This window comes from Anomaloglossus baeobatrachus, chromosome 1, assembly GCF_048569485.1.
Source record: "Anomaloglossus baeobatrachus isolate aAnoBae1 chromosome 1, aAnoBae1.hap1, whole genome shotgun sequence".
Classification (NCBI taxonomy): Eukaryota; Metazoa; Chordata; class Amphibia; order Anura; family Aromobatidae; genus Anomaloglossus; species Anomaloglossus baeobatrachus.
Genome location: NC_134353.1, coordinates 943,669,433 through 943,896,932, shown reverse-complemented (window position 1 = coordinate 943,896,932; position 227,500 = coordinate 943,669,433). Strand labels below are relative to the sequence as shown.

At 46.6% G+C, this 227,500-nt stretch overlaps 2 protein-coding genes across 5 annotated transcripts in view; both read left to right on the top strand.

Annotated features, from left to right (window-relative positions):
• Window positions 1-49,806: 49,806 nt before the first annotated feature.
• Window positions 49,807-169,298, top strand: DAB2 (DAB adaptor protein 2). 4 transcript variants are annotated; one of them, XM_075328753.1, is made up of 15 exons: window positions 49,807-49,907; window positions 91,765-91,956; window positions 96,182-96,321; window positions 99,079-99,177; window positions 102,679-102,810; window positions 105,937-106,020; window positions 111,363-111,389; window positions 113,868-113,921; window positions 128,969-129,031; window positions 134,046-134,735; window positions 140,422-140,593; window positions 144,269-144,907; window positions 150,404-150,516; window positions 155,090-155,180; window positions 163,247-169,298. In XM_075328753.1, the coding sequence occupies exons 2-14, from the start codon at window positions 91,869-91,871 to the stop codon at window positions 155,156-155,158; spliced, it is 2,370 nt and encodes a 789-aa protein (XP_075184868.1). In that variant the 5' UTR covers window positions 49,807-49,907; window positions 91,765-91,868; the 3' UTR covers window positions 155,159-155,180; window positions 163,247-169,298. The 4 variants fall into 4 exon arrangements, with proteins under 4 accessions (XP_075184868.1, XP_075184859.1, XP_075184886.1 ...); XM_075328744.1 differs by having other exon boundaries at window positions 96,179-96,321; XM_075328771.1 differs by lacking the exon at window positions 134,046-134,735.
• A 33,085-nt stretch (window positions 169,299-202,383) lies between these two features.
• The window catches only part of C9 (complement C9), a 29,806-nt gene continuing 4,689 nt past the window's right edge, over window positions 202,384-227,500 (top strand). The window contains exons 1-9 of the mRNA XM_075330629.1: window positions 202,384-202,481; window positions 205,722-205,815; window positions 207,305-207,449; window positions 207,755-207,905; window positions 210,117-210,255; window positions 212,993-213,208; window positions 223,068-223,308; window positions 223,512-223,640; window positions 227,390-227,500. The exon at window positions 227,390-227,500 is cut by the window's right edge and continues 68 nt beyond it. Coding sequence (XP_075186744.1) covers window positions 202,384-202,481; window positions 205,722-205,815; window positions 207,305-207,449; window positions 207,755-207,905; window positions 210,117-210,255; window positions 212,993-213,208; window positions 223,068-223,308; window positions 223,512-223,640; window positions 227,390-227,500 — 1,324 coding nt within the window. The remainder of the gene's footprint in view (window positions 202,482-205,721; window positions 205,816-207,304; window positions 207,450-207,754; window positions 207,906-210,116; window positions 210,256-212,992; window positions 213,209-223,067; window positions 223,309-223,511; window positions 223,641-227,389) is intronic.

The following is a 227,500-nucleotide window of genomic DNA, read 5'->3' as shown; positions in this document are numbered from 1 at the left end:
GCGCCCCCTCCCTCAGGTGATGTCGAGGACTCTGAGTGATGGCAGCGGAGCACCGTTGCACCGTCCCCGTTGGGACCACCACTGTGTGTGTTTAAAAGTTGAAAGTTTTGCCAAAGATGATAAGTGATTAAACCGAAGATTTACCTGATTACCGTGATTTGGAACCGGCCGTTGCCGGCATTGTTGTCCCCGTGGGGACCCTTCAAAAAGTTGCATAGGGAACTCTCTATGAACAGGCCCGAGAACTTGCAGGGCAACCACAAACATTAGTGGCATGTAAATAAAATGTTTTTTGCAGCTACCGTTACCGCCTCCGGAGAGGCAGGTTGGAGGGAGGGCCCGCAGTGGAGCAGGCTGGGGCCCAGCCACCACCGGAACCGGTGGCTACCCTCTGGAGGGGAAGGACAGATCCCGCTCGGGTAATTTGGTTCAGGACTGGGGTCAAGGGATGCTGCCTGTTTCTTAGAGGCAGCATCAGGGCCAGGTTACTTGGGTGGGAGAGAGCGGCAGCAGCAACCGTTTAAAATGTTACCGTAACGTTTAAGAAAAGTGCCTCCCGCTGTGGGATGAAGTTATTATACTTGTCTTGTGTTTCTTTCTTTTTATCTTTTCAGAAAAATAAAACCGGTGTTGGACGGGCAGCCCGCGGACGGTCTGCATTTTGCTAAGGGGGAATGTGACGCCCTGGGCAAGCCAGGGGTCACAGGTCATGGCACCACCACACCCTACACCCCAGATAGGTACACCAAAGCTACACAGAAATCCTTGTTGCCTTCCTCCAGGGGCTGATGTCCACACCACTGGGTGGGCCAGGCGGTTGGCTCCACCCACCGAGGAGTTCACAGCCCTGGAGGTGGGAAAACCAGGCAGATTAGGCAGAGAGATAGAGATCAGTTGTGGTGAGTGAGAGTTAAGCTAGGGAAGTGAAGGAGTGAAGTGGAAGTGAAGTGGTGGAGGAGCAAGAGAGAGGAGTAAAGGTGGAAGAGAAAGTGACAGTTGAGGAAGCCTGAAGTTAGTCCGGGTGTGTGCCCCGGACTGAGACAGCAAGGTCAGCAGACGGCGGTGACCGTCTGCAGGAGAGGCTGCTTGGAGGTTGCCGAAAGGACCGTGGACGGGTGGTGGCCCGGCGGTACCGGAGCGGTATATGAAGAGAAGCCAGCACCATTGGCAGGGGCCTTTCGGATCCCGGCAAGGCTAGGAGTCGCTGTGAATTTGTCAAATCCGTCAGTGAAGGGGACCTCCGGGTCTCCCAACAACCAAGTCCCGATTGAAGGTAACAGTCCAACCGTTAGAGAGAGACACCGCCACCGCCAAGGCACCAGTTTCTCAGGGGCAGCGCCTGCGGTCAGAGAGGGGCTCCTCCGGCCCATATCCAAGCCGGGGAGCGGGTTACCGGTGGGAACCCATCGCTACCAACATAGACTTAGGTGCAGGAAAAGGGACCGTCACCGTCAACTACTGGGGAAAAGCAACAGCAGCCGTCCGTGGGAACCGTCTTTCCAGCCGTGTGTTTTACCGAGAACTGTGTCCCCGTCTCAGGCGGCAGCAGCAGAGGCCGCAGCGGCAGCCGGACCCGAGCAGTGGGAGAGCGCAGCGTCCCCTCCTCCGCCCGCGACATGTGCGCTGTATATGGGAGACATCATAGCAGCAAATCTCAACATACAAAATTAGAGATGATGGAAAATTAGAGGATAGACCCTGCAAAGGGGAAAATCCTGAAAAATGCAGGATAGAAGTAATTTAGTAGGTGACTTATTGGGACAGGACAGCACCGCTATCAGCAAAAATGGAGTATCAGCAAAACAGTAGTCTATGACTAATCAAAGCGCAGTAATCTTATATTAATCATGTGATGATGATGATGATGATGATGATGATGATGATGATAAACTGTCTGACCTCAGAGCAGTCGGACCTTTGTTTTCCAACAGAACTCCGCAAGTTGTAAGTTATTCCTGTAAATCTGTAACATTGGAGCATTTAGTAAGCAGCGGATAATTACACAATGTGACAAGCGCGGCTGCGTCCCCCTCGTTAACCTGCATTTAATCATTGCCGATACACAAAGCTTACAAATTAAATCACAGGTAACCTATAATAAAGCCGCCTCCTTGTCTCGCGGTGATAAATTAACCAGCGGCGTCTGCTGAGGAGAACAAACAGGGCTGAGAAAACAAAAATCAAAGCTAAAAAAAGAAGGTCCTCCTACGATCCGAGGGTCTGGTCACTGGACCTCTCAAGATGCTGGAGAGGAACCGGATGTCGAATGCTTCAGGTCCCTGCAGCACCATCACTGGAGGAAGAGGAACCGGACATCGAATGTTTCAGCTTCCTGCAGCGCCATCACTGCAGAAAGAGGAACCGGACATCGAATGTTTCAGGTCCCTGCAGCGCCATCACTGGAGGAAGAGGAACCAGACATCAAATGTTTCAGGTCCCTGCAGTGCCATCACTGGAGGAAGAGGAACCAGACATCAAATGTTTCAGGTCCCTGCAGCGCCATCACTGGAGGAAGAAGAACCGGATGTCGAATGTTTCAGGTCCCTGCTGAGTCATCACTGGAGGAAAAGGAACCAGACCTCAAATGTTTCAGGTTCCTGCAGCGCCATCACCGCAGAAAGAGGAACCTGACATCAAATGTTTCAGGTATCTGCAGTGCCATCACTGCAGAAAGAGGAACCTGACATCAAATGTTTCAGGTATCTGCAGTGCTATCACTGCAGAAAGAGGAACCTGACATCAAATGTTTCAGATATCTGCAGTGCCATCACTGGAGGAACAAGAACCTGACATCGAATGTTTCAGGTCCCTGCAGCGGCATCACTGGAGGAAGAGGAACCAGACATCAAATGTTTCAGGTCCCTCTAGCGCCATCACTGGAGGAAGAGGAACCAGACATCAAATGTTTCAGGTCCCTCTAGCGCCATCACTGGAGAAAGAGGAACCGGACATCGAATGTTTCAGGTCCCTCTAGCGCCATCACTGGAGAAAAAGGAACCGGACATCGAATGTTTCAGGTCCCTGCAGTGCCATCACCGCAGAAAGAGGAACCTGACATCAAATGTTTCAGGTCTATGCAGCGCCATTACTGGAGGAAGAGGAACCGGACATCGAATGTTTGAGCTCCCTGCAGCACCATCACTGGAGGAAGAGGAACCAGGCGTCTAATGTTTCAGGTCCCTACAGCGCCATCACTGGGGGAAGAGGAACCGGACGTCGAATGTTTCAGGTCCCTGCAGCACCATCACTGGGGGAAGAGGAACCGGACGTCAAATGTTTCAGGTCCCTGCAGAGCCATCAATAGAGAAAGAGGAACTGGACATCAAATGGTCCCTGCAGCGCCATCTCTGGTGAATCAAAGTATTACATGATGCCCATTAAATCCATGCAGTGCATAGATCAAAAAGGAAGACCATTATATCTAATCTGCCCCTCAATAAATAGATGATGGTCTAGAATGAGGAGTTCTTAGAGAATAGGTCTCGATGACCCCTACCCTGTTCTTACAATTCTCCCATTAGCAATTATTAATATGTAACTGATATTAACCTTTCCCTTAAATCTGTGGGTCTCCACGGCCGATTGATTCCCATGGTCTATCCTGCCAGTGCTGACATCACTCATCCCGGCTGTTACTGACGACCAAAGTCCCTCATTCTGTTTCTTGGACCCTTAGTCATAGTATACAACCTGCACGGAAACTTCTAGAAGATGCTTTGAATCATAACGTAAACGTTGGCTGCTTTAACCTCCCTCCTGGCATTGTGCATACACAAGCCAGACATTGTATCCAGTGTGACCCAGCATCACTAGATACATAGACCTAATGTATAACTATTGGGGGGGGATATAAGGTAACAGTCATCCCAGGGTCCCGGTGCAGGAAGGGGCCCAAACCGAGAAGACACCAGAATGATCTAGGTGGGGGCCCTGCTATTGATACTTTAGGGTGCCAAAAGTTTTAGTTACCCATCATTGATGTATATGTTCCGGTCGAGTACCGCCACAGCAGCAGTCGAACCGCTCGGATCCAGGTGTGCTACTCGTGGCTCAAGGGTCTCCGGACCCGAATGCTCAGGGTCACTCCGAAACATGATGGGGGGTTATTTACAGGGGAGATATAGTTTGTGACGCCACCCGTGGTGTGCGGTAAAAGGGAGTACCGCCGCTGCCGTTGGGAGTACCTGGGGTGATGGAGTGGGGCAGACAGATGGCGTTACCCTCCACGGGTAGGGAAAGGCCCCGGGACTTCGAATGGTGGGATGGATTGCAGGGGGAGCACAGGCTCGCTGGTAGCAGGGGCTAATCAGGTACTCACTCAGAAGGAAAGCAGACGCTGACAACATAATAAACCAAGTCTCTGGGTGCCGCTGCCCTCTTGGAGGAGCTTGTCCGGGTTCCGTCCCCTGCAGCACTGCCTGGTGGTCTGTAATCTGCGTCCGTGCACAGAATTTGAAAGTTTTCAGGTGGCCCGTCAGCTTGGAGCTGTCCGGGCCCCGATCCCTACTATGGGTAGCAGAGGAGCTTGCTCTCAGGAGCTCACTCTTGGAATTTCAGAGGGCTGCTTTGCTTTGAAAGCCCTATCCCCCTCATTGCGCTAGTGCCCCCGATCTCTGAGCTTCGTGGGAACAGTCCATAAAGGCCCTGTCCTCCGCAGGTTAATTTCCGGATTGCTTGAAGCTTCTCCCCGACCTAGGGTCCAGTACCCCAACGTGCTTTCGGCCCCAGGCCGGCTATTGGACTGCAGCTGCCGACTGTCCTCCTTGACTAAGCAAGCACCCAGTCCCAATCTCCCGCGACCGGGTCTCCTATTCCTCCGGGTCCAGACCACTTTCTGCAACCCAATCTGCTTCTCTCCCTGGGAGCTCCAACTCCCAGGTTCCTCCGAGATCCTCACTGCTCGAGGGCTATTACTGTTCTGACTTGTCACCTCCCACCTCCCTGCCTGACCCCTAGGTGGGCGGCCCTATTCCAGCTGAGCAGCCCACTGGTGTGCCTGACAGGTGTGGTGCGAGGTGTGATTAGGATTTTTTGATGCTGGTGGAGGCAGTACTGCAAGATGGGAACCCAGAACCATGGGGGGTTGAGCCCTGCACGGGGAGAGAAAGATTGTGCAGTACCCTGGGACGACCTGACTAGTCCAGGGGCGTCACATATACAGTCTGAACATAAAGCATTAAATAGGGGGGACAACTTTAAGACCCCCAATACTCAATAACAATAATACCCAATAATTTGTATGCCAATTATTCTAGGAAACTGTGTTTTTACTGAGCTTTAGAACAGTGTCTGTGTGGTAGATCGAGCAGACATGGGTTGGGTTTTTTCAGATATATAGCTTGGAAGCAAGGGGAGAAGGCAGAAGCGGTACTTTACCGTCTCTGCCTTCCTGAGCGCTCCACACCCAGCGATAATACACCAACACTGGGAACGTGGAGAAGAGACCTGGGGTCAGATTTCGGTGGAGACAAGCTGGAATCTGATCGAGAGCCCAGAAGGATTCAGGCAGTCAAAAGGAGATATGCAAAATAATAAAAATGTCATTTAAATATTTAAGAGCAAAACAGTAACAATGCAGTGACATGAGCAGAATCTGCATAACTAATCATATGCTAAATAGCTGCAAGTCACATTTATGTACGAGATATCCAAGATGATTGTCTATAAGATGAAGGTCGTCTCATGGAACAAAAATAATAATAAATACCAACAACAAAAAAAAACACCCGACTATCATAGCCCTAACCCCAACCCAACATTGCTCATAATCTCCAGTTTTTATTCCACATTTTTTAGTCATTTTCTGATGTAAAACCCCCAAAACGTTATAGTTATTAGAGCAAAATATGCAACTACAAACCCCCCCTGTACTGTAAAGCCCCAGAATGCCTCCAGGAGATACAATGTTTCTTCTTGTTGCTGTTTTCTCACATGTGCGATCTGTTCAGAGGATACTTTATATTGGACAAGTTTCAAGTGACCTTGTAAAATATAGAATATATTTAGATACAGGTCGGGTACAGGATTCCCAGTCGTGACCCTAGATAAAGACGATCTACAAGTCCAGTAACGGCTGTATGAGCGGGACTCCCTGTACAGCAGGGGGTGCACTAACTTTTCCGATCTAAGGGCCACATTGTCAGATTAAATCAATTCCAAACGTGGTGTTAAGATCTGGGACATTTACAAAATATTGGAATTTAAAGCCATGAATGAGTCAGTAGAGGGGGTCCTCTGATCAAGATCCTCTTGGCCAAAGTGTGGAGCGGCTATCTCTCTGGAGGACCCGTCCTGTCCAACACACAAGCCATTGAATAGACAGGGGCGGAACGATCATAGTTGCAGGGATCGTAACCATGCCCGCGCGCTCCAGCGTCTGCTTCAGCTGGATGTGTGTTCCAGAGCGCGCATCCAGCTGAATTGTATTGTAGCACAGAGACCCATTGGGTCCTTGCACTACAAAGTGTAGCAGCACTGGGTCACAGGAGGCAGCAGCTGGTGCTGAGGTTAACAAGTGCCCGCTGCTTAAGAAAATGCATATTCACTACTCTCCACACCCATAGTCCCGCCCACCTCTAAAGCCAGTGCTGAGTGGTGGGTTTGATTATAGCCAACGGAAGCAGTGAATATTCATTCTCTTTAATAGCAGCACAAGTGATCACCCAGCCGCTGACTTCCTGCAGCTGCTGGGAAATCGTGGGCTGCTATTAAAGAGAACGATTATTCACTGTTCTCCATGACCATAATCCCGGAAATGGGGAGCCACAAATATGCCGGCAGATGATGCAGGTGTAAGTGGGCACACATGACATTGACATCATGTGTTGCACCGCTTACATGCTGAAGTCAGTTGTGAACATCAGAGGACACTGGAGGTGCGGAGAGAAGGTGAGTATAATTGTCATTTTTTTTCACTGTGCAGCATGATGGGGCTAATATGTACAAGAATGCGACCAGGATAGGGCCATATATAATTACAGGATGGGGCCATATAATAATAGGATGGGGCCATATAATACCAGGATGGGGCCATGTAATGCCAGGATGGGGGCCATATAATAACAAAATGGGAGCATATAATACCAAGATGGGGGTCATGTAATTCCAGGATGGGGGCCATATAATACCAGGATGGGGGCCATATAACATCAGGATGGGGCCATGTAATACTAGGATGTGGGCCATGTAATTCCAGGATGGGGGTAATGTAATGCCAGGATAGAGGTAATGTAACACCAGGATGGGGACCTTATAATATCAGGATTGGGGCCATATAATAACAAGATGGGGGCCATTTAATACCAGGATGAGAGCCATATAATACCAGGATAGGGCCCTGTAATACCAGGATAGGGCTATATAATACAATTATGGAGCCCATGTAATACCAGGATGTGGGAAATATAATACCAGGATGGGGGCCATGTAATACCAGAATGGAGGTTATATAAAAACAGGATGAGGACATGTAATACCAGAATGAGGCCATATAATACCAGAATGGGGCCATATAATACCAGAATTGGGCCATATAATGCCAAGATGTCGCCATATAATACAAGGAAGGGGACATATAATACCAGGATGGGGCCATCTACCAGGATGGGGCCATATATATGAGGATGGAGGACAAAGATACAAGCATGGGATGTGAAGGCTAGTTGCTGAGGAAAAGAGACTCTTTCCCTCATCACCCAACTTTCCCATGTTCTGCTATACAATTTTCTCACAGCACCCAGATTTCCCATGCTCTGATTTCATGAGAAAGCTGGGTGCTGAGGAAAAAATGTATAGTATAGTATGGGAAAGCTGGGTGCTGAGGAAAAGATGTATAGTAGAGCATGGGGAAGCTGGGTCCTGAGGTAAAGATGTATAGTAGAGAATGGGAATGCTGGGTGCTGAGGGAAATATATATAGCAGAGCATGGGAAAGCTGGGTGCTGAGGGAAATATGTATAGCAGAGCATGGGAAAGCTGGGTGCTGAGGGAAAGATGTATAGCAGAGCATGGGAAAGCTGGGTGCTGAGGGAAAGATGTATAGTAGAGCATGGGAAAGCTGGGTGCTGAGGGAAATATATATAGCAGAGCATGGGAAAGCTGGGTGCTGAGGGAAAGATGTATAGCAGAGTATGGGAAAGATGGGTGCTGAGGGAAAGATGTATAGTAGAGAATGGGAAAGCTGGGCGCTGAGGTAAAGATTTATAGTAGAGCATGGGAAAGCTGGGTGCTGAGAGAAAGATGTATAGAAGAGCATGGGAAAGCTGGGTGCTGAGGGAAAGATGTATAGTAGAAAATTGGAAAGCTGGGTGCTGAGGGAAATATGTATAGTAGAGAATGGAAAAGCTGGGTGCTGAGGTAAAGATGTATAGTAGAGCATGGGAAAGCTGGGTGCTGAGAGAAAGATGTATAGCAGAGCATGGGAAAGCTGGATGCTGAGGGAAAGATGTATAGTAGAGCATGGGAAAGCTGGGTGCTGAGGGAAAGATGTTTAGCAGAGCATGGGAAAGCTGGGTGCTGAGGGAAAGATGTATAGCAGAGCATGGGAAAGCTGGGTGCTGAGGGAAAGATGTATAGCAGAGCATGGGAAAGTTGGGTGCTGAGAGAAATATGTATAGCAGAGCATGGGAAAGCTGGGTGCTGAGGGAAGGATGTATAGCAGAACATAGGAAAGGCTAGGTCAAAATTTAGCACGCCACTGTGAATATCCTACCGTGTAATACTTCTTTTGCGCTGCGGTGGCGCTGCAGGGAAACTGAACACTTACTCCTAGGTTTTCCCACATATCACAGCCGATCACCAGAAGTCCCACCAGGAGGACACTTTGTTTTAGTAAAATCTTGCTGCGTCTGCTCCACGGGTTATTGATATTCAGTCTCCACAGGACGTCTTTTAGTCCATTTTCAAGGGAAACAGATGATTTATTTTGGCAATGTGCTTTATGCTGATGATAGAAGACGACTCCATCAAGCAGCCGGGCGGAATTTATACATTCTGATGAAATAAAGACACATATAGATAGATAAAGACATAAAAATGCATAAAGACACAAAGATACATAGAAATACATAAAGATAAAGTACAAGTACTTAGAGATACATAAATATTCATACACAAAGCTGAATTAATGGGGCTATATAAGCGAGTAAAATAAACACATGAAAAATACATAAAGATACGTTCAAATATACAAAGATACGGCACATTAAGATACATAAATATACATGACGATACATGAAAATACATAAAGAAATAAATATACATAAAGACATGTAAAAATAAAGATACCGCACATAAAGTCACATTAAGATACATAACTATAAAGACATAAATTCATAAAGACACTTAATACATAAAGATGCATAAATGGATGAAGATACAGTATATACATGAAGAGACATTGGGTCACATTAAAGTACATAAAACACAATGACATAAAAAGACAGAGGATCAAACATAGATAACAAAGATCGAGGATGTTTCTTGTTTTATTTTCAAGGGAAACAGATGATTTATTTTGGCGATGTGCTTTACAGCGATGATAAAAGACAAGTACAACCAGCAGAGGGTTGGAATTTCTGTATTCTGGATGCAATAAATATATAAAAGACGTATTTACTGCCCAAGCAATTTATAATAAATGGGTAACATTTAAGTCAGAGTTTTCAGACCTTTATCAGACATGCATATAATACCAGGATGGGGACATGTAATACTAGGATGGGGACATGTAATACCAGGATGGGGACATGTAATACTAGGATGGGGACATGTAATACCAGGATGGGGACATGTAATACCAGGATGGGGACATATAATACGAGGATGGGGACATGTAATACCAGGATGGGGGCCATATAATACCAGGATGGGGGCATGTAATACCAGGATGGGGACATATAATACGAGGATGGGGACATGTAATACCAGGATGGGGGCCATATAATACCAGGATAGGGCCATGTAATACCAGGATTGGGCCATATAATACCAGGATGGGGACATGTAATAAGAGGATGGGGCCATATAATACCAGGATAGGAACATGTAATATGATGGGGACAAGCAATATCAGGATGGGGACATGTAATACCAGAATGGGGACATGTAATAGCAGGATGGGGACATGTAATACCAGGATGGGGACATGTAATAGCAGGATGGGGACATGTAGTAGCAGGATGGGGACATGTAATAGCAGGATGGGGACATGTAGTAGCAGGATGGGGACATGTAATACCAGGATGGGGACATGTAATAGCAGGATGGGGACATGTAATAGCAGGATGGGGACATGTAATACCAGGATGGGGACATGTAATACCAGGATGGGGACATGTAATAGCAGGATGGGGACATGTAATAGCAGGATGGGGACATGTAATAGCAGGATGGGAACATGTAATAGCAGGATGGGACCATATAATACCAGGATGGGGACATACAATATAAGGATTGGGCCAAGTAATACCAGGATTGGGCCATATAATACCAGGATGGGACCATATAATACCAGGATTGGGCCATATAATACCAGGATTGGGCCATATAATACCAGGATGGGGATATACAATACCAGGTTAGGGCCATGTAATACCAAGATTGGGCCATATAATACCAGGATGGGGACATATCATATAAGGATGGGGCCAAGTAATATCAGGATTGGGCCATATAGTACCAGGAATGGGTCATGCAATACCACGATGAGGACCATGTAATACCAGGATAGGGCCTTGTAATACCAAGATGGGACCATATAATACCAGGATGGGGACATATAATATAAGGATGGAGACCATGTAATACCAAGATGGAGACCATGTAATAGCAGGATGGGGACCATGTAATACCAGGATGGGGTCATGCAATACCAGGATGGAGACCATGTAATACCAGGATGGAGACCATGTAATACCAGGATGGAGACCATGTAATAGCAGGATGGAGACCATGTAATAGCAGGATGGGGACCATGTAATACCAGGATGGGGACCATGTAATAGCAGGATGGGGACCATGTAATACCAGGATGGGGACCATGTAATAGCAGGATGGGGACCATGTAATAGCAGGATGGGGACCATGTAATACCAGGATGGGGACCATGTAATACCAGGATGGGGACCATGTAATAGCAGGATGGGGACCATGTAATAGCAGGATGGGGACCATGTTATAGCAGGATGGGGACCATGTAATACTAGGATTGGGTCATATAATACCAGGATGGGGTCATGAAATACCAGGATGTCAGGCATAGAATACCAGGAAAACTGCATGAAGAGCATTTATAGCATGATCGGAAGGTTGCTCAACTATCGTCTCTTTCGAAGAAATTTGAAGAATTTGGCACAAAATAACGACAATGAACATCAAAAGTTCACAAATAGGAAACGTTACTTAAAACAAGACGCAAATTATGAATCGAGCCCTTATCTTATGAGTGGGAGGAAAGGACGCGCTGCTGCATAGTCATGTAGATTTACACTCTACAGAACCTTAGCAGACTAACTACAGATGAGCAAATCGATTCATAGGACCCTGGCCCAGTGGACATATCAATAATCCATGGCCACCAGTCAGGAGCCCTGCGGCCCTCTTCTGTTGCAAGCATTGTCAACTGTCATGGCGGCATCAGGATCTCTGGACACTACAGATTCTGGCACTCCGCCTGCTAAATTCTCTGATGTCTGTGATCAGCGCAGGGAGACATGGGTGTCGACCTACATACTTGTAGTTCATAGTTTCTGCTGGGCTGCTTGTTAGTCTCCTTTGATCATATGTTGAGGCAGAGCCAATAGTGTTCGCTCCCCTCCTATATATTCAGGCTGGACTATTTCATTAATGCCAGCTATAGCCTGTCTAGAGAGGTGCTGTGATTTTCTGGTGGTTGTCCATTATTGCTGTGAGCGGTTTTGGTGTTACCCCGCTTGTCTTTTTGTTGCTGCCTTCCTGCTCTTGCTTTTTTCCTTAGTCTCTTACTGTTTGTTTGTGTGAGTTTGCAGTGTGTTTTGGTTTTCCCCTGTCTTTATCTGTGTTGCCATCAAACTCCTTTCCCTTCCTTCCCTGTGGGAGGGAAATAAATTTGTCGAAGGACACTGGGGAAATAGCTAATATTCCCTCTATCCTCCTAGAACACCAAGGAAATGACAAGTACCCAAAAGCACCAGGTTTGTGGTTAATAATAGGCAATAACTCCTTCCACTACTCTAGAACAGTAGGGGAATAGTCAATAACCCCTACCACAACCCTAGAGCACCAGGGGAATGGGCAACAACCCCTTTCACTACCCTAGAGCACCAGGAGAATCGGTAATAACCCCTACCACTACCCTAGAGCACCAGGGGAATAGGCAATAACCCCTTCCACTACCCTAGAACAGTAGGGGAATGGACAACAACCCCTTTCACTACCCTAGAGCACCAGGGGATTGGGCAATAACCCCTTCCACTACCCTAGAGCACCAGGGGATTGGGCAATAACCCCTTCCACTACCCTAGAGCACGAGGGGATTGGGCAATAATAACCCACCACTACCCTAGAGCACCAGGGGCATGAGCAATAACCCCCACTACTACCCTAGAGCACCAAGGGAATAGGCAATAACCCCCACCACTACCCTAGGCACAGCGGAGTAGGTAATAACTCCTTCTACTATCCTAGAGCACCAGGGGATTGGACAATAACCCCTTCCGCTACCCTAGAGCACCAGGGGAATGAGCAATAACCCCACCATTACCCTAGAGCACCAGAGGAATGAGCAATAACCCCCTCCACTACCCTAGAGCACCAGAGGAATGGGCAATAACCCCCTCCACTACCCTAGAGCACCAGAGGAATGGGCAATAACCCCCACCACTACCCTAAACACAGGGGAGTAGGTAATAACTCCTACTACTATCCTAGAGCACCAGGGGAATGGGCAATAACCCCCTACACTACCCTAGAGCACCAGGGGATTGGGCAATAACCCCACCATTACCCTAGAGCACCAGGGGATTGGGAAATAACCCCCACCACTACCCTAGAGCACCAGGGGATTGGGCAATAACCCCCACCACTACCCTAGCGCACCAGGGGAATGGGCAATAACCCTCACCACTACCCTAGAGCACCAGGGGAATGGGCAATAACCCCTACCACTACCCTAGACACAGGGGAGTAGGTAATAACTCCTACTACTATCCTAGAGCACCAGGGGAATGGACAATAGCCCTTTCCACTTCCCTAGAGCACCAGGGGATTGGGCAATAACTCCACCATTACCCTAGAGCACCAGGGGATTGGGCAATAACTCCCACCACTACCCTAGAGCACCAGGGGAATGGGCAATAACCCCCACCACTACCCTAGAGCACCAGGGGAATGGGCAATAACCCTCACCACTACCCTAGAGCACCAGGGGAATGGGAAATAACCCCTACCACTACCCTAGAGCACCAGGGGACTGAGCAATAAGCAATAACCCCCACCACTACCCTAGCGCACCAGGGGAATGGGCAATAACCCCCACCACTACCCTAGAGCACCAGGGGAATGGGCAATAACCCTCACCACTACCCTAGAGCACCAGGGGAATGGGCAATAACCCCTACCACTACCCTACAGCACCAGGGGAATGGGCAATTAACCCCACCACCACCCTAGACCACCAGGGGAATTAGTAATAACCCCCTCCACTACCCTAGACCATCAGGGGAATAGGCAATAACCGTTTTACTTCCCTAGAGTACTAGGGGACTGAGCAATAAACCCTTTCACTACCCTAGAGCACCAGGGGAATGAGCAATACCCTTCTCCATTATTGAGACCACCTGCTGCAAAGACCCCTAATGATGAAAAGTGAGAAAGTAACGCACAATCTGATTATACTGCCCGATACAAATAATAAAGTATCCAATCATTAAAAAAAAAAAAAAATTCTTTCGGCCAGGATTTTTTTTTCCGTTTTTTTTTTTCTACTTTCCTCCATTTATTTACTGTATTTCGGTCTCTTTTCTTTACATCTTATAAGGTCTGAAATAAACCCTGGTAAAGTGGGTCAGAGGAGGATTATAGGACAATGGCAGCGCGGTTACAATCACCATACCGGAGACGCTGTCACTTATCTCAGCTTTTTTTTCCCTTTTTCCATGAGACCTGAAGCATAAAGCGAGCGACCGTCCGCCAGAGGCAAATCAGATATATCAGGCGGTGGCCGGGGCTCTCTGTATATATTACTGGGGAAAGCGCTGCGTCCTCTGTCCTGATTTTTTCCTCTATTTTTGTCTTTTTTGTATTTGGCCACATCACATGTAACGAGGCTGATGACTTCGCGTTTCATTCTTGACTTTAGACTTTACTCGCACGTTGCGATTATTTTATGATTATTTTTTTTTGCAGTAAACTCATTATTTTGCCACAATTTTTCAATGCTGTGATGAAAAACTTTCTGGTTATTCCACAATAATGTAACGCGGGTGCAATGTGTGAATGCAGCCTTATGTTCTCTTGGCTTACTCCTTGTCGTTCTTCCATGGAGACCATTTTTGACCCTTTTCTTCAACAGTCTTCTATGTTTTTTTAGCACTTTTTATGTGTTTTTCCTTGTTTTTTTAACTTAAAGTCTATGAGAATCGTGAGGTGTTGTGCGCACACTGTGTTTTTTTTAAACCCACGGATTTACCCGCGGATTTTCTGCTGCGGAATTAATGAGCATGTGACATCTTTTCCGCAGGTCCATGCGGTTTTTGCCATAGATAATGGTAAAAATCCGCGGGGACCAACTTGCAGAAAATCCACGGTAAATCCGCGGCAAATCGTGGCAAAAGCGCGGGTGCGGGATTCTTTAAGACAGTCTGTTTTTTTCTTAATAAAAAGTCACTTTCTAGTGCGCACATAGCCTTAAAAGTGAAATTCTGACAAAATCTAAGACGAGACGAATTTGCGCTTTCTTAGTTGTCACTAGTCTGGCGGATAATCGAGCAGGAGCGTTACTGGGAGCACTGATTTCCTGAAATAATTTTTAGGCTTGCCTAAAAATTATCCTTTTCATCAGCCTGTTGTCCTGTGTAAGCATGTGCCGAGAACAATGACAATTAACAGGATATAAACAAACCTGCCGGTCACGATTCCTCTGTGCAGAGCATGATGCACACTAGGAGATGCTCTGCTGCGCTTTCTGGACTGCTGACCTGGCAGTAACACGGTTCCTCTGTGCAGAGCTTCTTGTTGGCAGGTTGATTGACAGTGTAGGCTTCCATGCTGGTTCTGGGAGGTGCTGATTACTCAGGTGTTCCATCTTCCTGGTAATTGCTCTCCTTTTTTACTGAGTATGCTTTTCCACCATCTTGCCAGTCTTTCATTCTGGTGCTGTTGTTGTGCTGTTGGTCTGTTTTTCTGCATGTGTTCTGATCTTTGTTTCTTGACCCCAGACCGTTGTTTGACTCCTCCCTGTTCCTGTCGTGACCTCCTGGCTTTTGACCTCGGACCGTTACCTGACCACGTCTCAGTTTTCTCCCTGAATCCATTACGTGCCTTCCTGGAATTCTGACCCTCGGATTATGACCTGACTACGCCTCTGTGCACTCCCTGTGTCCATACGTGTCCTCTTGTTACCAGACCCCTGGTTTTACTGACTACTCTTCCTTCTGTATTATCCATAAGTAGTGACTTCCATTACGCTGCCATCAGTTTACATGTTGCCGATCGGTGCCTATAAACAGCCGTTAGAAGTCGTTTTTGTTGGTTTTGTGACTTTCCACACTTGGTTATGGCTCTATGTAATCTTCAGGAACAACTGCCCCCATGATGTCAACTTTGGGCCCTTCTGTGCCTGACATTACTATCCAATAGCAGCTTTCATAGATGTCTGGCCCTTTTTGTGATGTCATCACCTGTCATACCCGCACCTATGACATCATCACCATTTTATGGGACCATAACGGTACAGCTGTCCCCATGTGCCTGAAACTCTACCCACTACCATGGCACAATTTTTTTCCACAACGCCACCATGGGTTGGCAAAGCTTCAGGCTCTCTGCTGTCAGCCGCACCATCCGGATATGCTTCGGCTATGTTCACACGTTATGTTTTTGCAGCAGTTTTTTTCAAATGCAAAAAATGAAGGCCCTGTGCGCACGCTGCGGATTTACCCGTGGAATTGCCGCGGATTTCGCTCCAGAAATGCTTCAGAAAATATTTATTACATTTCTGCAGTCCTTCTCCAGCAAAATCTATGGGGATTAAAAAATGCTATGCGCACACTGCGTTTTTTTATACTCGCAGAATTTCCGCTGCGGAATTAATGAGCATGTCACTTCTTTTCTGCAGGTACCTGTGGTTTTTACCACAGATAATGGTAAAAAATGCAGGGACCAACCTGGAGAAAAATCGCGGCAATACCGCGGCAAAACCACAGGTGCGTTATTACCGCGTTTTTTGCCGCGGGTGCGGTATTCTGCCAGAGGGTGCGGATTTTTCTTAAAAAAAAGTCCATTTTCTAGTGCGCACATAATCTTAAAAAAAAAAATATTTTTCTTTTAAACTGCAGTGTGTCAATTTTTTCAGAGTTTTCTTTCACCATCGAAAGCAATGAGAAATTGCAAAACACACCCGTTGCGTTTTTTGCAGGATTTTTTGGTGATTGAAACATGTGCAGTGTAAAAATGACGCATATCTGCACCAACGACACCAGAAAAAAAACGCCACATGCTGCAAAGCCTGCTTTTTGTAAATACCTTTTTTAATACCATCAGAGCAGGTTTTTGCTGCAAAAAAAAAGCATCAAAACCTCAACGTGTGAACTTAGTCTTAGGCTCTGTGCACACGCTGCGTTCTGTCGTGATTTTTTTTTTGCAAATGTTAATCAATCTGCAAGGGAAACACATCCCAGCAAAGTCTATGAGCATCCTGAAGTGCTGCGCACACAATACAGATTTATTTCTTTCCTTTTCTATGCAGATTTTGGTGCAGAAAAAAATGCACTAAACAATTCAATTGCTTCTCTTATAAGAATGGGGGGGGGGGGGAAATGCTTCAAAAAATGAGAAAACAGTGGCAAAAAATGCACGTTTTTTTCTGGAGCGGTTTTAATGCCAAGAGATGCAGATTTTGTGCACCCAAATCTGCAACATGTGAACATAGCCTTAAAGGGATGAATTACACACACAGGTTCTGAGAATTTTGGTACAATTGTATCCAATCAAGTCAATGCTTTGTAAACTAAATCCACAAACTGCAGAGTCCGGAGTGCTCAGCTCATTCTGTCTAGTTTGGATACATTGTATCCACATCTCAGCAGGATGTTATCTCTCCAAGGTTTTTCAGGCTCTGGATGGAAAGTATGTTCACACAGGGCATTTTGGTAAGTTTTTTTTCCTGACCTTGTGGCAGGAAATCTCCTTTGAGTCATCTGTGTTTTTGGTGCGTTTTTCATGCATTTTTTAGTGTTTTTGCTGCTTTTTTTTTCTTCAAAATGGGTTGTATCAATTTAAAAAAGCAGCAAATCTGCAGCAAAGAATTGACATGCTCATTCTTTAAAAACCTGACGAAAAACACAAGTATTTGACAAAATAGTCAGGAAAAAAACCTGATGTGTTTGTGTGTGTGTGTGTGTGTATGTGTGTGTGTGTGTATGTATGTGTGTATGTATGTGTATGTGTGTATGTATGTATGTATGTGTGTATGTATGTGTATGTGTGTATGTGTATGTATGTATGTATGTGTATGTGTGTGTGTGTGTGTGTGTATGTGTTTATGTGTGTATGTGTGTATGTATGTATGTGTATGTGTCTGTGTGTGTGTATGTATGTGTATGTATGTATGTATGTGTATGTGTGTATGTATGTGTGTATGTGTATGTGTGTATGTATGTATGTATGTGTATGTATGTATGTATGTATGTGTATGTGTGTATGTATGTATGTGTATGTGTGTATGTATGTGTGTATGTATGTGTGTGTGTGTGTATGTATGTGTATGTGTGTATGTATGTGTGTATGTATGTGTATGTGTGTGTATGTATGTATGTGTGTATGTATGTGTGTGTGTATGTGTGTATGTGTGTATGTATGTGTGTATGTATGTGTATGTGTGTCTGTGTGTGTGTGTGTATGTGTATGTATGTATGTATGTGTATGTGTGTATGTGATGTGTGTCTGTGTGTGTATGTGTATGTATGTATGTGTATGTGTGTATGTGATGTGTGTGTATGTGTGTATGTGATGTGTGTGTGTGTGTGTGTGTGTGTGTGTGTGTGTGTATGTGTGTGTGTATGTATGTGTATGTGTGTATGTTATGTGTGTGTATGTGTGTATGTGATGTGTGTGTATGTGTGTATGTGATGTGTGTGTATGTGTGTATGTGATGTGTGTGTGTGTGTGTGTGTATGTGTATGTGTGTATGTGATGTGTGTGTGTCTGTGTGTGTATGTGTATGTATGTATGTGTATGTGTGTATGTGATGTGTGTGTGTGTGTGTGTATGAGATTTCAGAAATCTCATAGACTTTGCTGGGACTGTAAAAAGCAGCGTTTTATTAGCATGGATTTTCATAAAACCAAGGCAAATCTGCAGCTAAAAAAACGCAGAAAAAACTTACCAAAAAAGCCCCGTGTGAGCATAGTGTACCGCCCCGCGCTCGGCTGCAGCCGAGCCGCTCGGATCCGGGCTCGTGTGTCGGTGGCTCGAGCGTCTCCGGACCGGGGGTCACGTCGCTCTGTAAAGGGGGCTGGCGTGTCGAGTGGGGGTTTTGGATTGATTTAGAGTTCGTGACGCCACCCACGGGTTGTGGTGAATGTAGGCACCACCGCTGCCGGTTACTGGGCACCCCGGGGGAGATGTTGGGGGCAGCTTGGGATGTTAACCCCTCCGTGGGCAGAGGATGGTGGCCCCGGGACCTGGTTGGTGTGGTGCAGTACACAGATTTTTCCTATAGGCCGTGCGTACACTGGATTTTTTAGACGCCGGCGCAACCACAGAAGGGAAAAAAACAAAAGGTTGTTTTTTTGCTTTATATTCTATTAAGAGAGTGTAAAAACCTAAAAGAAGTAACAAAAGCCTGGACATGTGCATAACAAGGTGAATTTTTTTCATAGACACACTGTACGTGTTTATTCTTTTTTCTAGTTTTTTATTGTTTTTTTAAGCTGAGATCACCTGAAAAAGACGTTACCCTTTAGCACCACACCCTGTTACTGCTTTACCCCACATGGCTGCTCTCTGCCCACCAGATCCAAACCAACGCCCAAGCCCCTTTCACTGGGGATCCAAGAGATTAGAGCCTTTAATATCACGATGCCAAATTCTGGCAAAATAACACAGAAATAAACCTTTAAAGGGGTCCTCTTCCCAACCTACTTAATAGGTAAAATTGCAAACTGCTGGCAAAAAAAGCAACTTTTCAATTGACCTCTTATTAAAAATTAAAAATCTTCAACGATCTCCAAAAAAGAGGCATTTTTTATTTTATTGTTTACTACTCATTGCCTAGGTTACCGGCTATCCCAGCCAGGGAGCGCCGACGCCATCCTTCGCTCACCTGTCTGGTTCCTGTCCCCACTGTCCTGCCCCGCGGCCCCTGGGTCTCCTCCGCACATTGGCCGGCACCTCGCTGCCTCCTCCGCAGAAGCACCGATGGTCTGCTCCTGCCACCTCCTCCTCTGTGCTTCCTGGCCTGGCGCCTGGCTCCCGAGGTCCACACATGCATGGTAGAGCGCGGATGTGCTCCCTTGTCTATTCTTAAAGGGCCATCGCCACCTGACCCGGAAGTCCTTCCTATGGCCTTTACAGGTACTGGGTATTTAAGGCAACCTCCCCCATTGGGAGGTGCCTGTTCAACGTGTCCCTGTAGCTAGTCTGCCTGTGCTAATTGTCAGGTCTCCGTCCTCTAACTTGCATACTGTATTTGTCCATGACTTTGTCTCCATTCCTCCAAGTAGTGCCCGTGTACCCGCCTGTGACCATCCTGTGTTCTCCAGACCCTGCAAGCTCCAACCACCTGCATGTGACCTCCAGTATCAGCCTGCTTCAGACTGCATCAACCTTGCTCTCCGCTCTGGCTCCTGGTCTCCATCCTCTGGCACCAGATCCCCCGGGGCTGCCTCCTGGTGGTCACTTACCAGCTTGTGTACCTGCCTCTACCTCTGGTGGTAGTAGTGAAGACTTGGTGGCTGCCCAAGTCTGCTCCTCTGGGTCAGTGAACGGTATTTTGGACCAGTGGACCCACTTCCTTCTCATCGTGTACCCGGATGTGACACCAGCCACTTTTTTAGTGTATCAGAGTTTTCAAGAACTGTGGAGGAAAGACAGGTGCATAGGGTCTTAACCGATAAACGCAAGTGGAAGGATTATAGGGTGCACTCACAACACCTAATGAAGCGTATACGCTGGTGGAGACAGCTGCGGACCCGTAAAAATGGAGCAGGATCTTCTAAAGGAAATCGGGAATCATCGCCGCTCTTGTCACCAATCAATTCAGAAGTTAATATTCCAAGTCATTTATTTAAGGAGTAGATAAGTCTACGCGTTTCAGGGGTCTCTGCCCCCTTCCTCAGGACTATATATTAATGACACAGGAGATTTACAGGCAAAACCATGCATGGATATAAATACCTTAGGTTGTACACGTCATAGGACAACCCAATTTTTTTCAAACTGGTGGATTGTCCTATAACGTGTACAACCTAAGGTATTTATGTGTCATTAATATATTGTCCTGAGGAAGGGGGCAGAGACCCCTGAAACACGTAGACTTATATGCTCCTTAAATAAATTACTTGGAATATTAACTTCTGGATTGATTGGTAACAAGAGCGGCGATGATTCCCGATTTCCTTTAGAAGATCCTGCTCCAGTGTACCAGAGTTGGCTGATCTCGTAAGCAATGTGCGCAGCGCTTACAATCCCTTTACTTTAGAGCTTGCAATTTGAGTTCAGCTGGCATCAATGACCTTGTGCCCTCCGTTCCACCTTTGCTCCCAACTATCGATCATCATGAGCGCACTAGCCCCCCCGGAAAATCTGCAAGCCAAAAGGCAGGGGAGCAGTGCGCTCCGGAAGAATGAAGACAAATCTTTACGTGAATTGTTTAATAAATACTTTTTGAAACATTGTAGCCTTCACTTTAAGATCACAGAAGGATGGCACGGACTGCAGAGATTTGTATACCATGGCGGCAGCGCCAGCAATCTTCTCATTATACGGATGGGTGACGTCTCTGTTATCCAGGGCGACGCACATTAGCAGGAGTCACCATTGACCGTAGGTGATGTTACAGGTGAGCCGCACGTGGACAGAGGAATATTCTGCAGGAACAGCGATATTCTCCCATTGGTCATAGTATATACTATTGCCGCAATCTCTGGCTTTGCCGCCATCTTTCTTTTCCACCTCCTGAATACACAGCAGAACGCTGACAGGAAGGAAGAGATGTCACGAATGAGAGGAATTTGCAGTGTGATTCAGCATTTCTGCACCGCGCTTCCTGACCATCACGGACCCTAAATCCTGAGGTCACAGTATATCCACACCACATATACAACGTATCTCATACTGCACTATGGGGATATTTGATGCTTTTTACAGATTTGATGCAAATTGAATTGGCATTAAATTTTGGAAAATTTTGCTGGAAAATTTGTGATTCGACGTACGCAAATCGCCAGCAAAATGGCCCGTAACACAAAGCAGAAGATTGCAGAAGACTCATGATCTCAGGTGTGGACACACAGGTTTATCAATAATGCCCTGCATCTATGAAATCACAAAATATAGCACAACCAATCAAAGGTGGACTGTCATAGCCTGTATAAAAGCCAAGGAGGGGAATGCAGCGGCCATTCTGTGACCAATCTGGATAGTGAGAAGTCACAGCTCACAGCTTAACCACAGAGGTAGGGGAAAAAAAAGACGTACAACACTGAATAAACTGTACAGACAGTGTGTGACAGCGCAGCAGTGGAGAACAGTGCTATTTTTGCCATCAAGAGCATGAAAAAGGTTGGATATAGTCCTCAGAGATCTCAGAATGCTGCACACACATTTTCAGTGCAACTGAAGACTTTTTAGCACTCTCGATTTGTATCAATTAAAAGTTGAAAGAAAAAGTTTACAAATCTATCGTTTTTTAAGTTCAAAAGTTTTTTGGGAGCTTAAGCTTTAGTAACCTATCCATAGAATACACTATCAATGTTTGATCAGAACACAAACCAATCCCTTTACCAGAAGGATTTTGGTTACTCTCATACTGTACATTTTGGCTTTTTCCTGTCTCTGTGTTAGCAGTGGGGTCCTCCTGGATCTCCTCCATAGCATTTCCTTTAATTCAGGTGAGGACAGATAGTTCGCGCTGACACTGATGCTCCCAGAGCTGCAGGACGGTTTGAATTTCTCTGATTGGGGCTTATCTACCATCTGGACTGTCCTGCGTTACAACCTTTCATCAATTTTTCTCTGTGAGATTAGCTGCAGTGTGATGGGTTGTAAACTTGATAATGTTGTGCACCATGGATAAAGGAACATCAAGATCTCTGGAGATGGACTTGTAACCCTGAGATTGTTGATATTTTTCAACAGTCTTGGTTCTCCAGTCCTCAGACAGTTCTCTTCTCCTCTTTCTGTTCTCCATGCTTAGTGTGGCACACACAGACACACAATGCAAAAATTGAGTCAACTTCTCCCTTTTTTATCTGGTTTCAGATGTGATTTTCATATTGCCCACACCTGTTGAGTCTGAACGAGCATCATATGCTTATAACAAAGTTGTTTACCCACTATTTTGGAAAGGTGCTAACAATTTTGTCCAGCCAATTTTTGGAGTTTTGTGTGAAATTATGTCCAATTTGCTGTTTTTTCCTCTGCTTTTGTGTTGTTCCAATACACACAAAGGAAATAAACATGTATAATAAAACGTGTGTAATTATTAACCTGCAGATGTAGGGTTAATCTGAAGGTAAACATGTTAAATATGGCGCGGTGCCTGGAAAACAGGGAAGGTGGTCCCGACTGCTGAACTATGGGGGTCCCCAGTTATCAAACATTATTTAGTTCCAGGAAAGCCCCTTTAATGCAGGAGATGATTGGAGGTCCTAGGGTTGTAGGTGACTCAGTGACCGCCGCACGGCTCACTGAGCATGCCCACAACACTCTCCAATAGAAGTCAATGAGCATCTCCAGACTATTGCTGACTGTGGTCCCTATCACTGCTGTAAATCAAAGGAAATGGAATAAAATGAGAATAAAAGAAGAAATATTGCCCAAATCTGTTTAATTAGAAAAAAAAATTATTGGTGTTTCATATTGTATCGTTAAAAACTTTGTCCAATATAGGGATGAGCGGATTGTGGTTGGTTTTCTTGCTACAAGTTGCAGGACAATGGTAGTGAACGAGTACCAGATTCCCCAGAGGAAGAGACGGTCTCTGCCTCTGGTTCTTCCACTCTTTGACATCCAGTTTGCACAGATCCAGGGGCCACTGTTCCTTGTTGTGTAGATTGGCTGATAATTCAAGGATACTTATAGAGAAAGTGGTGCCCTCTGAGAAAAAAGTATTCATATGAGCTCTCCTCCAGGAGGATGAAAGCTGCCTCTACATTGCCCCTTTTTGGCGATCTCTTCCGTTAGGCTATGTGCACATGCTGCGTTTTTTTGACGCTGCGTTTTTGTGCGTTTTTGGCCGATAAAAACGCACAAAAACGCACCCGTGTCGAAATCACGCGTCAAAAAACGCATGCGTTTTTACCGCGATTTGGTGCGTTTTTGGCTGCGTTTTGCTGCGTTTTTCCAATGCATTGCATGGGCGGAAAACGCAGAAAAAACGCAGGAAAGAATTAACATGTCCATTTTTTTTTTCAAGCTCAAAAACGCAGCTTAAAAATAAAGTTGTGTGCGGACAGCAAAAATGAAAACTCATAGACTTTGCCGGGGAAGCAAAGTCATGCAGTTTTGAGGCCAAAAACGCACCCGAAAAACACGCAAAAACTCCGCGAAAAATGCACTGTGCGCACATAGCCCTAGGGTTCGACCTTCTAATGAGCATTTTAACAAGATGAAGGATATTAGCCTCCTGTAAAAGGAACGCACCTCCGTCTACACAGTGAGATGTTTCAGGGTCTTGCTGCTGCAATCTACAGAGTGGAACATAAAGGGAATCTGTCAGCAGGTTTTTCCCATTTAATCTGAGAGCAGCATTATGTAGGGGCAGAGAGACGGATTCTAGGTAGGTCACTCGCTCAGCAGCTTGTTGTAGTTTTAATACAATCAGTCTTTTATTAGCAAGAGATTATCAATGCAGAACTAGGGGTCGGGTGTCAGCCAGTAAGGCTAACATCTTCAACCCCGCCCCCAGCACTGATTGGCAGCTTGACAATATTGTTAGATGATTATGACTCCCACGTCTGGAGCCCCCCGATCTCCAGAAAGTGGAACATATTGTATTATCAGAAGACAACGCAGACAAAGGAGGGTCCCTGTGTAAGAGCGGTGTAGGGTCCAGTAGCTGTTAATAATGCCTTAGAGTGTGCATCTGGCCCCCTACCTCTCAGGCCCCTGTGCGGCTGCCCATGTTGCCCATTTCGCGCCGCCTTCTTCTCCACTGATTCGGGCAGAAGGAGTTAAATGGAACGACCGACCACACGAGCACCATGAAATGTAGATTTTCTGATTTCTTGCTGTGCAATAAGCATAAAAACCATCTGAAAATCGATATTTTTCTGGTCCAAATTGCAACAAATCATTCAATAAAATTGTATTTTAGGAACCGGAGAGATGATTTCTGCAGCGATATAATAAATGTATTAATGTTAGTGCATCAACAGGTCAAAAAGAGGAAAATAAGGGGCTCTGGGGGGGAAGCAGCACCCCGGGAGGTCTTTATATAGCATTTTAGGCTGCGCTCACATGCTGCTTTTTTGCGGTATTTTTTCATGAGTTTTATGAGCTCTTTTTACAGAACCAGAAAAACCAATGAGATCTCAGAAACCTCCTGCACACGCTTTTGCTTTTTTTTTTTTTTCCTGACTGAAATGGAAAATTGTTGCATATTTGAAAGAAGAAGCGTTTCAATTCTATCAGTGTTTTTGCAACTTTTATTCCCCATTGAAGGCTGCATATTTTTGCTGCTCTTTTGCTGAATCAAACTATTTTTATTTAAACTTGTACTGTAGACAAATGACAGAAAATACACAGCAAAAAATGCAACAAAAATACAGCAAAGAAGCAGAAAAAATGCACTGAAAAATGCTACAAAAACACAGCAATATGCAGCAAAATGCAGCAAAATTCGCCGCTTTTTTCACTGCCAAGATAAAAGGTTTTGCTGCAGAAAAAAAAGAATGTGTGAAGAACAAAGCCTTACACTATGTTCACATGTTGCCGTTTTGCTGGTTGCTTTTTTTTCTGTAGTAAGACCTGAAAAAGTGGCGTTTCTTGCTGCATTTTTGCTGTTTTTGCTGATTTTTTTGCTGCATTTTTGCTGATTTTTTGTTGTTTTCCTGCATTTTTTCATTTTTTTTGCTGCATTTTTGTTGCTTATTTGTTATGTTTTTCCTGCATTTTTTGTTGTGCTTTTTCTGCCTTTTTCGTTGTGTTTTGCTGCATTTTTTGTTGAGTTTTTTGCTGTATTTTTGCTGCTTTTCTGTTGTGTTTTTGCTGCATTTTTTGCTACATTTTGTGCTTTTTTTTTTTTTGCTGCATTTTTGCTGCTTATCTGTTGTGTTTTCTCTGCATTTTTTGTTGTGGATTTTTTTTTTTTTGCTGCTTTTTTGTTGTGTTTTTGATGCATTATTTGTTGTGTTTTTTTTGCTGTTTTTTTTTTTTCCCCTACGTTTTTGCTGCTTTTTTTTTGTTGTTTTATTTGCTGCTTTTCTGTTGTGTTTTTGATGTATTATTTGTTGTGGTTTTTTTATGCTTTTTTGTTGTGTTTTTGAGGCATTATTTGTTGTGGTTTTTGCTGATTTTTTTTCCCCTACGTTTTTGCTGATTTTTTGTTGTTGTTTTTTTTGCTGCCTTTCTGTTGTATTTTTGATGCATTTTTGGTTTTTACTGGTTATTTTTCCTACGTTTTTGCTGCTTTTTGTTGTTTTGGTTTTTTTTGCTGCTTCTCTGTTGTGTTTTTGTTGCATTATTTGTTGTGGATTTTTTTGCTGCTTTTTTGTTGTCTTTTTGCTGCATTTTTGTTGTTTTTTCTGTTGCTGCGTTTTTGGTGTCAATAATCTACAGCACATGTTTAAATAAAGTTAGTTTCATTCACGATAAAAACAGCAAAGCCCGCAGCAGTTATCCATTTCATTCAGGAAGATAAAAGCAAATGTGTGTGCAGGAGATTTCTGGAATCTCATCACTTTTGCTGGTTCGGTAAAAAAAACAGCTTTTAATTTGCATCTATTTGTATACAGCTAATGAAAAAAAAATGTAAAAAAAAAACAGCAAAAAAAAAGCAGCAAAAAAAGGCCCTGTGTGAACACAGTTTTAGGCACAATCATCTTCTTTTCCTCTGTGTGTGATGATGAGGCTTCTCGGAAGGATGTTACATGTATCCAGAGGAGGATTATAATGAGGGCAATCTGGGCTACCGCCAGGGGCCCGAGACTCCAGGGGGCCCATGCTCCGAAAAGTAATTATAATCCCCCATAAAACCTTATGGTGAGTCGTCCGCTTGGCCTGCCGCCCACACTGCAGCAGATCTGCAGGTCCAGAGCCACCATGGGCAATGAGAGGGGCCCGGGCTCATAGAGAGCTGTCCTCTCTCTTCCTGCACTGATCTATGTGATCAGCAGGACAGGATATGTACTGGAGCAGAATGGAGGCTGAGAAGGTGAAGGACCTTGCCTGATCATAGGATCGGTGAAGTGGCAGGTCCTGTCATTGTTCCGCTGCTGTATCCTCTGTGCAGGTCCCTGCGGCTCCGATGTGACCGATGTATAGTGTATGTAAGAAAATGTGCCTGTTGTAGAGCTGTGTGTGTTTATGTGCATGTAGCCTGTGTGTCTCTTTCCCTGTTTGCCTCTGTCTCTTTCCCTGTCTGTCTCTTTCCCTGTCTGTCTCTTTCCCTGTCTGTCTCTTTTGCTGTCTGTCTCTTTTGCTGTCTGTTTCTTTCCCCGTCTGTTTCTTTCCCCATCTGTCTCTTTCCCTGTCTGGCTGTCTCTTTCCCTGTCTGGCTGTCTCTTTCCCTGTCTGTCTCTTTCCATGTCTGTCTGTCTCTGTGGCGCCCCAGGACCTGGTCGCCACAACAGCATTGCCCTCCCAAAGGGTTAATGCTGAGCCTGGAGGTAATTGGGAGATCTATTGGCCAGTAAGTTAACACTCAACACAATTCTCCTTCCGGCCAGCAGGGGGAGCTCTGAACCTGGAACTTCAGGGAGCATCCCTTAAGTCTGGCTGGAAGGAGGAAGTGGTAGTTAGTCTGGAGACAGGAGTGAAAGAGTGCAGACGCAGAGTAGTGCTGCCTTGTGAAACTGGGGCCTAGAGCTGGGATAGCTTGGCCCAGGGAAGCAAGGGGAGCAGAGAGGCACAGCAGAGACTCGGACATCGGAGTCTGTGGTTGCCAGGGTATAAAATCCATCCCTGGTAGCTGAATCCGGAGGGCAGGAGAGCTGCAAGCCCCCTGCCCCAGAAGCAATCTGAAGGTACAGCTGCATTCCAAGGGCCTGGTGTGGGCTCCAGCAGAGAAGCACCAGAGAGGGCCTGCGCAGTCTACCACACAGAAAAGGGGACGAACAACAAGTCCCAGCAGCAAGAGGGCAATTGCAAACCCAAAGTGCAGTGTCCTAAAACAGCAGAGAAAGATTAAGGAGTAGGCCTCATACTCAACTGGCCAAAGATCACCCCAGGCACTTCCAGGCCGGCCGGACCATCTTTACCATCTGTGACGGTCTCCCTGGACTAAGTTTCTGCCGAGTAAAAGAGGAGAAGGTAAAGAGACTACTGTTTGTGCCTGTTTCTTTCATTGCTTGTCGGCCCTGCACCGTGTTAGTCACACAGCACCATAGACTTCCACAAGCACCAACTGTGCCCCGGGCATTGCTCCACCTGTGGGGAGCAGTACTACCATAGCTGCTATATCATCATCCCGGAGGCCTCACACAGCAGCGGCGGCTTAATAGCCGCATACCACAGGTGGCGTCACGAACACAACCATTAACAAGCAAGCCACATATTCTACTGACACCCACCAGGGCCACGGAGCCGGGCCCAGCCACCACTGACTACCACCGGACTAGTCCGGCCCGGCACCGGGTGTCCCATAGCCCTGGGGTGGGCGAGTCATCTCTTTCCCTGTCTGTCTCTTTCCCTGTCTGGCTGTCTCTTTCCCTGTCTGGCTGTCTCTTTTGCTGTCTGTCTCTTTTCTTGTCTGCCTCTTTCCCTGTCTGTCTCTTTCCCTGTCTGGCTGTCTCTTTCCCTGGCTGTCTCTTTCCCTGTCTGGCTGTCTCTTTCCATGGCTGTCTCTTTCTCTCCCTGGCTGGCTGTCTCTTTCTCTCCCTGGCTGGCTGTCTCTTTCTCTCCCTGGCTGGATGGCGGTCTCTTTCTCTCCCTGGCTGGCTGGCAGTCTCTTTCTCTGTCTCTCTCTTTGTCTCTCTGTGAGTCTATGTCTCTCTCTATTCGTCTCTCCACAGAAATCATATTACCTCACACATAAGCTTCTTATACTAAGAATGTCTTTTGTTTCCATAGCAACCAATCACAGCTCCATTGACTTTAATGTAAGCAGTTTCTTTGGCAAATAACTGTAAAGTGCAGGGTTAAATTTTCCCCTCAAAACATAGTCTATGACGTTCTCTGAGTCACATAAGGTGTCTGTCCAAAATATCGTGATTGTAAATGAGACGATGCGGATTCCTTTAGCGGACATACATACATACATACATACATACTGTACATACGTACACACACACACCCACAGCCATACACACACCCACACATACATACACATACATATACACAGACATATACACACACATATGTGGCGCCCTGGACTAGCCAGGTCGTCACAGGTACTACAACACAACACCCCCCACCCCGAGATAAGCACACCAGTCAGACACAAATCCTTGTTGCCTCCCTCCAGAGGCTGATGTCCACACCAGGTGGGGTGGAGCCAGGTGGTTGGCCCCGCCCACCGAGGAGTTCACAGTCCTGGAGGCGGGAAAGGAAGTTAGTTGAGATCTGGTTAGGAGTGAGGAGAGGAGTGAAGTGGTAGTAGAGGAGCAAACTGACTGTGTCCGGGTACGTGGCCCCGGCACAAAGAGCAAGGTTGGCAGACGGTGGTGGCCGTCTGCAGGAGAGGCAGATCAACGCGGAACCGTAGGACCGGGGACGGGCGGTGGCCCGCCGGTACCAAACCGGGGAGCGAAGTGAAGCCAGCACAAACCGGCAGGGCCTGCAGACCTCGACCAGGCTTGGAGTCGCCGTTAAACAGGTCAAATCCGTTAGTGACCGGAACCCCAGGGGTTTCCAAACAGCCAAGACCCGATTGAAGGCAACCGTCCAAACAGCACAAGGGAAATACAGCTACCGCCACAGCTAGAGTTCCCAGGGCCAGAGCCTGCGGGCAAAAGGGCTCCTCCGGCGCATATCCACGCTGGGGAGCGGGTTACCGGTTGGAAGCCATCGGGACCGAAGATACACAAAAGATGCAGGGAAAGGCAGCCACCACCAACCGTCCGGGAGAAACCACAGCAGCCGGCTGCGGGACCCGTCCATCCAGCCGTTTGTTTTACCAGAGACTTGCATCCGTTTGTGGCTGAGTGAGTACTACCGTGCTGTCCGGCACCGCGCTGCGCAGTTCAAGCGCCCCCTGCACCCATCCAACCCTGCCTCCCCATCACCTCACCGGGCCCCGGGACCACCAACCCCCTACCCACGGAGGGGGAAACAACATCCCAGCTTCTCCCTGCCATCGCTCCCGGGATCCCCGTCAACAGCAGGGTGGTGTCCAACCTCACCACAACCCGTGGGTGGCGTCACGTACCAAATCCCCAAACCAAATCACTCCTTTCACTCACGGGTGAGGAGCGCCGCTCAAGTCCCCGGATCCGGCCCACCGCTCGAGCCACCGAGCAGCCATCGCAGCAGCGCCGGACCCAAGCGCCAGCGAGAGCGCAGCAGCGACGGCTCCCTCCCCGCCCGCGACATATGGCTGACGATTCTGTCTGGGGCTCGTCATTTTGATGTCCTGAAAAATGGTGCATTCAGCTTTTTTGAGCTGCAAAATGACGACTTAGCGGTTAATTGGTGAGGACTGTTTGCAGAATTGGAGATTTTCCTACAGTGATGGTGGACTGTGGAAGGTTGGAGGTCAGTATGCACAGGAGGCTCTCAGCTCACCCTGTAAATGCATCACCTGGGTCCTTTCTCTGGGGAACGGTGCAGGGAGGGCAGCTCCGTGTTTAAAGAGGCAAAGTCCGGCAATAGAAAAAAGTAGTTTCTAGCGTCATGTCCAAGAAATAAGGTGAAAAAACAATTTTATTCCATAACTTACTTGTGCAAATCTAGCAGGATATATCTAAGACTAAGAACCTCTTTTAGGTGTGAAACGCGTAAGCCATTGTTTTATACTTCGTGGACGTCCATCCAACCTAGTGCTGGTTTTAACCTTATAGAATAAAATTGTTTTTTAACCTTATTTCTTGGATGTGATGCTTTTTTCTATTGTCGAAGGTTCGAGGGGTAGAGGCGGAGCTGTGGTGGAGGCAGAGTCTGAAGGGGGCCTGAAAATTTTGGTGGGATGGGACCCTGAAATTCCTGGTGGCAGCCCTGGGCAGGACGTACTAGCAACGTCCTCTGTAATGGTGACGGCAGATGGCGTTGTTGCAGGTTATGCTGGAGTCCAGTAACCCGGAGAGTGGAGACAGACCGGTGACCTGTGCTTTGGAGGTGCCTGCTGACCTGTTCAGTAGCAGCAGGCAATGGCGACACACTATGTGAAAGGGGAGGCAACGGCGGCACACTATGTGAAAGGGGGGGCAATGGCGGGACACTATGTGAAAGGGGGGGCAATGGCGGCACACTATGTGAAAGGGGGGGCAATGGCGGCACACTATTTGAAAGGGGGGGCAATGGCGGCACACTATGTGAAAGGGGGGGCAATGGTGGCACACTATGTGAAAGGGGGGGCAATGGCGGCACACTATTTGAAAGGGGGGGCAATGGCGGCACACTATGTGAAAGGGGGGATAATGGCGGCACACTATGTGAAAGGGGAGGCAACGGCGGCACACTATGTGAAAGGGGGGGCAATGGCGGGACACTATGTGAAAGGGGGGGCAATGGCGGCACACTATGTGAAAGGGGGGGCAATGGCGGCACACTATTTGAAAGGGGGGGCAATGGCGGCACACTATGTGAAAGGGGGGGCAATGGTGGCACACTATGTGAAAGGGGGGGCAATGGTGGCACACTATGTGAAAGGGGAGGCAATGGTGGCACACTATGTGAAAGGGGGGGCAATGGTGGCACACTATGTGAAAGGGAGGGCAATGGCGGCATACTATGTGAAAGGGGGGGCAATGGTGGCACACTATGTGAAAGGGGGGGCAATGGTGGCACACTATGTGAAAGGGGGGGCAATGGTGGCACACTATGTGAAAGGGGGGGCAATGGTGGCACACTATGTGAAAGGGGGGGCAATGCCGGCACACTATGTGAAAGGGGAGGCAATGGCGGCACACTATGTGAAAGGGGGGCAATGGTGGCACACTATGTGAAAGGGGGAGCAATGGCGCCACACTATGTGAAAGGAGGGGCAATGGTGGCACACTATGTGAAAGGGGGGGCAATGGTGGCACACTATTTGAAAGGGGGGGCAATGCCGGCACACTATGTGAAAGGGGAGGCAATGGCGGCACACTATGTGAAAGGGGGGCAATGGTGGCACACTATGTGAAAGGGGGAGCAATGGCGCCACACTATGTGAAAGGGGGAGCAATGGCGGCACACTATGTGAAGGGGGGGCAATGGCGGCACACTATGTGAAAGGGGGGGCAATGGCGGCACACTATGTGAAAGGGGGGGCAATGGCGGCACACTATGTGAAATGGGGGGCAATGGCGGCACACTATGTGAAAGGGGGGGCAATGGTGGCACACTATGTGAAAGGGGGGGGCAATGGTGGCACACTATGTGAAAGGGGGGGCAATGGTGGCACACTATGTGAAAGGGGGGGCAATGGTGGCACACTATGTGAAAGGAGGGGCAATGGTGGCACACTATGTGAAAGGGGGGGCAATGGTGGCACACTATTTGAAGGGGGGGGCAATGGCGGCACACTGTGAAAGGGGAGGCAATGGCGGCACACTATGTGAAAGGGGGGCAATGGTGGCACACTATGTGAAAGGGGGAGCAATGGCGCCACACTATGTGAAAGGGGGAGCAATGGCGGCACACTATGTGAAGGGGGGGCAATGGCGGCACACTATGTGAAAGGGGGGGCAACGGCGGCACACTATGTGAAAGGGGGGGCAATGGCGGCACACTATGTGAAAGGAGGGGCAATGGTGGCACACTATGTGAAAGGGGGGGCAATGGCGGCACACTATGTGAAAGGGGGGGGCAATGGTGGCACACTATGTGAAAGGGGGGGCAATGGTGGCACACTATGTGAAAGGGGGGGCAATGGTGGCACACTATGTGAAAGGAGGGGCAATGGTGGCACACTATGTGAAAGGGGGGGCAATGGTGGCACACTATTTGAAAGGGGGGGCAATGGCGGCACACTATGTGAAAGGGGAGGCAATGGCGGCACACTATGTGAAAGGGGGGCAATGGTGGCACACTATGTGAAAGGGGGAGCAATGGCGCCACACTATGTGAAAGGGGGAGCAATGGCGGCACACTATGTGAAGGGGGGGCAATGGCGGCACACTATGTGAAAGGGGGGGCAACGGCGGCACACTATGTGAAAAGGGGGGCAATGGCGGCACACTATGTGAAAGGGGGGGCAATGGCGGCACACTATGTGAAATGGGGGGCAATGGCGGCACACTATGTGAAAGGGGGGGCAATGGTGGCATACTATGTGAAAGGGGGGGCAATGGCGGCACACTATGTGAAAGGATGGCAATGGCGGCACACTATGTGAAAGGGGGGGTAATGGCGGCACACTATGTGAAAGGGGGGCAATGGTGGCACATTATGTGAAAGGGGGGCAATGGTGGCACACTATGTGAAAGGGGGGGCAATGGCGGCACACTATGTGAAAGGGGGGGCAATGGCGGCACACTATGTGAAAGGGGGGGCAATGGTGGCACACTATTTGAAAGGGGGGGCAATGGCGGCACACTATGTGAAAGGGGGGGCAATGGCTGCACACTATGTGAAATGGGGGGCAATGGCGGCACACTATGTGAAAGGGGGAGCAATGGCGGCACACCATGTGAAAGGGGGGGCAATGGCGGCACACTATATGAAAGGGGGAGCAATGGCGGCACACCATGTGAAAGGGGGGGCAATGGCGGCACACTATGTGAAAGGGGGGGCAATGGCGGCACACTATGTGAAAGGGGGGGAAATGGCGGCACACTATGTGAAAGCGGGGGGACTAGCGTGTCTTCTATCAAAGTATTCTGGGGCATCTGATCTATGTAGTTTCAATCCTCCATTCCCAATCCATACACTGTGTATGTATAGATTGGGAATGGAGGATTGAAAATCCATGGGTGAAACGCTCCAGCACACTGTGCCCCACTGGCCCTCCCTCCATCTTGGATATTTCCAATGTCTGACTCCACATACTGTGTGTGCCCCTCCATCACAATATTGTGTATGAATAAACACATGACACAAGCAGAATGGAGGCACACACAGTGTGCAGGCCAGGGACACCAATCCCATACCACGTATATATTTTCACTACAACAATAAGGCCACGTGCACACATTGAGTATTTGGTGAGGTTTTTTTACCTCAGTATATAAGGCCACGTGCACACATTGAGCATTTGGTGAGTTTTTTTACCTCAGTATATAAGGCCACGTGCACACATTGAGCATTTGGTGAGTTTTTCCTCAGTATATAAGGCCACGTGCATACATTGAGTATTTGGTGAGGTTTTTTTACCTCAGTATATAAGGCCACGTGCACACATTGAGCATTTGGTGAGTTTTTTACCTCAGTATATAAGGCCACGTGCACACATTGAGCATTTGGTGAGTTTTTCCTCAGTATATAAGGCCACGTGCATACATTGAGTATTTGGTGAGTTTTTTACCTCAGAATTTGTAAGGCCACGTGCACACATTGAGCATTTGGTGAGTTTTTCCTCAGTATATAAGGCCACGTGCATACATTGAGTATATAATGAGTTTTTTACCTCAGTATATATGGCCACGTGCATACATTGAGTATTTGGTGAGTTTTTTACCTCAGTATATAAGGCCATGTGTATACATTGAGTATTTAGTGAGTTTTTTACCTTAGTATATAAGGCCACGTGCACACATTGAGTATTTAGTGAGGTTTTTTTACCTTAGTATATAAGGCTATGTGCATATGCTGAGAATTTGATGAGTATTTTGCTTCAGTATTTGTTACACTATGTTCACACAGGGGGGTTTTTGCTCAGTTGTTTTTTTTTGGCAATAGTCTTGTTTACAGATTATAACTGGACTGTTCAATACTAGGCCTTAAGGGTTTTGGTTTTTTTTTAAAAAAATTGAAGGGTATGTGTATTAGATCAGTGGATGTTTTTTAGGTTATAATTTCGGCAACTATTTTTCAGAAATTATCTGTTTCAGGAGTATGATGGTGGACCATGTGTAGAGATGGGGGACCCACAGATCCTAAACAGCCCGGGGCCCTGGTTACCCTTAATCCGCCCCTACATGTATCTATGTGTGATGTATCTATGTGTGATGATGAGGCTTCTTGGGAGGATGTATCATGTGTCTATGTGTGATGATGAGGCTTCTAGGGAGGATGTATCATGTATCTATGTGTGATGATGAGGCTTCTCGGGAGGATGTATCATGTATCTATGTGTGATGATGAGGCTTCTCGGAAGGATGTATCATGTATCTATGTGTGATGATGAGGCTTCTCGGAAGGATGTATCATGTATCTATGTGTGATGATGAGGCTTCTCGGGAGGATGTTACATGTATCTATGTGTGATGATGAGGCTTCTCGAGAGGATTTATCATGTATCTATGTGTGATGATGAGGCTTCTCGGGAGGATGTATCATGTATCTTATGTGTGATGATGAGGCTTCTAAAGAGGATGTATCATGCATCTATGTGTGATGATGAGGCTACTAAAGAGGATGTATCTATGTGTGATGATGAGGTTTCTCGGGAGGATTTATCATGTGTCTATGTGTGATGAGGAGGCTTCTAAAGAGGATGTATCATGTATATATGTGTGATGATGAGGCTTCTAAAGAGGACGTATCATGTGTCTATGTGTGATGATGAGGCTTCTCGGGAGGATGTATCATGTATCTATGTGTGATGATGAGGCTTCTAGGGAGGATGTATCATGTCCCTATGTGTGATGATGAGGTTTCTTGGGAGGATGTATCATGTATCTATGTGTGATGATGAGGCTTCTCGGGAGGATGTATCATGTATCTATGTGTGATGATGAGGCTTCTAGGGAGGATGTATCATATATCTATGTGTGATGATGAGGCTTCTAAAGAGGATGTATCATGTATCTATGTGTGATGATGAGGTTTCTTGGGAGGATGTATCATGTATCTATGTGTGATGATGAGGCTTCTAGGGAGGATGTATCATGTATCTATGTGTGATGATGAGGCTTCTAGGGAGGATGTATCATATATCTATGTGTGATGATGAGGCTTCTCGGGAGGATGTTACATGTATCTATGTGTGATGATGAGGCTTCTAGGGAGGATGTATCATGTATCTATGTGTGATGATGAGGCTTCTAGGGAGGATGTATCATGTATCTATGTGTGATGATGAGGCTTCATAGAATGGTAGAGTTGGAATGGACCTCCTGGGTCATCTGGTCCAACCCCTGCTGAAAGCAGGATTCACTAAATCATCCCAGACAGATGACCGTCCAACCTCTTTTTAGAGACTTCCATTGAAGGAGACCTCACCACTAGAGTTGAGCGGACTTCTAATAATCCGGGTCTGGTGGATCCGTCGCGGGTTGGAAAAGAATTCCGGATCCTGGACCCATGTATGTGAATAGGGAGAGAGAGAGAGAGAGGGAGACCTGGATCGGATGCTGAAACCGCGCGGATCCGGATTTTTACAGTTCGGGTCCGCTCAACACTACTCACCACCTCTCGTGGCCGCCTGTTCCACTCATTGATCACCCTCACTGTGAAAAAGTTTTTTCTAATATCTAATCTGTGTCTCCTCCCATCAGTTTCATCCCATTGCTTCTAGTCTTTCCTTGTGAAAATGAGAATGAAACTGTCCCCTCTACAGTGTGACAGCCTTTACGATATTTGTAGACCGCTATTACGTCTCCTCTCAGTCTTCTCTTTTGCAAGCTAAACAATCCTAATTCCTGTAACCGTTCCTCATAGGACATGGTTTGCAGACCAGTCACCATTCTGGTCACTCTTCTCTGAACTTGCTCCAGTTTGTTGATGTCTTTTTTAAAATGTGGTGCCCAGAACTGGACAGAATATTCCAGATGAGGTCTGACCATAGAGGAGTAAAGGGGGATAATGACTTCACGTGATCTAGACTGTATGCTTCTGTTAATACATCCTAGAATGGTGTTTGCCTTTTTTGCTGCTGCGTCACACTGGTGACTCCTGTGCAGTCTGTGATCTATTAGTATACCTAAGCCTTTTTCACACATGCTGTTGGATAGCTCTATTCCTCCCATGCTGTAGATGTCACACATGCTGTTGCATAGCTCTATTCCTCCCATGCTGTATATGTCACACATGCTGTTGGATAGCTCTATTCCTCCCATGCTGTATATGCTCTTTTCATTATTCTTGCCCAGATGTATGACTTTGCATTTCTCCCTGGTATAAACCATTCTATTAGTTGCTGCCCACTGTTCCAGCTTGTTTAGATCTTGTTGAATCTTCTCTCTCTTCTCTAGTATTAGCTATTCCTCCTAGCTTTTGTGTCATCAGAAAATTTAATCAGTTTACCCTTAATACCTTCATCTAAATCATTGATAAAGATGTTGAACAACACGGGGCCCAGGACAGAGCCCTGTGGTACCCCACTTGAGACAGTCTTCCAACTGGATGTGTAGCCATTTATGACCACTCTGTGACTCCGATCACTAAGCCAGTTACGAATCCATCTAACAGTTGCCTTGTCCATTCCACACTTGGTCATTTTATCAATAAGGATTGTATGAGATACTTTGTCAAATGCTTTACTGAAGTCAAGATATACTATATCTACTGCATTTCCCTGATCCACCCAGTCAGTGATTCTGTCATAGAAGGAAATTAAGTTAGTCTGACATGACTTATTAGTTACAAACCCATGCTGTCTCTGGTTAATCACTTCATTCTCATCCAGGTACTTGCATAAATGTTGTTTAATAATTTGTTCAGAGATCTTTCCTGGTATGGAAGTCAGGCTCATAGGCCTGTAGTTCCCTGGGTCCACCTTCTTCCCCTTTTTGAAGATAGGGACAACATTTGCTCTTCTCCATTCTTCTGGAACTTCTCCTGTTCTCCAAGAATTTTCAAAAATTATGAAGAGTGGTTCTAATATTTCCTCTGTTATCTCCTTCAGTACTCTGGGGTGTAATTCATCTGGACCTGGGGATTTTAATTCATTATTAGCTAAGTATTCCTTCAGCTTCTTGGGAGGATGTATCATGTATCTATGTGTGATGATGAGGCTTTTCGGGAGGATGTATCTTCTATGTGTGATGATGAGGCTTCTCGGAAGGATGTATCATGTATCTATGTGTGATGATGAGGCTTCTCGGAAGGATGTATCATGTATCTATGTGTGATGATGAGGCTTCTCGGGAGGATGTATCATGTATCTATGTGTGATGATGAGGCTTCTCGGGAGCATGTATCATGTCTCTATGTGTGATGATGAGGCTTCTCGGAAGGATGTATCATATATCTATGTGAGATGATAAGGCTTCTCGGGAGGATGTATCATGTACCTATGTGTGATGATGAGGATTCTAGGGAGGATGTATCATGTATCTATGTGTGAGGATGAGGCTTCTCGGGAGGATGTATCATGTATCTATGTGTGATGATGAGGCTTCTCGGAAGGATGTATCATGTATCTATGTGTGATGAGGAGGCTTCTAAAGAGGATGTATCATGTATCTATGAGTGATGATGAGGCTTCTAAAGAGGACGTATCATGTGTCTATGTGTGATGATGAGGCTTCTCGGGAGGATGTATCATGTCCCTATGTGTGATGATGAGGTTTCTTGGGAGGATGTATCATGTATCTATGTGTGATGATGAGGCTTCTCGGGAGGATGTATCATGTATCTATGTGTGATGATGAGGTTTCTCAGGAGGATGTATCATGTATCTATGTGTGATGATGAGGCTTCTAGGGAGGATGTATCATATATCTATGTGTGATGATGAGGCTTCTCGGGAGGATGTATCATGTATCTATGTGTGATGATGAGGCTTCTCGGAAGGATGTATCATGTATCTATGTGTGATGATGAGGCTTCTCGGGAGGATGTATCATGTATCTATGTGTGATGATGAGGCTTCTCGGGAGGATGTATCATGTATCTATGTGTGATGATGAGGCTTCTCGGGAGGATGTATCATGTATCTATGTGTGATGATGAGGCTTCTCGGGAGGATGTATCATGTATCTATGTGTGATGATGAGGATTCTAGGGAGGATGTATCATGTATCTATGTGTGAGGATGAGGCTTCTCGGGAGGATGTATCATGTATCTATGTGTGATGATGATGCTTCTCGGAAGGATGTATCATGTATCTATGTGTGATGATGAGGCTTCTCGGAAAGATGTATCATGTATCTATGTGTGATGAGGAGGCTTCTCGGGAGGATGTATCATGTATCTATGTGTGATGATGAGGTTTCTCGGGAGTATGTATCATGTATCTATGTGTGATGAGGAGGCTTCTAAAGAGGATGTATCATGTATCTATGAGTGATGATGAGGCTTCTAAAGAGGACGTATCATGTGTATATGTGTGATGATGAGGCTTCTCGGGAGGATGTATCATGTATCTATGTGTGATGATGAGGCTTCTAGGGAGGATGTATCATATATCTATGTGTGATGATGAGGCTTCTCGGGAGAATGTTACATGTATCTATGTGTGATGATGAGGTTTCTCAGGAGGATGTATCATGTATCTATGTGTGATGATGAGGCTTCTAGGGAGGATGTATCATGTATCTATTTGTGATGATGAGGCTTCTAGGGAGGATGTATCATATATCTATGTGTGATGATGAGGCTTCTAGGGAGGATGTATCATATATCTATGTGTGATGATGAGGTTTCTCGGGAGGATGTATCATGTATTTATGTGTGATGAGGAGGCTTCTCGGGAGGATGTATCATGTATCTATGTGTGATGATGAGGTTTCTCGGGAGGATGTATCATGTATCTATGTGTGATGAGGAGGCTTCTAAAGAGGATGTATCATGTATCTAAGAGTATTGATGAGGCTTCTAAAGAGGACGTATCATGTGTCTATGTGTGATGATGAGGCTTCTCGGGAGGATGTTACATGTATCTATGTGTGATGATGAGGTTTCTCAGGAGGATGTATCATGTATCTATGTGTGATGATGAGGCTTCTAGGGAGGATGTATCATATATCTATGTGTGATTATGAGGCTTCTCGGGAGGATGTTACATGTATCTATGTGTGATGATGAGGTTTCTCAGGAGGATGTATCATATATCTATGTGTGATGATGAGGCTTCTAGGGAGGATGTATCATATATCTATGTGTGATGATGAGGTTTCTCAGGAGGATGTATCATGTATCTATGTGTGATGATGAGGCTTCTCGGAAGGATGTATCATGTATCTATGTGTGATGATGAGGCTTCTCGGGAGGATGTATCATGTATCTATGTGGGATGATGAGGCTTCTCGGGAGGATGTATCATGTATCTATGTGGGATGATGAGGCTTCTCGGGAGGATGTATCATGTATCTATGTGTGATGATGAGGCTTCTAGGGAGGATGTATCATGTATCTATGTGTCATGATGAGGCTTCTAGGGAGGATGTATCATGTATCTATGTGTGATGATGAGGCTTCTCGGGAAGATGTATCATGTATCTATGTGTGATGATGAGGTTTCTCGGGAGTATGTATCATGTATCTATGTGTGATGAGGAGGCTGCTAAAGAGGATGTATCATGTATCTATGAGTATTGATGAGGCTTCTAAAGAGGACGTATCATGTATCTATGTGTGATGATGAGGCTTCTCGGAAGGATGTATCATGCATCTATGTGTGATGATGAGGCTTCTCGGGAGGATGTATCATGTATCTATGTGGGATGATGAGGCTTCTCGGGAGGATGTATCATGTATCTATGTGTGATGATGAGGATTCTAGGGAGGATGTATCATGTATCTATGTGTGAGGATGAGGCTTCTCGGGAGGATGTATCATGTATCTATGTGTGATGATGATGCTTCTCGGAAGGATGTATTATGTATCTATGTGTGATGATGAGGTTTCTCGGGAGTATGTATCATGTATCTATGTGTGATGAGGAGGCTGCTAAAGAGGATGTATCATGTATCTATGAGTATTGATGAGGCTTCTAAAGAGGACGTATCATGTGTCTATGTGTGATGATGAGGCTTCTCGGGAGGATGTTACATGTATCTATGTGTGATGATGAGGCTTCTAGGGAGGATGTATCATGTCCCTATGTGTGATGATGAGGTTTCTTGGGAGGATGTATCATGTATCTATGTGTGATGATGAGGCTTCTCGGGAGGATGTATCATGTATCTATGTGTGATGATGAGGCTTCTAGGGAGGATGTTACATGTATCTATGTGTGATGATGAGGTTTCTTAGGAGGATGTATCATGTATCTATGTGTGATGATGAGGCTTCTAGGGAGGATGTATCATATATCTATGTGTGATGATGAGGCTTCTCGGGAGGATGTTACATGTATCTATGTGTGATGATGAGGTTTCTTAGGAGGATGTATCATGTATCTATGTGTGATGATGAGGCTTCTAGGGAGGATGTATCATGTATCTATGTGTGATGATGAGGCTTCTCGGGAGGATGTTACATGTATCTATGTGTGATGATGAGGTTTCTCAGGAGGATGTATCATATATCTATGTGTGATGATGAGGCTTCTCGGGAGGATATATCATGTATCTATGTGTGATGATGAGGCTTCTAGAGAGGATGTATCATGTATCTATGTGGGATGATGAGGCTTCTAGGGAGGATGTATCATGTATCTATGTGTGATGATGAGGCTTCTAGGGAGGATGTATCATATATCTATGTGTGATGATGAGGTTTCTCAGGAGGATGTATCATATATCTATGTGTGATGATGAGGCTTCTAAAGAGGATGTATCATGTATCTATGTGTGATGATGAGGTTTCTTGGGAGGATGTTACATATATCTATGTGTGATGATGAGGCTTCTAGGAAGGATGTATCATGTATCTATGTGTGATGATGAGGCTTCTAGGGAGGATGTATCATGTATCTATGTGTGATGATGAGGTTTCTCAGGAGGATGTATCATGTATCTATGTGTGATGATGAGGCTTCTAGGGAGGATGTATCATATATCTATATGTGATGATGAGGTTTCTCAGGAGGATGTATCATATATCTATGTGTGATGATGAGGCTTCATAGAATGGTAGAGTTGGAATGGACCTCCTGGGTCATCTGGTCCAACCCCTGCTGAAAGCAGGATTCACTAAATCATCCTAGACAGATGTCCGTCCAACCTCTTCTTAGAGACTTCCATTGAAGGAGACCTCACCACTAGAGTTGAGCGGACTTCTAATAATCCGGGTCTGGTGGATCCGTCGCGGGTTGGAAAAGAATTCCGGATCCTAGACCCATGTATGTGAATAGGGAGAGAGAGAGAGAGAGGGAGACCCGGATCGGATGCTGAAACCGCGCGGATCCGGATTTTTACAGTTCGGATCCGCTCAACACTACTCACCACCTCTCGTGGCCGCCTGTTCCTCTCATTGATCACCCTCACTGTGAAAAAGTTTTTTCTAATATCTAATCTGTGTCTCCTCCCATCAGTTTCCTCCTATTGCTTCTAGTCTTTCCTTGTGAAAATGTGAATAAAACTGACCCCTCTACAGTGTGACAGCCTTTACGATATTTGTAGACCGCTATTACATCTCCTCTCAGTCTTCTCTTTTGCAAGCTAAACAATCCTAATTCCTGTAACCGTTCCTATAGGACATGGTGGGCAGACCAGTCACCATTCTGGTCACTCTTCTCTGAACTTGCTCCAGTTTGTTGATGTCTTTTTTAAAATGTGGTGCCCAGAACTGGACACAATATTCCAGATGAGGTCTGACCAAAGAGGAGTAAAGGGGGATAATGACTTCACGTGATCTAGACTGTATGCTTCTGTTAATACATCCTAGAATGGTGTTTGCCTTTTTTGCTGCTGCGTCACACTGGTGACTCCTGTGCAGTCTGTGATCTATTAGTATACCTAAGCCTTTTTCACACATGCTGTTGGATAGCTGTATTCCTCCCATGCTGTATATGCTCTTTTCATTATTCTTGCCAAGATGTATGACTTTGCATTTCTCCCTGGTATAAACCATTCTATTAGTTGCTGCCCACTGTTCCAGCTTGTTTAGATCTTGTTGAATCCTCTCTCTCTTCTCTAGTATTAGCTGTTCCTCCTAGCTTTTGTGTCATCAGCAAATTTAATCAGTTTACCCTTAATACCTTCATCTAAATCATTGATAAAGACGTTGAACACCACGGGCCCAGGACAGAGCCCTGTGGTGCCCCACTTGAGACAGTCTTCCAACTGGATGTGTAGCCATTTATGACCACTCTGTGACTCCGATCACTAAGCCAGTTACGATTCCATGTAACAGTTGCCTTGTCCATTCCACACTTGGTCATTTTTTCAATAAGGATTGTATGAGATACTTTGTCAAATGCTTTACTGAAGTCAAGATATACTATATCTACTGCATTTCCCTGATCCACCCAGTCAGTGATTCTGTCATATAAGGAAATTAAGTTAGTCTGACATGACTTATTAGTTACAAACCCATGCTGGCTCTGGTTAATCACTTCATTCGCATCCAGGTACTTGCATAAATGTTGTTTAATAATTTGTTCAGAGATCTTTCCTGGTATGGAAGTCAGGCTCATAGGCCTGTAGTTCCCTGGGTCCACCTTCTTCCCCTTTTTGAAGATAGGGACAATATTTGCTCTTCTCCAGTCTTCTGGAACTTCTCCTGTTCTCCAAGAATTTTCAAAAATTATGAAGAGTGGTTCTAATATTTCCTCTGTTATCTCCTTCAGTACTCTGGAGTGTAATTCATCTGGACCTGGGGATTTGAATTCATTATTAGCTAAGTATTCCTTGAGCTTCTTGGGAGGATGTATCATGTATCTATGTGTGATGATGAGGCTTTTCGGGAGGATGTATCTTCTATGTGTGATGATGAGGCTTCTCGGAAGGATGTATCATGTATCTATGTGTGATGATGAGGCTTCTCGGAAGGATGTATCATGTATCTATGTGTGATGATGAGGCTTCTCGGGAGGATGTATCATGTATCTATGTGTGATGATGAGGCTTCTCGGGAGGATGTATCATGTATCTATGTGTGATGATGATGCTTTTCGGGAGGATGTATCTTCTATGTGTGATGATGAGGCTTCTCGGAAGGATGTATCATGTATCTATGTGTGATGATGAGGCTTCTCGGAAGGATGTATCATGTATCTATGTGTGATGATGAGGCTTCTCGGAAGGATGTATCATGTATCTATGTGTGATGATGAGGCTTCTCGGGAGGATGTATCATGTATCTATGTGTGATGATGAGGCTTCTCGGGAGGATGTATCATGTCTCTATGTGTGATGATGAGGTTTCTCAGGAGGATGTATCATATATCTATGTGTGATGATGAGGCTTCTAGGGAGGATGTATCATGTATCTATGTGTGATGATGAGGCTTCATAGAATGGTAGAGTTGGAATGGACCTCCTGGGTCATCATGTCCAACCCCTGCTGAAAGCAGGATTCACTAAATCATCCCAGACAGTTGTCCGTCCAACCTCTTTTTAGAGACTTCCATTGAAGGAGACCTCACCACTAGAGTTGAGTGGACTTCTAATAATCCGGGTCTGGTGGATCCGTCGCGGGTTGGAAAAGAATTCCGGATCCTGGACCCATGTATGTGAATAGGGAGAGAGAGAGAGAGAGGGAGACCCGGATCGGATGCTGAAACCGCGCGGATCCGGATTTTTACAGTTCGGATCCGCTCAACACTACTCACCACCTCCCGTGGCCGCCTGTTCCACTCATTGATTACCCTCACTGTGAAAAAGTTTTTTCTAATATCTAATCTGTGTCTCCTCCCATCAGTTTCCTCCTATTGCCTCTAGTCTTTCCTTGTGAAAATGAGAATAAAACTGATCCCTCTACAGTGTGACAGCCTTTACGATATTTGTAGACCGCTATTACGTCTCCTCTCAGTCTTCTCTTTTGCAAGCTAAACAATCCTAAATCCTGTAACCGTTCCTCATAGGACATGGTTTGCAGACCAGTCACCATTCTGGTCACTCTTCTCTGAACTTGCTCCAGTTTGTTGATGTCTTTTTTAAAATGTGGTGCCCAGAACTGGACACAATATTCCAGATGAGGTCTGACCATAGAGGAGTAAAGGGGGATAATGACTTCACGTGATCTAGACTGTATGCTTCTGTTAATACATCCTAGAATGGTGTTTGCCTTTTCTGCTGCTGCGTCACACTGGTGACTCCTGTGCAGTCTGTGATCTATTAGTATACCTAAGCCTTTTTCACACATGCTGTTGGATAGCTCTATTCCTCCCATGCTGTAGATGTCACACATGCTGTTGGATAGCTCTATTCCTCCCATGCTGTAGATGTCACACATGCTGTTGGATAGCTGTATTCCTCCCATGCTGTATATGCTCTTTTCATTATTCTTGCCCAGATATATGACTTTGCATTTCTCCCTGGTATAAACCATTCTATTAGTTGCTGCCCATTGTTCCAGCTTGTTTAGATCTTGTTGAATCCTCTCTCTCGTCTCTAGTATTAGCTATTCCTCCTAGCTTTTGTGTCATCAGCAAATTTAATCAGTTTACCCTTAATACCTTCATCTAAATCATTGATAAAGACGTTGAACACCACGGGCCCAGGACAGAGCCCTGTGGTACCCCACTTGAGACAGTCTTCCAACTGGATGTGTAGCCATTTATGACCACTCTGTGACTCCGATCACTAAGCCAGTTACGATTCCATGTAACAGTTGCCTTGTCCATTCCACACTTGGTCATTTTTTCAATAAGGATTGTATGAGATACTTTGTCAAATGCTTTACTGAAGTCAAGATATACTATATCTACTGCATTTCCCTGATCCACCCAGTCAGTGATTCTGTCATAGAAGGAAATTAAGTTAGTCTGACATGACTTATTAGTTACAAACCCATGCTGTCTCTGGTTAATCACTTCATTCTCATCCAGGTACTTGCATAAATGTTGTTTAATAATTTGTTCAGAGATCTTTCCTGGTATGGAAGTCGGGCTCATAGGCCTGTAGTTCCCTGGGTCCACCTTCTTCCCCTTTTTGAAGATAGGGACAATATTTGCTCTTCTCCAGTCTTCTGGAACTTCTCCTGTTCTCCAAGAATTTTCAAAAATTATGAAGAGTGGTTCTAATATTTCCTCTGTTATCTCCTTCAGTACTCTGGAGTGTAATTCATCTGGACCTGGGGATTTGAATTCATTATTAGCTAAGTATTCCTTCAGCTTCTTGGGAGGATGTATCATGTATCTATGTGTGATGATGAGGCTTTTCGGGAGGATGTATCTTCTATGTGTGATGATGAGGCTTCTCGGAAGGATGTATCATGTATCTATGTGTGATGATGAGGCTTCTCGGAAGGATGTATCATGTATCTATGTGTGATGATGAGGCTTCTCGGGAGGATGTATCATGTATCTATGTGTGATGATGAGGCTTCTCGGGAGGATGTATCATGTATCTATGTGTGATGATGATGCTTTTCGGGAGGATGTATCTTCTATGTGTGATGATGAGGCTTCTCGGAAGGATGTATCATGTATCTATGTGTGATGATGAGGCTTCTCGGAAGGATGTATCATGTATCTATGTGTGATGAGGCTTCTCGGAAGGATGTATCATGTATCTATGTGTGATGATGAGGCTTCTCGGGAGGATGTATCATGTATCTATGTGTGATGATGAGGCTTCTCGGGAGGATGTATTATGTCTCTATGTGTGATGATGAGGCTTCTCGGAAGGATGTATCATATATCTATGTGTGATGATGAGGCTTCTCGGGAGGATGTATCATGTATCTATGTGTCATGATGAGGCTTCTAGGGAGGATGTATCATATATCTATGTGTGATGATGAGGTTTCTCAGGAGGATGTATCATATATCTATGTGTGATGATGAGGCTTCTAGGGAGGATGTATCATGTATCTATGTGTGATGATGAGGCTTCATAGAATGGTAGAGTTGGAATGGACCTCCTGGGTCATCTGGTCCAACCCCTGCTGAAAGCAGGATTCACTAAATCATCCCAGACAGATGTCCGTCCAACCTCTTTTTAGAGACTTCCATTGAAGGAGACCTCACCACTAGAGTTGAGCGGACTTCTAATAATCCGGGTCTGGTGGATCCGTCGCGGGTTGGAAAAGAATTCCGGATCCTGGACCCATGTATGTGAATAGGGAGAGAGAGAGAGAGAGGGAGACCCGGATCGGATGCTGAAACCGCGCGGATCCGGATTTTTACAGTTCGGATCCGCTCAACACTACTCACCACCTCCCGTGGCCGCCTGTTCCACTCATTGATCACCCTCACTGTGAAAAAGTTTTTTCTAATATCTAATCTGTGTCTCCTCCCATCAGTTTCCTCCTATTGCTTCTAGTCTTTCCTTGTGAAAATGTGAATAAAACTGACCCCTCTACAGTGTGACAGCCTTTAAGATATTTGTAGACCGCTATTAAGTCTCCTCTCAGTCTTCTCTTTTGCAAGCTAAACAATCCTAAATCCTGTAACCGTTCTTCATAGGACATGGTTTGCAGACCAGTCACCATTCTAGTCACTCTTCTCTGAACTTGCTCCAGTTTGTTGATGTCTTTTTTAAAATGTGGTGCCCAGAACTGGACACAATATTCCAGATGAGATCTGACCAAAGAGGAGTAAAGGGGGATAATGACTTCACGTGATCTAGACTGTATGCTTCTGTTAATACATCCTAGAATGGTGTTTGCCTTTTTTGCTGCTGCGTCACACTGCTGACTCCTGTGCAGTCTGTGATCTATTAGTATACCTAAGCCTTTTTCACACATGCTTTTGGATAGCTCTATTCCTCCCATGCTGTATATGTCACACATGCTGTTGGATAGCTGTATTCCTCCCATGCTGTATATGCTCTTTTCATTATTCTTGCCAAGATGTATGACTTTGCATTTCTCCCTGGTATAAACCATTCTATTAGTTGCTGCCCACTGTTCCAGCTTGTTTAGATCTTGTTGAATCCTCTCTCTCGTCTCTAGTATTAGCTATTCCTCCTAGCTTTTGTGTCATCAGCAAATTTAATCAGTTTACCCTTAATACCTTCATCTAAATCATTGATAAGGATGTTGAACACCACGGGCCCAGGACAGAGCCCTGTGGTACCCCACTTGAGACAGTCTTCCAACTGGATGTGTAGCCATTTATGACCACTCTGTGACTCCGATCACTAAGCCAGTTACGATTCCATGTAACAGTTGCCTTGTCCATTCCACACTTGGTCATTTTTTCAATAAGGATTGTATGAGATACTTTGTCAAATGCTTTACTGAAGTCAAGATATACTATATCTACTGCATTTCCCTGATCCACCCAGTCAGTGATTCTGTCATAGAAGGAAATTAAGTTAGTCTGACATGACTTATTAGTTACAAACCCATGCTGTCTCTGGTTAATCACTTCATTCTCATCCAGGTACTTGCATAAATGTTGTTTAATAATTTGTTCAGAGATCTTTCCTGGTATGGAAGTCAGGCTCATAGGCCTGTAGTTCCCTGGGTCCACCTTCTTCCCCTTTTTGAAGATAGGGACAATATTTGCTCTTCTCCAGTCTTCTGGAACTTCTCCTGTTCTCCAAGAATTTTCAAAAATTATGAAGAGTGGTTCTAATATTTCCTCTGTTATCTCCTTCAGTACTCTGGGGTGTAATTCATCTGGACCTGGGGATTTGAATTCATTATTAGCTAAGTATTCCTTCAGCTTCTTGGGAGGATGTATCATGTATCTATGTGTGATGATGAGGCTTTTCGGGAGGATGTATCTTCTATGTGTGATGATGAGGCTTCTCGGAAGGATGTATCATGTATCTATGTGTGATGAGGAGGCTTCTCGGGAGGATGTATCATGTATCTTGTGTGATGATGAGGCTTCTCGGGAGGATGTATCATCTATCAATGTGTGATGATGAGGCTTCTAAAGAGGATGTATCATGTATCTATTTGTGATGATGAGGCTTCTCGGGAGGATGTATCATCTATCAATGTGTGATGATGAGGCTTCTCGGGAGGATGTATCATCTATCAATGTGTGATGATGAGGCTTCTCGGGATGATGTATCATGTTTCTATGTGTGATGATGAGGCTTCTAGGGGGGATGTATCATGTATCTATGTGTGATGATGAGGCTTCTAGGGAGGATGTATCATGTCTCTATGTGTGATGATGAGGCTTCTCGGAAGGATGTATCATGTATCTATGTGTGATGATGAGGATTCTAGGGAGGATGTATCATGTATCTATGTGTGATGATGAGGCTTCTCGGAAGGATGTATCATGTATCTATGTGTGATGATGAGGCTTCTCGGAAGGATGTATCATGTATCTATGTGTGATGATGAGGCTTTTCGGGAGGATGTATCATGTCTCTATGTGTGATGATGAGGCTTCTCGGAAGGATGTATCATGTATCTATGTGTGATGATGAGGATTCTAGGGAGGATGTATCATGTATCTATGTGTGATGATGAGGCTTCTCGGGAGGATGTATCATCTATCAATGTGTGATGATGAGGCTTTTCGGGAGGATGTATCATGTATCTATGTGTGTTGATGAGGCTTCTAGGGAGGATGTATCATGATTCATGTATCTATGTGTGATGATGTTATTGATGAGGAGGCAAAAGAAGAGCAACATTGTGACAATCTGGAGCCCATAGTGACACATCCCGGACCCTTCCCCGCGCAGGCTGCGGCCGCTGAGGGGTTAACGGTGGAGGAGTCGCCTTCGCCAGTAACACCAGTGCACATTCCTGGGCTTACTGGGCTGCCAGCATCTGATTAGAAGCATACAGTATCCAGGGGGCTGTGAGTGGCTGAGCCGGGCAGGGGAGGAGGAGGACTGAGCCGGGCAGAGGAGGAGGAGGACTGAGCCGGGCAGGGGAGGAGGAGGAGGACTGAGCCGGGCAGAGGAGGAGGAGGACTGAGCCGGGCAGGGGAGGAGGAGGAGGACTGAGCCGGGCAGAGGAGGAGGAGGACTGAGCCGGGCAGGGGAGGAGGAGGAGGACTGAGCCGGGCAGGGGAGGAGGAGGAGGACTGAGCCGGGCAGGGGAGGAGGAGGAGGACTGAGCCGGGCAGAGGAGGAGGAGGACTGAGCCGGGCAGGGGAGGAGGAGGAGGACTGAGCCGGGCAGGCACAGGAGGAAGGCTGCCCACACTGACAGCCACAGACAGCAGCACAGCACTGGTGAGTACACGGCTATTACTAGTCACCGGCCACCAGGATCTGTGCTCTGGAGCCCGGGGTCCGGGGGGCTCGTGCATCCTCCCCCTCTGCGGAATATGCTGGCGCTATATACATCAGCAGTGATTTCCAGCCGGGCCCCTTTTTTCATTCCATCACAAATACCAATAGTCCATTCTAAATTTTGGTGTAAATATTCGCCCCCCGCACAAAGCCCCTCTCTTCTGTTTCCGCACGGTAATCCGAGGCATTCCTCCTCCATAGTTCATGGTCCGGGGATTATGTGCTGCACAGCGGTGTGTGCACGGTATGGCAGGTCTGCACCGCACTACATCACCGGCGCCTATTGTCTCAGCTCTATAAAATCCGAGCACATGTAGCAGAGCTGATTGTCAATGCAGCAGGGACGGGGGGGGGTGCAATTCATTATGACATCACTGTATGACTGTCTCAGCTCTGCTACATCTGCTGCTGAATAGGTGTAAATCTGCCCTGATCTGACTCCGCAGCAGCAGTGCGGTGTAGTGTGACAATGGCTGTATACCGTCCTCTGTATACCGTCCTCTGTATACCGTCCTCTGTATACCGTCCTCTGTATACCGTCCTCTGTATACCGTCCTCTGTATACCATCCTCTGTATACCGTCCTCTGTATACCGTCCTCTGCTCTGCCAGCAGCGATGATCTGCGCCAATCCTGCAGAATATTAATTCTGGAGACGCGTCCATCATAGGTTGTGTGAGGCTTCGGGCAGATCTGATTCCCTCCAGCCGCTGTCTTCCTATGCCGCATATATTCCCTCACAATGTAAAGACATCAGCTCCTTCTGGTGACCCTCCAGCCGCCCTGATCTGTTACCTGAAGGGGCTTCTCCAGGACTACAACATTGAGGAGAAGGTGGGTGTTCATTAGTAGGGGCTAAGATCAGTCCTGGTGAGGTCCAACCCCCCAATAGTTAAATACACAAGGTGGGTGTTCATTAGTGGGGGCTAAGATCAGTCCTGGGGAGGTCCGACCCCCCAATAGTAAGATACACAAGGTGGGTGTTCATTAGTGGGGCTAAGATCAGTCCTAGAGGAGGTCTGACCCCCCAATAGTCAGATATAGAAGGTGGGGGTTCATTAGTAGGGGCTAAGATCAGTCCTAGAGGACGTCCGAGCCCCCAATAATCAGATATAGAAGGTGGGTGTTCATTAGTGGGGGCTTAGATCAGTCCTGGGAAGGTCCTACCCCCAATAGTCAGATACAAAAGGTGGGTGGTCATTAGTGGGGGCTAAGATCAGTCCTAGAGGAGGTTCAACCCCCCAATAGATATAGAAGTTGGGTGTTCCTTAGTTGGGGCTAAGATCAGTCCTGGTGAGGTCCGACCCCCCAATAGTTAAATACACAAGGTGGGTGTTCATTAGTGGGGGCTAAGATCAGTCCTGATGAGGTCCGACCCCCCAATAGTAAGATACACAAGGTGGGTGTTCATTAGTGGGGCTAAGATCAGTCCTAGAGGAGGTCCGACCCCCCAATAGTCAGATATAGAAGGTGGGTGTTCATTAGTGGCGGCTAAGATCAGTCCTGGCGAGGTCCGACCCCCAATAGTCAGATACACAAGATGGGTGTTCATTACTGGGGGCTAAGATCAGTCCTAGAGGTAGTCCGACTCCCCAATATTCAGATATAGAAGGTGGGTGTCCATTAGTAGGGGCTAAGATCAGTCCTAGGTGAGGTCCGACCCCCCAGTAATCAGATATAGGTGAGTGTTCATTAGCGGGGGCTAAGATCAGTCCTATAGGCGGTCCGACCCCAAAAGTTACCAAAAGAAGGGAAGGCCATCAGTGTTTCATTAGTGGGGCACGACTTCTGATGGCAGCACAGATCCTCTTCATGGATTGTGAGCTTGGTACTGAAGATCAGTCCTACAGGAGATTGAATGCAAAAAGTACAAGATAGATGATCGATGATTTCTTAGTGGGGGTCCGACTTCTGAAAGTCACCACAATAAAGCATCCCCTTCAAAGTTTACAAAGGCTGTATGGCTGACTGAGCAAGGCAAAGAGAAAGACCAGTAACCCAATCACTTGATCAAAATGATGGTGGAGAAAACCCTGGTGGACAGATCCAGACAGAGAAAACCCTGGTAGACCTGTCCAGGCGCAGAAGACCCTCGTGGACCTATCCAGGTGGAAAAGACCCTTGTGGACATACCCAGGCTAAAAAGACCCTGGTGGACCTATCCAGACGGACAAGACCTTGGTGGACCTATCCAAACAGACAAGACCCTGGTGGACCTCTCCAGGCAGAGAAGACCCTGGTGGACCTTTCCAGGTGGAGAAGACCCTGGTGGACCTCTCCAGGTGGAGAAGACCCTGGTGGACCTCTCCAGGCGGAGAAGACCCTGGTAGACCTCTCCAGGCGGAGAAGACCCTTGTGGACCTATCCAAGTGGAGAAGACCCTGGTGGACTTGTCCAGGTGGAGAAAACCCTGGTGAACCTATCCAGGCGGAGAAGACCCTGGTGAACCTATCCAGGTGGAGAAAACACTGGTGGATCTATCAAGGACCTATGAAGGCGGAGAAGACCCTGGTGGAAGTTATCCTGGCGGAGAAGACTCTGGTGGACCTATCAAGGCAGAGAAGACCTTGTTGGAAGTTATCCTCGCAGAGAAGATTGACCCTGGTGGACCTATCCAGGCGGAGAAGACCCTGGGGGACCTATCCAGGTGGAGAAAACTCTGGTGGATCTATCTAGGCAGAAAAAACCTTGGTGGACCTATTTAAGTAGAGAAGACCCTAGTGGACCTATTTAGGCTGCACAATATCCATCTTCCTACAGATTGTTCATACATCAATTCTCCATTGCTCGAGATCAAGCTGAAGGACATTAAAAGAAAAAAGTATGGGAGACTGTACCCGGTACTGCAGATCAGTCCTACAGGAGGTCCGACCACTACTACTAGTGATATATAGGAAGATGTCCCATCAATGTTGGATTAGTGAGGGTCTTATCTCTGATAGTCAGCACAATAAGGTACCCTCTTCATGGTTTACCCCGGGTATATGGGTGACTGTGCCCCAGAGGAGGTTGGACGGTGGACCTCATCAGTAATCTGGAGAAGAATGTCCCATGAATATTTAAGTCTAAGACAACCCAAATCTAATTGAGATGATCTCAGTGGGTCTTGTGTTGGAATTTCATGGCGTCTGATGGAGGCACCTTCCACCGGATGGCGCATTATTGAGCTTCGTTTCAATGTTACCACTTTGAAGTACGGTAGGAACCTGATGGCCTATAGAGCCGAAAGCCCTAAATCTGGAGCCTCAGGGTCTCTGTGTTCTTCTGTAGAGACTCCAAGATGTGTGGGCTCTGTGCAATCATCATATATTTTTAGTCAAGGATGGTATCAAGGCCTTGAACCAAAGAGGAGTCTTGGGCACCAGGCATGTGCCACCACTAATCCTGGTTGGACCTCGGATGCGGTCACCCACCCCAATCATGATTTTGCCATGTCCCATGAATCTTACTTGGGGACATGTTGCAAGGATCTTGGGTAGAAGTGATGCAGAGCAGTGCCAGCCATGACATATAGAAGCACATGTGGCACACTCCGTCCAGACCTCCGGGTGGGGGGTGCCTGTTTAGTAGTGGTGGTCCTGCTGGCCGGACTGGATAAGGTTCCTGTACCAGTTCGTCCTCCATTCATTACCTCCTGAATGACATATTTCAGTAATGGGTCCGGCCAAGAGCTTCAGCAATAGGCCCTCTCTTCTCTAGCTGTTTGCAAGCAGCAGGATGCCGTGCTTCAAGGATAATGGTGGAGGCCACCGAAATAGGGACCTCATTGATTCCTGGAGGCAGAAACATTCCCTGTAACAGATCAGCGAAGGAAGCGGCCGGAGAAATCCTACAAATGTGGGGCGACTCCTGCGGAACATAATGCACCCCGCAGATTCCCTATATGTGACCCCTTACACGTGGGCGGTATGGGTGACAATCTGGAGGTCAAACAGGCCATGGCCTGCCCTCCAAACCTTCTGACCACCATGAGTCCCAAGGAGCATTATTGGCCATTATTGAGAACCGTGTATATCTATACCAATCCGATGTGCCAGGAGTCTGACCACAGGAAAATACCTGATGGTGAATTGATTGTATAGCGGTATTATTTATTCATTGTGCAACACTGGTATTATATCACTTTTTATTTCCAGTTGTGTGTAGTATGTTATTCTTGCAGTATATGGCGGTAGTAACATTGTATAATTTGTTATTCTTGCAGTATATGGCGGTAGTAGATTGTATAGTTTGTTATTCTTGCAGTATATGCGGTATAGTATATTATTTTTGCAGTATATGGCAGTAGTAGCATTGTATAATATATTGAAGTATATGGCAGTAGTAGCATTACATATTATATTATTCTTGCAGTATATGGTGGTAGTAAAATTGCATAATGTTATTCTTGCATTATATGGTGATAGAACTGTATAGCATATTTTGCTTACAGTAAACGGCGGTAGTAGCACTGTATAATATGTTATTCTTGCAGTATATGGCGGTAGTAGTACTGTATAGTATAATATTCTTGCAGTATATGGCGGTAGTAGTACTGTATAGTATATTATTTTGCAGTATATGGCAGTAGTAGCAATGTATAGTATGTTATTCTTGCAGTATATGGTTGTAATTGCACTATATAGTGTTATTCTTGCTGTATATGGCGGTAATAGCACTATATAATGTTATTCTTGCAGTATATGGCGATAGTAGCAATGTATATTATGGTATTCTTGCAGTATATGGTGATAGTAGCACTGTATAGTATGTTATTCTTGCAGTATATGTTGATAGTAGCACTGTATAATATGTTATTGTTGCAGTATATGGCAGTAATAGCACTACATAATGTTATTCTTGCAGTATATGGTGATAGTAGCACTGTATAGTTTGTTATTCTTGCAGTATATGACGGTAGTAGTACTGTATAGTAAATTATTTTTGCAGTATATGGCGTAGTAGCACTATATAATGTTATTCTTGCAGTATGTGGCGGTAGTAGCACTGTATAGTATGTTATTCTTGCAGTATATGGTGGTAGTAGCACTATATAGTATATTATTCTTGCAGTATATGGCAGTAGTAGCACTATATAATGTTATTCTTGCAGTATATGGCGGTAGTAGCACTATATAGTACATTATTCTTGCAGTATATGGCAGTAGTAGCATTGTATAGTATGTTATTCTTGCAGTATATGGTGGTAATAGAACTGTATAGTATATTATTCTTGCAGTATATGGCGGTAGTAGCACTGTATAGCATGTTATTCTTGCAGTATATGGCGGTAGTAGACTGTATAGCATGTAATTCTTGCAGTATATGGCAGTAGTAGCACTGTATAGTATGCTATTCTTGCAGTATATGGTGGTAGTAGCACTATATAGTATATTATTCTTGCAGTATATGGCAGTAGTAGCACTATATAATGTTATTCTTGCAGTATATGGCGGTAGTAGCACTAAATAGTATGTTATTCTTCAGTATATGGCAGTAGTAGCACTATATAATGTTATTCTTGCAGTATATGGCGGTAGTAGCACTATATAGTACATTATTCTTGCAGTATATGGCAGTAGTAGAACTGTATAGTCTGTTATTCTTGCAGTATATGGCGGTATTGAAATGAGTTCACTAAAAGTTTGCCACAAGTTATACCATTTTTGATAAATGGAGCCAGAATTTTAATTTCCTGCCCTTACCCTCACAGGGCAGCCATAGACGGTGTATGATTCTCTCTTCTGTCAGTGACACTTTTATCTTTGGTAACATTTCGCCTGTAAGTTGATACTTTGATTTCTAATGTTTATATGTTCGGTCACATTCTGGCCTTTGTTGATCTATGACCCGTGAGGATCACAAAAATGTAGCCTCTAAAGGTTTTTCTGAAGTTGCTTGTTTTTAGAAACAGCGCCACCCTGGCTAATGGTTGTATCTGGTACTGCAACTCGGCTCCATTAGTGTTTGTTTTTATTTTCTTTTTTTTTTGTTAAATAAACTCACATCTAGTATAAATAGTAGGGAAAGATTCTCATTAGTATCTGGAAAATTCATTTTGTATCGATAAACACAATCATTTATTAAATATTACTTAAAAGACGGATGACATCTACACACAAGTGCAAAATAAAAATGTACAACACAAAGGATGTGCAGTGCAAAAGATGACAACGGTGCACACTGCAAGCAAAAAAGGGGTATAAAATAGGGTATAAAAAGGCTATAAAAGCGGTATAAAAGGGGGTATAAAAGGGGATTTAAAAAGGCTATAAAAGCGGTATAATAGAGGGTATAAAAGGGGAATATAAAGGCTATAAAAGAAGGTATAAAAGGGGTATATACCAGGGACAGCATTTTGGTTCATATAGGACTGCTGTCCCTGGTATATACACCCTTTAATACCCCCTTTTATATCCTCTTTTATTCCCTCATTTATAGCCATTTTATACCACATTTCTTACCCCTTTTACACCTTCTTTTATACCCCTTTTATGCCCTTTTATATCCTCTTTTATACCCTTTTTATATCATCTTTTATATCCTCTTTTAAATCCTCTTTTATAGCCATTTTCTACCCCGTTTTAGACCCCATTTTATACCCTCTTTTATACCCCTTTTATACCCCCTTTTATACCCTCTTTTATATCTTCTTGTATACCCCTTTTATATCCTCTTTTATATCCCTTTTTGTACATTCTTTTATATCCTCTTCTATACCCTCTTTCATATCCTATTTATACCCTCTTTTATACCCCTTTTATCCCTCATTATACCTCCTTTTATACTCCTTATATACCCTCTTTTATACTGCGTCTATACCCCCTTTTATACTCCTTCTATACCCTCTTTTATACCCCTTCTATATCCTCTTTTATACCCCTTCTATACCCCCTTTTATACTCCTTCTATACCCTCTTTTATACCCCTTCTATATCCTCTTTTATACCCCTTCTATATCCCCTTTTATACCCCTTCTATACCCTCTTTTACACCCCTTCTATACCCCCTTTTATACTCCTTCTATACCCTCTTTTATACCCCTTCTATATCCTCTTTCATACCCCTTCTATACCCCCTTTTATACTCCTTCTATACCCTCTTTTATACCCCTTCTATATCCTCTTTTATACCCCTTCTATATCCTCTTTTATACCCCTTCTATATCCCCTTTTATACCCCTTCTATACCCTCTTTTATACCCCTTCTATACCCTCTTTTATACCCCTTCTATACTCTATTTTATACTCCTTCTATATCCTCTTTTATACCTCATTTTATACCTCTTCTATACCCTCTTTTATACTCCTTCTATACCCTCTTTTATACCCCTTCTATACCCTCTTTTATACCCCTTCTATACCCTCTTTTATACCCCTTCTATAACCTCTTAACCTCTTTTATTCCGTGTCTATACCCCTTTTATACCCTCATTATACCCTCTTTTATACCCCTTCTATATCCTCTTTTATACCCCTTCTATACCCTCTTTTATTCCCCTTCTATACCCTCTTTTATACCCCTTCTATACCCCCTTTTATTCCCCTTCTATATCCTATTTTATACCCCTTCTATATCCCATTTTATACCCCTTCTATATCCTCTTTTATACCCCTCTTTTACACTCTCTTTATACACCATTGTCATCTTTTGCAGTACACATCCTTTGTGGTATACACTTCTGCACTTTCTTTATGCACTTGCACTTTTTGCACCGGCACTTGTGTGTATATGTCATCTGTGTTCTTTTGTTGCATATCTAATACATGATTGTTTCTATATAAAAGGGATTTTTCTATTTTGTTGCCAAAGAACTTACAAAAAGTAACATTACCAGCGCTGATGGGGTTAAGCAGTTGAATGCTACTGGCGGAAGGCAAGTTTGGCTACAAGACTATTGTGGAAAGAATGTTTTGTGAAATATTTGTTCTCACCTCCTGATGACACCCGGGGGGCTGAATTCTGCAAAATAATCATTTGTGAAGAGGTCGTATTTATTGCAACATATTTATAGGAAACTGTTAGAAGGAAATCACCAGGGAACAGGAGCGCAGCTCAACCGCAGCGGAAATACGTGGATTCATGTCAGTCACCTATGCGATTCATAAGAAATAACGGCGTGGTGGTCATGCATCATTCTCAGCTATGTGATGTCATCATGTGACAGCCGCTCCATTCTCAGCTATGTGATGTCATCATGTGACAGCCGCTCCATTCTCAGCTATGTGATGTCATCATGTGACAGCCGCTCCATTCTCAGCTATGTGATGTCATCATGTGACAGCCGCTCCATTCTCACCTATGTGATGTCATCATATGACAGCCACTCTATTCTCAGTGATGTGATGTCATCATGTGACAGTTGCTCCATTCTCAGCTATGTGATGTCATCATATGACAGCCGCTCCATTCTCAGCTATGTGATGTCATCATGTGACAGCCGCTCCATTCTCACCTATGTGATGTCATCATGTGACAGCCACTCCATTCTCAGCTATGTGATGTCATCATGTGACAGCCACTCCATTCTCAGCTATGTGATGTCATCATGTGACAGCCGCTCTATTCTCAGCTGTGATGTCATCATATGACAACCACTCCATTCTCAGCTATGTGATGTCATCATGTGACAGCCGCTCCATTCTCAGCTGTGATGTCATCATATGACAACCACTCCATTCTCAGCTGTGATGTCATCATGTGACAGCCGCTCCATTCTCAGCTATGTGATGTCATCATGTGACAGCCGCTCCATTCTCAGCTATGTGATGTCATCATGTGACAGCCGCTCCATTCTCAGCTATGTGATGTCATCATGTAACAGCCGCTCTATTCTCAGCTGTGATGTCATCATATGACAGCCACTCTATTCTCAGTGATGTGATGTCATTAGGTGACAGTTGCTCCATTCTCAGCTATGTGATGTCATCATATGACAGCCGTTCCATTCTCACCTGTGTGATGTCATCATATGACAACCACTCCATTCTCACCTGTGTGATGTCATCATATGACAGCCACTCCATTCTCACCTGTGTGATATCATCATATGACAGCCGCTCCATTCTCACCTGTGTGATGTCATCATATGACAACCACTCCATTCTCACCTGTGTGATGTCATCATGTGACAGCCGCTTCATTCTCACCTGTGTGATGTCATCATATGACAGCCGCTCCATTCTCACCTGTGTGATGTCATCATATGACAACCACTCCATTCTCACCTGTGTGATGTCATCATATGACAGCCACTCCATTCTCACCTGTGTGATATCATCATATGACAGCCGCTCCATTCTCACCTGTGTGATGTCATCATATGACAACCACTCCATTCTCACCTGTGTGATGTCATCATATGACAGCCACTCCATTCTCACCTGTGTGATGTCATCATATGACAACCACTCCATTCTCACCTGTGTGATGTCATCATGTGACAGCCGCTTCATTCTCACCTGTGTGATGTCATCATATAACAGCCGCTCCATTCTCACCTGTGTGATGTCATCATATGACAACCACTCCATTCTCACCTGTGTGATGTCATCATATGACAGCCACTCCATTCTCACCTGTGTGATATCATCATATGACAGCCGCTCCATTCTCACCTGTGTGATGTCATCATATGACAACCACTCCATTCTCACCTGTGTGATGTCATCATATGACAGCCACTCCATTCTCACCTGTGTGATGTCATCATATGACAACCACTCCATTCTCACCTGTGTGATGTCATCATATGACAGCCACTCCATTCTCACCTGTGTGATGTCATCATGTGACAGCCACTCCATTCTCAGCTATGTGATGTCATCAGGTGACAGCTACTCTATTCTCACCTGTGATGTCATCATTTGACAGCCACTCTATTCTCAGTGATGTGATGTCATTAGGTGACAGTTGCTCCATTCTCAGCTATGTGATGTCATCATATGACAGCCGTTCCATTCTCACCTGTGTGATGTCATCATATGACAACCACTCCATTCTCACCTGTGTGATGTCATCATATGACAGCCACTCCATTCTCACCTGTGTGATGTCATCATGTGACAACCACTCCATTCTCACCTGTGTGATGTCATCATATGACAACCACTCCATTCTCACCTGTGTGATGTCATCATGTGACAACCACTCCATTCTCACCTGTGTGATGTCATCATATGACAGCCACTCCATTCTCACCTGTGTGATGTCATCATGTGACAACCACTCCATTCTCACCTGTGTGATGTCATCATATGACAGCCACTCCATTCTCACCTGTGTGATGTCATCATATGACAACCACTCCATTCTCACCTGTGTGATGTCATCATATGACAGCCACTCCATTCTCACCTGTGTGATGTCATCATATGACAACCACTCCATTCTCACCTGTGTGATGTCATCATGTGACAGCCACTCCATTCTCAGCTATGTGATGTCATCAGGTGACAGCTACTCTATTCTCACCTGTGATGTCATCATTTGACAGCCACTCTATTCTCAGTGATGTGATATCATCAGGTGACAGCCGCTCCATTCTCATCTATGTGATGTTCTTATAGTTATTTCTTTTTTGGGGGTTATGTAGACTTTCATTTAAAGCGCACCAATCACCAGAATTTTCCTTTATAACCTAAAGCCAGTGTTATACTGGCACTATCAGGCTGATTCTATATATACCTTTAGTTGTCAGCTCGGATGTATAGGTTTTGAAACACAAGTAAGGTTGTAAAATGAGCAGCTTTTTGATCGGAAACAGCTGTCGATCAGCTAATAGCCGGGGTGGGTATTCATAGTGACCCCCCCCAACCCCCCCCCCCCCTTCCCGCTCGACCTGTCCATCCTTCCTGTTATTTATGCTAATTCTATTATAGAGTCATTTTACTAAGTGGCTAGAAGGACCTGTGCTGATGTCATACCCATGTGACCAGAAGGGGCGGGGCCTCAGCCAACATAGCTGATACCAGGAAGCACCATTATTTTCCTGTTGGCTGAGGCCCCACCCCTTCTGGTCACATGCATGGATATGACATCAGCACAGGTCCTTCTAGTCACTTAGTAAAACACTTCTATAATAGAATTAGCAGAAATAACATTGGGGGAGAAGACACAGTCAGAGGGCGGGAAAAACTATGAATACCTAACCCAGCTATTAGCAGCTGCCAATCAAAAAACTGTTCATTTTACAAACTTTACTTGCTTGTGTTTCAAAATCTATACATCCGAGCTGACCACTAAACGTACAGTATCTATAGAATCAGCCTGATAGTGCCAGGATAGCACTTGCTTTAGGTTATATAGGAAAATCCTGGTGATCGGTGCACTTTAACACTAGAAGTCCCAGAGAGGGGTCATTTAACATTTCTACCATTGACACCCTATGGAGCTCGAAATTCCTGGGACTTCTAGTGTTAAGGACATTAATAGTCAAAACTTAGAGGTACAGTATGTGCCACCCCAAAATGTCCCATAGATATAAAGAGGGGGCCAGCCGACCAATCCGTGGCCCACTCATCTAATGTAACTGGTAATGATCAGCTGGGGTAAGATGCACCCCACCATATCCTCTGCCTGCAGCGACCTCTACAGGAGAAATGGGGTATTACATGGTCGCCATTCAAAAAGAAATAGGACGATTCTTTCCTGTGTTTCATCCATGTGTCCTAGTAGGGGATATAGACCGGGACTTGGCTGATATCTGGCCATTGGCTCACCTTGTAGCACACACAACAAGCAGAAGCCTTTCTTTTGTATTTTCTGCGAATGTCTTGGAATCTGTTTATCTCTCGGGATTCCGGAGATCCTGAAATGAGGAGGAATCAGAACATTTGCACAATCACCTTTACGCTGGGACATAATAATATCGAGCGTCTGCCAGCCGGGATGCGATAAGCGAACGGCATTGGCAGAGTGGTGTTACCGGGTGCGTGCGTCGCCCCCAGCCCCTCTACGCTGCCATTATATGGTGGCGGGGGAGGAAAGTCTGCGCTCGGCCAAAACCAGGAGCCAAATAAACCTTCATTCCAACCGGCTGTGGGCGACGGCAGGGCTGGAAACGGGCGCAAAACTGCAGCAATTAGGCAATTAATGAGACAGCGAAACCTTTGTCACATCCGTCTGCTGTCATCCAAAGCTCCTTAATTACTGATACGAGAGAACACGGAGAGTTATTTACCATGTTACAAAAATCTGCATTTACATCATTATTTTTTTCAAACATGGCTCATTATGTCCAGAAACAGCGCCACACCTCGTTACAGGTCACATGTGGTATTACAGCTTGGCTCCACTGAAGTGAATAGAGTACAGCTGCATGGGATTCAAACCATTACACTTTTCAGAAGTTTTTGAAAACTTTTTTTCCACTACTTTTAGCCCCCACCCTCTACACCTCCATGGGAACCTGCGGGGAAACACTTTTTTGTGGCTTGGACAAAATACGAATGCTGTGGTCACTTGCCACCCCCATGACATCCCCCCTCCCAGTTGTTGATGGAAGAAGAATGATGGGGTACACTGCGCTGAGTACAAAGATGCTTTGCCAGTTTGGGACTTGAGTATAGAGTTTTTGCAATATTTTTTCCACCTACTTGGCCCATTAATGGATATTCCCTTTAATTTCACTGATACATTGTATCAATCAGGACAGGATATGGATCAGTGCATCTGTTAATGTATTTAGCTCACAGAGCGTTATCTGCACTGGATACAATGTATCAGTCTGGAGTCCGGAGTGTTTAGCTCACAGAGCGTTGTCTGCAGTGGATACAATGTATCAATCTGGAGTCCGGGGTGTTTAGCTCACAGAGCGTTATCTGCACTGGATACAATGTATCAGTCTGGAGTCCGGGGTGTTTAGCTCACAGAGCATTGTCTGCACTGGATACAATGTATCAGTCTGGAGTCCGGGGTGTTTAGCTCACAGAGCATTGTCTGCACTGGATACAATGTATCAGTGTGGAGTCCGGGATATTTAGCTCACAGAGCGTTATCTGCACTGGATACAATGTATCAGTCTGGAGTCCGAGATGTTTAGCTCACAGAGCGTTGTCTGCACTGGATACAATGTATCAGTCCGGAGTCCGGGGTGTTTAGCTCACAGAGCATTGTCTGCACTGGATACAATGTATCAGTCTGGAGTCCGGGGTGTTTAGCTCACAGAGCATTGTCTGTACTGGATACAATGTATCAGTCTGCAGTCTGGGATGTTTAGCTCACAGAGCATTGTCTACACTGGATACAATTTATCAGTCTGGAGTATATGATGTTTAGCTCACAGAGCGTTGTCTAAACTCGATACAATGTATCAGTCTGGAGTCCGGGGTGTTTAGCTCACAGAGCGTTGTCTGCACTGTATACAATGTATCAGTTTGCAGTCTGGGATTTTTAGGTCACAGAGCGTTGTCTACACTAGGTACAATGTATCAGTCTGGAGTCCAAGATGTTTAGCTCAAAGAGCGTTGTCTGCACTGGATACAATGTATCAGTCTGGAGTCTGGGGTGTTTAGCTCACAGAGCATTGTCTGCACTGGATACAATGTATCAGACTGGAGTCCGGGGTGTTTAGCTCACAGAGCATTGTCTGCGCTGGATACAATGTATCAGTCTGGAGTCTGGGGTGTTTAGCTCACAGAGCATTGTCTGCGCTGGATACAATGCATCAGTCTGGAGTCCGGGGTGTTTAGCTCACAGAGCATTGTCTGCACTGGATACAATGTATCAGTCTGGTGTCTGGGGTGTTTAGCTCACAGAGCATTGTCTGCGCTGGATACAATGTATCAGTCTGGAGTCCGGGGTGTTTAGCTCACAGAGCATTGTCTGCACTGGATACAATGTATCAGACTGGAGTCCGGGGTGTTTAGCTCACAGAGCATTGTCTGCGCTGGATACAATGTATCAGTCTGGAGTCTGGGGTGTTTAGCTCACAGAGCATTGTCTGCGCTGGATACAATGCATCAGTCTGGAGTCCGGGGTGTTTAGCTCACAGAGCATTGTCTGCACTGGATACAATGTATCAGTCTGGTGTCTGGGGTGTTTAGCTCACAGAGCATTGTCTGCGCTGGATACAATGTATCAGTCTGGAGTCCGGGGTGTTTAGCTCACAGAGCATTGTCTGCGCTGGAAACAATGTATCAGTCTGGAGTCCGGGGTGTTTAGCTCACAGAGCGTTGTCTGCACTGGATACAATGTATCAGTCTGGAGTCCGGGGTGTTTAGCTCACAGAGCATTGTCTGCGCTGGATACAATGTATCAGTCTGGAGTCCGGGGTGTTTAGCTCACAGAGCGTTGTCTACACAGAATACAATTGTGTCCACATCTGAGCTCCCAGTAATAAGAGGTCTGCATAGATTTTCCACATGACGATATTAATAAGGTTCCATTCCCTGACAGCAAACAGAATTGTCGACAATAGCCATATGTTTAATGTGAACTCTACATAACATTTCGTGGTATGGCAGATCATCTATTTATACTGGAGGCTCCTTTACGTGTAGTTCGGCCATTGCCTAGGAGCGATCGTTGCTGCTTCACATGAATGGGCGGATTGAGGTGCGGGAATGTTACAGATTCCACACCCATTACTGCATTTCCTTTCCAAAACATATTTCCCTCTAGATATTCCTCCGGTGTCAATGAGGATCTGTCTGCTCGATGTAGCTTTGATGAACGAGGCTCCATATGGAATGAAAAATATGCAAAGCAGCTTGGAATATGACTTATGGATATGAAGGGATATAAATGTAGGGATCTGGTCTGGGGTCTGAATATTGGGATCTAGAATTATGATATTTTGTTATATCATGAGTGTTTCCCGCGCTGGAGAGACCCCCTGCAGGTCGGGGGTCAGAAGGTCACAACGTCCTATTGCTCCCAGATCCACTACTTGTATATGAGCGAAATCTTCTTGCTTTCATTGCTGTAGGGATTAAGGACTCTTTCCTATCTGGCTTTCATTGTAGCCTTAATCTCATATGCAGCTCTTTGTGACCTGACACTGGTGATAAAATCTTTATTCTTGTGCTGACCACTTTGGAATGAGCCTGTCTCTGGAAGAAGCTGAGGAGTCGTGACGGTTGAAGCTGTGGTGTTAGCTGCATTGGAGGAGCTTGGAGTGTTTTCCTTTTTGTGTCTATTTTCCCCCTGGCTGTCTCCCTTCCCGTGTATTGAATTATTGCATTGGTGAGACTAGTGCTCTCGCCGGCCTTCTCACTAGCCAGGGTGAGTTCAGGGCAAGCGAGGGCCTAGGTATGTTATCAGAGATCTCATTGTATTGTTTTCCATTGGATGGGGATTGTCATTGTATGGTTTCCATTGGATGGGGATTGTCATTGTATGGCTTTATATTGGATGGGGATTGTCATTGTATGGTTTCCATTGCATGGGGATTGTCATTGCATGGTTTTCCATTGGATGGGGAATGTCATTGTATGGTTTCCATTGGATGGGGATTGTCATCGGATGGTTTTCCATTGGATGGGGATTGTCATTGTATGGTTTTATATTGGATGGGGATGGTCATTGTATGGCTTTCCATTGGATGGGGATTGTCTTTATATGGCTTTCCATTTGATGGGGACTGGCATTGTAAGGTTTTCCATTGGATGGGGATTGGCATTGTATGGCTTTTCATTGGATGGGCATTGTCATTGTATGGCTTTCTATTGGATAAAGATTGTCATTGTATGGTTTTCCATTGGATGGGGATTGTCATTGTATGGCTCTCCATTGGACGGGGATTGTCATTGTATGGCTTTCCATTGGATGGGGATGGTGATTGTATGGTTTTCCATTGGATGGGGATTGTCATTGTATGGTTTTTAATTGGATGTGGCTTATCATTGTATGGTTTTCCATCAGATGGGGATTGTCATTGTATGGCTTTATGTTGGATGGGGATTGTCATTGTATGGATTTATATTGGATGGGGATTGTCATTGTATGGCTTTATATTGGATGGGGATTGTCATTGTATGGCTTTATATTGGATGGGGATTGTCATTGTATGGCTTTATATTGGATGGGGATTGTCATTGTATGGCTTTATATTGAATGGGGATTGTCATTGTATGGATTTATATTGGATGGGGATTGTCATTGTATGGCTTTATATTGGATGGGGATTGTCATTGTATGTCTTTATATTGGATGGGGATTGTCATTGTATGGCTATATATTGGATGGGGATTGTCATTGTATGGCTTTATATTGGATGGGGATTGTCATTGTATGGCTTTATATTGGATGGGGATTGTCATTGTATGGCTTTATATTGGATGGGGATTGTCATTGTATGGCTTTATATTGGATGGGGATTGTCATTGTATGGCTTTATATTGGATGGGGATTGTCATTGTATGGCTTTATATTGGATGGGGATTGTCATTGTATGGCTTTATATTGGATGCGGATTGTCATTGTATGGATTTATATTGAATGGGGATTGTCATTGTATGGCTTTATATTGGATGGGTATTGTCATTGTATGGCTTTATATTGGATGGGGATTGTCATTGTATGACTTTACATTGGATGGGGATTGTCATTGTATGGATTTATATTGAATGGGGATTGTCATTGTATGCCTTTATATTGGATGGGGATTGTCATTGTATGGCTTTATATTGGATGGGGATTGTCATTGTATGGCTTTATATTGGATGGGGATTGTCATTGTATGGATTTATATTGGATGGGGATTGTCATTGTATGGCTTTATATTGGATGGGGATTGTCATTGTATGTCTTTATATTGGATGGGGATTGTCATTGTATGGCTATATATTGGATGGGGATTGTCATTGTATGGCTTTATATTGGATGGGGATTGTCATTGTATGGCTTTATATTGGATGGGGATTGTCATTGTATGGCTTTATATTGGATGGGGATTGTCATTGTATGGCTTTATATTGGATGGGGATTGTCATTGTATGGCTTTATATTGGATGGGGATTGTCATTGTATGGCTTTATATTGGATGGGGATTGTCATTGTATGGCTTTATATTGGATGCGGATTGTCATTGTATGGATTTATATTGAATGGGGATTGTCATTGTATGGCTTTATATTGGATGGGTATTGTCATTGTATGGCTTTATATTGGATGGGGATTGTCATTGTATGACTTTACATTGGATGGGGATTGTCATTGTATGGATTTATATTGAATGGGGATTGTCATTGTATGCCTTTATATTGGATGGGGATTGTCATTGTATGGCTTTATATTGGATGGGGATTGTCATTGTATGGCTTTATATTGGATGGGGATTGTCATTGTATGGATTTATATTGGATGGGGATTGTCATTGTATGGATTTATATTGAATGGGGATTGTCATTGTATGACTTTACATTGGATGGGGATTGTCATTGTATGGTTTTATATTGGATGGGGATTGTCATTGTATGGCTTTACATTGGATGGGGATTGTCATTGTATGGCTTTTCATTGGATGTCTTTGGATAGCTTTCCATTGGTTGGGGTTTTTCAATGTATGTCTTCCCATTGGATGGGGATTGTCATTGTATGGCTTCCCATTGCTGGGGATTTTGTAATGATTCCGATAATATAATGATCCAGACAATATAGCGATCCTGACAATATACTGGTCTTTATAGTACGGTATTATCTTTATAATGGCGGGTTTATTACATGTACTTTTCCCCTTTATGACGTTGGGTATATAGAGACCGTTCTACAGTGATCCATTTGACCAGATCCGTTCTTGTAGGATCCAGTGTGACGTCCCCTGATACAATGAATGCGGTGGATATTCGGCTGTGTCCTCCGCCCGGCTCCGCATAGTCTTGTATTTCTGCGGTTTTGCACCGTACATTCCGCTTGCTCGTCTCGCGGACAGAGGGTGAATGTATACACGACCGCTGCAGAAAGAGCCAAGCATTGTATTACACAGAAAGTCATGGCGCTGAGCAATCCCAAAAATGTGTAACCCCCCACTGGGATAGCGAAACATGACGGATACGGGTCATTACCATCTGCTGGGTATGAATGATGATTATATAAAGTGATTCATGGGGAGCCGGATCACTTACAGATGTAACAGAGCTGAGATTGTCAAATTATAAGGGTTTGTCAGCAGTCCTATGTAAAAAGCAGATACCGCCCCCTGATGAGAAAAAGTGTTTGCCCCCTTCCCGATTTCTTACTTTTTTTCATATGTCATACTTAAATGTTTCAAATCCCCAACCAAATGTAAATATTAGACCAAGGTATCACAATATGCATTTTATAAATGAAGGTCTTTATAATTAAGGAAAAAAGAAATCCAAACCTAAAAAGCCCTGTGTGAAAAAGTGTTTGCCCCTAAACCTAATAATTGACTGGTCCACCCTAAGCAGCAACAACTGCAATCAAGCGTTTGCTATAACTGGCAATGAGTCTTTTACAATGCTCTGGAGGAATTTTGGCCACTCATCTTTGCAGAATTGTTGCAATACCGCCACATTGGAGAGTTTCCGATCATGAACCGCCTTCTTAAGGTCAGGCCACAGCATCTTAGCACCTTAGCAGCAACAACTGCAATCAACTGTTTGCTATAACTGGCAATGAGGCTTTTATAGCGCTCTGGAGGAATTTTGGCTTCTCATTTTTGCAGAATTGATGTAATTCAGCCACATTGGTGGGTTTCCGAGCATGAACCATCTTCTTAAGGTCAGGAGACAGCTTCTCAATCGGATTAGGTTCATGACTGTGATTAGGCCACGCCAAAGTCTTAAGCCATTCAGAGGTGGACATTCTGGTGTATTTTGGATCCTTCTTCTGCTGCATAACCCAAGTGCGCCGCAGCTTGAGGTCAGGAACAGATGGCCGGACATTCTCCTTCAGGATCTTTTGGTAGACAGCAGAATTCATGGTTCCATTTAGAACAACAAGTCTACCAAGTCCTGAAGCAATACACAGCCCCAGACCAACACACTGCCACCACCATGCTTTACTGTGGGTATGATGTTCCCTTTCTGAAATGCTGTGTTACTTCTGCCCCAGATGTAATGGGACATACACCTTCCAAAAAGTTTAACTTTTGTCTCATCAGTCCACAGAGTATTCTCCCAAAAGTCTTGGGGATCATCAAAATGTTTTCTGGCACAACTGAGACAAGCCTTTATGTTCTTTTTGCTCAGCAGTGGTTTGCGTCTTGGATCTCTGCCATGCCGGCCACTTTTTGCCCAGTCTCTTTCTTATGGTGAAGTCATGACCATTCACCTTAACTGAGACAAGTGAGGTCTGCAGTTCTTTAGATGTTGTTGTGGGGTCTTTTGTGACCTCTTTGATGAGTCGTTGCTGCGCTCTTGGGGTAATTTTGGTTAACCAGCCAGTCCGGGGAGTTCCAGACTTTGCCATTTCTGGATAATGGCTCTCACTGTGGATCGCTAGAATCCCAAAGCTTTAGAAATGGCTTTATAACCTTTTCCAGACTGGTAGAGCTAAATTACTTTGTTTCTCATTTTTTCCTGAATTTCTTTGGATCGCGGCATGATGTCTACCTTTTAAGGATCTTGGTCTAATTCACTTTGTCAGGCAGGTCCTATTTAAGTGATTTCTTGATTGAGAACAGGTGTGGCAGTAATCAGGCCAGGGTGTGGCTAGGGAAATTGAAGTCAGCTTCTCAAAGATGTGATAAGCCACAGCTAATTTATGTTTTAAGGGAGGTTTGGATTTAAATTTGTTTGGTGATCTGAAACATTTAAGTGTGAGAAACGTGCAAAAGAATAAGAAATCAGGAAGGGGGCAAATACTTTTTCACACCACTGTATATTCATCCCTGGTCTGCAAGTCACCTGTTATCTTTATCATTTATGTTAGGAATACAAAAGTTTTATTTTTTTGCAATGTCTAAGCCCCCCATATATATTGAATAAGAGCCATCTGAACCTGCCAATTTTCATGAGATCAGCCAATCATATAATGTTGTGGGGGCTTCCTGACTTCCCCCAATAGATGACATCAGAGGACATAAGGATTTAGAGGGTAGAATTGAATCTCTCAATGCTTTCGTTTTTCTGGGAGATGAGCCAAGGACAAAGGAGTCTGAGAAGGAGAAGAAGGACAGAGGAGTCTGGAGGAGGACAGAGGAGTCTGGAGGGTGGAGGACAGAGGAGTCTGGAGGGTGGAGGACAGAGGAGTCTGGAGGGTGGAGGACAGAGGAGTCTGGAGGGTGGAGGACAGAGGAGTCTGGAGGGTGGAGGACAGAGGAGTCTGGAGGGTGGAGGACAGGAGTCTGGAGGGTGGAGGAGGACTGAGGAGTCTGGAGGGTGGAGGAGGACAGAGGAGTCTGGAGGGTGGAGGAGGACAGAGGAGTCTGGAGGGTGGAGGAGGACAGAGGAGGGTGGAGGAGGAAGACAGAGGAGGGTGGAGGAGGAAGACAGAGGAGTCTGGAGGAGAAGGACAGAGGAGTCTGGAGGAGAAGGACAGAGGAATCTGGAGAAGGCGGATTATAGAGGAGTCTGGAGGGAGGAAGAAAGACAGAGGAATCTTAAGAAGGAGGAAAGACAAAGGAGTCTGGAGGGAGGAGAAAAGACATGAGTCTGAAGGAAGGAGGTAAGCCAGAGGAGTCTGGAGGGAGGAGGAGGACAGAAGTCAGGAGGGAGGAGGAGGACAGAGGCGTTTGCATGGAAGAGGAAGACAGATGAGTCTGGAGGGAGGAGGAAAGACAGTGGAGTTTAGAGGGAGGAGGATATAGGAGTCTAGTTGGAAGAGGAGGACAAAGGATTGTGGTAGGAACAGGAGGAGTACAGAGGAGTCTGCATGGAAGAGGAAAACAGAAGAGTCTGTAGTGAGGACAGAGGAGTCTGCAATGAAGAGGAAGACAAAGGAGTAAGGAGGGAACACAGAGGAGTCTGCAACAAAGAGGAAGACAGAGGAGTCTGGAGGGAGGAGGATAGAGAAGTCTGGTGGGAAGAGGAGGACAACGGAGTCTGGTGGCAAGAGGAGGATGACAGATGTCTACAGGGAGGAGGAGGAGGACAGGAGAGTCTGTAGGGAAGAGGAGGACAAAGGAGTCTAGAAGGCTAGAACGATAGAGGCGTATGATGGGAGGAGGACAGAGGAGTCTGGTCGGAGGAGGAGGACAGAGGAGTCTGGAGGGAGGAGGAGGACAGAGGAGTCTGGAGGGAGGAGGAGGACAGAGGAGTCTGGTGGGAGGAGGAGGACAGAGGAGTCTGGTCGGAGGAGGAGGACAGAGGAGTCTGGAGAGAGGAGGAGGACAGAGGAGTCTGATGGGAGGAGGACAGAGGAGTCTGGTGGGAGGAGGAGGACAGAGGAGTCTGGTGGGAGGAGGAGGACAGAGGAGTCTGGAGGGAGGAGGAGGACAGAGGAGTCTGGTGGGAGGGGGACAGGTGAGTTTGTCAGCAGCAATCTCTTAGAGAACACTGGGGCACTCGGCTGAGTGCCGTGGTCCTGTGAGTGGGTAAGTCGGGGGTGATTGCTGTTGGCTGTACGTTTTTGGCTGACAGTGAATGCATATTGTTCAGCTGAAGTCCTGGACCCCCCATCTATTCCCCAGCAGTGAGGACGGTACCTACTAATCTGAAAGGACAGGTATCAGACCCGAGCGCTGATACAAGTGCTGAGATGCGTAATATGGACCCCTGGCACAGCATATACCACCGCAGGATGGCGCTGTGGAGGCCAAGTGTTTGATACCCCTGTAATATGGCATCTCTGGCAGGTCCCGCAGAGGTGGATGGGTCTACAGGGAGGTAAGGGCCCCATATTGCGGGTTTATGGGCATGGACCCCCCATATGACTATACCATGAGTGACCTTGTGACAGAGTTCCCAGCTATGGTGGTGTCCTCTAAATCCCGCATTCACCTCCCGGAGATATTTGTGACTTGGTCTTGGCCATTGATTCACTCGTTTGGTTAATACGTGACATTTTTGCTGACGGTGCGGGGATCGGGGCCACGGTGGAATCTGCTGTTTCCCGGGGTTAGTCGGCACAATGTCAGGAGGGCGCTGCTATCTCCCCAGCTGCCGGCTCCTCGCTGATTTCCGAGCCTTATTTGTAGAAGGAAGTCAGAATGTTCTGTATCTTCCACAACTGATAACAAAGGGATAGAAATGACAGATCTGCTGCAAAAGTGGGAAATGCTGATGTTATCTGCCATCGAGGCCGGATCCTGTCAGCGCTGCGCCTCCCAACTCTAACAGCGCCAGTTCTAGTCTCATCCCCCGCTCCTCCTGCCGGGGTGTGTGTGCAGCGAGGAAGAGGAAGATGAGGCCGCCAGACACAAGAGACGCCTCAAACCGGCCGGGTCTGTGATCACCCACACACCAGGATCCCGGCAAGATCCCATTACAGCGGCGGTGGATCCACTGGATCTGTCTAATGCCGTAAACGTTCATCCTCCTTTTGGGAATTCATAGAGCAAAGAAGACATTAATTGGAAAGTTTTCTCCAATCTGGTGATGTGGGGGCAGCGGCGGTCAATCATGGCTGATACACCCCTCACTGTGCAAGGTGGAGATGTAATTACAAAGGTAGCAGTCAGGGGTGCAGGTATAGGGGTGCAGAGGGAGCAGCCAGGGGTGCAGGTATAGGGGTGCAGAGGGAGCAGCCAGGGGTGCAGGTATAAGGGTGCAGAGGTAGCAGTCAGGGGTGCAGGTATAGGGGTGCAGAGGGAGCAGTCAGGGGTGCAGGTATAGGGGTGCAGAGGAAACAGGAATGCAGGTATAGGGGTGCAGAGGGAGCAGCCAGGGGTGCAGGTATAGGGGTGCAGAGGGAGCAGCCAGGGGTGCAGGTAGAGGGGTGCAGGTATAGGGGTGCAGAGGGAGCAGTCAGGGATGCAGGTATAGGGGTGCAGAGGGAGCAGCCAGGGGTGCAGGTATAGGGGTGCAGAGGGAGCAGTCAGGGGTGCAGGTATAGGGGTGCAGAGGGAGCAGCCAGGGGTGCAGGTATAGGGGTGCAGAGGGAGCAGCCAGGGGTGCAGGTATAGGGGTGCAGAGGGAGCAGCCAGGGGTGCAGGTATAGGGGTGCAGAGGGAGCAGCCAGGGGTGCAGGTAGAGGGGTGCAGGTATAGGGGTGCAGAGGGAGAAGTCAGGGGTGCAGGTATAGGGGTGCAGAGGAAACAGGAATGCAGGTATAGGGGTGCAGAGGGAGCAGCCAGGGGTGCAGGTATAGGGGTGCAGAGGGAGCAGTCAGGGGTGCAGGTATAGGGGTGCTGGGGGAGCAGTCAGGGGTGCAGGTATAGGGTTGCAGAGGGAGCAGTCAGGGGTGCAGGTATAGGGGTGCAGAGGGAGCAGCCAGGGGTGTAGGTATAGGGGTGCAGAGGGAGCAGCCAGGGGTACAGGTAGAGGGGTGCAGAGGGAGCAGTCAGGGGTGCAGGTATAGGGGTGCAGAGGGAGCAGTCAGGGGTGCAGGTATAGGGGTGCAGAGGAAACAGGAATGCAGGTATAGGAGTGCAGAGGGAGCAGTCAGGGGTGCAGAGGAAACAGGAATGCAGGTATAGGGGTGCAGAGGGAGCAGTCAGGGGTGCAGGTATAGGGGTGCAGAGGGAGCAGTCAGGGGTGCAGGTATAGGGGTGCAGAGGTAGCAGTCAGGGGTGCAGGTATAGGGGTGCAGAGGGAGCAGTCAGGGGTGCTGGGGGAGCAGTCAGGGCTGCAGGTATAGGGGGCATGGGGAGAAGTCGGGGTATAGGGGTGCAGAGGTAGCAGTCGGGAGTGCAGGTATAGGGGTGCTGGGGGAGCAGTCAGGGGTATAGGGGTGCAGAGGTAGCAGTCAGGGGTGCAGGTATAGGGGTGCTGGGGGAGCAGTCAGGGGTGCAGGTATAGGGGTGCTGAGGGAGAAGTCAGGGGTACAGGTATAGGGGTGCTGGGGGAGCAGTCAGGGTTGCAGGTATAGGGGTGCAGAGGGAGCAGTCAGGGGTGCAGGTATAGGGGTGCAGAGGGAGCAGTCAGGGGTGCAGGTATAGGGGTGCAGAGGGAGCAGTCAGGGGTGCAGATATAGGGGTGCAGAGGGAGCAGTCAGGGGTGCAGGTATAGGGGTGCTGGGGGAGCAGTCAGGGGTGCAGGTATAGGGGGCATGGGGAGAAGTCGGGTATAGGTATAGGGGTGCAGAGGTAGCAGTCGGGGGTGCAGGTATAGGGGTGCTGGGGGAGCAGTCGGGCGTGCAGGTATAGGGGTGCTGGGGGAGCAGTCAGGGGTATAGGGGTGCAGAGGTAGCAGTCGGGGAGGAGGTATAGGGGTGCTGTGGGAGCAGTCAGGGGTGCAGGTATAGGGGTGCTGGGGGAGCAGTCAGGGGTGCAGGTATAGGGGTGCTGTGGGAGCAGTCAGGGGTGCAGGTATAGGGGTGCTGGGGGAGCAGTCAGGGGTGCAGGTATAGGGGTGCTGGGGGAGCAGTCAGGGGTGCAGCTATAGGGGTACTGGGGGAGCAGTCAGGGGCGCAGGTATAGGGGTGCTGGGGGAGCTGTCAGGGGTGCAGGTATAGGGGTGCTGGGGGAGCAGTCAGGGGTGCAGGTATAGGGTGCTGGGGGAGCAGTCGGGGAGGCAGGTATAGGAGTGCTGGGGGAGCAGTCAGGGGTGCAGGTATAGGGGTGCTGGGGGAGCAGTCAGGGGTGCAGGTATAGGGGTGCTGGGGGAGCAGTCAGGGGTGCAGGTATAGGGGTGCTGGGGGGGCAGTCAGGGGTGCAGGTATAGGGGTGCTGGGGGAGCAGTCAGGGGTGCAGGTATAAGGGTGCTGGGGGAGCAGTCAGGGGTGCAGGTATAGGGGTGCTGGGGGAGCAGTCAGGGGTGCAGGTATAGGGGTGCTGGGGGATCAGTCAGGGGTGCAGCTATAGGGGTGCTGGGGGAGCAGTCATGCCCTGATCCTGGCATCTGATGGGGCACAGAAGCCCCTCTGTATCTAGTGACTGATGTGAGTATTTTCCTGACGTCTGTTACATCTGTGTCTTGGCCGGGTGTGACTGATGATCTGAGGGTGAAATGCCGGTTCCTGCTGTCAGTTTCGGTTCTGCTCAGTCGCAGATGCTCCATTAGAGAGAAGCAGATCTGTGAGAACATCAAGAACTCAGTAACCGGCACCATGGATAACCAATGATTATATTTCACCCAGCTTTCCCAGACCCCTGTAGGGCAATACGGCTGCCTAGGTTCCATGTTCAGGACAATGGGGATAACAAATCTGTAAAATTTGGCATCAGATGGGGCTGAGCGCGATGTAGGACCCCGTACATTCCCGGCCCCATACAAGGAGGTTGCAGCATTGGTTATTTACATCTGTCATTACTGGAATGATACTATATAGCGGCCCGGGCCTCCCCTCATTTTCCATTCACTTAGGAAACATGATTTCCTCCGGCGCTGAACGCTTTTCCTTTTTCTCGAAAGGAAATAACTGCAGGAAATGTGTGTCCGAGATGGAGCGGACATGGACCCCGGCCTGACCCCCGTAAACTTATCAGGACCTATTCTGAGCCTTAAGCACAAGGAAATTCCTTTCCACGCTGGATTGCTGACTGCATTATATTTTAGGGATGTAGCAGGAGGAGTCGAGTCTGTCAGCTCCAAATCCTCTGCAGACACATAGACTGACATGATAAAATTCTGCTACCTGCAGTCACCACTAGAGGGAGCTCACAATCCTATTATTGAGTACAATGTATGCAGTAAACTCCTGAGCTCCCCCTAGTGGTGACTGCAGGTAACTAGTGTATGATATTTGGTCTCTGCAGAGGATTTGAAGCTCTGTCCAAGAAAAACACAAAGTTGCCACTAATATATAAATTTGTGATTGTCCTTTTAAAGGGGGCATGCATGAAAAATTATTTTTCCCATATGGCATTGCTTAGATGTGACCACCACTATTTTCCAGAATGAGTCCCTCGTGAGAGTTATCAAAAAACTTTCAGTTCACTACTTTGTACTAGTCATGTCCTGTACCTAAATCTGGAGTATGTCTCAATTTCTCATCCTTTTTGGGACAGTAGGGCCCCCGTCACTTGCTCAATGATTGTATTGGGGGAGGTCGATATACAATCATACTGCACGCTGGAAAAATGGATAGGGCCAAAAATGGATGGGGCTCCCCCACTCGTCTGTTACATAGCTCTACAAAAAAGTGTAAAAGACCTCTAAGGTAGCACAGTGTGTCCTCTGTAAATATGGATGGGGGCAGAAGTGTCAGGTCTCGCCTGTATAGGTTGTACTATTGCTGACTATCACCTACTTCAATATTAAGTTTATGGTAAAAAGCAAGGAGAGAAAAGCACAACTAGGTCCATGTGCACGCGGAGATTTGTTTTGGAATGTTTTGAATCAGAAACTGAGAAAACACCTTCTGCAAAACCTCAAACCTCCGCAATAGCGGCATGCAAACATATCAATACTAGAAAAGACACCGCATAATCATAATCACATCCACTCAACATTGTGATCTCACCTTCCACTATAAAACATAACAAGTAGATTACAAAACGACTATAAATATATAAAGCAAACAACTTAGTCTTTGTATCATAGAAGACATAGTGGCATACAAACATAAAAATACTAGAAAAAGCACCGCATAATCATCATCACATCCACTGAACATTGTGATCGCACCTTCCACCATAAAACATAACAAGTAGATTACAAAACAACTAGAAATATTTAAAGCAAATAACTTACTGTTTATATCATAGAACACATATCGGCATGCAAACATAAATACTAGAAAAGACACCGCATAATCATCATCACATCCACTGAACATTGTGATCTCACCTTCCACTATAAAACATAACAAGTAGATTACAATACGACTATAAATATATAAAGCAAACAACTTAGTCTTTGTATCATAGAAGACATAGTGGCATACAAACATAAATACTAGAAAAGACACCGCATAATCATCATCACATCCACTGAACATTGTGATCTCATCTTCCACTATAAAACATAACAAGTAGATTACAAAACAACTAGAAATATCTAAAGCAAATGACTTATTCTTTGTATCATAGAAAACCTAACAGCATACAAACATATAAATACTGGAAAAGTCATTGCATAATCATCACACCCAGTGAACATTGTGATCTCACCTTCCACCATAAATCATAACACGTAGATTACAAAACAACTAGAAATACAGAAAGCAAACAACTTACTGTTCATATCATAAAAGACATAGCGGCATGCAAACATATAAATACTAGAAAAGACACCGCTTAATCATCATCACACCCAGTGAACATTGTGATCTCACCTTCCACCATAAAACATAACAAGTAGATTGCAAAACAACTAGAAATATATAAAGCAAAGAACTTACTGTTTGTATCATAGAAGACATAGCAGCATGCAAACATGTAAATACTTCAAATTGCACTGCATAATCATCATTACACCCACGGAACATTGTGATCTCACCTTCCACTATAAAACATAACAAGTAGATTACAAAACAACTAGAAATATATAAAGCAAAATACTTACTCTTCATAGTACCATAAAAAACATAGCGGCATGAAAAAAAGAACCGCATAATCATCATCACAACCACTGAACATGGTGATCTCACCTTCCACTATAAAACATACGTAGATTACAAAACAACTATAAATATATAAAGTAAACGACTTATTCTTCATATCATAGAAGACATAGCGGCATGCAAAGATATAAATACTAGACAAAGCAGCGGATAATCATCATCACACCCAGTGAACATTGTGATCTCACCTTCCACCATAAAACATAACAAGTAGATTACAAAACAACTAGAAATATATAAAGCAAACGACTTACTCTTCGTAGTACCATAGAAGACATAGCGGCATGCAAACATATAAATACTAGAAAAGGCAAAAAATAGTTGTCTTGGATTCTGGCAACGTTTCAAAAGCAAATGGTCTATCCCTTATATCATAGAAGACATATCAGCATGCAAACCTATAAATACTAGAAAAAGCAACGCATAATCATCATTACACCCAGTGAACATTGTGATCCCACTTTCCACCATAAAACATAACAAGTAGATTACAAAACTAGAAATATATAAAGCAAACAATTTACTGTACGTACCATAGAAGACATAGCGACATAGAAACATATAAATACTAGAAAAGGCACCGCATAATCATCATCGCACCCAGTGAACATTGTGATCTCACCTTCCACTGTAAAACATAACAAGTAGATTATAAAACAACTACAAATATATAAAGCAAACGACTTACTATTTGTAGTACCATAGAAGACATAGTGACGTACAAACATATAAATATTAGAAAAGGCACCGCATAATCATCATCACATCCACTGAACATTGTGATCTCACCTTCCATTATAAAACATAACAAGTAGAATACAAAACAACTAGAAATATATAAAGCAAAGAACTTACTGTTTATATCATAAAAGACATAGCGGCATGCAAACATATAAATACTAGAAAAGGCACCGCATAATCATCATCACACCCAGTGAACATTGTGATCTCACCTTCCACTGTAAAACATAACAAGTAGGTTACAGAACAACTACCGTATAAAGATATAAAGCAAAATATCCAGATCCAGAGATGACAGGACCCTCATTCAGGTGCCTAATGGGGGATTTCATCACGGATACATTGTGTTGTATTGTAATTATTACAAGCCGGCATCCGATGCTGGGGAACTACAGAAGTCTCATAGATAAAATGTAATTTAGAAAGGTAAGAAATGTGAAGGACTGAATTTACTTCTCAGTTCATCATCATTTCACACATGATATACAGTGGGTGAAATAAGTATTGAACACGTCACCAATTTTCTAATTAAATATATTTCTAAAGCTGCTATTGACATGAATTTCTCACCAGATGTCAGTAACAACCCATCCAATCTACACAGACAAAGAAATCAAAGCATAGATGTCCATAAATTATGTATAATAATGAGAAATGACACAGGGAAAAAGTATTGAACACGTTACTGAAATATATTTAATACTTTGTACAGAAGCCTTTGTTAGTGATTAAGCTTCCTGATGCCTCTTGTATGGAGACACTAGTCGCCTGCATTGCTCAGGTGGATTTTGGCCCATTCTTCCACACACACTCCTCACGTCCTGCAGATCCCGGCTCCTCCTATGGTATCTGAGCTTTAGTTCCTTCCATACATTTTCTATTGGATTCAGCTCCGGTGATCGGCTCGGCCATTCTAGCAGATTTATTTTCTCTTAGACCAGTTGGTAGTTTCCTTGGCTGTGTGTTCGGGATCATCGTCTTTCTGAAATGTCCTCCCTTGTTTCTTCTTCATCATCCTGGTAGATGGCAGCATATTTTTATCAGGAATGTCTCCGTACATTTGTCCATTCATCCTTTCTTCCATTATATGAAGTTTGCCAGTGACGTATCCTGAAAATCAGCCCCGCACCATGATGCTCCCATCTCCACACTTCACTGTTGGTGTTTTTGGGGTGATTTTTATTTTGGCCTCCAAACATGGTGTGTGTTATGGTCTCCAAAGAGTTCAGTTTTATTCTCATCTGTCCTGACTATATTTTCCAGTATTTCACGGGCGTCTCTAAATATTGTTAAGCAGACTTTAACCACTCTTGAAGCTGCTTTGTGTTCAGCAATGGACTCTTGCATGGTGAGCGTGCATACAGGAGCGTGCATATAGGCTATGGAGAGGGAGTGCGTTACTTCTTGTTTTCTGTGAAACAATTGTACCTTCTGATTCCAGGTCTTTCTGTTGCTCTTCACAGGTGTCCTTGGCCACTAGACAACTCTTAAGATAATTATATTCACTACTCTGTCTGAAATGTTGTGGGAGCATGTGGTCATGGCCGGTTCATGGTGAAATAACGCTTCCGGATTATGACCCCAAAAGTGCTCACTGGGACCTTCAGTAGTTTAGAAATTCTTTTGTAATCAATGGCATCAGTATGTTTTGTAATAATAATTTTGCGAAGGTTTTGAGACAGCTCACTGGTTTTACCCATCATAAGATGTTTCTTGTGTGGCACTTTGGTAATTGAATTGAACCAGCTGATATTATTGTTTACTAAGTGGCAGGATTCCTTTGTAACTACTAATAGATCTCAGCTGATGTCAGGACTTCCCATGGCTTTTTACAACTCTCTTTGTTCATGTGTTCAATACTTTTTACCTGTGACATTTCTCATTATTACACATCACTAAATTTATGGACATCTATGGTCTGATTTCTTTGCCTGTGTAGATTGGATGGGTTGTTACCGACATTTGGTGAGAAAATCATGTCAATAGCTCACTTGCATGAGGATCCATGTCGTTTCTTGCCTGGATTAGTCTGTTTTTAATAAATATAAAACAATATTATCCTATTTGATTTATGCTTCTTATAAATATATTTTATATTCTTGTATATTATAATGGAAGGTGGGCATGATGGTGATCAAACTCGCACCTTTTCTAATATTTAAAGGGAATCTGTCAGAAATTTTTACTTTCCCAACCAATAATAGAACTGTGTAGCCCTTTAATAGATAAGCAAGTCGGTCACTTTATGGCTGCAGAGCATTGCTCAGGTAGTAAGTTGTGACTGAGAATGCATTGGGGAGTGACGATGCACTTACAGCTTCTCAGCCTCTTGCTGCACTTTCTACCTAGTAGCGCCCTCCCCTGGATGATTGACAGGTCTTTTGCTCTGGCACACGGCTATTGACCTGTCAATCATCCTTGGGAGGGTGAATCTAAGTAGGAAATACGGTAAAGGCTGAGAAGCTGTAAGTGCATCGTCTTGCCCCAACCTACTTCCAGACGACTTAATAACATGAGCTGTAAGTGCATCGTCTTGCCCCTACCTACTTCCAGACGACTTAGGGTACTTTCACACCTCCGGTTTTTCTTCTGCGGCACAATCCGGCACATTGCAGGAAAATCGCAACCGTTTTTTTTTGCTGCTGGTTGCGATTTTCCTGCATAGACTTTAATTAGTGCCGCATTGTGCCGCATGGCCTTGCGTTCCATCCGGTTTTTGCCGCATGCGGCAGATTTAGCCGATGCGGCGGCCGGATGGAACGTTGCCTGGCACGTTTTTTCGTGCGGCAAAAAAAAAACGCATCGCGCCGCATTCGGCCGATGCGGCGCATCTCTCAATGCATGCCTATGGCGGCCGGATGCGGCACGATGCGGCAAATATCGCATTCGGCCGCCGCATGCGGTTTTTGCCACTGCGCATGCTCAGTAGCATGCCGCAAGCGGCAAAAACCGGGCGGGCCACATGGGAAAAACTTATGCAAAGGATGCGGTGTTTTCACCGCATCCGTTGCATAGCTTGCACAGCCGGATTGAGCCGCAGGGCTCAAGCCGGATGTGTGAAAGTAGCCTTAATAACATGAGCTGTAAGGGCATCGTCTTGCCCCAACCTACTTCCAGACGACTTAATAACATGAGCTGTAAGTGCATCGTCTTGCCCCAACCTACTTCCAGACGACTTACTAACATGACTTCTTGCAGCTGCAGCAGTGCCTTAAGGTCATAAAGGGATAGGCTTATCTGTTAAAGAGCTACACAGTCATAAATTATTTGGATGGGTTATGGTTTTTGAAAGGTTCCCTTTAAAAGTGTGCAAAGCTCTATAGCACTATTTCTTGTATGATCTGATGAAGAAAAGAGTCCACTTTTGAAACAAAGTGCCTAATCCAATAAAACTGTTTGTAGCCATTAGGAACAGGATACATAAGTACAGTATTCTTAATTTCTTTTGGTTTCTAAGTTTTTGGCATTCTTTGGCTATGTTTACGGTACACAGTGCATTTTTTTGCCTTTTTTTGTTGGTTTTATGCAAATACATGGTAAATAGCTGATTTTTACAGCGTTTTGCAGCGTTTTTTTGTGAATGAAGCTAATTTTATTTAACCTTGTACTAGATGAATGACACCAAAAATGTAGCAAAAAGCAGTATAAAGCGCAGCTTTTTTACTGCCAAGAGCTTCAGTTTTGCTGCAGAAAAATATGCACCAAAAACGCCCTGTGCGAACATAGCCTTAGTCCTTATTGTGCTTTTTTTTTTTCTTCTGTGTAAGGCTACTTTCACACATCAGTTTTTTTCCATCAGCAACAATCCGGAAAAAAAAACAGATAAAATGGATCCAGCGCCGGATCCGTTTTATCCCCATTGATTTGTATTAGGCTGCTTTCACACATCAGTTTTTTGGCATCAGGCACAATCCGGCAAAAACATGAAAAAACAGATCCGGCGTCTGTTGCCACTGGATCCATTTTTTCCCCCATAGACTTTCATTAGCGCCGGATGGCCTTGCGTTTCATCCGTTTTTTGCCGAATCCGGCAAAATTTACTTGTCCGGCAGCCGGATGAAACATTGAAGTGAACGTTTTTGTGTCCGGCAAAAAAACGGATCGCGCCGGATGGCATGTTTTATAATGGAAGCCTATGGATGCCGGATCTGGCGTAATGCGGCAAAAAAACCCGGATCCGTCCGCTGGATCCATTTTTTTTTAATTGAGCATGCTCAGTATTGCACCGGATCTGTCAAAAAACTGAAGGAACTGATGGAAAAAACTGATGCAACTGATCCGTTTTTTCGCCGGATCCGTCGCATCGTTTTTTTCGCCGGATCGTGCCTGTTGCCAAAAAACTAATGTGTGAAAGCAGCCTTAGCGCCAGATTGTGCCTGATGGCCTTGCATTGCATCTGGCTTTTGCTGGATCCATCGTAATTGGCTAATGCGGCGGCCAGATGGAACGTCTCTTGTAACGTTTTTTGTCTCTGACAAAAAAAACACATCGCACCGGATCCAGCGTGATACGGAGTGATTTACAATGGAAGCCTATGGATGCCGGATCTGCCATAATGCGGCAATAAACAAATGCGGCTGCCGGATCCGTTTTTGTAAACTGAGCGTGCTCCAATTTATTGAAAAAAAAAAAAAAACGGATCCAGCAAAAAACGGATGTAAAAACAGATGCGCTGGATCCGTTTTTTGACGGATCAGGTATACCAGATCCTTAAAAAAAAAAAAAGATGAGGCACATCCGTTTTTGCATATTCTGCGCCGGATCCGTTGCATCAGGCACACGCCGGAATGTGCCTGATGCCAAAAAACTGATGTGTGAACTTACCCTTGCATAGACCATTGTCTGCGCTGTTGGAGCAATTTCTCTGCAAAAAAAAAAAATGTGTTCATAGAGGATGGGAAACGTGACTCAACCACATTCTGAGTTTTAACCTTTCTATGGTAGAGCAATAACACAGCTGCTCGGAGTCACAGGTCCGGGGGGCTCCGAGTTTCCATTTTCAATTAGTGAAATAAACATGTATGCTCACTGGAGCCCAGCATGGACGTTTATAGGGGAGTTGGGGGAAATACTTGATATTTATTGTGTGCAGTTACTTTCAATGATGTATGGCTGCACACAGGATATACCATAAATGTCTGATGACTGTCCTAGAGAAAGAAGACCAATTATAAGGGGAATGAGGGTCTCGTTATGCCAGTTTTGCCATGTCGGGTGTCTTCATTAAACGCTATGGGCATTAAAAAAATGACCACAAGAGGGCACTCACTGTTTTTATTTATATGGTGGATAACTCAGTCTACAGAAAGCTCCTGGGCTCCCTCTAGTGGTGGCTCAGCCGGAAAGACTTTTACCATTTTACCACTTTACTGCCGCCTAAAGCCTTAACATGTTAAGTCATCAACATATGACTCTGAACAGACGTTCACAAATGTTTGTGCACAAATTCTAGCAGTCTATTCAGTAGGACTATCAGCCGTGTATCCACCAGACTTCTGCACAACACAACTGATGGTCACAACCCCATTTATAAGGCAAGAAATCTCTCTTATTAAACCTGACAGGGCACACCTGTGAGGTGAGAACCATTTCCGGTGACTGCCTCTTGAAGCTCATCAAGAGAATGCCAAGAGTGTGCAAAGCAGTAATCAAAGCAAAAGGTGGTAACTTTGAAGAACCTAGAATATAAGACATATTTTCAATTCCACATGTGTTACTTCATAGTTTTGATGTCTTCAATGTGAATCTACAATTTTCAGTCATGAAAATAAAGAAAACGCTTTGAATGAGAAGATGTGTCCAAACTTTTGGTCTGTACTGTATATTAGTGACTCCAAAATGTCCCTTGTTGGGGCTAAAAATGATTAATATTAAAAATAATAATAATAATAATTAAAAAATAAATATAAATACTTAAAAAAATAAAGGTAAAAATATAAATAAAGAAAAAAACTAAAGAAATAAAATAAAGTACAGTGTATATATATAATATATATATATATATATATATATATATATACACTGTAGTTTATTTTATTTCTTTAGTTTTTTTCTTTATTTATATTTTTACCTTTATTTTTTAAGTATTTATATTTAATATTTTTTAATTATAATTTTTATTTTTTATATATATATATATATATATATATATATATAAATACTTAAAAAAATAAAGGTAAAAATATAAATAAAGAAAAAAACTATATATATATGTGTCTTCAATATGTCTCTTGTGGGGATAAAATGGGTAAAAATTACGCTCCCCCTGGTCACCACGAACTATATAACCCTTATATAAAACAATATTAAGGGAAAAAGGAACATAATACTTGACTAGCTAGCATAGTAATGCAGTGGGTGAGCAGACCCCCTGCAAAAGGGAGCATAGTTAACCCGGAAATGTTACTAATAAAAATGTTTTATTTGTATGTGCATGTGTATTGTGTTAGGGTACCCCTAGTGGCCGGGTGGGACGGCTGTCACCACAGTGGGGAGGAGGAGCCGGCAGAGACAAGGGGAGGAGAGAGCAAGGGTGTGAGGAAAAGATTAGATCAAGGGAGCAGTCGTCTCGGGGACAGGAGCGGAGCAGCAGAGCCGGGGCAGAGTGTGGGAGCTGGGAATCAGGGAAGCCGGTGAGAAAAGGAGCGGGCGGAACCTCATAGTGTGAAGCAGTCCGGTGTGGGTCCGGGCTGTGGGTAGCCAGAAGTGGGAGCCGGGCGAAGTGGAGTAGCCAGGCACATCCCCACTGGAGGGGACGCAAGGACAGGCTTCCCCCAGCTAAGAAAGCGTATCATCACCTTTATTGCTTTGTTTGGGACTTTGTGAAGAATAAAAGAATGTTTGTTCATTGCATCGAACCCTGCCTGAAGAGTGTTTGTGCGCCGGATAACATCTGCATCACCACCACACTCTGCCCCACCAAGTCATCTCCTGTCCCCATAGTGACGGTGGAACCAGGGGTACGCCTGATTGCAAGGGCCACGACTACAAGGCCAGAGGCACCCCTGGCACCCCGTTACATGTGGCGTAGTCGGCAGGATGCGATTCCCCTGCCAGGAACCCAGGAGGCTGGAGATCGGGTCGTGCCTGAAGCACAGGATCCGGACCGTGATACGGGATTTCCAGTCCCGTGGTGGGGAGAGAACCTAGTACCCGTAGCGTTGGACCGGGTACAAGATGGCGGCAAGGAGGCCGTTATCTGTGAGGAAGAAAAGGCGCGGAAAGTTGGCGCCGAAAGAAGAGCCTGGGGCTGGCCGGTGCCGAAGAGAAAGCATGGAGTACTCCGCCCAAAGAGGGGAGGCGCCAGCTCCAGGGCACGGAAGAAGAAAAAGAAGTACCTCAGCGGAGGAGTCAAGATGATGCGTGGGGATGGGGGTGGAGTCTGTTTAAGAGCGGGAAACGAGGACCCGTCTCCACTCTACCCAGTCTCAGCATTGACACCGCCGCCGTTACCAGCAAGATTGTCAGGGGCAGCGACGCCTTCACCACCGAGAGGAGCTGCAGCAGCTGCGCCTGTGGAGCCACCCTACGCCCCTGCGTCCTTCCAGAGGATCCGTCAGCAGCCGGGACAATCCCTGGGGGCATACATCCAGGCCCAAGCGGAGGAATGGAAGAGGGCCTGGCCCCCAGAGTAAGTCACCACTGCTGATCTGTTGTTTAAGTCCGGCGCCGTTTAGCCGGCAGAAGTTCTTTTAAAGTTTCACGGGACGAGCTCCCTTCTGTGTGTTTGTACGGGCAGTCGCCCCATCTAAGACCGGGAGCGCTGTTGCCAAGCCTCCGGGCGCCCATCTAAGACCGGGAGCGCTGTTGAGCCTCCGGGCGCTAGTTGAAAGAAGGACCGGGAGCGCTGCAGAAACCGCCGGGCGCGGGACTGGTGGCCGTCCAGAGGAGGAGAACTGGGCACACTGGTGGCCGTCCAGAGGAGGAGAGCTGCGCACACTGGTGGCCGTCCAGAGGAGGAGTGCTGCGCGGGACTGGTGGCCGTCCAGAGGAGGAGAACTGGGCACACTGGTGGCCGTCCAGAGGAGGAGAGCTGCGCACACTGGTGGCCGTCCAGAGGAGGAGAGCTGCGCGGGACTGGTGGCCGTCCAGAGGAGGAGAACTGGGCACACTGATGGCCGTCCAGAGGAGGAGAGCTGCGCACACTGGTGGCCGTCCAGAGGAGGAGAGCTGCGCACACTGGTGGCCGTCCAGAGGAGGAGAACTGGGCACACTGGAGCCCTCTGTGTGGGTGCTGCGCCTATTGTGGACGGTATTGCAGACTTTACGTGCTTCTGTGTGTTTTAAGTAAGAGCCGTGCCGGGAGGCTCGGGTTTTAAGAGGGGAGGTATGCAGTGGGTGAGCAGACCCCCTGCAAAAGGGAGCATAGTTAACCCGGAAATGTTACTAATAAAAATGTTTTATTTGTATGTGCATGTGTATTGTGTTAGGGTACCCCTAGTGGCCAGGTGGGACGGCTGTCACCACAGTGGGGAGGAGGAGCCGGCAGAGACAAGGGGAGGAGAGAGCAAGGGTGTGAGGAAAAGATGAGATCAAGGGAGCAGTCGTCTCGGGGACAGGAGCGGAGCAGCAGAGCCGGGGCAGAGTGTGGGAGCTGGGAATCAGGGAAGCCGGTGAGAAAAGGAGCGGGCGGAACCTCATAGTGTGAAGCAGTCCGGTGTGGGTCCGGGCTGTGGGTAGCCAGAAGTGGGAGCCGGGCGAAGTGGAGTAGCCAGGCACATCCCCACTGGAGGGGACGCAAGGACAGGCTTCCCCCAGCTAAGAAAGCGTATCATCACCTTTATTGCTTTGTTTGGGACTTTGTGAAGAATAAAAGAATGTTTGTTCATTGCATCGAACCCTGCCTGAAGAGTGTTTGTGCGCCGGATAACATCTGCATCACCACCACACTCTGCCCCACCAAGTCATCTCCTGTCCCCATAGTGACGGTGGAACCAGGGGTACGCCTGATTGCAAGGGCCACGACTACAAGGCCAGAGGCACCCCTGGCACCCCGTTACAGTAACAGTGAAAAAGAATGGGAAAATGCAATTATCTGTTATTTTTTTTTCCAGAAAATGTGCAAATTCACTTTAAATAATTTTGGGATTTTGGCAGCAACATTCTGAGTGAAAGCCAATAATGAAAATCCGCCCTGCAGCCAATATAAAGGCTGACGTAAGCAAAATGTAACATAGGAAAGCAGCAGAAGATCCATCACCGCCAGTGCAAACATCAGAAAATGTCCATAAACTGAGAACAATGGCGGCTTCTGTCCTCTTCATACTAATTACATTGCCAGGGCATGCGATGAGAACCGGGGAAAGGGGGAGTAATATGGCCGCAACAGGGTCGTAGAGCCAATGGGGGCTCAAAGGCCTCAGGTATAGATGGTACATGACGGGTGGTGGCCCTGTTTCAGATTTTTCATTGGATGGCGGGGGGTTTAGGGGTCAGTATTCTTGAAGTGTTCCTGGTGGTCTAGAGCAGTTTACTGTTAATTTCTTGTATCCCTGATGGTCTGCAGTGGGAAAACCATGGAGAAAAAAAATCGAAGACGAGTAGGTGGGTGGGGATGAGTAGAGAAGGAGCCATGCTTGTTCTCATGTTATGTAATCCTTCCAAATGGACCGTTACCAGGGAGTACGTATTACAGATATAACCTTAGCAACTGGTAACTATGTAACCCTGGCAACCAGACTTCAGACTTAGGGATGTTACGCTAGCAACCAGGTTGTAGATATTATTAATTTGTCCCTAGCAACTAGGCTCTAGATATTACTCATGTGTCCCTAGCAACTAAGCTCTAGATATTTCTCATGTGTCCCTAGAAACCAGGCTCTAGATATTACTCATGTGTCCCTAGCAACTAGTCTATAGATATTACTCATGTGTCCCTAGCAACCAGGCTCTAGATATTACTCATGTGTCCCTAGAAACCAGGCTCTAGATATTACTAATGTGTCCCTAGAAACCAGGCTCTAGATATTACTCATGTGTCCCTAGCAACTAGTCTCTAGATATTACTCATGTGTCCCTAGCAACCAGGCTCTAGATATTACTAATGTGTCCCTAGAAACCAGGCTCTAGATATTACTAATGCGTCCCTAGCAACTAGGCTCTAGATATTACTCATGTGTCCCTAGAAACCAGGCTCTAGATATTACTAATGTGTCCCTAGAAACCAGGCTCTAGATATTACTCGTGTCCCTAGCAACCAGGCTCTAGATATTACTCATATGTCCCTAGCAACCAGGCTCTAGATATTACTAATGTGTCCCTAGAAACCAGGCTCTAGATATTACTCATGTGTCCCTAGCAACCAGGCTCTAGATATTAACTATTATATCCCTAGAAACTAGGCTGTAGCTTCTGAACTGACTGTGGAAATTAGATATGTAACCCTAGCAACCAGGCTGCAGATACCCTAGCAACCAGGCTCGATATATTTCACATATAATCTTAGCAACAAGGCTGTGGACACATGACATGTAACTCTAGCCACCAGACTGTAGATATTTGACATGTAACCCTAGCAAATGTAACCCTAAAAATGTAACCATAGTAAAAAGGCTGCACATATTTGACATTCAACCCTAGCAACCAGGCTATAGCTGCTCGACATGTAACCCTAGCAACCAGGCTTTAGATATTGGACTTGTAACCCCAGCAACCAGGCCTTAGATATTAGACATGTAACCCCGGCAACCAGGCCTTATATATTAGACTTGTAACCCTAGCAACCAAGCTTTAGTTATTAGACTTGTAACCCTAGCAACCAGGCTGTAGTTATTAGACTTGTAACCCTAGCAACCAGGCTGTAGTTATTAGACATGTAACCATAGCAACCGGGGGTAGATGTTTGCATGCGCGACCGACGCTGCTCTGTTCATTCTCTAAGGGACTGCCATAGATAGCAAGAGAACAAAATGGGGACAGAAATGGCCCTCTCTGTTGGACCCCACTGATTAGCAAATTATCACGTATCCTGTAGACTATTCCTTTAAGTAGTGAGCAGGTAAATCCCATCTGAGTCCCTTCCCGGACCCCCGGAGTGATCGTTGTCTTGACTTTCTGCTTTTCCTGAATCTTGATTGTAGATATTGATTCTGTTTCCCCGTAACGTGTGGCGTTTCACATATGGGGCTTGTTTTGTATTGCCGGGAAGGGTGGAAGGACAGCACGTGTCGGAGGACATGTTACGTAAGGCCGACAGCTGCTCTGAAGCCTCTGTCCCCGGGGTTCATCTTCCTGGAATTTGGTTTGCACGGACGATTGTTTACAGCCCTGATCCCATGCGCTGGCGTCTGGTGAAGATTTACTCCAGGAAATTTCCATCTTATTTCCCGGCAGCATTAAAAAATAGAAATATCTGTCATCTACTGACTTTTTTCGTAAACATCAGGGCAAAAATAGCCGTGTTTTTTCCACTATTTTCCGAAATTGCAAAACATTTGATCGGTGGTCGTCGGAGCTCCAGATCCCAGACTAATTGGCCAAATCAAGAGGCCGAATGCTCTGGTGTCTTCATGTCCATCGTGCACAGCGCCACACATTTGGTAGTGGCATTCCCTGGTACTGCCACTTAGTCATATTAACTGAACCCTTTGTGAGATTTGCCGTACATCTACATCACCCGTCATCTGCGTGCAGTGACCCCCCCCCCGAACAGCAATAACCCCTTTAATTGACATTGTCAGTCGCTGACACCAGCATTTAAATGGTGTGATTCCTATAGTTTACCAATTCTAGTACCCATAGACCCTCTTCACCCTGTAACGTGGTTACAGGGTGCTGGTAGTTATCCATCCTTGTGTTACAAAGAAACAAAACCTCTGACTGGGGGACTAAAAAAATGAAAAATATTAATTAAAATTAGAAATGACTTGGCACTTACTCAAAAAGTTAAACAACTCATAAAAATCCCTGAATTCCCCTGATTTTGCCACTTTTTTCCGTTTTGCGTTGCGTTACTCCATTGCAGAGATATTCACATTTTCTTTTTATCACACAGATTTTCACAAACTTCGGTGACTTTCATGGCGGCGGCGGCGGGTTCTTTTCATACTACAGATTCTGCCTGTTAACTCCTCTGGAGTTTGTGATCTATGCAGGCAGGCTAGTAGGAGTTAATCTCTACTAGTCTGCTTGTTAGTCTCCTTTGATCACCTGTTGTGGGGGAGCCAATCACATCTGCTCCCCTCCTATATATGCTGGCTGGATCATTCTATCTATGGCAGCTATAGTTTACCTTAGTCTGTATCCCCACACCTCATCAGTTTACCTATCTGGTGTGATATCTATTGCTGTGTGTGATTGTGGGGTTAACCCTTGTTGCTACCATCGTGCTCTTGCATTGCTCCTGTCTCTCTTTGTCTAGTCCTGTGTGTGTGCAATGTGTCAAAGTTTTAGTTTTCCCATGTCCTCATTTATTTACCATCTCACTCCTGCCCCATCCCTCCCTGGAGAAAGGGGGTATTAGAGTAGTATTTCTCAGGAGTATAGAAAGGCATGGGACTCTGGTGTCTCTACCATTAGGAGTAATCCAGAGTTGAGGGATAGCCTAGGTTATCATTGCATAATGGACAGCATAGGAGCCCTCTGTCCCTCACTATCCCGAAGTAACATTGTGACACTTTTGGAGCAAATATGTGAAATCTCTGCTTTTAGTCCAACTGGGGGTTTCTTCCCTGGTGGTGTGTACATTAACCCCTACTTCTCAATCACAGCTCATGTCTTAGACAGCTAGATCAGCTACCAAGCTGTGATTGGCTGCATCTGGGAAGAAGCACTTGCAAAAAAATAAATAAATAACCCCCCATATGGCTAGAAAACTAAAAAGGTTATGGCTCTTGGAAAAAACAAAAAAATTCCCGGGTCTTCAAGGGGTTGCATAGCAATTATTAAAGGTCTGTGCACACAATGCGTTTTTCTGCCAGAAGATGGAGATTTAATGCAGAAAATGTCTGCACCAAATCTGCAGTATGTGCACATACCCATGGGTGCCAAAATCTGCCACCATGCTAAGGGGCCCAGTTTGATCTTTTTTGATGGACTTTGATTATATTCTGTGTATTCACTATCATCCAGTTTAAATTTGACTTTCTTAATGCTATAAAACAAGAAATATCGCCCCTTCCTATGGAATCACCGTGCCCCGCATTACACTAATAAAAACCAGATAGCAATTCCACCAAGAAACATAAATCCAGTCATTCCCCGAATGCTTGCCCTATGTCAGCCTGTGATTACACTAAATACTGGCGCCCCAGTTATATTACATTATGTCATTCGTAATAACTATAATGGCGGTCATAAATCTAAAATAAGCAGGCGTTATATTTAGATATCACGGTGATTTCCCGCCTGTTCTGTCCGCACATCTTATCCTAAAAAATCCCTTACTGTGTATACAGCTCCTATACTGACCTATGTGTCTCCATGGCAACAGACTACAAACAAGCCCTGTGTAGTCTGACCCTGCAGTCATGTATTTCTCCGCTCTCTTTGCTTCTCTTCTCGATAACTTAAGGTTAATAGAAAATATTTATACACAATTAACTAGATTTTATCCTATTTTTGTCTTTTAGGTGTAATTATGACTTTGCTTTGAGACCTGATTTTGGAGCGTTCCCCTTTGACCGGCCCCGTTGTGTTTTTAATGATACTGACGTTGTGAGGCAGGCCTCCAAACATGTCGACCGATGTAGAATCCTGCACCAGCACTTCCACCGATGTAGCTCCAGCCGCCAAACCAGTGACAAGGAAGGAGAAGAAAAAAGGTGGCATTTTATAGTGATGTATCTGTTATTGGGATCCCAAGATGAGGGCCCCCCTACTACAAACTGAATAAAATAGCCCCCAAGACGATACTTATACACTATGTTACATACATAAAGCAGATCTGTCAGCAGCTTTCACAATACAAACTGCATATATAATTACAGAGATCTCTTAGACCTGATGAAGCTGCTGTACTTACTGTTATAATTCATACGAGAATGGCTGTATAGACTGTATAATTATTCATGAAAGTTTTAAATTAATATTTGATACCTAACCTGAGTGATGGCTTCTCAGTGTCTTTCTTCTCTGCTGTTCCTGATGCTGAATCTACACCAAGCTAGTCTTATTTAAAGCTCCTCCTTGTCCCTCCTCCCTGCTGCTGAATACCGGCCATCTAGCTGGATTGGCAGTTCCTGAGTGTTCCTCCTCCCGGCTGTTACATTTCCACCGACCTAGCCTGGCAGCTCCTCACTGTCCCTCCTCCCTGCTGTTGAACCTCAATCACATAGTCTTATGGACAGTTCCTCAGTGTCCCTCCTCTCTGCTGCTGAATTTCAGCCACTTAGTCTGATTGGGAGTGTCTTAGTATTCCTCCTGCCCGCTGCTAAATTTCCACCAATCTAGAATGACAGTTCCTCAGTGTTCCTCCTCCTGGCTGTTAAATTTCCACTGACCTAGCCTGACAGCTCCTCAGTATCCCTCCTCCCTGCTGTTGAATCTCAGCCACATACCTATGTTGACAGTTCCTCAATGCCCCTCCTTCCTGCTGCTGAATCTCAGTCACCAAGCCAGATTGGCAGCTCTTTAGTGTCCCTCCGTCCTGCTTTTCAATTTCTACTGATCTAGCCTGACAGCATCAGTGTCCCTCCTCCCTGCTGCTAAATCTCAGCCACCAAGCCAGATTGACAGTTCCTCAATGTCCCTCCTTCCTGCTGCTAAATCTCAGCCACCTAGCCAGATTGGCAGCTCTTCAGTGTCCCTCCTTCCTGCTTTTCAATTTCTACTGATCTAGCCTGACAGTTCCTCAGTGTCCCTCCTCCCTGCTGCTAAATCTCATCCATTAAGCCAGATTGACAGTTCCTCAGTGTCCCTCCTCTCTGCTGCTTCCACTGCTGAATTTGCACTCATCCAGTCTCATCAGAACTCTTCCTCCCTGCTGCTAAATCTCGGCCACCTAGCCGGAGTGGCAGTTCCTCACTGTCCCTCCTTGCTGCTGTTGAATCTCAGCCACCTAGTTGGATTTGCAGTTCCTCAGTGTCCCTCCTTCCTGCTTTTCAATTTCTACTGATCTAGTCTGACAACTTCTCAGTGTCCCTCCTTCCTGCTTTTCAATTTCTACTGATCTAGTCTGACAACTTCTCAGTGTCCCTCCTTCCTGCTGCTAAATCTCGGCCACCTAGCCGGATTGGCAGTTCCTCACTGTCCCTCTTCACTGCTGTTGAATCTCAGGCACTTAGTTAGATTTGCATTTCCTCAGTGGTTCTCCTCTCTGCTGTTAAATCTCAGCCACCTAGCCGGATTGGCAGTTTCTCAGTGTCCCGCCTCCCTGCTGCTTCCACGACTAAATTTGCATTTTAAGTCTCATCAGCACTCTTCCTCCCTGCTTCTGGATCTCAGACACCTAGCCTGATAGACAACTCCTCAGTGTCCCTCTTTCCTGCTGCAATATCTCTGCATACATAGCCAGATTGATAGATCCTTAATGTCCCTCCTCCCTACTGGTTTGGAATCTCCACCCAACTAGTCTGAACGACAGCTCCACAGTTTCCCTTATTCCATTCCACTGCTGTTCAAATCTCACACTGCTCGGTACAAGCTGCAGCTGTCAGGCTGGGTAGGCAGGGACTGAGTACATTGGCCTCATGAACTGTCTCAGACTTTAGCTGGACTCCTAAAGTGATCATTTTAATTTCAAACTTATTCTGATATGAATTGCCACAGTAAGCACTTAAGCTTCATCACGTCTAAAAGATCTACAGTGCCTTGTGAAAGTATTCACCCCCCTTGAATTTTTCAACCTTTTCCCACATTTCAGGCTTCAAACATAAAGATAAAATGTTAATGTTCTGGTGAAGAATCAACAACAAGTGACACAATTGTGAAGGAGAACAATATTTATTGCTTATTTTAAACTTTTATAAAAAATAAATAACTGAAAATTGGGGCGTGCAATATTATTCATCCCCTGTAAGTTAATACTTTGTAGCGCCCCCTTTTGCTGCGATTACAGCTGCAGTCTCTTGGGGAATGTGTCTATCAGTTTTGCACATGGAGAGGCTGAAATTCTCGCCCATTCTTCCTTTGTAAACAGCTGGAGCTGAGTGAGGTTGGATGGAGGCGTTTGTGAACAGCAGTTTTCAGCTCTTTCCACAGATTCTCGATTGGGTTCAGGTCTGGACTGTGACTTGGCCATTCTAACACCTGGATACGGTTATTTGTGAACCATTCCATTGTAGATTTTGCTTTATGTTTGGGATCATTGTCTTATTGGAAGATAAATCTCCGTCCCAGTCTCAGGTCTTTTGCAGACTCCAACAGGTTTTCTTCAAGAATGGTCCTGTATTTGGCTCCATCCATCCATCGTCCCATCTTTCCTGTCCCTGCTGAAGAAAAGCAGGCCCAAACCATGATGCTGCCACCACCATGTTTGACAGTGGGGATGGTGTGTTCAGGGTGATGAGCTGTGTTGCTTTTACGCCAAACATATAATTTGGCATTGTGCCCAAATAGTTTGATTTTGGTTTCCTCTGAGCAGAGCCCCTTCTTCCACATGTTTGTGTCTCCAGGTGGCTTGTGCAAACTTTAAACAACACTTTTTATGGATATCTTTGAGAAATGGCTTTCTCCTCGTCACTCTTCTATAAACGCCAGATTTGTGCAGTGTACGACTAATTGTTGTCCTATGGACAGACTCTCCCACCTCAGCTGTAGATCTCTGCAGATCATCCAGAGGGATCATGGGCCTCTTGGCTGCATCTCTGATCAGTCTTCTCCTTGTGTGAGATGATAGTTTGGATGGACGGCCGGGTCTTGGTAGATTTGCAGTGATATGATATTCCTTCCATTTCAATATGATCGCTTGCACAGTGATCCTTGGGATGTTTAAAGGTTTGGAAATCTTTTTGTAACCAAATCCGGCTTTAAACTTCTCCACAACAGTATCACAGACCTGCCTGTTGTGTTCCTTGGTCTTCATGATGCTCTCTGCACTTTACCCAGAACCCTGAGACTATCACAGAGCAGGGGCATTTATACGGAGACTTGATTACACACAGGGGCTTATATTTATCATCATCAGTCATTTAGGACAACATTGCATCATTCAGAGATCCTCAATCAACTTCTGGAGTGAGTTTGCGGCACTGAAAGTAAAGGGGATGAATAATATTGCACGCCACAATTTCCAGTTTATTCTTTTCTACAAAAATTTAAAATAAGCAATAAATTTCGTTCACCTTCACAATTGTGTCCACTTGTTGTTGATTCTTCACCAGAACATTAACATTTTTAACTTTATGTTTGAAGCCTGAAATGTGGGAAAAGGTTGAAAAATTCAAGGGGGCCGAATACTTTTGCAAGGCACTGTATATATTAAGATATATTGTTTGTATTGTGAAATATAGTGACAGATGTAAATATTCCCTTGGAACATGGTGTGTATCCCATAGTTTACATATACGATAAGTTATGAATTTTTGGGTTCGGTGTGGCGCCCCCTTGTGAGTGGTATGGAGGCGCATGGTAGAGTGTCAGTGGCAAGCATCAAATAATTTTTCCACATTGAACGCATTGAAAAATATATAAAATATTTAAGGTTTGCCAGAAATGTGGAGGCTGGTGGACAGTATTTTGACAGGTGAAGATCCCCCCGACCTCCAGCGTCTTCCTCGTAGATGGTTAATCCAAGCCATGTGTCCCCGAGCCGCAGACATCTGGCATTCATGTATAGTGCTGAATGAAGGACCCGCTGTGACCACTGAAATGTGATCGGGCGCTGATCCGGGCAGTTTACGGCCCCCGAGCTGTCAGCAGAGGGTCATTACACAATGCCGCAAAATATTGTGTTACCGCATCGGGCATGGCGGGGAACATCGCTGAGTCCACAAATATCATTATCGGAGAAGGAGAATCCTGATCAGCCATGATGGGAATTGTAGTTCTATAGACATTTAGTCAAGGAAGAGTTTTACTTATTGACTGAAATGTCTGACAATCCAGCAGGTCCAGAGAAAACAGACGAATTCCTCCTGGCCAGATTTAAAGGGGATGGAGTACGATATAAAGCCAAATTAATTGGAATCGATGATGTACCGGAAGCACGAGGAGATAAAATGAGTCAGGACTCCATGATGAAGCTGAAGGTGAGCGCCCCTATCCCTGTGTACATAGATACATATGATCCTGTCTGCAGTCACCATTGGGGGAGCTCCCTGTATACACATATACATGATAAGATCCTGTCTGCAGCCTCCACTAGGGGGAGCTCCCTGTATACAGAGATACATGATAAGATCCTGTCTGCAGCCACCACTAGGGGGAGCTCCCTGTATACAGAGATACATGATAAGATCCTGTCTGCAGCCACCACTAGGGGGAGCTCCCTGTATACAGAGATACATGATAAGATTCTGTCTACAGTCACCACTAGGGGGAGCTCCCTGTATACAGAGATACATGATAAGATCCTGTCTGCAGCCACCACTAGGGGGAGCTCCCTGTATACAGAGATACATGATAAGATCCTGTCTGCAGCCTCCACTAGGGGGAGCTCCCTGTATACAGAGATACATGATAAGATCCTGTCTGCAGTCACCACTAGGGGGAGCTCCCTGTATACAGAGATACATGATAAGATTCTGTCTGCAGCCACCACTAGGGGGAGCTCCCTGTATACAGAGATACATGATAAGATCCTGTCTGCAGCCACCACTAGGGGGAGCTCCCTGTATACAGAGATACATGATAAGATCCTGTCTGCAGCCACCACTAGGGGGAGCTCCCTGTATACAGACATACATGATAAGATTCTGTCTGCAGCCACCACTAGGGGGAGCTCCCTGTATACAGAGATACATGATAAGATTCTGTCTGCAGCCACCACTAGGGGGAGCTCCCTGTATACAGAGATACATGATAAGATCCTGTCTGCATCCACCACTAGGGGGAGCTCCCTGTATACAGAGATACATGATAAGATCCTGTCTGCAGCCACCACTAGGGGGAGCTCCCTGTATACAGAGATACATGATAAGGTCCTGTCTGCAGCCACCACTAGGGGCAGCTCCCTGTATACAGAGATACATGATAAGATCCTGTCTGCAGCCACCACTAGGGGGAGCTCCCTGTATACAGAGATACATGATAAGGTCCTGCCTGCAGCCACCACTAGGGGCAGCTCCCTGTATACAGAGATACATGATAAGATCCTGTCTGCAGCCACCACTAGGGGGAGCTCCCTGTATACAGAGATACATGATAAGATCCTGTCTGCAGCCACCACTAGGGGGAGCTCCCTGTATACAGAGATACATGATAAGATCCTGTCTGCAGCCACCACTAGGGGGAGCTCCCTGTATACAGAGATACAGGATAAGATCCTGTCTGCAGCCACCACTAGGGGGAGCTCCCTGTATACAGAGATACATGATAAGATCCTGTCTGCAGCCACCACTAGGGGGAGCTCCCTGTATACAGAGATACATGATAAGGTCCTGTCTGCAGCCACCACTAGGGGCAGCTCCCTGTATACAGAGATACATGATAAGATCCTGTCTGCAGCCACCACTAGGGGGAGCTCCCTGTATACAGAGATACATGATAAAATCCTGTCTGCAGCCACCACTAGGGGGAGCTCCCTGTATACAGAGATACATGATAAGATCCTGTCTACAGCCACCACTAGGGGGAGCTCCCTGTATACAGAGATACATGATAAGGTCCTGTCTGCAGCCACCACTAGGGGGAGCTCCCTGTATACAGAGATACATGATAAGATTCTGTCTGCAGCCACCACTAGGGGGAGCTCCCTGTATACAGAGATACATGATAAGGTCCTGTCTGCAGCCACCACTAGGGGGAGCTCCCTGTATACAGAGATACATGATAAGATCCTGTCTGCAGCCACCACTAGGGGGAGCTCCCTGTATATAGAGATACATGATAAGATCCTGTCTGCAGCCACCACTAGGGGGAGCTCCCTATATACAGAGATACATGATAAGATCCTGTCTGCAGCCACCACTAGGGGGAGCTCCCTGTATACAGAGATACATGATAAGATCCTGTCTGCAGCCACCACTAGGGGGAGCTCCCTGTATACAGAGATACATGATAAGGTCCTGTCTGCAGCCACCACTAGGGGGAGCTCCCTGTATATAGAGATACATGATAAGATCCTGTCTGCAGCCACCACTAGGGGGAGCTCCCTGTATACAGAGATACATGATAAGATCCTGTCTGCAGCCACCACTAGGGGGAGCTCCCTGTATACAGAGATACATGATAAGGTCCTGTCTGCAGCCACCACTAGGGGGAGCTCCCTGTATACAGAGATACATGATAAGATTCTGTCTACAGCCACCACTAGGGGAAGCTCCCTGTATACAGAGATACATGATAAGATCCTGTCTGCAGCCACCACTAGGGGCAGCTCCCTGTATACAGAGATACATGATAAGATCCTGTCTGCAGCCACCACTAGGGGGAGCTCCCTGTATACAGAGATACATGATAAGATCCTGTCTGCAGCCACCACTAGGGGGAGCTCCCTGTATACAGAGATACATGATAAGATCCTGTCTGCAGCCACCACTAGGGGGAGCTCCCTGTATACAGAGATACATGATAAGATCCTGTCTGCAGCCACCACTAGGGGGAGCTCCCTGTATACAGAGATACATGATAAGATTCTGTCTGCAGCCACCACTAGGGGGAGCTCCCTGTATACAGAGATACATGATAAGATCCTGTATGCAGTCACTACTAGGGGGAGCTCCCTGTATACAGAGATACATGATAAGATCCTGTCTGCAGCCACCACTAGGGGGAGCTCCCTGTATACATGATTATGTTCTATCTGCTTTATATATTAACCTTGCATTATCCGCTGTGTTTTGCAGGGTATGGCAGCTGCAGGCCGCTCTCAGGGATTACACAAGCAGCGAATCTGGGTGAACATTTCCCTTTCTGGTATAAAAATAATTGACGAGAAAACTGGGGTAAGTTTTTATCTATTTTTACCAGATTGTGAATGCATATACAGAACACATGTACAGTGCTGGCCAAAAGTATTGGCACCCCTGCAATTCTGTCAGATAATACTCAGTTTCTTCCTGAAAATGATTGCAATCACAAATTCTTTGGTATTATCTTCATTTATTTTGTCTTCAATGAAAAAATAAAAAAAAAATATGTCAAAAATCGGATATAGTTCCACACCAAACATAAAAAAGGGGGTGGACAAAAGTATTGGCACGGTTTGAAAAATCCTGTGATGCTTCTGTAATTTGTGTAATTAACAGCACCTGTAACTTACCTGTGGCACCTAACAGGTGCTGGCAATAATAAATCACACTTGCAGCAGGTGACATGGATTAGAGTTGACGCAGCCTCTGTCCTGTGTCCTTGTGTGCACCACATTGAGCATGGATAAAAGAAAGAAGACCAAAGAACTGTCTGAGGACTTGAGAATCCAAATTGTGAGGAAGCATGAGCAATCTCAAGGCTACAAGTCCATCTCCAAAGACCTGACAGTTCCTGTGTCTACGGTGCGCAGTGTCATCAAGAAGTGTAAAGCCCATGGCACTGTGGCTAACCTCCCTAGATGTGGAAGGAAAAGAAAAATTGACGAGAGATTTCTACGCAAGATTGTGCGGATGGTGGATAAAGAACCTCGACTAACATCCAACAAGTTCAAGCTGCCCTGCAGTCCGAGGGTACAAGAGTGTCAACCCGTACTATGCGTCGCTGTCTGAATGAAAAGGGACTGTATGGTAGGATACCCAGGAAGACCCCACTTCTTACCCTGAGACATAAAAAAGCCAGGCTGAATTGCCAAAACTTACCTGAGAAAACCTAAAACATTTTGGAAGAATGTTCTCTGGTCAGATGAGACAAAAGTAGAGCTTTTTGGGAAAAGCCATCAACATAGAGTTTACAGGAAAAAAAAGAGTCATTCAAAGAAAAGAACACGGTCCCTACAGTCAAACATGGTGGAGGTTCCCTGATGTTTTGGGGTTGCTTTGCTGCCTCTGGCACTGGACTGCTTGACCGTGTGCCTGGCATTATGAAGTCTGAAGACTACCAACAAATTTTGCAGCATAATGTAGGGCCCAGTGTGAGAAATCTGGGTCTCCCTCAGAGGTCATGGGTCTTCCAGGAGGACAGTAACCCAAAACACACTCCAAAAAGCACTAGAAAATGGTTTGATAGAAAGCACTGGAGACTACTAAAGTGGCCAGCAATGAGTCCAGACCTGAATCCCATAGAAAACCTGTGGAGAGATCTCACAATGGCAGTTTGGAGAAGGCCCCTTCACATCTCAGGGACCTGGAGCAGTTTCCCAAAGAAGAATGGTCTAAAATTCCAGCAGAGCATTGTAAGAAACTCATTGATGGTTACCGGAAGCGGTTGTTCGCAGTTATTTGGCTAAAGGTTGTGCAACCAAGTATTACGCTAAAGGCCGCTTTACACTCTGCGATATCGGTCCCGATATCGCTAGCGTGGGTACCCGCCCCCATTCGTTGTGCGACATGGACAAATCGCCGCCCGTGTTGCACAACATCGCCCAGACCCGTCACACTACTTACCTGCCTAGTGACGTCGCTGTGCCCGGCGATCCGCCTCCTTGCTAAGGTGGCGGTTCGTTCAGCGTCACAGCGACGTCACAGCGGCGTCACTGAACCGCCGCCCAATAGCAGCGGAGGGGCGGAGATGAGCGGGACGTGACATCCCGCCCACCTCCTTCCTTCCACATAGCGGGCGGGAGGCAGGTAAGGGGAGGTTCCTCGTTCCTGCGGTGTCACACGGAGCGATGAGTGCTGCCGCAGGAACAAGGAACAACCTCGTTACTGCTGCAGTAACGATATTTGAGAATGGACCCCCGTGTCACCGATGAGCGATTTTGCACGTTTCTGCGACCATGCAAAATCGTTCATGGGTGTCACATGCAACGGCATCGCTACAGCGGCCGGATGTGCGTCACAAAATCCGTGACCCCCAACGAGTTCGCATTAGCGATTTCGTAGCGTGTAAAGCCCCCTTTAGGGTGCCAATAGTTTTGTCTGGCCCATTTTTGGAGTTTTGTGTGAATTGATCAATGATTTGATTTTTGTTTCATTCTCTTTTGTGTTTTTTTCATTGCAAGCAAAATAAATGAAGATAATACCAAAGAATTTGTGATTGCAATCATTTTCAGGAAGAAACAGAGTATTCTCTGACAGAATTGCAGGGGTGCCAATACTTTTGTCCAGCACTGTAGATGTACATTGTTACGTCTGGACGTTTCGGCGCCGCTCGTAGCTGCTCAGATTCCAACAATTCCTCCCTGAATATTTTTCACAGATATTTGCAAAAAAAAAATAAAATATATATAAATAAAAAATGAAGTGCAAATTGAGCAGAAATATTCTAACACTTGCGCAACCGTCTCCTCGGTCATCTGGAACACGACGTTCCGGTAAATTTCCCTGGACGCTTCTTGGGCTGCTGGAAGGTGAGGAGGGTTTACGACCCCCAGCTGTTTAAATATTGCTGGTGTGAGGAGGCGTCACTCTCTGACACAGAAATAACATCATTTCCATCAGCCTCGCAGCGGCGGTCACTTCCCTCCATGCCGTAGTGAATTCCAGAGGTGGGGTGCAGCGCAGGAGAAGTCTCGGAGGAGCGTGTGTTTTTGTATCTGGCATCTTCTATGAAACAACTTGGCAGACAGTCTTCATTTAAAAACATACAAACACTTTATTATAAAGTGTACGCAGCTCCTGTGTGCAGCTATGTGTTTCCATGGTAACAGACTACAAACAAACCTTTACCGTGCCTTCATGTGTCACCTGTTTTCTCCTACTGCCTTTTTTTCATAATCTGTAGACAAAGCAAACAAAGGATCTGACTACATTTTTGAATTTTTTTTGTAGTCTGTTACCATGGAGACATATAGTTCTGCCTAAGAACTGTATACACGTAGTGGTTTAAAACAAAGAATCTGACTACACATGGGTTTTTTTGTAGTCTGTTACCATGGCGACGTATAGCTCTGCCTAAGAACTGTATACACGTAGTGGTTTAAAACAAAGGATCTGACTACACATGGGTTTTTTTGTAGTCTGTTACCATGGCGACGTATAGCTTTGCCTAAGAACTGTATACACGTAGTGGTTTAAAACAAAGGATCTGACTACACATGATTTTTTTTGTAGTCTGTTACCATGGAGACATATAACTCTGCCTATGAACTGTATACACATAACGGTTTAAAACAAAGGATCTGACTACACTTGAATTTTTTTGTAGTCTGTTACCATGGAGACATATAACTATTCCTAAGGACTGTATACACAAAATGGTTTAGAGGTTTGACAGCTATTTTGCACCCCCTATAACTAGAGCATCTAAAGCCTGCCATTGCCGTCACGGCGGTGCCACCCATCGCTCCGGCTGCTGCGCACCTCTTTGGATGCAGGATTAATAATCAGGTCGTCTGCTCTTTAATTATTTTTCAGGTAATCGAGCATGAACATCCCGTTAATAAGATTTCTTTCATTGCCCGGGACGTGACTGACAACCGAGCGTTCGGGTACGTGTGCGGAGCTGAAGGGCAGCATCAGTTCTTCGCCATAAAGACGGCACAGCAGGTAGGACGATATGACGGGAATATCTGCAGTCACTTATCAGTAATGTGCACATGTTCTGGGAGCAAAACAGACTGTGCAGGATTAGATGAGCAGAGCTGCTTCCTTCTACACACAGCGCCCCCCCCCCCCTGTCTGCAGGTGGAATCCGGTACTGCAGCTCTGCTTCATTCTCTTCTTAGAGAAGCAGAGCTGCTTCCTTCTACACACAGCGCCCCCCCTGTCTGCAGGTGGAATCCAGTACTGCAGCTGTGCATCGTACTTTTCTTAGAGAAGCAGAGCTGCTTCCTCCTACACACAGCGCCTCCCCCGTCTGCAGGTGGAATCTGGTACTGCAGCTTTGCTTCACTCTCTTCTAAGAGAAGCAGAGCTGCTTTCTTCTACACACAGCGCCCCCTGTCTACAAGTGGAATCCGGAACTACAGTTCTGCCTCATTCCCTTCTTAGAAAAGCAGAGCTTCTTCCTTCTAGACACAGCGCCCTCCTGTTTGCAGGTGGAATCCGGTACTGCAGCTCTGCTTCATTCTCTTCTTAGAGAGGCAGAGCTGCTTCCTTCTGCACACAGTGCCCCCTGTATGCAGTTGGAATCCAGTACTGCATCTCTGCTTCATTCTCTTCTTAGAGAGGCAGAGCTGCTTCCTTCTACACACAGCGCCCCCCCTGTCTGCAGGTGGAATCCAGTACTGCAGCTGTGCATCATACTTTTCTTAGAGAAGCAGAGCTGCTTCCTCCTACACACAGCGCCTCCCCCGTCTGCAGGTGGAATCTGGTACTGCAGCTTTGCTTCACTCTCTTCTAAGAGAAGCAGAGCTGCTTCCTTCTACACACAGCGCCCCCCTGTCTACAAGTGGAATCCGGAACTACAGTTCTGCCTCATTCCCTTCTTAGAAAAGCAGAGCTTCTTCCTTCTAGACACAGCGCCCCCCCTGTCTGCAGGTGGAATCCAGTACTGCAGCTGTGCATCATACTTTTCTTAGAGAAGCAGAGCTGCTTCCTCCTACACACAGCGCCTCCCCCGTCTGCAGGTGGAATCTGGTACTGCAGCTTTGCTTCACTCTCTTCTAAGAGAAGCAGAGCTGCTTCCTTCTACACACAGCGCCCCCCTGTCTACAAGTGGAATCCGGAACTACAGTTCTGCCTCATTCCCTTCTTAGAAAAGCAGAGCTGCTTCCTTCTACACACAGCGCCCCCCTGTCTACAAGTGGAATCCGGAACTACAGTTCTGCCTCATTCCCTTCTTAGAAAAGCAGAGCTTCTTCCTTCTAGACACAGCGCCCCCCTGTCTGCAGGTGGAATCCGGTACTGCAGCTCTGCTTCATTCTCTTCTTAGAGAGGCAGAGCTGCTTCCTTCTGCACACAGTGCCCCCTGTCTGCAGTTGGAATCCAGTACTGCATCTCTGCTTCATTCTCTTCTTAGAGAGGCAGAGCTGCTTCCTTCTGCACACAGCGCCCCCCTGTCTGTAGGTGGAATCCTGTACTGCATCTCTGCTTCATTCTCTTCTTAGAGTAGCAAAGCTGCTTCCTTCTACACACAGCGCCCCCCTGTCTGCAGGTGGAATTGGTACTGCAGCTCTGCTTCATTCTTTTCTTAGAGAAGCAGAGCTGCTTCCTTCTCAACACAGCGCCTCCTTGTCTGCAGGTGGAATCCGGTACTGCAGCTCTGCTTCATTCTCTTAGAGAAGCAGAGCTGCTTCCTTCTACACACAGCGCCCCCCTGTCTGCAGGTGGAATCCGGTACTGCAGCTCTGCTTCATTCTCTTAGAGAAGCAGAGCTGCTTCCTTCTACACACAGCGCTCCCCTGTCTGCAGGTGGAATCCGGTACTGCAGCTCTGCTTCATTCTCTTCTTAGAGAAGTAGAGCTGCTTCCTTCTACACACAGCGCCCCCCTGTCTGCAGGTGGAATCCGGTACTGCAGCTCTGCTTCATTCTCTTAGAGAAGCAGAGCTGCTTCCGTCTACACACAGCGCCCCCCTGTCTGCAGGTGGAATCCGGTACTGCAGCTCTGCTTTATTCTCTTCTTAGAAAAGCAGAGCTGCTTCCTTCTACACACAGCGCCCCCTGTCTGCAGGTGGAATCCGGTACTGCAGCTCTGCTTTATTCTCTTCTTAGAAAAGCAGAGCTGCTTCCTCCTACACACAGCGCCCCCTCCTGTCTGCAGGTGGAATCCTGTACTGCAGCTCTGCTTCATTCTCTTCTTAGAGAAGCAGAGCTGCTTCCTTCTACACACAGCGCCCCCTGTTTGCAGGTGGAATCCTGTACTGCAGCTCTGCTTCATTCTCTTCTTAGAGAAGTAGAGCTGCTTCCTTCTACATACAGCGCCCCCCTGTCTGCAGGTGGAATCCGGTACTGCAGCTCTGCTTCATTCTCTTAGAGAAGCAGAGCTGCTTCCGTCTACACACAGCGCCCCCCTGTCTGCAGGTGGAATCCGGTACTGCAGCTCTGCTTTATTCTCTTCTTAGAAAAGCAGAGCTGCTTCCTTCTACACACAGCGCCCCCTGTCTGCAGGTGGAATCCGGTACTGCAGCTCTGCTTTATTCTCTTCTTAGAAAAGCAGAGCTGCTTCCTCCTACACACAGCGCCCCCTCCTGTCTGCAGGTGGAATCCTGTACTGCAGCTCTGCTTCATTCTCTTCTTAGAGAAGCAGAGCTGCTTCCTTCTACACACAGCGCCCCCTGTTTGCAGGTGGAATCCTGTACTGCAGCTCTGCTTCATTCTCTTCTTAGAGAAGCAGAGCTGCTTCCTTCTACACACAGCGCCCCCCTGTCTGCAGGTGGAATCCTGTACTGCAGCTCTGCTTCATTCTCTTCTTAGAGAAGCAGAGCTGCTTCCTTCTACACACAGCGCCCCCCTGTCTGCAGGTGGAATCCTGTACTGCAGCTCTGCTTCATTCCCTTCTTAGAGAAACAGAGCTGCTTCCTTCTACACACAGCGCCCCCCCTGTCTGCAGGTGGAATCCGGTACAGCAGCTCTGCTTCATGTTGTAATACCAGATATAAACAGGGGTGGCGCTGTCTCTGGAAGAAATCCCCCATCACTTGTATTGTGTTAGCTATTTGACAGTCTCAGCTCTGCTACATCTGTATTTACTGTGGTTTCGCCAGTTTACAGCTCTTCCTCTGTCTCCTCAGGCTGAACCGCTCGTTGTGGATCTGAAGGATTTATTCCAAGTTATCTATAACACGAAGAAAAAGGAAGATGAAGACAAGAAGAAGGTGCGGTACCCCCAAAACTCCCCCAGAAAAACATACTGACCCCTCTTGGTTGATAGTGTTGGGAACTTTGAACAGGGGGCATGACGCCCACTAGGACTATATAGCATTAATAGTATTACTGGGTACAGCATCCAGGGCAGTGAAGGTGTAATGGCAGTATTCCTGGTGGTCTATGGCGATGAAGCATGTATGGAGATTTTGTGCATGAAGAAGTTATTTTTTGCGATTCCTGGTGGGCTAGGGCATGGAGGGGTAGTATTTATTATCCCTGATGGGGGTAGTTTAGGATCCCTGGTGGGCTAGGGTAGAGATTGGGAAAGCTTTAGGTTTCCTGGAATACTAAGGCATGAAGATGTTAACTTTTAACAATTTCTTTTTAGGATCCCTGGTGGGCCTGGGCATTAAGATATGTAACTTTTAGGATCCCTGGTGGGCCTGGGCATTAAGACATTTCATTTTTAAGATCCCTAGTGGGCCCGGGCATTGACATGTAATTTTTTAGGATCTTTGGTGGGCCCAGGCATTACAACATGTAACTTTTAGGATCCCTAGTGGGCCCAAGATATAAACAGTTAATTTTCAGTATTCCTTGTGGGTCCGGGCATTAAGACATTTAATATTTGGGATCCTTGGTATGCCCAGGTATTAAGACATTTCATTTTTAGGATTCCTTGTGGGCCTGGGCATTAATTTTTAAGATCCCTGGTGGGTCAAGGCATTAAAACATGTAATGTTTAAGATTCCTGGTGACCCTGGGCATTAAGATATGTAATTTGTAGGATCCCTGGTGACCCTGGGCATTAAGACATGTAATTTGTAGGATCCCTGGTGACCCTGGGCATTAAGACATGTAATTTGTAGGATCCCTGGTGACCCTGGGCATTAAGACATGTAATTTTTAGGATCCCTAGTGGGCTAGGGTTGTGAGAGATGTAGAGTCAGAATCTCTTGTCGGTTAGCGCCGTGACGTGATTAGTATCAGTAAACCTGGTGGTCTGGTGCAGGTAACGGTTATTGGTTGAGGTTAGTCAGTGTTGGGATGAAATCACTACATCTGGAGGTTTAGGTTGGCATGAATTGGTGGACTAGGGAAAGTGGACGGTCGCGTGATTTGCATACTTTTGGCCACATTCCAACTAGACGTGTCCAATCTCATTCAATTGTATTGTGCGAGACCAGGCATGTCTACATTGCATCTAACTGCTGGTATGTAAATTGCACACTTGCAGTTTAGTGACCTCCCACTCTCACCAACGGCACCAGAGGATCCTGGCAGTGTGCAGGGTGCGCACTATGGGAATATAGAAGTCTGCAGTCACATAGAGTGACTGCAGACTTTCATCAAGCTTGGAAAACCCCGTTACACCCATCTCCCCTCTCCTACTATTTCCTAATACATACCCTCCTCGCTCCCCATACTGTGTCCACACACATCCACTCCTTGCTCCCCATGCTGTGTCCACACACATCCCCTCCTCGCTCGCAATACTGTGTCCATAAACATCTCTTCCCCGCTCACAATACTGTGTCCACACACACATCCCCCCTCGCTCCCAATACTGTGTCCACACACATCCCCCCTCGCTCACGATACTGTGTCCACACACATCCCCCCTCGCTCACGATACTGTTTCCACACACATCCACTCCTCGCTCCCCATACTGTGTCCGCACACATCCGCTCCTCGCTCTCAATACTGTGTCCACACACATCCCCTCCTCTCTCCCCATACTGTGTCCACACACATCCCCTCCTCGCTCCCAATACTGTTTCCACACACATCCGCTCCTCGCTCTCAATACTGTGTCCACACACATCCCCTCCTCTCTCCCCATACTGTGTCCACACACATCCCCTCCTCGCTCCCAATACTGTTTCCACACACATCCACTCCTCGCTCCCCATACTGTGTCTGCACACATCCGCTCCTCGCTCTCAATACTGTGTCCACACACATCCCCTCCTCGCTCCCCATACTGTGTCCACACACATCCCCTCCTCGCTCCCAATACTGTGTCCACACACATCCCCTCCTCTCTCCCCATACTGTGTCCACACACATCCCCTCCTCGCTCCCAATACTGTTTCCACACACATCCGCTCCTCGCTCTCAATACTGTGTCCACACACATCCCCTCCTCTCTCCCCATACTGTGTCCACACACATCCCCTCCTCGCTCCCAATACTGTTTCCACACACATCCACTCCTCGCTCCCCATACTGTGTCTGCACACATCCGCTCCTCGCTCTCAATACTGTGTCCACACACATCCCCTCCTCGCTCCCCATACTGTGTCCACACACATCCCCTCCTCGCTCCCAATACTGTGTCCACACACATCCCCCCCACCCTCCCAATACTGTGTCCACACACATCCCCTCCTCGCTCACAATACTGTATCCACACACATCCACTCCTCGCTCCCCTTACTGTGTCCACACATATCCCCTTCTCGCTCCCAATACTGTGTCCACACATATCCCCTCCTCGCTCCCCTTACTGTGTCCACACATATCCCCTTCTCGCTCCCAATACTGTATCCACACACATCTCCCCCCCCTCTCTCCCAATACTGTGTCCACACACCCCCCCTCGCTCACAATACTGTGTCCACACACATCCCCTCCTCGCTCCCCAAACTTTGCCCTCGAATTCCCGCCCTTCACTCCGCATTCTGTGTTAGCACCCATAAAGCCCCTAGGCCCCCTCCTTGCTCCCCAAACTGTGTTCTCAAACCCCCCCCCCACCACCCCATTTCAATAAATGTTGGGTGTCTTCAGCTCCACTGGAGCACATACCACCAATGCTGTCTGAGCAAGTGATATCAGCAGCGTGATTAGTTGACCCGATCACGCTGCTGACATCATCCTGACCCAGAAGTGCTGGCGCTTTAATGATACTCGCGGCTGAGAGGCAGCACCTGGTACCACAGCGCACCACATTCACGGTTCACAGGGGTTTCCTCGAAGTCGCTGCACACTACAGATAACTGGTTTATGTGGAATTTGCTGGTAATTTTTTAAAAATATAAGAGTCTTTGGAGTATTCAGACGACACATGTTCTCTGGATGATACAATAATGGAAGCGTTCTCTGTTCATAGCCATACAATAATAGCTCCCTCTAATGGACACAGATGGAATAGCATTTACTGGAGTTGATACATGTTTTCTTACTAGATACATAGTAAAGTAACTGTTCATTGTAAGAAGGTTACTACAGGAATCTGAGTCAACGGGGACGGAGAAGACCCGAGGAGCGAAATACATTGTGGTCGGGCAGATTTATACACACTACTCACAAAAAGTTTAGGATATTTGGCTTTTGGGTGAAAGTTATGGAAAATATAAAAAGTTCTGACAACAGTGATATTTATCATGAGTAGAACATTTAAGTAGAAGCAGCAATGGGGATTTCCTCATCTCCAGCAATTAATTGACTCAAAAGTCAACTACAGTGGAGGGTATACCCCCCCAAAATTCCCAATAACTTGTCATGTGACCTCAAGCATCAATTACCGTTGACAATGACGCCTCCTGCTGGTCACAAGTGGAATTATTGTCTGCGGAGGCCGGCACCCCACTCTTCTTGAAGGTACCGTTCTGTATTGACCAGACACACCGGTCCACACTGTAACACCACCTCTACCAAAGGCTCATCTGGTGACAGCAGTGGCTGATGCACAGCTCTCTCCTTGATATCTCCATTATCATTGGCGGCCATCATTTTTCCTCAGCATGAATCGACTTTCATCAGTGACCAGCACTGAGGCCACTGGACCGTCATCTAGAGTAGATGACGCCTGTGCCTAGTAGGGTGGTCAGGGATCTTGCAGGTTCATCTAGCACGCAGACCATGCTGATGTAGACGGTTTTGAATGGTCTGATGTAACACTTAAGTTTCTCTCATCTCCTTAAATGTGCCTGGAATTATGTAGCATTCATCATCCAGCTCCGCAGGGCATTGTTCACAATCAACCGGTCAACTTTTCCCGTCTCTCTATGTCTCTGTACAACCAGCTGGTGACACTCTGTGCCACTCTAAGCACAGTAGCCACTTCTATGCCTTTCTATGACTCTTCCCATCTGTCTGTGTCTCAGTTCAACCTGCTTTTGATACTCTCTGACACTCAAAGCTCAGTGGCCACTTCTCTGCATTTCAGTGACTTTTCCCATCTCTCTGTGTCTCTGTACAACCTGCTGGTGACACTCTGTGACACTCAAAGCTCAGTGGCCACTTCTCTGCCTTTCTGTGAGTCTTCCAGTCTCTATGTGTCTCTGCTTAACCTCCTGATGACACTATGGGACACTCTAACCTCAGTGGCCACTTCTCTACCTTTATGTGATTTTTCCAGCCTCTCTGTTTCTTTGTACAACCTGCTGTTGACACTCTAAGCTTAGTGGCCACTTCTATGCCTTTTTGTGACTTTTCCAGTCCCACTGTTTCTTTGCACAACTTGCTGGTGACACTTTGTGACACTCTAAGCACAGTTGGCACTTCTCTGCCTTTCTATGACTCTTCCAGTCTTTCTGTGTCTCTGTTTAACCTGCTGGTGACACTCGGTGACACTCTAAGCTCAGTGGCCACTTTTCTTCCTTTATGTGATTCTTAGGGGTACTTTGCACGTTGCGACATCGCTAGCATCGGCTAGCGATGCCGAGCGCGATAGTCCCCGCCCCTGTCACACATGCGATATCTTGTGATAGCTGCTGTAGCGAACATTATCGCTATGGCAGCTTCACATGCACTTACCTCCCCTGCGACGTCGCTCTGGCCGGCGACCCGCCTCCTTCCTAATTGGGTGGGTCGTGCGGCGTCACAGTGACATCACACGGCAGGCAGCCAATAGAAGCGGAGGGGCGGAGATGAGCAGGACGTAAACATCCCACCCACCTCCTTCCTTCCGCATTGCCGGCGTGAGCCGCAGGTAGGAGATGTTCCTCGCTCCTGCGGCTTCACACACAGCGATGTGTGCTGCCGCAGGAACGAGGAACAACATCATATCTCCTATTAGTGCGACATTATGAAAATGACCGATGCTACACAGATCACTGATTTACCACGCTTTTGCGATCGTTTATCGGCGCATCTAGGCTTTACACGTTGCGACGTCGTTACCGGCGCCAGATGTGTGTCACTTTCGATTTGACCCCGACGATATCGCAGTAGCGATGTCGCAACGTCTCTCTGTGTCTCTGTTCAACCTTTTGGTGACACTCTGTGACGCTCTAAGCTCAGTGGCCACTTCTCTGCCTTTCTGTGACCCTTCCAGTCTCTCTGAATCTCTGTACAACCTGCAGATGACACAATTGTGTTTTTCTCTTTTTTCTTTATACTTAGAGTGAAGAAGGTAACCAGCCGGTGGAGGTAAGCGCCCAACCAGGAAGAGTGTATGGTGCAATGTCTGCAATGTCTTTATAAGGCCTCATTCACATGGACATTATTTTTCCATATTGGACACATACCCATTATACTCTGAGACTTTTACATGTCAGTTTTCTTTTTTGTGTGTGATTTTTGGCCAGTTTGCAGGTCAAATTCACCCAATTAAGTGAATATATGTTAAGAAAAAAAATAGCAGCAGCAGACGGGATCCACATTACATCCATGTATGGTCCATTATTCACTCACAAGTTGTTGGTAGAAGCTTAGAAAACTGCAATATTTGTATCATTTTAAATGAGATTGTAAATCTACCACATGGAGCAAAAATGGATGAAAATCGGTTTATTTGTTTACTACCTACAAGAAGAAACAAATTGACACATGAATCCAGACTAACTTGTATTTCCCAGACAAGTAACTGGGGGGGGGGGGGCGAAAATGGGCAAAAGTAGCCAAAAATAATCACAACAGCAGGAGGAGAGCGCGCTGATCTGTAGGGGGCCGGGACTGGTGATCTAGAATGTTAGCAAAAAATGGCGCTAAGTCAGGGAGATGTAAGATTACTGAAGTCATAACACTCATCCCTGCGGCAGAAGAGAAAAATAGCAAGCAACATATTACATACATGGATAGGTGGATGGATGGATGGATGGATGGATGGATGGGTAGATGGATGGGTAGATGAATGGATGGATGGACGGACGGACGGACGGACGGACGGGTAGATGGATGGATGGGTGGATGGATGGATGGGTAGATGGATGGATGGGTGGATGGATGGATGGACGGACGGACGGATGGACAGATAGAAGGATGGGTAGATGGATGGGTAGATGGATGGGTAGATGGATAGCTGGATGGATAGATGGATGGATGGGTAGATGGATGGGTAGATGGATGGGTAGATGGATGGATAGATGGATGGATAGATGGATGGATAGATGGATGGATGGATGGATAGATGAATGGATGGATAGAGAGATGGATGTATGGATGGAGGAATGACTGAATGATTGAATGGATGGACGGATACATGGATGGGTGGATGGATAGATGGATGGATGGATAAATGGATGGATCTGTAGATGGATGGGTAGATGGATGGATAGATGGATGGATGGATGGATGGGTGGGTGGATGGATGGATGGACGGACGGACGGACGGACGGATGGATGGATGGATAGATGGATGGGTAGATGGATGGATAGATGAATGGATGGCTGGATGGATGGATAGATGGATGGCTGGATGGATGGATGGATCGGTAGATGGATCGGTAGATGGATGGGTAGATGGATGGGTAGATGGATGGATAGATGGATGGATAGATGGATGGATGGATAGATGAATGGATGGATAGAAAGATGGATGTATGGATGGAGGAATGACTGAATGAATGAATGAATGGATGGACGGATACATGGATGGGTGGATGGATGGATAGATGGATGGATAGATGGATGGATGGATGGATAGATGGATGGATGGATAGATGGATGGGTAGATGGATGGGTAGATGGATGGATGGATGGATGGATGAATGGATGGTTGGATGATAGATGGACGAATGGATGGATAGATAGAGAGATGGATGTATGGATGAAGAAATTAATGAATGATTGAATGGATGGATGGATGTATGGATAGATAGATGGACGGATGAATAGATGGATAGATGGATGGACGGACGGACGGATGGATGGATAGATGGATGGATGGGTGGATGGATGGATGGATGGATGGATGGGTAGATGGGTAGATGGATGGATGGGTAGATGGATGGATGGATGGATGGATAGACAAACCGATGGATGAACGAATGGATTGATGGATGGATAGATCAGTTCATCAATGGATACAGTAGGTAGATAGGTACAGAACATGTGTAAATAGTTACTAAAAAGAGATATTTGATATATGAATATTTAGATTAAAGATAAATAGATTTCAGATAAATTGATACCATAGATAAATATTACATGGATAGAAAGTTAGATGTTAAATAGATAATTCAAAAATAGCAATGCTTTTATTAAAATTCCAAGGTCACCAAAATAATAAGCAAGCTAGCTAGCAAGTGTCATTTACATACATGGAAACTGCTTGTAGAGTCCTGTGCTTCCAGCAGCCTCTGCACTGATGACCTCCGGCTATCATTATACAGTATCAGAGGGCTGTGTGACCACCGATATCAGGGAAATGGAGGAAAGAGGAGGTAGATATGTTTAATGTAAGGTAATGAGCTTGTAGAAACAGTGATCGTGACTGGTTACACCTTCACTATAGCCATAACTTCCCGGTAGAGAGGAGGAGAGGTAAGCTGTGCTGCCTATACTGTTAAATGTCACACATCGAGGTTCTGCAACGCTCGTATGACCTGTAGGTAATGTTACTCATCGCTTATGTAGATTTTACTATGTTGGAGATTTTGCCGCTAAACATTTTTTTTCTTTCTGTAGAATGGAAGCGATGCTCTGCTCAGCATTAACAACGACGTTGACAAAATCAATTTAGTAAGTAGCACCCTCCCTGCTGACTGTTTCCTTACTGTTATGCAGTATAGTGAACGTAAGAGGAAAATGCATTTACAGCAGCTCCTATACCAGGAATATCTGGAATTATGGCGCAAGGAAACCATCCGAGAGCCTGATTATTGGTCTTCGGTATCTTGTAGCCACAAGGACTTTGTGTTAGTCGGAGCCGCCCCCCTGCAATATCAGGGGTACCCCCCTCTCATATAAGGGATTGCTGTAAGTGCATGGCGTGTTTAATATATATGAACGCGCCCGTATCCTCCACCTCTGCACTAAATCTCAATCTCTCCTTCCCTTATCAGACCAAAAACAAAGCTTGTTAAGGCTGAATATGTGTCGGTAAGTGTAATAGTACATAGTGCAATAGTGACATGATAGGAGCGTAGATAATACAGATTATAACATTAATGACCCGGGGTATTACGCACCCCAAAAAAACATCCAGGAAACCGTTTTATATTTGGGACAACCCCCTTTTTTAAAATCAGCCAATCATGTAGTGTTTGGCTGGCGGAATCTCTGACGATAAGTTTCCCCAGGTCAGGCATTTCGCTGCAGCAGCCACTAGTGGAGAAATTTAGTATCACATGCTGGCTATACAAGGAAAACCCCCAAAAAGTCCTAAAAAAGAAGGAACCTTTCTGAAAACCATATTTGAATGCCTAAAAAAAAATTGTGAGGATAGCCTTAGCCCCTGGAGGAGAAAACCATAGTGAGTACTTTGGTAGGAATTTGTGAGAGTCTGAAAAAGGGGACGATAGCACTATATACACCACCAAAGCCATGAAAAAATGGAACTCAAACCATAAGTCCGGCCTGGTGGAGGATCAATGCACAATTGGGGATGTATGGCAACACCTCCAGTAGTGGGTTTTGATACCATGATGGAACATCCTGTGACATTGGCAAACAAATCTTTTCAAGGAACTGTGAAGATGGAGGTGAATGTATCAAGGAACTGTGAAGATGGAGGGGGACGTATCAAGGAACTGTGAAGATGTAGGTGGACGTATCAAGGAACTTTGAAGATGGAGGTGAATGTATCAAGGAACTGTGAAGATGGAGGTGAATGTATCAAGGAACTATGAAGATGTAGGTGGACGTATCAAGGAACTGTGAAGATGGAAGTGGACATATCAAGGAACTGTGAAGATGTAGGTGGACATATCAAGGAACTGTGAAGATGGAGGTGGATGTATCAAGGAACTATGAAGATGTAGGTGGACGTATCAAGGAACTGTGAAGATGGAGGTGGACATATCAAGGAACTGTGAAGATGGAGGTGGACATATCAAGGAACTGTGAAGATGAAGGTGGACATATCAAGGAACTGTGAAGATGAAGGTGGACATATCAAGGAACTGTGAAGATAGAGGTGAATGTATCACGGAACTGTGAAGATGGATGTAAACATATGAAGGAACTGTGAAGATGGAGGTGAACGAATCAAGGAACCGTGAAGATGGATGTAAACATATGAAGGAACTGTGAAGATGCAGGTGGACGTATCAAGGAACTGTGAAGATGGAGGGGGACGTATCAAGGAACTGTGAAGATGTAGGTGGACGTATCAAGGAACTATGAAGATGTAGGTGGACGTATCAAGGAACTGTGAAGATGGAGGTGGACATATCAAGGAACTGTGAAGATGGAGGGGGACGTATCAAGGAACTGTGAAGATGTAGGTGGACGTATCAAGGAACTGTGAAGATGGAGGTGGACATATCAAGGAACTGTGAAGATGGAGGTGAACGAATCAAGGAACCGTGAAGATGGATGTAAACATATGAAGGAACTGTGAAGATGGAGGTGGACGTATCAAGGAACTGTAAATATGGAGGTGAACCTATCAAGGAACTGTGAAGATGGAGGTGAACATATCAAGGAACTGGGAAGATGGAGGTGAACCTATCAAGGAACTGTGAAGATGGAGGTGAACATATCAAGGAACTGGGAAGATGGAGGTGAACATATCAAGGAACTGGGAAGATGGAGGTGGACGTATCATGCAAAGATGCTGCTGGTGGACAGTAGACCCTCCAACATCATGGAATGCTATTGCGTTGATTTGGAGAAGAAGCAAATTCTATAAGTTATAAGTCTGAACCGTATAGAAGAGATGATGAAAACCGAAGTTGGTGCTCCCAATGAATCCAACAAGATACAATGAAATCTGGTAGAGTATTTTCTTTTCCAAAACGTTTTTTATTGATTTTTCAAATTGTAAAAACATGACAAGTAAAATTGCAAAAGAAGAACATTCGTCTGACAAAATGTGACATAGAGGTGGGTGATACCCCAATTTGGAGTTCCATGTTGCTGTTCGATTTAAGATAGTATACAGTAACATTAAACCAAAACATAGGTAATGAAATATAATATAACATATGCAATACAATTCGTTAAATCTCTGTGTCGTCCCTGAATGATTTCAATTTTGCTAGCGTGTCTTGGTATTCCCAACCGTCTCGTCTCCCCCTCCCGCCAGAGCCCCCTCCTAGGTGATTCTCAGTTTACCCAGGCTGTCCTGAATATCGCTCAGGATATACCACTCTGAGTGAACAAAAGGTGCCATCAGGTTAATTATTTCTCCCTGTGTGAATTGGCTTTCAATAAAATGTCTCCATCTCACAAAAAACTTGGCTGTCAACCCATCTTTATCCCTCTCCGCTTCTAGTTTTTCCCACCTCAGAAGGTTGTGTAGTTCGCCCACAACCTCCTTTATGGATGGGCTCTCCCTTTGAATCCAGTGTTTTAAGATGCAACGCTTAGCTATCATGGCTATGTCATGCATTATTGCGTATTTCCTCTTTTCCGCCGTGTTCGGTCCTCCTCCTACTCCTCCCTCAAAGGAGTGGAAAATCCACACCATTAAGTCTAGTTTGCTGAAAATTCCCCATGTTGACTGGGCAAATAGTCTGACTTGGTTCCAGAACCTAGCGATTGTCTCACATTCCCATAGCCCATGCAGCATATCCGTTTTCTCTTTTTGACACTTAGGACACCACCTAGCCCTACCTGGTATGTTGAAACCTATAATGGCCCTATGTAGAATCCTGAATTGAGTGTCTCTCCATCTCTCATTGGTAATATGTTTCCGCACTTGTACCCATCCTCTCAGTATATCATCCACCACTTCTTCCCTTCCCAATTGTTTCCCCCACGCTTTTAAAGTCCGACTATCCTCCCGTGAGATAAGCACCCCCCTTAGCGATCGATAAATTTTAGAGACATTTATACTTGTTACATCACATTCCAGTAACTCATCAATCGAACTTCTGTTCAGCTCTCTTCCAACCACACCCAGGTCTCCTATTATTCCATGTTTCAATTGTTCATACTGGATGACATGTGAGCTATTCAGGTTGTACTTATCCAACACTTCCCGACCTGTCATCCACCTCCTGTCCTCCACATTCATAACATCTATCATTCTCCTGACTCCCCTCTCTTTCCATCTAGTAAATAGCTTGTTTTCTCGTCCCAGGGGAAAATTTGGGAATGCCCAGGGGTTCAAGTACTTGGACACTTTCCATGAGAGCCCCAGTTTTTTCCTTACCGACTTCCATGTTAGCATGGTGTCTCGGAATATAATTGAGTTCCTTATGTGCCCTTCAACCCTGGATAGTGGGGAGTGCAGAATGGACGTCAGATCCCACGGTGACGCATATTTAGTTTCCATCGCATGATCTGAGTGCCTACTCGTTCCTCTCACCCAATCAATTACATGCCTCATGATACATACAAGATTATACCCTTGGACATCTGGAAAGTTTAGACCTCCCTCCTCTGCTGACTTCATCAGCGTACGCAGCTTTATTCTGGGTTTCCTTCCCCTCCACAGAAATTCTGTATACGCGGAGTTGAGCTTATTCACATCCTTTAGTTTTAGCAATAGCGGGATTGTCTGGAAGGGATACAGCAGCCTAGGAAAGCTCATCATTTTTATCAGGTGGCATCTTGCCAGTAATGGAAGTGGCAGACCTTTCCATCCCTTTAATTGAACTGTAATTTTCCTGATTAGCGGTCCATAATTCAAGTTATAGATTGTTTCCACCGATCTTCCTATATGCACTCCCAGGTATTTAATTGAAGATTGTGCTATAGGAATTCCACATAGACAGCCATCCCTTATTTGTCCCCCCATTGTCCCATGATGCCCCTTTAGGAACATGATCTCGCATTTTTTTTTGTTCAGTTTGAAACCGGAGAATGAGCCAAATTTTTCAATCAAGGCAAGAGTCTGTGGCAAATCCGCACCGGGGTCCCCCATATAAAGTATGATGTCATCAGCAAAAAGCGCTGTCTTTACTTCTGAACCCCTTATCTTGATTCCTTTAAAGCTATTTTGTCCCTGTAGTATTCTTGACAACGGCTCGATTGCCAGGTTGAATAAAAGAGGAGATAATGGGCAGCCCTGTCTTGTTCCCTTCATCAAAGGGAACACGTCTGATAGAAAGCCCGGAGTGTGTACCCTAGCTCCCGAGTTGGCATAAAGGTTTCTAATGTAAAGTCTCATCTTGCCTACAATCCCTATGGCCTCCATTACCCTGTCTAACCACCCCCAATTTACATTATCAAACGCTTTTTCTGCGTCAAGTGTAACTAGGGCAGGTCTAGCCCCTCCCTCAGTGAGACCCAGTCTAACCGCGTCTACCACTAGAATTGTCTTTCGGATATTGGTAACGGCATTTCTCCCCTTAATAAACCCCACCTGGTGATTCGTAATGATCCTAGGTAAGATCTCGGCCAGTCTATTAGCCATGATCTTGGACATAATTTTTAAATCCTGATTTATGAGCGATATAGGTCTATAACTAGAGGGATCATCCAGGTCCTTGGTTCCCTTGGGGAGTAATTTAATATATGCTATGTTGGAATTTTTGGGTATTTCCGCCCCTCCCAGGAAAGCATTAAAGACTGAGGTTAGATCCGGCGAGATCAGATCCTTCAGAGCCTTATAGAATTCACTATTGAAACCGTCAGGTCCCGGTGCCTTGTTGGTGTTAAGCTCCCCAATTGTTCTCGTCACCTCCTCTACTGTGATATCTGCGTTTAAGGCACTCAAATCTTCCTCCGTCAAGCTAGGCATTTGGGCTTGTCTTAGCCACTCTGCCTCATCAGTCATGTCGTTATTCCCTGACCCATATAGTTTTCTATAGTAATCTCCCAACAGTTTATTAATGTCCTTAGGATCCGTAGTCACCTCTCCCCCCTTTGTTTTCAGTTTAGAGATCACTGTCATCTTTCTGCTGCCCCTTGCCAGATTGGCCAACATCCTTCCCGCCTTGTTGCCAAACCTATGTAAGTCAACCTCCTTGTGCGACCAGAATAGTTGTTCCTTTTTTTTGGCCCATTCGTCAAATCCCTCTTTTGCCTCCAACCATCTGCCTTTTGTCATGGGAGATCTATTTGTCACATAATTTGTATATGCTACCCGTACTGCTTCACTATGGAAATTATAATTCTCATTGGTTTTCCGTTTGATCATGGCTGCGTACCCCACCAGACGGCCCCTTAGGACCGCTTTTGCCGTTTCCCAAAATATCACTGGGGACTCTCTATGTTCCTTATTGTCCTCTGCGAATTCTCCCCACCACTCCTGTAGCACCTTATGGAAATTATCTTGCCTGAGAAGGAACGATGGGAATCTCCATATGATATCTGTACCTCTCCTGAATTTCTCTCTAATGCCCAATCTCACCGGACTATGATCAGAGATCACCATATTCTCTATCACACAATCTTGCGTTCCACTCAGTAAGTCTTGCGAGATCCAGAACTGATCAATACGTGACCAGCTATCATGAGGGTGAGAGAAGTGTGTATACTCTCTGTCATGTGGGTGAGTTAGTCTCCAGATGTCTTTCAGTCCTACGTCTTCTAATGTTACATCCCTATTGTCTAAACTCCTGCCCACATTAGCTGTCCCCTCCTCGCCCCTCCTCCTATCTTCAGCTGAGTCTGGGACGGTGTTAAAATCGCCTCCCACTATAATGTTAGCCTCCCCATCTGCTAATATGGTGGCCTTTATGTCATCATGAAATGTGATTTGTTGTGAATTTGGGCCATAGACATTATAAATACTGAGTTTACCCGCTGGACTAACGATTGTTAAGTGCTGCCACCTTCCATGGTCGTCTGCCTCATGTGCCACTACCTCATGACTGAATTGTTTATTTATTAGAATCATAGTGCCCGCTTTTCTACCTTGTGCCGCTGCCCCGTAAACGGTGCCCACCCAATGTTTCTTCATGCGGAAAAAGTCCTCCCCCCCCAAGTGGGTTTCCTGTAATAAGGCAATGTCTGTCTTTAGTCTTTTCAGATGTCTCAATATCATTGCTCGTTTGTTAGGTGATCTCAGCCCTTTAACATTCCACGTAGTTATCTGTATCATGTTTACCTGGGTATTCTGCTTTTACTACTCCCTCCACTATGGGCCCCTGCATCAAGGAAGACGAGATGTTCGACAATAGAATCACAGTTGGTACCACAAAATCGACACTCCCTTTCCCCACCTTGCAAATATAACAAATACAACAAAAAGCATGTAACTGTAAAACATAATTTCCCTTCCGAGAAATCCACGGCGCTTCCCGCCACGTTGGTGAGCTCCCCTATTCCTAGCCAAAATATGTAGCTCCCTAATCACCCCCCAAAAAATATATGTTCTATCCCCGGACTAACTTGAATAAGCCTTTGAAAATTATGCAAAAATTAGCACAGTATGTCAAAACCTCAGCAAGATTATCCAGTCCTACTTATCTCTGACTCCAGGTAGCCATCAGTCCGCCCAGAACAGGCCCACTTCATTTGAATTTGGATGATGTTCCTGGACAAAGGAGAAAAAGAAAAAAAGAAAAAAAAGACCAAGGGGAGAGAAGATGGAGAAAGAAAGGAGAAGAACAAAAAAAAAAAAAAAAAAAAGAGAGGGGGGGGGGAAGAGGACCCAAACTTTGGGATGTTTTCCTCTCTTTTTTCCCTTCCCCCTCCTCCTCTCACCTCCCCAACCCTCTCTCCGTAATGCATCCTCCTCAACGCCTCTCCCTGTTTGGGAAGAGAAAAAAAAAAAAAAAAAAAACAGGCAAAAAAAGGAAAAACAATGAGCGAGTTCCAGTTCAGGTATCATGGTTTCTCTCCAAGGGTTGGTTCCTGTGTTCCAGGCGAGAATTATGCTGTCGACCCGGGCTTGGCCTCCTTTCCTCCCTGGTCTCGACTTGCTTTTGTCCCCCAAGACGTCCCACATCTCTTCCTGAGCTTGTGGGGGATCCTCTTCTATTATTCCCTTCTCCACTAGCTCCTTTTTCTTGCCTTTCTGACCTAGTCTTGTTGAGCTCTGCCATGAGAATGTTTTCTGCTTCTTTGTAGTCCTTGTAGTATACAAACGAGCCATTGGGGTTTCTAACTTTCAGTGTAGCAGGGTATAATAGCTGGCACTTTACTTTTTTGTTGTACAGAAATGAGCAAATTTTGGTAAATTCTTTTCTCCTTCTGGATACTTCCGCTGAATAATCCCCAAAAATTAGCAGTCTGTTGCCTTGATATTGTAGTGGACGCTTTCGTTCTCTAAAGGCCCTCAATATTTCCTCCTTATGCTTATAATCAAGGTACTTGACAATCACCTGCCTGGCTCTTATCGGGGTATTCTTGTTTGAGTTTTGGCCCTCTCCCTTATTAGCCTCCTGGTGTCTCAGTGGACCCACTCTGTGGGCTCTTTCAACTCTGAATTTCGCCTTTATGCCCAGGGCCTGCGGTAGCTCCCACTCGCATATATTATCCAACTGTCCAATCGACACAGACTCTGGCAACCCGACTATACGTAGGTTGTTTCGTCTCGATCTGTTTTCCAAATCGTCCGCTTTATCCTTCAAGTATTCATTAGATTTTGCTAGAGCTGCTATTTGCGCTTGCATAGCCAGTATTGTCTCCTCGGAGTCAGATATTCTCTGCTCTGATTCTGCCAGTCTAGATGCATGGGCATTTATCTGTTTTTGCATATTAGCTAATGATGTTTGTATGGCTGCCTCAATAGCCACTTTAATCTCTTTTGACAAGTGTGATGTCACTTCTTCAGCCAGTTTTTTATAGTCCACATTAAGCTTTTGTGTGTACTTGTCTTGGCCTGCAGGTGGTGCTGTTTTCTTAGTTCTCTTTGTCTGGACTGGGCCACCACCTCCATCCCCCAATAACTTGCAGGCTTGTGATGTTGGTGTAGTAAGCTGCTTTTTGTTTCCTTTGGAAGGGGTATTATTAATTCTTGCATTTGACTTCCTGTGAGTCTGAGTGGGATTAATCTCCCTGTACTGTTTGTCAGTTTCATCCTCCAACACTGCTGTGTCTCTGAGCTGCCCTGCTTTGTCTGCATCCTCTCTCCCCTCTGCCTCCATATCCCCTTCATCCTCCCATTGGGATCCACCGTCATCAGTCCCCTGCATCCACCTCTCTCCTGCTGTGTCCTCCTGTGACTCCTCGCTCATATCTTCCTTATCTCCTGTCTCCTCGCTCATATCTCCCCTATCTCTCCCCTTCCAGCTCTGTGTTTGCTTTTCTGTGTCTCTCACCATGCGTTCAGGCTCCTCCCCCATCAGGCTCGGCGCCATTATCTTATCTTCTCCTCTGTCCATATCAAAGCTTCTCCAGGCTGACTCACTGCTCCCAGAGCTTCTCAGGAGGTACCGTTCCATAGCTGTCTGCTTTAGGTAACCTCCTGTGCTGCTCTCTGTTTGGTGGCTCGTCCGGGGGGGTCTGTTTTTAGTCGGTTTCTGTGAGGGGTGGCAGGAGCTCTCCTCTAAGCTTCCACCTCAGCCAGGACAGGAACAGGAAGTCTGAGTATTTTCAATGGTTCAGTTAAAAAAGTACATGAATGTTTTGACATAACCATGTACACATAAAAGACAATGCATTTCGGCTTTTTAAAAAACCTTCTTCAGGCCTGAAAGATATATAAAAAAATTATAAAATGTATCATGTGCTGTCACAATGCCTTTGGGAAAGCGGGGAAACGGGACTCCTAAGCCGTCCCTCAAGCTAGGTGACCCTATGCTATCCTTAATCTCAGGGATACTCCTAATGGTGAAGAGGTCTGAGTCTTCTTCCTGGTCCTGCTCCTGACAACTCCTGATACTAATCTGATTCCCCCTCACCCTCCCGCCAGGGAGGGACGGGACAGGAGTGTGTTGAAAGCCACAGATAAAGACAGACAAGGGAAAACCAAAACTCTGTCACTCAGTACACACAAAGGTAAATACAATACGAGATTCAGGAGGGAAAACAAGAGCAGGAAGGTAACTACAAAATAACAGAGGTAATCTTCACAACTGTACCAAGCAGTGAGCACACCAGAAAGTCTGGAACATCATACTTCACAGACCAAAATAGAATAAACTATAGCTGGCATGGGTGGAAGGAATCAACCAGCATAAATAGGAGTAAAGCAGATGTGATAGGGCTCCACACAACATGTGATCAAAGGAGCAAGCAGACCAGCAGAGAATAACTCTTGCTAGCCTGCCTATGTCATCACACAATAGGTCGATGCCCGAGCCTGCCTGAGCTGATCCCACACACCAAAGAAACCATCGGACAGTGTTTGAGAATCTGCAATCTGAACAATCCAATGCCGCCATGACAGTTTTTGCAAAATGCCATGTGACACATGCTTACAGAGCTGGGGATGTTCACTCATCAAATAGAAGTTCAGTAATGAATGTCTTGATCTGCTAGGAAGACGATGGGTGGAAAGTTTTTGTTCCCTTCAATGTCTCCTTTGGGGGGGATATTTTTTCTTTAAATCTGAATCTTGGAGGTGTCTACAAAACTTGAAAACAGATCTCCTAAAAAATATGGAAACTGCAAAGAAGGTGATGCAAGTGGAGGAAAATCCTCAAATAGCAAAGAAGGCGACCACTTCATAATATCTTCACTTGCTACAAATAATGTTGGAAGACCAAAATCCGACCATAGATGGTCCAAGTCCTTACGACATTGGAAGGAGTTGGGGCAATATTTATGGCCGGAATGAAATGTAGCCCAGGTGAATCTTCCATCTCTTTGATGACTACATTATTATTTTATAGCGGTTGTACGGTTCCACCATGATAAAATTCTTCCAATCGGCCAATGCCACCGATGTAAAAGCAATCTCCTGCAAATTGTCCTGAAGGTCTCCTTTATATTGTGTCACTATTGCACTCAGCACTGTAGTGTATCATGGATCTGATCACATTTCTAGCTTTGTTTCCCATTCTATTTCACGTTTTTATGGTTTTTCTGCTTTATTTAGGATGGATGTTTTCTAATATTTTGTGTTCTTTTTGTCTCATCTGTTTGGTGCCTTACATAACAGACATCATTTACAGTCTTGGGGGAAGTCGGTGTAAGGCCAGGGTCAGGCAGCAGCACCACTGCTAATGGCGGTCATTGGGGTCACATCATGACCTGCGTCCTTACGTGACCACAATGCTCGCAGGCAAGATGCGCAACAGTTGTTGGTTGCGTGACCAAAGTCAGTATGTAGCCCTAGCCTCATTCCAGGTCAGCCCACTGCCTCGACATTTATTAAATGGGCTGACGTTAACATTGATGGCCTATTGCTACGATGGGTCATCAATGCCTGATCGGTGGGGATGCAGCACCTGGTACCCCCGCCTATCTACTGCTCCCAGTGTCGGCGGCAGCCGGAACTGATCATTTGTAGATCTTGCACAGCACAGCTCCATTTCCTGTATAGTAGCCGTGGCCGGTATTGCACATCTCCCATTGCTTTTAATATTGAGCGGATATGCTGTACCTGGTTGCGGCCACTATACAGTAAACAGAGCTATGCCATGGTCTATATTTTGTGAAAATATTCTAAGGGGCACTTTGCACACTACGACATCGCAGGTGCGATGTCGGAGGGGTCATGTCGAAAGTGACGCACTTCCGGCGTCGCACTCGACATCATAGTGTGTAAATCCTAGATGATACGATTAACGAGCGCAAAATCGTCGTAATCGTATCATCGGTGTAGTGTTTGGGAATTCCATAATTACGCGACTGCGACAGGTACGATGTTGTTCCTCGCTCCTGCGGCAGCACACATCGCTGTGTGTGAAGCCGCAGGAGCGAGGAACATCTCCTACCTGCGTCCTGCAGCTCACGCCGGCTATGCTGAAGGACAGAGGTGGGCGGGATGTTTACGTCCCACTCATCTCCGCCCCTCCGCTTCTATTGGCCGCCTACCGTGTGACGTCGCTATGACGCCGCACGACCCGCCCCCTTAATAAGGAGGCGGGTCATCGGCCAGATCGACGTCGCAAGGCAGGTGAGTCCATGTGAAGCTGCCGTAGCGATAATGTTCGCTACGGCTGCTATCACAAGATATCGCTGCTACGACGGGGGCGGGGACTATCGCGCTCGGCATCGCAAGCATCGGTTTGCGATGTCGTTGTGTGCAAAGTGTCCCTTAGTATTATGCAGATTAGGTGATTGGTGCACCGTGGGTGGGGCTGTGAGGTCCAGAGCATCATTAGTCTCTTCCATGATTGATGGCGTTGGCTTAAAATCCTGTGTATACAGTTAGGTCCAGAAATCTTTGGACAGTGACACAATTTTGGCGAGTTGGGCTCTGCATGCCACCACATTGGATTTGAAATGAAACCTCTACAACAGAATTCAAGTGCAGATTGTAACGTTTAATTTGAAGGTTTGAACAAAAATATCTGATAGAAATTGTAGGAATTGTCACATTTCTTTACAAACACTCCACATTTTAGGAGGTCAAAAGTAATTGGACAAATAAACCAAACCCAAACAAAATATTTTTATTTTCAATATTTTGTTGCGAATCCTTTGGAGGCAATCACTGCCTTAAGTCTGGAACCCATGGACATCACCAAACGCTGTGTTTCCTCCTTCTTAATGCTTTGCCAGGCCTTTACAGCCGCAGCCTTCAGGTCTTGCTTGTTTGTGGGTCTTTCCGTCTTAAGTCTGGATTTGAGCAAGTGAAATGCATGCTCAATTGGGTTAAGATCTAGTGATTGACTTGGCCATTGCAGAATGTTCCACTTTTTTGCACTCATGAACTCCTGGGTAGCTTTGGCTGTATGCTTGGGGTCATTGTCCATCTGTACTATGAAGCGCCGTCCGATCAACTTTGCGGCATTTGGCTGAATCTGGGCTGAAAGTATATCCCGGTACACTTCAGAATTCATCCGGCTACTCTTGTCTGCTGTTATGTCATCAATAAACACAAGTGACCCAGTGCCATTGAAAGCCATGCATGCCCATGCCATCATGTTGCCTCCACCATGTTTTACAGAGGATGTGGTGTGCCTTGGATCATGTGCCGTTCCCTTTCTTCTCCAAACTTTTTTCTTGCCATCATTCTGGTACAGGTTGATCTTGGTCTCATCTGTCCATAGAATACTTTTCCAGAAATGAGCTGGATTCATGAGGTGTTTTTCAGCAAATGTAACTCTGGCCTGTCTATTTTTGGAATTGATGAATGGTTTGCATCTAGATGTGAACCCTTTGTATTTACTTTCATGGAGTCTTCTCTTTACTGTTGACTTAGAGACAGATACACCTACTTCACTGAGAGTGTTCTGGACTTCAGTTGATGTTGTGAACGGGTTCTTCTTCACCAAAGAAAGTATGCGGCGATCATCCACCACTGTTGTCATCCGTGGACGCCCAGGCCTTTTTGAGTTCCCAAGCCCACCAGTCAATTCCTTTTTTCTCAGAATGTACCTGACTGTTGATTTTGCTACTCCAAGCATGTCTGCTATCTCTGTGATGGATTTTTTCTTTTTTTTCAGCCTCAGGATGTTCTGCTTCACCTCAGTTGAGAGTTCTTTAGACCGCATGTTGTCTGGTCACAGCAACAGCTTCCAAATGCAAAACCACACACCTGTAATCAACCCCAGACCTTTTAACTACTTCATTGATTACAGGTTAACGAGGGAGACGCCTTCAGAGTTAATTCTAGCCCTTAGAGTCCTTTGTCCAATTACTTTTGGTCCCTTGAAAAAGAGGAGGCTATGCATAACAGAGCTATGATTCCTAAACCCTTTCTCCGATTTGGATGTGAAAACTCTCATATTGCAGTTGGGAGTGTGCACTTTCAGCCCATATTATATATATAATTGTATTTCTGAACATGTTTTTGTAAACAGCTAAAATAACAAAACTTGTGTCACTGTCCAAATATTTCTGGACCTAACTGTATGTATAGAATCTGTGCATGCGCAGAACAGACTTTCTCCAGAAGTTTGCCTTTTCTCTGCTCTGCTCATGTGCTGATACTGTGTGCATGCCTGAACAGACTGTCTCCAGGAGTTGGCCTTTTCTCTGCTCTGTTCATGTGCAGATACTGTGCACATGCGTAGAACTGACTTTATCCAGAAGTTTTCCCTTTTTCTTTTCTGTTCATGGGCAGTGCACATGTGCAGAATAGAATTTCTCCAGGAGTTGGCACTTTCTCTGTTCTGTTCATGCACTGATACTGTGCGCATGCGTACTACTGACTTTCTCCAGGAACTGGCCCTTTCTCTGTTCTGTTCATGCATTGATACTGTGCGCATGTGTAGAACTGACTTTCTCCAGGAGTTGGCCTTTTCTCTGTTCTGCTCATGCACTGATACTGTACACATGTACAGAACTGACTTTCTCCAGGAGTTGGCCCTTTCTCTGTTCTGCTCATGCGCTGATACTAGGAGCATGTGCAGAACTGACTTTCTCCTGGAGTTGGCCCTTTCTCTGTTCTGCTCATGCGCTGATACTAGGAGCATGCGCAGAACAAACTTTCTCCAGGAGTTGGCCCTTTCTCTCTTCCGCTCATGCACTGATACTGTGTGCATGCGCAGAACAAACTTTCTCCAGGAGTTGGCCCTTTCTCTCTTCTGCTCATGCACTGATACTGTGTGCATGCGCAGAACAGACTTTCTCCAGGTGTTGTCTCTTTCTCTGCTGATATACTGTGTGTATGTGCAGAACTGACTTTCTCCTGGAGTTGGCCGTTACTCTGTTTTGTTCTTGCACTGATACTGTGTGCATGCGCAGAACTGACTTAATTCAGGAGTTGGCCGTTTTTCTGTTCTGTTCATGCACTGATACTGTGTGCATGCGCAGTACAGAATTTCCCCAGGAATTTTCCTTCTCTCTGTTCTGCTCATGCGCTGACACTATGCGCATACGCAGAACAGACTGTCTCCAGGAGTTGTCCCTTTCTCTGTTCTGCTCATGCACTGACACTGAGCGCAGGCGCAGCACAGACTTTCTGCAGGAGTTGGCTTTTTCTTTGTTCATGCGCTGATACTTTGCGCATGCGCAGAATTTCAGTCATAACAGTGGTGGCCCGTAAGGCTATCACTCTCAATGAAGGAAGCATTACAGACTGTTTTGTTGACTTAGGTTTCGCACAGCCCTATCCACAGTGCATCAATCACCTGATTTGCATAATATCGGTAGATTCCTTGTATTGTGAGGTTTATAGGCTGTGTTCTCATGAATACAATCATGGCTGCCCCCGTGTGTGTAGGCGATGGGTAAATAGCTCAACCAAGGAAAGTCACGAATGATACATCACAGTTTTGTGGTTCACATCACTTTTTCGTTATCCAGTGCATGCTCACGTTGTGTCCACCGACCATACCGGCCTCTAAAGAGCACGCGAACAACGCTCGTACCACTTTGTCCTAGACCACTCACTCAACTCAATGCTCTTCCGGCCACATTTTAGGCAATTTCCACTAAAACTGCTTTATATTCACTAAAGTGTGTTTCTACATGGAGAAGTCGTCTTAGAAAAATATGGCCGACGTCTTCCAGATATAGCGCCACTCCTGTCTACAGGCTATGTGTGGTATTACAGCTCAGCTGCAGTCAAGTGAGTGAGGCTAAGCTTAAAGACCACACACAACCTGTGGACAAGGGGGAGCTCAGTATTTGGGAGAAGGGGGGCTCAGCATGTCGGGTATAGTCACACAATATACCAGCCACTGCTCTATTGTGGTCAGTGATTTTAATATCTTGCTTTTTTCAAGGGTGTTGACCAGCTGAATTTATTTGGTGATATGTCCACACCGCCAGATCTCAACAGTCCAACAGTGAGTACCGAACACCATTAACCGAAGAAGATGATGACTTACTACAGTTTTATTTCTTTAAGTCTGCCACCTAATGGTCAACAAATCCACGAAAAATTGTCACACACTGATATATTCAAATAAGTCAATAGTTAATGGGTTATAACCTTCATAGCTTGTGATCAGTGGAGATTGTGCATATAACAACTCCATTCACAGAGCTCCCCCTAGTGGTGGCTGCAGACAGGATCTTATCATGTATCTCTGTATACAGGGAGCTCCCCCTAGTGGTGGCTGCAGACAAAATCTTATCATGTATCTCTGTATACAGGGAGCTCCCCCTAGTGGTGGCTGCAGACAGGATCTTATCATGTATCTCTGTATACAGGGATCTCCCCCTAGTGGTGGCTGCAGACAGGATCTTATCATGTATCTCTGTATACAGGGAGCTCCTCCTAGTGGTGGCTGCAGACAGGATCTTATCATGTATCTCTGTGTACAGGGAGCTCCCCCTAGTGGTGGCTGCAGACAGGATCTTATCATGTATCTCTGTATACAGGGAGCTCCCCCTAGTGGTGGCTGCAGACAGAATCTTATCATGTATCTCTGTATACAGGGAGCTCCCCCTAGTGGTGGCTGCAGACAGGATCTTATCATGTATCTCTGTATACAGGGAGCTCCCCCTAGTGGTGGCTGCAGACAGAATCTTATCATGTATCTCTGTATACAGGGAGCTCCCCCTAGTGGTGGCTGCAGACAGGATCTTATCATGTATCTCTGTATACAGGGATCTCCCCCTAGTGGTGGCTGCAGACAGGATCTTATCATGTATCTCTGTATACAGGGAGCTCCTCCTAGTGGTGGCTGCAGACAGGATCTTATCATGTATCTCTGTATACAGGGAGCTCCCCCTAGTGGTGGCTGCAGACAGAATCTTATCATTTATCTCTGTATACAGGGAGCTCCCCCTAGTGGTGGCTGCAGACAGAATCTTATCATGTATCTATGTATACAGGGAGCTCCCCCTAGTGGTGGCTGCAGACAGGATCTTATCATGTATGTCTGTATACGGGGAGCTTCCCTAGTGGTGACTGCAGACAGGATCTTATCATGTATCTCTGTATACAGGGAGCTCCCCCTAGTGGTGGCTGCAGACAGAATCTTATCATGTATCTCTGTATACAGGGAGCTCCCCCTAGTGGTGGCTGCAGACAGGATCTTATCATGTATCTCTGTATACAGGGAGCTCCCCCTAGTGGTGGCTGCAGACAGACAGAATTGTATTTTGTAATATCTATGTCTACGCAGGAAAGTTGGAGCTTTAAATCTGGAGAAAGAAGCACAGACTGCTAAAAAGATACATTAAGAATTTAATCAACACAGAATTTTGGACCTAATGGTGGTAAAATTTGGGGATTCACTGAAATGCAGATGACCACCCCCTACATTAGTAACAGAAGACGTGTTGATTATTGATAAAAAGATGAAATGGTCACTTGAAATGTAAACGTATGTTATCTTATTTGGTCTGTGACCTGTATTCACACTTGTTAATCCCGGACACCTCTGGTTCATCTTTAGCTGGATTTAGCTCAGAGACAGGAGTTTACGCTAAATGGTCACAAATTGTCTTTTAAAATGTAACCAGGAGCGGCATTGATTAACCGCTGTCCGTGTAATTTATGGGAAAGTCAGGAATAATAACCAAAGTTCACTTATTGCACAAGCGAGCAGAAAGCGAGCACATATACCCATGTTTGGAGATCAGTGGTCATATTTTTAATAAAGATTAATGATTCTAAAGATGAAAAACTCTACAAATTTAATAGACTGCATTTCAATTATATCTCTGAAGTGGATACATTATATCCAGTGCAGACAACGCTCTGTGAGCTAAACATCCCAGACTCCAGACTGATACATTGTATCCAGCGCAGACAATGCTCTGTGAGCTAAACACCCCGGACTCCAGACTGATACATTGTATCCAGTGCAGACAATGCTCTGTGAGCTAAACATCCCAGACTCCAGACTGATACATTGTATCCAGCGCAGACAATGCTCTGTGAGCTAAACATCCCAGATTCCAGACTGATACATTGTATCCAGTGCAGACAACGCTCTGTGAGCTAAACATCCCAGACTCCAGACTGATACATTGTATCCAGTGCAGACAATGCTCTGTGAGCTAAACATCCCAGATTCCAGACTGATACATTGTATCCAGTGCAGACAATGCTCTGTGAGCTAAACATCCCAGATTCCAGACTGATACATTGTATCCAGTGCAGACAATGCTCTGTGAGCTAAACATCCCAGATTCCAGACTGATACATTGTATCCAGTGCAGACAATGCTCTGTGAGCTAAACATCCCAGATTCCAGACCGATACATTGTATCCAGTGCAGACAATGCTCTGTGAGCTAAACACCCCGGACTCCAGACTGATACATTGTATCCAGTGCAGACAACACTCTGTGAGCTAAACATCCCGGACTCCAGACTGATACATTGTATCCAGTGCAGACAATGCTCTGTGAGCTAAACACCCCGGACTCCAGACTGATACATTGTATCCAGTGCAGACAATGCTCTGTGAGCTAAACATCCCAGACTCCAGACTGATACATTGTATCCAGTGCAGACAATGCTCTGTGAGCTAAACACCCCGGACTCTAGACTGATACAGTAACTTCATTGAATGAATACTTTATTAAAAAAAAGTGTAAACCAGTGCACAACACTACATGTTACAACCACATAATGCAAACATACGCCATAGCGGCATAGGTATGTTAGACTCCATGACTTCTACTGGGTTTTCAGACACAGGACCGATGAGTGGTCACATAGGGGGACTGCAGACTTAGGCCAGTTTCGCACATCCTTCTTTTTGCCGGTTTCGCGGATCCGGCGCAGTCCCGTACAGTGAATACAGTACAATGACAGCGCAACAAGCGCCAGTCACGTGCTGGCATGTGACCGGCGCATGTGACCCGGAAGTTACAGCGCTGTCATTGTACTGTATTCACTGTACGGGAGTGCGCCGGATCCTCGAAACCGGCAAAAAGAAGGATGTGCGAAACTGGCCTTAGCTGAAGACCAGATCACCCCTTCAACTTTCTAATAAAATGTTTTATCCATAAAGTCACTTAAAATGAAGGTGCAAAAAGATTTAGAATTCATTTTTATAAATAAACATCACAAAGCCGTAAACAACACAAACATATCTGGCGTCCATGAAATCCTAACATTCCATACAATACAATCAACCCTTTATTTATGTCTATTGGTAAATGGTGGGAATGTGAAAACGGTGCAATTGTTTTCTTCTTTTGCATTTACGCTATAATGAAAGTTAATATAAATGTAACACTTATGTCACGCTAGGTATGGGGCAGTACCACGTGTATGGCAGCAGGGAAGGGAAACCCTGTATCTAGGGAAGGGGGAGATGCTGACCTCTGACCAAACCTTCCACTGGCCCCTGGTTCCCCTGACCAACCTAGATAGAGTTTACACCTATTCGCTGAGCAGGATACCTAACCCTGACTGACCCTAGAACTGGGCCTTAGGTAGGGAACGGATGGGATGAGTACTTAGTCAACCCCACTAAGCTCTAAAGAACACACAGGGAGCACAAACAGGAGGAAGCACATGAACTGCTTATCTCCAGGATGACCCGGGGAGAGGTACAGCAACAATGTTTCTTCAGATGGATACAAGCTGACTGCTTGCATCCAAGGCCTGTATAGATCTTTAGCTCTATCACCAGCAAAGACCAAGAGGGAATGAGAGTATTTAAGGAGGAGATAGTGACCACTGACCAAACCTTCCATTGGCCCCTGGCTCCCCTGACCACCCTGGATAGGTTCCATACCTATGCGCCAAGCAGGATACCTGACCCTGTCTGACCCTAGAACTGGGCCTTAGGTACGGAATGGATGGGATGAGTGTATAGTCAAGCCCACTAAGCTCTAAGGCTATGTGCCCACGCTGCGGATTTTGCCGCGGATTTTGCCGCGGATTTGCCGCGGATTTGCCGCGGATTTCCCGAAAATCTGCAGCAGCGGCACTTCCAAGCCATTTCAATGGCATTTTGGAAATGCTGTGTCCATGCTGCGGATTTTTCCGCTGCGGATTTGCCGCGGATTTTGATCCGGAAAAATTTGCAGCATGTCAATTGTTTGCTGCAGATTTGGTGCGGATTTTGGGTATAGAATGGGGAAAAAAAAAAAAAAAAATCCGCGGTAAATCTGCGGCAAATCCGCGGGTGCGGATTTGCCGCGAAAGTCGCGGATTTTCAGGCAGAAAAGTCCGCAGGTACATTCTACCGTGGACACATAGCCTAAAGAACACTCAGGGAGCACAAACAGGAGGAAACACATGAACTACTTATCTCCAGGATGACCCAGTGAGAGATGCAGCAACAAAGCACAATGTTTCTTCAGATGGATACAAGCCGACTGCTTGCATCCAAGGCCTGTATAGGTTGTTAACTCTATCACCAGCAAAGATTATGGGGGAATGAGAGAATTTAAGGACACTAAGGGAAGTGCTAATTTTTAACAAGTTAGGAAATCTGCAGGGTCCTAAAGGGAAAGGGATTAACAACCAAGCATAAAGGAATAGAATGTCAGCCGGACACCACAGGACTGTCTGTCAAGCGTGACACACCCGTGACAGCTTTAAGGTGTGCATGAGAAAATGGCGCCTAAAAAATATGCTAAAAAAATAATATATTTACGTAAAAATAAAAAAGCTACAGCAATGAATGTGGAAGGTGAAAATGAAATAATTTACTTGAACAAGCGCAAAATCTCCAAGGATTAAATTAGAATTATACAGCGGCCTCTCCCTTTAGGGCGTGTTCACACATGGTAAGATTTTTGGGCGCAGGATTGTCGGTGTCCGACTCTACAGCACGTACTTTTTCGCTTTCATGCCGTCATTGCACATTGCTACTACAATATGATGACTTCTATGATTTGCACGCCTGATTTCCTAACCTCTCATTTCTCTTCGTGTCACCAGGAAAGTAATGATATCCTGTTAGTGGATTTAAACACTGAAATTGACACCAATCAGAACTGTGTAAAAGGAAATCCTTTCACCTCCAATGGCATTCTCCACTCCTCCTCCTCCTCCTCTTCTTCTCTTCCTCCTCCCAAAGCGCAATCACCTTTCTCGCCTGACAACCCATTCGCTTCCAACCTCAGCTTCTTCCCTGCGCCTAATCCAGATCCATTCTGTGACGACCCATTTGCCGCTAAAGACCAATCAGTCTCTGTCTCTTCTTCAGTTGATTCTTCCAAATCTGTCAATCATAAGGCGGAAAGCGTCACGAACGGCCCCGGCGCTAACGGCGCCCTCGCTGACGACATTGAGTTTGGACAGCAGTTTGACCAAATTTCGGGCCAGTCTGGTAAACAAGAAGCCAAGTCAGACCAGTGGCCCTTCAATGCCGGCCAGTCAGGGCCGGTGACGAGGACTCACAATGGTGTGGTAGGACACAAACAATGTAGCTCTGCGGGCAGATCCCTGCCCGACCCCTTCACCGAATCCTCGTCCCCCGGAGCGGACGTGCAAAACGGACCACGAAGGAACTCGGAGGGGAGCAGCAACCACAAGAAGGACAATGGCAGTCCGCATCCTGCAGACCCTATAGCTATTAGCCCCCCACCACAGAGCGCCAAGCCCGGAAGAGGAAGGAGAAGCGTTAAGGTGATTACAATGTCCTTTCGAGAAATGAAATGCAAGCGTAATGTACAGATGTAGCGGAGCTGAGCTGGATATTTAAAGGAGATTTACAGTTGTAAAGTCTAATCTCTGTGTAAAAGTCTGCAAATTTCTTAAAAACTTTGCAATTCCTCACTGTTTTCAAGATCTCTGTTTGCTGTCAGTGAATAAAAACACTCTGCAGAGGCGGTACCCCTGTACACAGCCAGTCTTGCTCTCAACTGATACATTGTATCAAGTGTAGACAACGCTCTGTGAACTAAACACTAGCCGATCATGCTTTCAGCTGATACAATGTATCGAGAATAGACAATGCTCTGTGAGCAAAACACAGCTGGTCCTGCACTCAGCTGATACATTGTATCCAGTGTAGACAAAGCCCTGTGAGCTAAACAGCTTGGACTCCAGACTGATGCATTGTATCCAGTGCAGACAATGCTCTGTGAGCTAAACAGCTTGGACTCCAGACTGATACATTGTATCTAGTGCAGACAATGCTCTGTGAGCTAAACACAGCCAATCCTGCTCTGAACTGATACGAGCATTGTATCCAGTGTAGACAACGCTCTGTGAGCTAAACAGCTCGGACTCCAGACTGATACATTTTTTCCAGTGCAAACAACGCTCTCTAAGCTAAACACAGCCAATCCTACTCTCAACTGATGCATTGTATCCAGTGTAGAGAACGCTCTGTGAGCTAAACAGTTCGGACTTTACACTGATACATTGTATCTAGCGCAGACAATGCTCTGTGAGCTAAACACAGCCAATCTTGCTCTGAACTGATACGAGCATTGTATCTAGTGTAGACAACGCTCTGTGAGCTAAACACAGCCAATCTTGGTCTCAACTGATACATTGCATCCAGTGCAGACAACGCTATGTGAGCTAAATACAGCCGGTCCTGCTCTCAACTGATACAATTGTATCCAGTGCAGACAGAGCTTTGTGAGCTAAACACATCAGCTGCACAGATCTCTACTGGTTTGTTATAAAGAATCAGTCTGGTGTTACATTATAAGTTATAATGTGTCAGTCTGGAGTCCAGGATGTTTTAGCTCACAGAGTATTGTCTGCACTGGATACAATGTATCAGTCTGGAGTCCTGGGTGTTTAGCTCACAGAGCATTGTCTGCACTGGATACAATGTATTAGTCTGGAGTCTGGGATGTTTTCAGCTCATAGAGCATTGTCTGCACTGGATACAATGTATCAGTCTGGAGTCCGGGGCATTGTCTGCACTGGATACAATGTATCAGTCTGGAGTCCGAGCTGTTTGTATCCAGTGCAGACAATGCTCTGTGAGCTAAACAGCTCGGACTCCAGACTGATACATTGTATCCAGTGCAGACAATGCCCCGGACTCCAGACTGATACATTGTATCCAGTGCAGACAATGCCCCGGACTCCAGACTGATACATTGTATCCAGTGCAGACAATGCTCTGTGAGCTAATGTATCAGTCTGGAGTCCGGGGCATTGTCTGCACTGGATACAATGTATCAGTCTGGAGTCCGAGCTGTTTAGCTTACAGAGCATTGTCTGCACTGGATACAATGTATCAGTCTGGAATCCGAGATGTTTCAGCTCACAGAGCGTTGCCTGCACCTGTTACAATTGTATCCACTTTGCTGAGAGCAGGATTAGCTGTATACAGGGTTATCACATCTGAATGGAAATTAGAGAGCTTTCATTCATTGACAGTGAGAAGAAATGGTGAAAAATAAAAAAAAACTATTAGAAAGTTGTAGAATTTTTCATTTATTTATTGATCAAGTTTTTTCTTTACATAGACCTAGATATCATAGAAGGCAATGTAGGAAAAACTCCAAGACTCATGTTTACTGGAGTTTTCGGAATTGTCCAGGATTGTGACATGGATTACACATCCCCAGGATTGATCATCAATATCAGATCTGTGGGGGAAGGGTCACTATGGTCAGATGTAGATACGGTACACAGGAAAATAATCCGGTAAATACTCGAGTACCCCATTGACTTCCATTATACTTGGTACTCGAGTCACGACCATTTGAGCCTCTTACTGCGAGTCTTAACGAGTACTGAGTACCCGAGCAAGGCAGTGTCCGCTCATCACTAGATGATCAGTGAAGGTTTCAGGGGTCGGACCCTCACCAATCTGATATTGATTACCTATCCCAATGATACGACTATTGATTTGCTGTGCCGTTTTTTTCCTGTATGTGCAAGTAAAATCGGTGGCCTGTTACCGTGTCAGGCCTGTGGATGACATGTTCCCAATCTCGTCCAAGCTCTTTGGATTTTTTCCCGTACGGATAATGACTTGAAATCAACATTTTCATTTTTGTTGCAAATTTTCACAGTGGACTTTATCCTTTTCAATGCATCAGGGGAGCGAAATCTGCAGCTAATGAAATGTTAAATGACCCCTCTCTGGGACTTCTAGTGTTAAAGTGCACCGATCACCAGGATTTTCCTACATAACCTAAAGCCAGTGCTATACTGGGACTATCAGGCTGATTCTATACATACCTTTAGTGGTCAGATCGGATGTATAGGTTTTGAAACACAAGCAAGTAAAGTTTGTAAAATGAGCAGCGTCTTGAATGACAAGAGCTGCCGATCAGCTGATAGCTGGAGTGGGTATTTATAGTGATTCCCGCCCCCCTGCCTGTCTGTTCTCCTCCTGTTATTTATGCTAATTCTATTGTAGAATTGTTTTACTGAGTAGCTAGAAGGACCTGTGCTGATGTCATACCCATGTGATCAGAATGGGCAGGGCCTCAACCAACAGAAAAATAATGTTCCTTCCTGGTATCAGCTATGTTGGCTGAGGCCCCTCCTATTCTAATTTTCCCTGTTAATTATGCTAATTATATTGTAGAATTGTTTTACTAAGTGGCTAGAAGGACCTGTGCTGATGTCATACCCATGTGACCAGAAGGAGCAGGGCCTCAGCCAAAAGAAAAATAATGTTGCTTCCTGGTATCAGCTATATTGAATTAGGCCACGCCCCTACTGGTCACATGGGTATGACATCAGCACAGTTCCTTACAGTCACTTAGTAAAACAATTCTATAATGGAATTAGCATAAATAACAGGGAGGATGGACAGGTAGGGGGGCGGGAATCACGATGAATACCCACCCCAGCTATCAGCTGATCAGCAGCTGCTGTCTTCAAAAAGCTGCCCGCCCGCCTGTCTATCTTCCCTGTTATTTATGCTAATTATATTATAGAGTCGTTTTACTAAGTGACTAGAAGGACCTGTGCTGATGTCATACTCATGTGACCAGTAGGGGGCGGGGCCTCAGCCAACATAGCTCATACCAGGAAGCAACATTATTTTCCTGTTGGCTGAGGCCCGGCCCCTTCTTGTCACATGGGTATGACATCAGCAAAGGCCCTTCTAGCCACTTAGTAAAACGATTCTATAATAGAATTAGCATAACTAACAGATAAATCACACTATGAAAACCCACCCCAGCTATCAACTGATGGGCAGCTGTTGCCAATCAAAAAACTGTTCATTTTACAAGTTTTACTTGCTTGGATATCAAAACCTATACATCTGAGCTGACAACTACAGGTAGGTATAGAATCAGCCTGGTAGTGCCCGTATAGCACTGACTTTAGGTTATAGAGGAAAATCCTGGTGATTGGTGCCCTTTAACTGTAGATTTGAAGAGAAATCTCTGACAGTAAAATTTGCAACATGGGGATATACCCCAATACAGGTCAGATTTTTGGATAATCACTGTTAGAATAAGGCTATGTGCCCACAATCAGTGTTAGCAGCATTTTGGATGCAGTATGTTTTCGCCGCCTCAAAAACACTGCGTTGTGCAGTACAAGCACCGTGGATGGGTTTAAAGAAATCTGCCCACTGGCCTCTTTTCTCCACAGTGTAACCCTGATTGTAGACACGGACGCAGCGCTTTCCTCTCGTGCACAGCACACAAGCGTGTCCGCAAGAGAAAACACGCTGCGTCCAGAATGTTCCCTTATTCGGACCGTAGGCATGTACCCTATCACAGCATGCAGGATCAGACTCACCCAATTATAGTACCCAATAATGTAAATCAACATTATATATTCTGAAGTCCCCAAACCAAAAATTAAAAGAAGACCTATGGACTGCCAGACAGTTGAATCAACAGTAGAATATCCAAAAATATGCAAATATTTTATTCATAATCAATTATAGCTAGATGCTAGTTAGGAAACTTATACCGACACTGAGCTGCAAGGAAAGGGTAAAGTTCTAATGTGTAGAAAGCCTAAACACAAAATATCAAGTTAGCATTCATTTTAGAAGTCAAAGTCATCGTGGTCCGCACTTTCTTGGGGACATCCAACTTTACTGTTCAAATAATTGGAAAAAGGTTTTAAAGTTATTCTGCTCTTCCCCGCTCCTCGCTGGAACGGCAGGTGGCTTGGCCAACTGATAGTCTTTGAACATATCTTTTACATTCTTCCTTTCTTCCTCTCCCAATGGACCCAGATATATACAAATCATAAAAAATATCATTAGTACTAAAGATTATATGCAGGGAACAAAGACAGGCTCCTGATGAAGCTGTGAGCGAAACGCGCGTCGGGGCACTGGGCAGTCTGGTCTCTTTTGTCGGCACATGTATTATAGTACTGATTGGTTAGTACTCCGGGGCCTTCATACTACTGTGTACTATGACAACTCTTCTGGGTAGCCCTTTCTTATTGTATTAAGGTCTTTACGAGTACATCCTATGTGTGCTTGCATATGTATTCAAATGTCTGTTTCATTCATATACCTCCTTTATGGTCCCTGTATATAACCTTTTGTGCTAATGATATTTTTCTATGATATGTACAACTATATATGCTGCCATCATATCCTGATTAGAGTGACACTGGCTTGTTTTTATGGGTGTAGGGTCTTTTTTTATAGGATATTTCAGCAGGGTGGTGTTTTTTGTATAATTGATTATGAATAAAGTATTTGCTTATCTTTGGATATTCTACCGTCGTTGATTCAAATGTCTGGTAGCTCATAGATCTTCGCCTATTCATGTGCATGGGTGCACACAAAAGATCGGATCAAAGATTTTTTTTTTAACGTTTTTTTTTAAAAGTTAGACAAAAGCAGGGAATGTTCTAAAAGAACCAATAATCACCCGTTAAATCTGACCGCTCCGGTGATCGCCGTGCCGCGAGGAGTTTAATGTACAAGGAAGGGGACAAAAACCAGGATGGGGACATGGATACGTATATATATGCCAGGAGGGGCCCTGGAAGGGGGGATATATACAAGGAAGGGGACAAAAAACAGGATAGGGGTTTTAATTATTATTACTTAATTTTCATCAACATTTTGAAAATCCAACCCTGGCCTAATATTTGTATTTTTCTTTATGAATCGTTTGGTACTAACATATCTTCCATCTCTTGCTTTGTGCCGCCATGTCCCAGTAGCAGGGTAAGTACCGTATTTTACTCCTTGTATCACTGATTATTGCAGAATGCAAAAATATTGGATTAGGAGTAAACTCTTGGTTCGTAAATATGGATATTGGTTGGAGGCCATTTTGGTATCTAGCTTAAGATCAATGGGGGGTCTCTCTCCTAACCAACATTTTGTAGTGGCGGTGCCTGGTATTGTAGCTTAGCTGAGCCATATACTCACTTATATAATATTTTTCTTTTATAGCCAACTTCTGATGACATATTTGGGTCGGACATTTTTTCTTCAAATTCTGGGACAAATCCTGAAGCAGCCTCATCGGTAGCGATACCACCCCCACCGAGTGCAGTACAGCCCAATCCTCTGGATCTGTTCAATAAAACCGGTCTGTCCACTGTTCCAGCCATTGGCGGTCCTGGTGAGTGGGGGGGCGTTTGGGGCTCAAATATCCTCTGTTTTGGTTGTTAGGTCAACTATGAGAGAACCTGGAAAAAACCTTATGCAATCCAGTTGACCTGGTTGTCTACTTAACCTGGTGGTCCATGTCGTAGCTGGATCTGGTTATTATGATAGGACCTTTGAAGTGGTCTTCTTGTGGACCTTGCGTCTATGGCTTTTTTTGGAAAAACATTCTAGTATCCATGGATTTTTTTTTTCTTTTTCCTAGTGTGCCGAACGTTTACCGTTTTGGTATTAGAGGGGTCTTCCAGGATTCGTTTAGGTATTAGAGTTGTCTTCCAGGATTCGTTTTGGTATTAGAGGGATCTTCCAGGATTCGTTTTGGTATTAGAGGGGTCTTCCAGGATTCGTTTAGGTATTAGAGTTGTCTTCCAGGATTCGTTTCGGTATTAGAGGGATCTTCCATGATTCGTTTTGGTATTAGAGGGATCTTCCAGGATTTGTTTTGGTATTAGAGGGGTCTTCCAGGATTCGTTTTGGTATTAGAGGGATCTTCCAGGATTCGTTTTGGTATTAGAGGGGTCTTCCAGGATTCGTTTTGGTATTAGAGGGGTCTTCCAGGATTCGTTTTGGTATTAGAGGGGTCTTCCAGGATTCGTTTTGGTATTAGAGGGGTCTTCCAGGATTCGTTTTGGTATTAGAGGGATCTTCCAGGATTCGTTTTGGTATTAGAGGGGTCTTCCAGGATTCGTTTTGGTATTAGAGGGGTCTTCCAGGATTCGTTTTGGTATTAGAGGGGTCTTCCAGGATTCGTTTTGGTATTAGAGGGGTCTTCCAGGATTCGTTTTGGTATTAGAGGGATCTTCCAGGATTCATTTTGGTATTAGAGGGGTCTTCCAGGATTCGTTTTGGTATTAGAGGGATCTTCCAGGATTCGTTTTGGTATTAGAGGGGTCTTCCAGGATTCGTTTTTGGAAAACGTCTTTGTTGTGTTCAAAGTTTTCCCCCAGTTGCCTACATGTTCCACTGTTCTAATTAGCCAGGGAGTGACCCACAGGGACATAACTTGACCACTAACCATGACAGCCCATTAACTCACCCCAGTAGCCAATCCTCTCTTGACCCCACAGACACAATATCCCAGTGCCATTTCATCACATGATTGGCTGTCAGGGTTATGTGAGGTCAATGTCACGCTAGGTATGGGGAAGTACCACACATATGGCCACAGGGATTGGAAACCCTGTGTCTAGATCCATGACCAAACCTTCCTCTGGCCCCTGGCTCCCCTGACCACCCTAGATAGGTTCCGTACCTATGCGGCAAGCAGGACACCAGGCCCTAGCTGACCTTAAATTGAGCCTTAGGTAGGGAATGAATGGGATAAGCTTTTAGCCAACCCCACTAAGTTTTAAAGAACACACAAGAAACACACACAGGGGAAAGTATACCAACAACTTATCTCCAGGATGACTTTAGGAGATATACAGCAATAAATAACAATGTTTCTTCAGATGAATACAAGCCACCTGCTTGCATCCAAGGCCTATAGGAATATAACTCTATCACCAGCAAACACCAAAGGGAAATGTGGGTATTTAAGAACACAATGGGAAGTGATGATTCTTAACAGCTGAAAGGTGAGGATATCTGCAGGGTCCTAAAAGGAGAGGGATTAACCCCAAACAGAGAAGATACATAGGATACCATTTACACCACATAAAGAAGAATAGAACGTCAGGTAGCAGTGTGTGTAGCTGAACACCACAGGACTGTCTGTCAACTTTTACAGTCACAACACTATGGAGCTGACATCACTCTTCAAAGGTCTTAACGAAGGAGCACTGACTGTCGTTTTCAAGACTTCCTGATCTTTCTGGACTTAATAGTCCACTGGGTGATCCTCTTCAGTGATTGACAGCTGGATCTGTATGTACATTCGTACAGGGAGCTGTCAAACATTAGCACCTCCCACTGGACTCTTAAGCCAAAAAACATTTCCCCCAAATCTATATGTGACTCTGTTCTACAACATGAGGGGTTCCCTTTAAGCATGGGTTAACTTCACAATGTGAAATGAGCATTCATAGCCTCTGACTAATAATGAAATTCCCATCAGTATTCCCTACAGGCATCTACGGAAAATATTTCCCTTTACGCCAAGAATTAAGTAGTTTGTTGGACAACAACATTTTGCCACAGAGCATCGGTGGATCCCGACTTCCCATTAACCTACCAGTAGTCCCTTTATGCTGCCATCAAGTATACAGATCAAATCATCTAACTTTTTAAAAAAAAAAGCTTCAGGAAGTTGCCATCTTATTTTTTTAACATATTGAGCCCTAATATACCAATAGAAATCTAGAAAGAAAAAATTCTAGAAAGAGACCCTTTAAAATAATTTTGTCACGGGATTTTAGTTGCTCCACCCAGTGATCAACTGTGATCGAATTCACAAACAACTGTTGAATTTCCCTGCAGTGCCTCCACAGGTGAAGTGAGGTATTACACCTTTCTTGTTTAAATGGATGGTGTCATGGTTCTAATCCTCGGTGCTCTGCTCTCCAGCAGAGTCGATGCTCTGTTTTGAATTGTTTCTGGTGAATGGGATGTTTTCGGGCCTCAGGTACTGCGCAGGTGTTGGGAGGGGCCTGTTCTCAGGCGCCTCATTCCGGGTGATTGCTTTGCTTCCTTAGGGAGCAATCTCGCCCGGAACACCGCCAGTCATAGTTCCTGTTCTGCAGTGAATGATGTGGCTCATGTATGTGCTCTGCTCTGATCTTATCTCTCTATCACGGACCTCTGTTACCCTTCTCTGCCCGTGCCCCTGACTCTGACACTACCCCCCTGGCTTCCGACCTCTGGCTCGTACACTGACCTTGGCACCACTTTCTCCATATGTACCTTACGTGACTTCTTGGCTTCTGACCTTTGGCTCATACACTTACCTTGGCTTGACTTTTTCCCTGTGTACCTTATGTGACTTCTTGGCTTCTGACCTCCAGCTCAAACCCTTACCTTCGCTCGGCTTTCTCCCTATGTACCTAACGTGACTTCTTGGCTTCTGACCTCTGGCTCATACACTTACCTTGGCTTGACTTTTTCCCTGTGTACCTTATGTGACTTCTTGGCTTCTGACCTCCGGCTCAAACCCTTACCTTCGCTCGGCTTTCTCCCTATGTACCTAACGTGACTTCTTGGCTTCTGACCTCTGGCTCATACACTTACCTTGGCTTGACTTTTTCCCTGTGTACCTTATGTGACTTCTTGGCTTCTGACCTCCGGCTCAAACCCTTACCTTCGCTCGGCTTTTTCCCTATGTACCTTACGTGACGTCTTGGCTTCTGACCTCTGGATTATACCCTTACCTTGGCTTGGCTTTCCCCCTGTGTACCCTATGTGACTTCCTGGCTTCTGACCTCTGGCTCATATCCTAACTTCGGCTCCACTTTCTCCTTATGTTTCATACGTGACCTCCTGGTTCCTGACCTCTGGCTTGTTTGACTTCCCCGCCTCTAGTTGCATCTAGTGATACCTAGTGGTTTAACGTCACAAATGAGATGTCATTGTAATGGAAAGATGGCGATCCTCCCAAGTGAGAGACGCTCTTGGATGGCAGAGCAAAGTAGGCTGCCCATGAGGGTAATTGAAAAAAGGTTTTAATTAGTTTTTTTTCTCTCTCTCTCTCTCTCAGGGTCTCTGTCCATGAATGCACCTCAGACTCAGCAGTGGAGTCCGCAGCCTTTAATTTATGGCCAACCACCAGCTACAATTCCCAACCCCACTCTGGCGGCACAAAATGGTTACAATCAATCAAATGTTTTCTCGGCTCCATCAGGGATGGTGTCCTGGAGCCAGCCGCCTCCGTTTGTAGTTCCTCCACCCGTACAAAATTCCACATTGTGGAACCAGCCAGTACCAACGTGGAACCAACAGACAACCAACCCCTTCCAAATAAACATGTTTCCAGCTAGACCGCCAACTTTACTCAACTCAACCCCGGGATCAATCCAATCAGGTCCCAGTTTACCCACTCCTCCACAACTACCGCCAAGACCGGCACCGATGAAGGAATCACCAAAGAAGGAGAGTGATGCTTTTACTGCTCTGGATCCATTAGGAGAGAAAGAAAAGAAGAATGTAAAAGATATGTTCAAAGACTATCAGTTGGCCAAGCCACCTGCCGTGCCGGCGAGGCGCGGGGAACAGCAGAATAACTCTATAAGCACCTCTGGAGCTTTTTCCAATTATTTTAACAGTAAAGTTGGAATTCCCCAAGAAACTGCAGACCACGATGACTTTGACATTGGTCAATTGTCTTCTAAAATGAATGGTAACTTGATATTTTGTTTTTAGGCTTTCGACACTTTAGAACTTTACACTTTACTTGCAGCTCAGTGTGTCAGTACGAGTTTCCTTAGCTAGTATCTAGCTTCAATTACAAGAGATGATCAAATCTCTTGCATTTCAAATTCTCCATATTTGACAATTTTTTCCCAAAAATTTGAATAGCAGATAATTTTCTTTGCAGGTAAACACAAGGCCTCCAAGATCCCTGTCTTGAATAGCACTCTGACTTCTCCTAGGATGTTATTCAACCCTTTTTAACCCCTTTAATACAAACACAACCAGAGTAATGTCAAAGTGACCTCACCAGACTTCTCACGTTTTTTTAAATTAAGAAACTGTTCAAAAATTGCCCATCTCAGTCATTTGTCAGACAGACTGTTCTGTGTAGAATACTTACTCAACCTGATGATGTCGCTGACAGAGGTAATGTCATCCTGCTGTGACTGAGACGAGTGATGTGGCATGTATTCCATAACAACCTCTACTACCTCACCATTAATATGCTTGCCCTACACAAAGGAGGCAAATTGTGGCATGAATTTGGCAATATTTGTAAGGCAGATTGTTCTGTGCACAATACTTTCTCAACCTGATGATGTCGTTGACAGAGGTAACATCATCCTGCTGTGACTGAGATGAGTGATGTGGCATGTATTCCATAATAACCTCTACTACCTCACCATTAATACGCTTACCCTACACAAAGGAGGCCAATTGCGGCCTGCATTTGGCAATATTTGTAAGGCAGATTGTTCTGTGCAGAATACTTTCTCAACCTGATGTCACTGACAGAGGTAACATCATCCTTCTGTGACTGAGACGAGTGATGTGGCATGTATTCCATAACAACCTCTACTACCTCACCATTATTATGCTTACCCTAGACAAAAGAGGACAAATACAGCATGCATTTGGCAACACTGCTGCGTGGACAGCTGGTGGCAGTGGTGTTTTTGGTGATTATACAACTGTTGGTGGCTCCCACCTTATTAGCCTCAGTTTGGTTTATTTTTTCTTTTACACTGCCCATCCTTTGCTATTGCCGCTTGTTCTTTTACTATAAACTATATATACTCTATAATTAATTTTTCACAACCCCAATTATTCAACCTTTGCCAAAAATGACATAACAAGAAATGCTAGATATACGTACAGGAGACAAAATGTTGCAACTGACCGCAGTATTGGTACTGCGTGGAGTTGTCAAATTAGACCGATAAAGCAGATGTGAAAAACAAACATGCACAATTAAATGTCTAAATATTTTTTAAGACTTACCGTACATTTTGTTTTACAAAAAGTACATAAAAAATGCGTGGTAGGGAGGTACATGTACAAAAAGCAAAATGCAACAGCAAGCCACAACAGTATAGGTGAGACGTATATGGTAATCAAATTAAACTATTACAATAGATGTGCCCAAAACAAAATTCGCACTTTGTGATGGAGGCAGTCACAGATGTCTGGATTTTGCTGAATTTTCTATGGTATTAAAAAAAACAACAATTATTTCCCCTTTAACAAAACGGATTGCATGAGAAATGCAGAACCTTTTTGTTCTGTAGAAAATATGGTGCTGTCTTGCTGTTGCTTTCTAGTGCATTAAGTATGAAGAACCAAAAATATCTAATTGAAATGTAGCAAGACAGACGCCAGCTTCACTATATCAATGATTAATCAAAAAAGTCTGGCGCTGCTGCTGACACCTCTGCTAACTCTCTAAGGCCGGAGTCACACTTGCGAGTGCCTCGCTTGTATCTCGTGCAAGTCTCTCATTGAATCACCCGGCACGGCCATACACTCTCCGGACAGGAGCATCTCAGCTGCATAGAAATACATGCAACCAACCCGCTCCTGTCCGGAGAATGTGCGGCCGTGCCTGGTGATTCAATGAGAGACTCGCGCGAGTTACACGTGAGGCACTCGCAAGTGTGACTCCGGCCTAACTCTTTAACTGAATCTCTGTATTACGCCGGAGTCACACTTGTGAGAGACTCGTGCAAGTCTTGCATCACATCACCCAACATAGCCTACAGCTCTCCTGACAGCAGCATCTCAGCTGCATAGACATACATGCAGCTGACCCGCTCCTGTCTGGAGAGTGTGATGCGATGTGAGACTCGTGCGAGTCTCTCGCAAGTGTGACTCCAGCTTTAGGCCGGAGTCACACTTGCGAGAGACTAGCGCGAGTCTTGCAGCGCACCACCCGGCATGGCCGCACACTCTCCGGACAGGAGTGTCTCAGCTGCATAGAAATACATACAGCCGACCCGCTCCTGTCAGGAGAGTGTGCGGCCATGCCGAGTAATGTGATACAAGACTCGCGCGAGTCTCTCGCAAGTGTGACTCTGGCCTAAGTCACAGACTACTACTCTCACCTTCTTCAGTGCTGCAGTTGTACAACACATTACTGTATAGAGTATTTTTTCAATGTTTTAAAGCTTTCTATCACAGCTCAGCAGTAGAGATGTCAGTAACAACTCATCCAATCTACACAAGCAAATAATTCAAACCACAAATGTCCATAAATTAAGTTATGTGTAATAAGGAGAATTGTCACAGGGAAATAGTATTGAACACGTTACTGAAATGTATTTAACACTTCATAGAAAAGTCTTTGTTGATGATGAAGCCTTCAGACACCTCCTGTATGGAGACACTAGTCGCCTGCATTGCTCAGGTGGATTTTGGCCCATTCTTCCACACACACTCCTCACATCCTGCAGATCCCGGCTCCTTCTATGAGCTCTGAGCTTTAGTTCCTTCCAGACATTTTCTATTGGATTCAGCTCTGGTGATCGGCTCGGCCATTCTAGCAGATTTCTTTCTTTCCTTGGCTGTGTGTTTGGGATCATTGTCTGCTGAAATGTTCTCCCTCGTTTCATCTTCATCATCCTGGTAGATGCAGCAGATTTTTATCAGGAATGTCTCAGTGCATTTGTCCATTCATCCTTCCTTCATATGTATATGAAGTTTGCCAGTGCTGTCTGCTGAAAAACAGCCCCACACCATGATGTTCCCACTTCCACACTTCACTGTTGGTGTTTTGCCTTTTTGGCCTCCAAACATTGTGTATTATGGCCTCCAAAGAGTTCAGTTTTGGTCTCCTCTGACCAGACCATATTCTCCTAGTATTTCACAGACTTGTCTAAATGTTGTTGAGGAAACTTTAAATGTTCTTGAACCTACTTTTTGTTCAGTATTGGAGTATTGCGTGATGAGCATGCATACAGGAGCGTGCATACAGGAGCGTGCATACATGAGGATGCATACAGGAGCGTGCATACAGGAGCGCGTATACAGAAGCGTGCATACAGGAGCGTGCATACAGGAGCGTGCATACAGGAGCGTGCATACAGGAGCATGCATACAGGAGCATGCATACAGTAGCGCGCATACAGGAGCACGTATACCGGAGCGTGCATACAGGAGCGTGCATACAGGCCATGGAGGGGGAGTGCATTACTTATTGTTTTCTGTGAAACAATTGTACCTGCTGACTCCAAGTGTTTCTGTAGCTCTCCACGGGTGTCCTTGGCCACTAGACAACTCTTCTAATAATTCTTTTCACTTCTCTGTCTGGAGTATTGCCGGGAGCACCTGGTCATGGCCAGTTTATGGTAAATTTATGTTCTTTCCACTTTTAGATTATGACCCCAACAGCGTTCACTGGAGCCATCAGTAGTTTAGAAACTTTTCTGTAACCAATGCCATCATGTGCCATTTGCAACAAAAAGGTCTTGAAACGGCTCACTGATTTTACTCATCATGTGATGTTTCTTGTGTGACACCTTGGTAATGAGACACCTTTTTATATCAGATGAACCAACTGCTATTATTTTTCACTAAGTGGCAGGATTCATTTCTGATTTCTGATAGATTTCAGCTGGTGTCAGCGCTTTCCAAGACTTTTTGCACCTCTCTTTCTTCATGTGTTCAATACTTTTTTCCTGTGTCATTTCTCATTATTACACATAGCTTAATTTATGGACATCTATGCATTGATTTCTTTGCCCGTGTGGATTGGATGGGTTGTTACCGACATCTGGTGACAATTTCATGTCAATAGCACCTATAGAAATATATTTGCTTAGAAAATCGTTGACGTGTTCAGTAGTTATTTCACCCGCTGTATGTGTAATCTGCAGTTTTGCTACTTTATATGTAACCTATTTTCTCCTGAAGTGTCATCCTGTACCCGTGTATTCTGTGTTCTGCTTATGTTGCCATATGTACATGTTTTCGCTGATGCCGCCATACACTCAGCTTGTACTCTGCTGCTATACTCCCAACCTGTTTTCTGTTGAAACTGGTGAACAGACAGCCTGTATTCTGCTGAGACTGCTTTATGCACAGCCTGCTTTTTGATATTACAATATATTTTTTTGTCTGCTTTCTGCTGATGCTTTTATACACAAAAACGTTATATTTCTGATGTTGCTGAACACACAGCCTGTATTCTGCTGATGTCAAACATTCTAAGCTGGATGCTCTATATGCAGCCTGCATTCTGCTTTACACATGTTCTGTATTCTGCTACTATATGTGTACACCGTATTCTGCTGATGTTGCCATAGACAGTGCAAACTACCGATACTACTGGATTTTGTGCTGCTATCATACACTTATAACCTGTACATTGCTGTTTCTGCTATAAATGTAGCCTGTATTCTGCAGATGCTGCCTTGCAACCAGCCTGTATTTTGCAGATGCTGCCTTACACAGAGACTGTATTCTGCAGATGCTGCTTTGTACATAGCCTGTATTCTGCAGATGCTTCCTTATACACAGCCTGTATTCTGCACATGCTTCTTTACATAGAGCCTGTATTCTGCAGATGCTTCATTATACACAGCCTATATTCTGGAGATGATGCCTTACACACAGCCTGTATTCTACAGATGCTGCCTTGTACACAGCCTGTATTCTGCACATGATGTTGTGTATACAGCCTGTATTCTGCAGATGCTGTCTTGCAAACAGCCTGAATTCTGAACATACTGCTTTGGATACAGCCTCTATTCTGCAGATGCTTCCTTACATACAGCCTGTATTCTGCACATACTGCCTTGCACACAGCCTGTATTCTGCAGATGTTGCCTTACACAGCCTGTATTCTGCAGATGCTGCCTTACATACAGCCTGTATTCTGCACATACTGCCTTGCACACAGCCTGTATTCTGCAGATGTTGCCTTGTACACAGACTGTATTCTACAGATGCTGCCTTATAGACATCCTGTATTCTGCAGATGCTGCCTTATAGACATCCTGTATTCTGCACATGCTGCCTTACACACAGCCTGTATTCTGCAGATGCTGCCTTACACACAGCCTGTATTCTGCAAATAACTCCTTGCACACAGTCTGTATTCTGCACATGCCATTGCTTATTGACTTCCGTATATGTAGTGATTTCTGTTCTCCTTCCTTTCTGTATGATTGATATTATTTTATCGCTAAATGTTCTTGCTTATTAGAGCCACCAAATCCGGCCCCGCGAGTGCATTCGCTGCCAATATCCAAGGTTACAGATGGGCTGTTTGAAGCCCCATTTGGATCGGCCTCATTTGGCGCTTCTCTGCAAAACCCAGTAAGTGACTTTCATTGTTCTACCGCTACAAAATCAGCCTCTGCTGGCCTCCTTAAAGGGGTTGTCCACTTTTTTTCCCCTGTGCTGGGATCCTCAGTGATCTGCTATGGGATAACCTGTCCGTCAAAGATAAATCAATATCAATAGTAAAATCCAAAAGGCTCAGCATTGATTAAGCGTGAACACCATCCACTTAAATTACCTTACGGACCGATGAACCGTGCACGTCGGAGGGTTTTCTTCCACCTGGAATAGATATTTAATATTGGCATCCTGTCAGGCTTTTCTAATCAGCTCCTCTCCCGCTGCACAGGATAAGCTATAGACGTTGATGCAAAATGAATTCACAATTCCTGTCTCTAGATCAGTAAAAGCAGCCAGAAGAGAGTAACTATAGCAGCAGAGTATTTTATTATGCTTACAAAAATACATAAAAAATAGCATGATGTTAAAACGATATGTATTTTTCCCAATCCAGGGTTTCGCCATGTTGGCTTCTTCTGGGGCATGAAGGTTTGCACTGCAGTTCAAAAAATGAAAAGGCCACAATTGTCTTTCTTTCTGATTACACAACCCAAGCATCTGTAAGAAAATTAAAAAAAATACCAACAATAGTGATGAGTGTGCACTACCATATTCGGGTGCTCAGTACTGAAAACGAGAAGGTTGGACGCTCAGATGGGCTCTACTCTAGTGCCGAGCATAATAAAAGATGCTCAAGTTTCCCAGTGACTTCCATTGTGCTCAGTTCTTGGGTCGAGAACAGGTAGGGTGATAGACAGAGATGAGGGTGGAGAGGTAGGGGGTGCAGCACTGTGGAGAGAATGGGCAGTGTGATGTACAGAGATGAGGGTGGAGAGGTAGGGGAGTGCAGCACTGTGGAGAGAACAGGTAGGGTGATAGACAGATGAGGGTGGAGAGGTAGGGGGATGCAGCACTGTGGAGAGAACAGGTAGGGTGATAGACAGAGGTGAGGGTGGAGAGGTAGGAGGGTGCAGCACTGTGGAGAGAATGGGTAGGTGATAGACAGAGATGAGGGTGGATAGGTAGTGGGGTGCAGCACTGTGGAGAGAATGGGTAGGGTGATAGACAGAGATGAGGCTCGAGATATAGGGGGGTGCAGCACTGTGGAGAGAACAGGTAGAGTGATAGACAGATGAGACTGGAGAGGTAGGGGGGTGCAGCACTGTGAAGAGAACAGGTAGGGTGATAGACAGAGATGAGAATGGAGAGGTAGGGAGGTGCCACACTGTGGAGAGAATGGGCAGGGTGATGGACAGAGATGAGGGTGGAGAGGTAGGGGGGTGCAGCACTGTGGGGAGAACAGGTAGGGTGATAGACAGAGGTGAGGCTGGAGAGGTAGGAGGGTGCAGCACTGTGGAGAGAATGGGTAGGGTGATAGACAGAGATGAGGGAGGAGAGGTAGGGGGGTTCAGCACTGTGGAGAGAACAGGTGGGGTGATAGACAGAGATGAGGGAGGAGATGTAGGGGGGTGCAGCACTGTGGAGAGAACGGGTAGGGTGATAGACAGAGATGAGGGAGGAGATGTAGGGGGGTTCAGCACTGTGGAGAGAACAGGTGGGGTGATAGACAGAGATGAGGGAGGAGATGTAGGGGGTGCAGCACTGTGGAGAGAATGGGTAGGGTGATAGACAGAGATGAGGGTGGAGAGATAGGGGGGTGCAGCACTGTGGAGAGAAAGGGTAGGGTGAGACAGAGATGAGGGTGGAGAGGTAGGGGGGTGCAGCACTGTGGAGAGAACGGGTGGGGTGATAGAGATGAAGGTGGAGATGTAGGGGGGTTCAGCACTCTGGAGAGAACGGGTAGGGTGATAGAGAGGAGGGTGGAGATGTAGGGGGTGCTTCACTGTGGAGAGCTTTGTGCTGATAGACAGAGATGAGGGTGGAGATGTAGGGGGTGCCGCACTGTGGAGAGCTTTGTGGTGATAGAGAGGAGGGTGGAGATGTAGGGGGTGCCGCACTGTGGAGAGCTTTGTGGTGATAGAGAGGAGGGTGGAGATGTAGGGGGTGCCGCACTGTGGAGAGCTTTGTGGTGATAGACAGAGAGGAGGGTGGGGATGTAGGGGGTGCCGCACTGTGGAGAGCTTTGTAGTGACAGAGAGGAGGGTGGAGATGTAGGGGGGTGCCGCACTGTGGAGAGCTTTGTAGTGACAGAGAGGAGGGTGGAGATGTAGGGGGTGCTGCACTGTGGAGAGCTTTGTGGTGATAGACAGAGATGAGGGTGGAGATGTAGGGGGGTGCCGCACTGTGGAGAGCTTTGTGGATGATAGACAGAGAGGAGGATGGAGATGTAGGGGGTGCCGCACTGTGGAGAGCTTTGTGGGTGAGAACAAGCAGTGTGAATTGGATCCTGTGATATATGGGCAGCCAGTGCAATGACTGGCACAGAGCAGAGGCATCCGAGTAGCGGTTAGCCAGATAGGTGACCCTGGCTGCTGCATTAAGGATGGACTGTAGAGGGGAGAGTCTAGTTAGGGGGAGACCAATTAATAGAGAGTTACAGTAGTCAAGGCGAGAGTGGATCAGGGCCACGGTGAGGGGTTTTGTAGTTTCCATTGTGAGAAAGGGGCGGATTCTAGAGATGTTCTTGAGGTGCAAGCGGCAGGAGCGGGCACCAGATTGTATGTGGGAGGTGAAGGAGGGATCGATGTCAAGATATATATATATATATATATATATATATAGATAGATAAAAGCGAAACCAAAACAGCTTTTTTGTGCTTGTGGAGAATCTATTCTGCTATACTTTGTTTCTCCAAATCAGCTAGACCATGTGAGGAACAAGAGGATAGAGGAATATCTTGTTTAAGTTCCCATGTGAAATAGAGTCCCCTGAAGAAGCCAACAGGGTGAAACCCTGATCCAGGCAGGATGCAGGGCACGTGACAAGTTCTTAAGATCTTTTACAGCGTTATTTAAATGTAATTGCCATAAGAATACAATAATAAATAAGAGAATACGTGCAATGTGCAAACGAGATGTACTACATCTCACCTACATTGCTGGTAGTGTATTAAGCTTTCTACACCACAGATGATGGACAGTGCGGTACCTCTGTCTGCGATTGCACAGCTTGTTTGTAGACCGTGCAAGGGTAAAGTACATATTCTGTACACACAGGTGATCGCACTCTGCAAGATATCCGAGCCTGGATGTATCCGACCCATTCTAGACTCCGGTGCCTTGCACTGTTTGTTAGGTTATGTGCAAGAAGAGGTTGTTTTTTGTCGTGCTTCTCCTACCAAAAACACCCTAAAAATTCATTTAAAAAAACACTTTAAGGCCATGTGCGCACGCTGCGGATTTACCCGCGGAATTGCCGCGGATTTCGCTGCAGAAATGCTGCAGAAAATGTTTATAACATTTCTGCAGTCCTCCAGCAAAATCTTTGGGGATTAAAAAAAAGTTGTGCGCACACTGCTTTTTTTTGTCCCTGCGGATTTACTCGCGGAATTAATGTGCATGTCACTCCTTTTCTGCAGGTCCCTGCGGTTTTGCCATTAGTTATTGGTAAAAACCCGCAGGGACCAACCTGCGGCAAAACCGTACAAATTCCTCACCAAATCCCCACCAAAACGCTGCAAAACCGCATGCAGATTTCATTGCGGTTTTGGTGCGTTTTTTTTACCGCATGTGCGGGATTCTTTCACAGGGTCCGGTTTTTCCTTAAGAAAAAGTCATTTTCTAGTGCGTACATAGCCTAAAGGCTTTGGGAGGTTTTTTTTATGAGGTTTTGGATTGGAAGCGTCTCTATTATCCTCCTCAGAAACTTGGAGGATCTGCTCAGTTTCAGCTTTGAAAACTCTGCAAAAAGACTCCATGTGCACAAGCCTCAAAAACTTTGAAACCATTTTGCTCTTCATATGATCAGTCTTTTTCGACCTGATTTGAAAAAAAAAAAAGTACCTGCCACTTTTTTGGGGTATGCGCACATGTTCAGAAGTTGCAACAGATTTTTCTGCTGCAAAAACCAGAGTGTTTTTCAGAAAAAATACTGTGTAAAATCTGCACTTTTTTTTTTGCATGCCATTTTTTGCAAATTTACTTGCTGCAAAAACACTAAGGATGTGTGCACACTCTGAGGTTTTTTTTATGCAGATTTGGTGCAGTTTATCCTGCAGATTGTTGCTCAAATCTGCACGTCTTTCCCTGCAAAGTCAGCCCTGCTGTGCACACATTCCTTCTTTTATCCTTGCAGTTTCGGGTGCAACAAAAAAGGAGCAGCGTGTCAATTATTGGTGTTTTTTTCCTGCATTTTTCAGCCTCCCCAGCCAATGATTTCACTAAAGAAACTCATGGAATAAAAACGCAAAAAAAATGCATGTGTTTTTTGGTGCAGAAATTTTCTGCACCTAATCTAATTAACTCCCCCAGACTTAGAACTATGAAAAAATGGCTGATAAAATAGAGAAGTAGCACAGCGGTGTTTGCCGTTTGACTCTTTGTCTTGTTTTATGATTTTACTGTCTGTGTCGTCTCATCGGTATAACATATATAAAGGTCTAAAGCGAAGTTGTAAATTCTATTTCATGCAGAATGTTTTTTCCCACAGACCTTCACTGCTCATCCCATAAAGGCTGCTGATCCATTTGGGGACCCATTTGGAAATCCATTTGCTTAGGAATAAACATATAATGTCTGTTGTAAGTAATCAATTCATTTATTCTTGTCATATAAATATAAGAACATCCCCAAAATGACGCTAAATCCTCCGCCTCCCCACCGTCCTGCAAGATTGGGGTCTCAGCACTTTTCAGAGCATTGGAGCCCCTTGAATACTGCACTGAGATGGTCACTGAATCCAGAATTCCCGGTGACAGAGATGTCCAAACTGGAAATTAATAAATATAATGGAAATTTGCAGGATTTTCAGTTATCAAATCAATTAATTATTAGATTATGCTGTATGCATAAATAATCCTACCATACAGTACACAAAAATAATATGGCTATAGAATACACATAAATAATATGGCCTTGCAATTAAACAACACTATGCTACTAAACAGTACACGAATCGTATTCTCATACAGTACATATAAATAATGCTGCCAAACAAAACTCATAAATAACACTGCCATACTGTACGCATAAATAGTGCTACTATACAGCATATACAAATATGGCTATATAGTAAATATAATTAACACTGTCACACTTTATACACAAATAAATCTGCAATACAGTGAAAAAATAAGTACACACAAATAATACAAGCATACAATGCAAATACTGCTGCCATATTGTGTACATAAATAAAACTACCTTACTGAATACATAAATAAAACAAGTATACAGTATTCGGAAATAAAACTGCCATACTGTGTACATATGTAATGCTGCAATACGGTTCACACAAATAATATGACCAGAGAGCACAAGCAAATAATATGACAAAGCAGTGAAAATAAATAATGCCACAATATAGTGCACATAAATAACACTGCTATACTAAATACACATGGCATGCCCCTAAACAGTACACATATATAATGCAGCCAAACAGAAGTTATAAATAATTCCTCTATACTGCACACTTAAATTATGCTGCTGTACAGTACATATAAAAATGCTGCTATACAGTACATATAAATAACACTGCTATGAAATACACGTAAATAAGTCTAATACAGTAAATATAAATAATTATATGATATAGTACATATACAGTAAATAACACTGCCATGTAATACACATAAATAATGCTGCCATACAGTACACATTCATAACACTGTTATAAAATACACATAAATAAGTCACATACAGTAAATATAAATAATTATATGATATAGTACATATAAATAACACTGCCATATAGTATGGCTAAATACAGCTGCCATACCATATACATACATAATACTGCTAAAAAAATATCATACATAGTACATATAAAAAATGCTGCCATACAGTGCACACAAATACACAGATAAGTCTAATTCAGTAAATATAAATAATTATATGACATATATAAACAACACTGCCATATAGTATACATAAATAATGCTGCCATACAGTACGCATATATAACACTGCTAAAAAAAGTCACATACAGTATGTTTAACAAATGCTGTCATACAGTACATGTCGCGGGCGGGGAGGAGGGTGTCGGCACACTACGCTCACCCCTTCTGCTCGGGTCCGGCAGCTGCTCACTGGTGGCTCGAGCCGTGGGCCGGATCCCGGGGTTACTCGAGCGACACTCCTCGCCCGTGAGTGAAAGGGGGGTTTGTGGTTGGGTGTGGGGATTGTTATAGTTCGTGACGCCACCCACGGTTGTGGTGATTGCACCACCGCTGCTCAGTATGGGGGTCCCGGGGATGGTGATGCGGAGCAGCCAGGTGTTGTGTTGCCCCTCCGTGGGTAGGGGTTGGTGATCCCGGGGCCCGGTGAAGTGATGTGAAGTGTAGGGCCCGGTGGGCGCAGGGACGCGGGGGCAGCGCTGTGCCTTGCGGCACTGTGGTACTCACTCAGCCTGAGACACGGACACAGTTTGTACGGTAAACCAACGGCTGGTAGGACGGTCCCACAGACGGCTGCACCTGCACTCCCGGTAGGTGACGGTGACGTCTCTCTTCCTTGCACCTGTGTTGTCTGATGGTAGCGGTGGATTCCCTCCGGTTACCCGCTCCCCGACTGCAATCTGGGCCGGAGGAGCTCTACACTTTGCCCGCAGGCGCTGGCCCTGGGGAAACTGGTGCCCTGGCGGTGGCGGTGTCTCCCCGGTAATGGTCGGGCTGTTGCCGTCAATCGGGACTTGGTTGTTGGGGGATCTGCGTCCCCGTCACTGACGGATTTGGCAAATTTGGCGACTCCTAGCCTTGCCGGGGTCCGAGAGGCCCCTGCCCTGGTGCTGACTGTCCTTCGGAACACTGCTCCAGACCACCGGGCACACAGCCAACGGGGTCCTTCCAGGAACTTCCAAACGGTCCCCCTCCAGACAGTCACCGCCGTTGCTGACCTTGCTGTTCTGGCCCTCACAAAGCTGGGCCCTTCAGGCTGTCTTTCTCTTCTGTCACTTTACTTGCTTTTTCCTCCTTTTCTACTTTCTTTCCTTAACTCCTCCACTTCCTCCTCCTGGACTCCTCTCTCAAGCTCTCCCTGAGCTCTTCTCTGTTGTTTACTCTTGCCCTGCCTGGGCTAATCTGCTGTTCACTCTTTCATGTCCCTAGCTGGACTGCCTGGTTTCTTCCTGCCTCCAGAGTTGTGAGCTCCTCGGTGGGCGGAGCCAACCGCCTGGCCCACCCCCTGGTGTGCATCATCAACCTCTGGAGGAAGGCAACAAGGATTTGTGGTTAGCTGTGATGTGCCTACCTGGAGTGTGGGGTGTGGTGGTGTTGTGACCTGTGTCCCCTGGCTTGCCCAGGGCGACACATTCCCCCTTAGCAAAATGCAGACCGTCCGCGGGCTGCCGTCCTACACCGGTTTTATTTTTCTGTAAAAAGGGGATAACAGGGTTAAACAAACATAAATACATTTTTAATCAAAAACTCTTCCCTAGACGGGAGGCACATTTACTTTAACGTTGCAACGGTATACGGTCACGGTTTCCGCTCTCTCCCACCCAAGCAACCTGGCCCTGATGCTGCCCCTAAAACCCAGGCAGCACCCCTTGACCCACAGTCCAGCACAAGTTACCCGAGCGGGATCTGTCCTTCCCCTCCAGAGGGTGGCCACCGGTTCCTTTGGTGGCTGGGCCCTGGCCTGCTCTGCTCAGGGCCCTCCTTCCAACCTGCCTCTCCGGAGGCGGCATTGCGGAAACGGTAACGGTACCCAACATATTTACAAGCCACTTAACGTTTGTGGTGCCCTGCAAGTTCACGGGCTTGTCCATGGATAGTTCCCATGCCAAACAAAACTTTAAACGGTCCCCACGGGGACAACGGTGCCGGCTCCTGCCGGTTGCTAATCACACGGTGAATCAGGTGAACTTCGGATCATTTTCACTTATCATTTGCAGAACTTTTTCAAACAAACACTTCAATGATGGTCCCAACGGGGACGGTGCAACGGGCATCCGCTGCCCTACTCCGGTCTGTCAAGCGCTGGGGCTGCTGGCAAGGGGTAGAGGTCTGCGCTCGCTCGGGCCTCCGGGCCCCTCCTGAGGTTAACGTCCAGCGCAAACCACCCTCGCTCCCCAAAGTGCCGGGTATAGCGCACAATATCCCCCGGCATCAGGTTACGGCCGGGATGTTCCTCGGGCAGGTGAGCATGCACATCCCGCCGGGCTACAAACACCTCGGCCTCCAGGCCTGGCTCGTAGATGAACCCGTAGCCCCGGCGGACATCGAACCGCCTCACCTGTCCCTCGTGCAGCGGTCCCCGGTCACGGAATGTCGCTTGCCGGAGATTCTCCTTCTCCCAGATCGCTCTGGCCACCAGCTCGGCCTTCTTCCTTTCCCTCTCGGCGATCTCCAGGCCCAGCGGTACCGGCTCCCTATCCCAGTACGGCGCTGCTGCCAGCGCCGGCGCACGGGTTGAGCCCCGCGGGACATCCAGCACGTTACCCACTGTCAGGAAGGTGGGCAGCGTATCCCGCGGTGTCATGGCCTTGGGCGCTGCCTTGCAGCAGCAACCCGGCGCTACCTCAGCCGAGGTGTGGGGGATGGGCATAGGGGCTTTCCGCTGCCGGGCCTTCGGCTCGGAACGGGTCTTCGGCTCCGGCTCGGGGAGTTTCTCAGGGGATGCCTCCGGTTCGGTCTTCGGAGTCTTCCACGGCAACACCGCTGACTGGCTGCGGGCTCCGGCTACAGGTTGGGGGACGCTGGGTACTGCTACCGGTTGCGGTGGTAGCAGGCCTAGTGGCGGAGTCATGGCCTCCGGGACGGGTGGCGAGGGAGGCAGCGAAGGGAGAGGGCTTGGACCGGGCCCCACAGCCGCGATGACCGGCCCCTCAAGGGCATCGGGACGTGGGTCACTCACCCTCCCTTTCTCCGCTTCCTCCTCGCGTCTCCGCACGGTGGCTACAACGTCCGCCATGTCGGCCTCCCACTCCTCCATGAGGAGCTGCATCTTCACCTGCAGCCGTTGGTAGAGCTGCGCGGTCCGGATCTCCACCCACGCCGCGGTTCCAGGCGCGGGGGGTACGGTGTCGCGGGACGGCATCCACATGACGGCTGGTTCGTTTGCTTCCAGGAACGGGATGTTTGCAGAGTCCTGGCGTCCCTGCTTTTATAGCCGCAGCTACATGCGTCCAGCCGCCATCGCGTCCCCCTTAGCTCTTTCCGGCCCCTCCTCTCTCGGGGCGGGGTTTTGGCCTTCGCGCTTCTACTGCTCGAGAAGACGCTCGAGCGGGAACTTTTCGCGCCAAAGATGGCGGCTTCTGAAATTTTTCTGCCGGATGCCTCCGGCGGTAACAAGGCGCACCTCTACCTGACGGCAGAGCGGTAAGATCCTGTTCGTGACGCCAAGTTGTCGCGGGCGGGGAGGAGGGTGTCGGCACACTACGCTCACCCCTTCTGCTCGGGTCCGGCAGCTGCTCACTGGTGGCTCGAGCCGTGGGCCGGATCCCGGGGTTACTCGAGCGACACTCCTCGCCCGTGAGTGAAAGGGGGGTTTGTGGTTGGGTGTGGGGATTGTTATAGTTCGTGACGCCACCCACGGTTGTGGTGATTGCACCACCGCTGCTCAGTATGGGGGTCCCGGGGATGGTGATGCGGAGCAGCCAGGTGTTGTGTTGCCCCTCCGTGGGTAGGGGTTGGTGATCCCGGGGCCCGGTGAAGTGATGTGAAGTGTAGGGCCCGGTGGGCGCAGGGACGCGGGGGCAGCGCTGTGCCTTGCGGCACTGTGGTACTCACTCAGCCTGAGACACGGACACAGTTTGTACGGTAAACCAACGGCTGGTAGGACGGTCCCACAGACGGCTGCACCTGCACTCCCGGTAGGTGACGGTGATGTCCCTTTTCCTTGCACCTGTGTTGTCTGATGGTAGCGGTGGATTCCCTCCGGTTACCCGCTCCCCGACTGCAATCTGGGCCGGAGGAGCTCTACACTTTGCCCGCAGGCGCTGGCCCTGGGGAAACTGGTGCCCTGGCGGTGGCGGTGTCTCCCCGGTAATGGTCGGGCTGTTGCCGTCAATCGGGACTTGGTTGTTGGGGGATCTGCGTCCCCGTCACTGACGGATTTGGCAAATTTGGCGACTCCTAGCCTTGCCGGGGTCCGAGAGGCCCCTGCCCTGGTGCTGACTGTCCTTCGGAACACTGCTCCAGACCACCGGGCACACAGCCAACGGGGTCCTTCCAGGAACTTCCAAACGGTCCCCCTCCAGACAGTCAAAGCAGTTGCTGACCTTGCTGTTCTGGCCCTCACAAAGCTGGGCCCTTCAGGCTGTCTTTCTCTTCTGTCACTTTACTTGCTTTTTCCTCCTTTTCTACTTTCTTTCCTTAACTCCTCCACTTCCTCCTCCTGGACTCCTCTCTCAAGCTCTCCCTGAGCTCTTCTCTGTTGTTTACTCTTGCCCTGCCTGGGCTAATCTGCTGTTCACTCTTTCATGTCCCTAGCTGGACTGCCTGGTTTCTTCCTGCCTCCAGAGTTGTGAGCTCCTCGGTGGGCGGAGCCAACCGCCTGGCCCACCCCCTGGTGTGCATCATCAACCTCTGGAGGAAGGCAACAAGGATTTGTGGTTAGCTGTGATGTGCCTACCTGGAGTGTGGGGTGTGGTGGTGTTGTGACCTGTGTCCCCTGGCTTGCCCAGGGCGACACATACACATACATGACGCTAGTATAAAATGCACATAAATAATAGTCACATACAGTAAATATAATTAATGCTATCAAATAGTACATATAGATAACCCCTTCTCTCCCCTCCGTTTATTATACCTCGGGGTTGGGAGACCGTAGAGCACAATACACAGCTTCTTTAACGGCAATCGATTCACATCAAACAAACCCAAATTTCCAGGATGATTCTGAGCCAATCTGACGACTTTGAATTTTGGCAGATTTGCTCATCTCTGATAAATACTTAATAAGGGAGGACACTGTAAGAATTGTTGTGAGCCATTCTGCTGATTTTGAATCTTGGTCAATTCACTCATCTGTAATAAATAGTTAATAAAGGAGGACACTGTAAGAATGGTTGGGAGCCATTCTGCTGACTTTGAATCTTGGCAGATTCACTCATCTGTAATAAATAGTTAACAAGGGAGGACACTGTACGAATGATTTTGAGCCATTCTGCTGACTTTGAGTCTTCGCAGATTCACTCATCTGTAATAAATAGTTAATGAGGGAGGACACTGTAAGAATGATTTCAAACCATTCTGCCAACTTCAAAGTTTTGGCAGATTTGCTCATCTGTAATAAATACTTAATGAGGGAGGAAACTGTAAGAATGATTTTGAGCCATTCTACTGACTTTGATTTTTGGCAGATTCACTCATCTGTAATAAATAGTTAATAAGGGAAGACACTGTAAGAATGGTTGGGAGCCATTCTGCTGACTTCAAAGTTTTGGCAGATTCACTCATCTGTAATAAATAATTAATAAGGGAAGACACTGTAAGAATGATTTCAAACCATTCTGCCAACTTCAAAGTTTTGGCAGATTTGCTCATCTGTAATAAATAGTTAATAAGGGAGGACACTGTAAGAATGATTTTGAGCCATACTGCTGACTTTGAATCTTGGTCGATTTACTCATCTGTAATAAATAGTCAATAAGGGAGGAAACTGTAAGAATGATTTTGAGCCATTCTACTGACTTTGAGTTTTGGCAGATTCACTCATCTGTAATAAATAGTTAATAAGGGAAGACACTGTAAGAATTGTTGGGAGCCATTCTGCTGACTTTGAGTCTTGGTCAATTCACTCATCTGTAATAAATAGTTAATAAGGGAGGAGACTGTAAGAATGATTTTGAGCCATTCTGCTGACTTTGAATCTTGGTCGATTTACTCATCTGTAATAAATAGTTAATAAGGGAGGACACTGTAAGAATGGTTGTGAGCCATTCTGCTGACTTTGAATCTTGGCAGATTTGCTCATCTTTAATAAATAGTTAATAAGGGAGGACACTGTAAGAATGATTTTGAGCCATTCTGCTGACTTTGAATCTTGGTCGATTCACTCATCTGTAATAAATAGTTAATAAGGGAGGAGACTGTAAGAATTATTTTGAGCCATTCTGCTGACTTTGCGTTTTGGCAGATTCACTCATCTGTAATAAATAGTTAATAAGGGAAGACACTGTAAGAATTGTTGGGAGCCATTCTGCTGACTTTGAGTCTTGGTCAATTCACTCATCTGTAATAAATAGTTAATAAGGGAGGACACTGTAAGAATTATTTTGAGCCATTCTGCTGACTTCAAAGTTTTGGCAGATTCAGTCATCTGTAATAAATAGTTAATAAGGGAGGACGCTGTAAGAATGATTTTGAGACATTCTGCTGACTTTGAATCTTGGCAGATTCACTCATCTGTAATTAATAGTTAATGAGGGAGGACGCTGTAAGAATTGTTGGGAGCCATTCTGCTGACTTTGAGTCTTGGTCGATTCACTCATCTGTAATAAATAGTTAATAAGGGAGGACACTGTAAGAATGATTTCAAACCATTCTGCCAACTTCAAAGTTTTGGCAGATTTGCTCATCTGTAATAAATACTTAACGAGGGAGGACAGTGTAACGTCCAAATGTCAGAAGATGATTACACTTTACCCAAACAATAAGGACTGTAGTAACGGAATATTTTCTTTCTCTTTACATTGCAGCTATGGAAAGAGCGGACAGCACAGGAGCAGGGGATCATCTCATCCACGTCTCGGGCACCGGCTGATATCGGCACACTCACTCACTCCGCCACTTTTTCTTTTAAGGATACAAAAAGTAGTTGAAGAACTGGAAACCAAATGAGATCTGCGGTGCGACCGACGTCCTATCCTCAGAAACCAAATGAGATCTGCGGTGCGACCGACGTCCTATCCTCAGAAACCAAATGAGATCTGCGGTGCGACCGACGTCCTATCCTCAGAAACCAAATGAGATCTGCGGTGCGACCGACGTCCTATCCTCAGTGCTTACAATGATCTGCACCCCCCGATCTTTCCACCCCACCAGTGTCACACATCTCTGCAGAATCTGTCTTTGTTTCCCTTCTTTTTGCACTTGCCCCCTTCCTATATGTATCTAGCAGCCATCATTTCGGGGGTCTTAAACCTCCCCCCATCCTCACCTCCATCCCTAGAACTCCACATTTCAGGCACAGTTTACATAAACCACTCCTGGGGAAATCGGGGGCATTTTTCCACTAAGGGTAGTTCATACTCCTGCCTTCCTGTATGAGTGACCACCATTCACATGTATGTACAGATATTTCACCAGACCCCTGGATATCACTTCTCCAGTCCCCAAAATGACCTTTGGTCTTTATTCAAATGGGCACCTTTTTAATATATCTAATGGGATCTCAGGTTCTGGGCCCGTTACCCAAAATACCAGCATCATGGGGGTCGGAGAAAGATTAAAAAATTGGTTGTGCTTTTTAGCCCAGAAATAGCGCCACCTTTCATTTATGGTTGCATATGGTATTGCAGCTTTGCCATTTTCTCCTGAATAATGTTGATTTATGATACCAAGGAGAGTCGTAAAAAATTAAGAAAAAAAACAAACAAAATCTTTTCTCTAATTCTAAAAAGTCCTCGTTGGAGCTCTTTACTGTGCAAATGCATGATAAAATATAGGAGAAAACTTTATGGGGATCCCTCTGTAGTCACGTATATGATAGACCACCGCATTGCCAAATATCACATCATGGGGGTTCCCTAGTTCAGACCCCTCACCAAGCCAAAGTGAAGATCTTCTACAAAGGGCGGCACACGCTCTGGAGTAACCCTATTTGTAAACTGTACAGACGGACCATTTATTTCAATAATAATACTGCATTCATCCTCTGGGGGCACTGCAGAGAATTTAAGCACAAACATGGATACTCTTTCAGGTGGTCATTTTCCTACAATTTTTGGTATTGACATCCGAAAAATATTTCATTTTGTCTCCCAGCCTGGTGCATCCTCACCGATGTTTCAAATAGTTTCCCAACCTGGTGCACCCTCACCGATGTTTCATATTGTTTCCCAACCTGGTGCACCCTCACCGATGTTTCAAATCATCTCCCAACCTGGTGCATCCTCACCGATGTTTCATATCATCTCCCAACATGGTGCCCCCTCACCGAAGTTTCATATCGTCTCCCAGCCTGGTGCCCCCTCACCGAAATTTCATATCATCTCCCAACCTGGTGTACCCTCATGATGTTTCATATTGTTCCCCAACTTGGTGCACCCTCACCGATGTTTCATGTCATCTCCAAACCTGGTGCACTCTCACAGATGTTTCATATAGTTTCCCAACCTAGTGCATCCTCATCGATGTTTCATATCGTTTCCCAACCTAGTGCACCCTCACCGATGTTTCATATATCTCCCAACCTGGTGTACCCTCACCAATGTTTCATATAGTTTGCCAACCTGGTGCACCCTCACCGATGATTCATATAGTTTCCTAACCTGGTGCACCCTCAGTGATGTTTCATATCGTCTCCCAACCTGGTGCACCCTCACCGATGTTTCATGTCATCTCCCAACCTGGTGCACACTCACCGATGTTTCATATCATCTCCCAACCTGGTGCACTCTCACAATGTTTCATATCATCTCCCAACCTGGTGCACCCTCACCGATGTTTCATATAGTTTCCCAACCTGGTGCACCCTCACCGATGATTCATATAGTTTCCTAACCTGGTGCACCCTCACCGATGTTTCATATCGTCTCCCAACCTGGTGCACCCTCACCGATGTTTCATGTCATCTCCCAACCTGGTGCACCCTCACCGATGTTTCATATCATCTCGGAACCTGGTGCACCCTCACAATGTTTCATATCATCTCCCAACCTGGTGCACCCTCACCGATGTTTCATATAGTTTCCCAACCTGGTGCTTCCTCACCGATGTTTCATATCATCTCCCAACCTGGTGCACCCTCACCGATGTTTCATATAGTTTCCCAACCTGGTGCATCCTCACCGATGTTTCATATCATCTCCCAACCTGGTGCATCCTCACCGATATTTTATATCGTCTCCCAACCTGGTACATCCTCACCGATGTTTCATATCATCTCCCAAAATGGTGCATCCTCACCGATGTTTCATATCATCTCCCAACCTTTTGTACCCTCATGATTCATATTGTTTCCCAATCTGGTGCATCCTCACCAATATTTCATCTCGCCTCCCAACCTGATGCACCCTCACCAATGTTTCATATCATCTCCCAACCTTTTGTACCCTCATGATGTTTCATATTGTTTCCCAATCTGGTGTACCCTCACCGATGTTTCATATAGTTTCCCAACCTGGTGCAACCTCACAGATGTTTCATATTATCTCCCAACCTGGTGCACCCTACCGGTTTCATATAATTTCCCAAACTGGTGCATCCTCATTGATGTTTCATATAGTTTCCCAAACTGGTGCACCCTCACCGATGTTTCATATAGTTTCCCAAACTGGTGTACCCTCACCGATGTTTCATATAGTTTCCCAAACTGGTGCATCCTCACCGATGTTTCATTTGTTTCCAAACCTGGTACATCCTCACCGATGTTTCATATTGTTTCCCAACCTGGTGCATCCTCACCAATGTTTCATATCATGTCCTAACCTGGTGCACCCTCACCGATGTTTCATATCATGTCCCAACCTGGTGCACCCTCACCGATGATTCATATAGTTTCCTAACCTGGTGCACCCTCAGTGATGTTTCATATCGTCTCCCAACCTGGTGCACCCTCACCGATGTTTCATGTCATCTCCCAACCTGGTGCACCCTCACCGATGTTTCATATCATCTCCCAACCTGGTGCACTCTCACAATGTTTCATATCATCTCCCAACCTGGTGCACCCTCACCGATGTTTCATATAGTTTCCCAACCTGGTGCACCCTCACCGATGATTCATATAGTTTCCTAACCTGGTGCACCCTCACCGATGTTTCATATCGTCTCCCAACCTGGTGCACCCTCACCGATGTTTCATGTCATCTCCCAACCTGGTGCACCCTCACCGATGTTTCATATCATCTCGGAACCTGGTGCACCCTCACAATGTTTCATATCATCTCCCAACCTGGTGCACCCTCACCGATGTTTCATATAGTTTCCCAACCTGGTGCTTCCTCACCGATGTTTCATATCATCTCCCAACCTGGTGCACCCTCACCGATGTTTCATATAGTTTCCCAACCTGGTGCATCCTCACCGATGTTTCATATCATCTCCCAAAATGGTGCATCCTCACCGATGTTTCATATCATCTCCCAACCTTTTGTACCCTCATGATTCATATTGTTTCCCAATCTGGTGCATCCTCACCAATATTTCATCTCGCCTCCCAACCTGATGCACCCTCACCAATGTTTCATATCATCTCCCAACCTTTTGTACCCTCATGATGTTTCATATTGTTTCCCAATCTGGTGTACCCTCACCGATGTTTCATATAGTTTCCCAACCTGGTGCAACCTCACAGATGTTTCATATTATCTCCCAACCTGGTGCACCCTACCGGTTTCATATAATTTCCCAAACTGGTGCATCCTCATTGATGTTTCATATAGTTTCCCAAACTGGTGCACCCTCACCGATGTTTCATATAGTTTCCCAAACTGGTGTACCCTCACCGATGTTTCATATAGTTTCCCAAACTGGTGCATCCTCACCGATGTTTCATTTGTTTCCAAACCTGGTACATCCTCACCGATGTTTCATATTGTTTCCCAACCTGGTGCATCCTCACCAATGTTTCATATCATGTCCTAACCTGGTGCACCCTCACCGATGTTTCATATCATGTCCCAACCTGGTGCACCCTCACCGATGATTCATATAGTTTCCTAACCTGGTGCACCCTCAGTGATGTTTCATATCGTCTCCCAACCTGGTGCACCCTCACCGATGTTTCATGTCATCTCCCAACCTGGTGCACCCTCACCGATGTTTCATATCATCTCCCAACCTGGTGCACTCTCACAATGTTTCATATCATCTCCCAACCTGGTGCACCCTCACCGATGTTTCATATAGTTTCCCAACCTGGTGCACCCTCACCGATGATTCATATAGTTTCCTAACCTGGTGCACCCTCACCGATGTTTCATATCGTCTCCCAACCTGGTGCACCCTCACCGATGTTTCATGTCATCTCCCAACCTGGTGCACCCTCACCGATGTTTCATATCATCTCGGAACCTGGTGCACCCTCACAATGTTTCATATCATCTCCCAACCTGGTGCACCCTCACCGATGTTTCATATAGTTTCCCAACCTGGTGCTTCCTCACCGATGTTTCATATCATCTCCCAACCTGGTGCACCCTCACCGATGTTTCATATAGTTTCCCAACCTGGTGCATCCTCACCGATGTTTCATATCATCTCCCAAAATGGTGCATCCTCACCGATGTTTCATATCATCTCCCAACCTTTTGTACCCTCATGATTCATATTGTTTCCCAATCTGGTGCATCCTCACCAATATTTCATCTCGCCTCCCAACCTGATGCACCCTCACCAATGTTTCATATCATCTCCCAACCTTTTGTACCCTCATGATGTTTCATATTGTTTCCCAATCTGGTGTACCCTCACCGATGTTTCATATAGTTTCCCAACCTGGTGCAACCTCACAGATGTTTCATATTATCTCCCAACCTGGTGCACCCTACCGGTTTCATATAATTTCCCAAACTGGTGCATCCTCAGCGATGTTTCATATCATGTCCCAACCTGGTGCATCCTCACCGATGTTTCATATCGTTTCCAAACCTGATACATCCTCACCGATTTTTCATATTGTTTTCCAACCTGGTGCATCCTCACCAATGTTTCATATCATGTCCTAACCTGGTGCACCCTCACCGATGTTTCATATCATTTCCAAACCTGGTACATCCTCACCGATTTTTCATATTGTTTCCCAACCTGGTGCATCCTCACCAATGTTTCATATCATGTCCCAACCTGTTGCACCCTCACCGATGTTTCATATCATGTCCCAACCTGGAGCACCCTCACCGATGTCACATATCATTTCCCGCCCTGGTGCATCCTCACCGATTAAGTCTTTTGCTCACCACCCGACAAGTTTGGATTCTGGAAACGTGGACTATTGTGAAAATACCTCCAGGACTGCAGCAGATGGGGTTTTTTTATATTTTTTTGTATAATCCGATGGAATAAATATTTGATACACAAAAATTCTATGGTTCAAACCGTAAAAACACCGGCGGGCGCGGAATGTTACGGATTTCTTCCGCAGTGACTTTGGCTTCTACCACAACCGAACTCCACATAGGGAATATTTTTGGATCTTTTTGTTTTTTCGTCTCGCGGTTGATCTGGTATCAGCTCAGAGATACGACCAGGGAGGTCTTTTTGAAAAACTTCATTAACCTGAACTCTTTTTTTACAATGAACTGGAAATTATAAATTACCAATAAATCTCAACTATCTATTCTATATATATATATATACACTTGGCAAAATGGAATTGAATCGCAGGAGTTGATTTGTCCAGGGGGTCATGTGACCCTCCGCATATATTCTTCCTATCAATGCACTTTTTCTTTTTTTTTAAAGAAACCGATTGATTATTTCTGGATTATATTATAGACTTTTCAAATCTTTCTTTATTATTTGCCCTTCTGTATAAACTCAAATTGTGCGCCTTATATAATGTATTAAAAGAGAGATATATATTTATTTTTTTGTTTCTGCATTGTGATCGTTAAGCTAAGACAGTCCCATGCAAATCCAAAAAGATTGACTGCAAAAGAGACACTTTTGTTTTATAAATCACAGGTGCGGAAAAGACTGGAGGATCAATTTCTCCAAAAGTATTGAACAGATGCAGAAAGGAAGGTACTAAAGGCCATGGAAAGTCCTGACAAAAAATAATATCAGCTTGTTCAACTAATGGCCTATAAAACGTCTCATTACCAAGGTGCCACACAAGAAACATATCATGATGGGTAAAACTAATGAGCTGTCTCAAGACCTTCACAACCTTATTGCTGAAAAACATACTGATGACATTGGTTACTAAAGAATTAATAAACTACTGAAGGTTCCAGTGAGCAGTGCTGGGGGCATAATCCGGAAGTGGAAAGAACATTATTTCACCATAAACCATCCACGACCAGGTGCTCCTGCAAGATTTCAGACAGAAGATAGAAAAGAATTATCATAGAGTACCATGCTTGAGTGCCCGGTACTTGCAACTAGTGATGAGTGAGCACTACCATGCTCGGGTGCTCAGTACTGGTAACTAGTGATGAGCGGGCACTACCATGCTCGGGTGCTCAGTACTTGTAACTAGTGATGAGCGGGCACTACCATGCTCAGGTGCTCAGTACTGGTAACTAGTGATGAGTGGGCACTACCATGCTCGGGTGCTCAGTACTGGTAACTAGTGATGAGCGAGCACTACCATGCTCAGGTGCTCAGTACTTGTAACTAGTGATGAGCGGGCACTACCATGCTCGGGTGCTCAGTACTTGTAACTAGTGATGAGCGGGCACTACCATGCTCGGGTGCTCAGTACTTGCAACTAGTGATGAGTGAGCACTTCCATGCTCAGGTGCTCAGTACTTGTAACTAGTGATGAGCGGGCACTACCATGCTCGGGTACTCAGTACTTGTATCTAGTGATGAGCGGGCACTACCATGCTCGGGTGCTCAGTACTGGTAACTAGTGATGAGCGGGCACTACCATGCTCGGGTGCTCAGTACTCGTAACTAGTGATGAGCGAGCATTACCATGCCTGGGTGCTTGGTACTTGTAATTAGTTATGAGTGAGCACTACAATGCTCGGGCACGCGGTATTCGTAACTACTGATGAGCGGGCACTACCATGCTTGGTTGCTCAGTATTAGTAACTAGTGGTGAGTGGGCACTACCATGCTCGCTTGCTCAGTACTCATAACTAGTGATGAGCGGGCACTACCATGCTCGGGTGCTCGATACTTGTAACTAGTGATGAGCGGGGGCTACCATGCTCGGTACTCGTAACTAATGATGAGCGGGCACTACCATGCTCGGTACTCGTAACTAGTGATGAGTGAGCACTACCATGCTCTGCTGCTCATAACTCGTAACTATTGATGAGCAGCCACTACCATGCTCGGATGCTCGGTACTTGTAACTACAGTATACACCAGGGGACAGTATATACTAAGAGGGTGACAGTATATACTAAGAGGGTGACAGTATACACCAGGAGGGGGACAGTAGATACCAGGAGGGGGACATTATATACCAGGAGGGTCCCAGGATGGGGACATATATACCAGGATGGGGACATACACTAGGATGTGAGCTAGAATTTGGAACACATACACATATATATACAGTCATATGAAAAAGTTTGGGCACCCCTATTAATGTTAACCTTTTTTCTTTATAACAATTTGGGTGTTTCCAACAGCTATTTCAGTTTCATATATCTAATAACTGATGGACTGAGTAATATTTCTGGATTGAAATGAGGTTTATTGTACTAACAGAAAATGTGCAATCCGCATTTAAACAAAATTTGACTGGTGCAAAAGTATGGGCACCCTTATCAATTTCTTGATTTGAACCCTCCTAACTACTTTTTACTGACTTACTAAAGCACTAAATTGGTTTTGTAACCTCATTGAGCTTTGAGCTTCATAGGCAGGTGTATCCAATCATGAGAAAAGGTATTTAAGGTGGCCACTTGCAAGTTGTTCTCCTATTGGAATCTCCTATGAAGAGTGGCATCATGGGCTCCTCAAAACAACTCTCATATGATCTGAAAACAAAGATTATTCAACATAGTTGTTCAGGGGAAGGTACAAAAAGTTGTCTCAGAGATTTACACTGTCAGTTTCCACTGTGAGGAACATAGTAAGGAAATGGAAGAACACAGGGACAGTTCTTGTTACGCCCAGAAGTGGCAGGCCAAGAAAAATATCAGAAAGGCAGAGAAGAATAATGGTGAGAACAGTCAAGGGCAATCCACAGACCACCTCCAAAGACCTGCAGCTTCATCTTGCTGCAGATGGTGTCACTGTGCATTGGTCAACAATACAGCGCACATTGCACAAGGAGAAGCTGTATGGGAGAGTGATGCGAAAGAAGCCGTTTCTGCAAGCACGCCACAAACAGAGTCGCCTGAGGTATGCAAAAGCACATTTGGACAAGCCAGTTACATTTTGGAAGAAGGTCCTGTGGACTGATGAAACAAAGATTGAGTTGTTTGGTCATACAAAAAGGCGTTATGCATAGAGGCAAAAAACACGGCATTCCAAGAAAAGCACTTGCTACCCACAGTAAAATTTGGTGGAGGTTCCATCATGCTTTGGGGCTGTGTGGCCAATGCCGGCACCGGGAATCTTGTTAAAGTTGAGGGTCGCATGGATTCAACTCAGTATCAGCAGATTCTTGACAATAATGTGCAAGAATCAGTGACGAAGTTGAAGTTACGCAGGGGATGGATATTTCAGCAAGACAATGATCCAAAACACCGCTCCAAATCTACTCAGGCATTCATGCAGAGGAACAATTACAATGTTCTGGAATGGCCATCCCAGTCCCCAGACCTGAATATCATTGAAAATCTGTGGGATGATGTGAAGCGGCTGTCCATGCTCGGCGACCATCAAACCTAACTGAACTGGAATTGTTTTGTAAACAGGAATGGTCAAATCTACCTTCATCCAGGATCCAGGAGCTCATTAACAGCTACAGGAAGCGACTAGAGGCTGTGATTTCTGCAAAAGGAGGATCTACAAAATATTAATGTCACTTTTATGTTGAGGTGCCCATACTTTTGCACCGGTCAAATTTTGTTTAAATGCGGATTGCACATTTTCTGTTAGTACAATAAACCTCATTTCAATCCAGAAATATTACTCAGTCCATCAGTTATTAGATATATGAAACTGAAATAGCAAAAAACCCAAATTGTTATAAAGAAAAAAGATTAACATTAATAGGGGTGCCCAAACTTTTTCATATGACTGTACTAGGTTAGGGGATATATATATACCAGGTCGGGGGACATATTTACGAAAAAGGAGCCCAGAATGGGGGACATTACTACATAATGGAGGAGGCAACTTGTATGTCTTTATACGATGCATACATACATATACATACATCTGACCAACATAATGGGGGGGGGCAGGTCCAAATTTTGCCCCAGGTATATATATATATATATATATATATATATATATATATATATATATATATATATATTGTGAGGTAACGTGATCGGCTGCGCGGCAGAAGACACGGGATCCAGGCGCCAATGGTCACAGCACACAGTCTATTGCACAAATCCAAAACAGCACACAACACGTTTGCCGGAATATCCTCCTCCAGAACCAACAAGCCAGATTCCAGGAATGGCTCACATGTGCTTCTTCCAGAAGCTTAGGGAGTTGTGTTCACTCCCCCACACCCCGGTTCCTGTTTCCTTTTAACCCTCCTTTCAGCCTGCAGAGAAACAGCAATAAACCCTGGAGTGGAGTTGCTTTCTATACATGGAGGGAGCACAACCGGGGCGAGACGTACCGGCCGTCATAGACAACCCCGGTCACAGTCTCACATACCCCCCCCCCTCAGTTCAAGCGTGCGGGGTTGAACTACCGCCATCAAACACGGGCTGCGGGACAAGGCATCCGCGTTGCCCTGCAACCTTCTGGCCCGGTGTTCAACTGTAAACCAGAAGTTCTGTAGAGAAAGGAACCACCGGGTAACCCGGGCATTCCGTTCCTTGGCGGACCTCATCTAGACCAGCGGAGAGTGATCAGTCACCAAGCGAAACTGCCGTCCCAGCAGGTAATAGCATAGGGACTCCAAGGCCCACTTGATCGCCAGGCACTCCTTCTCCACTACGCTATAATTCCGCTCGGGAGGGGTGAGCTTCCTACTTAAGAAGGTGACGGGGTGTTCCTCCCCCTGAACCACCTGAGACAGCACTGCGCCCAGGCCGACCTCAGAGGCGTCAGTCTGTACTACGAACTCCTTCCGGAAATCAGGGTTGACAAGAACGGACTGTCCGCACAGGACCCCCTTCAGGGCCCGGAAGGAGTCCTCGGCCTGCGGAGTCCAGTGCACCATGACGGACTTCCTGCCTTTTGATAAGGTCCGTCAAGGGGGCGGATAGTCCCGCAAAATTTTTAACAAACCTCCTGTAGTACCCCACGATACCCAGGAAGGCCCTAACCTGCTTCGTGGTAGGGGGTCTAGGCCACTTCTGGATCGCCTCAACTTTGTTAATTTGGGGCTTAATCACTCCTTGGCCTATTACGTAGCCCAAGTAGTGGGCTTCCGTGAGCCCCAACGCACATTTCTTGGGATTGGCTGTCAATCCGGCTGTTCACCACCGCTTGTACCTGTTCCAAGTGGGTCTGCCACTCGGAGCTGTAAATAATGATGTAATCAAGGTACGCTGATGCATACGTCTGGTGGGGTTCCAGCACCAAGTCCATCAACCTCTGGAACGTGGCCGGAGCGCCATGTAACCCAAAAGGCAAGACAACATAATGGAAGAGACCCTCCGGCGTAACAAAAGCGGTTTTCTCCTTGGCGGACTCCGTCAATGGCACCTGCCAGTACCCCTTGGTCAGGTCAAGCGTGGTGAAATATCGCCCCTGTCCCAGCCTATCAATCAGCTCATCCACCCGGGGCATGGGGTAGAGATCGAACTTGGATATTTTGTTCAATCTCCTAAAGTCATTGCAGAACCTTAAGGAGCCATCGGGTTTTGGTATTAGGACAATGGGACTAGCCCATTCACTCCGGGATTTTTCGATGACCCCCAGGCGTAGCATTGTCTTCACTTCCTCTGATATGGCTTGTCTTCGAGCCTCCGGCACCCAGTATGGCTTCAGGCGTACCTTCAGGTGAGGCTCGGTGACAATGTCATGTCGTATCAGACTGGTCCTACCAGGCAGCTCGGAGAAGACATCGGGGTTCTGCTGAACCAGCCGTCTGGCCTCTCGCCTCTGTTGCTTGGTGAGGGCTTCTCCAATCCTTACTTCCGGTTCATCCTCTCCGGAGGTCGCTGGAGCCGGATTTGAACGACCCGAAGAGGAGAGAGATGGGGGAAAATCAACCATCAGGCTTTCCCGTTCCTGCCAAGGTTTTAATAGGTTGACATGGTATATTTGTTCAGGTTTCCGCCTACCGGGCTGCAATACCTTATAGTTGACCGCCCCGATTCTTTCCTTTATCTCGTAGGGGCCTTGCCACTGAGCCAGGAATTTACTCTCTGCCGTGGGGACCAACACCAACACCCGATCCCCGGGGTTAAAGGTCCGCACGGTGGCTTGTCTATTGTAGCGGCCGCTCTGCGCGGCCTGAGCCTCCTGTAAATGCTCCTTCACAATTGGCATGACCGCGCTTATGCGGTTCTGCATTCCTAAAATGTGTTCAATCACACTTTTATGGGGGGTGGACTCCTGCTCGCATGTTTCCTTTGCCAGGTCCAACAATCCCCGGGGATGTCGCCCGTATAACAACTCAAAAGGCGAAAACCCCGTGGATGCCTGTGGCACCTCACGGATGGCAAACATCAAATAGGGAAGCATCATATCCCAGTCTTTCCCGTCTTTGGAAATCACCCTTTTTAGCATGGTTTTCAGGGTTTTATTGAAACGCTCGACTAAACCGTCCGTTTGAGGATGATACACAGACGTACGCAACTGCTTGATCTGGAATAGCCGGCATAGCTCTTTGGTCACTTTAGACATGAATGGGGTCCCCTGATCCGTAAGGATCTCCTTGGGCAACCCTACCCGGCAGAACACAGCAAACAACTCTCGAGCTATAAGCTTCGCTGCAGTATGTCTGAGAGGTATCGCCTCTGGATACCGGGTGGCATAGTCGACGATCACTAGGATGTGTTGGTGCCCTCGAGCGGACTTTACGAGGGGCCCCACCAGATCCATCCCTATCCGTTCAAAAGGGACTTCTATAATGGGTAACGGTACCAACGGACTGCGAAAGTGGGCCAGGGGTGCGGTAAGCTGACACTCCGGGCAGGTTTCGCAGAACCGTTTTACCTCCCCAAAGACCCCGGGCCAATAGAACCTTTGCAATATTCGCTCCTGCGTTTTCTTGGCCCCTAGGTGGCCACTCATCAGGTGTTTATGAGCCAAATCGAGGACCCGCCGGCGATACGGCTGGGGCACCACCAACTGCTCCACTACCACGCCCCGTATTTCATCTACCTGGTAGAGCAAGTCCTGCTTAAGAGCGAAATGGGGGTACCTTACCTGGGCACCGGGCACCTGTGCCACCCCGTTAACCACTGTCACCCGACCCCGGACATGTATTAATGTAGGGTCCTGGAGTTGGGCTGTCCCAAACATATCCGGGGACGCCTCCAACTCCGGGATGGGCTCGACCATCTCAGCCTCTCCTGCCAATACCTCTAGGGGTGACCTATCGGGTTCACATTCTGTCCCTATCATGGGGACCCCTACGGCAGGCGTCCCGGATTCGGGATTGTCGGGCTCAGGTCCCGGACTGTCCAATACCTGAGGGGACTTAGAAGGCCCCTTCCATAGAGTCCAAAAATACGGCAGATCCCTTCCTAGGATCATGTCGTAGGGAAGAGTGTTCATAAGTCCCACCTCATGTTGCACCTGCCCGCAGGGTGCTGTGATTGTGACAACCCCTGTGGGATAGTCTCGGCGGTCCCCATGTATGCAAACCACCCCCACTGTACGTCCTGTGGCCTTTACTTCAGCCATTAGGGTTGATCGCAGAAAGGTCACTAAGGTTCCGGAATCCAACAAGCCTGTAACCGGACATCCATTCACCTGTATTTGGCACAAGTGGGGCTCAGTCTCCGGGGAGACAAGGTCAGCGGTACACACCGCCTGAGCATACATTGAACCCCGCCGGCTAACCCCACAATCCATGGTCTCCGTGGTGAGTGGACACTGGGCTTCCATATGTCCCACCCGCTGGCACCGTCAACATCTAATAGGGAAGGAAACCCCCTTGACGAGTTGTCGTTTAGGGTACATAGTCTTCCGGACCTCTGGGACGGCGGGCGCGGCCTCAGACGGGACGGTAGCGGACTCCCGCACCGGTGTCAGCGGTGGGTCCTTGGCCTGAAGCTTGGAGGGGCCGGACCGACGGGCGGCACGCAAAGTCTCAGTGTCCCGTATCAAGTCCTGCGTAGCCACATGCCGCTCCACCAGGCACACTAATTGGTCCAGGGTACTTGGGTCGCCCTGTCCTACCCACCGTTGAATGGTGACGGGTAAAGTGCGCACAAAGCGATCAACCACTACCCTCTCCACCATTTGCGCAGGGCTCAGAGAGTCAGGCTGCAACCACTTCTTTACCAGATGCAATAAGTCATAGGCCTGGGAGCGTACGGGTTTGACTTCCTCATAGAACCACTGATTTACCCGCTGAGCCCGTACATAAGTATTCACCCCCAACCGAGCAAGAATTTCGGCTTTCAGGGTCTCATATTCTATGGCGTCCTCGGTACAGAGGTCCAGGTACGCTTTTTGGGGCTCCCCCGTCAGATAGGGCAACAATACCTCAGCCCACTGGGGGGTCGGCACCTTCTCCCGCTCGGCCACCCGCTCAAACACAGCCAGGAACGCTTCCACATCATCCCCTGGTGTCATCTTTTGCAACGCTTGTCTCACCGCCTTCCGGACGCTGCCGTCGTCACCCGGTCCCGGGGTTGTTGCTGCCGGTCCGGCACGGATCGACTTAGTCAGGAGGACCATCTGTTCTTGGTGCCTTTGTTCCTGCAATTGCAAGGAGTGCTGGTGCTGTTGCTGCTGACGATCCAACGACCGGAGCAGGTGTGCATTGGTCTGTTGTTGCTGTGCATTAGCCTGAGCCAGCTGCTTTAGTATGTCCTCCATGTTGCCGCCGGGTTTGGGCTGTAGTGTAGCCGCTCGAATCCAGGACATGTGTGGCGCCCCTGAGGCTTCCGTCGCCACAGGTCATTGCACCCCATCCAGCGGTGTGATGCCCCATTCTGGGAGAGGAAGAGAGTGAACTCCGGTCCCCTGGTAAATCCACACTACACCCATTGCTAGGAACACACTGGGACCAGGGAAAGTGGCAGACAACCCTCCCATGCTGCATGCTGGGAGGGGTCGTAAGACCCATCCCTGCTCCTATAGGGTAGAACAGGGCAATTGGGGAGGTGGGAGGAGCCATCTGAGAGCAGACAAAGGGAGGAAGGTCAAGTTTAGTCAGTCGAAGTTAGAGAGAGAGTGGTGAAGGAGGAGGCCTGCCGGAGGCAGGCAAGGAGGAGAAGAGAAAGGAAAAGAGCTCCAAGTCAGTCAGGAGCTGAGAAACAGAAAGAGACGCTTCCTGGTGAAGATCCTGGGACTCAGAGGGTCCAGGTGACACCACGCAGAGAACAGAAGGAGTCACGGGGCCACGGGCAGTCTGTAGAGCTGTCCAGGGCAGTTTAGAGCTGCGGTGGCCTGTTCCACAAGAACATCGGTGGAGGGATCAAGCTGCAACAGGGGACGGTCCCTAGAGACTGGAGGAGTGCAAAATCATCTCCAAACAGTAAAAACCGAGGCCCAGGGAATGTTGTAAACTCCCCGGGCCAGAACCCATAGCAGACCTTCCAGAAAAGGGGTAATGAGCCGACAGGTGACCCCCCAGCCTGGAGGCTGTAGTGGAGGCCAAGCCAGGTTCATCCTATCAAAGGCAAGGCTAAGGAAGACAGCAGAAGATAGAGACACTAAAGAGAAGGGTACCGGCTTTTACTCTCAGAATCACCCAGAAACGGCGGAGGTCCCTGACAGTGGTCCCACCAGGGCCACGGAGCCGGGCCCAGCCACCACTGACTACCCCCGGACTAGTCCGGCCCGGCACCGGGTGTCCCACAGCCCTGGGGTGGGTGAGTCAACTTTGGCGCTGTGAACAGGATTTCGTGCCCGGTCGCACCGGGTACTGTGCACCTGAAGAATCGTGAAATAGCCTGTGTTTACTGTGAGAAACTGCCGCCATTGAAGCAACTGAGCGCGGGAAGAAGGGGGGCGTGCAAGAACAAAGGGCGCAAAGAGAAGCCCCAACCCCTTGTCTAAGAAAAGAGCGTGAAGCGGTGCCCGCCATGGAAGGCGGAGAAAGAAGAAATGGCGACTAGATAAGCTGGCCGGCTGGCAGAAAGAGTCTAAATGCCAGACCAGCAGATAAAGAAAATGTACCTTATCGCAAGCGGAGTGGTGCCGGCCGTGATGGGCTGGGCGCCAGTCTGGCGCCAGATACTAGTGCAGCCTTCGGCCCCGCCTCCAAGAAGGGAAAGGGTGCAGCCGAGTGGCGTGGTCGAGCACCCGAGCAGTGTTCCAGTAAGCATTCCCCAGGTCGGCAGCATGGCGGAGGACCTGCAGCAAGGTGCACCAGGGACCGGAAAAATGGATCCTGAGCTGGACCTGCTCCGGGAGGAGATGCGAATCCTGGCTCGGAGGCTGAGCGACATGGAAGTAGAGGCGGACCGACAGAGGGAAACACCGCTGGTGCCGGAGAGCCTGGGTCAGTGGATGGATGCCGCGGAGCAGCAGCAGGGTGAGCAAAATGAACCCCCGACCCGTCCGGACCCATGGCCCCGCCAAGCGCCATCGCCTAGCCCCTTCACCGACCCACTGGCCTTCCCCGCCAGCCCCGCTGACGCCCGGTGGGGTACCGGAGGCCTGCCGGAGACCCCCGCAGACGGCGCCTGGGGTGGGGTGGACCCCGAACAGCTAGCGGGCCCCCTACCGAGTCCCCCTGTGAGCCTCCTGGGAATGACATCCCCGGGAGTGAACTGGGACGCAGCGCCCATTGAAAGTGGGGGACTTCAGCAGCCACTGCGCCCCAAGGAGACTCCCCTAGCGAACGAGCTGACTTGCCGGAGACTGGTGGTAGAGTACCAGAGGGAGCGGGAGGTCCGAGAGGAGAAGCGGAAGGCCAAAGAAGCCGCTAATCTGGCCTCCAAGGAACAGGTCAGGAAGGCCCTGAAGGGATCCGAGGGCCCAGTGAGACGGGGCCTAGTAGTCGACTTCCGTCAAAATGGCGGCTGGGGCTTCATCAGGGAGCCCGGTCTGGGCAAGGACGTATTTGTGGCCCAACGCGACATTGAGGAGCACCTGCCCAGAGGCCACCCAGGGAGAGATGCTAAACCGGGTGATGTGGTGGAGTACACACGGCTGATGGGGAGCCGTGGCTGGTACGCGCTGCATGTGCGTATCCTAAGGGAAGAAGTGGCCCCAGAAGAACCGGAGTGGCGCTGCACGATGCAAGCGCGCAGCATCTCCCCTAGCAGCAGCACTACCTCAAGGCAGGCCCAGGCCGCAGAACAGAGCAGAGGGCCTGCGACAGCCACGCAAGAAACACAGACCCGAATCTCCATGGCTTGTGTGATGCAAGGAGCACGGCCAAAGCAGGGCCCCAAAGACCATGGCAACAGCCCCCTGCAGACGAGCAGCCCTCTGCAGCAACGCCGTATAGTGCCTGCAAGCAGTCCCACTCCAATCCAGGCTGCAGAACATCGCAGAAGGTCAGGGACCAGCGCCCAGGGGACCCAGACGATAATCTCGTCGGCATACCTGCTGCCAGGAGCAATGCCGGAGTGGGACCCCCGCATCTACCCTCGTGAGTAAGGATGAAGAGATGCTGAACTGTATATAGCCCCTGTCTGCCCCTCATTCTTTGTGAAGATGTCCCTTGTGTTCTGCCCCAATGTTCTTTTCGAAGATGACACCCTTCCTGCCTTACTGCCCCTTGTACTTTTTGAAGATGTCACCCCCATGTTTATATGTACCGGGCCACGGAACTGGAATGTGGTCCCCGGTGAATGTTTTTGTGTCATGTCTTACCAGGCCACTGGACTTAGTGGCTGGTATGTTGTTTATGTGTCTTGCGTTTAAAATGAAGCTGAACGAACTGCCAGGCTACTGGACTTGTTGTAGCCAAGAAATGTATATAGTTGCACCCGTTGTGCCCCCTACCAGAATTATGGGGGATGTGCCCGAACCGTGCAATGGACTGGAAGTGCACACGTAGTAGTTTCTTTATAAGAAGTTCGTAACGTTCGAATCATTGTGCCTCCCATAAAGGGAAGAGATGTTTACTGTTTTACTGTTGTTCATAACAAAAATGTTTTGCAGTTCTTCCACGTTTTTGTTGTTTTTCAGCCCGAGGACGTGCTGGGATTCGCTGTGGGGGAGTGTGGCGCCCCTGAGGCTTCCGTCGCCACAGGTCATTGCACCCCATCCAGCGGTGTGATGCCCCATTCTGGGAGAGGAAGAGAGTGAACTCCGGTCCCCTGGTAAATCCACACTACACCCATTGCTAGGAACACACTGGGACCAGGGAAAGTGGCAGACAACCCTCCCATGCTGCATGCTGGGAGGGGTCGTAAGACCCATCCCTGCTCCTATAGGGTAGAACAGGGCAATTGGGGAGGTGGGAGGAGCCATCTGAGAGCAGACAAAGGGAGGAAGGTCAAGTTTAGTCAGTCGAAGTTAGAGAGAGAGTGGTGAAGGAGGAGGCCTGCCGGAGGCAGGCAAGGAGGAGAAGAGAAAGGAAAAGAGCTCCAAGTCAGTCAGGAGCTGAGAAACAGAAAGAGACGCTTCCTGGTGAAGATCCTGGGACTCGGAGGGTCCAGGTGACACCACGCAGAGAACAGAAGGAGTCGCAGGGCCACGGGTAGTCTGTAGAGCTGTCCAGGGCAGTTTAGAGCTGCGGTGGCCTGTTCCACAAGGACATCGGTGGAGGGATCAAGCTGCAACAGGGGACGGTCCCTAGAGACTGGAGGAGTGCAAAGATCATCTCCAAACAGTAAAAACCGAGGCCCAGGGAATGTTGTAAACTCCCCGGGCCAGAACCCATAGCAGACCTTCCAGAAAAGGGGTAATCAGCCGACAGGTGACCCTCCAGCCTGGAGGCTGTAGTGGAGGCCAAGCCAGGTTCATCCTATCAAAGGCAAGGCTAAGGAAGACAGCAGAAGATAGAGACACTAAAGAGAAGGGTACCGGCTTTTACTCTCAGAATCACCCAGAAACGGCGGAGGTCCCTGACAGTGGTCCCAGCAGTCCAAGGGCCCCTGGGCCCAGACAAGAATTGTGAGTAAAGAACTTGAACTGCACCCTTGGAGTGGTCTCTGTTATTTCAGCTGCATAGACATTCACAAGCACCAACTGTGCCCCGGGCATTGCTCCACCTGTGGGGAGCAGTACCACCATTGCTGCCATAACATCATCCCGGAGGCCTCACACAGCAGCGGCGGCTTAATAGCCGCATACCACAGGTGGCGTCACGAACACAACTTTATTCACCAAGCCACATATTCTACTGACACCCACCAGGGCCACGGAGCCGGGCCCAGCCACCACTGACTACCCCCGGACTAGTCCGGCCCGGCACCGGGTGTCCCACAGCCCTGGGGTGGGCGAGTCACATGCGCTACTGGATCACCAGGGATGGATGCTACACCTCACCGGGCTGACTTGCCCGCGTTCTCCACCATCTGTGAGGTAACGTAGTCGGCTGCGCGGCAGCAGATACGGGATCCAGGCGCCAATGGTCACAGCACACAGTTTATTGCACAAAACCAAATCCAAAACAGCACACAACACGTTCCGGAATGTCCTCCTCCAGAACCAACAAGCCAGGTTCCAGAAATGGCTCTGTCACAAACCACCGGGGGGGTCACTCAGAAATCCCCCGCGCTGGCTACCAGTACGTCACAATCGGGGGGTAACAAGTGGGGGTCACCCCTCCTTTATACCTCCCGACCGACAGAGCACGTGATGCGCTCTCTAGCGCCCCTCTTATAGTCAGGCCAATTATGGAATTGCCCGACAATAAGCAAGGAGGCCGCTATACTACTTATGCCGATTATTGAAGGGTCCCCGGTGAGAGTAGGGTATATATTCCCCCGACCTCCGCGGGCGGAATATATAAAATCTCCCCGAATCTCACTGGCCTCCCCACAATAATCCTTGGCACAAACTCGCTGCCACCAACCGCTTCACGGTAACTATTAGCCGAACACACAGACGTGGGATTCAAGATCGAGATAACAGAACAGCCCAAGATTAATTATATAATTTAATCAGCCTAAAGCACACTAGAAACTACAATATATACAATAGGGAATCTACAGAATATACATATGTCAGAGTACAGTTACAGATAAAGCATGGGTTACAAACAGGTATGCAATTCAATCAGTTACCTTGTGCGTCTGGCCACAGGGGGCGCTGTAGACCAGGTTTCTAGGAACTCCCACAGATGTTTCCTGCACGTGCCCCCAGCGAAAGAACGCTGGAAAATGGCCGAAGTAGGGTTATCAACCTGGGCAGATCCAGGTCCCCTCCTACCTTAGTGACCTCACAGGGAAGCACTGCCACTCCCCCTGCATGGATCAGAATTATCCAGCAAAGGGGATATTGGCCATAACTTTGCCTGGGAGCGTCGTAGGCGGACGCCAATGCTCTCATTGTGACAGTTATGAATTTAGCTACAGAACGAGGGGACTCATGACCTGTCTGCCAGTTCCCCATTGGCTGATATCACGCCTGGGGCATTTCCCAATGTCCTGCTCCCATAAAAAGGGTGTGCCGGCATCGTCCGCATGCGGAGACACCATTTTTATGGTTGCCATATTTATCGGAAATATGGCTTGCGAGATATGAACCATTTTTTACTGGAGTCGTTCTGTCTGGCTACTTCCAGAGCCTTGCTAATTAGATAGCAGCTCCTACTACAGGGTGACGGCAGGGAGTCATCCTGTGTCCATTGTTCCCACACCACCTCATCTCCATATCACAGGACATGGCCATGGAGGTGTAAGTGGAACACTGAGAACAAGAAGGGAGGGGGCACTGCCAGGGAGTGATGAGGGATTATGACTGGAGTCATAATTCATCTTCATATCCCGGGATTTGCCTCACACCTCCCCCCTTTTGAGGGCGCTAGGGGGCAGCACACTCCGGTGTTCCCCCGTGCGCCCGTCCGCGACCTCTCCTTGTCGGGACAGCCCGTCTGCGTTACCGTGGTCACGGCCCCTTTTGTGGCGAATGGTGAAGTTGTATTGCTGGAGCGCAAGGCTCCATCGCAACAATCGCCCATTCGTCCCAGAGACGGTGTGCAACCAGCTGAGGGGATTGTGGTCCGTCTCCACGATGAAGTGGCGCCCGTATAGATAGGGTTGCAGACGCTGCAGGGCCCACACTATGGCCAGGCACTCCTTCTCCATCGTGGAATAGGCAACTTCCCTTGGTAACAGCTTCCTGCTCAGGTACAAGACTGGGTGCTCTTGGCTCGCAGAGTCCACCTGGCTGAGCACCGCACCGAGGCCGAAGTCACTGGCGTCGGTCTGTACTACAAACGGCCGCGTGAAGTCGGCTGCCTGTAGCACGGGCGGGCTGGACAGGGCGTCCTTTAGGGCCCGGAAGGCTGTCTCGCAGTCCATTGTCCAATCGACTGCAGAGGGCAGCTTCTTCTTGGTGAGGTCCGTCAAGGGCTTTGCCAGGCTACTATAGCATGGAACAAACCTCCTATAGTACCCAGCGGTCCCCAAGAAGGACATCACCTGCTTCTTGGTCCTGGGGGTGGGCCAGGATGCGATGGCCTCCACTTTCTCAGGCTCGGGCTTCAGTGTTCTCCCGCCTACCCGGTGACCGAGGTACTGGACCTCGCGCATGGCCAGCTGACACTTTCCCGGCTTGATGGTCAAACCTGCCCGGTGGATCCGCCTGAGCACCTGTGCTAGATGCTCTAGGTGGTCCTCCCAGGTGGGACTGAAGACGGCAATGTCATCCAGGTACGCGGCCGCGTACCCTTCAAGTCCCTTGAGCAGGGTGTTGACCATCCGCTGGAAAGTGGCAGGGGCATTCCTCATCCCGAATGGCATCACCGTGGACTCGTACAGTCCAAATGGGGTAATAAAGGCAGAGCGTTCCCTGGCCTTGCGAGTCAGGGGGATCTGCCAATATCCCCGGCTCAGATCCATGATGGTCAGGTACTGAGCCCCGGCCAACTGATCGAGCAGGTCATCGATGCGTGGCATTGGGTACGCATCGGCGACCGTGACCGCATTGAGCCCCCTGTAGTCCACGCAGAACCGAGTGGTTCGGTCCTTCTTAGGGACGAGGACTACAGGCGAGGCCCAAGCGCTGTTGGATGCCTGGATCACCCCCAGCTTCAGCATCTCGTCAATCTCCTGGCGCATGTGTTGCTGCACCTCCAGGGAGACCCGATATGCTGAACGCCGGATCGGGGGATGATCCCCAGTGTCCACGTGATGGACAGCCAAGTCAGTCCTTCCGGGCTGGTTGGTAAACAACCCCCGGAAGGGGAGGAGGGTGGCCCACAGCTGGGACCGTTGGTCTTCCAAGAGCTGGTGGCCAACCTCCACATCCTCAATGGATCCGCCTGCCCTAACCTGGGCTAGCATATCCAAGAGGGTTTCCGCTTCTCGCTCCTCGGGCAGGTTGCACACGGGGAGCGCACTTGCCTCCCGCTCATGATGTGCCTTCATCATGTTCACATGGAAGGGCTTCCGCCTTCCACGGGCAGGGTCCAGGGTGACCAGGTACGTTACAGGGTTGAGCTGCTGGTACACGAGGTATGGGCCTTCCCAGGCTGCCTGAAGCTTGTCCTGTGGTACGGGGACCAGTACCCACACCTTTTGACCCACTTGGTAGGTCCCCTCACAAGCGTTCTGGTCGTACCAACGCTTCTGATCGGCCTGGGCTTGAGCCATATTGTCGTGTACCAGTTGCGTCAAGGCCTGCATTTTGTCCCGGAAGCGCATGACATACTCGATAACCGACACTCCAGGGGTGGCCAAATCCCCTTCCCAAGCCTCTTTCACCAGAGCCAGGGGGCCCCGCACACGTCGCCCGTACAGGAGCTCAAACGGTGAGAATCCTGTTGAGGCCTGTGGAACCTCCCGGTAAGCAAATAACAGGTGTGGGAGATACCGCTCCCAGTCACGCCCATGGGAGTCGACCAACATCTTAAGCATCTGCTTTAAGGTGCCATTGAACCGCTCGCACAGGCCATTAGTCTGTGGATGGTACGGGCTGGCCACCAGATGTCGCACCTGGACTTGCTTACAGAGGGCCTCCATCAGCTGGGACATGAATTGGGTCCCCCGGTCAGTGAGCATTTCCTGGGGAAAACCCACTCGGGAGAAAATCTCCAGCAATGCGGTGGCCACCTTGTCAGCCCGAATGGACGACAAGGCCACTGCTTCTGGGTACCGGGTGGCATAGTCCACTACCGTCAGTATGAAGCGTTTCCCGGAGCTGCTGGGGATGGCCAGCGGGCCGACCAGATCCACAGCCACCCTCCTGAAAGGCTCATCGATGATTGGCAGAGATACTAGTGGGGCTTTGGGGTGTGGCCCCGCCTTCCCCACTCTCTGACAGGTTTCACACGAACGGCAGTAGGCAGCCACATCGGCCCCCATTTTTGGCCAGTAGAAATGCTGGTTTAACCTGGCCTTGGTCTTAGCGATCCCTAGGTGTCCGGCCATCGGAATCTCATGTGCGATCCGCAACAACTCCGTCCGGAACGGATAGGGTACCACCAACTGTCGGTCCCTGGGCCACGCCTCCGGTGAACCCTGCTGGACCGTGGCCCGGTACAGCCGTCCTTGGTCCCAGACCACTCGCTCCGGGTCCGAGTCCGAGGGAGGCTGTGCCGCCTGCTCCTTAAGAGCTTTCAGGCTGTCGTCAGCTTCTAACGCTGCCTGAAACCCCTGACTAGATGTGGCCAGAATCGACGAGACTGTCACATCTTCAGTCAGTACCCCGGGACCTGTGTCCTGGCCTCCACCTGACTCGGCTGCCACTTGGTCAGAAGGGGAAGAGCTATCGGACCTCCGGGAGGCCCCTTGGCTTCCAGCACTCCCACTGCGGGTGACAGCGGCCACAGCCGCTGCGACCGTGGGTCGTGCCTGCTCCTCCTCCGTTCCTGACCAAGTCGCCGGTTCAGGCAGACCTACCTGGCTTCCTGACACCCCGGTTGTGGGGGAACCATGCACCGAGATCTTACCTGGGAGCACTTCCGCTCCTGGACCGGCCCCAATCTCACCTGCCTGTTCCCCTCCTGCAGCAACAGAACCCCGCTGTGAAATCTCTGGGGACCCCACATTTGCTGTGGTAGCCCCCACCCCACACACTGGTCCTCCCCCTGCAGCACCCTGCTCTCTGCTTATCCCTGCAGAGGGCAACAGATCCCAGCTCACAGGCTGGTTACTTGTAGAGGCATTGTCACACCTTTCTCTGACCCCCTCCCCTCCTGTCACAGCTGCAGCTGCGTGTGTGTCTATGGTGTCTATGCAAGCAGAAATATCAGAGTTCACTCCCTCCTCCCTTACATCATTCATAGATAACACATTAACATTGTCAGGAGTCATGTCAGTACTGGCTGAAGGTTCAGCCCTTGGGGGGGGCCCAAACTGGGAGGTTATCTGCCCCAAATCTGTCCCAAGTAGCACGTTTGCAGGGATCCGATCAGTTACCCCCACCTCCCTCACCCCCCGCCCTGCGCCCCAGTCCACATAAATGTCAGCAACAGGCAGCGCCGGGTCAGTGCCTCCAATCCCGGAGACAGCGAGGGTTTTTCCAGGGATCAAGTCTTGGGGGGACACCATCTCAGGCCGCACCAGAGTCACCTCCGAGGCGCTGTCTCGCAGTCCTATGGTCACAGACCGGCCGACGGTGACAGGTTGGAAGCTGTCCAGGGACCTACCACCACCCCCACCCACACAATACACCTTGGGCGGCCCTTGGGACGGGGACGGAGCCGGGGCCTTGGGACGCTGAGGGCACATGGCCTTGAAGTGTCCAGGTAGGTTGCACTGGTGGCACCGTCTTGGTTCTGCCACGGGCCTGGAGAGGGGAGTTGAGGGGGACACCCCCTGCAGTCTAGGGGCAGGTGGGGCAGTCGCAGAATTCATCTTACCCCCTCTCCAGGTGCTGCTGGTGGCTGCTCTCCTGGCTTCAGGAGCCCGATTGTTCGTGTAGTCATCGGCCAGGGCAGCTGTAGCCGTGGACCCCTTTGGCTTCTGGTCTCGGATGAACTGGCGGAGATCCTCAGGGCAGTTCCACAAGAGTTGCTCCGTGATGAACAAGTCCAGGATCTCCGGTCCGGTGGAAAGCTGCAGGCCTTGGGTCCAGTGGTCGGCAGCTCGGGCAAGTGCCCGCCGGTGGTCAGCCCAGGAGTCCTTTGGTCCCTTCTGTAGGCTCCGGAACTTCTTGCGGTAGGACTCTGGAGTGAGGTTGTACTGTTGGATCAGGGCCCGCTTGATGGTGTCGTAGCCCTGATCTGCCTCAGCAGGCAAGTCCCCAAGGATATCCAGGGCCTTACCCCTTAAACGGGGGGTCAGGTATTTGGCCCACTGGTCCTTGTTCAGATGGTGCTGCAAGCAAGTCCGTTCAAAAGCAGTCAAGAAAGAGTCCAAGTCTCCATCCTTCTCCAGCACTGGGAAGTCCTCAACACGGACCTTTGGAAGTTTGGTGTCTTGAAGGTCACGTGTGGCTGATGAGGGCCGGAGCTGAGCTAGCTGCAGCTGGTAGTCACGCTCTGCCTGGCGCTCTTCACGCGCTGCCTGCCGCTCCGCAGCCTCAGCCTCACGCGCTGCTTGCCGCTCTGCCCTGCGCTCTGCCAGGAGTCCCTTGTAGCCCTCCTGGTCTCCAGCCTGGAGAAGGGCCATAGCCATTTGAAGAAGGCTATCCGAGCCTCCCAGGCTCGGTGGAATGGCACGTGGTGATCTGCGGCCCGCTGCGGAGCCTGGTGATTCACTGTCCATTGCAGAGCGGAGGGCTGGCATCTGGCTCGTTGAGGACCCTTGGGTGAGCTGCTCCTCATCTTGTCCATAATTGCCAGCTTGTGCGCTGTCCTCTGCAGAACGGTTTTCTGGCGTCGAGCTCCTGGAGGGCTCGTGGACAACCTCCTCATTACTGTCCACAGCACCGTCCTCCCTCTCTTCGGCTCCTGCTTTAGCATTGGCCAGTTGCCTAGCTCTGCTCCTGGTGCCATCAGCCATTCTTGCAGACTTTTGGTCACTGACACAGAACTGACACCTGATGCCTCCACACACCTTACAGTATCTGCACTCTGACACTCTAGTGTTGAGCTAGTCTGAAGACCCCAGCAGCCACAGCTGCTGCAGGCAGTCTTTAGTGTCTGGGAGTATGGGTCTCACACTCACACACACTATTATCTCGATCCCACCGCTATGCCACCAATATGTCACAAACCACCGGGGGGGTCACTCAGAAATCCCCCGCGCTGGCTACCAGTACGTCACAATCGGGGGGTAACAAGTGGGGGTCACCCCTCCTTTATACCTCCCGACCGACAGAGCACGTGATGCGCTCTCTAGCGCCCCTCTTATAGTCAGGCCAATTATGGAATTGCCCGACAATAAGCAAGGAGGCCGCTATACTACTTATGCCGATTATTGAAGGGTCCCCGGTGAGAGTAGGGTATATATTCCCCCGACCTCCGCGGGCGGAATATATAAAATCTCCCCGAATCTCACTGGCCTCCCCACAATAATCCTTGGCACAAACTCGCTGCCACCAACCGCTTCTCGGTAACTATTAGCCGAACACACAGACGTGGGATTCAAGATCGAGATAACAGAACAGCCCAAGATTAATTATATAATTTAATCAGCCTAAAGCACACTAGAAACTACAATATATACAATAGGGAATCTACAGAATATACATATGTCAGAGTACAGTTACAGATAAAGCATGGGTTACAAACAGGTATGCAATTCAATCAGTTACCTTGTGCGTCTGGCCACAGGGGGGCGCTGTAGACCAGGTTTCTAGGAACTCCCACAGATGTTTCCTGCACGTGCCCCCAGCGAAAGAACGCTGGAAAATGGCCGAAGTAGGGTTATCAACCTGGGCAGATCCAGGTCCCCTCCTACCTTAGTGACCTCACAGGGAAGCACTGCCACTCCCCCTGCATGGATCAGAATTATCCAGCAAAGGGGATATTGGCCATAACTTTGCCTGGGAGCGTCGTAGGCGGACGCCAATGCTCTCATTGTGACAGTTATGAATTTAGCTACAGAACGAGGGGACTCATGACCTGTCTGCCAGTTCCCCATTGGCTGATATCACGCCTGGGGCATTTCCCAATGTCCTGCTCCCATAAAAAGGGTGTGCCGGCATCGTCCGCATGCGGAGACACCATTTTTATGGTTGCCATATTTATCGGAAATATGGCTTGCGAGATATGAACCATTTTTTACTGGAGTCGTTCTGTCTGGCTACTTCCAGAGCCTTGCTAATTAGATAGCAGCTCCTACTACAGGGTGACGGCAGGGAGTCATCCTGTGTCCATTGTTCCCACACCACCTCATCTCCATATCACAGGACATGGCCATGGAGGTGTAAGTGGAACACTGAGAACAAGAAGGGAGGGGGCACTGCCAGGGAGTGATGAGGGATTATGACTGGAGTCATAATTCATCTTCATATCCCGGGATTTGCCTCACAGGCTCACATGTGCTTCTTCGGCAGAAGCTTAGGGAGTTGTGTTCACTCCCTCACCCTAGGGGCCCACACCCCGGTTCCTGTTTCCTTTTAACCCTCCTTTCAGCCTGCAGGGAAACAGCAATAAACCCTGGAGTGGAGTTGCTTCCTATACATGGAGGGAGCACAACCGGGGCGAGACGTACCGGCCGTCATAGACAACCACGGTCACAGTCTCACAATATACAGTGCCTACAAGTAGTATTCAACCCCCTGCAGATTTAGCAGGTTTGATAAGATGCAAATAAGTTAGAGCCTGCAAACTTCAAACAAGAGCAGGATTTATTAACAGATGCATAAATCTTACAAACCAACAAGTTATGTTGCTCAGTTAAATTTTAATAAATTTTCAACATAAAAGTGTGGGTCAATTATTATTCAACCCCTAGGTTTAATATTTTGTGGAATAACCCTTGTTTGCAATTACAGCTAATAATCATCTTTTATAAGACCTGATCAGGCCGGCACAGGTCTCTGGAGTTATCTTGGCCCACTCCTCCATGCAGATCTTCTCCAAGTTATCTAGGTTCTTTGGGTGTCTCATGTGGACTTTAATCTTGAGCTCCTTCCACAAGTTTTCAATTGGGTTAAGGTCAGGAGACTGACTAGGCCACTGCAACACCTTGATTTTTTCCCTCTTGAACCAGGCCTTGGTTTTCTTGGCTGTGTGCTTTGGGTCATTGTCTTGTTGGAAGATGAAATGACGACCCATCTTAAGATCCTTGATGGAGGAGTGGAGGTTCTTGGCCAAAATCTCCAGGTAGGCCGTGCAATCCATCTTCCCATGGATGCGGACCAGATGGCCAGGCCCCTTGGCTGAGAAACAGCCCCACAGCATGATGCTGCCACCACCATGATTGACTGTAGGGATGGTATTCTTGGGGTCGTATGCAGTGCCATCCAGTCTACAAACGTCACGTGTGTGGTTGGCACCAAAGATCTCGATCTTGGTCTCATCAGACCAGAGAACCTTGAACCAGTCTGTCTCAGAGTCCTCCAAGTGATCATGAGCAAACTGTAGACGAGCCTTGACATGACGCTTTGAAAGTAAAGATACCTTACGGGCTCGTCTGGAACGGAGACCATTGCGGTGGAGTACGTTACTTATGGTATTGACTGAAACCAATGTCCCCACTGCCATGAGATCTTCCCGGAGCTCCTTCCTTGTTGTCCTTGGGTTAGCCTTGACTCTTCGGACAAGCCTGAACTCGGCACGGGTGGAAACTTTCAAAGGCTGTCCAGGCCGTGGAAGGCTAACAGTAGTTCCATAAGCCTTCCACTTCCGGATGATGCTCCCAACAGTGGCGACAGGTAGGCCCAACTCCTTGGAAAGGGTTTTGTACCCCTTGCCAGCCTTGTGACCCTCCACGATCTTGTCTCTGATGGCCTTGGAATGCTCCTTTGTCTTTCCCATGTTGACCAAGTATGAGTGCTGTTCACAAGTTTGGGGAGGGTCTTAATTAGTCAGAAAAGGCTGGAAAAAGAGACAATTAATCCAAACATGTGAAGCTCATTGTTCTTTGTACCTGAAATACTTCTTAATACTTTAGGGGAACCAAACAGAATTCTGGTGGTTTGAGGGGTTGAATAATAAATGACCCTCTGAATAAACTTTTCACAATTAAAAAAAAAAAATAAAAAATAAATAACATTCTTTTTGCTGCATTTCAGACTTCCAGGCTGATCTACAGTCCAAATGTCACAATATATATATATATATATATATATATATATATATATATATATATATATATATATATATATTATCCACCATAATTAAAGGGAACCAATTTCCCAATATCTAGTGTGTTCCTCATTACGACAGCGCTCTGTGTTTTGTTCTCTCTATCACCAGGGTTTATTATCACAGTCTGCACTTTTGGAGGGTCAGGGAGTCATATTCACAGCGGTCACGTTCTGGACCTGGTGAAGCCAAACATGTAATCTCTAGGCAAATATCCCACAGAAGGCTCGGTCTAGGGTCTGTATACTGAGCTGCTCAATATTACCTACTCATACAATATATGGACAAAAGTACGTGTCCCCTCCACATTCAGCTCCATAAACTTTTCTGACCTCCCGTTCTACATCCATAGACCTTAATATGGAGTCAGCTCCTCTGCAGATATAATGGCTCCAGCTCTTTGGGGAAGGATATAGACAAGATTTTGGAAGTTTCTTGGAAATTTTTGCCCCTTCATTCAGAGGAGCATTTGTGAGGTGACCCAGATGGGGGCTGCTGGGCTCACAATCTCCATTATTGATGTTGGGTGGGGCTGAGGTACGGGCTCTGTGTCCTCTTCTCCCCCTCTCCATGTCTGCATGGACCTTGTGCACTGGGCACAGTCATGGGGAACAGAGAAAGGTCTTTTACAAATTGTTCCCCCAAAGCTGGAAGCTACAATTATCCTTAATGTCTTGTGGTGAAGATTAAGATTTCCCTTCACTAGCTATAAGAGGCCAAGGCCGACCCCTGATATCAGCCGGGAGCATTATCCTCCACCAGTGGGCACAGTGCAGTCAGGGGGTAACATTTTCTTGGAATCACCAAACCCAGACTGCTCCATCGGACACAGAGAGAGCTGTATGATTTGTCACTGCACAGAACACAGCTTTACACCGCCCCATCCGATGCTCAGCATTGTGCTTGGTGATGTACAGCTCGGCATTGTGCTTGGTGATGTACGGATCGGCATTTTGCTTGCTGATGTACGGCTCAGCATTGTGCTTGGTGATGTACGGCTCGGCATTGTGCTTGGTGATGTATGGCTCGGCATTGTGCTTGGTGATGTACAGCTCAGCATTGTGCTTGGTGATGTACAGCTCGGCATTGTGCTTGGTGATGTACGGCTCGGCATTGTGCTTGGTGATGGACGGCTCGGCATTGTGCTTGGTGATGTACGGATCGGCATTTTGCTTGCTGATGTACGGCTCAGCATTGTGCTTGGTGATGTACGGCTCGGCATTGTGCTTGGTGATGTATGGCTCGGCATTGTGCTTGGTGATGTACGGCTCGGCATTGTGCTTGGTGATGTACGGTTTGGCATTGTGCTTGGTGATGTACGGCTCGGCATTGTGCTTAGTGATGTACGGTTTGGCATTGTGATTGGTGACGTACAGCTGCAGCTGCTCGGCCATGAAGCTCCCAGCGAGTGCAGTGTTTGTGCTGATGTTAAAAATCTCAAGAGAATAGAAGTGCTTGCTGAATCAGCAATCTCAGGAAGAGTGGGCCAAGAGGTTATGGTAGCTGGATCGCTAGCAGTGCTCCACCAAGGACGAGTTCCGTTGAGAGCTGTGAATGTGGGCCCCAGAGAAGTTTCCATATCATTGGGGATGGAGCTAATCCATGTGTACCTACACCGAGGTGAGGTGGTGACCCAAAGAGAGATGGTCTTGTCCCCGGTAGAAGATGCAGGGTGGACCATAGACGTTTCAGCGGCTTCTGGAAAGACGCCAACCCTGGAGTGGAATGGGCAAGTGATCAGAGATCAGATGGAGCTAGATGAGAAGTCCCTTGGCCCTGAGTGTGTACGGGTGATAGAAGAGATGCTATGGGAGAAAGAGGCTGCGTTCACCCATCATGCTGAAGACTTTGGGTGTACTGAGTCCATCACTCACAAAATACCAACGGGGGACACATGGCCAATTCAAGAACACTACCGGCAGTTCCCTCTCAAGCTGTACTAGGAGGTGAAAACACTGTTAGGGCAGATGCTGGAGTCGGGAGTGGTGGAAGGCAAGACAGAGTCCCTTGGCAGCACTGGTGGTTCTCGTCAAGAAGAAGGACTGGTCCGTGAGGTTCTGTGTGGATTATAGGAAACTCAATGCATGCACTGTCCGAGACTCATACCCCCGCCTCCAATTGAAGAGTCTCTGACCACATTGGGAAAAGCCAAGTACTTCTCCACGCTAGACCTGACAAGTGGGTACTGGCAGGTACCAGTCGCGATAGATGACAAAGACTGCGTTTATTCTCCCTATGGGGCTGTACGAGTTTAATCGGTTGCTATTTGGTGTGTCCAATACTCCAGGTACCTTTCAATGGCTGATGGAAAAATGCTTGGGGGACCTGAACTTTGAAGCTACCCTCATTTATCTGGACGACATCATCGTCTGCTCCAACTCATTTCAAGAACATCTCGACCGAATGAGACAGGCCCTCGGTCGCTTATAGGCTCACAATCTGAAGGTGAAACCCAAGAAATGCCATCTATTCAAGATGGAGATCAAATATCTAGGTCTCGCCATGTCACGAGATGGAGTACTACCGGCCAGGAGAAGGTGGCTGCTCTCCAGAAGTGGCCAGTTCCCAGAACCTTGAGGGAACTAAACGCCTTTACAGGGCTAGCTGGCTACTACCTCTGCTTCGTAAAGGACTTCGCAAAGTTGGCAGACCCCCTAAATGAGTTACAGAGAGGAAAGGCTGGAGCACCAAGAAATTGGGCCATTCCCTGGTTTCAGAAACAAGATGTGGCCTTCCAGGCCTTGAAGGACACATTTACCAAAGCAGCGATATTTTTTTTTGCGGATTTTGACAAGCCCTTTCTACTGAATACCGATGGTAGCCTCAAAGGGCAGGGAGCTGTTGTCACAGGAAGAAGATGGACGGGAAAGAGTTATCGCATATGCAAGTAGGTCCCTACGGGACACAGAAAGTGTACATAACTACAGTTCCTTTCATCTGGAGCTTTTGACCCTAATGTGGGCAATGACCCAAAACTTTGTGGGCTTCCTGACGCACAAAGATTCAAGTCCGAACAAACAACAATCCCCTAGCTCATTTGGAGTATACCCAACTGGGAACCCTAGAGCAGCGGTGGGTGGCCAATTTTAACTTCAGTATCCATTACCGTGCCACCACCGAGAACAGAAATGTGGATGGACTGTCGAGAGTGATCGTTGAAGTTCCCTTAGGGGATCGCCATGAATCCTTGGAAGGGGAGAAAACTTCGGACTTCCAGAAGTTCATGCCCCTGTTGTGTTGGTTCTGTGAGGTGGAGAAGTGTGTGTACTCTCCTAGTCTCTGGAGCGAACCAAAGAAGAGTGGGGTCGTGCTCAAGATCAAAATGAAGGTCTGCGACAGATGAAGCAGTGGGTAACCCAGAAGCATAAACCAGCCAAGGAAGAAATAAAATTGTCTCGACGCCGAAATGAAGAGCATACTCCACCAGTGGGAACGACTGGAGCACCAGAAAACCATACTTTATCATGGAAAACAACACCCCAAAGAGTCCGAAGTGAAGTGGCAGGTAGTCCTCCCTGGCAGCCTAGTGCATGAATTCGTCAAAGATGTGCATGAGTTTGGGGCCCACATCGGCACAGTCAAGACTTATCAGTGGCTGCAGTGGTATGTGTACTACCCCAGATGGGAGTCTGTAGTAGAAGAATAGTAGAAGTCTCTCGGCGCTGTCGAGTGTGTGATTTTGTCCAGAGCACCAAACAGAGGGCAGCTGTCCAGACCATCCGAACTAAGGAACCATTCGAAGTTTTATGATTGAATATCTCCTCATGAGACACTCGGCTTGGGGGACACAGTACTTTTTGGTCATAACTGATCATTTCTCCAAGTTTGCTGTGGTCATCCCTATTCAGATCAGACTGCGATTCAGCTGTAAGAGCCATTTGTCAAGATTTCATCCAAGTGTATGTTTGCCCGAAGCGGATCCATTTTGAGCAGAGCGCATGTTTCGAGGGCAAGGTAATGGAGAAGCAGTATCGTTTGTATTGCATTGAGTGGTCTAGCACCACTCCCTACCACCCCCAGGGCAACAGTGCATATGAGCGCTTCAACTGGACACTACTCCAGATGCTGAGGACTTTGGAAGAGGATAAGAACATATGTTGACCAGACTACATATCAGAATTGGTGTGTTCTTATAATAATTAGGTCCATTCCGCTACAGGGTACAATTCCTACCTGCTGCTGTTCGGGAGAGCTTGACGAGAGGTTTATGAACTGAACTTAGACCAACCGGAAGATCTGACAGAGTGAACAGCCACTTCCTGGGTGAAAGAACATCGGCAATGTTTACAGACCATCCGGCGTTTAGCCAGACAACAGTTGCAGAAGAAAGTCTACAATGGCTGCAGCCCAACTGCTCTGAGAGAAGTCTTCTTGGTCTGAGAGAAGCACCCCAAGGGCAAATTGAGTGAGAGGTGGGAGGTATAGCCGTACATGGTAATAGAATGAGTGAATGCTGAAGGTCCCGTTTACAAGGTCCAAGTTGAAGAGGTTTCAGCTGGTCCTTGAGTCCTCCAACAAAATATGCTGAGACCCTGCCGTTCTAAATTTCCTGCAACTCTGGTAGCCACTGAAGTGCCAACCCCAGTTCGTGAGATCGTCTCGTCAGGCTATTAAGATGACGAAGACTGGTGGTCCACTGCAGGCACAGTTGAGAGTCCCCGACCTACTGTCACCAGTGATTCCACAGCCGAACAACTATCGCCGCATCAAGAAGAGGAACAGCCAAACCTTCCTGAGATTCCAGTGACAATTGTTTTTCCAGGAGACAATCAGGTCCTTCCCGAAGATCAGGGCCTCTGGAGATCCCAGAGGTCTACTGCAGGGGTTTCACCAGTCAGATATGTGGAACAGTTTGTGTTGTCTGCTCTGCCAATGTTGTTCTCTTATGCTATTGTTGTTACGCTTATGAGATACCCAACTGTGTTACACTGTGATACCATCTGGGACGATGAGAGTGCTGTTCACCCTTCATTTTAGGGCCCTTGCCAGAGACTAAGGAACCTGAAGAAGTAGGTTTCCTTGACTGACTCATGCCCTCACGTTGTCATGGGCAAGGATGGCCATCTTTAAGAAGGGAGGAGTGTAGGAGGTAGTCAGGATATCCCCACTCCTACTAGGTGTTGTATTAAAGTGTATCTTATAATGTCTGTTTTAGACTACTTTAAAGTGTAAGCTATGCTGTGTCATAAATGTATTATGGTTATATACACAGGTATAGATAGAGGGCTTTTTAGTGGCAGGAAGAGAAATATGCAGGTGCTGGCAAGCACAGAACTGGATACTTTTGGTAACTAAGAGAACAGTGCCCCCTGTTTCAGGTGTGTGTTGAACTGGCCGACGACACCCCTCCTGTGGACTGTGTGTGGTTAAACCCTGCAGAAAAAGTGTGGGAAAGAGTCTGTGAGGAGACAGACTTTTCTGAGGGAGATATAGGAGTGGCTGTGCCTTTGATGTTGCTTAATCTTGCGGGTTGCTGCCTGAGGAGAATCTGATAAGCATGGAACGGGATGGTATATGGTGCCAGCTGCAAGACGTCCGCGACTTGGATCGTGAGAGAACCCATACTTTAGCCAGGCCAAGACCCATAAGAAGGAAAGACGTCACCCAAAGGAGCCTAGACACCAAGTGCCAGAAGAGAAGAAATGCCAATGAACCCTGCTGTCCCCGGAGAGAGACTGTTTCTCATAACAGTACCGTGAGTTTGTATTTGTGCAACTTGGTTACGCCGTAGTGCAGGCCACAGTCATCAGAGCGTGCGACCCTAGTACTGGCTGCCAGTCAGGCTGTAGCGTAGTGTAGCTAAGTATATTTTTGATGTTCTAAACTTGTTCCCACTTTATTATGTAATAGCTGAGGTGATGGCTGTAGTTCGCTTCAGCTCTTCAGTTTAATTGTTTATTACCTCTGCAATTCCTCATACCCCCATCCCACAGCCTCACAGCAGTTGTGTCGTTGCCTGTAAATAAACCCTGTTTATCTGTAGTCTTGTGCTGTAACTGTTGGTATATGCAACAGATGAGGACTTCTTTGTCCGTGTGAAGGAGGACTTTATGATGATCTAACAGTAGATGGCGATGTTGTGTAAAGTTTCCTTACTCACTGTATTGTAAAAAGTCTTTTGTTCTTCCTGGTTTCACTTTCTTTTCCTGATGCAATGCTGTATGACTGTGCATATTTTTTTTACCTCATGTTCTGGTGGAAGTAAACAGCTGGTTATCCCAGGTAATCCACTCTGTGAACTTTCTTCTGCAACTAGGAAGCTAGAAGCTGTGCAACAGTAACTTATTCTGTTCTGCTATGGTCCCTGGACCATTGCTTCAGGAGCAGTGTCAGAGCCCTTTAAAATGACCTCTACCAAACCACTAATGTCCTTGTGTCTGCTCAAACTCTCAGAACCTGAGTCCATGAGGGTGGTATGAAGGCCCGACATCCACACGTGGGTGCTCTGCTTACAGCCCAACACCATGCAGCGCGATTGGCATATGCCAGAGAACACCAAGATTAGCAGATTCAACATTGGTGCAATGTGCTTTTCACGGATGAGAGCAGGTTCACACTGAGCATATGTGACAGACGTGACAGAGTCTGGAGATGCTGTGAAGAACGTTCTGCTACCTGCAACATCCTCTAGCATGACCGGTTTGGTAGTAGATCAGTAATGGTGTGGGAAGGCATTTCTATGGAGGGCTGCACAGCCCTTCATGTCTTAGTCAGAAGTATCCTGACTACCACTTGTTTCCATTGTGAGACCATATGCTGGTGCGGTTGGCCCTGGGCTCCTTCTGAGGCAGGACAATGCCAGACCTCATGTGGCTGTAGTGTGTCAGCAGTTCTTGCATGATTAAGGCATTGATGATATGGACTCACCTGCCCGTTCCCCAGACCTGGATCCAATCGAGCACATCTGGGACATCATGTGTCTTTCCATCCATCAACGCCACATTGCACCACAGACTGTCCAGTAACTTATCCCCTGCATTGGAGAACCAAATGTTTTTTTAAACATGTCTATTTTTGAACTATTTCAAAGATATGGAATAAAAGTTGTTTTTATAATTCCCTGGTCAAGTTGCTGGAATTTTCAAACCAAGAATACTATGTCCAGCAGTTGACTGATGCTTTAACCCAGGTCTGGGAGGAGATCCCTCAAGAGAACATTCGCCGCCTCATCAGGAGCATGCCCAGGTGTTATAGGGAGGTCATACAGGCACGTAGAGGCCACACACACTACTGAGCTTTATCAGGAGCATGCCCAGGTGTTATAGGGAGGTCATACAGGCACGTAGAGGCCACACACACTACTGAGCTTTATCAGGAGCATGCCCAGGTGTTATAGGGAGGTCATACAGGCACGTAGAGGCCACACACACTACTGAGCCTCATCAGGAGCATGCCCAGGTGTTATAGGGAGGTCATACAGGCACGTAGAGGCCACACACTACTGAGCCTCATCAGGAGCATGCCCAGGTGTTGTAGGGAGGTCAAACAGGCACATAGAGGCCACACACACTACTGCGCCTCATCAGGAGCATGCCCAGGTGTTATAGGGAGGTCATACAGATACATGGAGGCCACACACACACTACTGAGCCTCATCAGGAGCATGCCCAGGTGTTATAGGGCGGTCATACAGGCATGTAGAGGCCACATACACTACTCAGCCTCATCAGGAGAATGCCCAGGCATTGTAGGGAGGTCATACAGGCACGTGGAGGCCACACTCACTACTCAGCCTCATCAGGAGAATGCCCAGGCATTGTACAGAGGTCATACAGGCACGTGGAGGCCACACTCACTACTGCGCCTCATCAGGAGCATGCCCAGGTGTTATAGGGAGGTCATACAGATACATGGAGGTTACACACACTACTGAGCCTCATCAGGAGCATGCCCAGGCATTGTACGGAGGTCATACAGGCACGTGGAGGCCACACTCACTACTGAGCCTCATCAGGAGCATGCCCAGTCATTGTACATAGGTCATACAGGCACGTGGAGGCCACACACACTACTGAGCCTCATCAGGAGCATGCCCAGGCATTGTACGGAGGTCATACATGCACGTGGAGGCCACACACACTACTGAGCCTCATCAGGAGCATGCCCAGGCATTGTACGGAGGTCATACAGGCACGTGGAGGCCACACACACTACTGAGCCTCATCAGGAGCATGCCCAGGCATTGTAGGGAGGTCATACAGGCACATGGAGGCCACACACACACACTACTGAGCCTCATTTCCCTGTCTTGAGGCATTTCCACTGACTTTGGATCAGCTTGAAATTTGATTTTGAGTATCATTCCCAATCCAGACCTCCATGGGATATTAATATTGATTTACATTCATCATTTTATGTTTTCTTGTTCTTGACGCATGTAATGACTAAAGATTTGCAACTGGAATATTTCATCCATTGAGATCTAGAATGTGATATTTTAGTGTTCCCTTTCTTTTTGGAGCAGTGTGTGTGTATATATATATATAGCTCTGGCAAAAATTACCTTTTTGCTTGTCACCGTATGTCCCCCATCCAGAGCCCCTTCCTGGTATATACAGCTCTGGCAAAAAATTAAGGGACCACTTAAAATTTTCAGTTTTTCTGATTTTTCTCTTTATATTTTTGGGTAAAATGTAAATTGTTCTATTATTCTATAAACTACAGACAACGTCTCTGAATTTCCAAGCAATACATTTTGTATTTATTTTCTGAAAATGAGAAATGGTGAAAATAACAGAACAATGCACAGAATGTACAGCGCTTTCACACCTCAAATAATGCAAAGAAAACAAGTTCATAATCATTTAGAAACAACAATACTAAGAATGTTTTATGAAGATTCAGAAATCAATATTTTGTGGAATAACCTTGATTTTTAATCACAGCTTTCCTGCGTCTTGGCTGCTTTCCTCCAGTCTGTCACACGGCTTTTGGGTGACCTTATGCCACTCCTGGTGCAAAAATGTAAGCAGTTATTCTTAGTTTGATGGCTTCTGACTATCCATCTTCCTCTTGATTACATTCCAGAGGTTTTCAGTGAGGTTCAGGTCTGGAGATTGGGCTGGCCATGACAGGGTTTTGATGTGGTGGTCCTTCACTTACACATTGATTAACCTAGCTGTGTGGCATGGCGCATTGTCCTGCTGGAAAAACCAGTCCTCAGAGTTGGGGAACATTGCCTGAGCAGAAGGAAGCAACTTTTTTCCAGGATAACTTTGTATGTGGCTTGATTCATACGTTCTTCGCAAAGTTTAATCTGCCCAATTTCTACAGTAAGGCAATCTTCTCTGATGAGTCTGATGAGTCTAATTTTCAGCTTTGCCCAACACCTGGTCGTCTAATGGTTAGACGGAGACCTGGAGAGGCGTACAAGCCACAGTGTCTTGCACCCAGTGTGAAATTTGGTGGAGGATCGGTGATGATCTGAGGATGCTTCAGCAAGGCTGGAATTGGGCAGATTAAACTTTGCAAAGGACGTATGAGTCAAGCCACATTCAAGCTTATCCTGGAAAACAGTTTCTTCCTGCTCAGGCAATGTTCCCCAACTCTGAGGACTGGTTCTTCCAGCAGGACAATGCACCATGCCACACAGCTAGGTCAATCAATGTATGGATGAAGGACCACCACATCAAAACCCTGTCATGGCCAGCCCAATCTCCAGACCTGAACCCCATTGAAAACCTCTGGAATGTAATTGAGAAAGATGGATAGTCACAAGCCATCAAACAAAGAAGAACTGCTTACATTTTTGAACCAGGAGTGTGTTTATTTATTTTGTGTGTATTGGAACAACACAAGAAAAAACTGTGAAAAAAGGGAAAATTGGACAGAATTTCACACGAAAATCCAAAAATGGTCTGGACATAATTGTTGTCACCTTTACACAGCACTATTTGCCCACAAGCTTCTTCCTCCTCTCAACTGGAATCTCGGACTCTTCTTTATAAACTGCTCCAGGTCTCTCATATCTGAAGGCGTCTTCTCTTCTCCCAATAGCAATTTTCAGATCTCTCCACAGGTGTCAATGGGATTTAGATCTGGACAGGGGGATTTAGTCCAGTTATTACCAGATTTTTCCTCTAACTTCCCCCCACCCGGTGCGGATCCTACAAACGTCCACAATCCTCACACACAGTATTATCTCCATGGCTCAATCTGAGGTCAGGGAAGTGATAGCATTTGCCAAGTTGCTCAATTTCTGGAAAATACATAGCAAAGAATAAAGGGAATCTATGGGGCTATTTCTGTAGGATCAGACCCATAGGTGCACAATGTATGAAGGTGAGATAAGAGCTCCCAGTGCTGGTCACATTGTGATACATTGTAGCACTGGTACACGGATACAGGTCCATGGACACAGTCCTTTGCTGGTTCCTGACGTCCTCATGTTCTGCAGAAGCCGAGGGAAGGGGGTGCTGTGTTTATGTTCGGGTTAATAATTGACAGTGAACTTCATAAATAAGAGAAATTTTGCAAACTCTGAGTTTTTCCCTGGAGTCATTCCCATCCTCAGACATGAAGACCACGTGGGCCTATAAACCGGCGGTGATTGCCACGTTCTGTCTGCTGTGCTGTGCGCTTTCTGCTGCTGATCCCACGCGGTACGTTTTATTGTATATTGTACATTATATTTTATATATTTATTATATACCTTATTAATTGATATGAAATGTCTTTAGTCCTCACCATTACACGTATATTCTATGAGTAGAAAACCGGCTTCTACAGTTCCGTGAACCATTGGGTGGATGGTCGCAAACATTAGCAATTTTTAGTTTTGCTGGTTAAATTTGTAAGGAGAATCCGACCAATCAGAAATCTTATTTTGTGACTATAAGAAACCTGGATGCCTTAGAGAAAAATAGATAATAAGTAAGGGGTTAATACCTGAAGGTACAGAATATATTAGGGGCTTAGTTCCCAGTTAGACTAGTGTAAAGTCAGGGGTCAATACCTGCTGATATAGGGTGTATTACAGGGTTAATATTTGTTTTTCCTAGTAATAGCAGTTATACAGAGATATGAATATGCGGGACTACCTGCAGCATGCCAAATAGTCCTGTAATGAAAATCTCCTGCTGATTAAACAGTGATTTTATGAAAACTACACTAAGCAGCTCAGTAAGTGACACATTGCTGGAATCAGGGGCTCTGGCTCTACATTATGCTGCTCTCAGATGAGGTGGCAAAAACCTGGTGACAGATTCTATTTAATGCTGCACAAAAGCAGAGCTTCACTGCAGGCTTACAGACAGGTCTATTCTTCTCCCAAATGCCCCGGAGCTTCAGAGACTATAGAGATAGAGGAGGGTGGGCAATTAATTTATCTGAGGGGCCACATTAGAGACCATGACTGGCTGTGGAGGCTGAACCAATAGGCTGACATTAATTCTGCTTATTAATGATATTAACATATTAATTAGTTTTTTGTTTTAGATTAATATTATTTGTATCACTTAATATTGAGTAGAATTAAATATGCTTGACATCCCCAAATTTACTCTCAGGCCCCACTCAGCTACCTATACAGTATGAGCCACCACATATTACCCTCTAGATACAGCATGAGCCCCCACATAGTCTCCTATATACAGTATGAGCCCCCACATAGTCTCCTATATACAGTATGAGCCCCCACATAGTATCCTATATACAGTATGAGCCCCCACATAGTATCCTATATACAGTATGAGCCCCCACATAGTCTCCTATATACAGTATGAGCCCCCACATATTACCCTCTATATACAGTATGAGCCCCCACATAGTCTCCTATATACTGTATGAGCCCTCACATAGCTTCCTATATACAGTATGAGCCCCCACATAGTATCCTATATACAGTATGAGCCCCCACATAGTATCCTATATACAGTATGAGTCCCCACATAGTCTCCTATATACTGTATGAGCCCTCACATAGACTCCTATACACAGTATGAGCCCCTACATAGTCTCCTATATACAGTATGAGCCCCCACATAGTATCCTATATACAGTATGAGCCCCCACATAGTCTCCTATATACAGTATGAGCCCCCACATATTACCCTCTATATACAGTATGAGCCCCCACATAGTCTCCTATATACAGTATGAGCCCCCACATATTACCCTCTATATACAGTATGAGCCCCCACATAGCCTCCTATATACAGTATGAGCCCCCAAATAGCCTCCTATATACAGTATGAGCCCCCACATAGTATCCTATATACAGTATGAGCCCCCACATAGTCTCCTATATACAGTATGAGCCCCAACATAGCCTCCTATATACAGTATGAGCCCCCACATAGTCTCCTATATACAGTATGAGCCCCCACATAGCCTCCTATATACAGTATGAGCCCCCACATAGCCTCCTATATGCAGTATGAGCCCCACATAGTCTCCTATATACAGTATGAGCCCCCACATAGCCTCCTATATACAGCATGAGCCCCCACATAGTCTCCTATATACAGCATGAGCCCCCACATAGCCTCCTATATACAGTATGAGCCCCCACATAGCCTCCTATATGCAGTATGAGCCCCACATAGTCTCCTATATACAGCAACATGGGTAAAACTCCAGCAACAATGTCCCTAGACTGGTGAAGTAAATTTAAAAATCCATTTTATTCAGATCATATTAAAACAAGATCCAAACCAGGATGGGTCACATATATACCAGGATGGGGTACATATAAACCAGGATGGGGTACATATAAACCAGGATAGGGTACATATAAACCAGGATGGGGTACATATATACCAGGATGGGGTACATATAAACAAGGATGGGGTACATATAAACCAGGATGGGGTACATATAAACCAGGATGGGGTACATATATACCAGGATGGGGTACATATATACCAGGATGGAGTACATATATACCAGGATGGGGTACATATATACCAGGATGGAGTACATATATACCAGGATGGGGTACATATATACCAGGATGGGGTACATATAAACCAGGATGGGGTACATATAAACCAGGATGGGGTACATATAAACCAGGATGGGGTACATATATACCAGGATGGGGTACATATAAACCAGGATGCGGTACATATATACCAGGATGGGGTACATATATACCAGGATGGGGTACATATATACCAGGATGAGGTGCATATATACCAGGATGGAGTACATATAAACCAGGATGGGGTACATATAAACCAGGATGGGGTACATATAAACCAGGATGGGGTACATATAAACCAGGATGGGGTACATATATACCAGGATGGGGTACATATATACCACCAGGATGAGGTACATATATACCAGGATGGGGTATATACAGTGGGTATGGAAAGTTTTCAGACTCCTTTAAATTTTTCACTCTTTGCTTCATTGCAGCCATTTGGTAAATTCAAAAAAGTTCATTTTTTTCTCATTAATGTACACTCTGCCCCCATCCCCCATCTTGACAGGAAAAAAATACTTTTTTTTGATACTTTCCGTGCCCACTGTATATTCCAGGATGGTCCATATATATATATATATATATATATAAGAGTTTTCACACCAGGGCCCATCAGAGTCTAATTACCTCACTGTATATTCCAGGATGGGGCATATATATATATATATATATATATATATATATATATATATATATAAAAGAGTTTTCACACCAGGGCCCATCAGAGTCTAATTACCTCACTGTATATGGCAGACTTTTCTGGCAATGAAATGACTTTCGAGACGGAATGAATATGAGGTAGACAACCAACAAATATCAAAGTTGTGCCAAAGTCCCAGGAATGGTCGCGAGTGGTGATCACATGTGGACGCCACAGACTTGGCTTTCCACCTTCTTTTATTACCGGAGTCTTTTGTTTTTTTAGGTTTCAGAGGTCTCCTGACACACCGGCTCCTATAAACTGTGAGCTGGCTAGCTGGAGTAATTGGACTGAATGTGACCCGTGCACAAAACAGAGGGTGAGTATCCACCTCAATCATGGCCGCCAATGCTGGAGGACAGCAAAGGGGGAGAACTAGTGCAGGCTGGGATTGTCGTTATGAAGCCCCTCAGTAATTCCACACAGTGTGATGCTATAATGAGGCCGATCACACACATGGGTGACTCCACATTGCCCCCTTGCACACTGCCCTCTAGCAGCCCTACAACATCTAAACTGCTCCCCCGGCACTATGATGTGCCCACAAAACTATGATGCCCCAAGTGTCCCCCCAGCACATTTTTTATGTCCCTCACACAGTTTCATAACCCAACAGCCCCCACACAAGGTGTCCCTCCAACAAATTATGTTGCCCCACAGCCCCCACACACAATATGATGCCCCTTCACACAGTATGATGTCCCCACAGCCCCCTCATAAGGTGTGTTTCCCCCGCAGCACCCTCACATAATATAATTCCCCCACAGCCCCCTCACAAACTTTGATGTCCCCACAACACTTTAACCCAGTATAATACCTCCACAGCCCCCTCACACAACATGGTGCCCCCACAACACACTTACACAGTATGATGTCCCCACAGCTCCCTCACACAGTATGATGTCCCCTCAGCCCCGTCACACAGTATGTTGACGCTACAGCCCCCTCACACACTATCATGCCCCCATAGACCCCTCACAGTATGATGCCCCCACAGCCCCCTTACACAGTATAATGTCCCCAAAAAGCACCCTCACACACTATAATGCCACCACAGCCCCTTCACACAGTAATAATGTCCTCAAAACCATCTCACACAGTAGGATGCCCCCCCCCCACACAGTATGATGTCCCCACATCCAACTCACACAGTATAGTGTCCCCAAAGCATCCTCCCTTACTATGATGACACCACAGCCCCCTCACGGAGTATGATGCCATTACAGACCCCACACACAGTATGATGCCCCCTTACACACTATGATGCCCCTACAGCCCCTCACACAGTATGATGTCCTCACAGCCCCCTCCCACAGTATAATGTCCCTAAAGCACCATCACACACTGCGATCCTACCACCACAGCCCCCTCATACAGTATGATGCCCCCACAGCCCCCTCACACAGTATAATGTCAATAAAGCACCATCGCACACTGCGTTCCTACCACCACAGCCCCCTCATACAGTATGATGCCCCCACAGCCCCCTTACACAGTATAATGTCCCTACAGCACCATCACACACTGCGTTCCTACCACCACAGCCCCCTCATACAGTATGATGCCCCCTCACACAGTATAATGTCAATAAAGCACCATCGCACACTGTGTTGCCACCACAGCCCCCTCAGAAAGTACATTACATCTGCACAGGGGGCGACTCTTGGACAGAAAATAGGAGGTAAAAAAAGCTCCTGGGGGTGACGGGGCACATACTTTTCCCCATACAGTGTATGTGCGGATACAATGCTGGGGCCTGGATGTCATGTACGGTATTATACAGTATATATCTCTCTCCCTGTATATAGTTCCGCTCACGCGGCATTGTGAAGTTCGGCCAGTTTGGCGGTAGCCGATGTCTGAGCTCGCTGGGAGAATATCAGCGCTGTAAGTCAGATCACCAGTGCGGAGAATCAGTGATCGACTGCGGAAACGACTTTCAATGTGAATCAGGTACTTAAAAACTGTCCCAATAAACTATACCGCCAGTAGTGTCCTCTATAGTGTCGCCAGACTGCACTCTATTGAAAAGCATCTTCTAGTTTCAGCGTAATGCCATAATTAGAGATATCTGCAGCTGCCACTAGGGGGAGCTAGTGTATGTTTTGTGGGTTTTCAGCATTTACAAATGTAAAGTGCTCTGGCCACCAGGTGGCGCCGTGCTATTGGAGAGTCCAGTATAAAAAGCCTCCCCGTGTGAATGGACTTTGCGTATTATTTTTACTTTTCTAAACCGACATTTTTTCGGACTATCCCAGGTCGATGCATAAAAACAAAACTGCTGTGTAATGGCGACAATGACTGCGGAGACAACTCCGATGAAAACTGTGACGACGGCAGAGAGCCCAGACCCGTCTGCCGAAATATGGAGGCGGAGTTGTCAGAAATCGCTCGGACAGCAGGAGACGGGTGATTACTATGATATTACACATACTGCACAATGATTGAGGAATGTGACAAATTACTGTTTAATTTTGTTACTTAAGAATATAAGTGAGTGCAGCTCTGGAGTATAATACAGGAGGTGTCTCAGGATCAGTACAGGATCAATAATGTAATGTATGTACACAGTGACTGCTCCAGCAGAATAGTGAGTGCAGCTCTGGAGTATAATACAGGATGTAACTCAGGATCAGTAATGTAATGTATGTACACAGTGACTGCACCAGCAGAATAGTGAGTGCAGCTCTGGAGTATAATACAGGAGGTAACTCAGGATCAGTAATGTAATGTATGTACACAGTGACTGCACCAGCAGAATAGTGAGTGCAGCTCTGGAGTATAATACAGGAGGTAACTCAGGATCAGTACAGGATTAGTGTGCAGTATACTTTGCCCTAAGATAAATGTATTTTTCTTATGTGTGGTAAGTGTAGTTAGAGGTGGAGGAAGACAAATTTGTGCCTTCACAAGTTTTCGGGACCCCTTTATGGTCTGAGCCACAGAAAACCCTTGTATTAGACAATGTTAGGAGGATTCCGCCTGGAATCTGTTTGAAACAGCGACTAAAATACGCCTCAAAAAATGCTGTGCACGTTTAGTCTTCTCATACGTCTTTTAAAAGCTTTCTTTCTGGAGTATTTGCTGGAGTTTTCGTTTTTCTGAATGTTTTGAAAAGGGTGAGACTGAGTTTTCGGAGCAGAAATTCTACAAATCCTCCTCAAAAATACAAGATGTCTTAAAAACCTGAAGGAGCTGCTCAGACTTTGCTCTGAAAACAATGCAAAAAGACTCTGTGTGAACATGCCCTAAGACCGGCACTAAAACGGCTCGATGGAGTACGTCGTATGTAGTTCATTAGGAGGCACACACCGTCTGTTAACCGGCGTGAGTCATCACCGGAAATGTTCTCCAATCAAAGACAATTAAGGAAATATATTTACTTAAAGGCAGAGTATATAAAAAAGTAACAATTTCAATCCAATTTTTAAATAGCGAAAAATAAAAACCATTTTATTATTTTTATCTGACTATTCACATGAAATTTCCAATTTTTTCAGTTTTCATACTGGTCACTAGAGCTCACAGTAGACTTACACTGCTTGTTTTCTGCAGCTGCCTTGTCATCTTTGCTGTGCTGTGTAGATTGGCACAGAATGAGCAGAGTCATCTCTTTATTATTCAATAGTAGTGGATTTTATTATTATGTGACTATCCACATGAGATTTTCAATATATGGTCACTAGAGCTCACAGTAAACTGACACTACTTGTTTTCTGGAGCTGTCTTGTCATCTTTGCCGCGCTGTGTAGATTGGGACAGAGTGAGCAGAGTCATCTCTTTATTTTTTGATAGTAGTGCATTTTATTATTATGTGACTATCCACAATAAATTTCCGATATGTGGTTATTAGCGCTCACACTAGACTGACACATTGTTTTCTGCAGCTGCCTTATCATCTTTGCTGTGCTGTGTAGATTAAGACAGAATGAGCAGAGTCATCTCTTTATTATTCAATAGTAGTGGATTTTATTATTTTTATGTCACTATCCACATGAATTTTCCGATATATGGTCAGTAGTGCTCACACTAGACTGACACTGATTGTTTTCTGCAGCTGCCTTGTCATCTTGCTGTGCTGTGTAGATTGGGACAGAATGAGAAGAGTCATCTCTTTATTATTCGATAGTAGTGGATTTTATTATTATGTAACTATCCACATGAAATGTCCGATATATGGTCACTAGAGCTCACAGTAGACTGACGCTGATTGTTTTCTGGAGCTGCCTTGTCATCTTTGCTGCGCTGTGTAGATTGGGACAAAAGTAGCAGAGTAATCTCTTTATTATTTGATAGTGGTGAATATTATTATTTTTATGTGACTATCCACATAAAATTTCTGATATATAGTCACTAGCGTTCACAGTAAACTAACACTGCTTGTTTTCTGCAGTTGCCTTGTCATCTTTGCTGTGCTGTGTAGATTGGGACAGAATGAGCAGAGTCATCTCTTTATCATTTGATGGTAGTGGAATTAAAAGGATTGTCTGAGAAAGTTGAATATTTTGGTCAGAAGTGTAGAAACATCTGAATCCAAAAACTGAGTACATTCTGTCTGTATTGTATTTTGTTGCCGTTAACTTTATATATTTTTGTTTGTTTACGCCTCTTCATTTTTAGTTTTAATATCTTGGGGATGGACACAAAGAGAAACCCCTTTGACAATGAATATTTTAATGGAATGTGTGACCGTGTCCGTGATGGTAACACGAAGACCTATAACCGCAAGCCGTGGAATGTGGCTGCTCTTACTTATCAGGTAATAAACTGCAATGGTCTTTTATTAGGATTTTATTTGCTATTATATAATTATCTACCTAAATTACGCCTTTTTGTAAACTGGGCTAAAAAGCCTTACCCTGAAGGACCTTCGAATAACGCAGCCTAAATTTGATATATCCAAAGAATGAGCCAAACGAGAGCCGTACATATTTGTCAGCACTGTTACGGTATTTTTATTGATCCTGGCAATTACCAGGCCAGACTACAGGTCCCACGCTTACTAGGCCAGACTACAGGTCCCAGGCTTACAAAGCCAGACTACAGGTCCCAGACTATTCACTAGGCTAAACTACAGGTCCCAGGTTTAGTCACTAGGCCAGACTATAGGACCCAGACTTACTCACTAGGCCAGGCTAGAGCTCCCAGGCTTACTCACTAGGCTAGACTAACAGGTCTCAGGTTTAGTCACTAGGCAAGAGTACAGGACACAGACTTACTCACTAGGCCAGAGTACAGGTCCCAGGCTTACTCACTTGGCTAGACTACTGGTCCATAGCTTACTCACTAGGCTAGACTACAGGTCCCAGGTTTATTCACTAAGCAAGACTACAGGACCCAGGCTTACTCACTAGGCCAGACTAAAGGTCCCAGGCTTACTAGGCCAGACTACAGGTCCTAGGATTACTCACTAGGCCAGACTACAGGTCTGAGACTTAATCCCTAGGCCAGACTACAGGTCACAGGCTTACTTACTAGGCCAGACTACTGGTCCTAGGATTACTCATTAGGCAAGACTATAGGTCCCAGGCTTACTCACTAATATTCCTGTTGGCTAGATAGAACCATTGAATATTCACCTCAAAAACACCCAACATCTATCAGACTGCCCAGATTTTATTATTATTTATGTAGAACTCCATCACTTTTCAGTCTAGAACATTATTATTTATTATTATAGCGCCATCAATTCCATGGCACTTTTCAGTGAAAGGGGTATACATAATAGGGACAAGTACAATAATCATAAACAATACAAGACACAGACAGGTACAGGAGGAGAGAGGACTCTGCCCGCGAGGGCTCACAGTCTACAGGGATAGGTGAGGATACAGTAGGTGAGGGTAGAGGTGATTGTGCGGCGCTGTATCAGACTGAGGGTTACTGCAGGTTGTCGGCTTGTTGGAAGAGGTAGGTCTTCAGCTTCCTTTTGAAGCTTGTCAAGGTAGGTGAGAGTCTGATGTGTTGTGGCAGAGCGTTCCAGAGTATGGGGGAGGCACGGGAGAAATCTTGGATACGATGGTGGGAAGAAGAGATGAGAGAGGAGTAGAGAAGGAGATCTTGTGAGGATCGAAGGTTACTTGCAGGTTGGTACCGGGAGACTAGGTCAGAGATGTAGGGATGAGACAGGTTGTGGATGGCTTTATAGGTCATAGTTAGGGTTTTGAACTGGAGTCGTTGGGCAATGGGAAGCCAGTGAAGGGATTGGCAGAGAGCAGAGATCAGGGAGTAGCGGGGGGACAGGTGGATTAGCCAGGCAGCATAGTTTAGAATAGATTGTAGGGGTGCGAGACTGTTAGAAGGGAGGCCAAAGAGCAGGAGGTTAAAAAATAAATAAATACATCTTTATTTTTATATAGCGCTAACATATTCCGCAGCGCTTTACATTCATCAGGAACACTGTCCCCATTGGGGCTCACAATCTAAATTCCCTATCAGTAGGTCTTTGGAGTGTGGGAGGGAACCGGAGAACCCGGAGGAAACCCACGCAAACACAGGAAGAACATACAAACTCCTTGCAGATGGTGTCCTTGGTGGGATTCGAACCTAGGACCCCAGCGCTGTCTAGGTTGCAATAATCCAGACGGGAGATAATAAGGACATGTACTAGGGTTTTTGCAGCTTCTTGGGAAACAGAACATGCCTGTATTTGATGGGATTATTTAAAGAAAAATTGGGAAAGTCTCATCAAATTAAGACTGTTGTCAACTATGGCCGCCAACTATTCACTACAATCTGCTCATGAGTCCATTTTAGGCCGGTGTCCCACATAGCCCCTCTCAAAATGTAAAATGTTGCCTACCCTGGATATGAGTCACACATCACACAACCAAAACTTGGTTCCCTCTCAGACCCCCTAAAATTGACCTATTTCCAGGCTGATAATGTATCCAATCCATACTAAGCGACCACAAATATGTAAGATAGTCACCTTCAAGGTTGGACCTTTACAGTCCCTCAGTTGTAAGTGACAACAAAACAAAAAGTCAGCTTAACTTCCAAGCACTACTCACTGATAACCCTTGGTCAATGGACCTTTCAAAGAGTGCTAGATGAACCAACGTGTGGTGTCTGATAAGGCCCCATATCATACTCTTCAGCCCACCTCCTCTCCGGCAGTGATGACCTCTGAGGAACAAGTCAACTGTGTCCTCTAGTTTACTGACCTTGTCCTGATGGGCAAGCCCCATGCCTAACTCTACAACTTTACACCACAGCCATCTTGGCACCAAACCACTCACGTTTATCATCTCAGGAATCCCAATATGCAGTTCCATGTCAGCATCGATATCTTCTTCACTTGGCATCTCATCCATCTCCCTACAAGATAGGGCTATCATGCCAGAAAGAAGTTGCGCCAGAGCCTTGGTCTCGATAGAGCACCCAAAGACTCCTCTGAGATATTAGAAATTCCAATTGGTTGTGTGGGAACCTGGTGAAGACTTCACATTCGAGGGTTATGTCATTGTGCCATAATCCTATTTTTCTTCTTTTAGACCAAAGCTGATAAATCGTTTACCACCGAAACCTATACCGATTCTGTAACTATGGTGACTAAGCTCGTAAAAGAACACACCCAAACCTTGGACTTGTCGGTGTCTATTAAAGCAACCCCTTCTGATTTGAATGGAACCACAATTGGTGCGAATGCCGGATTAACAACATCTAGAAACGAAAGTATTCAAACCCTGAAAGAATACTCCCAGAAAACGGTAATAATACAAAGTGTTACGTTTTTAGAAACTGAATTTATTTTTTGCTCTAGAGTTTTTGGTGGAATTAAGAAAAAACGTTCTCATCGTTTCACGACTGTGAAACTATCTAAAATATGTTGTCTTCTTTACGGGATGAGTTGTAAGTCTTGTACCAGGAACTTCATATGGTCTCAAGTCATAAGGTATCTCCTTATACTTTTAGGATTAGCCAACCTTGTATGAAAATAAATTGTACCTAAGTCAAAGAAGATCAGGTCTAAAAGGAAGATGGTGTTGAGTTGTTGGAGGCTTCATGGGCTCTTCAATGTCCCTTTTTGGTTTTGCAAGAAAACATATAGGTGATGTCGACCAATCTAACTGTAATGCTCATGGTGGGGTAGTGGCAGCGAGCAGGATTAGTGGACCCACTGGACCATAGGGGGGACCCGGACTTACCCTTTAGTGGGATGGGCTTAACTAAGCGCCCACTGTGAGGTGGACGCCAGGTACTGACGCACCCCAGGGCCTTGGGGTACTCGGTCCCAAGCCTTGAGTATCTGGGACATATTACAGGTGGCCGTTGCCCGGTTCCGTGACCCAGAGGGTCGCTTAAAAAGGGGGAAAATAAAAGGGAAGAATAAAAATAAAGTGTTTTTCGTGACGCCATTTGCGGTATGCGGCTATGTGAGGAAAGCCGCCGCTGCAAAGTCTCTCGCTACTGGTGGTAAGCATCTTGGGTGTTATGGCTCTCCGCAAGTAGAGCTAGGCCCCAGGGGAGAATGATGGTGGTTGTAGTACGGTGGAAGTTGGTGATGCAGAGGTGTAGGAAGAATTCAGACAACACAGGGGCCTCGGTTTAACTTGTGCATTACTTACTGGTTCCATGAAGCTGCAACCCGGCTGGTGCTGATCTCTACCAATCTGGGCCTCAGGTGATTCGGTATTCCTTTTGTCCCAGTGCCGGTGTAGTGACCTGGTGAACTTTACTTCCTTGCACCCGTCTGTAGTTGGTGGGTCCCCGTGGCCTGGAGCATTTTGGGGTCCCCTCCTTTTGTCACAGTCCTGGCTCGTATGGCAGGCAGCTTAAACTGCTCTTGGGTCGGACCTCTGTTCCCGATCCCGGGTTCCCTCTTTGCTGCTGTGCCCCGGACACTAACGGTGGTGAGGAAACCTGATGATTCTGTGAAGCCCCACAGGTGTGGTGTCGGTGTCGGTGCATTACCTTCAGGGACTCCACGTTGCTGGATCTCCGTCACTGGTAGGAAATCTTCTTGTTTGATCGTGACGCCACTCTCAGTATTGCGGTCAGTGGGGACCGCCACTGCAGGTTAGGGGACGCCTGGGGCTGATGGTGTGTGCAGTTAGATGTAGTAGCCTCCTGAGAGTGAGGCAAGCCCCAGGGCCCTGTGTAGGTTTGTAGTACCACAAGTCGCAGAATGACCACACAGGCAGGATGTCTTTCAGGGTTTTTACTCACTTCAGGTGGCAGGGTGAGTAACCCGGGCGTAGCTGAGATGAACCAGGTGGGAACCAGGTATCCTTCAGGCTGACTTTATGAGGGTGACTACTGACTCGCCTTCCTTAGCCCTTGGTGGTTTGGGGTGACCCCGACTTTGAGTCCCTATGGGGGTCACCCAGGGAAGATGCTGCAGCCTCTCTCCCCTTGTTGTTTGCCGTGTGCTTGTTCCCCGGACCAGGCCACTCCAGCCTCTTGCCTCCTATGACCTATGGGCCCAAACTTGTGGTTACGTGGCTGCGGCTTTTGTAGTGTTGTGGTGTGGGCTTTAAGAGCCCCACACCGGCAGGTTTAGCAGGGAAAGGTGAATCTATCCTCGCTTCGGGATCTGCCGCCCGGTTGGGCCTGGTGCTCTCTAGCAGTCTCCTTACTTCCCACTCCGTGCACTCTCTAGCTGAAGCTGGCTTTCAGGCAGCACTCCTAGTTGACCGTTCTCCCCCGTCTGTAGCCACTGCGCGGGCGCTGTTAGACAGCAACAGCCCCACAGGTCTGCTCCTCACTGAGTCCTATGGAGTTCTGCTCTAACTGACTCACTGCCCCTCCTCTCCTGTTCTTGCCTACGCCACCTAGCAACCAGACTCTCTTACCACACCCCTTGAGAGGAGATGGAGGCTCTACCCCCTCCACTATTCCAGTGAAGGTGAAGGCTTGCCCCCTCCTGGGATCCCCAGGGGTCCTCTCATGGGTACATGTGTGAGACCTGATCACTATGCGCCTGTGTTCCACACCCCAGTCAGCCTTCTGGATTACCTGTATTGTACTGTCCCCATCATGGGTGCAGTACTCAGTGGTGCCTGACCAGGTCAGGGGCGCCACATTCCCCCTTAGTTATCACCAGCACGTCCTCGGGCTGCAAGACAACATTTTAAAATGCATAAAACATTAAAACATGTAAAACATTTTTAAAACCACCAGGTATCAGACATCACCACCCTCCACCCACAAGTCCGTTAACCCACCCAAAACCCTCTCACGTTGGCCGCGGCTTCAGCCACTTCTGGCAGGATGTAGAGGCGGCTTACATGGGCTGGTGGTTTCAGGGTATACCTGGCCTGGTGGATCCGCGCCTTCAGCCTCTTCTGGCAGGATGCAGAGGCGGCCTCCACAGTTGGTGCTGGCCAGGTACCCTCTTTGTGGTGGTGAGCCAAGGCCCCATAAACAGGCTGGCCCTGGTGGTGGTGCCACTGGTGTAACTATTTACACTGCGAGAGTTTGTGGCTATAGCAAGTTCATAGCCTTAAAGTTTATTTCTCACAATAGTTTTTGTGGGCGCATTTCTTAAACGTTGCAAACAAAACTTGTCAAAACTGGTCAAAACAGTAACTTCTTACTTTCCTTTACTTTACTCCTCTTTTTCACCAGGGCGTGGGCATGTTGGGCACTGGCACCTGTGACTTTCTTGCTCTCCGTCGTCGTCCGTGGTTGTCTCATCTGTAGGATCTTTGTCTGTGGTTGTTTCATCTGTAGGTTCTTTATCTTTCCTTTCTTGGTCTTCATCTGTTTCCTTTTCTGCATCTGTTTCTGTATCTCTGTCTTTTCTTTCTTGTCTGGGACATGGTGCTACGTCTAAGGCATAGTAGCCCCTTTCTCCTTGATGCAAGGTGAACTGTACTAAGTCCCCAACTTTCAGATTTCTGCCTGAATGTCCTCTGGGCAGGTGGGCTTGAACATCTCTCCGATTTACAAATATGCCCTCTTTTATTCCTTTTACTACAATGAAGCCGTATCCGCTTTTCAGGTTGAAGTCCTCTACTATTCCTCTGTAAAGGGGTCCTCTAGCCTGGGCTTTGGACCTTCTTAGGCACCTTTTCTCCTCCAGGTCTCTGACCGTGACTTCCCTCTGCTCTGGAGACTGTGGTGTTGGAGGACGCTTTGATCTGCTGCGCCGTGTCTTGCGGGCTGGGTTCTGCGAGGTGCAGCTTACAAGCTCCCAGGTGAGGCTTTGGGGCAGATCTTCATCTGCTGACGGTGTCAAGTCTTCCTCCTCCCAGCGGGAATAGGGCAGCATCTCCGGCTCTGGGTAGGGGTCTGCTGCGGTTGGCGTCGGAGTCAGCTCCTCAGCTTCCTGGCCTCCTCTCCCCCTTAGTTCTTCGCTGCACTCTTTTGGTGGCAGTGCTGGGGATGGGCTTTCTTCAGCTGGTCTGGGCGGTGGACTCTCTGGCGCCGCTGCAGGGGTTGTCTGAATCTCCTTAGGGGTATACGGAGGGAGCAGGTACCGATCCACCATCTCTTGTGGGAACTGGGCCTCTAGGTCAGCCTTCAGCTTCCAGTATTCAGGATCCTCTCCTATCAGGGTCTTTCTAGCAGGGACCTCTGTGGACTGGGGAGCGGTGTCTGCTCTGGCCTTGCAGGCCGGGGAAAATGATGAGGTAGTCTTCTCTTCTTGGCGGGCCGCGCCCTGTATGGCGGCGGCCTGGTCTTGGCGGGCCGCGCCTGGCATGGCGGCGGCCTGGTCTTGGCGGGCCGCGCCTGGCATGGCGGCGGCCTGGTCTTGGCGGGCCGCGCCCGGCATGGCGGCGGCCTGGTCTTGGCGGGCCGCGCCTGGCATGGCGGCGGCCTGGTCTTGGCGGGCCGCGCCCGGCATGGCGGCGGCCTGGTCTTGGCGGGCCGCGCCCTGTATGGCGGCGGCCTGAATCAGTGTCGCTGTTGCAGGGGGCTCTGTGCAGGCTGGGCTGGACGTCGCTGCATCGATCGGAGCTTGGCGGGCCGCACCCGGCGGGGCTGCGGCCTGGTTCAGCATATCACTTGCGGCGCGGACTAGCGTCGCTGCTGCGTTGGGGTCTTGGCGGACCGGGTTCAGCAGGGTGGCAGCCTGGGTCAGCGTCACACCTGCAGCACGGATGAGCACTGCCGTGGTGGTCGGAGCCCTGCGGGACAGGCGGGGCATCGCTGCGGCGGCCTGGATTTGGCGGGCCGCTTCTAGCGTGGCTGCGGCCTGGTCCAGCGTCGCCGCGCCGGGCGCCTCTTCTGGGACCGCGGGCGTGGCAGCAGGGGCCGGGGCACTTGCGCTGGCCGGGGCATCACTCGACTCACCCATCTGTGGCAGCATCGGGGTCTGCGTCGTCGCCGCTCGGTCTGGCAGGCGTCGCGCGGCTCCCTCCTCGTAGGTCCGCACCGCCGCAGCCATCTCCAGGAGCTCCGTGCGTTCTTCCCGGATCTGCTCCACAACCCGGTTCTCCAGTCGGTCGCAGAACTGGGCCAGCTCCCGATACCACCAGGCAGCGGAGCCCGGTTCTGGATTTCTGCGGTCAGACGCCATTTCTTCTGCGCCGTCTTCTGCACGACTCTCCAGCTGTGGACTCGCCGTTGCCTCTGATAACAAGCTGCGCAGTTTTTGCTCTGCTTCTTTCAGCAGCTCTTCTCCCAGCAGCAGGCTTGTGGCTCTCTTTCCTTCCCGCCGTCTCTGGACGCTTCCACTCTCATAGCTGGCAAGGTCCGAACTCTGCAGGGGATCTCTGGGTAGCCACACCTCTTCGTGGGCGGTAACTTCTTCCAGCGCGGGCTGCTGTTGTTTTTCAGCGCGCTTTTCATGGTGGCAATATGGCGGCGCTTCCAATTTTTCGAGCGGACCGCCTAGGCACATGGTCACCTGTCTGAACAGGTCTAGTCCTTATCCTGTTCGTGACGCCAGATGTGAAGCCCCACAGGTGTGGTGTCGGTGTCGGTGCATTACCTTCAGGGACTCCACGTTGCTGGATCTCCGTCACTGGTAGGAAATCTTCTTGTTTGATCGTGACGCCACTCTCAGTATTGCGGTCAGTGGGGACCGCCACTGCAGGTTAGGGGACGCCTGGGGCTGATGGTGTGTGCAGTTAGATGTAGTAGCCTCCTGAGAGTGAGGCAAGCCCCAGGGCCCTGTGTAGGTTTGTAGTACCACAAGTCGCAGAATGACCACACAGGCAGGATGTCTTTCAGGGTTTTTACTCACTTCAGGTGGCAGGGTGAGTAACCCGGGCGTAGCTGAGATGAACCAGGTGGGAACCAGGTATCCTTCAGGCTGACTTTATGAGGGTGACTACTGACTCGCCTTCCTTAGCCCTTGGTGGTTTGGGGTGACCCCGACTTTGAGTCCCTATGGGGGTCACCCAGGGAAGATGCTGCAGCCTCTCTCCCCTTGTTGTTTGCCGTGTGCTTGTTCCCCGGACCAGGCCACTCCAGCCTCTTGCCTCCTATGACCTATGGGCCCAAACTTGTGGTTACGTGGCTGCGGCTTTTGTAGTGTTGTGGTGTGGGCTTTAAGAGCCCCACACCGGCAGGTTTAGCAGGGAAAGGTGAATCTATCCTCGCTTCGGGATCTGCCGCCCGGTTGGGCCTGGTGCTCTCTAGCAGTCTCCTTACTTCCCACTCCGTGCACTCTCTAGCTGAAGCTGGCTTTCAGGCAGCACTCCTAGTTGACCGTTCTCCCCCGTCTGTAGCCACTGCGCGGGCGCTGTTAGACAGCAACAGCCCCACAGGTCTGCTCCTCACTGAGCCCTATGGAGTTCTGCTCTAACTGACTCACTGCCCCTCCTCTCCTGTTCTTGCCTACGCCACCTAGCAACCAGACTCTCTTACCACACCCCTTGAGAGGAGATGGAGGCTCTACCCCCTCCACTATTCCAGTGAAGGTGAAGGCTTGCCCCCTCCTGGGATCCCCAGGGGTCCTCTCATGGGTACATGTGTGAGACCTGATCACTATGCGCCTGTGTTCCACACCCCAGTCAGCCTTCTGGATTACCTGTATTGTACTGTCCCCATCATGGGTGCAGTACTCAGTGGTGCCTGACCAGGTCAGGGGCGCCACAATTCCCTCACCGGACAGATTTATCAGGTGAGCTTGAAGCATCTTCCTGAACTAGGGCTCTGTACCCCGCCGGTGCTCGGTCCAATGAGTACTCACACCGTACTCCCCCTGGCAACCGTACTTCTTTTAGCCCAGTAAGCCACTTTTCACTCTCCATCTGTGTAGTGACTTCTGATTGACCGGATGTCTTACTGACTGAATATTTTCCGACTTAAGGGTAATTTACACGCTGCGATATCGGTATCGATATCGCTAGCGAGCGTTCCCGCCCCCGTTGGTTGTGCATCACGGGCAAATCGCTACCTGTGGCGCACAACATCGCTTACACCCGTCACACTGACTTACCTGCCTAGCGACGTCGCTGTGACCGGTGAACTGCCTCCTTTCTAAGGGGGCGGTTCGTTCGGCGTCATAGCGATGTCACTAAGCGGCCGCCCAATAGCAGAAGAGGGGCGGAGATGAGCGGGACATAACATCCCGCCCACCTTCTTCCTTCCTCATTGCCGGCGGGAAGCAGGTAAGGAGATGTTCCTCGTTCCTGCGGTGTCACACATAGCGATGTGTGCTGCCGCAGGAACGACAAACAACATCACTACTGAACAGACAACGATATTTGTTGTTTGATCGACCTCTCCAAAAGCAACGATTTGTACCACTTTTACGATCGTTGAAGGTCGCTAACGATGTCGGATGTGCGTCACAAACACCGTGACCCCGACGATAAATCGTCAGCGATGTCGCAGCGTGTAAAGCACCCTTTATTGTCTGACAAGATGTCTGTCTCCCATCACTCCACTGACTAGCCCCTCTTGCTTCCGGGTTTCTGACTAGTGGATTGGATGAGTCCCGACCAATCGGTGGCTATCTATCAGATCTGTCTCTAGCCTGTTACCCAGTCTGGGGAAAATGGGGATGGATGTGTGTGTTTGAATGTTATTTACCGGCACTGGTCTTCCAGGAATCCGGGGTTAGATGCAATACCCTGTGGCACCTGACACTCAGGGGCGCCACAGTACCACTCCTTGGGTAACGACCGGGACTGTGGCAGCTGACCCCCAGGACAGGTGACGGACTCAGGTATACAGTAGACAGGTGCAGGCAAGGTGACTAAGGCAGGTAGGCCAGGAGGGTATGGACAAGATGGATCAGGGAGCCAGTTGGAAATATAAAGAGAGTATTTATTCAGCACACCGTGTTTCAGGGACCGCTGTCCCCTTCATCAGGTGCACCTGTTGAAGGGGACAGAGGTCCCTGAAATACATTGTGCCGAATAAATCCTCTCTTTATATTTCCAACTGGCTCCCTGATACCTGCAGCTCCCGACAAACGCCGCAAATTCTCTTTCCATCTTGTCCATACCCGCCTGGCCTACCTGCCTCAGTCACCCTGCCTACCGTCTTGATCCACTGTTCCTCAGCACCTGTGCCGAGGTAGTGGTTGGAGCTGCAGCAGGTTCTCGGATGCTCTCACTCCCCTACTGGGGGAGGACACTGACATGTTTGAGATTGGACACACATCCAGTATTCACTGCAAGGCATTCACTGCTGTGCAATCTCCCTACACGCCGCCGTCTCACGCTTACTACCAGGGTTGTGGAAGGGTGCACAACTCCTCCAGGTGAGTCTGGTCCTTGCGACCTCACCATCACTAATCAGACGGATTTACACAGGAGCGTTTCTGGTCTGTTTTTTCAGGTGGGTATGTACAGGAATGGTGGGTATGGCAGGGATAGACAGGATTGGGAAGGCAGGTACTGGAGACGGACAGCGAGATAATTGAACAGGCTCTCAGGACCTGACAACTAACTAGGTAGCAGACTGGAGACTGACTGACTAACTAGAAGCGTTGCGAAGGCATCTCCCCTAATAGGAGGGTGCCTTAAATACACAGTGCCTCTCAGCCGTAAGCTGAGGGGCATTTCCTGGAAATGGCACACTGGCTCCTTAAGAGGAGGCCCAGTGAGCGCACGCACGTCTTAGGTGCACTCTCAGGAACCCTGTGTGACATGCAGAGAGCCCGGGAGGAGAAGGAGGCATCAGCACACATGGATGGCCCGGTGAGTTCAGGGGGAGGACGCGACCTGGCCAGGGCGGTAAGTCGACGTCTCTGCAGAGACACCAGTGCTACTCTAGGTTTCAGAACACACCAAGATACCATCTAAAGGAGCATACCATCCGGTGGCTTTTACATTGCCAACTTGTTGGAAGGGCTTGACATGGCCATAAGTGTTCTGATTTCTATCTATACGGGTTTTAAAAGTGCAGAAGTTAGATCGGTTGGGTGCCAGCTCAAAATAATCACCATGTTCTTATGGTGCCACCAGGATATATACCATAAAAGAGACCTGTGGGTAGAAATCAGAAGACCATTTCTGCAGCAACTATGGTGAAATTACTAAAGGTTTGATTGGTCTCCTGTATAAAGAGCAGACCAGACGTTTCCACCATTTGGATCAGAATATGAGATAATTCATCGTCCCATCAGAGAACAATATTAATGGGCAACTTTTTGGTTTGTCTTTTGACTGTTATCTTAGAACAACCTTTCTAGTTGGCGAGCTCCTAAGACCTCTGGCAAATAGTTTACTCCGATCGATTCATCATATATTTACCCATCAAAAATGTAGTATTAGATGGAGGCTATTCATATGGGTAATCATTCATCTCATACACTGCCGGCACCGGATGAACAGTAGGTCTTTACTCTGTATCACAGAAGAGAATCACAAGCTCGCTCTCTTTCCCTATTTTGTGTCAAGCTGGTGGTTGCCATGGACCAAGGTCATCCTGGAAGAGCGTGACTAAGCAACTACCTGTTTTTTTCACTAGAGCCACTAATGGTGTGGATAGGTTTGTGCCGCAGGTAGCCACCAGCTACCACTCCAGGGCCGTCCCTGGGACTGCAGTAACCTTCTCGAACAGTCAGTGTGCAGTTATGGACTGACTCGGAATGACTGGTGGAACCAATTCAGAAGAGACAGACTGGTTGGGTTCTGGTTAGGTGTCACGGGAAAGGTACTGGAATACTGACGGGATGCAAGGCAGGGTCTGGTGCCTAAAAGGGACAAGAACGGGTACAGGGATAAAGAGGGATATAGAGCAGGTGCACAGTCACAAAAACTGGTTCACAGGTTCAGGAACATGGGACAAGAGAAACAGACACGAATATGAATTATTGCTCAGGCACCTCCCAAAAGGGGAAGGAGCCTTCTATACACCAAGGCTGACAGTGATAGGCTGGGGAAGACTTTTGGAGTGCACATGCTGCCTCTTTAAGAAGTGTGCAAGGCATGCGCACACGCCCTAAGGGCTATACAGGGAGGCTTGCATGGCATGCACAAGTCCTGGATACAAGGAGCTGCGCCGGGGAATTGAGTTTCAGAAGCAGAGCTGCCGAATCGGTCAGAGCTTCAGAAGGGACACCGGTGGTGTTACATTATGTTTATATGTACGGTATATTTGTAACGGTTGGACGGAGCAAATCACCCAAGTTTAAAAAGTTCAATAAGGAAAGATGTTGACTTCAGTGAACCTAAATTTTGGGCATCGTCCATTGTATATTTTCTATTTCTATCTTAGGGAAAACAATATCTAAGAGTGAAGGGAGAAGTGCAGCTTGGGACTTTCCAAATGAGAACTAGAGGCGCCATGGTATCGGGTGTTTTCATTGATGACGTCAACAACCTTCCATCTTTCTACCAGAAGACAGAATATTTTGCTTTTCTAGAGATGTATGGGACGCATTACGCCACCTCCGGAGTCATTGGTGGGAAATATGACTTGATTTATGTATTGGATACCCAATCTATGAAAAGTAAAGGTACGGTAATTGGAAGGCCACGGGTCATCAACGCGTGACTCTCCGGCAGTTGCAAAATGTCCACTCTCATCACGTCCTGACATCACTTGCGCCAGGTTATGAAAGAGGGACAATTATGGTGGCAACGTCGTGAAGCCACACCAAAAATTATTTTAAAAAATTTTTGATAAATAAAGTGACCTTGTAATTTCTTCTCATTTCAGAGGTCACCGACCGAACGGTAACATCTTGTCTCGGATTCAACGCTGGTATAAATGTGGAGGCTAAAGGGATTAATGTTGGGGGCCAAATCAAACCATCAAATTGTGACAAGCTGATTTCTACGTCAGGAGGTAAGCTTCTCTCCGATATCCTACACACCAGACAGTCACATTTCTACCTTTAGTTTTTCCCGTTTTTCAACGTTTTTTTTGGTTTTGCTTCCAAATTCTTCTTTTTTAAGTTGTGCTTATTTTGAAGTCCATTTTCTACTCATTTCTCTGCTTTTTTCCTTTTTTTCTTCTTCTTCTTTGTTCGCCAGTGCAGCTGTAATATTTGTAATCCATTTTTCATTATTTGCAAAATTTTAAAAAATGCTAAATTTTGGAACAATCATTACTCTGTCCCCCCCGCCCCCCCTCTTGTTCCCTGGAGTAATTTATTGTACACCCAAAATATTTGGTGCAATTGTCAAAATTGTGTGCGACATTTTAACACATTATGACATTTTTGGATCTAAAAATATACAAAAAATGGATAAAAGACAAAAATGAAGAATTTGGGGCAAAATATACAAACACGAATGATTGGTGTAAATGGAGTGCAGACAAAACATATAACGGTGAACAGAGCATGAGATAGAAGACAAAAAAAGATTAATTTATGAATTGAAAAATAGACGCTATCAAGAGATGTCAGAAAAAAAATCGAAATGTCATTAAAAAAAACCCAAAAAAAGAACGCAGTGAAAGGGCCAAATATATGAATGAATAAAAATAAATGAATAAAAAAAATATAAATAAAAATAAATGAATACACAAAATAATATAAATAAACAAAATAATATAAATAAAATAAATAAAATAATATAAATAAACAAAATAATATAGATAAATGAATAATGAATAACATGATATGAATAACAATAAATGAATAAACAAAAAATAGTATAAATAATGAATAAACAAAATAATGTAAATAAAAATAAATGAATAAACAAAATAATATAAATAAAAATAAATGAATAAACTAAATGGTATAAATACAAATAAATGAATAAACAAAATCATATAAATAACAATAAGTGAATAAACAAAATAATATAAATTAAAATTGGAGAAATATGCCTTCTAGAAATTTGGATAAAACAAAAAATTAAAAAGCTGCATGACAATGTAGCAAAAAAAATATAATAAATTATATATATATATATATATATATGTAAAATATATATATACACTTTACATAAATAAGTAAATATATATATATATATATATATATATAAAGATTTTAAATTACCCCACCCCATTCTTACATTACTAAAAAAAAACCAAAAAGACTTGCATGTTCTTTTTAATTTTTATCTCTTTTGCTTCTGCCTTTTAAAAAATAAATTAATTGCATATTTAATTCTATTTTATTTTTTCTGCTGCCTTTCAACAAAAAACGAGAAAACAATAAAAGTGATCAAAATCCCCCAAATGGTACGAATGAGAACCTCAGCTAATTCCGCAAAAGATTAAGCCACCGCACAGCTCCATCAATGTAAAAATAGAGGTCTCGGAAAGTGGCGACATAAATCAATTTTTATTTATTTTTTTAAACAATTTTCAACTTTTTTTTAGCCACGTAAATATAAATATATATGCGAGAGTTTGTTATGATGTTAATCATACTGAACTGTACATTCATATATCTAGGTAATTTTTACCGGACAAGGGGCATCACAAAAAAACAAACCCAAAAAACAATGTTTGAATAATTTTATTAGTGTACTATTTTTTTTACCATTTCACTGTGCTTGTATTTTTTTTAGTACATTATAGAGTAAATCAATGACATTATTCAAAATTGCAATTTATCCCACAAAACCTCATAAGGCTATGTCAATGGAAAAATGAAAAAGTTAGGGCATTTGGAAAAAGTATAGGAAAAACTAAAGAGAAAAAAATAATGCTTGGACATGAAGGGGTTAATATTAAAAATGATCTGTCACTTCCCCTAAATATGTTTTATCTTGTTGTAAATGCCGCAATTTTCCTGAATCCGACGATGCAATTCTCTTGTTCCTGCTCCTCTCCGTTCCTGAGATATGACCTGCTCTTTCCTGGTCATAAATCTACTCTTGTTAGCCAAGAGGGTGTGGTTCATATAAAGACAACCCATAGTTGATGATAACACCCATTTGACTAACAAGACCAGATTTATATATAGTGAAAAGTGACTCATATCCCAGGAACGGAGAGGAGCAGGAGCAAAAGAAAGACATCGCCGGATTCAGGAGAATGTCGACATTTATATAATATATTTATGGAAAGTGCCAAGTCTTCTTTAAACTTTATAATCATATAACAATAGAAATTTTCATACATGAAGCTGGTGTTAGTTTACGAATTGTCCTGACTATTGCTAAGATTATGTCTGGTGGGAGGGGTCTGTTCTGTCGTGCATCGTTCCGGGACTCTCACCACTTTATTATGTTGTGGACTCCTTCGGGACGCCACCAGTAATAGTTCCTGCTCTGTGGCATGCGCACTGGTTCCTGTGAGTTTTCCCTGATCCATCCCGCTACCCAGCTTACCTCTCTCTGACCTCCATTCCCCTCGGACTGTCTGTCCACCCTGTCTACTTGACCCTGGTCCCGCCCCGTGTTTCTGCCTCCACCGCCACCTTTGTACTTACGTGCTCTCCCGGACCCTGACCTCGGTAACGTCCCCTGACTACGGCTCTGCTCCTCCTCGGCTCTTTACGTGACTTCTCGGCTTTTGACACCCTTGCTTCCGTTTGCATACGGCTTGCTCACTCCCTTGTATTGACGTGACATCCCGGTTTGACTTTGGCTTGTCTGACTACTCTTAAGTGTACTTTACACACTGCGATATCGGTACCGATATCGCTAGCGAGCGTACCCTCCCCGTCGGTTGTGCGACACAGGCAAATCGCTGCCCGTGCCGCACAACCTCGCTTACACCTGTCACACAGACTTACCTGCCCTGCGACGTCACTCTGGCCGTCGAACCGCCACCTTTCTAAGGGGGCGGTTCGTGCGGCATCACAGCGATGTCACACAGCAGCCGTCCAATAGAAGCGTAGGGGTGGAGCTGAGCGGGATGTAACATCCCGCCCACCTCCTTCCTTCCTCATTGCCGGTGGACGCAGGTAAGGAGATGTTTGTCGTTCCTGCGGTGTCACACATAGCGATGTGTGCTGCCGCAGGAGCGACGAAGAACATCGTACCAGTGGCAGCAACGATATTATGGAAATGAGCGACGTGTCAACAATCTTCGTTTTTGAACGATTTTGCGATCGTTGATCGTCATTCATTGGTGTTACACGCTGCGATGTCGCTACCGACGCCGGATGTGCGTCACTAACGACGTGACCCCAACGATATATCGGTAGCGATGTCGCAACGTGTAAAGCCCCCTTTACTCTTGTGCTAGCGACCTCTAGTGGGCTTTTGTATTACTGCACTTTGGAGTTCAATCTTCACTAAGTTCCTGCGACCCCTAGTGGTAGCTTAACATGAATCTTTTTGAGCTGTATCATCTATTCTCCCCAGGACTTGCAGAAGCCCCAAAATTGTATGACTTTTTAAAGTCATACGTCATAAATTTGCCTAATAACAACTGGCAAAATCAACCTCTCCCATAAAGGACAGTAGGTTTTTGAGCAAAATAAATGACAAATAGCACAAAAGAATGTTATATTTGGCGGGCACCAGAAAAGACAAACAAAAAGGTGCAAATTAAATGACTAATACCTGGACCCCGAGGAGTGGAACAATTTTTGCAATTTTATGAAGCAAAAAAAAAAATGTCATAAAAGATTTGATATAATCCCCCCCCCCCCCCCTCACAATATCTCTTATTTTCCATTACAGGAGCCTCAGAAAGTGACTCTGTGATTGAGAACGTGATCTCATTTGTGGAGGGAGGAATGGTGGATTTCGCAACCGTTATACAAGAGAAACTTTCCAGGAAAGAGACCGACA

Bases quoted from the DNA above. Each gene is read 5' to 3' on its own strand.
- DAB2 (XM_075328744.1), top strand. From the start codon at position 91,869: ATGTCGACCGATGTAGAATCCTGCACCAGCACTTCCACCGATGTAGCT. The intron at 99,178-102,678 runs GTAAGTTTTTAT...ATTATTTTTCAG, and splicing joins TAATTGACGAGAAAACTGGG to GTAATCGAGCATGAACATCC. The intron at 144,908-150,403 runs GTAACTTGATAT...CTTGCTTATTAG, and splicing joins ATTGTCTTCTAAAATGAATG to AGCCACCAAATCCGGCCCCG.